This window comes from Mastacembelus armatus, chromosome 10 (assembly GCF_900324485.2).
Source record: "Mastacembelus armatus chromosome 10, fMasArm1.2, whole genome shotgun sequence".
Lineage (NCBI taxonomy): Eukaryota > Metazoa > Chordata > Actinopteri > Synbranchiformes > Mastacembelidae > Mastacembelus > Mastacembelus armatus.
The window spans coordinates 8,758,691-9,019,614 of record NC_046642.1 but is presented as its reverse complement, the minus strand read 5'-3'; the positions used below and the strand labels follow the sequence as shown (position 1 = coordinate 9,019,614).

The following is a 260,924-nucleotide window of genomic DNA, read 5'->3' as shown; positions in this document are numbered from 1 at the left end:
CAACAAAGTACTGACAGTTTCTGCAAACTTTAGTAACACTAAGTGGCCAGGTGGGGGTGCAAGTGCTCCATTATTTCTTGAATTCAAAGAGGAAGCAATTTTTCACATAAATGCACATAATCAGTTTGGAGCTGATACATAATAAGAGAAATTATGCACCTAAATGTCAAATAAAGCCTTCAGACATCATTCTGTTGTTAAACAACCAGAAAAGTCATAAAGTAATATCTCTATTAAACTAATTACATGGCAGATTTATAGTGCAAAACTCAAATTTAAGAAGTAATAAATAATATTTTGTTGGTGTTTGTACTGTGTCTCAGTTCCACTACATACTAATGCCATATATATTATCGGTGCTATACAGTCATTTTGATTTAATATAGAATGAAACAATCTATTTGAATGTTTTGCAGTATCATGAGAGAAACCATGATGTGCTTTAAAAGATTTGAAGGTTTCCAGTGGTGTTTCTAATGTCTGGCTCATTAGCGCTCTAAACTATGTGTGACCACCAAACTGTGTACTATAAATTTGTACAACAAAACTGACCAAGGTGCCAATCAAGCACAGTGTGTACACACTTACACAACCCTGAGAAAACCCTGATCTTTACATAACCAAATCACCCGTGAAATTGCCTGTGCATATGAGGGCCTTGTTTCATATTTTTATGCCACAGACAATGATGAATGGCTGTGAACACTCATGGATATTTGAGATCGCTGGTGTTTCTGGTTTGTTATTAAAAAATAAATTAGTAAAAATTCAGGTTCTTTACTACCACTAACTGTAAGATAATTGATGTTGCTGATTATGTCTACTATATAATCCTTGATCAACAATTACCAAGAAACAATTTATCAGTAATTCAATCTATCTCTGTTATCAGGATGATTTGCTCATTTTGTATACATTATACTCAAGTGTTTATTATTTCTGCCACTTTGTGCAGATTATACTCAAAACCTCATTTGCCCTGGATTTAAGACAGAATCTACAAAGTGCTGAGCCTGAGGAGGCAAAGGAGAGACAGTTACCACTTCACCAAATATGACCACAAGGAGTCGCTAGTGCCCAGTATATAGCATTTCCAATTCTCTCTCCGGTGTCAGTGAACACCCTGTTCTTCAAAAACCTTGCTCCATTATAGGGGCACTCATTCACAATCTACATCAAATTGGACACAGTCATTGCTCTGTGGGTGTTTGCGTCCACATTTACCTGTGTTGGTGTGTGTGTCGGGGATTCAGTGGCTGTGTCAGCCGAGCTGCAGCCTGGTGATGAGGCTCAAAGTTACAGACCAATATTAATAAATGGTAGCCCTGGCAACAGTGTTCAGTGTGTGAGTCAGAGGAGCTCAGGCAGAGGGGAAGCAGGGCACCATGGCCGAAGACAGAGGCTTTTCTGAAAACCAACATCAAGCCTGGCTGTCAACCAATATCACAATATTAACATAAAATAATCACATGAATCTTACAGCAGTGGAATTATTTTTGGGCTTTGGCATTCAGAGGTTTGTCACCACTTTTCACTGTAAATTGAAACACTTATATTTAATGACGTGCAGCAGTGTCTTAATGGTTTGAACATGAAGAATTAGAGTAGAGTTAACTGAGGAAATATACTGTAACATGGGGGTTCACTCTGATTGTTAACATGAGGCTGTTGCGATGTACTGTGGTTATGAGGCATTTACCACCGTATCTCTGAGGAGAGGATCATATTTTTAAAGTTACCATATTGGTAGCTGTGAATTTTTATGGTTACTAAATGGGTATAAATCAGTTAAACTGCTGCAGGCAGAGGATGCCAGCCTCCAGGGCCCCATCAGTTGTGCTAATGTGGTCTACAGAGGGACGATAGGTTGTGTACAGTGAAAGATAATGAGGATGCTTTGGAAACAAATTGAGAAACAGAAAGTCCTTATATAAGAAGCAGGAGAAAGTAGTTAATTAGTAGCAGCCCTATCCTGTTACAAACAGTAGTTGAATTGAAGGTTTTGTGACCTCAGTCACGTATACACACTGCAGTCCTGTATGCAGGCGTCAGTCTCTGCATAAAGTAAACAATGACTGGCCATGTTGGGGTCACTCACATCCAGTCCTCCAGGAGCTCTTGTTTGCTGTGTTACTGGACACTCTTGTACATTTCAGCAAACTTATCAAGATTTGATAAGTGTTTGCAGGTTTGAACTCTTTGTGTAAACTGCAGTCATGTGAGGGGGATAAGCAAGCTGTAAGCCCAAAACTGATATATTATCATGTTATAAAGCTGATACGGCAAAATTGTTCATGCAGATCTAGAACTTAAAGTCTGAGTAAAATTTAGTGTATTCTGGACTGATATCACCATAATCATATTCTAAGTATCATGGTCAAGAATATTCTTAAACTTAGAAACCAATTTTGACAGATATTTAACATTGCCAATATACAGTAGAGTTTCTGTAGCATGTTAAACAGTACATGATATCTTTTGTTTCATAGCAGATTTCATCAGAGCTTCATGGTGATCACAAACATATGCTGTACTTGGAAAAATATAACTACACAGTAAAGAATCCCAACATCTTGGAATAATTAGGAAATTTCTTCACCAACCATACAAGAGAGGTCTTCCCTTTTTTCTTTATGACACTATATATAATTTAGGGTCAATATCTCCTCCTCTCATTGTGTTGACAAAGTGCTCTTAAATAGGGCTGGGAGCCCAAATGAAACCAGATTGCTCAGACAGATAGAGTAAGCAGAAGATAACAGGCTGTAAATCAGACACTGTTGGGAGACAAAGGTTTGCAGTGAGATTCACACACAAAGAGCAGGAACAACACCTTTTCTGCAGTAGCAACCACTAGGAGAGTTATCACCTCAGTAAAACTGTTCTGTATAATGTTGTGCTGATGTTTTCATTACCCCAACCATATACTGTACCACTTTCAGAATAGGCTTTGAATGTAATGACCCAACATAAAGTCAACAGCCATAGTAGCAGCTTTATATGTGAAGAGTATTTTGGTTTAAAGTACTAACGTGTTCATAATACAGATGTTTAGCTGGAATGATATTAACCATTTTCTTCTTAGTTTTCTATTTTATCATCTAGACCTCTGTTAATAACCAAACACAGAGTACAGCTGAGGTTGTGTAACATGCTGCTATTGTTTACCATTTCTAAGAAGTATACACAATTTTTAAAATAAGTGTTTATAGCACAATACAATGCAGCTGTATGCAGTTTTAAGGACATTTGTATATGTCTATTACTGCACAGTAAGTGTCAAAAATGACAAATTCTCCCATGAAGACATATTTTATAGTATCACAACTGTTTTTTACTACATTGTCATTCCTTATCTACTGTTGTAGCTGCTGGGTGTATTAAAACATCCTTAAAGCTACACTGTAATTTGTTAGAAGCAATGTATTTAATATTGCTTGTGAATGTTAAATGGTGGGATGAATACAGTGTAAACTAAATATTGGAGAAATACATTTTTTGACCTGATGATGGCACTAGATGAAAAAGTCACAGGATCGCAGTTATTTAACAAGTTGTAACAATTTATCCAGAGGCACAGATGAAGGTCTGTACCACATTTCATGGCAGTCCATCACAGAGTTGTAAAGACATTTTTTCAAAACCAAATGCTGCCTTGTGTTGGCAAAGATAACATTGTCCAGGAATCAGGAATAAGCATAGTAAGTGTATGCCAATCCATCTTCTAGATGACAAGATATTTCAGATGGATAAGTAAAAACATGCCAAATAAAAAGCCACAAGATCACAGAAATAATTAGGATTTATCTTCTGGCTACCATGATAAATATCCACACAGCAACCCATCCAGTATTTGTTAAGAGCTTCATTTAGGAAGAAGTGTTGGATCGACAATCCCATCCATGCAGATTTGCCACAAGTGTGACTAGTAAAAAGAAATACTGCTATAGAAGATTTACTGAACAAAATGTGGCAAGAGGTAATCATAGGGGGGTGATATAAGGAAGAGATGATATAACATGGGATGAGGAACTTTAAAGCAGGAATGCAGATGGAATGAAACAGATTTCTGCCAGTAGCCAATGACGGAGTCCTGAGTGTGATTGTCTGTCAATTCAGCTGCAGATAAATGAGTTGGCTGGCTTTGATGCTGCGGCAGGTCACATGCCTGCTGTCGCTGTCTATGTTCATGTATCTGTGAGGTAATGGGGAGTGAGATAGTGAGAAACACTGGGATTACTGGAAGGTCAGGAACTGTCAGATGAGATGGATGCAAGACTTTGGTGCTCACATCACACACACGCATACACACTTGAAGGTGGAGGGCTTTGAGTCCTGAGGCACCAATGATTCATTTACCATGCACTGATACACATGTGTTGAGGTGTAAATGCACATGCACACATGCTGACAACAAAACCAATCTGTGCTCACAAGTGTACAAACTCACACATTTAAACTTCCACTATTCAGTCAGTTCACAGCCTGCATCTTTCCTACTTGGCTGTGATCCATTCAGCAGGATTAATGAAGAGGTATCATATTTTACAGTAAAATACAGCGTGGGGCTCTGGGGAACAAAAGGCTGGAGTCTGCAATTCTTCAAATCTGTCTTCGATATTGTAATCGACTTTTACGCCATGAGTTAGCATGGTTACTGCAAACTTTGGCACAGTTAAGTTCTGTTCCTTAACAAGATCATCACATGCAATCTGCTACTTCCCATAGACCATTAGGAATACCTACAGTGTAAATACTGCACTGATGAGAATAAGCATAGTGGTGTAATATGTCAGAAGGTATTTGATAAAAGGATCCATGGCCCTTCAGGAGGTTTTGTAAAAAGAGTTAAAAGTGTTGCATAAAACACTTCAGTGAAACCTGACTTGAAAAACTAAAAAAGAGCCTGAACTCAATCTAAAACTGTTGCTTACATTGTTCCAACAACTATGCCCATAGACAGATTTCGGGAAATGAGAGTGACTGTGGTTTGACACAGACTGAGATCAGTGTACTATTACCATAACCACTCAAAAAGAAATGGCAAAGTTCTGAGCTGTTTGAGGCCTGAAGTTTGACTTAAATGGTTTTTCTGTACTTGATTCCACTTGAATCCACTTTTTTTATAACAAGCTATTGGCTGATTTTGTGGTTCTGTCAAGGGCATTGGCTGCTGCTATTCTAAGAGGCTAAAAAACGCAGGGTAATCCAAGTGTAGCCGCAGAGGTGGTTCATGTTTGGCAGAGGAAGATAACAGTGTGTACTTGGTGTGAGGTGACAGTCTTGCTCCAGTATTCCAGGGCTCTGGATACACACCAGGAAGACTTGTTACGATTCCATTTGTCTCTCGCAGTGTCAAATTCCAAACCGCTGAGGGAATAACCCAACTTGTTGCAGGCGAAGGGGTAACATATCTAGTATGGTAGATGAGTGTTAGCGCAGCAGGTTTCTATTGATAAAGGACTGTCCAAGACTGGAGTAAGTGTATGATATGTTAAGCGTCAGCAGAGCAATTCTACAACAGTCTTACTAATCCTTTGTTATCAGAGCTTTTGCCAGTTGGGATGAAAAGCATCAGAGTTTTGGGGTGTGAGCAAACAGACAGAGATGTGTGTATTCGTCTGCACTAGTATGGGCTTGTGATTTGAGCAGTCTAAGGTCTATATGGTGTTTGATAGCACGTTATAGCAGAGATCACACTATGAAGCCCAATCAGTGACCCATACTGAGTGTGAAGGAAGTCTGAGCGATAATAGAACCTGAGGTCAAGAAAGCCGTCAGGAAGCAGACTCAGAACTATCACAGAATTTTCACTGTAATGGCAAATGTAGACACTTTACAAAGTGTTGCAGAGAAGACAAAGGGGGACATACCAGAGCAAAACCCAGTGGGCAATCTGACCACAAAAACTGTACTGTGTGAAAACAATGCAAGGAGCTGAATAGGTGGGGGCAGGTTGTTTTAGGTAGCAGGATGTCTAGTTTAACACACTTAGCCAAGAATTGGAAGGTCCATCAGATGACAAAAAACTGCACAGCAGCCTATAATTATATGAGACAGGAATTTTAAAACCCTGCAAAGATACCATGCCAACAATGATTTTACCCTCTGATATAATAATCACCAGATACGATACTGCTTTCTTCTGACAAATACTCTATCAGTATTTGAATGGCCAATGCAGCAGCCCATCACAATTTATCCAAGATTACGTTTTACTGACAACCCTGTGACTTTCTTGAACAAGCAGTCTGCATTTTACCATTCAAAGGTAGTGTAAACTTTAACTGAAAATCAGAAATCAGAAAATCAGAGAAAAGCCATTGTTAATGACTGTACACTACATTACAGCCCACTACTGCTATGTAAATATTAGGAGGTGCTAATTAATGTCAGGCCATTTAAATATTTTCATGAATAGAAGCGGGCACAACAAGATTATTTAATTGAAAAAGATCCAGCCATATAATATTAATCAGCATTTCCAATTAGGTTTGTTTAAGTTCAACCTGAAAATGTGCATAAACACATTGGATGGAAACTTGGTTTTAGGCTAAATGCTATGCTGACAAATCTACACAAAAAGTCAGCAAAGCTATTACAATTAATTCTGAGCCAGACATGAAAGTCAGTCCTAAATTTCAAGATAGTCCAGCCAACAACCAACTTCACGAAATGCCAAAACTATCAACCTCATGGTGGCACTTATGGAAATGTCAGGTAAATACCAAAGTCAGAAGAATCCATCCTTGGGGCACATCTGCACAGAATTTCAGGGCAATTCATCCTCTAGTTGTTAGCTCAGTCTGACCAAAGTGGTGAACTGCATGACAGCCTGACACTGCTATCTATAGAGCCACTCTAGCATGTCTGAAGACATGCAGGGATGGCAGTTCTCACTCTGATGAAATCATGTTTTGTCCAAATACAATACAAACATTATGAATTATTCTGTCTATGACATAAAGACATTGCTGTTTATTTGTGAAGTTTAGGCTATTTCAGAAAACAGTTTGAAAAACATTACAGCATTTGAGTCACTGATAAAGTTGTCAGTCCACAGAGAGGAAATTAATTTATACTTAAAGGAATACTTAAAGGAAGTCCTTGGAAATGGCATTGTTTTACTTGGCAATGAAAGCGTAGGTGGAAAATAACTACTTCTTACAGCTGAATACAGCTGATGTGCAGGAGGCAGCTCTGTGGCTCCAGAAATAGCTAAAGCCCAAACCAGCATGGTTTCAAAACAATGCACCGCACACTGGACTCCATCAGACTTCCCTTGGCTGATATTCTGAGTCTTTTTAATGACATCCGGTGGCCAGAAAAGAGCGGTGAAGTCAGGCAAGAGCAACATGGTCCACAGGAAGATATTGACTTAAGGGAGCAAAAGAAAACACCCAAACAAGCAGGCAGGCGAGTCAGTAAACAGGAAAATACACAGAGGAAAGCACCTGGTTCAAGTGCAGGGTGCCTTCAGGGACATGGGACACACTCCGACTCACGCTGTGTTGTTTCCTATTGACACACAATGTTTCCTTACTTTCGGATATCCTGTTTATGTGTGTGTGTCTGTCTGTGTGTGTGTCAGTGATTCTGTCATTGTGTCAGCTTGTTTGCTGAACAATATCTATAATTGGTATCATTAATTACACTTTGGAATTTGCTCCATTTTAATTACAAAGGATGTTACTGTGTGTGGAGGAATGCCATTGTGCTTGCTAATTTCCATGGATGACCAAGTGATCATACACAAACAGGCTCCTGGAACCCACACAGATATATAGCTCATAGCAACTTGATTAAAAGTTTATATTAGAATACTAGGAAGTATTTGATGGTTGCAATGTTAATCAACCGCAATGCAGCAGTAATCATTCTTTTTATAGAAATATTGGATCGTATCACAGTGTATTTTAAAAGCGTGGCTTGTACTGACAAAACTATAAAGTGTTATGACCATTTTCTGTGGAGTTTTTTAAGCATCTTATAATGTCCTCTGGGGAACAGAATGGACATGCACTGCATTTTGCAGTGAAAGAAACAGTATCTTTTTTCAGGTGTTGGTGGAGAGAAAACACAGAACTACAAAGATGCTAAATATTAGTCTTAGCAATTATAGCCAGAAAATATTACTTGATTCCTGGTATAGAGCCAGAATTTGGTTTGTTTATTCTGGGCTATTGTATAGACATGGTAGCACAGCATGGCTGCCTCTTTAAAAGGAGACCTGCTCCCTATGTAGATTTAAAAGGCTTATTCTAAGATTAAGATATTGCAATATACTTTGTGGTCATTACACACTAATGAGAACATATTTATGAACACTATATTCCATTTCTGCTGGATTCTGAACTTTCAACCAATCAGAAAAAAATGTGTTCTGCAAGTTCAACATATAGCAGCTGAAACTATTTTCAGTATACCAAGAGTATTGGTTCGACATATGTCTAAAAAAGCTATTGCACAGCTCATGACTGCACATTCAAGAGCTCATAATAGGCTTGTAAAGGGATTAGAGTAGTGCCTAATGTTACCTCCTGACCCTTCAGAATAAGGCCTCTGCATTACTGCAAACAGACACTATAAAAAAAAGCAGCCACCTCTCAGTTATAGGGGCTTTTGTCATGTACTCAGAAATTCCTCTTCATCTTTGACACTTGTAAACTGCTCCACTATAGTGGAGGACATTACAGGGGGAGGACTGCATGCCAAACTTGGCCAGTCAAGCTTCTGGTTGGGGGTTAAGCTGTGCTTTGGCAAACAGAGCTGAGGATGCTGTCACAGAAAGCTTTAAACCCATGAGCTCTTTTTTAATGCAGAGATTTGGAAAGCACGGGGAGACTCGAGGAAGAAAAATACCTCTATTCTCATTTTTTTGCTTGTTAGAAAGACTGTAAAATCCCATTATGATCCTCCATGGAAACTGCCATGTTAGAAGAAACTGATAATGAGCTAACTTGGAGACAAACTTGGAGTGAAGCCACATTAACTCCAAGTATCTTAATTTCAGTGATGAGACACTATTTTATAGGGAAGGAACACACTTATTTTGAGAAACCGGAGACAGAAAAGAGCAAACTATTTAAGTATTGAATGTTTAATATGAATATAAATGCCACAAATCATTCGGCCGTACAAACATATAACAGTTAATGGCATATATTGTACACTAGTAAAAACTACAATCAAAATGATCATTGAGTCTGTGAGAACAATGCAATTTATGTGAAATTCAGCCCATACAATGGCTGGAGGCGCTGATTTTAAAAGCTCTCTTAGAAGGAGAATAAAAACAAACCTCTGAGAGATGAGACCCTGCTCCAGCAACCCTGTCATGTGCAGGGCTTTTATGGGTGTCAGGGTGACCAATGGAAAAATGGAGCTGCTGCAGTCGGCACGCACACCCTGACCTCAACATATCATCCAGTCTGCCTGTTTGCTCAAACACCTTCTTCTCCCAGCTCTGATGACAAATGCTATTTATAGCAGATTTTGGCTGTGTTGTTACTGAGCTATACCTTTCACTGCACCCTTATCTAACATTTTAAAGTGATTAAACCAGCCCACATTTCCAGACTCTATCACAGTGAAAAAATGTTATTTTAGCCTTTAAAAAACTGTCAGCCCCTGACAGTCTGACAAGTCAAGCATAGCACTGAATATCTAACCGAAAAAGAAAGGAACAGGGTATGCATTGTCTCTCATGGTACATTTCATTGATGCTGTAGCAACAGGACTTGAGCGGCTGAGGTGAAAAATAGTGACTAAAATGGTGCATTCAGTCATTGTTGCACTGGCCATAACTGTATTGTATTCAACATAGATTAATAGACTCAACATGTTATGTAAACATAACTTTGCAGGATGGACTTGAACAATAGAATTGATCAAATTATCAAAGATATTACATATCTGTGTATTAACATTTTGGGGAATTTGTATTTTTCAGTCCAAATAGGCAAAAACACTTCTGTGACTTGTGATAACTATCCTTAATAAGATGACAGCAAAATGGCAACAACTGCAACTGAGCAAAATGGTCAAACCAGGTGACCAGCTCTCTGTGGATCTATAGCTTCAGTCCCGTCTGTTGAATCATTATTTCAAGCTTTAGTCTGTAATAGTGAAGCAAAAATAAACAGGATGCCTTAGCTAAACAAAGGTATAGTGCTCATGAATCTAGCAGAGGGCCCTCTGAGAGTGTCTAGGTCATCACTGCAGCAAAGCATTGTGGTACCTCCTGGATTTGGGGGTCATGGAGGAAAGGGAAAGGCACGGCACACAGTAACAGCTGGGAATCTGAACTCCTGCTGAGCTGCCACAACCCATCATTTAGAATTTCCTGATTGTATGTCTAACCTTTCAGCAATTTTGGCGACGCCCTGCAGTGCATAGCATGCTTTTTGCTTGGCGAGGGCATGTTTACTATGTTAGAGGCAGTGCATTTCAAAGTGAGAGAAAGATGTTCTCATTGAAAGTGACAGTGCCTTTTATTTTAAATATCTCCATGTCAAAATCTGTCTTACATGCAGTATGTGGTAAAAAGACATACTGGATTTTTCTGTCTATCCAACTGCACTGTTTTCTGATATCAGCCTCATCTTGAGTTTTACAGAGCTGTAACAGCATTCATAAGAAAGCTGTATGGGTGTATTTGGACCCATAAACCAGTTCTAGATCCACAGAATCAGGTGTCTGTGGATCTGGTACAACCATTTAAACCCTAGTGCAACTTTATAGATGTTGGAGCAGCAACAACAGTTTAACAGGTTGTGAGTTTTTCATATTGAATAACTCTTTTGATGCTTCAGTTTTTTCCTGTGTGGCAGAAACACATCGGTAACAATGAGGCTGTAACATAGTCCTTTCACAATGTTGTCATCATTATTCCAAAGATAAACTGTTATTTTAGCTTTGACAGAGCACTCCGCTGATTTTCACACATGAACCTAACCCTGATTAAGTCATTAGGCTTATCTCAGCATGGGCTTGAGACTTAATATATTTAACAAACAGCCATTACAAAATTAAGGTGTGGACTCTGAAGAGACATTACAAAGTTGCATTATGGGGAAATATAGGATCCACTCGAGCATGACTCATACTAGGAACTAAAAGTAGGAACACTTTGGTCTGTGCTGCTTTGATTTCACCATTTAAAAACCTGTGTTTCTTATGCTTCACCACCTTTATTGGAGACCAGTGCAAAATGTCTGGAGAACCCCTTTAAGCAGGTGAAACAACTTCAATTATCTGTGCATGCAGATGATCTGACCCAGTCATCTAGCCCTCAGATCCTTAGGCTTGCTTCTTTTACCAGCACATCAGCTTCGAGCACTGAATGTTCACCTGCTGTCTAATTTACCCCTCACACTGACAGTCTGAGTTATTTACTGTACGTGTCAGTGGTCATAATGGTGTGGTTGATCAGTATGATCTTTCAATTGCCTCTCAACAACAGGCTCAGGTGTTGTGAAATGATCTTAGTCATGGAATAAACGCTCAGAATAAGAAACTTAATTCAGTTTGTAGATTTCACCATGAGATGAAAATAAATCTGACTTCCATCTCCTTATGTATCTCATTTAAACTGTCTGTGTCACTGTAGCTTTTCATGTAATACACTTATTTTCTATTAAAACTAGTTTGTCACTTTGGAAATGGCACTTTCTTGACAAAGGTTAGGTAAATGATTAGTACCACTCATATGTCTGTTTATTGTAAATATGAAGCTACAGCCAGAAGCCAGTTAGTGCAACATGGACTGGAAACATAATCCATCTAACAGCATCTCCAAAGTTCACCAATACGTTGTATGTTGTTTGGTTAATCTGTAGAAAACACAAGGATTTAACATTTTGTTGTGCGGTTACAGTATATGCCACTGTGTATATTTTAAACATACACAATGCATTACAGGATGCTGCTTGTCACAGCTCCAGGTTGAATGTTTTTGCTGGCAAACTATAAACACATAATTTTTCATTGTGTTAATAAACAACCACAATCAATCACACCTTGTCATAGCACAACAACCTCTCGACCTTGGCCTCCACATCCCAGTCAAAACAAGGGCAACAACAAGACAATGGCACTTAAAAGTATATTAAGTCTACAGGTGCTCAATATCAATGATGAAGAGCCGGTTTTTATTAAACAATAGCTGCATTCTTGGCTGTTCAGGGGGATGTGAGGTGATGTCCAAGTTGACATTCCTCATGGTTTCCTTGACACATGCTGCGCTACCTTAAGGGCCTTGAGCAGCCCGCATATTTTCCAGGCAACACATCCCCAGCAGTGATGGAGCAGAGATTTCAGCAGCTTATAAGCAGCAGGTGTGAGGCCAAGGCGGACTTTCCAAGGATGTTAAGTCAATGGAAGACTCATTAATGTCCTTCCCTTCCCTCTGCAAACAAAAGGCCTGGAATGCAGGAGGATGCCTGTCGACATGCCGCAGATGTGGGGAGATAGGGTCCTCTGAATAGGATCCTGATCACTGGTCAAAGATAGTTTACACACTGGGACTTTTAAAGCAGGGCTCAAACAAATATGAACAAAAAATAAATGAAATACAATACTTTAATGCCATATGGTCATAATGTCATTACGTTTGAGCAAAAATTAATTTAAATCAGTGAAGGATCTGAGGAAGAATGAAGCTACTTTTAAACTGGTTAAACTTCTAGAGAGCGGTCAGCAGAAAACCACTTTCTGACTCTGCTGTCTGACCCTGACTACATTTTAAATATCGCCATGGAGATTGATGGAGATGGGCTTGAGAGCTGAAATTGCACATAATTGCTCTATCTCAGCTTGAGTGATTCTCAAAGGGCTTAAAGTGCAGAGAACAAACAACAAAGCTCTTATACAGCAAAAAGGACAAAAAAAAAGCATTTAAAAAAGAAACACAAGTTTTTGAAATATTATCATTTGATTTATGCTTTTATTTCTGTTGCCTTTTCTTCTTCTTATTTGTGGAAACTGATATGATTAGAGACTACACAAATATCTATAAATTCTTCAAAAAAATGAATTTATCTAAACTGTGTAAACATATAGACCAATGCTTCATATTTATTTTGGCCATACTGCACTGTGTATTGCTAGATCTTCAAACCCTAACAATGTTAATTCAAATAAAACCATGGGCAGCTGTTCCCAGGACACAAGCTAATACAATCGCACAGTTTAACTGTATATTACCTGACTATAAAACAAATCAGTACAGTAGGTGGTGGAGAAGCCTGAGCAGTTTCCAAACCAAAATCAGAGCTAAAAGTTGAATGAGATTAATGATAATGATTGACATTCATTCAACTAAAATACCATGTCATACCAAAAATTAAAAACTGCTTAATTAGAAAACATGCCTGTGAGGCTATAATACAAATTTGTGTGCTGAAAGACAAAAATACAAATACAATACATAATGATTTATTTCATAATCTGTAACCTCTAGACTTTTATTTTAATAAGTTCTCCAAGCTGTGTCTTGGTGGTAGTATACTACAGTACTATACTACAGTTATCACACACATCCGATTATAATGTGATGAAATACAAAAGTTGTTCCAGGTTCTTCCTTAACATAAGTTTTAATTTTCAGCTGGATTTTACATTAGATGCCACAAGTGCATTACTGCTCCCCAGGATTTTTTTTTTTGATGTTTTCTAGTGACAGCTACTGAGGGTCAGTCTTCCTCCTAAGCTGAGCCTAATGCCTTTTCCCCCAGCAGTCATAATAATAATGTACAGTACATACATTAATAATAAAGTGGGGTAATCTAATGTAAAAACTAATAATAATAATAATAATATAATACCTCAATAATAATATTAGCATTCCCTCTAATAATTTAATATGCACTTGTTCATTTGACAAACTAGCTAAAAGCCAGAAAGTGTTTTATTGGTACCTTGTGTACACTAAATGATTAAACCCTCATTTGCAGGCTGTAATCTGAAGTCCCTACACTTGCCTGTCAAATGAATCACAAAACACAAACTTTCGTTCCATAGTATTTCTTATTTGGCTTTTCCTCCTGTCTGATGTAAATGTTTCTTCACAAACAATCTCCTGCATGAACTTTAACAAGTCACTAAACAGCTTTTTACTAGTACTGCTCTGCAGACCTGTCATTCACTTATAGCAGGTTGCAAAATGCTGAGCTGAAAGCAGAAAGCCAGGATGTCCAACTCATCGTTTAGTCATTCTTTTTTGTTTACATAAACAAACGAAATAGTTTAATCATTAAGATCTCCACTACAGTGATAACTGACTTTACACTTGTTGCTTTATTTCTGCAGCTTCTGTTTGAGAACAAATATCAACCTTTAGACTGGTCACCATGGGCACTGGAGTGGCCTCAGCTGGCTTGTCAAGGTGTTTTAATGAGGCCTGTTGATGGATGACTCCATTACTGTACCACACTATGCTGTGTCACCTCCAGCTGCACACAGCACTGGCACGCTCCCATCGCCACCCTAGGAAGTTGTCTTATCGTTTGCGTTGAAGGAAATAAATATGCTTAAAAACAACAAACAAACAAAAAAATATCTCCTGCAAAAATATTTCCTGATGATAAGAGAAGCACTTGATTACAGCGAGCGGACGGGACATGAGGCAAGTTTTGTTGACCGCAGCGATGACAAGGCCTACATCCTGTTCAACATGACGAGCTGTCCTGAGGATCCAGACCGCTGCAACAAGGCTGAAAAGAGGCCAGGCAGCTGTTCTTTCATTTCACTGAATCACTGAAGAAGAGCAGGGGTAAGGAATGAAAAAAAGGAGAGTGGAAAAAAGTAAAGCCGCCACAACAAACAAGATATGGCCCAGATCAAGGTGCTCCCCCATCGTTATCCTGCACGCTATCTCAACCACATTAGTCAAGCTTGAAAAGACTCCCCCTGTTCCTCACAGGACCACTGAAGATGGACGAGCAGCAGGGAGGCAGATAAAAATGCAGGTAAAGAAGAAAAAAGAGAACTAGGCTGAACATTACAATTTTTTTGTTCTGTTTGACAAAGGCCAAGAATTTCTGTCTGCACGTAACCACAAGCTGAATCACTAATAAATCCCAGGTGTTCGTGTCTGTGAGGTGTTAAACCAAAGGGGTCCTGCCCTCTGTGGCCTCAGGGCAGCACTGAGCTGTGCAGGGTGGAGGACCCAAGAGATCTGACTGCACTGTCACACAAAATCAAAAGCCACATTAGTTTTGTTGCTTGAAATTCAAAGGATAGGGCTCATTTGTTTTACTGAAGGACATACTTCAGTGCTACACTAGATCCTGGTCTGTGGCTCCTTGAAACTTGTAAAGGGAGTAAAATGAGAGTGTTTGTTTGTGTGTGCTGAGGTGCCTGCCCATGAAAATGCTAAGGGGCATTCAGTCTCAGATTGATACAGCTCCACAGTCTACCATCAGGGGTCCTCTGAAATGGGGTCATAAAAAATTTACTACTTTACAATAAATTTTTCACTGACAAAAAAAGTGAGGTCTAGCCAAAGAGGAGAGGTTCAGGTCAAGAGGATTTATAAAAACTCCAGAACAATTCATCACATTTGTTGATGTTTAGTTGAATATTATCTGCTAACTAAATCTTCCCAGTCATGCAAAATCTTTTATTTTATTTTGGTTGATGTTTAGTACATGTTGTCATTTTAGAGAATAAAACAAAAATGAGTTTGAGGGAGCAAATATCGTCCAAGCAGCTGATTAGATCTCCAGTGAACAAGAATATGGAGCTTAAATGAATGTGGTCAGGAGCCTTCTAAATTACCTCGGCATTAAACAATAACACACTTTGAATTCATTCCTTTAGGCGAATTCAGCAACTCCTACACGTAAGTTAAGATTACAAGCCAATTTCCTTTTCCAATTATGGCTTTCATTTAGTTTAATTCCAGTTTGTGGCATTTGCCAAAAAACTGCCATTGCAATCTAAACAGAAATCAAACAGGAATAAATCAAATGTATCTCAGAAACTTCACGTTTGCTACAGATTACTGTTTAAATACAGTGTAAATATATAAATAGCTGTTTAAATGTAATGTTGAAGGAATTTGTCACATTTACACTTTGTAATAGGGTGATGTGAAACGAGGAAGTGGTGTCGTTGTGGTTTCAGTTGTGTGTAGCATTTGTTGTGGGCAGGATCGTAAGAAACTGAGCTCCACTAAACCCACTTAAACCCCACTGAGCAGTTGGTCACCTGTTTTCTACAAATGCCAGTGAGCTTTTGCACCTCACACACACAAACGATTAAATCTTTTCCTCAAGGGATTCAGATTCCTCTTATCATAGTTTCATGGATCCTCTGTCATGGATTATTCCCATCCTCCGCAGTGACTAGTGGGTGCCAGCAGGGCACGACTGCCGACACAGATGGGAGTCCAGGCCTGTGATGGCTTCCATATGTCACATGGCTCTTCTGAGACGGCGCTTTTTCTTTTTTTAATGTTTTTCTTTCCATCGCTCATCTCTTCCTCTGTTTTGCTCTCAGAAATGTCCTGAGCAGAGAGGGAGACGTGAGAGCCACTGAGGTTGCAGAGGGTCAAATGTGATGCTCATTAATACGTTTCGGTGCCAATCGGGGATTCAGTCCCAGCTTGAAGTTCACCTATTGCTGAATGATTATTGTGAGGTTAAAGACTACAAGGTTAAAATGACTACATTTTACTGCCACAAAGCCAGCAGGAGATAATTTGTACATTTAGAGTGCCCCTAATGTCCAATGTGGCCTTGGAATTAGACCCATGGTGAGATTTCCCACCATAACTCCTTCCTCCATTAACTGTCACAGCCTTCAGACGTATTAGAGTCACCCTGGGGACTATGTAACATGGCTCTGTGTTGTTGTATGGTAAATATGAACCAATCCGAAGCTGAAAAGCTCACTTTGACATTGCAGCACTGGGAGGTTTTCCCATCTTGACTGACACATGAGAACACTAATATTCCTTGTCTGATTATAATCCCTGTAGTCGACCTCATTAGGTAGGCATCCGCATTGAACCCTGGCTGAGTAGGGTCCAGAAGCTGAGCTGTCAGTCATCACCTTTTTCTTCAAACAAAGGGTATCAGGGAGGAATAATCCATCTCTCTGGGGCTTATGAATGGCCTGTTTGGGATTTGTGCAGACTTATGCACGCAAAGCATGCACGCCCTTATGATACATTACCCCTGTGTCTAAATGTTTTGGGACACAATCAACAGAAAAGCTTAACATCCACATGTTAAAGAAATATAGAAAACTAAACTGAAAAATATAGGTCTTTGGAGTTTTACTCTGAGTGAGGTAATCATTTTCAGTTCTTATCACTGCACTTTGACATCCTTAACATGGCCCAGATATCTGCAGGAGACCTCAAACAAAACCCAGAGTAGTTTTCTCTCTAAACCTCTCCCATGGGCCCACACACAAAGCAATTCATTGTATGTATATAAAGCACATGTTAATGCAAGTTAGTGCTTATATTTTGAGGTTCACATCCTCAAAGAATGCAATTAAGCCTCCACTTTCCATACTAAAAGAATAAGCTGAATTCCTCAAAGTTCAGATTGTGGACAAAGGTGGGATTTGAGGTTCTCCCATGAACTCTTTCTATAGATGTCTCTCTATTCATGCCCAACTTTGATTCATCACTTCAAGCAAACACACCAGCATTTAAAGTAACATGATTTTAAGGCCTTGTGTCTACAACATGGAGTGAAATAACAACCTATAAAATGACACTGGCTATGGGCAGTCTGCCACTTCAAAACACAGAGCTGCCAAAGTGATTTACGGCACGCTCACTTTTCCTGAGGGTGACAGCAGAGACAGAGAGGAAGAGTGATTTGGGCTTTTGTGAGGTCTTCTCATAAAAGGTTGAGCGATGACACCCCACTGCTCTCATAACATTCCTTTGTTGTTTGGGTAACATAGCCAAACAGAAAATGATACGCCATTTATGGAATTTGAGGTGTCACCAAACACTGACGCGGTTCGCCATCCGGCTTGCCCTCAGAGCTAAAGTGGCTGTTCATGAGAAATTCACATGGATTGACAGCTTTGAGCTGAAATGTAAAGAGAAAACAAACTGACAAACTCAACAATCTCCCTTTTCTGTGGTCTCGGTCTTCATGCTGTAACTTTATATCTCAGCAATGTGGAGCAAACTGTGACTGTGCCAGTCTTTTTTCTTTGACTTGAGAGACTGCCACAGACATGAAAAACAGACAGACGATAGACAGATGGGCAGTCTGAGTGTAATAGAGCTTTTTTTATATATCTGTGTGTAGCCTGAGCCGAACCAATTTCACCCCTACAAATAGGCATGGGAGGCCGGCACACACTGCTATGTTAATATGAAATGCTGTAATGCCAGTAGAGTGGTGTGGTGGGCTGCTCCCTACTCCCTCATGCCTGTGCATTCAACATAGCACTGCTGGACCGCCGCCTGGGAAACAGATGGCAGGGAATAACACTGTCACCCACCCTGAACACTGACATCCTGGGCCAGGCCTCCGCCACACACTTTGCTATCTGTCTGTTTGCATCGCCTCCGAAATCCCCCTGTTAGCCTCACAGAGCCATCACCAGATTAGGAGATATACATGAGTGAAACTGACTGGACAGCTGAACCTCATTAGCCAAACATACGCTTCCATTTAACAATGAGTCTGATTGCTCAAGGTTATTTAGGTGGTCTAGGCAGGCCTGTTGGGTGGGTGTTGTTTTGGGCTTAGGACAACGGGACACATGACCAGTGAGCCAGTCCCCATGTGAGCTATTCAGGAGCTGGATGAGGATGATTATTTGCTGCATGGCTTAAAACAAATAGACAGTTAACTAGTTAGGAGGGATCAGTTGGCTCTGGGATTAAGAGAAATTTGAAATGTGGAAAACTTTAGATTAGAAAAAGATTACAGAGGTCCAGTAGTGATTTATAATGAAGCCTCCGTAATATTCAACCTGCAGTTCAGAATCAAGATGTGCATTATTATCTCTAATATATTTATTTTGTTAGATGTTTGACATTGCAATTATAAGTTGTATCACCTGCTTACCACACTCAATTGCTCAAAATAATGCACCACAGGTTTTCTTAAAGCTGCAGTTTCAGAATTTTCTATAATAACTATATTACTCAAATTATTATTTGTCACGTCACGTCCTCTTATTGATGAACCCACAAAGCATCATCTGGTTCTCAGCGCCACAGAGCATTTTACACTGTTTCACAACAGAGAAACCCACTGTAGGAAACAGCAAAACTAACTTATACAGAGCTAAAATGAAATTTATATATTAGGCTTGGAATAAACAGTGCTAGATAAAGGATGTTATGCATTATTGCCACTTTTCCTAATGTGACTACACACTTTAGAAGTTGAGTGTAGGACCACAAAATTACCTCAGACAAGCAACAACAAATGCACACACAAATCAAACAACTAGCAGAAGAAACACAGACAAAACCACAGTCGCAAGGACAATATCTCTGTCAGATTTTCTTCAGAAAAATGTCTGTTGAATGTTCAGTTTGCTCATGTTCAAAGACTTTTCAGCAGCATGGGTCCTTTTTAATATCAGCACACTAGCCCTCTCCTCACCCCCGAACAGCATTTCTAGGCTGGATGGCAGGAAGTGATTAGAGCTCAGTGAAAAGCTGAGCATCTGAAAATCTAATAGACTGGGACATGAAATGCTGCCCCACTTATTTGACCTTGTACGTTCATGCTGCTTTTGTGAGTGGGAGATGGTGACAGGAGGTGTTTTGCCTCCTGGTCCTCTTGATGTACTATGACAGAACTCTCATCTGCCTCCTACGTGGGATTTCTATATGAGGCCACAGAGACAACAGGCAAACAGCTCATTATGAACAAGAAAGTGACAGCATATCATTGCTTTACGGCCAGAAAAGCCCCAGGCTATGGCTAACAAGTTAACTAAAAGTTAATTCCAGTTATTATACCTTGGTCAGTAAATTTGGCATAATTTTATGCAGTTATGAGAAACTTATCAAAGTATGTTGCATTTAGATCAGGACCTTTCTATTAAGGGTGCTGGCTAATAACAATTAAACTGTATTACATGGGTAGGATTCAGAATTACTGAACATTTTAGTAATACTGACCATGGGCAGACTTAGTTTAGTAGTGTAACTGTATTAATACTTCTGAAAGGTTAAAAGTTGAAAGGGTTACAACATGTCTCCTCATGCAGGTGACTCATATTCATAGCTGCCACTTTCACTTCTCAGATGGTGTTTGAACCTTCTCAGACTTGTTCATATTCCAAAATGTCAAAATACCTCAGTGACGTTCTCCATGTCTTATTTTCCCCTGGACCTTGATTGGAGTCACTGTAGTGTCTTATATCTCTCGCCTCCACAGTTTCCTGTCAGCAGTCATGCCACCGGTGAGGCCTCCCTCACCTGAAAACAATTGCTACCCAGACCACCAAAAGTGCCCTTGACTCAAAGATGTTACTCCCTGTGCACAAGCCATCAGGGGAATTTCAAGGCGGGAGTGATTTTTTTTTTTTTTTTTGGATGAATCTTCTCTGACTGTGGCAGGAAATCAGTGTCCCATTTTCCAATGGTGACTCCACATCTGGAGGCTCCAGCTGCAGACGAGCATGGATCCAGAAGGGCAGATGGGTCGATGCACTGTGGCTGGTGGAAGTCCTCATTACACGGTCAGATCCTTCTGGACAAGTTTGCCTATTGAGGCCATTAATCCTTGGCTGGTTCAGGGAGCGTATGTCACTTCCAGTACTTCACTCTTTCGCCTGCAATGCCATCTCACACACATGGACACACACACGAACAATGTCTGACAGGCACAGAGAGACGGGCTTGTTGTGATGGGTCTGAGTTAACCATGCGTGAGGAGCCAGTAGGATGTTTTCATCACTGGTAGAGGTGCACTGACAACAGACAGAGTGGTAACCTCAACAGGTCAATCAAACCTATCCCCTATATCTGCAGACTCTCCTCAGACATGCTACAAACCCAGGATATGCTACGAACCCAGGAAAATATTTTTATGCCTACAGTATATTCTCACATATACTTAGCATGTAGTAAGACACCCAGAGTGGGGATGGTTTTTCTAACTTATCTTTTCCACAAACCTGTACTGTAGCCAAAGGGCTGTAAACACAAAGTAAAGTAAACACAATTTCGAAAACTTCTAAGAAGAACATGAACATATACTGCAAGATGACAAACGATTCATCAAAGTGTCACCAAGTCATGTGGGAGTAAAAATCATCAGCGCTTGTATTGGTGTAGACGTAGCATGAAGATAAGTGAGCAATAGAAATCCAGCCCAAACAGCAGAAAATATGTCATCATTCCCACCAATAGCTCTTACGCACTACTTTTAAGATAGGATAGTTTACATGGAACTTTACATCCTAATTAATCAGTTGCATACTGTACGGCAATGACAGGGGTAAAAGTTGAAATTCTGATGCAATGTTATAAATGTTTTGCTAAGTTATTATTCACAGGATCAAATAACAATTATCGTGTTTATAGATAACCTTATAAAATCAGTAACATGTACAGCTTGGTCCGCATGTAATTGTTAGTGAACACTTATCTGTTATACATAACAAATTATAAATGTACATTATAATACATAACAAATTATAAACATGCATTATAATACATAACAAATTATAAATGTGCATTATAATATTGTAAATGATCATCTGTCACCCCACCAAAAACATTGGTTCAGATTTAATTAAATCCTTTCAATTTCAACACTAAAAGAGCAAAAGTGTAAAGAATGAATTAAATACTTTTACCTGCCCATATGCTGCATGTCGAACGAGCATACTACCTACAGTAGGAATCATGTGTTACTTCCACAGCCAATTATTAAGGACTAACTGACGCTACACAACAATACAAAGACAATGCTGTTTCTATTTCTATGCTTTCTGCTTGAATCATCATCATTATGTATGTAGCAATCAAGTGAACGCTGTATTCAAGACATCATTTGCAAGATTTTCATTTTAAATTGAATCAGCTAGTAACAGAAAAAAGGTCTGATGATGGCATTTTCAACCAATTCATCAAGTTTGTTTAATTAGTAAGCTAGCTACAACCGATGAAATCTGCTGGCTGCTTTGTCTCTCTGTATGAAATCAAGGACCCATTGTTTAAAAATGTCTGAGAATTTTGAACAGTTAATTTGCCACCATTATCACTGTGAACTAAATATGTTCCAGGCAAGAACAGAAAGCTTCACAGGCAGAGAAACAGTACCAAGGTTGGTGGGATTTAAAGTAGGGATTGGTCCGTTACAAAGGCAGCCACACTGCATGTTTCGACCAGGTCTAAATATCCTAAAGCCGCAACAAAATGCCTGTCACCAGTTGAAGCCCACAGAGTAATGATTAATATCTTCAGGCTAATGTTATGTTTTTAATCACACCATTAAGGTAAAAAGATAGAAAACAGCTTGAGCTGCATTAGAAAATCCTGTTGTCCATTTTTAACCAGTTATTGTAGAGTGCACACACAGAAACAATCTGTCCCTGGGGATTTGGAAAGCTTAGGACATAGCAAGGTAATGATGAATGAACCAGCTGTCCTTTCTGCCTCTTAAGCCCCATGTGGAAGTGCACACACAAGCACAGCTACCTCTCATCTGCCTTTCTGCTTCCCTGATCTCCCACTTGGTTAATGTGTGTCTGCTTGGAGGGAACCCAGTAATTTTATTTCAATGTCAAAAGTGGCACATCCACTCTTATCCATCTCCCCTCCCGAGTGTACAAGCTCCTGTCTTGAGAAACATGATATCACGTCAAAACAGCAGAAGAACAGAAATAAGTTATGGGCTGAAAGTGCCTGGGATCGGTTGAAAGTGCTCAGTGACACAAAAAAAAAATGACGGTCTTCTGCTTTCTTTTACAACAGGCAGCTGCTCTTGGCCTGTGAACCTGGATATAATTGGTTTTGTTTGAAAGGGCTGAATCACTTTCTCATTCCATTTTTCATCACAACTGTGGTTTAATGCCTCTCTATAACACTGTAACTCCTACATGTTGCAAACATATGAAGTGTTTCAAAGATGGGAAAGTATTATCTCACCAACTCCTCATGTTTGGCGCAGCATCACAACATGAACTTTTCTGCACGTACAGTACGGTTCACTGACCTACTCTTATCAGAGTGCTATTACAAGCAGCACTGTACTTGAAAAGTGGGCTCAAATTACAATTTTCCTCACTTTTTGAAATAAAAGCTGCAGTATAGTGACACTGCAGTCATTGTGCACACAGAGGAAAAACTATTTTTGAACAGCTTTGGAAACCTTTAAAAAATTGTTTGGTTCTTCTAGACCAGAGGGGAGCAACTCTGGTCGTCAAGGGCACTGCCCTACCCACTGCTAATTACCTGGATAAGGTGTGTTCAGTCAGTCAGAAGCTGGAAGATACCAACTCAAAGGGTGGAGATAGGAAAGACAAAGTTAATTGGCATCTTCAAGCATCTAATTGACTGAACACACCTGATCCAGGTAATCAGCAGTGAGCAGGGCAGAGACGAATGGAAAACATGGAAGACACTTTCTGTGTACATATGCTGTTAGTACTTTACACATCAGCAGCTCCTGGACACTAGAAAGGAGGTGACATTGACTGCCTCTTTTTCCTGGGCCCAGATGTGGAAAATGAGTAATTCAACTCACAAGTAGTTCTCTATGCAGTGTGTATGGTGTGATGATTGTAATTGTCAATTAATCTACCATTGTTTTACTGGTAGATCAGTCAATAACAGAAAAATAAAATAAAATAAAATAACAGAAAACTGAAAATTCCTCATCACAATATAGATAATGTATATGAATGTATTTTATCTTTTATCTTTTTTATTTTATCTTTATTTTCTTATTTAATATCACTTCAGTGCCACGTGTTTATCAACTTACTGACATAATCCTCACTTTCGTTACATGCTATTCTTCTCCTTCTCCATGTGGTTTGGTTTAGTTAAAGATTCTGTTCAGGAAGTTCAGTCAGAACATTAATATAGGTCGTAAATCAGTTGCTCACTGTTGGATTATCGAAGAACCTCCTATGAAGCAGACGTTTGGAGCGTGTCCAACTCATGAACAAAGAGCTGCCTCTCCCTCCCTCTACTCAGGCAATGCACTTGTTAAACTCTGCTTGACGTTTGTCTTTTTTGGCTTCCTGTTGGGCCAGTATAGCAATGCAACCAAAACTTTTGTCTTGGCTTTTAAAAGCTTTTTCTGCCCATTTTTCTCTCTCCCTCCTTCTAATTTGCTGGTCACAGTTAGAAGCCAGCCAAGTGGGACTTGGTCAGTAATTGGAGTCTCTGCAGTGACTGCCTACAGCACAGCTCCAAACGATGCATTGGGGAGGCTTCCTAGGGAAAACTCAATAAGCTCTTAACACTTAAGTGTAGTCATCATTAGGATTTTTCCACTTTGGTGAACAATACATGACATGTTGGTAACACCTTAAAATGGCCAAATGTAAGAAAATACTAGCGTTGTTCGCTTTTGGTTGTATCACACATCTATTTTAAAGTATCCTTCATTCATTTCCCATGGCACAGCTTTTTTGTTTAAAGTGGGTCAAGGTCCTCTCTATTCACAACACTGTCTTTTCACAGTCTAAAGCCATTTAAAGTACATATAGTAAAGTACATTAAAGAATAACTGATTCCAAGTTACTGTAGATATTCTAGTAATAACATAACATCGAGCCTAAATTATGCATGAAATTTTGAAATTGTGTGTGTGTGTGTGTGTGTGTGTGTGTGTTGCCACTAGCCCTTTCATACCATCTTACTAGGTTCCCTAGTCACATGCCTACTTTAAGCCATTTGCAACACTCCCTGCCTGAATGAGATATAAGTACTGCATACAGTGCACACTCACATTGCATCTACTGTGTTTAAAATGTGAAAATACTTGTGAAAATATGCTAGTGGCACAGTGCAAGTGTGAGTTAACAGGAAAGTTACAGAGAACAGCAGTAAATGTGAAAGAAGTAGCAGCTTACAACAATACCTCTGCTTAGCTTGCCTGGAGAAAACCATGAAAAAACTCCTCAGATTACTGTATGAACCAGACCTACATTAAATATGACAAAAGAAATAGTCTAGAAGTCTTGTTGGTTTTAGTGGCAACAGTTTATGGTTGACAATAAGTCAGATCTGGAATGTACTATATGTAAAGTCTACTGTATATTTGCCTGAGATCTGCAGCCGTGACAGAGTTACTATCTGAGCTTCAGTGTTTAATAGCGGGCATTAAACAGTGATGCCCCAGCCCAGTTTGAGGATTATGTTCTTACTTCAGAGCCCACTGGGCTCCAAAGACAGAGCATAAACAAAGTGTTAATTGCAAAATGAAGGATTCACTGCCAAGTCAGCGGTATGGTAGTACTGCTGCTACTCCACACAGGTCAAACCCCTCCGGCTGACACAGAAAACAGTCTGCAGTTTTTGTGTGAAGAAGAAAAGATGAAAGAGAACTGAGTCCAAACTGCCTTTCAAACATTTATATTGTTCTGCCTCTTGAGATCTCCCAAACTATGAAAAGTGAGCTCATGCACCCCCACACAGAGCAGGTATAGCTCACTGGATTTGGAATATAAATTACAACCGTAAGATGGTGCTTCTGCAGGTCACCGTATATAATATGACAACCAGACAACACCATGAATCAAGACTGGTTGTGCTCATTTCCTGATTAAGAGTCCCAAAAATTCAGACCCTTCTCACACCTGGCAAGGCATGCTGAGAGTCCTGACATGCAGGCACTAGGGTGACTTTGTGATGAATGGGTAAATGATGAAACACATTCTCTCTAACCCCAGCAACAAACAGGCTGCTGGCCCTCAGGACGACAACTGCAGCGAGGGCTGCACGTTGCTCGATTAAGTGTTGTTTGCTTCACTAGTGCTGACAGTTTCATATTTGTTATTAAGCAAGGGAGTTAAAATAAGATATTGAAACCACCTGGAAGAAAATGCAATTGAGCTGCTGAAATTCAAGACACTTTCACCACCTAACTAACAGAACTCCTTGTCTGTAGTCATTAGAGAGAAGGCAGATGAGATGAGTGGCTGCTGAAGAGCCCATGTTACCTAATTAAACAGGAAGAGTGATGACTGGGCTCATCCTCTGTGACTTATTGTCTACTGAATGTTTCAGAATAATGTGACTCAGCTTTCTGTGTCTTCCTAGAGATAGCGAGCTTGTGGCTCCAGCTTCCTGACAGGACAGTTCCTGACATGTTCAGTATGGCGTCACATTGGAGCACAACTTGTTATAAAACAGCCATGCTGATGCAGCACCAGAGGCAATGCTGCCTTTAAGAGTATAAACAAAACATTCATGTGCGGCAGATACTTTAACTCCTCTAAACTGGAGACTTAGAGCTCTGTGACTAAATCTGCAAAGGAAGTGGTGGGCGATTTTTGAGATTTCTGAGGTGTAAAAAGATTGTTGCTCGTACAAATTGTCCATAATTCACAGGCTATTTTAGAGCTACTCTTGGTCTACATAATGCTTAATGAGTTGGGGTGTGTTTAAACAAGAGGGTCAGCCTAGTCACATTAATACAGCCCACTGCTGTAGCACTGAACCGCGAAACCTGACATTAATCCTGAGGGTAATGTGGCCCTTCCTGTGGCTAATGAAATCTGAAGCTTTTAAATGGCTGCACCTAATGACACTCACTGACAGTTTCTGAATTAAGTAGCCATGACTGCTGAGACTGGACTAAATAGCACACAGATGGCCCACACCAAAGTTTTGTCCACCCACCCACCCATCATAGTTTGCCCTTGGGCTGTTGCATGCGATGCAGTACCTCGTTGAGCATTAAAACAGCAGAGGGTTTTGAATTGGACAACGTGGAATCCCCGGATTACCTCGGACCAGCAGTAAGAATTGTGAGTTGAATCACAGATGCTTGTAAACTACCGAAGTTGTGTACATGTTTAAGGTATTTTGAAACCTTCATCATTCACATGCTGTCTGGTTTCTGGCAATCTCCTTGTCCCCTGCCTTTCTTGGTTGTCAGGAATATGGTGTCTGGGTGCCTCAGTGCTTACATGCATGCATCCTTGTGGGTTATAAATTAAATAAAAGTTTACAGCCTTAAGAACTACAAGGGATCTGCTCATTGTAACAATGTTCCATAGCATTAGCTGTGGTAGAAATCAGTCAGGGTAGCTTTGGGTTTAAGATAAAGTGGCAGTCAGAAGACACACAAACTTATATAAAGTAGTCTGCCTCTTCTCTGCCTTTTGCTGCTGCCTTGCTAAACTTACTGGCAAATTACCACAACTAATCATCAGTTAAATTAAATAGCTTAAAACTGAGGAATCTCATATACAGTAGACCCTTACATATGATACAAAGGGCTAATGTTTGAGGTGAATGGCAGTGTATTATTACAATAGACACTCAGACAGATAGGCCTAGCTGGAAATATGTTTCCACGTTCCAGGGTAAGATGTTTCCCTCATGTCATGGCTCTATCAGGGCTGTCAAAATTGGCCAAAAATTATATTTATATATATATGTTTTATTTTACTATTCAATTATATAATCAAACTTTAAATATTTGTTAACAGCCCTACTGTATAGCTGTATATAGCTGGAAACATGCCTTTAGTATGGCACCCAATAATTCTGCTAAAAACAAATCAACCAGTATATGTTATATGCCCAGAAAGCTATATCTACATTTAGCATGATTTTTCTTTTGCCTGTTTGCTTATATCTGTGCAGGCACATCCACCTGTATGTGCTTGTCATCAAAATATTGCTCCATTGTGCTACTATGGCCAAGAAACTCAGCGAGTTACCTTGTACTTTTTATTTACAAAAGTCACAGACTTCTCTCTGGTAAAAATAGACACCAGAAAAGAGGGATCCTGTTTCAGCATTTTTCTACTTAGCAAGCTTTGACTAGTCTAAATGTATTTTAAGAAACACTGTCCATGTTTAACAGTAAAGAAAATACACAGTATATCTCCTATATGTAATCTAATACAGAATATATTACGTCCTGCTATTTTGTTGATTTTTTTTCTCGCTAGTGTTTCAGTGTTCTCCCTAAAGTGTACATTACAGACTCCAGCTGAGACATTTTCCACAAGTAATGAAATTATCATTAATGAAATAATGAAAGGAATGTGTGAATTTTATCATCAAATACATGAAAGATGATATTATATTTTAAAAATAGATGTGTTTTCTGTCATGAAAACAAATCATTATTTTGTAATATCTTTAGTCACAGTGCCAGGTAATTAGCTTTCTACAATAAACATTAAATCCAGCAAGACTTCACTAAGACAATTGAGCTAATCACAGCTAGACGCAAACAAGAAATTTGAAACCACATAATTGCTGATTTGATTACATTAAATATGTGATGCATGCAATCTTCCTCGACCAAATAAATCAATTAATTTGCAAGCACAAAAAAAGCGGTTTCTCCTGGACTTCTGTTGGGCCTGTGCCGCGGTGAATAAACGTCTGCAGAAAACAGCTCAGATCCACTCCTTTAATGTGCAACAAACAAACCACCCCAGCAACCCACAGAGGTGCACTGCAACTGCAGCCAAGGGAGGAAGGGTGTGAAAATGATTTAACATGGGTTGGAAACACATTATTTAACACACTTGAATGATATTTGACATTTATCCAAAAATGTTGACTTGATTATTTCTGTTCTTTTGATCATAGTGTTGTTTCTCATAATTATGAATCCATCCATTATCTATACCCACTTATTCCTTAACCAGGGTCATGGGGATCTGCTGGAGCCTATCCCAGCTCTCTTTCAGGTGGAAGGCAGGGGTACACCCTGGACAGGTCACCAGTCCATCACAGGGCCACATAGAGACACACAAAGACAAACAACCTCACACTCACTCCTATGGGCAATTTAGTCACCAATCAACCTGACATGCATGTTTTTGGACTGTGGGAGGAAACCCAAGCAAGCACAGGCAGAACATGCAAACTCCACAGAGAAAGGCCGGGTTGCGAACCTAGGACCTTCTTGCTGTGAGGCAACAGTGCTAACCACTCATCCACTGTGCTGCCTATTATTATGAATCCTTACTGATTAAAAGGAACTGTATTACTCACTACTCAGGAAAATGTTAATTTTCCATGCAGGTTTTCCAGAAAATCACCAAAATTAGAAAAAACAAGGTTTCACATCAATTTCCTTTCACAATAAGTTTTTAAGTGACACCATATGCAAAGCATACCAGTCTTATCTGAGCTCAAGAGCCTCCCACGGCACAGGCTCAGTGTCAGATAATGAGTGAGCATCGAGATGCCTGACCACTCATTTGATCACAAGCACATCAAGAAACGCAGAGCACAATGCTCCAGCCACCTGCTCTCATTTAAACCAGTAGTGATCAGAGACAGGAATGTGTTGCTATGTTGATCACCTCGACCCACTGAGCATCCTTCACTGGGTTTTCAGGGTGGCTGAGTCACCTCGCCACCTCCTCTGGACATCCAGCTGTCAGAGAGCTTTGCTGGTGCTGAGTTGCTGACATGCAGATGCTGAACGATTCAGCCACAAACAGTGCAAAGATGTTGTTGGTTTGTTTATAGTTTACAGAAAGTGAAAAAACTGACTGTGTTGATTTTATTTACTAGTACTTCATACTTCAAAGCCGGGGCTTTTCTTGAATGAGTACAAACAGATTTTGTGAAGCTGTGGTGGTGCTGTGTACTGGGTGAGTATCTTGTTTTCAACTCTATGAGCTGGGTCCAAGCTATAACCAAGACAAATTCTACACAACCAGACCAACAGCACGCTATGAAGAGATACAAATACCAAATACCAGCCTGGTCATCTGTGCAACAGTGATTACTCTCTAACATCAAACAGCTGGATAACTGTTTCAGAAGTACTGAGACTGTATGTTTTTCAGTGCAGCTCACTAATCACCAGATATGTCTAAAACACTTAACTGCACTTAAAAAACAGCATATTCCTCTTTTTTCTGTACACTCATGATTTTATTTTTTATCTTAAACTGCTCCAAGAGCTGGTGTCTGGGGGGAAACTGAAATGTGCTGCACAACAAGCACAACACATTTTCTCATAATTACTTTCAGGTCCCTGAAGCGACTGAGTTAAAATCAGGACTCTGAAAAAATGTGCCATTCATCCGGAGGCTTTTGCAGACTTTAGTTTAGATGTCATTCCAACTTAAACTAAAGCATCAACATATGTTTTAGTGATTTGTGATGTTGAAAATGTGTTAATTGTATGTTGCTACAGTATATGTTGACATCACAGCACTAAAAGGCTTGGTGCTGGTGTGAAAGAATCCAGCCTCCCAGTGTTGATATGCTGGAGTGGTTGTGTGTGTGGACATGTGTTTTGTGAGCTGGTGGGGAGAGTTTATGCTGCTACATTAGCCATTTGTTGGACTCTGTCAGATCTAGTGCCAGAAAAACAATGTCTGGCAGTTAGTTGAAATCAAATAGCAGGAACTGTTCAATTGACCCCAAACATAAGCTGAAGAGTTAAGACAGAAAGGGTGAAGGAAACGTTATCCTTCTTCTTTAATGGAACACACGTCCGCTTCAGATTCATGGCTGTGTCCATTCTTAGATAAAAATGATGTGAAATACAATTCCTAACAGCAAACGTCTAGTTGCTACGTAACAGAGAGAGGTCAGGCGTTCCCTGTAAAGAGACTCAGTTCCTTCAGAGACGTCCATTCATCAAGTGCTGCCAACATGCCAAAAGTACAAAGGACAGCATATCCTTTACTGCTTCCTTTTCTCTTTTTGTTTGTCTTTCTCATCTCTTTTGTTCTTTTAAACTCTTTTCAGGGTCATATTTAACTTCTTTAAAATTGTCAAAGCACAAAGAAACAACCATATTTCTTATTTTTTGAACAGCTAATAGACTTTGTTTGCAGTGGCTCTTTTCTTTTTCGGATCGATTCTTCCATTCCACCGATACATATTGTGTCCTGATATTTGTCCAGTAAGCAAAGCACATAATAGAGACAAGAATTTAGGGAATATAAACTGTCAGGTGTTCTCCATGTGCATTTCATCAAGGTACATATAAAAGCTAGTTTAATGGCTCCCTAAGCTCATGTTGAGAAATGCCCTTCATCTACCCCAACTGAGGCAGGTGGGGACCAGGGTGGCTCACATAAAACAGAAACAAATTATGGTCAGGATACTTGAAGTTCCAAGTCCACCATAAAACATAATGTGTCATTAATGAAGTTGCCTTCTCTTGCCCTTTTCCCCTTTTTGTTCATAACAATAGCAGCTGGGAAAATAGTCACCAGATCTGCTTAAACTTTATAGTCCATGCAGCCATGAATAATTTACTTTGATTGCACATATCTGCAAAATAAAAAGGGGAATTTTGAAATGAAGGGTTGTGGAGGTTTTGTTCCTGGAAAGAGCAAAGGGAATTCATAATGGGGGAAGGTGACAAGACATCAAAGGGAAATGTTAGAGATAGATAAGAGACAAAAGAAAGGGGACTGACTTCAAAACGCTGCTAGAGTTGTTTTTTTAAGTAACCCTTAGGTTTCTCAACTTGCTCATGTTCGGCTGTAAGAATCTGTCATTTCTGTATCTTCTTCTTTCCCTGTTTATTTATAGCGCCACCATAAAGTTCTTCAGGGTATCAGAAGAAGAACACCATTGTACTTTCTACACGTCTGAAATAAATCTGCGTATGAACAAGAGGCGTGTGAGCTGCTTAATGACCTGCCATAATCACCACAGTATATCGAACTGTTATACTAATGATACCAATAAGTAAGCCATTTGATGTATTAATTAGACATCCCTATATTAACATGCTGTAATTGTCTTCTTTGATCATATTGGTCATATTGGGGTTATTAAGTTTATTTCTGCATCTTAATACATGAAAGAATAAAAGCCAGGTAACACAAGAAGCTGGCAGCAAAATTCTTCTCTGCATCTTTGAGGTAATTTTAGATGCTCAATATGTAGCAACTGCTCACAGAGTTAGTGGGCCTGCTACTGTAGCTGCCAAGCTAACCACTAACACAACAACCAGCTGGGCTAACATTAATAAGACACAATCACTCTCCTGAGCTTCTTTCTATTTTCTATTTTCTAGCAGCCCTTTCACTCCCACTGACATTTTGTCATTTTATTTAAACAACCCTTTGGTGAAAGTGTAGCTAGAAAGAGCTCAGTCTTTATTTCTTTATGGATGAATGTCTGATATTTCCTAGTCTGATTTTCTCTGTCACTTCTGCATTCCCAGTTTTGATATCCAGTGATCTTTCTGCTCACATTCCCCAAGCCAGTCGGTCCCTGGTTGCTGTTCTTTAAATATCACTGCAATTCCGTCATGCTGTCTTTCAGACCTACTATTGTGCAGCCCATCACCTTAACCTCCAGGATGTCCAGGAAAACTCAGCTGGAAGTTTCCTTCATCCATCTGCTGGCTCTACTTCCCCACCACCAGTGTACAGACTGAAGGGTTCCTGCCATATATGAGTAGAGATACTACAGAAAAACACAAGGCTCTTTAAGCTCAGTCACTAACAAAACAACACATTTACACAAAAGGCGTATTGTACCTCTGTCATAACTGCCTGCATACAGTTAGTGCAGAGCAGCACTTTGTCTAATACAGGATGATTAAATAAATGTGAATGGTGTAACGCAGCTAAGCAACAACAGCTTTTTCCATTACGGACTGTCAGGCTTCCTGTTCCCCCAAAGGTCAGCCATTGATCAATGCTTCTAATTCAAGGGGTCAAAGTTTATCAAAGTTGAACTTAAGAAAATCCCATGGATTAATTTCACTCCTGCATTGGAATCAAGTGCTTTTACCACAAAATTGCTCTGTTTTAAATAATGGTGACATAATGGTCATAATGGTCACATCAGAAATACAATTTACTTAAATCTGAGAAACATTGGCTAAAAACTGCAGTGCCCAGTTGCTTCAGGAAATAGTTTATCCTTTTGTAAAAATGGAGACAAACCTATTTCCATGACACATTTATAAAGATTTATGTCTTCAATATGAACCTGTGGGCTTGGGGCTGATAAATATGGAGAAGGAGCTGCAAAGCACTGAGATGTTTTTGCTCTTTTCAATGAAATACTGAATATAGTGATTTAAATACAATCAGTCTTTCTCCTTCAATATGAAATGCTATTCTGCACTGTGAATCAAAATGTAATCCAATCATGTTCTCTCTAGTTGGAAGTTGTCGTTTGATAAAAATAGAGTTTAACAGTCCACATTCTTCTGAAACAGAAAAATTATCTTTATAACAATGGTGAACTGTTTTCTAAGGTGCACTTCTCCTGCTCCTCAAAACATCCCACAACTTGTTCCAAGGCGGAAGAAATTAGTGAATATAGTGAAAGGTTCAGTGAGCTGGGTTCCGGCAGACATTGATCTTCAGCTCCTTCACTTAGCAGCACAGACTTCGTCTTTGTGAGCTTTCAAAGACAACTCATGTCTGTTTTTCAGAGTCTGTCTTCTCCCCCAGAAAACATTTCCTTATCGCTCATCTGTCAACCCAGATTTCTCTGTCTCGTTGTATGTTAGCAAGCCCAAGCAGCAGCATGCTCGATCCTCAGTGCTTCAAAAAAAACCAAAAAAAAAAAAAAAAACACAGCACTCAAAAGAAACAAATCAGCCATTTCCAAACTACACATCACTGTTCAGACAGATTAAACTTCTGATAACAACAACAATGTTAGAGGGGAAGACAGCAGTTACCCACTTCTTTGGATACAACACCTCTTCCATTTAGCCTGTTTTGACTCTCATCCTCTGTTACAATAAAGGAAGGGTGGCTGATCATCGTATCTTCTGCACACTGAAGGAAAAAGAAAACAGTCCTGAAGAATAGTGTGCTCAGAGACCAGAAGACTGGCATTTTTTCTGTATGTGCATGGGACCATGTAAAAAGCTGGCATACTGCCATTGATTCTCCTGTCTGTAGCACATACCAATCCACATCAACTTAAAGGTGAGGAGTCAAACTTAAGAAAGCTTCTGAGTACTGAAGAGGCATTCAACATTAGCAGTCAAACATAGAGCTCTGAGGGTGATGTCAGAAGCTGGTCTGGTATCACCTGCCACCTGGAGAAAACCCCTAAGTAGATTTTTATTGCTGATTAGACTGTGGAGAGTGTAGACAAATTCAAAAGACATCCCATATTTATTGTTTTAAATTATCTGTGCAGAATCTGGGTTTGACAGGCTTATGAGGGTGCAAAGCGTGTTTTGTACTTGCTGTTTGAGTTTGATCCTGCCCTTGCTGCAGACCAGAGTGACAAATGTACAGTAAAATATGAAACTGTTTCATGATTGGAAACCAACTCTGCTTTTTTTAAGAAAAGCAGGTAATGCAGGTGCAACATCACAGGATAAAAATCTGCCCTTTGTGCTTGCAAATCCACTAACATATAAGTCAGCTAACAGGGATATCATGATTTATACAACTGTTGGTGAAAAGAACTCCCTGGAAATAAAGTTTTCTTTTTATCTGTAGGCGGTTACACTGAATTGTCATCTCACAGCATATCTTTTTCCAATCTGCTGGCCACTTTGTTTCCATACACTGCTGAGCCATATTGGACTAATTATAAAGACAACTGCCTCAGAATCACGCAACACCAGAGCATATGGACCCAGGAGAAAATTTGTCTGGTCAATTTAGTGCAAATTATTTGGACGCTCATGATAAAAAATGTAATCATTTCTATTTGGTTATTTTGGATTTTAAATTGCACTACTGGGGATGATGAATCTGTCAAAGTGGAAGGGAAAGGGGCAGGAAAATGAGAAGTTAATTTGTATTTATATGATCATTGTTATGTGAAAGGATTTCCTGTCTGGACCAGCAACACTAATGTCAAGGATTTGTGATTATTCCCAGTTTATTACCGGGTTCAGAGCCTATCCAGCATTAGCAAAGATAAACGCCAGCTGGTGTCCAAATTTAGGGATAAACAGACCACATGTCTGTCAGAATTTTTTCCCAAAAATCAGAAACCTAATAATTCAACACTTTATCTGCACAAAAATATGTTTCGCTGAAACAGTTTAAGAAAATTAACAGTTCACTAATGTTTTTTATTGAAAACTAGGAAGTCTATTCCTGCAACTATGACACTACAAGAAGTGTGTGTTTGAATACGGGGGTGGGGTGGGGGGTTTGCTCTCAGGCAATAAAACAGAATGAGAATCACAGACTGGGAGAAAAATACTGCCCTATCTTCCAGTGGGCATTGGCAAGGCCAGTAAATTTTTCAGCAGAATTTGAGTGCCGCTTATAATGTCGTGATTAAAGGCGGCAAAGTTAATCCACCAAACCTCTGATTCGTGACATTTCATGATATGAAACATATGCTGCCCGAGGGGAGGATCACGTTTGTTTAAAACTTCAGACGAGCAAAACACTTCTCAGATGCTCTTATTTCTTCAAGAAAATTTGTTCTTTGAAATGTCCTAATGAAACTGTCATACACTTCTCTCATTGCTGATCTCACCAGAGTAGCTAATTAGCAACCATGACCTTTCGTATTCACCGACATTCTCTATTCACTCAAGTTGTTGACGATGACTCTTATCTTGATGGAGGTCTGATTTGTTTTCCATTTTAATATAGGTGCACCACATCTGATGGATGCTCTGGAAATGGAAGCGGACGCGGAAATGTGGAGTTCATGTTTGCACAACAATAACAACATACACGGGCTGCCACTGCTCATTCAATCATCAAAACAAAAATACAAACAAACATCCGCACACTTCATTAGCATTTCAGAGATCAGGAGCTTTATATAGGAGCTGATGATAAACAGGAAACACATTAATTGTGAATACTGTAAATAATGCAGCAAATATGTTTTGAGGACTAATTTAGCCACAGCTGAAAGGCCACCTGTTGACAGTTCCGTCTGTACACTAGGACTGATAATTCAAAAAAAAAAAAAAAAAAATTAGGAAGAGGAAATACAAAGATACTTCTTCTATCATTACACTTATCTTAGGAATGTCTGCTTGTTATTAAAAACTTCAGGGATCAGGAAAAGTCGTCATCAATGACCAAAGCCAGACAAATACAGCATTCCTTTATCAAACACTTCCTGTAAACAGACAAGTGTTTCCTGCAATGAGGCACATGTGCCTGTATTGCTGCCGTCTGACTGTTGCTATTCGTGTTGTGTTGCCAGGTCTCAGTCCACATCCCTAGATATAAAAGGCAACCCTCCACTGGCTACGCTCATGTCAAAGCACACAGTCCACTGATACACTCTGAGGAAACACCATCTGTTACTTTTTCATTACAGGCTTTGCTTCAAGACAATTAAAGCTAATGGAGTGCAAATGTTTGAGCCCATACTGCCAACTTTACAATGTCTCACACATTCTTATGCATATCCAAAGGACATTTTAATGACTAGTAAATCCACAGTCATAAATTATTGTGGGTAGCACCTGGATTGAGCACAGTCAGGATATTTGCCTCAGTTTCAGTTTTGATAGCTAGCTCATGCACATTAACTGTTAATGAAACAACTCTGCAGGCAGTTACCCCACATTGCTTTGAAATTATTCCTACATGTTGGATTAAATTGAATTTTGAATTACTCCTAACTACTAAGTGGGTTGGTAATGGCACTATAATCCTCACTATCTGTCATTATGTACAATTGGAAAGAATTGCCCATGCTTTCTGTCAGTGATCAGTGAGCACCTCTGAGAAAATGCTGTGAACAAATTCTTTTAAAGGCACTTGGGCGAATTATCTTTCAGCTAAAAAAAGGACAAGCTTGGATAAGCGTCTTTAGCCCCCCAGGGCTTGGCCACCCCTGAGGTGAGAGGATTGCGGCACATGAGGTGAAGGCTTCAAGTGCTGCATGTAAAAATGGAAGGTACTCCTGTTGCTGGAACTTAAGTGGGTGGCACAGACATGTTACCTTCTGGGAATTAGGGGCCTCAGGGAGACAATGACTGGGCTGTGAGAAGCAAGATCTGTAGGTCACACAGCTCCAGTTCTCATCTCTACACCACTATCAAAGTGGCTGTTTAGTAACAACACATAAAAAAGGGGTTGTGTTGAAGACTATGCTCAGGGGCTTTGTGTGTGGAGGTTGTGACCAAAGGCATGCCATCCATCATGTGTCACTTCAGCCCTTCAGGGACTTATGGGTCCAAAACTGAACTAATGCCATGTAAACATTAACAACTTTACTAAAACACCTACAGTAAGTTTAAGATTAATAAATTAATTTTGTGTATTTTCTTTATTCACCAAAATGTGTTTGACCATTGTAGTGGTAAGTTTTCTTTACATTTATTAGTTCTGCTGAGGGCTTTTGGGCCAGATCTGTTGAAATGCTGTAATGGCATTCATCATTGTTTCTTTTGCACAAAATTTATAATCCTTCCCAATCAATTTCTTCTCAACATGGGATGTAGAAACTTGTCGCCTTGATGTTGCTCTATGGCTAAAAGCGATAAGAAAACTTGTTGTACTTCTAGGGCCTGCTTACAGTTCTCACAATTCACAGCAAGAAATACAACCTTTCCTGTTTATTGTCTGATAAACAAATGAAAAAAAATAAGTTAACTTATTTTATAGCCATGTAGGGTGGTGGTTTCTTGCTGCTTTTGTTCATGCAAAGAATATAATCTGTACAACAAAAAAAAAACAAATGACTTCAGGGGCAGTGAAACAAATAGTGCGAGCGATGGGATCGGGCAGAGTCTGATAAGTTTTTTCCTGCGGTTACTCCCAGTGTCACGGACACTAACTTCAAACGGTGCAGATGATTTAAACCATACCTTCAGCGAGAAGGGGCTGCCAGTGCCACTGTAGGTAAAGAATAGTGGGGAAGAAAGGTCTCTACAGCTGGTGTAGATACAAAAGCAGGAAAGCATGAACCTCATCTCACACCTTCCCTTCTTTCATCTGCTTCCCCCTATAAGCTGGTATTTTGATTCGTGGATTCCTGGCAAGCAGCCCTGTTTGCAATTCAAAGAGTTTTCAACAAGAGCATCTGTTTAGGTATTATCATAAACCTGCTTGCCCCACAACCCCCCCCCCCCCCCCCCCCCCCAACCCTTCACCCCCCTACTCCACCTCTCCACCCTCCCTTTACTAGCTCTCTCCCTCTCTTTTCTCTGCCGTGTACACTTGCATGTTTGTGGAAAAGGGGTGGAGAGGGTGGGTGATGATGGGGAAGGGGGGCTTTTCCGTGACCCAGAGAGTCAATGATACATAAGCCACATGACCAACTAGTCTCCTTATCCAAGGCAAACAGGACTCATTCTTACACACATGCCAACAGACGGACCTGCGAGCTGACTTCCAGCACATTCAAAGCTCAACTGAACTTGGCTTATGCTGCTGTTTCTCTGACACAAGAAAAGAAGAGACACACACGCACACACCGTGGGAGCGCTCAGATAAAGACGTGCCTCCAGTCTTGGAGTGGCGCTGTCACACACTGATATACAAATACGCATTTAGACATTTACACAGACACAGTCAGGGAGCCACCGCACGCTACATACACACATTCCCACAAACTGACACACTCACTTCTCTCACACACATACAAGGGAGCAAACAGTCTCTCTCCCTTTCTTGCTCGCTCAGCTGCTCTCCCTCTCTCTCTCACTCCCTCTCTCTCCCTCCTCTCCACACACACACACACACACACACACACACACCACTACAGTATATCAGCGAGTGACTAGCGGAGAGCCAGAGGGGAGTGCAGAAATGAATGTGAAGATCCTGACGCTGGTGATTGTGCTCTTGGTGTCTCTGCTGTGTTCTGCCAGTGCTGGTGAGTACAGGAGCGGCCAGCCTTGTCGCCAGTCGTCTCCCTTTGCTTTCTATTTCTTTCTCTGTTTGCCTTGGGTTTGTGCAGGCAGCTGTAGTTGATCAGTTACCCAGCATGGTTAAGCCTTGTGTGGGCTCCAAAAGGCAGGAATATCAGCACCTGGCTGTATACAGTACTGCACTGCAGTGGCTATACGGTCTGCTATTGTACTGCCATGGCTTTTATGGTAAACTTGAATGTGGTTTGTATCTTAAATCAGTAATTTTTCTCCCTGCCTCACCATGATGTCAGTTTGTAAAGACTTAGGGATGAAATATATAGAGGTTTTTAATGAGGGACATTCATGCCTGGAGCTATTCCTGAGTGACAGATAGACTGGATGTATAGGTGATTGTTGTGGCTGTCATGAAATGTAAGATATGCATGGCACATGTTGTATAAGGGGGAGTGATTGTGATGAATTTATGGCACAAGTGCTGTTTGATTATTGCATGATTATGATGCAGCAGGGCACACATCACCTATATATGCATGTGTGCCGCCTGTGGTGATGATAATGAGCACTGTGATTGTTGTACGCATCAGCGAGGGGAACACAGATCCCAGATGTATGGGTTGTCTCTGGAGGAGCTTAGTTCTGATGCCTTGTGACCATAAATTTCCTTAAAGTGCTGCCTCCGTCTCTGAAGCCATTGTTTGACTAGATATTAATTCCAATGTTGACCTAAAATGACTATTATTTGAAACAAAAACATTGACCTAGGACAATCATACTGGGGCAGGGCATATTCTCTCTAATGGGAGTGAATGGGTTCTTAGAAATCTGGCTGTGGGGTTCGTTTGTAGACGAATGGGCAGTCTGCAGATGTGATGCAGGTAACATTTTAGTGTGAAAAAAAAACAGGCCTGTGTAAATGTCTAGACTATTCTTGGGATTATCACCTCCCTACCAACTACAGTGGCTTGGAAGATGCACACACAAATTGTGTTTATATTAAATGCCATACCTGTGTAAGATGCTGAGTAAACTATATGTTATATGATACAAAGAATAGAATATGTAGTAAAGACTATGATTATCTTGGAAGGTATAGGGCTAGGGATATATATTGTAAAATGCTGTTACTAGGTGCTGTATACATTGTGGTTGTAACATGCTGTTTAAACTTGGAAGATGCTGTCCACTCTGTGTATCGATCCTTGGCCACGGCTCTCACAGCTCCCATGCTTCCTAGCACATTCGTTACAGCGACATGCTATTTTTGTCTAAGGCTGTCAGCACATGAGTAAATGGGAAGCAATTATCTAGCATCATGGTCAGTGTCGTTTTTCACGCCCTGCGTGTGGCTAAGCATACTCCACGCCTGAGAGCCCACCGTGCTTCACCAATGACAGGGAAAACCAGGCTGCTGTGCCTTGGGCTTTCATGGGAGCTTATCCTGCTCTACGTTGTCCAAGTCATGCTGCTTATATGCCTCTCTGTTCCCTGGCTGCTACTGTAGTATCAGAGCTCCATTGACAGAGAGGAAGAGAGAGAAAGGGAGTGAAAGAGAGGAAGGGATGCAAGTGTGTTGCGGTCTTGATGGGTGTGGGGAGGGATGCTAGCTGGAGTGTGTCTGCGTAGCTCAAGCCTCTGCTACAGTATGCGCTGTCGCGGGAAGGTGTCGGAAGAGGCTCTGCATGTAGGCAGTGGGTGTGAAGCCTTTCATCTTGAGACAAACGCTTTTCCAGTTCAGTGGGCTTTCTCTCGTTCAGGCATCTGTGTGTGTACATGTGTGTCTGAGAAGCGAAGAGATACACAGAGTGAAACAGAGCGTGTGTGTGTGTGTGTGTGTGTGTGTGTGCACTTGCATGAAGCAATGAATATAGAACTGAATCTGACTGATGTAGGGTGGGGAACTGTGCATGAGAGTGTCTTGAATGTATTTATGGTTGTATATGCATATAAGCAAGAAGTCCTTGTGCAACAGGCAATTCACTTCAACAACATAATGCTACCTACAATATTCATTCAGTACACTAAAAGAGCTACTGTAGCCTTCTCTATGTAATATTAGCATCCTTTAGCAGCACACTTCAATTACCCATCCTTGAAAAGCACTCTGGCTCAGGAGTGGGCTCCAGCTTCAGACATGTGGTATCCATAATTCATTCCAAGGCCCATCACTCTTCCTCCCTAACTCTTAAGACTGGCATATAAACATCCTTATTCTCAAAACATTCTTGTGTCTGTCGCAGCCTCTTAGTAGATATCAAAGCTTCATTTTTCTCCACCATGAAAACACCCTGCCAATTTCCACCTAGGGACACGCAGAATAAAAACAATAGCAGCTGGCTAAGACAGACACTTGCCCACGCACACATATACACAGAAGGTGTCAGTGTGAGGCCTGGGCTGAACAGGTGAGGCAGCTGTGAGTGTGAGCAGGGCATGAGGCCCAGATCAGAGCCATTATCTGGCAGAGAAATCATCTGCTTGGGAAGGGGGGGATTTTATGAGAGCTGTCAGCAGTGCTATTATTTCATATTAAACTTTGATGTATTGTTGTTGGGGCTGTCTGCTCTGTGGCACCAGCAGGCATGATCCTGCACTGTAGCTGGCCTCACTCAGATGCTCGACCAAGTATTACAGTTCAAAGTACAACAAAAGAGAGTAGGGCTTCAGTGCAGCTCATTAAGGTACCCAGAGGCATGAAACACTGCCTAGCTAGGACTGATTATTTTGTTAAATAACATCTATAGTGCTAAACCAAACCAGGAAGCTTTAAATCCTAATCCCAGGTTGTCTAATGTAAGAAGGTGTTTGTGCCTGTGGATGTGATTACGGTGGCCATGGAGAGAACAAAAAGCAGCTAAACTTTTCCAGATGTCCAGGGATAACATAATAACAGTGGGCAACCAGTTGTGTCAAACAGGGAGCAGTGGAAAGGTTATTACCACATTATGGAGAATCACAGAGCCTATTTTATTATTTTTGTTGTGTCTTTTTTCTTTTCTTTTTTTTAATATTTTGAGGCACGTGAGCTGAGTTTATGTGTATGCAGACACGCAAAATAGTGTGTAAGTAGCAGTTAATTGAACTGATTTAAAGAAGCTATGTGCTTTTTCTGTCTAGTTTCACTGATTATTCAACTGATACAAATACAAAACTACACTGGAAAAATACATTTAATCAGTCAGTTGAACATGAGGTTGTCCAATCCTTTCCATTCTGCTTAATTATGTACAATATGTATATGATTTTTGCATTCATGTGATAAAGTTTGAAGTTATATTAACTAACCAAAAGTAAATCTTGTGCATTTATTTGATCTTTTGAGAATTTTTTGATCGAAATATTTCATTATCATGCATACAATGAACATACAACAACAGAAGAGCTAATCCATATCACTCACCCCTATAGGGCTCATAATACAAAACAGTGATTCTGTAAGGTTCAGTGAGGCGATTTCTCTGTTTTAAACCACTTCACATCTGTAAAATATCACCCAACATGAGCTTGTTGAATGGCACTTACAATTGCTCTGGAGTGGATGGGAGTTGAGGAAGAGATTTAGAGAAAAATCATAACTCATTTGGTAGGGATATAAGGCTAACCTTTGGGCTAAGACTCCCTGGAGAGCTGTGCTGTAGAAGATTTTGGCATATGTGACTGCTGGGCTGCTGTAATGTAATTCAGAACCTTTTGAATGAATAAATCTACTCACTTAGATCTCCCCTTGAGAGAAAATGCAGCGATGGGGAAAAAAACCAAAGGGGGGAGTAAAAGACAGGTCAAGGGACAGAAAAATAAAAGGACAGACAGGAAGAGAGGCTATCTGGGAGCTGACAGGTTGTGTAAGCTTTCTATGAAGAAGGAAGCCACAGCTACATCCAAAAATTCACCACTGGTGATCTGTTTATTCTTTACAGATTTCGGATGTGGAATAGTGACACTTCTTCACTATAAAGAAGAATGTGTTCATCTAACTATGCTAAGTTACTCTATTCTGATTTTTAATGTATACATCTGTTGCAGTCCAGAACCCCCTTAGAGTTTTGAGGGCATAACCTGAGGGTTTGGACATGGGGTGGTGGAGGTCTTGTGTTAACCAGACCTCATGTGATCACCAGACCCTATCCTCAGGCCTGGAGCGCTCCTCACAACTTAATTAGAGCCAGATATTTTCAGAAACCGCTCTGTTTTCCACCAATATTAAAGTGATTTATGACTTGCTTTTTGAACATTGGTACTTTTATAGCAGTTGTCCCTGGTAGATCAGATTCCTGATCAAGATCTGAATGGACATTTTTATTAACAGGCTGCCAGACCACAGAATAAATATAAAGGCCTGTAGGAATGCAGGTGCTTTAATTACTTTCATGCTCAATTTGTAGGAACCCAGAATGGAAAAATATGACTTCAGTATATTGCTTTTTATTTTGGAGAATCAAATAAATATGGTTTATAGTATTGTCCCCATTAACATCAAACCTCTATAGGCGCTATCATGGATCAGTGAGATTTCATATATGGCTGAAAGGGATGCACAGCTGGCTGTTATTAGCCTGTTTTGAGTCAGACAAGAGATTCCATTGCTGTAAAGATGGCAGAGTGGATTGGGGCTGAGGATGGCGTAGAGGGATTTAGCAGATCACGGGTTCATTTAGTGACACCCTCACTGGGATCTGCCAGAACACAAAGCCTAAGGCAACAGGATATGCATGTCTTTTGTTAGAGTATATGTACTGTATATGTATCTGACTATATGTTGTAGTACAGAAATAATTCTTTCATGATTGAACACGTATGTTATATGTTATAGTATGTAATATGTTTATGAAATTATGCATTATGCATCTCAATTATTCTGTCTATGAGCACCAATGTTATCTTTGGGAGATCTTACACATAGAGATGTATACATATATGGTAGTCAACCAAATGATCTGCCACTGACTATTAGCGTGAACCTCCCCACAGAGTGTTTTCTGAATCAGGACAGGGCCCCTGTCTCATTAACTAAGACCACCCTGCACTCAGGGCTCCTCAAGATGGACAGATGGTGCAAAAACAGAAGATCAAAACAATATATGGAATTCATAAACAGTTTATCTTAAAAGCTGATGAACACCTCATAGGGCCAATAAACACTGACTTTAGCTCACTTGCAGCACTGTGCAGCTGAGCCTCGCTTTTCTTTTTTTTTTAAACGTGTGAGGAAATTGCTTTCTAAGTTTCATTGCACTGACTTTATGCAAAGTTGCAGACCACTCAATAGTAACACTGTGTTTTAGGGGACACTTTCTATTAGTATATAGAAATGTTATTTGTTAAAGCAATAAAAAATAGGCAACACGGTCAGTCTACACTTAAGCAGTCTGTGTCATTGGACTGGATCAGGAAAGTGTGCAGATGGAATCTCAGGAAGCTTACGGGAACGTTAATGGTGGAGCTGCAAGCGTGGCTACACACCTGCGAGATTCAGTGGGATGAAAGTTGCATTGTGACTAAAAGTAATGACTAATAGTTGTGGAAAACTTTTTATCAATTAAAATTAGACTAAAAGTATAAAGGATGAAAATGACTAAAAATGTGTCAAAGACTAATAAGTGTTTTCATCTGAAGACTAACTCTAAAATAGCTGCCAAAATTAACACTGCTTGAGAGATAACATATTCTGATGTAATGCTGGTGCTACTTTCTTTTAATAGTACTGTAGTATACTATGGGGAGAGGTGATGCTTCCCTCAGGCATTAAAAGCTGCAGTGAACCCTGTGCAGTGACGTCTCTCCCCCTCTTTTTATTTCTCTCTTTCTCCCACATCTGAAATGGGAGAATGTACAGCTTCACAGCATGGGGGAGATGATGACACAGGAGAGGCACAGGCTGTGTTTAACATCTGATTAGCGTGCCCATGGAAACGGATGGTTGGAGGATCCCTTTGCCCTTGACATGTAGTCTCTGGAGACTAGGGCAGTGGTTGGTAGCCTCACCTACCTACTGTACCTGCCTTGCGCAAAGATTTACCCACTGATATGTACGGAAAAAAGCAGCAGCATCATCTCTCCTGCACCTGCTCTGAGCTGTTTTGAAACTACTAGAGCAAATCTCTTAGAGTTATTGTATGGTTGCTCCTCTGACTGCTCATGTTCAGTAGGCTCAAACCTGCAGTAACCTTGTAGCCACAAATTCACCCCTTCAGCTAGAGTGGGATTGTGAATAAACCAATAGGCAGTCAAGTGGTGGGGGGAGTCAGTGGCTTCATTAACTGGCTCAGTGCTTCTTCTGGCCCTTTGAACTCACAGCGCTCTGATCATAGCAGAGTACGCGGCCTCACACCTCATCATTTCATACACTCTCTAATTCAGGAGCATATATAGCCACACACTTCACAGGCAACTGGCTGACTCAAAGGGAGAAAGCCAGAAACTAGCGGGCTGCACAGTTTGTTTTTAATTTGTTCTGAACCTTCAGTGAGAGTGGGGGGTTGCTTTCAGAGCAGGGTGGGCAAGGGGTTAAGTTTAAAAGCTGCAGTAATGGGAGCAACTTTTCATGCACTTTGGTTTCCTCAGTGGAGTTTGTGTAGACAAAGCCAGCCTTCAGCTCAGCCACAAGCCTAGCATTATCACACTACAACAATGCTGCATATCAAACAGTCCCCGACAGAAATAAAAGAAAGTGCTCATGACCAAAACAAACACCCCCTGAGAGGAACACTCAGAGGAGAAGTGTGGTGGCCGACAGAGGAGATCAAAAACATTACAGAAACAGACGGAGCTGAGCTTGGATTCAGACTCTTTTCAGCATAATTTGTAAATTGTGAACCTCGTCAGTTTTACCTGACAATGTCATTCCTTTTTGCTCCAAACTGAGCGCCTTTCATGGTGGCTGCCATGGTAACGTGCCCTGAAAGTCGGCAAGCAATTGGTACCAGTTTCTGCCAAGGCCCAGACTTACTGGTAGGCATGCGATAAGCAGCACTTCCGACACTAAATGTTGGATTGTGAAAGCTGAACGACAAAGGACAGCCTCCTTAGTTAGGCACCATTCCATATGTGCAGGATGAATGTGTGAGGAGGCCATCAGGCAGCTAGCAAATCCCCAGTATGATGCTGTAGCAGTGCAGGGGCTTATTCTAGGTTAAAAGAATGTTTGCCTTGTATCTGGCACAATTAACACAATTCATCCTTGGCTAAATAATCCTGATCCCCTAATGTGCTTATACAGTGGGAAGCATCTGTGCCCATGACATGTCTCTGTCTGGCTGTGTGGGTTAGTATGCCTGTGATAATGGCATGCTACAGAGGGATTCATTAGCTAAAGCTACTCCTTTCCTTTTAGTGAATGAAGGAGGGAGGCACACGATGGAGACAGCAAGCCTGCTCCTCCAACGTCATGGTAATAACCATGGCTACACACACCAGGGTATTTATTCTTCCTCTCTCCCACTAACACAAATATTGTTCTATTACCCATCAAGATTATACACACGTAATAAGCCACAACTACTGTACTTCTCATATACAGTAGACACAAATAATTCTGTTGTTTTTATATTATTGTCCATGTCTAGCAAATGCTGTAATGGTAATACTTGGTTTATTTTTGTGAGAGAAACCCAATACACCATTACATTAGATTATACTGTTAAGGAAGAGTTTTAGCTGGGTCTTTGTTTAGTCTACTTAGAGGGACAATCTCAGCCCAGACAGAAATTCACAAGTCAAGTCTACAACCAAGTTAGCAGCTCTGTGGGGCTGAATTTAGGCACATCAGAGCTGTGACATAAATACTGAGGTCAGCATGCTAACATGATCAAAATGAGAATGTTAAATAGTTATTTTTTATGTTTACAATTTAAGACTGCTGCCATAAAAACTATTTCAAATTAGTACAAAGAAAAACGGCAGCTGGTTTTATTAGTTTTGCCAAGAGTGGCTGTGCAAATTATTGATGAGGCCCTTATGATGGCACAAGCGGAAAGTTTAGGAGTCATCAACGTCACTACATTCAGTCCTGTGTACAAAGGTGTGTGAACCAAATTTCAAGCAATTCATCAAGGAATTCTTGAGACATTTCATTCAGAACACCAAAAAAGAACCTCAAAGAGCTCTAATTGAAAAGTCAGAGAACACCAAAGTCATTAAAATGCCTCATATGGGAACCCTGAAAGTACAAACTATGTTCCAATGTATTGAGCAGGTACAGAAATATTTGCCTGGATAAATAACACACTGAAAAGACCTATTTTCCTGCACTACAGAAAGGCCCAGGGGATGACTAAAGTCAGCATCCTTCATCCTGTGGGTATCATGAATGCCTCTGCAAAATTACCTGGCCATCCAGCTAATTGATGTCAAGATATTTCAATTCAAACAATTCAAACAAATCAACCTTCATTATCAGTCACTGCTAATCATCAAGCCGTTTGTCTAGACATTATGATACAACTGTAGAAACTGCAGAGAACAGGATTTATGGCACCCAGGTGTCAGATAAATGATGTAGGAACAGTAAAAAAAAACAGAGGAGAGATGAAATGTTTTTGAGAAGCTTAACCAACTGTGAAAAAGGATCAATGAGATTGCACACAATTGATTCATAATCAGTGTAACTGAGTGATGAGCGTGACAAGTAAACAAACAATAAGATTCAAGACAACAAATTAATTTGCAATGACACTGAGAAAATTAAACACAGCAAGGATTAAATTTTGGTGGCCATGCTTGACTATGCATGTTTACATTTGACGCAACAGTTTATTGACCATGAACAGCCCTGGGTATATTTGTCACATAGTTAATTTCATAGCTGCTTTATTGTACTTAGTCTCCCAGGCTGGTAGAGTTTAATCTCTTATGTCATAATGGCAGAAAAACCATTTCACTGTGGACACATTTACAACTACAGACATTTGTTATGTGGTCATTTTGGCAGTTGATACACACAAATCAACTTTGCAACCGTTAATAAGCAGCTTTGGACTATTTGCCATGTTCTTTGTTCCTGCATTGACACAGTGCTGTGATATACAGTCTGCTCTTGCCGGCAATGAGAGCAGCTGCTGAACTTGGCATTAAAACAGAGGACAACCGTTTCTCTTCTCTGACTGGATAGACAAGCACTGGAAGATGAATATCTCTCCAGGTTCCATTGATGGACTGTTGCAGGATCAACAGGGATAAGCTGTCAGTTTTCCACTTTCTGCTCAGCCATTATAAGACAGAGAACTGGCCATTTGAAAAAGACAACATAACAGATATCTCCTTCAGAGGTGGTGGTGAAACTAGGGCAGGGAATATGGGAGCAGCCAACCTGATATTCATCATTAGTCTGGACAGTGGTCTGTTTATGACACTATCAACTATTCTCTTCACCTGATCGGCTCTATCTCCTCTCTCCTGCATCTCTCCTTTTTAAGGAGGTGGCAGTGATGCAAAAAGCAGTTCCAGCAATAACCAGGCATTCCTGAAATTCCCCCTTTATTAAACTTTAATTAGGGAATTACCAAGTGTGGAAAGAAGTGATGCGATTTAGTGGGAAAAGGGCAAAACCAGGGTTCCAAGGTCATCAGAGGAAGAGATAAGACACTTATTGACATGTGTTATCCTGCCATTTGACTGTTTTACCAGCAGAACATAAACATAGAAATCTCTCATGGGAAAAGATCAAATGGGATATTACAGAGACTGGATCCAATTTCAGAGCAATAGGATATCTGAGATATCTTTGTTTATGGAGATGAAAAATGCATTATCCAGTGTTAAACCTGCATTGGAAACAATCAAAAAGTCTTATCCAGATGCAACAGATGCCTTTACATTCAGTCTGTATGTACTTCACTGCAGACATGGAGAGATACAAAGCTAGCTTTTGCTGTATATCATACTGTCACAGTGAGATGCTTTCCCTACAGGCTGCAGGAGTTAATCTATACTGCCAATGTTATCACTGGGACCCAGCTTATTTTTAGCAGTTTTCATTACACTTTTCTGTCCTGTGCCCAGATTGGATGGGTCGAGATTTGTCAGGAGAATCACGAGATGTTCTCCCTTCAAACCCAAGTGCCGAGCAGTTGCTGACAGTTTGCCATGGCAGGAGACATCTAAATTGTCTCATTAAGGACTTGGCGTATGACAGCCTGAGCCACCCAGAGAACAGCAGATAAGTTGTGAGAGCTGTGGTACAATTACTTTACCATCTTGCACTGCAGTGTGTGTGTGTGTGTGTGTGTGTGTGTGTGTGTGTGCGTGTGTGTGTGAGAGAGTGTGTTTACAGCACCTGTTCAACTGGCCCATTACACAGTAGTTGTACACAGTAGTAGAACTGTAGGTACAGCAGGTATCGCTGAGACATTTAGTATGTCCAAGATTAGTTCATGTTCATGCAGCAATCTGTCGTGTGTGTGGCAGTAACAAAGCAGGCAGTATTTTAAATTCCCCATTAAGCACTTTTTTCACCCAATTACTTCTGGCACCTTTTCATGCGTACAACTGAGTGCAAGACCATAACAGCTCTGAGGAGATTCTGACCAAAAGTGTGCACTCCGATTTTAACAATTACTGTATCATCTCTGTATGTGATACCAAGCTTTTCACTCCACCTTCAACAGTTTAAGGAAACTTCTACCTTTAGACGAAACCCTGTCCACAGTAGTTCATTTTAAGCATACTTTAAATAGTGAGAACTACAGCCTCATGTTTCATGTGTGTTGTGCATCTGATTGCTTAGGGTGTTTTAAGAGACATGGGTGTTTATTCAACATCCTAGTTTTGGACATAATGAGCTGAATGCCTTGAATGCCACAGAATGTGTGAATGTCCTTGATGCACTGGTGTATCTGGAACAATAACAAAAAGATAATGTGCAGATTAGAGTTTCTAGGGGCAAAGATGGACTTTAGATGTGAAAATATGCAAGAGACATTCCCTGCTAGAAATGAATTAGCCCACTGTTCACTACCAAATACAGTGTGTAATGTGCTTGCAGAAGGAGATTAGCGTGGAAATGGAACTTGAGATGTCTGGCGTTTCAGGGATATACATTGAAAACATTCAACAAGCTGTCTGGCTCAGTCATGCAGTTCACCATTGTTAAAAGCTGAAAGCTAGAAACCTTTCTTTGTTTCCTCTTGCTCTGTGGAAGTTGTTCTTTTAAAAATATCTTCAATATGACACAGCTGAAGGTCAGTAATTAAGAAATGCTGCAAAGAGACTTTGCCTTCCTTTTAATGGTGTTTTGAATTCTTCTCTTGAAGAAAACTGCCCTCTATTGAGGCAAACTGATCTTGGCTATTAGAGAAGCTTGAGTGTTTTGAAAGCAGTACAGGTATTTTAGAGACAGTTTTTAATGTTTCAATCAGGCTACATCCTTTGGGTCATATCAGTGTCTTGTTCACATCACAGCCTGTAATATCACCAAATATCACCACTCTGCCACAACTAAAGACACCAGCTGATGAAAATAATCTTAAAGAAGCAGAGAAACTCAGCATCACCATGGCTTTTGTAAGCTGCTGAACTGCTGTCCTCAGTATATTTGCTGCTTTTCCAAAGTGCTGCAGTCGACTGGCTGACTTATCTTAAGCTGTGTCCTCACACAAGTCCTTGTAAATCCGAGAAAGGTTGTTCTCTTGGGAATTCTAAAAGTGGTGTCAGTGTCTCAGAGAGGAGACAGGAATGTCATGACCCCATGTGAGAGATGTCAATCAGCTCTTTGATGGAAAACACCCAGTGGGGATTTTCAGTTTCTCTTGGGAAAAGGCAGAAGTTTGGCTCTAAAAAGTCTTGCAGAAGAGATCATAGAAGATGATTTTAATTTAGAAAAGTGAGAAAGGTGTGCTTTTAAAGGTCATTCCACCAATTTTACCAATGAGGTTAAATTACTTTACTTTTTTAAATCACCCAGAAATTTGTATATTATATATATATATATATATATATATATATATATATATATATATATATATATATATATATATATATATATCAGTGGCTCTAGAGAGAAATTTCTAGTGCTTGAGAATCCTTTACAGACTACATTACAAATCGAAGATGCTGAGTTTAATTTAAAAAATGGTTATTTAGGGAAGCAGGAAGGTGCCAAAGATGATCTAAGGTATAGTGCATATATCTCAGACTCAGCTGCTTCAGTTTAGATTTTCAGATTTGTCTCCTGTGAGTTCCCTCATCCTTATGGTAGTGTAATGCTAAATCACATCTACATGGCTCCATCTCATTAATTTTAATGACATTAATGAAGGTTTATATGCATTTAATTGTTTGTTAAAATTAAAAATGCATCACTGTTTAAACAATACCTATAGTATGTGGTCATTTAGATGTGTAACCACTTTGAAATGGCCAAATAAAAAGTTCTTTGCTTTTACTCAAATCTTATTAGACTTGGATGGAGTGTGAAGGATCATCGTTGTGAAATATCTCATTACAAGATCTGCTGCAAAACATTTAAAACATAATCTCCAAGACATGAGTTTGCAATAGGTTAAAAGGTCATAGAGACACTTGAGGTGGAGGAAACCAATTGGAAGAGAGGCTTAAAGGGATCAGACCACACTTATTGAGAGATGACTGAGAACATCTGGGATCACTCTCAAACACACACATTCACACACACACACACACCTAAGACATTGACACACGTTCGCTGAGCGACAATAGTAATAAACTTATCTCTACTATTGGATCAAACAATGCAACAGGACACACCTCCAGAAGGTCTGGTGCTGTCTGGTGTTTGTAATCTTAAGAGAGAGTGAGAAAGACAGAAAACATAAGGGTTTGGGTTTGTTGAGAAGGATACAACTTTATGCTGTGGTTCAGTTCCACCACAAAGACTTAATAAACTACAATGATGTGTGGCCTTAAGAGGCTCCCCCACACATATATACACACATACATCTATACATGTCTCTTGTTTCCACATCCATTAGCAGTGTGATATGTGAATCTTGCTACACATTTTCCTTAGGCACTGATGGACACATAATCAAAATGTGATATTCTCGGTAAAAAAGAAATAACATTAGCTGGAGCTGGATTTTAAGGATCTAATTGGTCCATCCTATGTGTGTGTGTCTTTCAGGTCCCATGGCCTCCACAGAGCATGGCAAAGAGCTGGAAGAGGCGGCTACGATGAGAAAAATGGTCCAGCAAAACCCTGCAAGGGGTGGTCAGACCCACAGACCAGCCGGTTTTAAGAGGAGACGCCCACGGCCCCGTCTTTCCCACAAGGGGCCCATGCCATTCTAGAGCAAGGTAAATTTCTAGCAATGACAGCTGCAAAGATGTTAGGTTTTGTTAAGCATAGAATGCCATCAAACTTGTAAACACAACCCTCGGTGTGATGAAGAAAAAGTTTTGATCACCTCTGACTGTCATGAAAAAATCTATTTTTGCTGTGTTTGCCTTTGGCCAACTTTCTGCCAAGTCAAAGCTCCTCATTTCTCAAGAGATTATGAGCAAAAGCACTTCCCGATATATTAAAGCACAACTGCTGACTAGTGAGGAAACAATTTTGTAGAGGAATTTCTAAGAGGAATATGATGTTGAGTCCTAAAATACTTGGCAGAATCAGTTTGGATGTTTTCGATGACGAATGGGAAACTCAAACTCTAACAGGAACGTTGGAAACTCTGTTAATAATCCTCACAGCCAAACTCAACTCCAATACAAGGATGTTATTATTGGCACTGACAAAAAGTTAATATCTTAGCAGATTATTGGACTTTAACCTACTGGCTCCCATGGTTTTGTAGTACAACACAGAGAGTGTGTAAGACTACGTCATTTTTTTTTTTGTTTCTCATATGTGAGAGTTATTCTTAGAAACTTAACCTCTGAATCAATTCAGCTACCAAAAATCTTTCTTTCCATCTGATAAGACCAGTTAAAACTCTTTTTTTCCAAAGATAATACTTTGTAGAGTTGAGTTTCCTAGTTGTAATGCTGTTCCTTACAAGGAATGTTTAACTTTGCTTTCAAATTAAACAAGGCTTTGTGTGAAAATGCTTTCATCCAAAATCATAGATAATATTTTACTGATTACCTTTTTGCAGTTTGTTTTTCTGTTCTCCACCAAAAAAACTATCTGTATTTCTCTAAAACAGATCAAGCTTCATTGAAACACTAAAACATACAGCTAATCAAACAAGATCAGATTTACAGTCTAAATAGATTCAACCTCTCTTTGCATTTCCTAATGTTAGCCCATTGCTGTGAATGGGGCAGCAGCAGTACAATTAAGTCCCTCCATTAAGAAGCACAGGCCCCATTCATGGCGCTCTCCCAGACACCGTGAGAGACAGGGAAACTTGACAAAACACAATATCCTGGGAGGAGGTGCTGACCATACAACAGTAACCTCCAGAGATCTGCCATAAATCAAAGCCAGAGCCAGATACTTTCAGGGCATGGTTAATCAGTAAAAGCCTTAAGAGTTTGGAAGCTCTATTCTCTAAAGCACTCAGAGAAGTTTTACAATCTATGGCAAATTATGGATCATTACTGTTTTTGTTTTATTTTTAGAGAAGGTTAGACTTCTTTTGAACTCACTTTTGCGTTTAATATAAGACTTCAAAGTTCACATGACAAAGGTGAAAGCAATAAGCAAGGTCCAAGCCAGGGCAGTGTACACTTTAAGGACCACAATAGGTCCTCCAGCTTTTCTTCAGTCTGCCAATAAAATGTGAGAATCCTCTCTGCGATTTGAGCGGTCAGAGCTTGTGCTCAGTGCCAGAGTGCCGGCCACACAATACGGCAAGGTGTGAAGCTCTGTAAGAGTGAACGGCTCAGTGAGTCACAATGCCATCTCCATTAACAACACATAAACCACAACATGCTTAAGATTTCCTGTTTTGGTTGGCTTCCCAGTCCAGCTCCTCTCATTCTTACAAAGTTCATGGTTCAGATCCTATCCACATGCCGTGCTTATCCAGGCCAACCTGACCAGAGTGGGAATCAGGCTATCCATTAGTAGCATTGTAGTGATAATACCAACCATCACCAAGCAAATGATCCAAAGATTTAAAAGTCTGACTAGAGGAATTAAGTCATAAGCACTGATATCTACAATGAATCCACCAAATAAGCCCCCTTTAAAAAATCAGCTTGAGAGGCTCTGTTCTTCCTCATGCTTTCTATTTCAGTTTGAGCTGATGATGAGAAAACACCTCTGGAAACAGCAGGAGATGCATTTTGTTTGATCAGAGCCAGACGTCAATGGACAGAATCCAGCTGTGGACTGCTGTGATTCAAAGGCAGACAGACAGTATGTGAATATGTCATTACTGGCCTAAACATAATCAATGTGCTCCTAAAACAAAGATTAAGGAAATGATTGAGATGATGTGAGTGTCTATCCTCCAGTCCTACCTTCCCATTTCAGTGTCAAAAGCAGCTCATGTTTTATTCTCTATGACACCTGAGAAAAAGTTTGACTTTTCACCAGTACACATTCCAGATGTGAGCAGCTCTGAGAAGAAAGATGGTGACCAGGGTCATCCTCTTTGCGTATCTGAGTAGACCCAGATCTGAATGTGCTATTGCAGCTCTTGGATCTAAGCCATGCCTGTGACAGTCTAAAATATGACAGGATATTACAGATTTAAAGCCATGGGCAATTTATGAAAACCTCTTGAGAACGTGAGTTCAATGAATGAGTCTCTTAAACAATGTAAAAACGGTTCTCAGAGTCCTCCCATACACTCATTCTGTGATGTAGTATGACTTCAAGGGGCTGCTGAGATCATACCACTGACCCAAACAAAGGACAACAACAAAAACAACAATACCACCCAATCGAGATTAGATATGCTGTATATCAGTATTACATGGCCACAGAAATATGCCATTCTGAAGCAACAGCAGACTGTTATCACTGAATGAACGTTGTTGTCATGCAACAAAGCTTACAACATCGGAAATCTTGGGAAATGATCACAGGACGGCACAGGATAAAAGACAAGGGAAGATAAAAGATTTCCTCATTGAGTCAGTAGCCTGAGCTCAGTGTAATGTAGCACTTGTATTCTATGGTGAGATACACAATTGTTTTTCTTACTCCCTGCCACACTTTTCTATCACAGACCAATCTATGCAATCTAGTTGGAACATGTCTCGGTAACCTTTTCTGCCAGTTGTTGAAGTGCAAGAATAACATAGTGTGTAACACAGTGAAAGCTCTGGTGCCAAGTCCCTGAAGGGCATGCTTATTGGAGAGGAAAGTGAAATGTCTGCATGATTTTTAGGAAACAAAAAAGAAACATACAGTGATGACACTTTTTATTTTCCTCTTTCACAGGCACTGCTTTGAGCGCCCTCCCCCAGGTTCTGATTTCTATGCTCTTCCTTTGCCTTGGGGGGCCTTGCAACGAAGGGCCTACGCTTGCCCAGCCTGAAGAGTGATGTCCATAGCACCTGCTGGTTCTTCAAGCAACTCTGTCCACAAAAATCAGGACAAGCCGCTCACCCTCAGCTCTACGAGGAATTGGGGGGCTGAGAAGGGGGGTGGGGGGTATTGAGCCCGAGCTATCAGACTCTATTTCTCTGTCTCTCTCTTTCTGTTTCTCTCACTCCATCACTACTTATCTATCTCTGTCTTCTCCCAGATGTTTTTTTTTTAACTTTCCTATCATTTGCTAAATAGAGCCCAGCCATAGCAATCTCCCTGAGCATATCACACACTTTGCATGACATGTGGTGGAGAGGGAGCCCGATCAAAACAATCTGAGTCTTATAGCATCTGTCACTTTTCCCATCTCTCAGATTTAAGGTTAGTGCAGCCGCTGATTTCTTCGCTGTGTACCTACTTAGCTAGTGGGAGAGGGTGTCGATCATGCAGAAGGGCAGTGTTAGTTTTAATAGTTGACAATAGCAATTATTAAATTCACGTTTGATATTCTGGATGTCTGCTGCAAAAAGAAATTTAAGGTTTTGTATTTAAAATGAAAAAGCAAGAGTGTCACATTATAACATTGCTTAATTATCATTATTAATGGTGCTTTGTAACTCCTAATGACAGTATGTCCACACGCAAAGTAAAGTTGGACTGAAAAGAGAGTACATATTGTCTAAACAATCTATTTAAGTGACAGAATAATTCCTTCCTTTAGGGGATTCTTTAATCCAAAGCTATTTTGGTGTTTCTGAACTCATTAACACCTTGGGGGTGGGAGGGTTTACTGATGTACTCAAGGTTACTGCAACATGTCCCACCTTGGATGAGTCCTTTGAACCTAAATCCCAATCCCAGTCCCAATCCCAGTCCCATACCCAATCCCCAGCCTTTTCACCACACTGCTGCCTGTGCAGCTGCTCTACACGACTGTTAACTGGCAGGGGCAGTCTGCTCCAACAGGCCGCCTTGCCTTTTAATGAAGTGCCAAATAATAACCTTCTCCACAATGCTGCGAAGGAACAAAGGAATGAAAAGTTAGGGAGAAACACATTACCTCTTCTTTAAAGTCTTGATACACTGACAGATTATGCATTTTAAATTTCTGCAAACAAATCCCATGTCAGACAATTAGTGGGGAGGACAAGTTAAATTAGGTCATAAAAAATAAAATAAACTGTCTCAAATTAAATATTAGCACAGTTCATATGCCACTATGATTGGCCTAAAACTAGTGCGCTGGCTGATTACATATTCAGCATTAGGCTGGTTTGACCCTATGACCGATATCTTTCACTGACAAAATGCTATGCCTTTCCATCATACTGGAATATATTACTGTTTATGTTTATTTCTGTGATTAAGTAGTTTTATTTCTTTTTTCTCAGGGTGCTGTGATAGAGGCTTGTACTAGAGCAGTCTATTTTGTGCATTTATTTAACAAAACACAAACATACAATACATTTAAAGCTTATATGAACATATTTTCGTATACTGTATCTTTATTCTCCTTGTGTATTTACCAATTCAGTCCTTTATAGTCAAGATCCTTTCCCTACATTTGTTAGGTACAGTTGCCTTTTTCTAGCTTGCCCTTCCATAGCACAGGTGGTCGTGGCTTTGATCATTATGCTCATTAAATCCTGGAGTTAATCTTTCTCAGATGGATCTCCCCAAGGCGGGCTGGGGCCACTTAGTCTGAGCTCATTGTTAAATTGGCTTAGACTGAAACCACACCCTTCCCCCTTTCCGATCTCCAAACCCCTGCTGATTCAGTGTGTAACCATGTAACAGGTTAGGACTGTAACCTGTACAGCAACCACTTTGTAATTGTCCGTTGTGTATTAGATGTACAAAACAAAATCTAATCTTTTTTACATTCAGATATTAGCTGTGGATCTAATTTCAATCATCTGCAATTCAATCAGCAAACACACACCTACATTAGTGACAACTTAACAACTGACAGGTTAACTTTGATTTCCAACTCCTTTTCCCTCTCGCCATGTCTCATGCAAATATTCTCATAAAATGCAGTCTTCTCCGTCCTAGCATGAGAAGCTTTTATTAAGAGAGCATCTAAAATCACAGTGGTAATCCACCCAGCCAAGCTCACCTTGATTAAAAATGTATTAAATCCTAGGGCACTGTGAAGAGTAATAATTTCAGTTCCACCATTATTTTTTCATATCACCACAGACAGAGATGTAGATTTCATTAATGATCCTCGGGAGCAAGACAGCTTTGCTCAAGATGTCACATGTATTATTGGGGAAGATAGTAGGAAGAAATGAGCTGGGGATGGAAGTTCAAAGCCGCAGGAGTTGGGATGCTGGAAGTCGACTGGGTCAAGGGGTTCAAATCAATATTTCCCCATGTCAGAAGTTACTCTTATGGAGCCGAGCAACGTCTGTATCCGCACTGTTCTTCATGAATGTATCCTCACCATCTGCACCAGCCATGCTGCCCTTTCAGAGACCAGAGCAAACCAATGTTCATGTAAAGTACCCTTTTTAATCTTGGTCTGTTTATCAGTTGCACCCAAAAATCAAAAGCCAAAAATCCCAGTGATCCAAAGTCTCCGGTGTCAAAAAGTCCCAACGAAAAGACATGGCTTTGCTCCAAGACTTCTCTGTATGGGTTTGCAAGGCTGCACTTTTGCAATTCCATTATGCTGCTGGAAAAATACACCCTGAAAACAAGAGTCTCTCAGTATGGAATGGTTTTCCAGTGTATTGTGACAATTTTTTGTCTGATTCTTGTCTAGCTGGTTGTCCAAAGCTTACTTTTTCAATACAGTGTGAAAAGCTGTATTTTTTGTGGATGTAACAAAATAGAAAAGTAGTCTGCAGCACAATATGTCGTGGACACGTGAAAGCTTTCAGGCATTCTTTTCTTGTAGATCATAGCCCACAGCCCTCCCCTGCACATCAGGTTAATGGGCCTTGTGGTGTGGAAGGACAAGCACGTCCAGACTCAAACTGAAATGGTAAACCAATACATTATGCTCGGGGAGCAAAACCATTTTCCTTAATGGTCTTTTCCAGCAAGGCTTACACAAGAGAAACAATTCCTATCCTCTCAATGTTTCCTCTCCTGTTCCTCTTCTCTGTGACCATCACAAGGCCTGAGTAATGTTCCTATGCACTTGTTAGCATGTTTTCCTGGTAGAAAAATGTTTGTTCTGAGAACTTGCCCCTTTGTCTTTAGTTCTTTTTGTCCAAATGCATTTGGCTAGGAGTGTGTAAAGCGTGGGGATGAACAGAGAGATAGATATTTATTACTGGTGGAGATGAGAATAAGTTAGCAGCAGGTTCTAAAATGTTAGTCTAGCCATTGATCTCTGTTTCACAGTAGCTATAGACACAACCCCACACAAAAAGATCACAGAAAAACACAAGGTTTTATGTTGTTTTTTTTTTATCCTGTTGTCATTCTATTCCTTTAAAATTATACTTAACCAAACTTTTCTCTCATCGTGGAAATGGAAATAGAGTTGGCACAGAACACATTCCATGATTTTTTACCTTGTGTATCATGTTGGCCTTCAGAGTGGGTGCCTGCAGGATCAAGTGGCTGATATTCAATCCAATGCATTCACAAATTTCCACAGGCTGGGCAATCCAAAGGATAACTAGATTTTATCTCCCAAGGGAAATGACTATGATCTGTCATTATCTTGGAGCTTCAAAATGAGACTTCCTACACCCAGAATAGCTCAGGCCCCTCCTGCCTTGATTGTGACACATTCTCCATCTATGTAACCACTGTGTCTGAGATCAGCTACATTCAGAACAATATGAGGAGAGATGCAGTCTGTAGGCTTACATGCCATCGCAACAGTGTTACTAGGTTTCAAGCAGATACCATTTGAAAGACAATGTATTACTCCTGAAACTTATATTCTGTTTATGGTGTGTGCTCATATTACTCACCAGGCCAAATGTACAGTCCCTGTCTCTGTTTTGATGTTGAACTGGGCAAAAATAAATGACATAAATAAATAAATAAAACAAGTGTATCAGAAATGGTTGAAATACTGTGTACATATTTGAACTTTTGGTTCCTAATTTATAAAAGATAAGCTTTAGCTCTTGGAGTACTTATTTTATTTTTTCCTTTCATGCGTAGCTTTGTGTTTTTATTTTCTATTTCTGTAAAGTGTGTAAATATATCTTTATGATAATAAGTAATATTAAAAATCTTATTTTAAGAAAACCATGTGTCATGTCATGTTTTTTTTTACCAAATGAAAACATTTTTAGTAATGCAAATTAAACAAGACTAAGATTTAACAGTGACGCCGGCAGCTCTGTCAGGTTGCCGAGTGCTGTACCAGATAAATGCTTCTGTTAACATGCTCACAACGAATTTAGCAGAGATCTTAGTTTTGCTAATTAGCACTACATACAAATACAGCAACCTGTTAATGGTGCAAAATAGAACGAGCACACCAAAAACTACAATTCACCCTGAGAAGGATATGAATGTCTGCAAAGGTTTTCATGTCAGTCCTTCCATTTTTAAAGACATCTCGCTCCAAACCACAAATATCAGCTTCAAGGTGGTGCACAATGAAAGGTCACATGAACATGAACAGAGATTAGTAGAATTCATCCTCTGCACAAAATGTTGTGCTAATCAGTCTGGAGATATTTTCCTATACAGAGCAACTGTCAAAGGGACATAACCATAACTACAGCCACAAAATATCAATCTACTTTAAAATGTAATTCAGCCGGCCATCCTGCAGACGGGGCAGCATAGTAGATGAGTGGTTAGCACTGTTGCCTCACAGCAAGAAGGTCGTGGGTTTGCAACCAGCCTTTCTGTGTGGAGTTTGCATGTTCTCCCTGTGCTTGCGTGGGTTTACTCCGGGTACTCCGGTTTTCCTCCCACAGTCCAAAAACATGTCAGGTTGATTGGTGAATCTAAAATTGCCCATAGGAGTGAGTGTGAGTGCATGAGGTTGTCTGTCTTTGTGTGTCTATATGTGGCCCTGTGATGGACTGGTGACCTGTCCACCCGAGAGAGAGCTGGGATAGGCTCAAGCAGATCCCCGTGACCCTGGCTTTCAGGAAAAGCGGGTATAGAAGATGGATGGATGGATGGATCCTGCAGACGCTAAAATATGTCCAGGTTAAACACAAATGAGTGAAATGTACACTTGACAATCACAGAGACATTTGTCATCCTCTCTGAACAGTGCAGAGTGACACAAACTAGTAACATTAACAATGGAACTCACAAGTGTTCAATCCAAATAGGACGCTTTAATCTGCCTTCTCATTACTCAGCTGATGTGTTGAGAAGATCAGAAGATGATCTTGATGATTACCGTACTCAAATCCTTTATATTCTACTTCAACTACAGTATATTTTACCTCAGTGTTACTGAACCTATCAAGAAACAAAAATGTTTACCTGACTGCCATGGTCATAAATGTTTACTTTTTTACTTTTTCACATAAATGTTTACCTTCAGCTCAGTATTATAATGAAGTTCATTCACTGTGATATGCACATGCCTTTGGAAATGTAAATCTACTCTTCATCCATTAAGCAAAACTTCACCAGTGACAGGTAGCCCTTCGAGAGCTGATAATGCATAGTAAGTGTGCTACACATTAATGCACTGCAGCAGCTGAGTATGCAAACCGACTATGGATATGTCTAGCTGCACTACGATTCAGCATGCAAACCTGTCAGATCTATGTACAGTGGAGGCTCCTCCAGTCTGTACAGCTGGGCAATCAGAAAAAAATCAGTAGAGGTAAATGTGGTGTGTTCACACCAGGTTATATGGAAACCTTTTTAAAGTTTACTTTATAACAATTTTTGTACATAGAGAGAGCTTAGTGAACCAGAATCAAATTCCTGGTTTGTGTACACAAACTTAGCCAATAAAGCTGATTCTGTCCAAGAAACCCTAATCTTTTGATTAAATATGAAATGTGAATTAAATGTAAAGATTCCTGTATTTATGTTATAGAAGTTACAAAAAATAAATACATCTGACAGCATCATTATTACCTCCTTCTCTTTACACTCTTTGTCTAAAAATGAATGTGTTGAAATGTACTGGGCCTTGCATTGGATCTGTCTTCCTCCAAAATTCCCACTGGGACCACTCAGGGAAGTGTCTGTTTAACACGCAGAACTGACATGTCATGATAGACAAGAGGTGCACCCCTGCGCCACAGCAGCCCCCAAAAGACACCCAAGGTTATATCATCAAGCCTGGGTCAGATGTATAATTGGGCTGAGGGTCACTGGGAGGATATGGAGCGTGACAATGAGGCTATAGTGTTACAGTTTGTAGCTGGGTACTGAGGCCCGCCAGTGGGGCATTGCTGTGAGGCCAGACGTCCCTTTAAAAGAGTTCAAGGTCCATCTGCGAGAGTGGCTCCAGCCCTGTTCACTGTCACTGCCTGCCAGCCAACAAACACTGCTGGGAGAGTTGGCTGGATGAAGGATGTTGGATATATTGGGTTTGCTGTGAGAAAAAAAAAAACCTTCAGGATGATGAGTGAGGTACTGTGGATAATGAGTGTCAGACACAGTTGCTAATTTTCATGTGGTTCTTTAAAATTATTGACAACATTCATTCAGCACATCAGACGCACGTGTTGCTCTATGCCTGCTGAACCTCCATATATGTATGTATGTATGTCACACCATGGAAACACTCTGTTGGAGTAACATCTGGACAATCTTGGCACAAAATCCCAGAATCAGCATCTGTCACATCATAAAAACCTTTACTGTAGTTGGCTCTCTCACAACACCACCAACAAAGCCCACAGAACTGCTGACAAACCCACAGTGATGGATGTTTCCCAGCTCACGGCTGTCACTCAATCACCTGGACCCCATGGACTAAAATTGTACAGATATGCCAACTACAAATTAAGCACACATGTAACAAGCAGGTGTGGCAAGTTTTGATTACAGTTTTATGATTTTTTATCAATATTATTCTGTATATCTGAGGAAAAAAGTATGTGATTTAAAAAGCATGTGTATGTAATGTTTGAGCCACAACTTTTCTTAGGGCTGAAAACAGCAATTACTTTATTTTTTACTGCACATTATTAACTATGTAACTGATTGTTTTCGGTTCAAATTAACTATAAAATGTTAACAAGACAAAGGCACATCTCTGCTTCATAGTGGCTGAAGTGGTGTTTAATATGCTTTAATTTGTTCAAAGAGTAAAAAAACAAATATTTAAAATCATAATTACAAAAAAAAAAACAATCCTCACCAACATTTTAAAAAACAAAATGGCACAGAGACCCAAAACAATCATCGATAATCATTGATCCTTAGCTTCATTTTCTTGTTGATAGCTGGGTGCAGGGAGGCTCTGTATCTGCTTCTGAGGGGAACACAAAAAGGAACTCCTGACTGCAAACAGAGCCTGAAGCCAGGTAAGAGGCAAGAACAACAGTCTGTGTAATGCACTTCAGCTGTGTTAACACCAGCAGCTCTGCAGTGGCAACGGATCACTGGAGTGGTCATAAAAACAAAGCCAGTACAAACACAAGACAGGGGGCAGCTGGTAGAGAAATGCAAAACTAGGATGAAGGTGACATTTAGAAAGCGGAACTAGTGGCAGCATGAGCTGCGGAGAATTTCTCCTGTTTGGAATTGACTATCAATTTGTATATGGTCTTTTAAAACATCCATATGAAAACGTGAATTTGCACCTTTCTCTGAACCTGAATCTCCTGTCAATGAGCTGAGATGTCCTTCAGGATTATTCAATACACTGTGCAGCTTAGCCACATTAGCTTTTGCTCACAGGCCAAGAACAAAGCGTGTGCACTGGACCGTAGGCTAATATAATCAGGGTCATAACTTTCCCATCATTAGAACGTTACATATTGATGATGGGTGCACTTGGGACATAAACTGTTAGCTTCCTTAAGCCCTTTATTTCGCTTTCGGATTAAATAGGACACTTTCTTTTCTATTAGACAAAGAAATGTTGGCACCCATGTTCTTCCCATTCTTCCTTAATCATGATTATAGAAGCATGAAGGTATGGGGACAATAATGAAATCTTTAGGGTCATACACAAGGTGGTTAACAAGAAACCTTCAGGGAATTGAATGGCATTATAAAGCTTGCATAGAAATTGTGCAATTGTTCATTGAAATCTATAGAGTTCTGTTGTCCTCGAGGTTTTCGTCAGTAGCCCTGTCTCTAACTCTACAAACACGTGCGCATTGCGTGCTCAGAGCCGGGAAGTGAGTGAGCAGATCACATGGGTGACACCCAAAACAACATGTTTATCAGCGGCGTGCATGGCACAGATTACCAGATAACACATCCTGGACATTATAGAGCTCGCTGATGAATTCCTTTCAAGGTTATGTCAGTGAAGCCCACTACGCTCCCCCACCAGGATTTCAACAAACTGTTCTGCTGATCAGGGGAATCATGTAGTGTTAGTATCTTGTTAAGGCCAGTTAAGAGGGGGTGTCTCTGCAAGCTGACCAGACCCTGTCAGAAAGGCGTCACTTCGCTCCATGGGCTACAATGCAACCACAACAGTGTTAACAGTTCAAACCTCTTTGCCACACGGACACTCAAAGAGACAAACACACTCAAAGAGACAGCAACATGAGCCACTTCGCTACCCTCAAGGTATTTCCCTGATCTGACAGGGGGCTCAAAGACGTCAAGTCTCTTCAAGGAACTTAAATGTTTTTGCCTGAGTTTGATAACAAGATTTAGAAAGCTATTGTTCAGTCACAAAGTTTTATAAAACCAAATTTATTTTCACATAAATATTGAAAGATCAAAGTTAGACAATGTAGTTGTAAAGGCAGTATAGAGTACTGCATTTAAAATGTACATCTCCCTATGAAGGCGTAAGATATTGCTGTTAGTGTTAGCATGGAGGAATAGTTAAAAAATGGGAGACTATCTCTTTGAGAGATAATATCCACTTAATTGTTAAAGTATTGAACATATTGTTTGCTAGTATCGTACATAAGGGATCATGTTCTCAGTTTCAACAAAACTTTGTACTGTAGATCTCTTAATTTACAACACTAGGTAGTAGATGTTTTCACTCCTGTTTTGTCCCAGGTATGATTTAGGTAAGACGATGAAGATGATGAAGATGAAAATGAACAAAGTGGTAAGTTTGTGTCAGACTTTAAGGGTAGAAAAGTAGCAAGATTTCATTACTACATCTATTCCCATTGACCTAGTATTTTTCAAAACAAACAAAGATTTAGCAAACAGTGGTCATGTTGCTATTGGACTTCTGTTCCACTTTATATAGCAATGAGAAAACCATAAATGATTGCAGCAGGACCCAGGACTGAGCCATTCAAAAGGAAGACAATGATGTCGTGACACACACTGACCTATAATTGCCAACAGCAGAGTGCTGAGGGGCAGTGATTGGCTGGCTCCTAGAGCCCAGTGGCCTTAGAGGATAAGAGCCATCATGCAATTGCATAGGATCAGCAAATCACTGTCAGATGCCCACTGGCAAGACCACTCCAAAATAAGGCTATTTTCCTTCAGTGTCAGAGGTTTTACAAAAAACAATCAAGCAAAATGGCTACAGTAGAAGAGAAAGAGAAGAGAACCTCTTTTAGGCAGGTTTTAGCAAAAAAAAGAGCAAAGGTCTTTCAGGTCTTTGCACAGTACTGCACACTACAACAAGGACATTCTTATTGAAAACATAATGCATGGAAAGTAGTAGAGCTGAAGAAAATGTTGGCTCATGAGTTTCATCCAGTTACTCAAAAAGCTGTGATTGTATGTGTACAACAAAATACATGAGGTGGACACTGAGACATCAGTTAGTGAAGAAGAACCTGGGTTACGTCCAAGCATTACTACTTTGCCAACACAGATTAGGTGAACTCTATTTAAACTATGATCGCAGATTTCCTTAAATCACTGGGAAAACTCCACAATTTAACAAGCTTTTGAAGATATTCTAGAAAACTGTTCCTATTAGCCCGTCAGGCAACTCTGATGTCTTAATGCAGGTCAGCTCCCAGACCTGCAGCTGCAAAGAGAAAGAAGAGTGGGAGATGGGGGGAAGTGTGGAATAAAACCAGAATCAGCAGCTCTCCCTCTGCCTCCTTTCTTATCTCCTCGCACAGCCAGATGAGAAGCACACAGACAGCAGTCACAGACACAGCCAAGCTTTGCTGGCATCTCACCCCCAACTATGGGAGATGAGTTTGTCCTCCCATCTACACCTCTGTTTGAAGCCCATCACACATCACGCAGCAGCAACAATGAGCATATTTAATTGGCCAATGTCCAGAGCTACTAATTACTTCAAAAGCAGCAGACAGTCACTCCATAGATATTGGCGTACACATTAAAACTGTACATAGAGTGCAATCATGAGCCATATGCAAATGTCAGAGAGTTGTCCTTGCCCCTACATTCCCACTGGAGCAAATCTGCACTTCCCATTTCTCCTTCAGGATTTTAATTGATTAAAAATTCAACATATGGTAATACAAAGCTTTTGAGGGACGCTTGGCTTGCAGGCAATAGTCGAGTCCCCACAGTAAATCAAAGTGATGTCTTATCAGCTAATTATCTCCACTGATTCACTGTCAAACAAAAACCCTGAAGGCTTTTTTTTCTCTTTTGTTATTGTGTTTCTTTTCAACCTCTGTTTGTTAGCACACAGTTGTGTGAACTGCATGTGTGTGCATCGGACACTTTGTATATGTGGTAGGTGACATCCCTGGCTAACATTGCGTAAAAACAGACATCAGCAATATAAAAAGCACACTGACCGTGGATGCCACAGGGAGACACAGTGGAGATGAGTCAGGAACGCCGGAGGGTAGAGAAAATGATCAAGAGCAGCAGGTTAATGCTGAAAAGAGCACACATTGCTTTTTCTATGAGATACACATAGAAACTTTGATGGTGGTTGAATGCACATCTGGTAAACTGTGCCTGCTAAATGAGGTGAAATGATAATATAATTATGCCATATAATTTTTATGCTGTGCCTTCTTCTTTTTCTCCCAGCAGAAGGGGGGAATGTTTTACAGGTTATCTGCTTGACAAGGACTGAATCCACAACATATGCTTGCATGTTCCTGCACTAAAACAGAAAACAGATTTCCATTAAAAATAGCTGGATGTGCTATTTTATGATGCAATTTACACACACAAGACAAATAACTGGAATAGAAAATTCACCTTAACAGAACCTGGGGGTAATCATTACAAACAAGACACTTGAATCATCCCAAACAGAATTTCCATTTGTGGCATAGAAGTTTTGAGTGGCAATAGTGGCTTTCTCACCAGATGTCAACATGCTATGATTGGATCATTCACAAGAAGTCCAGCCATCCAATTTCTGTACCCGCTAATTCCTTAACCAGGGTCACAGGGATCTGCTGGAGCCTATCCCAGCTCTCTTTGGGTGGAAGGCAGGGGTACACCCTGGACAGGTCACCAGTCCATCACAGGGCCACATATAGAGACACAACCACACACACTCACACTCACTCCTATGGGCAATTTAGAGTCACCAGTCAACCTGACATACATGTTTTTGGACTGTGGGAGGAAACTGGAGTGCCTGGAGAAGCACAGGGAGAACATGCGAATCCGGGACCTTCTTGCTGTGAGGCAACGGTGCTAACCATTCATCCACCATGCTGCCCTACAACAAGTCCAAGGTACATTTTTACACACAATTAATAATCAAGCTGGTTCGAAGTCAGCCCTTACCAAAATATAATTGGCTGTGGGTGCTGAGTACACAGAGCACTGACATCCAGCCAGGATGTGTTCCTAATATTCCTGGAGAACATCTGCCTGCAACATGCAAACATTAGAGGAAATCCTCATGGGTCAACCCACAGCCAACCAATCACCTGTCAGAAAAACACAGCAGGGGAAGGCAGAGAGGTATCCAGTGTACACATGGACTGATAAGGATGACACCGGATTAGCGATGGCTTGACATGGCTCAGATCTCAAAAGTTCAAATGTGTAGGAGTTACCTAAAACGCAAACACTGAGGGCAACCGAAAACAAGTAAATAAGAATACTTCAGAACCTTCCTAACTAATAATCCTCCTGACATCACGCTATATGTCAAAGAGAGTAATTGTTGAATTTAAACACAGAGCAGTGGCATTTTATGACCTGTGTAATTAAAAAATGTACATAATTTTAACTATAAGCCCAGACCTTCCTTGTACTCTAGTAGATATGACCCACACGAGGCCATCCATTGAACAGCCACTCCACTCATGTAAACATGACCTCTGTTAGAATAACAACGGACTGAAAAATTTTAAAAGCAATCTCAATCCAGGGAGACTTTCTGTAAAACCAGACCAGGCACTTTGAAAATCCCAAAGTATGTGTGCGCCAAACACATGGCTTAACCGAGATACAGAGAGAAATTCACTGGCACATTCTTCACTTTGGTTTAAAGATAAATCATGGGTCTGTGTGGCTAAGTGGCCTAGAGGTGAACACCATGTGTTCCTGTCATCACGGGTTCAAACCCAGCTCATGACCTCTGCTAAACATCATCTGTTTCCTTCCTGCATTTCCTGTCATGTTCCACTGAGTACTATCTAGTGGAGCAGAGGCTTCTCCTGTGGATAATACTGATTTTTGGCCTCCCTTTAAATTATTCCTAATAATTTAGGCATGCCTTTAAATGAAGATATCTGCTATTATTCATTTCTGTAGCATGAAAAATCATAGTGACACTGGAGAATGTATCTTAAGAAAAACAATCCATCATAGAAATAAAGCTCAATTTCAGTTTTTGTCCACCGTGCATGAGTTTACACTTTTCATATCAGTATGTGCTTTATAGTATTCTTCTCTTACTGTCATCACCTGACAGCCACAGCGAGAAATGAAAGTCACCTCCAGGGAATAACACCCCAAAAGCATGGCAGCTTACAAATTTTATTTTCACATTTGCAGGAATTTTTTTGTATTGTGTCAGAGTAGTCAATTTGCAACAACAAGAAAATATCAAGAGTTGAAATGTACGCACAATACTGCGTGCAAAACCCTGTTTTCTAGAAATTACCTTTGTATATGTCTGCTTTGTTTTGCCAGGTCATTTTGAAGCAAATGTAATAACTGCATGGATTAAGCCCACCTGCAATATGTTTTAAGCCATATTAGAGGTGCTACATTATTGTGCTGCACAAAGCTTGTGAGGAAGAGGTGCAAGAAATGAACAACACTGACACAGTAGATTGGAGCTCACATCCCAGTCAGGGTTTTGGAAAAGTCAAGGGACAACCAAAGTCATTTTTCTTCTGGGGATCAAGAACATCTGTTCAAACTGCAGTGGCAACCCAGCTAATAAGAGTTTTCAATTTGGACCAAAGTGGTTGACAGACTGACTGACAAACTGCCAAAGAGTCACATTTCTGTCTCTATAAACAGAAATGCTGTTTGCATGGGTAAAAACAGCATTACATTTCTCTTAAAATGCATGTTCTGCTGCAAAATAGTAGTAAATAATACCATTTATTGAAGACAGAGCTGGGCTCATCTCTCTCAGAATATATTTAGATACACTTTTCAAGCTGCAGAAACGGTCCCTATCCAAACTACATGCAGTACAGTCCTGGTTGCATTGTTTGTCTGCTTCAGTGAAAGTAACTTTGTGGCCACAGCTCACTAGAAGCTCACACTGCGGTGACTTCAACCCCTGGCAACTCTCCACAGACCTTTCACCATGTGCCAACAATGCAACTCAAAAGGCAGCATAAAGGACACTTGAACAAACCTCTGGCTCTTTGACACAGTCAGCTCTGTGCTCAACCTGGATATCTGACAGGTTAGTTAAGCTTCATTTACAGTCCAGACAATATATGAAAGTGCAAGTCAACTCCAACTGAGGCGTAGCGATATAGATCTGCTGCTCTTGGCTGTGGTTTGTTTCTCAGTCTATTAATGTTCACTTATAACTTGTCTAAATGTTTCTTATACAAACAGACAATGTACAGTACTTTCTGTTTAGGGTTAGAAAAATACTTAATGTATTCATCAAACTGGTGTGCCTTTGATTATGAAGCTTATTAGCATAAAACTACTTCCTTTACCTCTGCCAATGAACAACTACTACAGATCAGTGCTCTTGACAAGAATTTAAAGTACATTTCAATGTATTACTGTGCAGCAGTGTACCAGAAATATTTTTTAGAGTAAGAAATACTCTGCATTTCAAAGTCCTGCACTTTAGTTGCACTACTTAAATATTAAGTGGTGTAAGGCCATAAATCATGAAGTTGTGAATCATCTTTAAATCATTTTTAAAATGAGCCCACTTCTTGTAGTTCCGTCACCCTGAGGTCATTTTATTTTCAGCATGAGTATAATGTTTCTTTTACACTGACTGTTTAGGAACTCTGTCAGCATCAAGCCAATTGCTTCTCAGTGTCACGCAAGGCATGAGGTGGGAATGTAAAACATGTTAAAGAGCATGGATGGCCATGTATCAGCAGATCCCCGAAATGTGTTTTGACACAAGATGAGGGAAAGATGGGATCGTGAACATGAAGTTGGAAATGAAAAATTATCTTAACTCCACATCACTGGATGAAAACACATCTGTTTTGTTTTAAAGCTACAGGCTTTATTAATAGGAAATCATGTACTATTTTTTATAGATCAGTTAGAACCATTAATTAATAAGATCAACATTTTGATTACCAGGTTGTGAAAAAAAAAATTCTGGCTGTTGAATCATTAACACTGAAGTCAGTAATAAGTCACTGATAAAGGGTCAAAGATTTCCCACTTTCTAATAATCCATCACGTCCACAGTTGTAGATGCTGGCAAGGCACTAATAAATATCAATTCTGTGTTTACTATGAATAAAATCAGTTAGAATTGTTCAAGTGTTTCCCAATTTCCAACGAACCAGCATCACACAAACCAAGTATCAACACAAGCAACAACCTGGCAGCCCAAAAGTTCTTAATTCTTATTAATTACTGAAAAATCTTGACAATTTAGTAAATGATTTAGTAGCTAATAATAAAGCCATTTGTCTTAAACCCCTTTGCTTGAAAAATATAAACTACTTTCTTGAGGAGACTTTGGTGAGACCTGATTTAAATATGAAGCTACATCTAGCAGCTGGTTAGCCTGTAGCTTAGCAGAGACACTCAAAAATGTCATGCTATTCCTTTAACAACACATAGGTACTGTTCCTACCTCCTGCCATGAGATTTCTCACAAGTCAGCATCACACATGTTGTGCAACACCAGGCACAGGACTGCACTACACTCTATAAATATGAGATCTGATATTTCCAATATAAAATAGCTCTCTCTGTCCACTATACAACAATACCGACATACATACAGACCTGATCTCTTCCTATATAGAATAAACTACAGCCTTGTGTATTCCCTAAAGACCTTTCCTTGTATATGGAGACAGATGTTTATGCAGTTGCCATGAAAAGACTTGTCAATTAGTGAAGGAGCGGTAGAGGTGTTGCATGATGCACATTACCCTTTCAGAGAGTTGCCAGACAGCCCTGGTTGTGTCATCCACTGAAACACCATCCTCTCGGCAGGGTGGGGGCACACATTTGGGAACGAGGACACATCCTGAAAAATATAGACAAAATTTATTTTTACATAAATTGCCATTTCACCCTGTGGGAGTTATTGATAGCTTCTACACATGATGAAAAGTAAATATTCCCACAAAGGCGAAATACATCCCACTGAAACAAACACAGTTGAACTTTAGTATTTGCATATTAAGGTTTTCTTATTTGAAAGGTATTACATATCCTAAAACATATTACACACTAAAAATACATTTTCTCATAGAAATAAGAATAAACATAAACTTGGACTAAAAGGAGGAAACTGGGTTTGATTTCCTTTCATTCTAATGTTAGATGTGCCTGGGATACATCCATAAAAATTCACAAGGACATTGTGTGGCCATATTTAAGCAGGTCATGGCTCTAATTATCAATTAACTGGGTTATTACTCTCTTTTAACTCAGTGAGGCAGCACATATGAGCTGTTATGTATGTGAGATACTTTGATTAATGCTAATAAAAGACTTTTTTCAGTTCTACCATTCACACATAATTTCCTATAAAAGTTGCAATGGATCCAGATTTGTTGTTAATTTTCTGGTACAACTGCATATTTTTAGATATTCACATGAGAATAATTAGAACATATGTAATGTACTCTGTAATGTCGATATGAAGGTCAAGGCTTAAGGCAAAAGTAAAATAAGTAAAATAAAATCTGGGGTTTCAACAGTCTGAAATCTTTGAGATGCAGATCTGACGCAGTGTCTGGCCCTTTCTCCAAACATTTATCTTCATCTTCAGGATGGCTGCTGGCCCTGGCCTTGCCGCCAGCTCCTCACTGCTTGTTTGATGATTAAATACATTTTGATTTGCTGGGCCATGTTGTAAACTTCCTGTGTGGTTGCACCTTCAGGTCTGTGTTCCACACCGCTGCTCCCCAAAGGCCTTGCGTGAACACCATTATTATCCCTGCAAATTAGCCCAGTTAACCTGCCCCTGCTCCAGCTCACTCTTTGTTAACCCCTCATTTTTCACTGTGTCTGGACCATGGACCAAAGGGTTGTAGAAGCTGGTTTCCCCCTCCCCATCATCCCCATCTACCCTTGTCCCGGCAGATCTTAACCCCTGTGAATATTAAACAGCACAAACTGCAGGAATGGCTTGGCTAAATTAGAGGCAGATGTTGTTGAGGGGATTTGGTTGTGAAGTGTTTTGTCTGCAAACTGAGCTGTAAAAGATCGCAGGGCCAGCAGGTCCTCTGGTGAGCCTCTAAGGTGAAACAGCACAAGGGCAATATAACCATGTTGTAGCTGTACTTAGTCTCAATGGTGGGTGAACACTCAACCATCCATTTAATGGTCACTTATGAAGAAGACAAGCTGAACAAAGCTGAACAAAGAGCCTGTTTTGAGTTGGGAAACAAAAAAGATTAGCAGTGTTTGAGGAGTAAATAAAGTGGAAAAGTCCAAGATTAAATAGGTGGATATCTGGCTTAACACCACAACGTAATCTCAGTTTGGTCCATATGTTGTTGTGCTTTACTCCACACTGAGGTTTTTGTCAAATAAGACAGACTCCAGTTCGAGATGTGGAAATCATGTCAGCTTACAAGAAGATTACATTTTAATGTATGTAAAAATAAAATTAAAAAAAAAGCTACATGTGATTCAAGAATGGAAAATGTTGCTAACCTGCCAGTCATGTCAATTTGAGAGGAAGCAGGCCTGATATGTTTGGATGCCTGGGAAAAAGATGAATGACCAGTGTGCAAAGAAAATGATTTCGTAGTTTGTTCCAAATTTGAAAGCAGCCACTGCTCCAGGCTACGACTGCCGACATAAACTGTGACACATGTGATTTCTTACTTGCAGCCAAATTATGATAGTTTGGACTACTGGTGCTCTGGCTTCAAGTGGTCGGAGGCACAGGAAGAGGAATTGATTGTGGGTTCACATTAGTCAATGGGTGGCAACAGGAATAAATATTTTCACTGACTGAACTTTTTACAAGCAAAACAAAGCATTTTCAATCCAAATACATGACCATCTTAATGATTTAACCCAGCACTTATCAGTATTTGTATGTGAACTATCATCTGTGAGTAATCTGAAAGGTGTCACTCTCAGTGATGAACCTAGAGAGAATTTTCTCCTGGCTGCATTTGCCAACATGAGTTTGGGTGTGTAGAGTACAGGGAGCAGACTGTGACAAGGTGAAGCTTCACATGGTGAATAAATTCAAGGGTGGCCAAGATCCAATCAGGCCATTTGCCAGAAATCCAAGACAAAACATAGCAATAAAGCCACTATGCTTAAAAAGATGCTAACATCTTTTAATGGGTATGAGAGCCACTGCAGCAGAACAAAAATCCTGGCTGTTTTTTTCTTGTGTTCCCAGTAGCCCAGACTTTTGTCTGTTTCAATCCAGCACGCCTTGTGAAGTTGATTAACTGAACACTTTGGGACAAAAGAAAAACTCTTATCAACTTTGGCCGTGACTAATTCACTGTGTGGAGTTTGGGGAAATTAAAGAAAAGCTGCTTTGCTTTATCTCCTGATCCCAAGACAAGGTACTAAAGCATTTGCCAAGAAAAAAGGCATAAAAATATCCTAAATGTCAGTATGAAGAGTCTCATGTTGGTGGAGTTTGCCACCTGCTCTGGGACAGACATGAGGGGGATCAAGGGGTAAATGTGGGGTCATGGCTGTCAGCAGTCTCTCAGTTATACAGGCCAAATGGGACTGCAGATATGAAGACAGCAACAGCTACAGTGATGACAAGATGGGGGGACCCAGGAGGGTTATACAGTCACACCAGCAGCATATTCGTTCAACGCTGAATGGCATAGAAACTCCTTCTGTCAAGAGCTGTGTCTGTGTGTATATGTTTCTTTAAGTAGTTTTCTCTCGGGACTCTGGCCATGTCTCATGATGCTCCCACAGTGGAAGCCTGACCACGACCCTATGAATAAAGAGGGATGCCCACTTCCTGCCACCCTCAGGCATCCCAGTCTTGTCTCAAGAGAAAGGGGCCCCATAATTTATTATTTGTTTCCCTCCTGTGAAGGCAATACTTTCTCAATAGCTCTTTCTCCTTTGTATATTTTTACTGTTCTTATTTTCTTCCTTGATTCAACCCTGTCCTCTCTTATTTATTTGCTTTCTAAACACCAGCTTGGTTTGTTACGTCCAAGCTGCCATGAAGAGACTTATAAAAATGACTTTTTTGCTCACTGAAGACAGTGTTTATTTGTCTGAGTGAACCTGAAGGCATACGAGTATTTTAGGGATACCTATGTATAGGTGACAGCTAAGCTGAGTCATACAAGCTGACCTGGGTGAGCATTACCTCAGGCCTTAATCAGATTCCTCTGCTGCAGATTGAAGATATGACAACCAACACAACCAGCTCAGATGTCATAATTTATCAGCCTGGCCCTTCCACTCCTAATGTAGACATTTCTGCACCATGTTAAGTTAATGGGATGTTATGTCCAGAGCATGTGTTGTGTGAAATGGTTTCTTTCAGCTCAAGCAAACCATCAGTGAAGTCACAGAGAAACACTGGATCTCACACCAAAGGGATCAAACTCTCATTTATTCCCAGCGGTGACTTCTTTGTTTGTTGGTGTTGGTCACATTTTGCTGCTTTCTCAACCACAGAAACAAGGCAAAAAAAAAAACAAAAAAAAAAAAGGGACGAAAAGGCCAAAGCACTGGATGAGCACTGATCCATAACTCAGCTTTGAAAGTTCCTGACTTTAAGGATTCAAGGAGCAGAGGTGCCACAGTCCTGCCCCAGGCCACTAAATGTCACCAGCCAGCTTTGAGGGGTTAACATGCCTTTTTCTCAGTTGTCAAGAATGTGTGATGGGGGCAAAGGAAAAACAGAAGAGGACAGAGGTCATCACATTCACAAATATCAAGAGTCTTTGAAATTCTTAATTACGTTATAAAAGAAGTTGGAAATACCAGTGCTCCAAAATCCAAACACAAGTCACTTAACAATCAAGTTTTTGCTTTTATAAGAGCACGTCTGGATTTCGACACCCTGAGAGCCCGTTTATTTATCGTGTATTAGTATTTGATAGGAGTGAGGTTGTCATGAGCTTTTGTCATATCCTAACCAGAGAGCATTTCTCTTATACTGTGAATGTTCACTGGGTTATGAACCATCAAGCTCTCTGAGGTCGTCTGGAAAGGTTTGTTTACTGTATCTGGAGTTTAAACTAAAGACTGAGCTTTCGGTTTTATTCACCACATATTTGGAATAAATTCACCACAAACCTGATTTGCTCCAACTATTTTGTTTTGTTTGCTATGTTTGCTATTTATTTGAAAGACACCACTGAAATAATATATATATAGAGATAGATCAATAGATCGATAGATCGATAACATTTATTTGTGTAGATTGAGATTCTTATTGGAGATATTGGAGATTTTAAAAAAATCCTTTTTCTTACCCTGACCTTTGCCAGCTCTTTGTGAGCACTCACCCCAACTGGTCGAGACATATGGCAGCCCAAACTGAGCCCGCTTCTGCTGGAGTTTTCTTCTATTAAAGGGAATTTTTCCTCCCCACAGTCACCAAGTGACTGTGTGTGTGTGTGTGATTTGGCGCTATACAAATAAATTGAAAAAGTGTGAATTTTACTATTTCCAGTCCAGTCTGTTTCATACATTTTCATACAGTCCACTACATTTCCTCAAAAGGCACAGCAGCCAAGAAGATAAAATGTGAAAACATAACTCCTACAGAAAGACAATTACTCTGCTTTATCTTAAGATATTTTCATATTTGCAACAAGGCAAAGACAGTGCAGTCCCGTGAGATTAGGAAGGCTGAGTAGTTCGTTGGCTTTTTATTTTAGAGATTGGAGCACTGTGGGAAAACAGCCTCCTCTAGCTCCTCTCCTCTGAGATCTTGACTGAGCTCTGCAGTCTGGAGAAAACAGACACAGCGGCTTCCTCCTGAGTCGGCCATGTTTCATGTCGGGACAATTAAACAAGTCACCGTGGCCACTCCTCTCCAGCCACTGCTGCAGACACTGAACTTATTATTACACAGGCACACTCCTCATCACCATAAGTTCACCGACTGTGGCTAATCTTATCCGATCTGTTATTAGCAGCATTTTTCATCTTTATGGCAGAGCTAACAATGCTTTGAGATTGTTAATAGCTGGATATGTTCAGATCTCACGTTAAGCATGAAGATGACCAACAGAGGGATCACTAAACATAAATCACTGCCTTCCAAAGAGTTTCATAGTGCAGGGAAAGATTCACAAGCAGCTCTTATACAAAAAGAAATCACAATATGTGACCTCTCAAGCAAAACTAGTTTTATTTCATTTAAATCTAAAGCACATTGTCACGCTTATGCAGAAACAGGAACCAAAAAATGATTTATCACAGGCAGCTTGCAGAAAATAAGGAAAAGATTACTGAGAAACATCTTAACCAAACTCTTATTTCTGAAATGACAGCAAATTGGGACATTGCTTTCCAAAGAAAGAAAGAATAATGAATCACACAGACATTTCTTGTAAAAAAAAAAAAAAAGATCCAGGTGCTCAATTTGTAAGAGCTGCAGAAAAACAACTTCATGAACCATTTGAAAAGCAAACACGGTTATATGTAAAACCAATAGGAATACATGACTGTAAAAGCAAAAGGAAGGGAAGACACTTTTAGTTACTCAGTAGAGAGAGAGCTGTCAATACATTTGTTAACAGTGAGGGGGTCAAGGGTTAAGAGCTGGTAATCAGTTTGAGTGATGGATGAGGTGGTATCAGAAAGGGAATGACTATATGGAGCCACAGTTTCACTTGTGTGTATGTGTTTGTGTCTCTCGTCAACATAGATGAGACAAAATTTTTATGAATTATATGAAGTAGTGGATAAAAATCAAACCCACATAAGAAATTGTCCCAGCCAGACTCTAAATGTACACACACTCATCACGAAGCCCACACCCTCCCACTAGTTTTAGACAGCTCCATCCTTCTTGGAGTCTCGGGGTCATCTGCCAGAGACCGGTTATCAATGACCTGGCTTAGGCCTCCAGACAGCATTAATCTGTCATGATAAGTTTGCTTCTGCTCAAATTGCTGCATTGGTACATTAAGCCTCATCCGAGTTCTGCTTTGGGTCTGGTTTCTGTGTTATTCTTTTTTGCCTGTTTTCTAATCCATGTGTGGGGGAGAATCCAGCCACAATCCAGCCAGTCAGTCCGACTCTTGAGCCTCGAATCACAGGTTACACAGCCTCTCCTCCTCTCCCTCCACCAGACTCCTGAACCAGAGAAATACATTAATAAATAAGAACTCACAGTTAGTGCTGCTTAACTGCTGGAGTCCATAATATTACAATTTATTAAGGTTGGAGTTTTTTTTTTGACCTTGTACACAACAATTGACAAGGCTATCAAACCTTAGTCTATTTTAGGATTGCAACTGTAGTTTTCATCATCTCTCAGTGAGTTAATGAAGTTAAGTTTGCTCAAAAAAGTTTGGGGAACATTAAAAACTGCCCACCATAATTTCCTAAAGCCCCTACCAAAGTCTTCAAATAAAGCGCATCGTCCAATCAACAGCCAGAAATTTCTATTCAACATGACTTATCAAAAAAGATTAAAAAAAAGAAGCACACTTAAACATCATCACTTATCAAAACAGATCTACTGATGCAGCTATTGTGATATGTCCAAAAGATCCAGCTGAGATGGTTTTGTCAACCCAGCAAAACACTGAATCATTGATCCTCATTAGCATGTTAGGAATATAGCAGTAAATGCTTCCTACATGTGTATTTAAACCTGCAATAACAGACTGCATTGGCCATTTGCAGGCTGACACACCGCAGAGCAGACACAGAGGGATGTGTTTGGTCTCTACCAACTGCTGAGGGAAATATCTGTGCTCACCAGATAGTCACTGCATGTGCCTGTCTGAGTGGTGAAAGTGAACCACAACAGTAAAGTTGTGAGCTGGAAAACCAAAACAATGAGTGGAAAGATGCTGCAACACTTGGTACAGCTGAGGGAAGTCATATGATTCATATAAAATATTGACTATAGCAGCATTAAAACAGGACATACAGTCAACAAGTGCTAAGTGTCCATTTACAGTAACTCAGAAGGATGTTGTCAAGGGATGAGGTACTTGTTGCTATGTCACACAGCAGTGTGAGCAGACCACAATATAGCAGGATAAATAGCACTGTGATATGGTTCACATTAGCAGTGAGCAAAAGCAGTGAACATCTGCCCAGACTGCTCTGAGATGCTTTCACAGGCAATAAGCCACCCAGTAATGGCAGCTGGGGGTCATTAAGGTCTATTGTGCAGACAGTTTGCCACGGCACGGAGAGAATAAATAACCACCATTTTCATTTCTTATTCATGGTTTTAATCATGGATGACAAAACATCCAGTAAATAAATAAAGGGAGAGAAAAAAGTTGGCATCAACTGTGTGTCTTTCCTGTGCCTTAAATGTCTTTGGGACAGTCTGTTAGGTAACGAAAGGGAATTAAAACTGTGGCGAATTTAGAAATGTGTGTAAGGGGGGGCTGACATTAACAGGCTGGCGTGGAGAAGAGCTGGCGGTGACCCAGCACACAGCGCTGACAGTGTGAGGTCCTCTTTGCCCATTCTAATTAGCTACTGTGAGGGTCTGAGCATAGGCCTGCAGCAGGGTCCCCCGGGGGTCAAATGCAGCAGGATCGGCAATGGAGGGTCGCAGGAGGAAGTCTGTGGCAGAAGGTTGCGATGGCTGAAGTGCGTCATTCCACATACCAGGATGGCAGATGGTTAAAGAACCTCAGTGAATGGAGGGAATTACATGAAACATCTTCAAGGTTGCAGGAAACTGCCTCATATTCAGGAGCGGTTTCCTCTGACCTCAGTTGGCCTGTGATGTCACCCCTTTGTCTGCAGAAATATCTTACTATGGAGAATGCGGATGTCCAGGTGACATTCCATGAAATGCCTGTATATTATCCGCCAGAGTCTTATGGAAGTACTCCTTGTTTTTATCCATGGTCACACTTTTGTTGAAATTTCTTGTCGACGCAAAAGAAAGAATGGACAGCTTACACTTCAAAACTTGCTCATATGTGAAGAATGTCATTAGTAAACAGAGCATCAAATGAATCTAAATCAAATGAAACCATAGGTCCTTTGTCCATAGCTGTTCATTCCCCTCTATAGGCTTAAATAATGTGTGGCACTTTACTGAGCACTGTATAGGATGTCTGTTTTCATTTGACCCCCCCACCACAAACAGCAAAGATGGGAATCGACCATATATAGTTTGTCTGGGAGGGCTCAGTGTCTGCAGGTTTTAATTGCAATCAGGAACTGCAGCAGGACTTGAGCACATTAAACAGGAGAGAACAAACTAATCAGTGAAATCACCCTGTCCACTGTTTTTGTTGGAAAGCAGACATGTCTGTCTATCCCTGCACTGTATAGGTCATCACATTGACCCACAGCCTCTCAAACAATTAAAGCACATTCTCCTAACTCTATTATACATATTATACACATGACATAAGGTGTGTGTTAAAATTTTAGGGTCTCATTTAGGAATAACTATCCAAAGCTAAATTAAGATGAGAATTCTCATCATGAAGGCCTTGAGGTTCACAGTAAATGCTGTGTTTATGGCAGCTCTTCATTACAAAATGTATAAAAGGTGAACTGGGTCAGCACTAGTACGTTCTTTTATCACATATTAGGTTTTTAGGTTAAGTTTGTAAAATAAAACCCAGGAGAAAAGATCAATTATATCTTTCCACTCCCTAAAAGAATCTAAAATTCTATGTATATGAAGCTTCATCAGACGTTTCATATCAAATAGATTCCTAATACAAAAAGTGTCAAATTCCAAGTGTAATATATTTTATGTAACATGGTCTAATATAATAATCAAAATTCATAATCTTTTGGGTGAGTTTGATTTTTAATAGATTTTGTTGGGTGGAAATATCAGTGCATACAATGTATAAATAGAATATACAGTGCAAAAGATTTAGATGGAGTCTTATATTGCATGTTATCACCACAGATATTTGATTAGTCAAATAAATATTTAATAGATGCAATAAGTAATCTTAAATAATAAATCCTAAATAAATATATTGTGTATTTATAAATGTCTACAGTATTTATACCCTGCTTAAATTTATATTTGGCGACATTAAGTAATGTGATTATTTCAGTTTTTTTTTTACTTCATTTATATTCCCTATATACAGTTTTCATTTGTAAATGTTACTGAACTGTTTTCACATTATTTATGTGTATCGATGAACCCTAGGATGACCAGCAACTGTATGACTACAAAACCTATGTGGAGCCAATATAAACAATAAATAATTAAAGCAATCACAGGAAAATATGCGTTGGATTTAGAAACTGGTGAAGAAAGTTCTCAGATCCTTTAGTTAAATTTAAGTAGAAATACCATAGTCTAAAAACAAATAAAAGTCCAACATTCAAAAGTAGCTTCAAGTGAAAACATTCGAGAAACATCCAAACTTCTAAAATCTACAGTAAAATAGAGTAGTTGAATAAATGTGCTTATTTACTTTCCACTGTCTGCATAGTCTGAAACTGTATAGCCCAGAACATCTATTATTCAAAAGAGCTTTACACAGACAGAAAAAAAACAGCTTTCGATCAGCTTTATTACACCAGACTGTCTGACCTGTAGGCAGCAATCTCCATGTCTCTGGCCATCTTCTCACTGAGCAGCTCCTTGTAGTCCTCACACTGCTGCTTCATCTGCGCTCGGAGGTCGAGCTCCTGGTGTCGCATTTCATCTATAATACACTGAATAACACACACACACACACACACACACACACAGAGGATGGGGGAGTTGGAGTGAGATTAAATGAATGAATTAGTCGAAACCACTGGTCCATTACAGGTTATGATTACATTCAGTCCACTCTCATACCTCCAACTCAGCAGTCTCATCCATGTATGCAGCCTTCTTCATCTCAACCTCGTCCTCCAGCTCCTCATTACACTTCTCAAGCTCAGTAAGCTCCTTTAGAAGCTCTGAAATCTACAGAAACAAAATACAATATATCCATAAATAAACTATCTACTGAATTATCTTTGTGACACTAATGACACTAGTCTATGGCACTACTGTCCCTTCATGGTAATTTTTAGTTCAAGAAGATAAAATTGAAACCTTGAACCTACTTTTGTGATAAAATAATGTTTTAGTAAACAATCATTTTACCTGTGCAGCTGATCCTAAGCAACATTAGTTCCATTCATTTTACTTGTGTTTCTGGCCACTGAAAATAATATGTTCAGACATCTTTTGGCTCAGTTTTGGTCTCACCAAATACTGAGCAAAACCTACAACTATGAAAACCTTGGTTTCTATTGCTAAGAAGCTGGTCTGTAACTTTGTCTATCTGCCGTTTGATGGGGAGCAGGTTTCCTGGAGCTTTGCAGACATGCTAGGAGCAATGGTTTATGGATGTACAGTTTGATCTGTATGTCCAACACTCAAGCTCAGACTGAAGGCTCAAACTAAAGCTAACTGCTGAATGGACTCACATGAAAGTTTGCCTCCACATAATGAATCTGACTGACATTAATAATCCACTGACATTTTCTCTAGGGGCCACCACACAGCAGACAGACATTTTGAGTTTTAAGTTAAATGTCTCCACATGAAATTTACCATCAAACTAACACCCTAATGATGAGAGCAGAATTTGCAGGCAATAAAAGCAGAACAATGGGGAAAACAGAGTCACCACAAGCAACCCCTTTTATAGAACACATAGCCAATTGATCCATTGTTGATACAAAAACTGACAAAATATAAGTCCTAATAACGTAAACTTAAACAAGCCAATCAACCTGACTGACGTAGATAAAACAAGTTACTTTACATCTGCCGCAAACTAACCAAGAAGCATTTCTTGCCCCATGTCTAAAGCAGTGACGTCCTGCCGTAAATAATTAAAGCAATCACAGAAGTTCAACAATTAGCTGTCAAAGCCAGATGGGGAGCCAGGCGGTCCTGCTCATCTTTCAACAAGATCATGTGCACAGAGGAAGACCCGGTTGCTACTCAGAGGCTGATGATGATTCCCCAACCTGGTTGAGTCACTTATGCACACACTCCTCTGTTCTTTCTGGCATGATAAGTGAGGCCTGGCCACTAGTGTGTATGAGAGTAGTTGCGTACAACCCCATCAGTGCCTGCTCTATTATATACATCTCTGCGTCAGGGCTGATTTCACTGCAATCTGTTTGTTTGGCCATGTTGTGTCTCAGTGGGAAACGAGACCCGAGGCATCCATCACATGCAAGAGAGGAAACAGAGCAGATCAAGCCGAGCTGTTCATCCGTCATCCTGGACTGAGCAGAACTGGGGCTGCATATTAGAGAAAAGTAGATAATGTTGGGAGAGTTATGCTGTGGTTTATTTAAAGATGTGGAGGTAGGGCCACACTAATGAGAACCAAACCACCATGTTTGTTAGATGTGGTTAGGTGTCAGCTGCGGTCGAACCACAGATGGATGTTAAGGAGAGTAGACTGAACTGAGAGGAGGTCATTCCTGTTTCCTGAAGTCACCCAGTGATTTTACTTGAGTCACAATTTCCTGGTTTGTCTCTTTTATTGATGCCTCACTTTGCTATTTTATTCAAAGCCCAGTTGCTTTCACTGCATTTTGCTGCAAGCTGGATGAGAAACATCTGATGAAAGTTTATTTCCTCTCCTCAATTTTCGGAGGAAGCACCAGTGTGAGTGTGTGTGACGTTTTAAGACGTTTACGACACTGCATGAGCCCTGAAAGACTGTACTTAATAACTAAGGACACGGAGGGCAATAAATCCTGTCTGAGCTGAAGTCGAGCCTTTCACATCTCCTGCTGAAAGTGTCCACAGATTAAACTCTCTGGTCAGCAGGATCTCCCACACTGTTGCTCTGCTGTCACTCAGCTGCTCTCCACTCCCTTCGCCTGCTGTGGGAAACCATTCATTTCGACCATTATGTCTGATTTAGGAGCTGATGGTTGACACACAGCTAGTTGTGGGTTGTGGGACTTCTTTCCTCTTTGACAGTAAAGAGGTGGGAAATGTATTATGGGAAAATCTGAATCTGTAGCTGGTATCCGAAGGATTTAAATCTCGTGTAAATCTGAGACTTAAAGGTGTTAACCTCTTACCAGAAGTCGTAACTAGTCATGCAGACAGGTTTGGTTTTGTCAAGACTCAGATCTTAGTTGCAGAGATTTATATGTCTGACAGATAGAAGACTGGATTGTTGTTTTTGGTTCAGCACAGCTTAAAAAATACATTTCAAAAATTAAACCACAACATTTCTTTCAAGGAACAATGTTGTTATTTGTCTGTAGTTTTCAAAAGCAATAAATTAAAGTTTTGTGTTTCTATGTATTTTGGGTGAACTGACTGGGTGAACAAAAACACAGTTGACTCACCAGCATCTTCATTTCACTGATGTTCTTTGTCTTTGGCAAGTCTTTGACCACTGACCCTATAGCTCCTCTGACTTCCAGATGTTTACCATCACCTCTGCGAACCACAGCAGAGGCCACTGCACCACACTCATACTGTAAGAAAGATAAAAACTAGTCCATTTGTTAGAGTTTTTCAATATGTACATTTTTTAAAAATTAGCAGATCCTTCAATTTTTTCATTTTTTAAGATCATGGAGGTTAGCACTCTCTTTGACAGGAGATGGTTAAACCTCTTTTTTGTGAAACCACATTCAAGATTAGATGGAACAAATGCGCCTGAAATAAACGACATGAGGGTGCACAGGTGTGTGGGAGCCAGCCAGCAATCACCATTACTGTTCAAACCCAATAGCAATCATTTTAGCATCAGGACAATTGCGCCTCGTAATCGAGGCCAGGCACAGACGGGACGGTGTCCAGCTGGCGAGGGAAGAGAGTGAGTGGGAGGGAGAAAGAGCAAATAGACAGAGTTTAGGGGGTATGAGAAACACACCTACAGACACACAAACATATAAATATGCTGGATACCCTTCAGTCTTTCGTCCAAATGAAGGACACACACAAAAGCTTCAACGCCAGTGCTGCTGAGGAGCCTGGGAAGGCGGCCAGCAGTCTGATTACAGCCCTGACCTCTGAACTGGGCAGACATCCTTGCCCCAGAGGGGTCAGACCCACCGGAGCTATAGTCTGACCCCAGTGCAGCTCCTCTACGCTTGTAACCCGCACTCAGGTACACAAAGGCATTCTGTTCAGGTCCAAAACTGCACCTCTGATTCTCAAGTTCTTCTCTGCTGTTGTGTTAAGAGGGAAAGAAAACAAGTGGGAGTCTCATTGTGTGATTTGTGAAAGCTGAGATTTACATCTGGGCCTGACCAGGCTGTTTCCGAAAGAAAGAGAGAGAGAGAGAGAGAGAGAGAGAGAGAGAGAGAGAGAGAGCGAGAGAGAGAGAGAGAGAGAGGGTGATGTGGTGAAAACAGAAGGGGTCAAGTGGTCAATAGGAGGTTGGCAGCTGGTTTCTGGATAGTGTGTATCAGTGTTGAAAGAAGTACATATATTTTTTCATTTAAAAGTAGTTGTACCATGTTTTAGGGATAGTATAAATGGAAAAAGACAATGCATGCATCATGGCGTACATGAAGCATGTGGCAGGGGCAGTGTGGTGAGATGAACTCACCCTAACCTTCCTCAAATGAATACATGAAAAACACAGAATGCCTCATTTCCATCCTGTTTCTACATGTTTTTTTTTAACTATCTTGTTACTTCCTTTTTTCTGTAATAGTTTAATGGAAAACTAATTAATGTTTTGCTGATTTTCTAGAAATCTGGTTAAAAATTGCATTTGGATATGAATATAAACATCTGAAACAGCAGCTTCTGGAGGTAAAGGTTGGTAACCACTGGTTTAATCATTACCAATATATTTTTTTAATGTAAAATTTTAAGTAACTAGTAAGTACTTGAGGAAATACATTTTGCACTACTGGTGTTTAGGGAGTTTATTCGTTCAATTACGCGTAGTTGAATAAGAGCAAAAAATAAAATAGTACTGTGATCCTAAAAACATATGCAGGGAAGCTACTGTAAAGCTTTTGGCATAAAAAGGCTTCCGCTTCATGACATGTTTATGTGTTTTATGTTACAGTGTGCTTCACCTGGAGGCTCTCAGCCAGCTGGCAGTAATACTCCTTTACATCCAAGGCCGGCGTGATGTCAGGGCTGCCAAATTTAATGGCTGCCACCGCTCCTGTAGTCCCCTCAGTCGGCTCCAGCAGACTCTCCACTGCCTGCTTGTACACGCCACACATACAAATACACAGTGATGAGGAAGTACTCAAAATATTTAGCATTTTTTGTATTTTTGTACAATTTTACCAACGGAACATGAGATCTCCTCATAAAATATGATGCATTATGATTGGTCAAACCACCAAACAATAAAATGAACTACATGTTAACCAGCTGCAACATTACAGTGGCTTGAGTGGTTTTATTTACCATATAATGCATCTAATTTTATTATTAGCTTGGTGCATGTAAAATATTAATTTGTTGTAGCGCAGTAGTATAAAGTGGCATGAAATGAAAATACTCCAGTTAAAGTACCTGTTATGTAATAAAATCAGTGTTTTCACCACTGCAAATACATACACAATACATTTTATGCAGTTACACATACATCGAAGACATCGGCAGTCTTTAGTGTCCAATGTGTAGTAAAAAATACCCTCATCCATTACAATAAAAATGAACTGTTATGAAGCAGGAGAGGCAGTCGAACATTTTTCTCCTTTCCCTCCACCTAAATAACGACATGGCTGCCGATTTGTCAGGGGAATATGGGGTATCTGGAAGTGCTGATAATAACAGTTAATAAAACAAAGGGAACTTCTGTTTTCATTTGGTATTCAGCTGCATTTCCCGGACTGTGAGTTATCGAGCGTGTCCCAGAGGGAGTGTGTTAAACGCTGGGCGGCCTGGCTTTGCAGAGAAAAAAAACAGAGTGATGGAGCTGCTGCTGCTTCAGCTGCCTCGCTCTCTCTGCCTACAGCCTCAAGATCTGATACTGGGCGCGTCTGTCATCTCCTGGAGAGGTGGAGAATACTGTAGAAGGTGCAGAAAGCAGGGTGTGTGGGGATGTGATAAAGGCAATGATGTGTGTTAAATATGGCTGTTTTAAAGCAATAGCTCAATATTTCTGGGAAAAGCTTATTTGCTTTATTGCAGAAAAAAAAGATTTGCTTTGAGCAACTAAATTATTATTATTTGTGAACTAAATTATTTCTGAAGTTACTGCTTCCACAGGCTGGCTGTTTCCTGTGATTTCAGTCTTTATGCTAAGCTACGATAATAGGCTGCTGGCAGCAGGTTGATATTTACTTCACAGTTTTGGGAGTGGTATCAATCTTCTAATCTAACTCTCTGCCAAAAAGCAATGAGCATTTTTCCCAAAATGTCAGACTATTCCTTTAGGACAGCAATAACATCTCAGATGAATATAAAATATTAATAAAGGTATAATTTTGTTGCAAAATTGTCCAGGTTTCATCGTCTCTCCACATGTTTCTGTTTACATGGCTGTTTTTCTGTTAGCAAGGTGACTGGGGTCATCATAGCTGTGTTTGTCCACACTGGGCATTTCTCCAGCGCGCCTGTCTGAACTACAGTAAGTGCTTCATTTTGAGTCATTTTCATGGTGATGAACTGTTCTTGTTTCATCACACTGCAGTTATACTTTTTCTCTCCCTCTCACCGACTTGTGCTTGGCCTCCATGCTGGCCAGCTGCTCCTCATAGATAGCCACTTGCTCCCTCAGCGCCAAGCACTCTGTTGCCACAGCATCCGCTTCCTGCAAGGAAAGTTAACAGAAAACAAGGCTAAAAGTAAACAAGTTCAACTTAATTTATGCAGGTGTCTGAGAGGAGCACTCTGCAGTTTGGGAACTAAATCACACCACACTTTGAAATAAAGTGGAAAAAGTCTGTGTTGCCACCCTGAACACCCATTATAAGAAGAATCTGCACCAGCACATCCACCCTGTTTCACTGAACAGCAAGTAGACGCCGCAATGCAGAGGAAGGGGCAGGAGGAGGAGGAAGATGAGAAACAGGCTAACTAGACACAAAAGCCCTGTCTACCAATCCATTCACCAGCAGGGGTTCTCAGCTCATCTACTCTTTTTAAAGAACCAGATTAATTGGTGTTGGATGCAATTACTGTGGGTGCCTGCATTTACATTTGGACGCATGCAGGGAGGGTTTGGTGGTGGAGCCGAAAATCCTTGCTGGGAGGGTGGCAGGGTCCTTGATGGACAGCAGTAGGCAAAAGTTCGTCCTGCTGCTGCCTGTGTTCAAGCATGAGCCAGCAGCTGGAGAGGAGCTTGCTTTAAATCCAGGAGAATAAAATTAGCATTCATTAGAAGTTTTGGCAAATGTTACCATCCTTTTAGCGCTGTTTTGATTTCTACCAATCCTGAGGCAAATATCTTGCTTTTCAGTTGTTAGATGCTCCACTGTGTTCACCAGCTACTCCCTAACTTTGATGGCTGTTTGGTGCTGAGGGGGTAGTATAGTGGTGCAGTGGGTTTTAAGAGTTTTTTTCTCCTGCTGTTGCCTGCTGTGAGTGGAAACAATGCTGGTGAGAGCAGCGTGGCTAACTCGAACATTAAAGCTGTAAAACTAAAACAATGACCTGAAAGCTTTAAAGCCTAAAACACACCGTATGAAAAACTGCAGATCTGGGAAATATTCTCATGTAGATTAAACATCTTTGCAAAAATTTGATCAGCTTTTCCTTTAAACCTGCAATAATCAAGCTTTCGACCACATGGTGGCAGCAGAACAACATACTGACACATCACCTTTTAGCATGATATGAAAGAAAAACTCTTTCTTTTAGCTCAGTTTACAGTGTCCACCAACTTCTAAAGAAATATGTGGCTATTTAGCTGGTTCACTTGTGTTGCTGCGTTTTACTGCAGGAACCAACATCTGGCAAAACAAGAAAACTTCCATGAGACAATGAAGAGGGAAAATCTGTGGGCCTAAATGTGAGGCAGGATTGGCAGGAGGGAAGCAATAGTCGGTGTAGTACACGTTTAAAAAAAAAACAAAAACAAATGTGTCATGTTTCATCACTGTCAGTCTATCATTATGCTGAGAAAACCGGAGCTAGTGTTTGGGCTAAGTTGTACTGTACTCGCTCCTCTCTTCCACATCTCTGCTCTTCCTCTACCTCGATTTCCCACCAAGTCTTGTCACTCTGCAGCTGCTTCCAATTCACAACCAGAGAAGTGAGCCAGCAGGAACATTAGGGTACCGTATTACAGCCTGCATTACATCTGTAAGAGAGAAATTAAAGCCTCCCTCACATCTGGCCAGGCTGGAGGGAGATGGGCTCTGGCATGTGTGATGGAGAGGAGGGGATTTGGAAAAGTTGGTGGCTCAGGTTGCAGGGGGTTGCCAGCCCAGACTGCTGGTGATCAACACCCATTGGCTAGCGCAACAGAGGAGCAGCTGTGCAGATACACCAGTAGTCCGAGGGGAGATGGAGCAGGGATATGCTTGACAACACTGCCATCTAATGTTGATGATATATTATTACAAACCAGGACTGATCATATTCAGTACAGTATGTGAATACTGTGAATAATAAGTTTTAACAGAGCACTCCGTCCAATTTTACACATTAAGGTGTAAGCTGCCACTGAGGTCACATCCTTACACACTTAATGGGTATTTAATAGGCCAAAGTCAGGATTTCTATTCCCATTTCATATAAAGTCTACCACTTTAGGCCATTAAACAAATATGGAAATGAATTATTCCCCATTTACCAGGCAGAATATTACCCTTGGCAGAGGTTTTGAAACTGTGTGTAAGATAAGAAAATAAAATGTACAGACAACACAGCAGAAAAGTTAAGTCATTATATTATTTTTAAGATGCAAAACTTTTAAGGTATTTTTTGTTGTCTGGTCAAATTCCTGGGAGGTTGTAATTAGGACTCATGGACTCAGTGTTTCTCAAATCATGGCTAAAGCTTTGTCTTCCACTAAATTTATTGTAGTCAGGTACAGTTACCATGATGTTTACAGCTATTACCTCAGCAACGTCTTCACGTTTTTGCTGGACAAGGATCCTCTGATGTGCAGCCTTCTCATATTCTTTCTTCAGATGTTCCAGCTCTCTCCTCAGCTCTCCAGTGTCACACAGAATCGCATCCTGTAAGGAGATGCAGGGGAGACAGTGATGGATCTTGACAAGGTTACAGATCAAGCCTGTCTGTCACTGTGCAAACTTCAGTAAAATTGATGTGACGGGATGAGACGTGAAATGGATTGTGTATGAGAAAAGCTAATTCAGGCATGTCATCACACAGTGAAACACGCAGCAGACACACCCAGCAGCTGTACCCTACCCTTTCCTTGCACAGTCTTTCCACCACTGCATCCAGATTGGTGGTGGCGATGCTAGAGGAAGCTTGTTGATTTTTCAGCTTCTCCTCCAGCTGCACAATCTGACATTCAAGAGACTCATTCTCCTCCTCAAAGCCATGGGCCTACAGGTTACAGAAAAGAGGGGAAAAACCAGGTACAATCTGCAGAAATATATATTGTTCACTGCATCATTTATCAAGAACAGTAAAGTGCTAATGTGTCACCAGGAACAGTGTTTGTCCTCACCAGTTCAATAAGCCTGACAAGGCGGTCATTGAGGGCAGCAATGACGGTGCGATCCCGGACAAACCGGTTCAGATGCTCCTTGTTGACAGACTTGATACCTAAGAATTCAATAGCCGCACCCCTGAGAGGACACAAACCGCCAATTTGCTGGTCTGAGTTCTGAAGGCGCCACCCAACTTCATGTGTGCATACAGTAGAGCGCACAGACATTAGTGGATACTATCCCAAATAAATGAACCAAAACAAAAATCTATTTAACCTACGACATCATTCTTTAAATGTTTCAGTGCATTTTTTCGCTATTAGTCATGGTAAATGAATACCATGGACCATGCTGACATTTCTTTTCTGAGAGCACAAAAGGCATTTGTCGTTACCATTCAAACTTTCCCTCAGGGAAACACTTTAGTTTAACCAGCCCTATTCCACTTTTCCATTCTCTAAACATTAAACGGGTTATATAAGGAAATTCTTCTACAAATACATGTTTACATTATTATTATGTGTTTTAAACAGGATATTTAATTATTAGAGACTATATAATATTATTATATACTGCTTATTAATGCTTAAACGGCTGCATTAAAGGAAAGTACGTGTAAATCAACAACAATCACAGTACACAAAGGCCTGAATCATTTGCTTCTGGTGTAAAGCATTCTAAAGTTCTCATTTTGGCACAATGCTTGAAACTGACATCTTACTTGCTCGAAAACTAAAAAAGTCATGATTTGGTGATGTCACCTTCTACCCAGAGACCAACACTAACCTGTCAGAGGCTCTGTACTGCCCTGCACACTGCAGACTCATCCCTCCACTTCGACCCCAGTTATCTTCCTCAAACAGCCTGCGGTAAGAAGACACTCTGAGCATGGCCATGGCTGTGGACAGATTCACAGTGGGCTACAAGACAACAACAGGCAAACAGAGGCTGCAGGTTCAAGGTGGAGGTCTATATAACCACAGGGACTGAGAATGTAACAATGAGGTGAAGGATCTCTCATTGGCCAACGAGGAGACTAACAATAGCGTGAACATCAGGCAGTAACGATTTCACATGCATCAGAGGAGAATGTGTGAAATCACTGTAATTATTTATCTAAAAACAAAACTGTCAACAGGATTTACACCCATTTATTTTTTTCTTCAAAAAGGGAATGTTGAACTGGAACAGAAACAGCTTTCTACATAGTTTTATTTCTGTTAAATAAATTAAAAGTACCAAAAAAAAAACAAAAAAAAAAAAAAACTGACCGCTGAAAAATGGTGCAAGTGTTTCCATAGTTACATTTAAAAGTACCTTAATTTTTATGAACCAATTGTGACAAAACTGAAAAAAGAAAGCACAATGAAAACACAAATACATCAGCTGGTACAGTGGCATAAAACAACACAAACCAGAAGGTATTGATTACATTGATTTTCTATTTGACATGAAGGTAGTGTTTGTAAAGACAAGGGAAACACAACTGTATATACTACTGTACAAAATGGTTCTCCCAAATCTGTATCTCAAGAATCTAATATTTCATGGCCAAGTCGGCTCTTTGTAAAACTTAGCTCAATTAAGGCCAATAGAATAATCTACTGTTTTGATGTTTATAAGGCAAAACAAACTATGGAGGACCAGAGTAACTTCAACACGCTTATCTTTTAAATGCCGTGAATGTCGGTATAATCATATTACTGCATATCACGTGTTCACATTGCCTCCGAACATAAAATCTTGAAAACAGAGATGCTGGAGCATCTGAGAATTAAGCGCCCCAGGGTTTGTTCTGGCATCACTACATCACATGATACTAAGTAAAGGAAATAAATGTCATAATCATGAATCATTTTTGTCAATTGTGAAAGCTGTTAAATAGGAAATACTCATTACACACACCACTGAAGTTCCTTGTTTCAATAGCAATGGCTTAAAAAAAAAAAAAAAAATCCTCCACAGCACAAATGTAAAAGACAGGCTGTACCTGCAGATTTAAAGAGCCATTAAATGTTACACCCAGAAAATGCTGCACCAATTATAGTATTACTCCTCTGAATTTACCAGGATCAAACCAGCTGCTGTGTAAGTACCATACAGGTGTGGAACAATGAATAATGAGCTGTAAAAATGTGTAAGAGGTGAAGAAAGACATGTAAACAGACATTATCAGTACCACCTTCAGGACAAACATGATACAAGGGAGACACCGTCACAGACTTGCACCATCATGCTGATAGTCAAATACCCATGAAACAGAAAAATTACAACAATATTTACACCATTTAAGACAAAGAACATAGAGGGTGACTCTCCACTCGATTCTGGTTTACCAGGAAGTTAGTGCGTTAACAGACTGCTTTTGTAACTCTAGAGGAACTGGCAAAACAAGATGTAAGGCTCACTGCTGAAGTCACACTAAAACACAACACACATTCATGACAGGGTTTTCAATGACATGATAAAAACAAATGATTATTTCCAGCTAAATGTTTTAGAACCAACATGGACCTAAAAATAAACCATACTGTAGTTGGTACCAAAAACACATAAATAACATTTAAAATACAATGGATATGGGATCAAAAGTCTTTATATTGTCCCCTCTGCTAAAATGAACGATTGTCATGATTTATCTTAAGCTTAAACATTCTGAATGATAGATTTCCACCAACATACCATATCAAAGTATTAGATGTTTTGAACAGTATACTTGTATTTAGTCTATTTCTTAAAACTTTAGGTAATTCCTTTAATTTAGTGTAATTAAGTTTCTCTCCTAGCATTTAAAAATACATTCACATCAGTCATTGTTGAGGGATTTATTTTGGCACGAGCACCAACAATAATAAAAGTCAGCTGAGGGTGAGGACAACTCCAGTCTGGAGGCACAGGTTGTTTAGGTCACCAAAAAGTGCATAGACATCAGATCAAAATTCTTCCAAGTACCTCCAAATCCAGCAAGCAGTCATATTTCGAATGAACTGAAGATAAGACACTTGGTTAAACCACTATAGGTCTAATGAAAGTCCTGGTGCCTCAAACATAGGAGTCTATGAAAGTAAGGGTGCAGAACAGCTGCACTGGTCTCTAAAAGATGACAAAATACCAAGTGGATCATGTTACACAGTTTCCTCCAGGTTTATGTCCCACTCCAACATCAAGCCTGGCTGGGAACCAACTCCAAAACCCGAATGATGCAGTGATGGACTGTCACCCTTATTTACTCCTCATCTCCTGACAGGAGGAAACCCAGAATGAAACTGATGGCTTTCTGCCGTTCTTGTGACGTCTGCCTGGCCACCAGGTTTGGAGGTGGCCGAATAAGGAGGCTGGCAAAAAGGGTAGCTAAAATACAAAAACAGGATAGAGAGGGAAAAAAGAAACTGGTTTAGCAATGTACGACCAATTGAATTATTTATAATGTAAAATTAAAGAATATTATTCTTTGCATAAACAGCACTGTCAATATAATAAGAGGTATTACAACATTTAGGTCAATGTAGCCAAAGATTTTCAATTTGTTGGAAAACAGGGTGGTTTCCCTGTGATGAAGGATCAAATGTCTATTTGAAAGTCAATAATTAGTGCTTTGTCCAGCTAGTGTTTCATCTACAGCCCACAGGTTCTGAGGGACAGATACCATTTAATACTGACAACATGTAATTAACTAATGTCTAAGTACAGGTTTTCTTTATACTGTTTTGTATTGTTGGCACAGAGAAACACAAAACAAACCTATTTACATTACAAAAGACTTATTGTTCCTCAGAGATTGTACAGTGAGGTAATGCAGATTAAACTAGCTGATTAATAGGCTATAAAAAACATTAATACAGAAGGTAACCATTTCATACCTATGAGGTTGTGTGACAGGTTGTTGTTCTGTGAATGTCTGAGAAGTTCCTTCAGAAAAGCCATTAAATAGCGAAACATGTTGCGGTGTGCCCTGGGCAACTGGGAGATCAACTGTAGATTATCAAGAGAGAGACAAATATTAACCTTACAAGTGCACTATACAATAACACTTTGGGTTAATGCCAGTATCAACCCATGAGAGAGCACTACGTGGTTTAAGAGTCATCACTCTACCTGTTTGCAGAGGCGGCTGTCATGAATGCAGTCCAAGCACCGATGGTAAAGTTCATAACACACCACTGGCTCTGGCAGGGCATCCAAGAAGATAAGCAGCGCCTCAGCTACAGAGTGGTTACAACCAGCTACAAGTATAGTTAGGAAAGACCAAGCAAATATGGAAACCTTTCATCTGTACTGTATACAAGCACAATAAACATGAGTGATTAAAATGAACTGCAAATTTTCATACCCCATTTTTGACTTATTTTCTGTATCAAACAAGCTCATTTTGCTTTTACCACTTTTTGCACCAAGACCTTCATAGCTGGGGTCCAATTTTACCCTTCTCACTTTTAGCCCTCAAGAGCTAAAACAGCAGCCACTATTATGGTCCTGACAAAGACATAATGGGGTCCATGTGTTAAATGAGTATGTTAATCATGATGGGCGTCTTGTCTTATTTGCTGGAATTTTTTTTGGAATTTCAGAGAAGGCAGGACAGGGTCTTGGTGCAGTCTGGGTGGGCATGACTGGCTTCATAAATAAGGATACAGATTGAGTCTGGGATGCTGGTGTCCAGACAGTCGATGATGCTCCGCAGCTCCTCTTGTAGGCCTGGTGTTTGGAACAAGTCAACCTGAAAGCCAAACAGACACAAATAAGGAAATATGAAAACCGATTTTCAAAAGTAACTCTGGACTTTATTACTGGGTGTTCAGATGGTCAAAGTGAAGCGGGTTTTACAGGCAGCACAACTGCACATTAAGTCAACAGAAAGATTAACCTGGGGAGCATCAAAATGTTTTATCTGTGCTTGGTTATTACATGATTTTTATGTATTTAAGTGAATAAATGTAACTACCCATTTGTCATTACGTGCACATTGCTGATGTTTGTTTCTGAAAAATGTACTGTGGCCATTTTCAAAATATTATCATCTACAAAAAGGCACTGCATTTGTTTAAACACAATACAAACACTAAAATATACTACATAAGTAATATTTTCATGCATTACTACTTTGATGAAAACCTTTGAGTACACACTTGCCACACCCCTCACCTTCACATCTCATCACTTTTCATTGAGTCTTAGGCCTCTCTTATTAGATGTAGCTTTCTCACCTGATCACAGGATTTTGTGTAGAGGTGGTTGACCAGAATCCACACCTCTTTGGGGATCTTTAGAGGTTTGTCTTCAGTACTTGGATCATCCATTAGGAAGCCCATTCTTGACTTTTCCTGTGGAAATATAACATGGGCACTTTGGTTTACAGTGACAGATTATAGCGCATAATAAGATTTCCCAATCAAAATTATGTCATTACACCATACTGTGACTCATACTGCTTTGATTAAGTGTAACACAGACGTCAAATGACTGCATGACACATCTGATCAATTAGTGATGGAGTAGGAGCAGCAGAGAGGTCGCGTTTATCTGTGGAGTCCGGAGATCTAAAAGAGAGCCATTTTACCAGAAGCTGGATATCACATTCTTTTTGTCTCTGCAAATGGATCCCTGAGACTCACAAGAGACATCCAAAAATAACCACAGCTAGTGAGGCAGCACATAAAGGCAGCAGAAACTGGAGTGAGCATTTAATGGAGGATGATGCTAACATGTAGAACTAATGTGATCTTCTCGTATGATTGTTCACAATATTTACAGTTTAGTGAGTCTTCCACAAAAACTTGAAATGTTATAGTGTTTAAAAAAAAAAAAACATGGGCAAATATATAAATGGCTCAGTGTTTACATACATCTAGTTGCTATAGATCCACAGATGAGTATGACATAGAAGAGGAGACTGAACCTAACAACACATCCAATAAGTTTTAATCATGTGTATGAAGGAGTTGTGCAGCAAGGGTGATCTGCTGTGAATAAGATTTTAATTGTGTGTGCATGGCTAACCTTCACTGGACTGCTGCACCCTGCCCTCGGTGGGCCATGGGAGATTTAATGGGTGACTGATTGTCCCGTTCTCTCAACACGCACACGCACACGCACGCACAAAAAAAGCTAAGCTGGCATGTCTGTCCTCTGTTTGTCGGTGAGTTAACTTTTTCTGTCCTTGTCATCCGACTTTAAATTTAGAACGAGTATGCACACATTCAGTTTATGTTTAACGTACTATGTTTCACCAATCTGTAAACAGCAGTAAAATGCCAATATGCTGAATATTGTAGCTGAGTGGAACTGCACATTAAAAAAAAAAGTTTAACAGTTTTGGAAAAATGGCTACACAGTTATTTCCCAGGAGTTACACCACAGATCCTCCACAAACTGTTTTACCTTTGTTCATGTCTTAAACAATTGACAAACACTGTGTGATTTACTGAGCTTTAGACTGCATCTGAGTTTGTGTACAAAAGAAAGATCATTGCCACCAATACAGCTTTCCAGAGTTGTAAAACCATGTGTACTATACTTTGGCGAGAACAAGCCTAGCTGTTTCCTCTTGCCTCACAGCTTGAGCTCCAAACTTAATGTACAGGCATGAAATGGTATTAAAGCCTAAGAAAGAATGTGAAATCTAATATTTTATGCGAAATAAAATTCATGTGAAACTACTTCAGTTTCTGCTTGTTGGACACTTACACTGGGTTTTGTTGAGATCATATCCTGACAACACTGATTCTGATAATACCTAAGCCAGTTTCACTTCGACCTCAACAGCTGAACATGGTCAATTAAAGAGTCATTAAGATACTTAATCACAAAGCTTTGCAATCACGCTATATGTATCCTGCATTGACTGGTATCAGTTAGTGTTAATATTTTACCTTTTCCATGTAGCCATCCTCTCCCTGTGCAAGAAGTCAGCCCACAACCCACAGTGAAGATTTGGAAAGGAATGATCAAGGCAAGGAGAGGTGATGAAGGGAAACAATAAAACATACATGAGAGAAAAGTGCTATGATTAAACCCAGAATCAGAAAAGTAGACAGATTAGAGACTGTTCTTGCACATTGATCAAAATGATTCAATAGGCAGTAGGAAAATGGAAGTTTAAGTAGAAATAAAAGAGTACTTCTGACAGTAAAACATCATACCAAAGACAAATCAGATTAAGTCAAAATTAGCATTACAGAAGGAGGCAGAGGTGATCACATTGAGATCAGAGGGGACTATATATGTGAAACAAGCTGAAGTGGGTCTAACTTGAGTCAGCCTTCCCTGTTCTTAATAAGCACCCTTCCTAGGTTTTTGCTACTTCCTCATTTCCTTGGCCCCTCTTGGCCAAGAATATACAAGTTGAGACATCTCGTGGTGTCCAAATATTATATGTTCAATTAGGGTTTCAAATAATCTGAGGAAAAAATGTTGTTGTACACTAGGCCTATCACTATAAATTAGTCTGACTGTATTTCTCTTTCTGTGACTGCTTAAATGGCTTTCCCTTACCAGGTCAATGAGTTTGGTGATGGGTATCTCTCTGATTGGCTTCTTCATGCGGCACAGAGTCTCCAATGAAGTGCCAAAGCAGCTGGGCAGGTAGTTCCCAGAGACAGTAATGAAGTAGTCTTTGCCATCGTGCAGATGGAGCACGAGAATGTCCTCTATACGGTCCTCTCCAGAGTTCAACAGTGTGACAGAGTCTTTACTGACATAGACCTCCAGATAGATCTCCATGGTCTCATCTGTTCACCAAGAGAAGGCAGAGGTTCAAAGAGAAGCTTTGTGAAGAACATAATGACAATGTTATTAGAGCAGTTGCCTGTGCTGCTCTGATTAATGCAAACAAAAGGAACATTGTCTTGCAAGGAAAATGGTAAAAGTTTACAGATGTGAGGGAGGCACTGAACTAGACAGTGGAATCACCCAAATGATGTTTGCATTTGTTACAATGTAAAGGTGTAACTATACTGCAAATGTGAATCCCAAATTTTGAAAACTGCAACTCCAGTGACATTTTACTGGTTTGAATGAAATAATCAAACAAGCGAATGACATGATCTCACATAGTATTTGAATTGACATGATTGCAAAATTTGGAGATGAACTGTATGAAGTTAATATGACAATATATAACAACGATTTAGAAACTTTCTTTTGCGTGTTATTAACAATAATTAAAACACAACATGATCATAGATCTAAAATTTGAGGAAACATAAGCAATCAAAAAATAGGCTTTATTAAGATGAAAGGACTTACTTGGTTCCAAGAACCCTTCACTTGGATCGGCACGCAGCCAAGACTTGGAATACTGTGAGTCATTGGGTTTGGGGATGAAAGCAAAGTAAAGGGTGACCTGCCCGTCATTTTTTATTTGGAAGTGTTGCTTCTGAAGCTCCCGGAATTTCACATTCTCAAATATAAACTGAAGAAAAAGTGAAAAAAAACACATTTATGTAGAAATTACAATAGGTTCGAATAGGTTTTGAAGAAACATAGAAGAAACCATCATTATGCTGAGCACACGTGTATGTGTGCTTACCTCTCTGGTGCTCAGAGACAGTGATGGAAGGGAATCATTCTCCTTTCTGTCTATTGCCCGAACAACACCCTCCAACACCTTTTTGTAGCGCTCCTCATTTCTCACTTTCACCTTTAACACAAACACACGGGTCCCAGTTACCAACTTTTAGCACTAAAAAGGTGTTAAACTCTGGCATATTGTAAAAATGAACAGAAGAATCTTGAATCTTGCACATTTCAACCATAGTTTCAGTTTAAGGTTCCCCTTAAAGTAGCCTCTTACCCCTATATTGAAGAGAGAACTGACAGGCTTGTGGTCACTAGTTTGCAGCTCCATGTGACTTTGGTATTTGAGCTGCTCAACACTGTTGCCCCTCCACAGGATTCTGTCACACCAAGCTGGGACACGACACTTCCCGCTGCAAGAAACAGTGGTCATTTCAGAGTCAAAGCCTGACATCAGAAGCACTTTGAGTATTTCTGAACCTAGACTGTGCCAGAAAAGCCTTTACTACTATCAAGATTTAATCAGAATTCCAACAAAGAGAAATTGATGACAATTTGGAAAAAGCAGTACAAAAAACAAAGGAGTGTTTTTTTTTACCTTGAGTCCCACTCATTTGTTTTGGGGTCGTACTTGTATGTTGGAATGAAGTTAACCTCTCCCTCCATGAAGTCTGAGAAGGCTCTCTTATTATGCCTCTGAATGTTCAGCTACACATAAAAAATAGCAACATTGTCAAATATGTGGTGAAAGAATCAACACAGAGTCCTTAATTACTGTCACAATAAACAGAACTGGAAAGGAAATCAGATGACAAACACTTAAGATTGTTATAAATGTAGTAATTCTAAACATGTGTAATAATGATGTTTTCCCTTCCCCTGAGTATTTGCTTAACTTCTCTTGGCCAAGTTATACTTACTTGAGGGGCACTGGGTTTTACTATCACACATTTACAAAGGTTAACACTGCATATTTTCAAAAAAAAAAGCTACCTATACAAACAAGCTAATTTTTCTAATGACCATCAAACAGCAACACTAGAATGAGAGCCTAACAAACTCCCTTCTTATCTCTTATAAATTTTTAGATGTCAAAATGACTCAATTTCTACTTTTAAAACTGCTAAATAAAGAGAAAATGCAGCTACTAGTACAATAGGAATTGGTGAAAGGTACATTTTTCAGTACTGATAATGATAATAAAAGTGACTATTTCTAAAACTTGTGCTAACATTAGTCTGTTTTCTTAAAATCTAAAGTATGTTGAAAAGTGCTGTTTCAGTTTCCCTAAATGTGGTGGAAAGTTTTCTTTGAGTTGTTGGTTATCATCATAGTACATATACAGAAAACAGTGAGCTGGATCACAGTCACCTGATCAGACTCCTGAAGCTTCTTTAGCTGATTTTGAGCAATGTACTGTTTGACTTCTGCAGCATCGTATATGAACAAACGATAGTTTAAATCCCCAAGCCAGATTACCACACTGAAACACAAAAGGAGAAACCAACAGAATTAAAGCAACAACTTTGTGTTGAAGATGATCCTCACAAACATTTAAATCCCACCGAAATAGGTCATCTGTTAGTAAAGACACAATAGACAGAATACTGGAAAAGTTAAAAATAAATAAATAAACCTTTATAACAGCAAACCAAAGAAACATCAGGTTTTAGTCAGGAGCTGAAAAAAGCCAGTTAGTGTAAAATCAGCCATTGCACATTAAGGTTAAACTATGCTACTCACTCAACATTAATGACTGAGAAACTCACTCATGCTTGACAATACTGAGAGGGGGGTGGTCCAGTAAGTGGAAGGTCATTCGGGCACATATATCTTTATAGTCCTGGTTGCGGCGCTGACAGTCGTCCACATGCGCAGCAAGATGAGAGTTGACGATGCAGAAACTGGTGTTGTGGAGAACAAACCTCACTGCCACACCTCCTTTGTTCCCCTACAACAACATGCCATTTAATCAGTCCATTGTTTGAATTAAGGCAATTTAATGCCATAATAGTCACATAGCATGTTTTATATCAAATGAATCAAACAGAGGTCAATTGTGGTGTTCTGTAACCAAAAAAAAAAAAAAAAAAAAAAACATACATCAAGGAAGTAATATTTTCAGTCTAGTTTGTACGTTTGTTAGCAAGTTCTCTGATCAACTTAACAGATTTAAGTGAAATTCGGTGGTAAATTTTCTTAAAACTGACCAATACAGCATTTTTAAAGTTGTTATTGATTTTCTATGAGCTACTACACTAAAATAAAACACAAGGCATGGCCCATTTATTAAGTTATTCTTTCTGAAGTCTGCGTTCAGTGCAAACAAACCATTTTTCCCATGATTCCTGTCCCCACATGCTCTGCAGCCACTTCTTTTATGTGATTCTTGAGGGGCTTTTTGACATAAACAATGAGCATCATCCCAACTAATCGGATTAGTCGAACCTGTAAATAACAAAACAAAATAAAGATTTCCTATTCAATCATGTGCTCTGCCCTACTTACACACACACACATAAATGTCTTTAACAACACAACAAACCGCATGAAGTACTGATTTATATCTAAAGGTGTATTTGTTCTACTCACCCTCTTATACTTGACTTTTGGGGGCAAACTCCTTTCCACAGCTTCCACCCACAGCTGCTCCTTAGGTGAATCCATGTAGAAAAAAGCTTCAGTGCTCAGATCCAATTCTTGAAAACTAGAGTAATAAAACATATTAATTTAAAAAAAGGAAACAAAGCAAACACTGTACAACTTGGTCAGATGAGAACAGTATAATAATCTTTGCTGACCCCACAGCGTAAATATCTGGAGGTATAGGATCACAGCAGAGCCACGGTTCAAGGCTACTGTCTGGAGACTGGCCATTCACATTCCATGTACCTGTGAAAAACCTAAAGAATAAGACGCACAGTGAAATGTGTGCGGCAGCAAAAGCAACAATCTACAGCATTTCTGAATATCAAGTTTGCCTGCATTTCCACACAGAAACAACAACATCAAAGACACAAATTAAAGAAGCTCCTCTCACCTGAAGGTCTGGATATCCATGTACTCTGCCTCCTTCTTACTCACACGGTGTTGGATGAGGTATTCTCTTTGTCCAGCCTGGCTGAAGAACATGGACTCCCTAATGCTGTTGCTAGTGGGGCTATCATTCCAAGACTGTGGCCTAAAACTACTGGAATAGAAAAAGTACATATTATTTAACACCAGCAAGACTTTGGACAGGTTCCACTATAGAAATACTAACCTCACGGAGTGTAGTTCGAAAATCAAAGCTGTTGAAATAAAATAAAGCCATGTAACATCAGTTTTCAGCATGATGAGAGGTTAACTTACTCTGGTTTGAAGAAGTTGTCTTTGGTCTGTATGGAAACAACTCTCTCTTTTGGGACTGGTGCAGGAGGTAGAGGGTTGGGTGGAATATAGGAGGTTTTGCGAGGAGGCAGAGGGGGAACAGGAGGAGGCTCTCTAGAGGCAACATTGCGATTCTGGTGGTTCTTCTTTTCCTCCACTTTGATACCATGGTTCAAGTTGGCCTCAAAGCCAAAGTCTGAGGCAAGGGATTGAACTGGATCTTCTGAAACTGTTCAAAAACATGGGATTCAATTCACCATCAACAGAAACTAATTTGAAAGAAATTATAACTTAAATGTGTGGTTATGTTTATGACATTTCTCACACAATCTGTTCTTTATGCTTATTTTTATATTAACTATTGGATTCCCCCCCAAACAGAGTGTAACCATGTATTACCTCGGTTAGTCTGATTTGTTGAAGTGCTGTTGTTGAGATTGGGAGGCAGAACACTTGTAGATTTGGGTTTGGGTGGGTTTACTGCCGAGCCAACAGAGTTGGCAGTTTTGTTTGTTCTTTGTGGTGGGACGGGGACTGGACCTCTCTCGGCCACTGGCTGAAGTGGATCCATTACTTTGCGTTTTGTGAGTCTGGATGCAACTAAGAAAATTATGCAACATTGTCAGAAGAACATACAGATTATTTCAGACTCAGCACAACCTTAATCAAGCAAAAGAGCATCTTTTTAGTAATTACCTTAAACTGTCAAAAAAATAAACAAAAAGATTCTACAGCTTGCTCAAAAAACAAACAAAACAAATGTTAAGCTAACAGAAAATATGAAAACTTTGACTTTACTTAAAGAAAGTCCCATCCTGTTTTAACTGACCTCTGTTGATGTAAATATGAACAGAGACAAAAATGAACCACCACCCAGGACAGCGCTGCTGCCATTACAGGACGAAGTGGATAGCAGCTCACATTTGGCTTGTTGACAAGAAGACTGAACAGGGCACAGTTCCAGTCTGCTTTGTCGAACTGCTGTGTTGTAGTGTGACTGATTACTATAGGTAACTTACTATAGCTGCCCCAACACAACCCTGCTTCACAATGCTTCTCCTGTGGGTTAGTCACTGACATGGTAACCAAAACACAGATTTTAATTACCAATGTTTTACACACACATCAACACCAGGACAAAAAGAACATGTATGCTCAGCAGCAGGATAAAACATCAAGTAGATGTGAAAGCTTTAGTGCTTTCTGGCTTTATTAAGAGAGGCATGTTGGAACCGTTAATGGTGGATCTGAATTCAAAAATGGCAGCCAAAAGAGAATTTCTGCCAGTGTGTGGGTGAGAGGAATATGCAGGAAGTCAGCAAGGTGCGTAATCCATCCTTGGTAAATAAATGTTAGATGAGTGAATAAATAAATAATCATTCAGCTGCTTTAGTTTACCAACAGACAGCAGAGTCTTACCTTGGTCCTGAGCACTCTTCACCTGTGTGAAGAAAGTCTGAGTCCGATCATCATCCTGCAGCTCCAACAGCAGTTCTGGGGCTTTTTCCCCTTTGATTCGTATCCTAACACAGGCTTGAAAAGGATACAGAAAACACTCACATGTCAGTTACCATATAACTTTGTGAAAACACATTGGAAATGCAGATTATCCAGAAAACAAAGCAAAGTGATTTAACAGTGAAGCATTCTTTCAGAGCACCTTGGTAACTCATGACCTGTATCTGCTACTAAATAAACACATTTAGCAGAAGGCAAGCTCTAAAAATGTAGTATGGTTGGATAGGGAATGTGTTCCAATAAATGCAATGGTTTGGCTAGTAAAAAGTACTTACACTCTACTGAGAAGTCAATAAGCAGAGCCTCTTCAGCTTCTGAAATGAAAGAAGAAAGCCTAAATGGTACAAATGCTGTTCAAAGTCTGCTGGCAGATTTTTAAAAATGGCATTATAAATGCTTCTAAAAGGCTATAGGTCTCATGTCTTGGCTTTTAAATTCTACACTTTCATTTTTTACACCATTGTGTAAACAGTGCGACTACTATGCACTGCAGTTAAAGAAAGTCAAACAAGAATAAGACACATCTTACAGAAGTAATAAAACCAATGTGGCAGAAATTTGATACAGAAAATGGCCACATACCTCGCACAATTTCAAAAGTACCATTGATTGGTATAGATAACTGGGCCACTGGACGAGAGGTAACAGCTTCAGGCGTGGCTAAAACCGCCAGTCTGGATGAGAACAACACAGAATCCCACTTAATATCAATCCATCATTAACTGCAGCAATTCCTTATTACAACAGTACTTTACATTCTCTTGAAATTAAAATTGTGCAGAGCTTTATAAAAGCATTTAAAATGCTATATGGGTATAGACACTACTAAGATTAAATTATAATTATCAAGTGATTAAAATTAAACATTTACAAGAATATGAAAAGCCCATGCACACATGCAAAATCTTATTTTGTTTAATATGCAGTCCAGTTGCTTTAGTTGAATAATGGCAGTGACATGCATTCTCAGTCAAGTTTTGTTGAATGAAATCCCATATAGCAACCAGGAGCACATTCATAGAAGCCAAGCTTTGGGTTGTTAAGTAATGAATACAGTTAGCTTCAAATCTGTAATGTGGGTTAATGTAGGTGGGGTCACATTTCACTCTCTAACAATGGTTGACCAACAGCCAAGGTCAAAGCAGCCTGCTGGGCACTGCCCACACTGTCCATCCACTTCACAATAAGTCAGATTGCTGCTGAAGAGAGGAAAATGATTCAGCCTTGCCAGAATAAATGTGTCACAGGGCCTCACAGTTCCCCAAAATCAACAAGGGCCCTTCTGATGTCATGAACTGCCAGCAACAGAGAACACCCCCTTTTCAAAGTGGTGGACAAAATAATACAGATGTCTTAAAATATTATGAAACTCATGACATTTGATGTTAAGTGAGACGGTCTGACAAGGTGCTTTAATTTCATCTTCATTTTTGAGACATACCTGTAAGCTGGCCTAAAAAATAACTTGGTCTATAAACCCATGAACTTTGACAAACAGAATAGTCTCAAATAGCATAACACACAAATGCCAAGCACAGGATAAACTGCACTGGCAAAGACAGCAGGTGACCACAAGTACACCTTTACAGGCACCAACTAGAAGACAGTTCATTACATCTTTACCAAGCAACACTAACACAGATCTGCAAAATTAACATTGGGTTAAAAAATTCATGTGCTTCTTCTGTTATATTTTGTTTACCATGTAACAAAAATGTCTGGTGCCAGAAAATTACTGCTGATTCCATAAAACTTCTCCAGCTAAACTTAGAACATGGTTTCCCAGACTCTTCACCGTTTTTCCTTTTCAGGACTGCTCATGAGTTTAGTGTGTGGTTTTAATACAGTTACGTGAGCATGTAGCTGGTGCACCCATGTGAGCCTCATTATAGTCCAGGACTATGTGGAGGAATTCTGACTAATGGGTTGTGAGCTGGATCCTGGGGGGACTAATTGCTTTCTTCCTCATGCTAGTTCACACCAAAACATGCTACAAACACAAATACAACCAGCACTGTTGATTTAACACGCCCAATACCATCACCCACATCCTCTTTCACAAACGTGCAAGTCCGTGTCCTGCCAAAAGAACATGTGACCAATACACAGATCCCATCGTCGAACAGATCTTACTGGGCAGCAGGGTGGTGTGTCTGTGTGTGTAACACAGCTGGATGACCTGGGTTACAGTCCTTTTGATGCACCACTGAACCAAATCCCTACATCTGTCCTGTACTTCACTTGTGACCTCTGAAGAGGATAAAGAGCCACTGATTTCTGCAGCAACATGTCTTTCAGTTAGGCTGCTAGACGTGTGACAGTGCACTTTTTTTTACTCTAACAAGCAGCATTTGTTTTGGGTTCTCAGGTGCTGTATTTGGCCAAGTATTCTGCCCTCATATCTGATTAAAAACTTCACTTTTTCTTCTTAGAAAAAAAACTAAATACTGGTGTTTGATTAGCCGCACAAACTCCCTTCAACAATATAAATGCCATCGACGGTAAAAACATCACATAACACAATACAACCAACCTTACAATACAATGATTAAACTTTACGATCTCTACCATGTTATCTGTTACATGGTACACACCTACATTGAAACAACAGATTGTGATAAGATTTCTTCAGAATAGAGCAAAAGATAAAGGGAGCTGATGTTGCATCTGAACATGTCAAATCTCAGAAACACACTAACATACTACCTAACCACACAGATCATGTTTTGGTCACCAGATCTCTGATACTTACATAAACTCTCCACTGCGCTCAATTAGTGACAGCAATCTGGGCTCCTTCAGGCCAGACCTCAGCTCCTGACCTCTCACAGTGTGAGCAGCACAATCAAGGAATTATTGTGACTGGGGATGGATGAGAAAGGCGCTTGGGCAGAGTTGTTATTTTAATTAACCATAGACAGGTCATTCATAGCCCACTAACTTAGCTGGTATTGGTGTGATTAGACTGGAGATACTGTGTCAGACAAAAGGCATGCTAATTGAAAATGAGGAGGCAAATTGGTGACAAATGCCGTGTCCTAAGGCAGTGGAGGAAGGAAGAAAGCAGCTCGATGGGTAAAAGGTTAGTGACAGATAATGCGGCTAGCTAGCTAACTTAAACTAGGTTAAATGGTGGCTAACGTCACAAACAAACAGCTTTATTTACACAAGACTGATTCATTTGGGTTAGTTAGTGAACAGAATTACAAGATAACGATGCCGTCACTATGTGACAGACGCGTATTACGGTCATATGAGTCTAAAAATGCAGTTGAGCTAAGTTAATTTTCTCGTGTCTTGTTCTCAACATATTCCAAGTTAGCCGACTTGCTAACGTTAGCCAACCAGCTAAAACAGACTGATCCAAAATAGTAAAGGTCGGAACTTAATTTTAAAAAAAGGATATTGCCAAACACTCCTCGTCGCAAATCCCCAAGGAGCTATTCATTCTCACCGATACAAAATAAACAACAGTATCTCTGTCACCGTGTTGGTTCAGTCCTCACGTTACGGGGAGGGAAAGTTAAATCCCCACCCGGCGGCGGCCTTTCCGGCTGTAACAGCTGTTCTGCCGCTGGTTGCTAGTCCTAAATGCTTGTAATCCAGCTGCTGTTTCTGCTGCTGCTGGATGCGATCACAAATGTTCAACGGGGCCCAGAAGTCAACATATCACGGTTAGTGTGCGCCATTCCGTCAGGAAGCTTGAAGTATCCGGCTTCTCCTATATCATGCTCGGTATCGGGGACCAAGCTGGTCGGACCACATAGCTGATAATAAACGGGTAGACTCTCTTTGCTATGTGGACTGTCTACTTCTTCGGCCCCTCTCGCTGCCTGTTCATCAGCAGGATTTATACCAGCGGTTGGCAACGATCACTAGGGGACATAACGCCACCTTCTGCCCGGGAGTGAGACCCGGAGCTTGACCGGATCTTCTCAGCCCTGAGCCCTGTCATGTGACAGGCTTGGTGGGCTCATGATTAACCTCCTGACGGGCCCCGAGACAGGCCCCTGCTGACCCCCCTCACTATTCATGACAGTTTAATTATCTCTCCTTACACCCAGAAAGCCATTATAGCTAACACACCTGATTAATACATTAAAAATTACTTTGTTAATAATGAATCACAGTTGAAGCTATTTTATATAATATAAAATACCCAACAATTCACATGTACCAGCTGTTTTCACTGTTTTCTGACATTTTATACACTGAAAAATCAGTTCATGGTTAAAATAATTACCAGAAGTATTAATAATGAAAATGATTATTGATTGCAGCCTTAGCTACATTATTTCTACTTCTCAAAATTATTTCCCTCCCTACTGGGCCATTACAAGAATAATGTTGCTATTTTAAAACAATATGTTCTCTGCACATAAATTGAGTTGAATATTTACTCTGACACACACAATACATAATTAAGCCATTTCACACACCGCTGGATAACTCTTGAATGCACTTGTAACACTTTGTGTTAAAGGTTTTGGCACTTGACAACTCCTTGTGGATGAAATACCATGATGCATTGTGCTTTAGTTTTTTTAGTTAATGAAACATGACAAGACAAGAAATCTCACCCTACTTATACAAACTTTATTATTTAGAATGACTTGCTTTGTAATGTATGCTGTTGCTCGCTACATGATATCTTAGAATCAAAACAAACAGGGAGAAAATAAGCTGATTTAATTTAGGCTGAATTTTGACCCCACTATTTGCTATATACTGTTGCACTGAAAAACTGTCACCTGGTGTTAATCTAAGTAATATTGTAATTAACCAAGAATATTACATTTCCACTCATTTCATGGTTAGTTATTTAGTCACTTGATCGCGGATTACAATAAATGGATAACGAGGCAGAGTAAAATTCTTTTTAAAAGAAAAAAGTAACTTCGGTCTGTGATTTTAGTTTTACGGCAGAAGGTGCTTTAGAAGTAGCTTCATTAATACGTGTGACTTCACTCAGTTGTTGTAGGTTTTAATCTTATGAATGGCATAAGGACTGGAGTCACAATGAGGCCAAATGTCTCCGTTGGGCGGATCCCTTGTCTGTTCCATCCAGCGATCAACCATCTCTACTGTCAAAGTGGAAGGACTGAAGATGTCTGTTGTGCGATACGACTGTGTGAGGCGACGGAAGGATGATGTGTCTGAGATTTCATCATCATAGAGGTCGTCCATGAACTCCTTGCGCTGTCTGTGAGTTGCTTTCAGCTCATCATTAAGATCAGAAACCAGGTCCTTAATATCTCTCACTAGTGTCGAGCGTAAACCAAACAGGCAGAGCAGGAAAAGCAGACCTGCACAAATGCCAGAGACAAAGTACAGAGCCACTTTTTCGGGTAGGCCTGGAAAAGAAGCAAGAGAAGACCACTGCTGACCATTTTCCAAAGTTTGTCAAAGGTTTTTGAATTGATGATTCAGCTTATCTCTGATTTACTTTTTTTAATGAAACACAACTTGTAAAGGCAAGTGGTCTTTCTTTTTTCATCATATTTTTCATTTTACATTTAAATAAAAATTTTTGTTTTGGAGGAAATCAAATTTGAACTTTAATATTTTGTTCATTCTCCAGGTAAGGAGTCTAATTCCTTCCCAAAAAAGACACATCTGAGACTCATCTCTAGAAATATTATACAGAACTTGTACAAAAACCATCAGCCTGTGGGGCAGGTTATATTTATTAAGAGTTGCTCAGCTGATACTTAAATTTATTGGCTAATTTTGCTGTATGTAGTAGAGACTTAAGTTAAATATAATAAAAAATACTGTAAATATCAGATTTGCTCTTGGCAGTTACTCAAAAACACAAACAGGATATATCTATTTCTGTTGGAGCTCTTTTACTTTCAGTTGTATTATCATATTATTATAATAAAAGATAGATGCTTAGGAGTATGTATCTTATGCAATTTTTCAAGTATGAGTGATTTGATTTTAAAATTAATGGGAATCTGAGAAAAAGAAAATAATGCACTCATCAATCTAATAATCTATGACATCCTATAGAAAATAGTCAAGGCTTTAAAAAATTATCTTTAAGCAGTGTTGAGAACTGTACATGCAACCCTAGCCTGAAGTATACAGGCATCAGTGCACATACCCAATATTTTTTCAATGATCTCCAAAGAGTTGGTTAAGAGCACGTTTTGAGGCCTGTAAGTGGGGCCAGTGTACCATCCACCTGCAGGTGAGAGGGGTCTGGGCTCAGACACCATTCAAATTCTGCTATATGCTATAAAACCTGCTGACATTCAGTCTTAGGTCTCACCATGTGTGTAGTCTGAAATCATAAAAGGATCTGTTGATCCTCGGCCCACATCTTCCAGAAGATACCGGGGCACTAAAGGGGAAATGAGAGATTTTTTACTTAGTGCAGTCCACCATGACCAGAGTCATGAGCAGTAACAATATTTGTTATATACCACAAGTGAAGGACACACGCAGGTGTTTCCTGGTGCCGGGGAAGCAGGGGTCCCCAAAGGTTTGAGTATCAGCCAGTATGGAACAGTTTGCTCTGCCATGACACCTGCGTGACACCTTCCTCAGAGCCGATGGTGACAAACACTCTGAAATAAATTAAGACTAGTAAAATAAAATTAGTCCAGAAATCTGAAATATTCTGACATTATGATCTGTTTTCACATCTAAGCTCCAATCAGATACATCATAATTGATATTAAAAAGTTTATTAGACATGGAAACAAGGAAAATAATAATGTTTGATTAAAGTATATTAATTGTATTTTATTGTATTTTAATATCAATAAGACACTGAAATTATTCTCGACAAGTGACAACTGACATTTGTTCCCCTATTTTGCCACTAGGTGACACTTAAGTGCCCTGTTTCAGACCCATGTCAGTCTGTGATCCAGGTTCCTGAGGACAGTATGGACTGCCGTGCAGTAGGTGTCCAAAAGTGGCTGAGTAAATGGCGAGGACAGTCTCATTTTTACACATCAGCCTCAGACGCTCATTTTCACACACCAGTCTTGTGCGGTGGTGCTCTGAAAACCAGATGACATGCATACACATATGTAAACAACATCTACTGCAGCAAAGCAACTTTCAGAAACATTTCGTACTTCATACTTGTTTTTGCATGTTTTAGCAAATCACTGGTAATTGAATATTTTACATGGTCAAAATAAACTCAAGCAAGCAAAAACATGGCATTGATGCTTCTGCAAAAACTATTAAAGTATTGATAAAGCAATACCAAGTAAAGGTCATCTTACTGTCGTTTTCAATAGCTTTCCACCATATCACACAGTCTGTTTAGTTGTAATGAAGATGAATCTATTGACATGTATACCTTAAAAGTCAACATGCTTGTTATGGATCTAGTTTAGTCAACTGGTTGGGGAGTCACAGGTGGATCAAGCATCCCTGTATACCAAATAGTTACAGCGTAAGCTATTTCTATTTTAAAGGACGACTCTCACCCCTTGCACAGTGCGTTCCAGCTTCTTCCCTCTGAACAGAGGTTTTCAATCCCAAGGTGTAAGACAAAGCGGTATAAAAATAGCTCTATTCCCACTGCCTTAACAATTTTAAATAAATGGTAGGATGGTAGATTTTAAGTATGTAGTTTGTTTTTTAGGTAGAATGTGATTTTTTTTTTTTATTGTTGTTATTCATGTTTTTTTTAAATGGTATGTTAAGATGGATGAAAATGTCTCTTGGTTTACTGTAAAACAAATATACCTGCAGGTATAATTAAAGTAAACTAAGCTAACCTAACCTATGGATGAAATCATAACAGCTACTGAGCTTGCATGACATCTCCATCTCTGGTAATGAAGACTGCGTGATGCAGATGAATCCAAGGTCAAAAACTAGCAAGTGTACCTTGATTACTAGTGCTTAAGTGAAATAATTGTCCACATGCTGAATATATTGTAAAAGCTCACTGGCCTACCTGGTCGGCATTTGTAATAGACTAGGAGGTACTTCCTGGTCAGAGGACATGGGTCCTGTCCAAACACTGCACTGAAAACAGGGATGTGACAGGATCGCTGTTCCTGACACTCTGACAGCACTTTCTGCAAGGGTAAGAAAACCTGTGTCGATTACTGTCATCTGTAACGTGGAAGCATTAGAGAAGGCTTTACTAAAACGCAGGCCAATTCACATTCATCTGCAGATTTATATACCTCCATAACAACAGGAGACGTGCATTCAGTGTCCTCCTCCACAGTTGTATTTGTGTTTTCAGAAGGACATAAATGCTGATTAGGAACACGTCGTCCATAGAAAGCCGAGAGGACGGCAACAGACGTCCTAGAAGGACATTCAATGATGAGCGTGTCTCCTTCACAAGCATGAGCCGTGTGGTTTTTCAGAATGCTGTGAAGATATACTAAAAGACAACATAAGGTATTTACTTTAAATACCTGTGGATTATGGGAGATCATTTTTAAATTAGTTAGCAGAAAGAGAGAGAAAAATCAATAATTCAACTTATCACTCATGCAAACTTGGTGAAAAGTATGTTGCTAATTAAATCTTAATTCCAAAAGACATTCTATCCTTTAATGCATGTAAATGTGTGAATTAGAAATAAGTCTGTTTGGCATGTCAGTAATAAATCAAGAGTTTCAGATTATATCTAGTAATACCAAGACAATTATTTTGCTTTGTTAACAAAATAGAAATGACAAGTTGACTAGAAATGACTAGTTGACTATCTGTAATAATTGCTAAGTAACGCATCATTTAAAAGCTGTTCATTCTTTCTAATTAGCAGGTAAATAGTGTGACGTATTAGATGCTTTTTAACTCCTTGAAGCTCAGTTTTGGCTGTTGCCTGGGTGGCGCCTCAGTAACTGGGTGTAGCTCTCCAAGACAATATTTGGACTATGACTACCCATACAAACATAGATGACAATGAGACACAGACAGTGAAGTCTCCCCTCCCATGTATATTTCCTGTAAAAGACTATGTGTGTGTACATGTGTGTACGTGCATGCATCAAAGAAGCTTCAGGGAGAATATGAGAGGCAGTACCAGGCACTCACTCACAATGAACTATTATTAGGCCTCTCAGAGACTGTAGCCACACAGAGAACAGAGATCTCTGCTAGGGTCAAACAGAAAGATGCACTCTGTAGCCACCTTTGGCTTTATCTAAATATATGATTGTTACTATTTGTTACACTATTAGTCCAAACAGCAAAACAGCTCAACTAATAAACACAACTCAACTCCAGTATATTTATTGCTTTGGGGGGTATCAGGTCCCATTCTGTGAGGATCAGGACCTGTTCAGCAGCCTCTTCACCCTGACTGTGATCTGTCAGCATGAGCTACACCAGCTGTTTGGAAAGCAGGATGTATCAGTGAATGCTGATTATCTTCCTTTGCAAACACTTCACAAGTAATCAGTCAGCATTTTGTCTTTCTCTACCAAAACATTTATTGATGTTAAAAACAAAGCACTTACAAGAGAAATTAGGAGCTGAATGTACGGTGTGTATCTTCAGAGCCAAAAGGAGAAGCAGAATACAGAAAGACCAGAAGAAACTCCACTGCGTTGTCATTGTGCACATCCCACATGACAGACCCCAGGGTTTTCTTGTAATGAGCTGTTGTGCTGTAAACTGCTTGGAAGAGAGCGAGCAGCCACTAGGTCAATGATGCCATTGTGTTTACATGAAACAGCCACCCCCTTTAGCAATAAAAACAAAAAACTGTTAACTGCTTCAGAACGGACAAGAAAAACTCCCATATTGCTTTGGCTATATAGATGCCAAGTATATTTAGTTTGCATATTTAATTGAATGTCAAAGTAAATATTTTGTAATATTTTGTTAGGTGTTTAGAAGAAGTCTACATCAAACGTCTTCTCTTGAACTTTTAGTATGACGCACATGGACTGATTACTGAATAAACCCACCAGGCACAGCCCAGGGGCCCAAGGAATCGGGGGACCCTTGAGGAGAACCATGAAGACAGTGTTAACCTCTCCATTGGAAAGTCCATGAACAACAGCAAAATGCTGGGAAAAAATAGATGCAAAACACCTACAAAGACATGCAACAACTCATAATTTGACTCCTTTGACTCAAGTAAAAGATAATATTGTGTCATACTATGTTTAAACAATTAGTTCAACATTTAAAGTGTATTGCATTTATTTCCACAAGTCACAAGATAGATACTGCTGTGTTGTCTAAGGTTGGAGTTAGCTAGCTCTTTTGAACCACTTTCCTGCTTCTTGCTAAGCTAAGCCTCCAAACCTCAGCCTTATAATTACTGTAGATACAGACATGAGTTTACAATCAGTCTTCTCTACCTGTTCTAGCAAAGAAAGCAAAAGAGAAATAATAATAAAGAAAAAACAACAATAATTACAAACCTCACAAATAGATGAGTTTGGTCAATAATGTCTGAACAAGGTACCTAGAGACACTGACAGACACATTAACTCCATTACAGTGCATTTATATGGTATGTTTATAGTTTGCTAGCAGGATAACATCTTGAGTGTATGTGTGTGTGTATTTACGTAGTTACACGCTGTGAGAACAAGTTTGAGTTTTACAAGACGGGAGTGAGGACATATTTGGCTGGGACTTCAACATCTTTAAAGGTCAATACTTGGCTTTTGGGTGAAAGTTAGACTTAGTTTTTATGATGGTTATGATGGTAAGGGGCCCGGGAATGTGTTATGTCAATCGATTGTCCTCACAAAGATAGCTGTGCAAACGCGTGTGTGTCTGTAATTGCAAACTCAAGACTCATTTTTGTGGACTGGATTGTCAACAGTGAGGGTCCTGTTTATCGAGATAAGGCACGTTTTCCAGGTCACTTCCAGTCGCTCTGTGTGTCCAGTGCAGATATGTGTATATATCTGGATAAGACAGGGATTTCCAATCTTTTTGTCTGTAGAAGGGGAAGTGAAAGGTCATTGGTGAGCTAAACTTTTCCACATCTGCCTGAGTTTTTTTCCAGGAATACTCAGGAAGTCTCTCCTGTTGAATGTCCTGTCTATTTTACCACAGTTAGTTAGTTTCAGTTTACTATAAATGCTGCGATTTTACCCAGAATTTCCCTTTTACACATCCTGTCTTTCTCAACTCTGTGTGATGGTTGTTGTTATACCAACCAAACACTGACACATCATACGTGCATAGTCACTAACCAGTGCTGAGCTCAGGACATTATCAGTGACTGCAGCTACTAGTGAGGCTGAAACAAAATGAAGTCTGAATAGCACTGCTGTCAGTAATCAATCCATGTGCCGTCATCACACAAGCTGCATGAAACAACTCCTTCCATAGTGACCGGGTGGAGATGAAGGCTGATAGTTTCAAAAGGGAAGCCTACATTTTAATCAAGCGTGTGAGTAAACATAACACTCCCACCTTATACTACAGTAAAATTCCATTCACCTCCCAGAGGCAGTGTCAATAAAGTGACCAATTATTCATTAAAGCTGTCTGCCCTGATTGTCTTGGACAACGGGCTGTACCACCATGTGGAAAGGGAGATTGGGTTTCAGATAGATGGAAAATCTCAGACCAGAACCTCCCTGACTTTTTAGACATTTACTGCAATGTTCTCTGATGTACTTCCTGTAATGGTTGAGTGTTATTTATTAAATTCCCAGTATTTGTTTGGAATTTCAATGTGATAAATTTGTTTTTCATCCTCCCTCTCAGTAATATGAATTCCTTAAGTCCTCTTAGGCAGATAAACGAGACATAACACAGGGTCTCATATCATGTATCTGAGGCATTTTCCTTTGAAATTCCTTGTAATGGATTGCATAATTCTGCATGTGTTGTTACTCATGTTACTTTAGAGAAGTCTCCACCACGGTGTGACGATTTTGAAAATTTCCCTTCCCCTATTTACCGTAAGTGATACCATATTTCAATAAACACTAATACTGAGTGAAGTAGCAAAACTCTCTGAGGACATGTGGTCATGCAATGAAAGATGAAGCTTTCACTTTCATGCATTCATTTCCCAAAACCGCACCACTAATCATCACTACTTACCATTTTTCTAAAACATGTTTGTATTCTGTAAACAAAATTTGTAAATGGTTTTGAATGTAAAGCGCACATTTTTTTATATACTTAATACTTTTCTCTCTTCACCTTATGCAAAACAAGTCACTAATAAAAAGAAGCCTCCACCTTCATTTGTAATACCCACAACACTGAGGGAATTCCTTCCACAATGTCATTGCATTAACCCACCTTTGTTTAAAAGAAAGACAGCAAAACCCAACCAGGTAGCTTTTTGCAAAATTTGCACTACTGAGTGGTGTCAGCAATGTTCACAGATCCTAAGATCTTAAGATCCTTCAAATAAAAGCAATTGCAAAAACAAGTGAAAGGCAAAAATAGTAAACAGATTGTAAGATTACTTTAAAGATTAGATTAAAGCTGCATTAAAAGAAAGTACTATTAGCCTACAAGAAATTTAAGTACAATACTATAGTATAGTTCTAAGTTACTTTTCTCCACTCTCTATCTACCACTCTAATCAGCTATAAGTTTCTTAATTGAACAATGACTAAAGGAAAGAACTGTTTTTATATTTTCTATGTCTTTATTGCAGAAAATTAGGTTCATTAATCATTATTAAACATTTTAACGCACTAAGAATAATCGGTGTGACTTAAAATGTCATATGTTCAGGTATTTTCTTACATTCCTGTAGCCAAATTAAATATATTATATTTTTCTGACAAAATTAGATTAGGTGCCATCCCTGTTTCCCAGGGCTCCTCAACACACAGTGGGTGCTTTGTATTAACCCCCTGCATCCCTGTGAAAAGTATTCCTCTATTATTCCTATATACATATCTAACAGGGTTGGAATGTGAGTGGCCCAAAACAATTGTCTGAATTTGTGTGTTTTTAGTCACGTTGTGTTTTCAGTTCCTGTGTACAGTATTGCAATATTGAGACATGTACTATTTTAAGCTCTCACTTCATTGGCTTTGGATATATATGAGTGTGTACCCCGCCCACTGATCTGGTACCTCCCTCTCCCCACTGACTTGTAAACTATGCTCAGAGCGATAGCCTCCAAGGAGCCTCAGACAAAACACCACCAACCACTCAAAGGCGCTACGCTTTCTCCTGACATCCTCGACTACAGACACAGCAGCAGTGCCAGTTTCCTCTTCAGCTTTGCGGATATTTTTAGGGTGCCAAGTCCCCCAGACAAAAGAAGAAGCTTTCACTGAAGCAAATACTTGGAATTTTTTTTAAAAAGTGAATCTAACTTCTGTGGAACAACATGGCACTTCTCCAGAACTCTGACAGGGAGCCAAGCATCGAGCTGTTCATTAAGGTCAGTCATTTCTTTTCACTTTCAAAGTCAATTACATCTAAATTTAGTGGACAAAGAATGTGGCACGTATAACTGCATTCAGTGCAAAATTGTCACTCTTTCTTACACTGTTATCTAAGAGAAAAATGTACAGGCAAACAAAAAGCACACATGGATTTGCTGCTCATGTATCAGTATTGTAAACAGGCAGAGATGTACAATATGTTGCTGCATGAACAGCATCAATCAGAGGACAACTCTCATTTAGATGGGTGCCATCTCCAGATACCATGTGCTACAGATGTTGAAGTTTTTGTATCCGTGCTGAGGGTCACAGCGTGTTTTATCAGTGAACTCTGGCCACAGAAATAGAGACCACATTATCATCACACACCCAGAAGGAGCCAGCAGTACGCAGTGTGACTGGCCCCAAGCCTGAACCAGGCAACACCCACTTTACTTACGCACACACTCAGATATTGTTGTCTATATCAAAAACTTACAAAGTTAGTCACTCTACTCCTCTACTTGTCATTTTACACGATTGCCTAATATCCAAATGATAAAATACATTGGGCTATATCATTTTACTATCTCTGAACCAAGATATGCTTTAGTTGATGGCTTTAGTGCAGAGACACAGTGTTTTCTGAGAGATAAAACAAGGTCAAGTGAAATGTAAAAACAATGCATGATAAACTAATACAAGCTAGACCTTAGAGTGTATCTTTTTTAAATGAAACATTCAATATTCAGTCACTTAAAGGAGTCATTTGAATAATTATGTGAATGTTTTAACTTTCATACTAAGAGGTAAATGACAAGATCATTACCATGCCACTCAATATGAAGCTACGGCCTGTTAGCTTAGCATAAAACTGGATGAACCAACTAGTCTCACTAATAAAATCAGCAGCAGTTGCTTATTAATATGTTAAATCCTGTGTGGTTAATCAAAACCAAAGTGTAACACTGATGTGGGTTATGTGTTGGACTATTTCTTGGACAGGAAGTAGCATGACATGACAAACCCATAAACCAGAAAACTGTCATTTTTGGTTTGTTTGTGTTTTCAATCTTGGTCTAGATTAAATCAACAAGATCTACGTGGTCATGTAGTGAGTGTTGGATTTTACTGATATGCAGATTTTAGACTGAGCCAGACAGATGTTTTTTCCTCTATGCTAAGCTAAGCTAACCAGCTGCTACCTTTATTCCTGTACAAGCACAAAAGTGAAATCAATCTTCTCAACTGTCAACAAGAAACCAAATCATTCCCCAAACAACTTACTGCTTTGACATAAACATTTTGGCTCTATTATGGCTTAAAGCTGGAGCTCCATGTGGGGCTTTAATCAGTTGTCATTTTTTGAGCTGACTGAAGGAGGAAAACCGATGTTAGCATCCGTTGTTGTCCCCTACAACACAATGCCTCCTTTTCCTATGAAGGAAACTGCCTTTAAATATTCCAGACACGCCTTTCACTTCCAAAATTGCTTGTTTATCAGCAGTGGAGAGGAGGAGAGATATTCTAGTTGCAGGGCAGTTAAAAAACATTTTTTAACTTAACTTTTGTTGTGTTTCTAAGGCTGGACATGATGGTGAGAACGTGGGGAACTGCCCTTTCTGCCAAAGGCTCTTCATGGTGCTGTGGCTCAAAGGAGTGAAGTTTACAGTGACCACAGTTGACATGAGGAAGTAAGCACCCCCTCCTCTGGTACACTTCCTGAGCATCTGGTCCTCGGGACTTTCACACAGAACTCTATTAAGAAACAAACCAGAGAGAAATTGAGAAGTTTTTTTCAGTAACCCAGACCATTTCCATTTGTTTGTCATTGGATGTGTCACTTAGCTTGACTAACAGAGGTTCGAGGGAGGAGCCAGTAGCGCCATCCTGTACAAAGAGATCTGTGTCACTTTCAATACAACCACCTTCTTTAATTGAGTCTTTATTATCTGAATTATCCAGTGAGCAAATAAGACAAGGAAACTCTGAAAGGAAGCTGATAACTTAGTGATTCAGAACATGACACACACACAACAGGCCTCTGAAATAGGCAGCCACTCCCAGCACTGTGTTTTTATAACTAAACCAACAGCCAATGTTGAAAGCATTAATCCAGAGTGCCACATTTGATTCTGATAACCAGAATGCTCTTGGTTCTGACATGTTCGATAACAGTCTGTTTGTAGCATGAAGATTGTGCATGTATGACCAAGTCAAATTCTCTCCCTCCTTGTCCCCTTTCTTTTGTTCTCCAGAAAACCAGCTGAGCTCAAGGACCTGGCCCCAGGAACAAACCCTCCATTCCTCCTCTACAATGGCACCCTCAAAACAGACTTCATCAAAATTGAGGAGTTTCTTGAACAAACACTGGCCCCTCCCAGGTACTGCTGCGCTCAATCATTCGACACACTTTAATGAAGTGTGAATTCTATGATGGGATATTCTCATTACAGACGTTCATTTCCTGGCTTCTCCTCTCTTCTCTCCCCTGCAGGTATCCCCATCTCAGCCCTCTGAACAAAGAGTCCTTTGACGTGGGTGCTGACATTTTTGCAAAGTTCTCTGCTTTCATCAAGAACAACCCAAATAACACCTGTAAGATAGGTTCCATGAAATTCAGTAAAGATATTACAGCTCAAATATTTTCATCCATACTGGATGTATGATAAAATGAAGGAAGACAGATAAATGTGCTGCTAATACTTATATATTTTCTGTTTGATTAGATTAATCCAGTGTATTTTATAGCTTGTGTATATGGTAAAAGTATAATGTAGCATACAATGGAATCTTTCACATAAAATACAAGTAGCTGAAAATGCTAAATACCGTACCAACTAATGTTCACACTTAAATTTGACCACTGACAAAGCTTGACAAAACAATATAACAAGTCCCATTGTTTCTGACTGGCCAGTCCATGAGAAGAACCTGCTGCGGGAGTTTAAACGCCTGGATGACTACCTGAACTCCCCGCTCCCTGAGGAGATCGACCACAACTCGAGAGAAAACATCACCGTCTCCAAGAGGAAGTTTCTGGACGGGGACCGTCTCACCTTAGCTGACTGCAATCTGCTGCCCAAACTGCACGTTATCAGGGTGAGCGAATCAGATGTGTCATTTTTGGGCTAATGTCACCTCTCTGGACAGTGATACCATTTACTCCAGTAATTGAAGGGATTTATTTACTCATTTCTACTCTAATATTTTCAATTAATCATTTTCACAGTTCACTTGAGTATTTCAATTAATCTACTACATTTATATGACAGTTGAGGTTATTACTTACTTTATATATTAGGCTTTTAGAAACATATATTCAACATAACAGCTGTTGAATTGTTGTCAAGTACATTAGTCAGTGTAACACAATGCATTTTACTTTACCTTTAAATAGAGTATTATTACACTGTTGCGTTAGTGCTTTTACTTAAGTATGTGGTCCAAGTACTACTTTCTACCAGTGACCTTCATGCACCTCTTCATTTCTGTTTATTTCAGGTTGCTGCCAAGAAGTACTGCAACTTTGACATTCCTGCCGAGTTTACAGGGGTGTGGCGGTACCTTCAAAACGCTTACGAGAGAGAAGAGTTCAAACAGACGTGTCCAGCCGACATTGAAATTGAGAAGGCTTACTTTACGGTGGCCAACCAGAGGAAATAAACTTTTTATAATCTGTAATTCAGCCCTGTTTAACCATATGTCTAGAGTTGGAGATATATAGAGAGCACTGCAACCTGCAAGAATAAACTGTGGCAATGAATCACACTCTATTCCATCATAAAAGACCGTGACATGTTGTTGTGCACATGCTAAAGCAAAATGTTTTATTGGTTGTATGTATCCATAGTCACTCACTGACAAATGGTATTTTTATGCCATTTTAAAAAGGCCAAAGGTGCAATTGACTGAAGATGTAATTTAGCAGTTAGTTTTGTTTATATTGTAAATATAAATATATTCATGCTTTTTTATGATCAAACACCCTCATGAGAAACTATATAATTGTGTTAGTGTGAGCAGTACCTTCAAAAACTTCATTTTTATACATGAAATACACTTCTTGTACAAATACACTTTAAAGTGATTGAATTGTCTCACATGTCTCACACTAATTAAAAACACTCAATTCATTTGTCATTGTCTTGTGTATGCATGTGTGTTTATTACTACTATAATGGGGGAAACAATGAAGACTTCTGAACTTTATCTTCCTTTTTTAGGCCTTGTACAGTAAATATTATTAAACCTCTTTCCCTTCACAATGAAAAACAGGTGACATAAATGGAATTTCTGATATTTAAGTTTATTTTCAAACACAAAAGAGACAATTTTACAACTTCAAAAATATATTTTCTGATCCAGTAGAGACAATGATTATGCTGTTGGATGGGAAACAAAAATGGTGATGGAGAGTGAAGGCATTTCCAACCAGGCCATGCTGATAACACACCAAATATCCAGCTGCTGTGTCCTAGTTGGTCACACAGTATTTCCAGAAACAAGCTGTCAGGACAGCAGAGATTGCAAAATTTGAAACAAAGCTGAGAACGTCATTGCAATTATTTATTTTATAAAACTCAGCCTTATCATTTAACATTAACATTTAAATTTGTGAAAACAGAATTCACCTGACTATATAGCTGAAATATTCATTTCAGTGTCTTCTGCTTGAGAAGAATATTCTCAAGTAATCTTTCCCACTTTACATAATGCAAGCTTTACTTAAACATCCTTCTGATTGGTTCTTTGCATTATAATATCATCGGGCCACACATATACATAATGTGAGGTATTGTTATGTAAATGCACGAGCCCTCGTCAGTGAAAGAGTCACTCACCTCTTTTGCTTGTTTTTGGTAAATTCTGCTCTGATCTGAGAAAACCCTGAGAGCGAAGCTTGTCGGCTGCTGCCAGCTTCAAAACTGCTTCTTTTAGGTCCTCCACCTAAAAAACAGAAAAAAAAACGTAAGGAAAGCAGTGGTTCTGATTCCAGCATATGTTTGTGAGCTTTGATGGCTATCAACCTCCCTTGCTGCAATATCCTGTAGACTTAAAACAGAAGATTTTATTATAATAATATAATGAACTGTATTTAAAAAGCAGTATTATATTTATCAAAACAGGTTAGCACAATAACAATGAAAAGATCCATGCCATTAAAATACAAACAAAATAATGTACAGTACTTAGGGTTGAAAACTCTTAGATGGTTAAGTGGCAGCTTCCTTTAAAGTCCAAAAAAAAAACATTTTTGTAAAGATGTAAGTTTGCATTAATGACACTTTTTCCAGTTATCCCAGTCATTTTAACTATTTAATTTTTGTTTTGTTTTGTTTTATGTCTATTTTGGCTTTATCTGTGTACAGTCATTTTGGTAAAATGATGTATTGTAGTATGTTGTCCTGTACTATAGACACAAAATGTATATTGCCAAAATATTCTCATCCTTACCATGTTGGCAAACTTTTCTTGTTGTGCTGGGTCTTTAGCACCTGGACAATGTAAAAAGAGATGAAATATTTTATATATACTGGCATACTATATATATGGCATATTATATATGGCTTGTGTCTACCTGCTGATTTGTTTTATTTATACCTTTATTCCAAGAGTCCCTGCCTCCGTTGTGCTGCATCAGTAGAGGATACAGGTTGCTCATCTCTCTCTGCTGTCCCTCAGCAGTGTTTAGTCCATCTTCCACCTCTGACACTATTTTCTGAATGAAATCTGTTGGGATTAAACAACATAACCTCATCATCCTGTCATTATAATACTGGCCTAATATTTATGCAGTTTTTAATAGATTACATTATAAATTGTACAGTTTTTGGATTTTGAAGCATGTTTAAGGTCAAAAAGAGTTATCAAGAGATGATACATTTTTACAATAATAATTTTAAATTATAGAATTTTTAGAATAATTTGGCTGTGTTATGTTTCATCATTAATGTTTTACCAACTCATCTAAAGACTCAGCTGTATGCATCAAAGCAGAGGTCCCAATGTTGCTCAAGAGACAATATTTCCTTAAAACCAATCCTACACCCCTTCTGAAATACTCTTTTTCTAATACTATAAAAAAAAGAAAAGACTCACCTGACTGTGGCTCCAGATTGGTATCAGGATACAGAGGTAGAGCATGAGTCCATTTTGCAGACCAAATCACAGCGAAGAGATAATACAAAGCTACAGAAAGCATGGTGCCTCTGTCTTTAGATGGCTAGTTCTGGACTACACCTCAGCCTCCCTCACACTTATATATCCCTAGTGACCATCCATCACAATCTGATCAATACATTATCATCACACCCAGTCTCCTTCTTAATGGTTTTGACGTGATGGGTTGGGTGTCTTAGACACAATTTAGGGGACCCTGTCAATTCTATCTGTGCTTGTACAGAGAGGCCTAACAAATGTTTACTCTGCGGCAGTAATCAGCGGCTGTCCAGCACGGCTCTGATGGTTTATGTCTGATGTGCTGCTCAACCGTATCATTGATCATGTCTGAGATCACAGAGCTGCTGGAAGTATGTCACTGCATGTTTCTACGTCATTCTCTGTTGAATGATGCACATTAGTGAGACAATTAATTGTTGTTTTATTGTATTTGGAAAATAATAGCTGCTTTCATCATTTGATTTCTCTCTACAATGATTTCAGGGATAGGTAAAATTAAATTAAATTAAATTAAAATAAAATGGGTAAAAGTGAAGGTGGGTATGTAAAAATGAGAAAATGTATATATCTGTACATACATAGCATTTGACCTCAGTATAAAGACATTTTAAGTATATTTTAATACCACAATATTGCTTAAGATGCAAGAAAAAAGTCAAGTGTGATTGTTCTAAAAAATCTAAAAGATCAAAACATGTTTACAGTTTCCAGCTCGAGGACACTTTGGGCACAAGGCTTTTTGTCAAAGAGAAAGGCTTCTAATGCTCTTCAGATGAATGTACATGGTATCAGGTGATTTATAAGCTTGTCTCCAGGTCTCTGAATGTGCTGTTGAAAACAACATCATGATGCATTTGATTTGACCTGACCGCTGAGCAGTCAGTCATAAGAGACAAAAGCACAGCTGTGCTTAGTTTCAAATCCAAAAAACTGCTTCACCTCAAGGACAATTTGATTGTTTAGAAAAAGAGAAAACACAACACACACACAAAACAAAATAACATTTCAAAATTACAAAAAGGTAGGGACGACAGTGCTTGTTTGTGACTTGACAGGACCCAAGTCGATGCAGAGTTTTGCATAATGTTGCGTTTGATGAAATGTCGTGTTTTCCCTTTTGCTGTTGTGTTGTTGGAAAATGTTGTGTTTTGCACCTTATGGCCACAGTAAGTAAAAGTAACTCTTCTAAATTTGATAAATATCTGCTCCTGGGGGGCAGCAGCCAATGGATGAGTACTTAGCTGTGTTGCCTCACAGCAAGAAGGTTCCTGGTTCGAAACCCAGCAGGGACCTTTCTGTGTGGAGTTTGCATGTTCTCCCTGTGCTTGTGTGGGTTTTCTCCAGGTACTCTGGTTTCCTCCCACAGTCCAAAAATATGTATGTCAGGTTGATTGGTGACTCTAAATTGCCCATAGGAGTGAGTGTGAGTGTGTGAGGTTTGTCTCTATGTGGCCCTGTGATGGACTGGTGACCTGTCCAGGGTGTACCCCTGCCTTTCACCCAAAGAGAGCTGGGATAAAAAACCTGTAGTTGCAACTGATCGCAGAAGGTGGCAGTAATGCAACACTAAGTGTGGCGTTAAAAGCCAAAGAAGAGGACGAAGCGGAAGCAATATTGTGAAACATGTACCTACCCACTTAGGTTAAATAAAACTGACGTTATAGACTCGCCAAACAGGAAAAGTGGAAGCAGGTAGGAGCAGCAATTGACACGGCAGCTTTAATCTAACTAAATACGGTAAATACAATTTCTTTATTGTTGTTTTTAATGTGATAACACTGTTAGTCGTGCAGTGTAGGCTTAATAAGACAGGAAGCTAACAGTTAGCTAGCTACTTAAATCCCTGGTTAGCCAATTAGTTAGTGCGAATTGTGCATTAGTGGATATGGATGGTAAAATTACATAAGCAGGTTAAACAGACATGTAGGTTTGATATGGTTCTAGTGTAGTCTTGTGTTAAATTCTTTCAGGTAAGTTAGTTGAAGCCACCTCCAGTCAAAACAGCAGGTTGAGGGTTAGATTATGGTTGCAGAGATAAATGGGTAGAACAAGTTTCGTTTAGAAAAGGGTAAACAGACCGACACATCACCGGAAGCTTGCCAGGGAAAGGTGTCGGTGTTTCTGATCTTGTGGTGACCTATCTTGCGTAGCATTTTCTTCCTTTCAGTGTTGTTTCAAATCCCACAAGATTTGTTTTCTTGGGTTTTTTTTATGTCACTTACAAAATGTCACTTATATCGGTACATAACACATGTTTACACAACCATCCCAGAACAGCTTCCATAACTACAAGGCACCGGTGTGTTCACTGTCTGTGTTCACTGTGTTCAGTGTGTGTGTGTGTGTGTGTGTGTGTGTGTGTGTGTGTGTGTGTGTGTGTGTGTGTGTGTGTGTGTGTGTGTGTGTGTGTGTGTGTGTGTTCACTGTGTGTGTAAACAAACAAATATTCCACGTATGGGTCAACATGCCTTTCATTCCTTACATAAGTCACTTCACTTACACTCACACTACATGCAACATTAAAAAAGCAAACTTTTTTTTTTTTACACTTTGACTCAAACAAGACCCAAAAATGAAGTAATTGTGTGTTTTTGAAAAAATGTGCCTCCACCCAAATGCAACAGTTAACCAGAAAAGAGCATATATTCAGAACTTGCTGTGCATATGCTTTAAGTGACTTGCGCACACACACAGCAGTGAACACACACACCGTGAACACACACCCGGAGCATTTGTGTTATAGATAACACAATGTGAATGAACAGTATAATGTGATAGAATAATGAACCGGATGTGGCTCTGTTTACACTTTAGTCTATTTAAAACATACAGTAAGACAGAATGTATTAAGTCCCCTGCAGTTTTTGTACAATCTACTGTTTTGTAGGTTTAATTTTTAAAAGGATAAAGCTGCCACTTTTGCCCATCAATTTATACTGAATTTGTTAAGCTCAGTACTGGTTTCCTGAACAAGCTTCATTTAGACCCTAGAGCTGCATACTACTGAGAAACCACCAGATAATCCTTTTATTTTTATAATTAATTCCAATTATATAAACAGCTCAAATGAATCAAACAAATGCAATCCTCATTTGATAATCAAAATAGGTGCCGATCTAATTGATTATTTTACTACTTGGCTCAACTGATTTTGAGAGTTTCCCCTCATTTATAATTCAGTTTGTCCCTAGCTATATAGTATTTCTAGTTATGTAGTATATGGTATTTAATAGACTGAAGGATTAATTAAGGAAATGGTTACGGAATGACAAAAAGCACAAAGATATTTAACTTAGTTTACATAGAAAAATAGGCAGATCTTGAGAGATGAAAATAGGAAATGTTTGTCAGTTTTTGTTTGAAAACTCACATGACTAAATGATGATGAAAAATAATTTGATTAGATTAATGAAAGTATCATCTCATCTCTAAACATAGCATTTTCTCTCCTCCCCAGAATCTGCTGCCAAAATGTTGTCTGATGGATGCTCTTTCATGAAGGGGATGTTTATGGGAGGCCTCTTCTGCTTGGTGCTGTCACTCCTAGGTAGTTTAAGCCCAGGTAACGATGCCAAGATAGACGGCCATCATCATCATCACGTCAAAGCCCCAAGTAAAGACGAGCTGAAACGCCTTTCTGACACTGAGGTGCAGGAGTTAAGCAATCAAGTCCAGGTCTATTGTGTAATCATGGTCCAGCCCAAGATCCTTGTTTACTGGGTCGCAGCTGTGGACACTTGGAGCAAACACTGTGACAAGGCTGTGTTTTATACTTCAGAGTCTTCGAAAGCACTTGAGGCAGTAGACCTGAATGAAAAAGATGAATGGGCAAGGTTACGTAAAGCTCTGGTACATGCTTATGAGAATGCTGGAGACCTGCGCTGGTTCTTTGTGGCACAACCCACCACGTTTGCCATCATTGAGAACCTCAAATACCTGGTGCTCACAAAGGATCCCAATGAACCCTTCTACCTGGGAAATGCTATGAAATCAGGGGAGCTTGAGTATGTGTCGTATGATAGTGGCATTGTTCTTAGCTATGAAGCTCTGAAAAGGTTGGTGCATGCGTTCCAGGATGAAAACAAATGTCCAGAAAGAGGACATACCCTGTGGAAGCTGAGTGAGGACAAGCAACTGGCCGTGTGCCTCAAATATACAGGTGTTTTTGCAGAGAACGGAGAAGATGCACGTGGAAAAGGCCTGTTTAACAGCAAGAGTGTCAACACCCTGATAGCAAATAGTCTGCAGGAGAACCCTACTAATGTGGTGGAGGGCTGCTGCTCTGACATGGCAGTCACATTTAATGGGATGTCACCAAATCAAATGCAGGTTATGATGTATGGAGTTTACAGACTCCGTCCTTACGGACATGATTTTCACGACTTGTTAGTATTTTACCCTCCTGAGGGTTCAGACAATGACTAGAGATTTATTCCTCAAAGCTGGATGTAGCATTCTGACTGTTTGCTTCTATGATGGCAAACCTAACTTTCAGATGGTTTTCATCACTAATTATAAAACTGGATCCTGGGTGGTGCTTTTATGTGTATTTGTACCATTTGCACTTGGCACAATCAACACCCAATTTTTTGTGGTGCAGGTAAATGGAACAGATGGGCATGCAATCCTTTGAAGATCAAACTAGGAAAGATCTCAAATTTGTGATAAGAGATTATGTGTAGGCTTTGGTCACTGTATTGTAAATATTTGTCTTTTTGTTGTCTTCAAATTGCATTGGTTAAGTAATTTTAAGTGTTAACTAATGGTGTGTCCATGTAACCTCATAATGTATCACTATCTGAGGATACGTCACATAACTTATTATTACTTAGATTATACAGAAATACCAATAATGAATATTGAGTCATACATACAACATTCTCCAGCCCACCTCCAAATGAAGTGCATTTTTGGCTGTGACAGGCTTCGATATCTCCAGATATGAAGAATTGGCCTTAGCAGCTAAATGGCAAAATTATGCATCAGTGTTGATATATGTGAAAAATATATTTTAAAAACACATTATCATTAGATATAAAACATTTAAAAAGTGACTCTGGTATAATAAAACCAAGTTACAGATTAAACGTGTTTTTTTGGGATTGGGAATAAACTGTCTAAAAATTGAAAATCATACAAAATATTGGTAGCTTTTTAGGTGTTAATAGTATTTATCTTGTTAAACATTCTGTGAATGATTTTTTTGGGGGGGGGGGGTATTTGTACAATAAAGGACTGGTTTATTAAGCTGCTTGGTTATTTAACAGTTAATGTATTGTATTCCAGTTTGACTGCAATAGGTTTTGTTTATAGTAAGTGGAGACCACTTACTTATATGTGTTGGCGGAAGGTAACAGTTTGGAGGTACTTTCAGTAAGCGTTCATTTGATGCTTTTTATGTTGGGTACTATTCAGAGACGGCTGTTATCAATTTTTATGTCTGTAAATTCAATGACAAAAACCATTTCAGCCAGTTTTACCATATAGTAAGCACACTACTCACTAAAGAGAAGAGAACAATAGGTCTGACTGTATGTAATACATGCCTCCCTGCCACCCCTTCAGTCATTGTCCATGTATGCTCACATCCTATACTGTTCAGTATCAGGACACATCATCACTCCAGCTACTAAATGCCAACTACTAAATGCCAGGACACCCAAGTAATGAAGGTCAGTCTGAAGGAAATAGTAATTTTGTCATATTTATCTTTGAATTCTAAATCACAGACAACACAATAACATGGGCATATTTAATTGGATTTGTTGCAAAACACCAACTGAGAAATCAGGTTTAAAGCAATCTTTCTTGTATTTGAATGACGGTTGATTCAAAGCCGGTTATGCAAGGAAGTCCGTAGGTGTAAACAGTTGACTGTCAGCTCATGGCTCGCTGTCAGGAGCTCCACACTTTCAAAGGTGGGTGTGGGTGGTGGGCGCTGCAGGTGTTGATGTCATCATTTATACGTCTTCATGTGCCACAGTCCATCATTGAGATAGTGAACATTCTCAATGCCAATTCCCTTGTTGACTTTTTCTCTATTTGCAAAAGATAAACAGAATAAGATCATGCATCATAAGATCTGCAACTTAAAGATTTTACTCTTAATGTATACAAGTCTTACATGCTTTCTGCAGACATCTTCATAACACCAACACAAAGTGCGTGTTGTTTGCCCTCTGCCATTATGGCCTGCATCCACTTGTTAAAGACAAATTTGTACAACGGTTTATTTAATATAAATAATGTACGTAAAAAAATTAAATTAAGCTAAAAAAAACTAACAAAAGACATTTTCACTGAAAAATCTATGGTGTGAAAATGAAATATCTTCCAGCATGTATAAAAGGATACAACTACTGTGTCAACTTCAGCTGGGTAGAGTTTTGCGCCTGGTGATGTCAGGCCAGGGCACATGATGTTGGCTCCACTTAAGACAAATTTAATGGCACCTTTGTCAACCTGCTGGTGTGGAAGAATGAAGGGATCTATGAAAAGGAAAAGGAACTTCTTAGTGTGAGAAAATTGAAATGCAACCATCAATCAACAACAGTCAACATTAGGTCTTACATTTATGCAAGAGTCTGAGGGTTGGGTAAAATGGTCCTTCTCTCTGTCTGAAGAAAAGCAGTTCTCCATTCACTGTCAGGATTTCAATATGTTCATGGCTGGAAAAAGAACCAAAATAAACTGTAGGATAAAATTTACAAAAACACCCTATGAAACACTGAGAAACACTCCACATCATACCATCTCACTATTTTGACAGGGTCCTTTTTTGGCATTATGTGATTGAGCCATGACTCAATCTCAGGAAACTGTTCCAACAGCTGGTTTTTGATGCCTTTTATCACTGATGTTTTCAGCTGGATACAGTTGGACACATTTTCCTTCTCGTCAAATCTGAAACAAAAGACAAGAAATATGAGATGAAGAGATGAAATTTAGAGCTAAAGAGAGCAAGTTGACTGGATGTTAAATTAACAGGAATTCATGCATTTAAACAAATGACAAAATTTCTGTGCTGTGTTTTTGAAGCCAACAAGACAACTCCAGGTACTCCAGCCTCCTCCCACAGTCCAAAAACATACAGTTTAGGGTTAAGATTATTGCTGACTCTATATCAGTTTTTAGCATTCAACTCAACCAAAACCTGCAATATTTCAATAAATAGAAAACAAAACACCAAAGATCCTGTCTATATGCTATTTATTCTTCTGTCTATAACATTTTTACTGGTCATACCAGACATAGTTAACACAGGTTAAACCTTTCGAAGTGGTCTTTGAGAGAAAACATGCTCGTATTTTTTTCCAGTCATTACATACCTCTCTCTCTCTCTCTCATATGCACATACAACTGTTAAACTATCATGATCAATTTAAATCTTATCCAAATTGTTCTATTCCAAGATGTATTAATATAGCAGTGATGAAAATTGAGTACACTTACTTAAATATAATTTTGATTTACTTGTACCTCCAATTAGTGATACTTTATACTTATACCTCACTACATTTCACATTATATTCCATATTTCATTGTTCCACTTTGCATACGTAAAGGCCTTAGCATTTCAGTTACAGTATGTGGCATTAACGTCAGGCTGAAACTGCACAATACTTAAGTTAACTTGTCCTGCAACAATGTAAGCTCTATGTAAGAGATACTGAAGTAATCTTTTATCTAACTAGTTTTATAAAATAATAATGTCTCAACATAAAATGTTATCCTTAGAAGAAAAAAACATCTCTAAGGATTACGGAGAGATGACCAGAGGAATGATAAAACACTGATGCCTATACAGCAAATGATTTTATAAAATTTCAATTCATGAAACAAGCTCAAAAGTCGCGATGGCTAATCAGTAAACGATAGCCATTTAGCCGTGGTTAGCTAAGGCTACAACAAGGAAATAAAAAGCGACGTACTTTTTAAACATCCTCGATGGTCGCCGTTACCACGTTCCTCGATATAGTGACAAAACGTTTCGCTGCTTGTTGTGCCAAAGAGATTATGATAAACACAAGTAAACAGAAAATTACAGGTCATCTATCAAGAAATGCTATAACAGCTCCACGCCTGTTCAGCCGTGGAGGGCCAGTTGTATGATAGTTCACGACACTTTTTTGCGTTACCCGGCAGTTCAGGTCGAATTCGACTGTCACCACGGAAACGCTTGTAACAGAAGAAGGTTGACAAAATCCAAAATACGACGGTGTCAATTTTTTTATCGTCCACGATGCCCGAGAAGTTGATAAGACTGACATATTTTATAAAATAAATACATTCATAACCTTTAGGAAAAGCAAACATCGAGTCTATGGCGTCGACATGGCGCCATCTTGTGTCCAGAATAGTTACAGCGTTGTAGTTCGTACAGAAAAAACACGCTTGTGTAAAAAAAGTACTTATACAAAGTACTTCCGGTAGGGTCACCGACTAGCTTTTTATGAGCGACAATTTCCCGTGTTTAGTAACGAGTGTTTTACCGTCATGTGAGCCTATCTGTTTTTTACTCTAGTAAAATAATAATTTTCTTTAACTGCCGCTTTACCCAACTGCTGCCCCTGAACGAGAGTCCGACGCGGTTCGACTGGAGAGGCAAAAAGAGGAAGCAGTAGCCAACCATCTTTCTTCTTCTGCCAGCAATAACAAGAAAGAGACCAGGCTGGGTTCAAGTGGAGCTGTGTAGTTTGCAATTTATTGTCTGTTTTACACAGGATAGAGGACTTGGGTGGTAGCTTTCCGTTTTAACGTAGATAAAAGCCTTTGGACGCTGCGCTCATACTCCGGAGAGAGTGGAAGTTTCGGATCAGAAGACTGGCTGTTAAGAATTAGTATTCCCGTTTTTTCATGTTTCCAACAGGTTTATCTTCCCCTAATCCCCCACCACCGCCAACCCAGGAGGCTAGACAAGCGGCTACTGATGTCAAAAACGACAGCGGTAACATCACATCTCCGAAGAAGAGGAAAATAAACGGCTCAGAGAGGGACGACACTACTGACACGATCTCCTCCTCGCCTCCCAAGACCCTGAATTCCTCCTCTTCCTCCTCCTCCTCCTCCTGCTCTCCCACTTCGCTGCACATTCAGAAGAAGTTGAGGTTTGAGGATTCAGTGGATTTCATTGGACTGGATGTGAAAATGGCTGAGGAGGCTGCTGCTGCCACCGCTGCTGCTGCTGCTTCGTGCTCTAATAACAAAAGCAAAGCTGTGTTTGTGCCCGGTGGCGTGGGACACCCCGCAAACGGACTGACGAAAACCGCAGGCTCCGGCACCTTCTCCAACAGTAAACCTGGTGCTGCCAAGAAACTAGTCATCAAGAACTTCAAAGGTAGCAGATACACTGGTGGATGATGTGATTCAAGCTCCAAAAACCATCACTGACAGCAAAATACAACTTACATTAGCTGCTGAGTCCCTTAGGCACAATATTGGCCCTAATGGACGGTGTATTGTAAAATTAGGACATAAGATGTGGGGTTTGTGTAAGTCTTTTATTGGGTCTAAGGGCTGCATTACAAAACATCAAGAACTTAAATGACTGATTGATACCGCTACTTTTTATGGCAATAATGTTACTAAGAACTAATAAACAAACATAGTTAATCTGGTCAAAATGTTACATATATTTTTGGCCAACCATTTCTAAAGTCTGTGCATTAATATTGTCATAATATATTTAGACTAAGACTATTACTAATGCATAATATGTGCATTAATTGGTTGCTAAATAGTTACGTCATCTTTCTTGCACTCTAAATGAGTCCAGAAACTAAAAGCGTTTAGTTTTGTCATAAAGGAAAAGGAAAATCATCGTGTTTGTGAGGCTGAGAACCAAGGTTTAGTTGAAAAATTTCTTAAACAGATGGATTTTATTACATTTTTTATTAATTAATTAGCTTATTGTTGCAGCTCAATTTTAGGATAGTTAGAGGAATGTTTTTGGCAGATTATCATTGTTGCCATAAACAGTTTTTATTCCTTTAAATCAATTCAGAGTCCAGTATGTACTAAAAATTGCATCTGATATTGTCAGTAAGCTTTGAAAGACTAATTTGTTCTGTATAATAACCAAAACTCCAGGTGATACAGCATCTTAATCACACAAAATAATGCATATTGGGAGTTCACAATATGGAAAAAAGCTTTATACTAAATGGTTTTAGATGGAATTAGTAGTTCAAATAGTTTTGGGCTAATCTAACATTTGTACTTGTTCAAGTGATGTCAAAGTATAAATGGTATGGCAGCATTCTAACCTTAGACAAACACATTTATTTTCATGATATACAAATGTTTCTTATAATACAAATGTTTGACTTTTTGTTAATAACACTTCACTACACTTTAAATAGAAACACAGCTGTTTTAAAATAGCTCTGTTGACTCTGGTGACACAGCATAATGATCTGTGGAGGTCCACTGTAGGACACTGAGGGCCTGCAGAAGTTGAGACTATTGTCAGAAAATGTTGTTTCATTTTACACACAGAAAAGCCCAAGTTGCCAGAGAACTACACACAAGAGACCTGGCAGAAGCTGAAGGAGGCAGTGGAGGCCATACAGAACAGCACTTCAATCAAGTACAATCTGGAGGAGCTCTACCAGGTATTTATACAGGCCTGCTGACTTCTCAGGAGAAGCTTTTTTGTATGGGCCTTTGGTAGTTGCTCCTCTGTAGTCAAGTTCATATCCTTCATTGATATAACAAGAGTAATTTTCGACTCTCTTTTCTCCTCTCAGGCTGTTGAGAACTTGTGCTCCCATAAGATATCTGCCAAGCTTTACAAACAGCTGAGGGCCGTGTGTGAAGATCACATCAAGGCACAGATTGATCAGTTCAGAGAATATCCTTTGCGTCTTCCGTTTATTCAGAGTTTCAACCACTGAATGTTATTGGTTATTTATTTAGTAAATCCAGATATTGATTATGCAGTCATTATTACTGTAGCCCTCCTGAATGAATGGCCACTTTTGCCTTGACTTTGTTCCTACGGATGCCCTGGACAGCGTGCTTTTCCTGAAGAAAATTGACAAATGCTGGCAAGATCACTGCAGACAAATGGTACGCTTTGTAAAATTAAGTTAAGTGGTACCTGTCATGTCACAGTTAATATAACATGACTTTCCATGCAGTTTGTTTGTTGTTTAATTTGCATGTTAAAGGGGGATTTGTACTACTGAGGAGATTTTGTTAGAGATTAAAAAATGGTCGAAGTAGAAGAAGCAGGGTTTTTCTGACTCACAGCAGAGATGAATAGATCAGTCCCCAAAGTATCAATAGAGATGAACATCAGTACCAAAACAATTGCTCAACCACATGTTGGATCACACCAGCATCTTTACTGCTGGTGTGTACGTGTGTACCATTATCGCCTCTTCAGAGAACTCACATAATGAACAGTAGTTATTTACCACTAATAAGTAATTAAATAAGAAAATTACTTGTGTTTGGCAAATTGTTGGGTGTTACAAAGAGATTTTAAAATGAAACCAATTAATATCTATTCCTATCATAAATCATCACGTATTTATCCCCCTGACATCATTGTACATGATGCTAGGGACATTTATTGCTTTTAATAATAAAAATTTCAATATCAGTGCTCCTGGCACTATTATTGATATTGGATTTAAACCCAATTTTGTGATTTTGTCTACCCCTAACTTTTTGTTCAGTGTATTGTTCAAGCATTCTCGTGCCTACACTTCTAATAATTGAAGTCATTAGCAAGTAGTTTACAAGTATTGTCATCTTGGGTTTTATTGAGCCACTGAGGTAGGTTTTGCTGTATTGTTTAGGAACATCCCAGTAAAATCTACCATGTAACACACTTAGAGAAACAAAGAAATGGGGTATAAATCTTTGGAGAGAAGATAGATGGTTCTGAGAGCTATGTAGTTGAAAAAATCCAACAGTTTGTGTTACACAGTGATAGCCCCAGTACAGACATTTGAATATCACATTGTCAAGCATCTTGCCTGCTAAAACTTTAGCCAACAGCACTCCCAGCAGTGCATTATAATTGAGACAGTTGTTCGATTTGACCTGACATGTGCATCACCCTCCCATCAAATTCAGTAACAAAAACTGAAGTTGAAGTTTGAGATCAACATGTTACTAAGGACCAAAAAGGATATTTTTCAGACAGAATCTGGTGGTGTGTTTTCCACAGCACTAGTTTTTAACATAGACATTCTGTAAAAAGTTTCAAACCCAATTCAAAATCAAAGCCACAAAAGACATTATGCAACAGATCTGACAGGATGCATGCTACTGCCAGTGACAAGTGCATTTCAAATCAGTGGAGTACCCATTTTAAGTTAAACAGAAATGTTTAAAAAATGACTGTCAGTATTGTGTTTTGCTCATTTTGCATGTTTGTCATTGTTTCACAGATTATGATTAGGAGTATATTTTTGTTCTTGGACCGCACCTATGTTTTACAAAATTCAATGCTGCCATCAATCTGGTGAGTGATGTTACTGTTTTATGAATTATAATATCATAATGGAGGTGAATTTGTGTTAAAGTGGATGTTGAACCAGCTGCTCTGGTCTGCAGGGACATGGGTCTGGAACTGTTCAGGTTCTACATAATCAGTGATCTAAAGGTTCAGAGTAAAACCATTGATGGGATTCTGCTGCTCATCGAGAGGGAGCGGAACGGAGAGGCGATAGACCGCAGTCTGCTGAGGAGTCTGCTGAGCATGCTCTCAGACTTGCAGGTAACTGACCACAGGCCATTTCATGATTGTCTTAGTACTGATTCATACATTAAGTAACCTGTGAACTTGTATTTGAAAGGATTGTAACTCTGTCCTGTACTAGAAGACAAGTATGGCTATGATATTTGTGTTGTTTGTGAATATCACCTGCACAATGCTGTGATGAGCTGTCAGTTTCCTTTTGACAAATGGTTTTAATGAAACCTGTGTTCTTGCTGTCCCTGACAGATTTATCAAGACTCCTTTGAGCAGCGCTTTCTTGAGGAAACTAATAGACTGTATGCTGCAGAGGGACAGAGGCTGATGCAGGAGAGAGAGGTGATTTATGTGACTGAGTTTTTGTGCACATTTTGCTTTTTGTTGGTGTATTTTTCTGAATTGCTGGCTAAATATAGATGATGTGATTCCATCTCATGATTAGTCTGATTGATTCAATTTGGTAATCTGTAAATTATTTCAAAAATCCCATGAGTCACTGGTTTAATCTTCTCAAACATGAGGGCTTTGTTTGACATATATGGTTATAAACTGAATATCTTGAATTTTGGTTACATTGGTCTGATAAAGAAAATAGTTTAAGGTTATCTTGGCCTCAGGGTAATTAGAATAAACATTTTGCATTTTGTTTGATATTATAGACAAAAGAAATAATAGATTAATAAAGGAAACAAAAAGATTAACTGATAATGAAATGTATAAATTTGTTGTAACCTTACTTATATTTCCAATGAAGCTGCAGTATAATTCCTGTAATTTAAGCAAAGTTTAACTTGTTTTTCATGAAGTAGATACAAATATCTTGGGTTTTGATAAATGTTCAAACTTTATTGTCTTCTGGTACAAATAAAACACAGTTTGTGTGTTAGGAGCTAGTAAAACAAATAGTATCTTTAATGTAGTTAATATTAAGAGATGATCATATGGCCAACATATAAATAATACTGTTTTCCCTCCCTTTGTAGGTACCAGAATATCTCCATCATGTAAACAAACGCTTGGAAGAGGAAGCTGACAGAGTCATCACATATCTAGACCAGAGCACGCAGTGAGTGTTAGACTAGTATTTAGTTTGCAGTTTATCACACGCAGAAATTAAATTGTAAAGTGAACATGTTTTTCTTTTCAGGAAGCCACTCATTGCTACTGTGGAGAAGCAGTTGCTGGGTGAACATCTCACTGCTACTCTTCAAAAAGGTACGAAATGTATACAAATGTAGCATTATATCAGTTAGTAAATGTCCAGGATGTATTTGACATTTGACTGTCTGAAGTAATGTGTCTTAGCAGTGTGAAAGCAGCCACACATCTAATAACGGTGTGTGCTCTTGTTCGAAACTTCCAGGGCTGACTAACCTACTGGATGAAAACAGAATTCAGGATCTGTCTCTTCTCTATCAGCTCTTCAGTCGAGTGCGAGGTGGTGTTCAGGTCCTCCTGCAGCACTGGATAGAGTACATAAAGGTATGCCAGCGATAAGACTGAAGGCAATGCAGGACTAAGGTGCTGAGCTCTCAGGAATTTTTACATATTCTGTTGGTAACTGGTGAATGTCTCAATTTGACGTCTAGGCCTTTGGAAGCACAATCGTAATCAATCCAGAAAAAGACAAAACGATGGTGCAAGAGTTGCTGGACTTCAAAGACAAGGTAGATCATATCATTGACATCTGCTTCATGAAAAATGAGAAGTTTGTCAATGCCATGAAGGAGGCTTTCGAAACATTCATCAATAAACGGCCAAATAAACCTGCCGAGCTCATAGGTCAGTGACTAACCATTTTCTACACTCATGATCTCACTGTGAGTAAATGATCACAATCATCATGAAGTAACATACTATATAAATAATCATCTTCACAGCAAAACATGTGGACTCAAAGCTAAGGGCAGGAAACAAAGAGGCAACAGATGAAGAGCTGGAGAAGATGCTGGATAAGATCATGATTATCTTTAGATTCATCTATGGTAATATTTAGATTACAAATTCATTTCAATTAATTTCTTGTTTGTGGTCGTTCCATGTTAGAATTTATTTTCATTATAGGAAAAGATGTTTTTGAGGCCTTTTACAAGAAGGATCTGGCCAAGAGGTTGCTGGTTGGAAAAAGCGCCTCTGTGGATGCTGAGAAATCCATGTTGTCGAAGTTGAAACACGGTCAGTTTAACTTCTTAACATGTGCAAACACTCAGTGCAGTATAAAGAGCAGAATGGGAATCATGGCACTAAATGCACATTGACATGTGACCTGTTGGTGTTTCCTCAGAGTGTGGCGCAGCATTTACCAGCAAACTAGAGGGGATGTTCAAGGATATGGAGCTTTCTAAAGACATCATGGTGCAGTTTAAACAGGTGAGAACAGCAACAGTGAGTTAAATTTATAAGAATACCCATGCCACAAGTTGGGGAAGGTGTTGACTCTTCACTTAAACATTAACCTTTAGTCACAGAGGAGACATTTGTCTTTCAGGCAGGAGAAACACAGCAATCACTCACAACCTATCACTAATTCTAAAACACTGACTGCCTTAATTTGGCTGCAATGCATAGTTCAGGTAGATTACTTGAAATATTTCTTTATACTATTAGGAATGGCTGTTAACGCATCTTAATTCATGAATATATCACTCAGACTGGCATTCTGGATGTGACATGTTTGTGTTCCTCTAGTATATGCAGTGCCAAAACATTCCTGGCAACATTGAGCTAACTGTGAACATCCTTACGATGGGTTACTGGCCAACCTACGTTCCAATGGAAGTGCATCTGCCTCCTGAGGTTAGTGCTGAGCAAATATGGCTGTTTTATCACCTGCTATAAATACGCTCTGTGGCCTTTTAACACCTCTGTTATCTGTTGTCCAGATGGTGCGACTGCAAGAGATCTTCAAGACCTTCTACCTGGGCAAACACAGTGGCAGGAAGCTGCAGTGGCAGTCAACACTAGGCCACTGTGTCTTAAAAGCTGAATTTAAAGAGGTTGATAAAAATTCTAAGAATGTTCTGCTTGTGTTGTGCTCACTCGATGAATAAAGATAAATCTTCTTTGTAATCTTTGAATTTGCAGGGCAAGAAGGAGCTGCAGGTGTCACTTTTCCAAACACTTGTGCTACTGATGTTTAATGAAGGCGAAGAGTTCACCCTGGAGGAGATCAAACTGGCAACAGGAATAGGTCTGTATCAGCACACCAAGGTTTGGTTAGTGGCACTTTGATGTTTGATGAAGAAATAAGAGGTCTTGAGTGCTCTTTATTTAGTACCACTGATCGAAAACACGTTTTGTGTGTATGTTGGTTTACAGAGGACAGTGAACTGCGTAGAACACTGCAGTCACTCGCATGTGGAAAAGCACGTGTCCTCACCAAAATCCCAAAAAGCAAAGATGTGGAAGATGGGGACAAGTTTTCCTGCAATGATGACTTCAAACACAAGCTCTTCAGGATCAAAATAAATCAGATCCAGATGAAAGAAACGGTACATCTGTTGTCTTACAGTAGTTTTCCCAATTTCAATACTAATACTAAGATACTGAATCATTATTTTAACTTGTGGCTTTTATCTCAGGTGGAGGAGCAGGCCAGTACCACAGAAAGAGTCTTTCAGGATCGGCAGTATCAGATCGATGCTGCCATTGTGAGAATCATGAAGATGAGGAAGACTCTGAGCCATAATCTCTTGATGTCTGAGGTGTACAACCAGCTCAAGTTCCCTGTCAAGGTGATAAGCACAGCTCTGAATCTTTTTTTCCTTTGTGGCATTTTTGTGTTATTACTTGTTATCTTTACTTTTTACAGTAGAGAGGTAATGACATGCAATAAGGACCTTGCCTGGACTCAAACTACTGATGCCTGATTAATCTGCCTTTTGGCACATATATATAAAGTAAAGCCTTTTCATAAGGATTTCTTAAATGTACCACAGTTTTCAAAACAGTTGTGACCACAATATGTAGTTAGTGGGAAAATGAATGCAATGGTGGACAAACTATGAATTGGAGACATTGTTTAAAAATGTACTTAGGCATGTCTTTGAAATCTATGTACATATATTGATATATCAGCCCAGTTTGATGATAATATTTTTATAATAAAGGATGTGCATTTGCATTTTATTACCAGTTGTTTATAAAATACATTTGGGAAGTTTTTATTAAGCAAAATTAATTGGTTGAAGTTTTATCTTAGTCTCTTCACAGTAATTCTTAATCTACAAATGGACATACTGTTTTGAGTGTTATTTTACAGAAGCACATTCCCTACTAACAAGATCACCTTCCCTTTAATCTGACAATATGGTCATAAAGTTAAATTATAATTGATTTTTTTTTTTTAAATTTTCACCAGAATAAGTTTTAAATTTGGCCTGTGTAAGGCATTTAAAAAAGTTGCAATGAGTAAGTAAGACGGTTAAATAAGAATTAGTTATTCATTGTGATTCCTCACACCTCTGTAAAAATAACCACAATTGTTGGCATGTTCCTAATGTTTTTAACTGCTGCCTTGTCTCTGTCTTCTGTCCCTCCAGCCTGCTGATTTGAAGAAGAGGATAGAGTCTCTTATTGACAGGGACTATATGGAGCGTGACAAGGAGAACTCCAATCAGTACAACTATGTGGCTTAGAACAAAAAAGGGACATAGAAAAAGATGCAGATGGTCCAGTGATCGGTCTCTAAATCTTTCACTCTAATGGATGTTAACCGTTATCATCTTCAACCCAGCGACCGACAAGTGAATGGATACTGCTCCACAGGATTTTTGTCAGGGGTCCTGTGATCCTGTGGACTGCATGCCATTGAAAAGAGAATATTGTCCATATTTCTCAGTGTCTCTGAGAGATTTGGGCTACTGTGGACAGACAAAGAAGACACAAATAGTGTTTTGTTTGCTCCTTTTTTTAAAGGAGGGGAAAAATATTTATTTTGAAATGTAGGTTCTTGTTTGTCCATAGTTTGAATCAATATGCTTTTTGTTATCAAGTCACTTTTTTCTTTTTGTTCACTCAGTATCCCAAGCTAATGCTGACACACCTAACAATGCTCTAAATGTACCACAACTTGGAGAGAAAAAGGATCAAAAAAATTAAAACTGATGCTTGTTTCTTCAGTCTGTCAAATGTGGGACTCTTGGACTAACGTTCAGATTAGGGTTTGAGGGGGAATATATGTGTGATCCTGCAGCAGATTTTACAGTTTTTGAGGCCATGTAGCCATCTGATAAAGCTGTGATCATTAACACACAAAGCCTTCAAATCAGTTTGTGCCAAAAAAAAACAAAAAATAGAGCACTTCTTTTGTTATAGTATGTATTCAAGTTGCAAAAGCAGTTCAGTTATATAAGTATATGCATTTAAAGTTACTCTTTTGTTCTTTCTTTGAATGTTTTTGTATATACTTTAGAAAAGTGACATTTTAAATGATGCTGACTGACAGTTACCTGCTCTTTAGGTTTTTGTTAACCCTTAAAAAGTATACTAAAAGCACAAAAGCCCATTACCCTGTCTTCCCTGGTGTCATACCACACACTACATTTTTTTGTAAGTCTCCTGTGAGGCTTGCTGAGAATGGTGGGGAAATGGAGCTTGGAGTGTCTGAAAACATGAGGACAATAAGATTGATTAGACACACCCTTGTTTGTATGAGTCTGTTAGATTGCTTCAGATTAAAATAACAATTTAAATCGGGTTCGCTTATTTAACCATTAGTTTCTAATCCCACTTCGCTGTCTTGTATGGAAGCAAGAATTTCTTTGTCTGAACGTCACATTATTGGCAGCTGTAAAAGTACGTAAGACACACTAATTAACTTCGTAAAAGAGGAAGCGTTTTAAAGCAAGACTGCAATCCACACCTCTCTGCTCTCCGTTGACACATTGGTCACAGTCATATGACTTCCATTTCCTGGTAGAGTCAGCGGCGGCTCGGTTACATCTCAAACACCGCTGACTGAGGGTCCCTATCGGGTTATTTCATCTCCTCTCCGGTGGCTGACACTCCGAAGTACAAGGCGACCATGTCCCGATATGCTGCATTTATGTTATGTCTGTCCTTTGGACTCGGTACGTATCGTTATTTTGTTAATCGGAATCTTTTGCAATAAAAACTGCTTAAAAATGCGAAGTGACGTGATTAAACTTAAGGGACACTCGGGCCCCGGTGCTTCGAGATTCAAGTTGAAAGCTCTTGTGGAGGTGATGTTTGGAGAAAACAATTTAGCTGTCATTGATCTTTAACTTGATAAACATATATTTTTTCGGATTCATTTAACTGCACAGGCCGCGAAAACAAAAATAACAATCAGCTGGTGAGTAGATCCAGTCGTGATGTTTTGCTAATGTACCTTAGCTTCATTGCTAATTGTTATCTACGTCAACAACAGAAAACTGGAGTACGGTCCACATCACTGTGCTTTAGTTATATTTTCAGACCAACGTATAACAACCAAACTATGCCTTGATGTGATTGTGCAGCTAGCGTTAATGTTATAAATCAGTTAAGGCTGTAAAGTGTCGGCCACCTAGCTTACTTAGCTGTTAGCTCACCGGTTGGTTGACAGCTGAAGTTCGAATTAATGGTAAAACCTGGAACCGCTCGAGCCATTTATGCTGCGAAAGCTAAGTAACGTTAGGCTGTCACACTTCATGCTCACCAAAGTAAAGTTGGTGCTAGACGTTAATGCATTGACGAGAGCGCTTTAGATTAAAATAGTTAGCATTAGCAACAGCTGGTGGTTTAAGATGGCACGTGACAATAACGCTACAGCTAGCTAACGTCATGTGAGTTAGCCAACTAGCTAACCTAGCTGACAATAAATACACAAGAAGTACCTAAAAAAACTGAATGGGTTCGCAACTTGGCTTTTAAATGCAAAGAGTCATCACTGTTAAGATTTTTTTTGTTAACACTCCATAGTTTTAAACATTTTCGTTATTTGCTACGATGTGGTTAATGTTAGGCTAACTTGAACTAGCTGTGTTAGAAGGTTAACGCTTAGTTATTAATGCGGGTTTTCTTGAATGTTCGTTATTCTTTCACCATAATCTGACCTCTTCAGAAATTTCACCTGTGTTGTCACTGCAAGTGTTTCATCACTTTAACACATTTGTTTCGATAAGAAAGGTGTTGTAATGCAAATAAAAATGCAATATTTTCCAGCCGTGTCACCAATCAGGTGTTTTACATGGGGCTATTGCAGGCTGCTGTTGAGTTGATGACACTGCATAATGTCAAAACCATACAATTGATCTGAATGGACATTGGCCTCTCTTTAGTTAAACTGTATGCAATTTTTAGAGCCAGTGGAAAAGCAAAGGGCATTTTCTAGTATAGCTGAACATATATCCTCCTAAGACCCAGCCTATTCATTTATGTGCTCTTTAGTTGACAGTTGTTTTTGGTGTATATCTTTTGACTCATTTGACATCCTGGCCTTTCCAATGATATGTCAAGTGTTTGGCTGGGGTGAACTTTGTTTTCATACTGTGACACATGGAGACTGTGGAGGACAAAAATAAATAGGCTGGGTCTCAGGAGGATATTTTCAATCATTTGCTGTCATTTTATTTTACAATAGTGTTATGCAGTAAACTTGGAGATGTGGATTTTTGTGCATGTAAGAAATGGTTCAATAGAAATGACATATGACTGATAACATACATCATGACCAGTTTTGAAGTAGGTGGTGGGATGTTATTATAAGTGTGAAAATGATATTTGTACACATCAGGGTATCATGCCAGCATCTGTACTTTTTAGGGGCTGACAGAATTGTATATTAGTACACCTTCTAAACTGTAGTGGCCATCCAATGTCAGCTCAGGGGATGATTGTTCTGACTTAATGGTTGTTTTCCTAAGAACATGTGGCTTCTTAGTCTTAGTGGAACAGACAGATATCATATGGCTTCACATCTCTCTGTATTTTTAGTGAAACAGCAACCTATTGAATTCCCACTGGGATGGTAATTTTTTTTTTTTTTTTTTATTCCCCCCCCAGTGTTCCAGTTTTCACATGGCACTGAAGTGACTGTCATGGACAAAGATGACAAATTGTGCCTCTATGCTGATCTAATGGTCAACTTCTCAGTCTCATATGAAGCAGTTGGTGGTAAGGTGAGTGTCAGGTCTTTTCCACAATAGTCAAAAGGTGTTCTATCATGGCCATATTTACATCAGCCTACAAATTCTTTGTGAAATTAAAACAAAGCAAAGCAGCTCTACTCTTATCTCAACACTTCAACAGCAAGCCTGTTTGACAACTCATGGAAAGAGGAAATTAGGGGAATCACTATGAGGCAAAGAGGTTCTTTCTATTCAGCATTTTATTTAGGCTGTTTTCCTGGTGCATATCCTGCAATTGTTGCATCCACCTTTCAGTAGTCAGTAGCTCACACCAATGTATTATCATTTGAAGATTAGCTGTCTAACAGGCCTGTCATAATAAGGTTACATGTTCAGGATATATTTTTACCTCAAGGTCTTTTAAGTCTGCTTTTAAACAGACATCAAACTTGTTTAAGTATCTGAAATAAGATTTCACTCTGTTCTCTTTCAGAATTCAACAGCTAACTTTGAACTTCCTAATCAAGTCACAACAAATGGAAGTGTATGTAAGACCACAAGGTCAGTGTTAAAGCTGAATTTTGGAGCAGGACACTCCTGGACTGTGGCATTCACTAAGAAAGGAAGCGTGTATGAGGCAGACAACATCACCTTTTCCTACAATCTGAGCGACTCCAATTACTTTAATAATTCTCTATCAAATGGTACCTTCTGCACCTCACATTTATAACAAATATACACACGGGAAAAGGGTATTGTATGGATGCTGATGTGTTTTTGAATTTCATTTAGAAACTGTATCTGTGACCGGGAAGCCTCAGATTACAAATGTAGGCATGGACACCTGCTACTCGTGCAAGAGTAAAGATTTGATCCAGGCTGATTCTGTCAATATGACACTGTGGAATGTGCTCATGCAGGCTTTTGTCATTAGTGGCAACAAGAGTGAAAACAGTAAGTGCAGATCTAGCAACACACCCTAGCTGCAATACTTCTCTCCACTTTCAATTGATGGTCTATTCTCTGCTTTATCTTTTCCCAGTAACATCTTGTAGTGCTGATCAACCCTCAACCACTCCTCCCCCCACCACTCATGCTACCAGTACTACCACTGCAGCTCCTCCTCCGACCACCACCCCGACCCCCACACTCCCCACACCAACCACTGGGCAGTACAGTGTCAAGCCAGAAGTGAATCGCACAGCCTGTCTGTTAGCCAAGTTTGGCCTGCGGATTGGTTTCAAGCAAGGAGAGGTACATTCAAAAACAAAGGATTATAATACTGCAATGTTGTTATGGCCTTGTTTCCCAGATGATATAATAATGTTGTTGTACAGCTCTATGTTGATTTGTTTTTTTTGTTTTTTTTTTTAAACTTTCTCCGACATAGAAATATGAAGAGATGAACATCGAGCCCAGTGTAACCAACGCTTCTGGATCATGTGGAGTCAACAGCAGTGAGCTGGTGTTGACATCAAACAAGACGACCATTGTGTTCACCTTCGCTAGTGTAAGTCTTCAATGACTACTCAAGGACCCCTCCCAGGCGATGCATCATGTGGTGTTATATCGCATATTGACAGTTTGTCTTGTCTTAAATTGTTTTGTGATTTTGTTTTTTGTTTTTTTTGTTTTTTTTTTTTTTTTTTAATGAAAAGAACTTTTGAAAACATTTGTCAAATGCTATAGGTTGGTTAGATCAGTAGTCAAATGCTATAGGTTGAAGATCCTCTTCAGTTTGAAGTAAATTTTTCTCCCCCTTGCAGATGTTTGCCTAAATTTGGAGTCATGCTACTACCACTCTAAATGGCAAAAGATGAATGTTTAAACCATTTTATCATTACTTTAGTTGTCCATATAATGTGGCATTGTTAAATATTTAACCCCTTGTGGTGTACATTTGAATTTAAAGGATAAAATTTCTGTTTTTCCCATCAATCCACACTGAATTGTCCATAGTGACAAACTGAAAACATATTTTTAGTAAATTTGATTATGATTTACAAACATTCACACTGTGCTGTGGCTCTCTGAGTAGTGGTCTCGTGCGTCCTGTTTGGTTTGGTTGTCTACCACTTGCCTGGAGTCTGCATGCAGCAAATGAATTGATTGGGCACAGTTTTTGAAAGGTGCACACCTGTTTTAGTCTCATGACCATACACCTGTGTGATACTATCTGGCGAGGCATAGATCAGGACAGGTTTATTTCTAAAGTTTTCAGTGTTGCCAGGAGCACAGTGACCTCAATAATGAAATGAAAGAAAATTGAAACCAACAGGACTTCTGCTAGAGTCAGGTGTTAAATACTCACTCACCTCAGCATAAAGCTGAGGTGGAGATAAGTTACTGATTGACAGAAAATGTACTAGCATCAGCATGACACCTTGGTTTGTGTTTGTGTTCAGTTAGAAATATCCTAACAATCCTTCCTTGTATACCTGGTTGGAAATATCTGAATTATATGGATAGGAAATTATTGCAAAATGGTTGTAAATATTATGTAACTTCACATAATTACAAAGTATGGAAATATTCTGTCCTGAACTTTTTCTTTTCTCTTAACAGGACACAAAGATATTCCACCTACATGCTCTCAACTTTACCACAAACTCGGGTAATTAAAATAATCACGTTTACCTACATAACCCCAGTAACTGAGCAGACCTTAGTTTTCTATTTTTGTTTCTTCTTTTAATATACATCTGTGTTTATTTTAAGGTGAGGTGTTTTCTGAGGCAAACACCAGCCTGGGTCTGTGGGAGGCAGCTGTCGGCAGCTCATACATGTGTAATAAGGAGCAGAACTACACCATCACCAGTTTGCTCACCATCTACACCTTCAACCTACAAGTGCAGCCATTTGAAGTCAAGAAGGATGCTTTCAGTACAGGTAGGTTGTGTGTGTGTGTGTGTGTGTGTGTGTGTGTGTGTGTGTGTGTGTGTGTGTGTGTGTGTGTGTGTGTGTGTGTGTGTGTGTGTGTGTGTGTGTGTGTGTGTGTGTGTGTGTGTGTGTGTGTGTGTGTGTGTGTGTGTGTGTGTCTGCTGAGCTAGTCCTGATCAGTTTGTTTTTCACCATTTGGAGAAATTGCCACTGTTTTAGCTCATGTGTAGAAGATGAAATGAGAAAGATGTTTTTTGTTGTCTCAAAGTATCTTATGTACAGTGTTGTTAGTTTGTAGCACTTGTTCAGCTTCCTATAAAGGAAATGTGTTTATAGTCCAACATATTGATCATGTCATGTCAGAGACTTCTAAATTACCTCCAGCAGAATCTACTGTGATCCCTCTTGCCAAAGACTTTTAGTCAAACAAGTGCTGTGCTATTTAACTGCTTTGTCATACTTATTTCTTTTAATGATCAGAAAAGACTGTTCCACCTGCTGACTGACTTTCTTTTTATCTGCAGCCCATGAATGTTCATTGGATGACACCAGCGTCTTAATCCCAATCATTGTTGGCGCTGCTCTGGCTGGCTTGATTGTCATTGTATTGATCGCTTATGTGATTGGTCGAAGAAAGACTAATGTTGGATATCAGACCCTTTAAATCAAAGCTGAAATGTCACGGGGCACCCAAGCCTGGTCCTTGGGTTTCAAGTGTTTAATTGGCCAAATAGCTCCAAAAATGAGAAAGTTAAAATTTAAAGTATGCTGTGAAAACTGTCAAATAGATTTGCTATCTGTTATTGTTCATTGTGGCTCTTAATGGTCTTTGCACATAGAGGATTCTTGAATTGCAGATGTCTTAATGATGCTACAAATAGAGGAGTAAAATTCCATGTAAAGATGGAGAGTTTGGGGTTATCCTCAAGGACCAAACTTGTCTACCCATGTTTGTTTCTTTGCCTTTTTGTTGTTTTCAGGATGTCTTGTCCTTTCCCTTCTTGTGTTTTGTTTTGTTTTGTTTTGAGCAAGTGCAAGATCCTCATGACCATTTAGTTTAAACTAATCACAAAAACATGATAATTGAAGTTCAGTATATGCAGTTGTACAAATCTCCTGGACATTAATTTTTCACACATTTAAAGTTTAAGATGTAACATGTTTCTTGTGGCAGGATCCTGCACTTGATCTGCAGATATTCCCCTTTTGTTTGCTTTTGTCAATAATCTATGTGCACATTTTTGTTATACGCCCTCTGTTTGACTTTTCATTTCCACACTTTACATTGAACAATAATTTTCACAGCGTTTCCTTCACAACTCAAAGGATGATGGTCAAGCAACTTTCCCATTGTTCCCAGAAACTGAAGGTCTAGTTTGGAAGGTTGTCAAAGAAAATATTATATGAGCCCACGTTTGCCCCTGTAGAGCAGGAGAAACAAGGGAATTATCTTGATTCTGTGGCTTCAATCATACTAACAATGTGAAATCAGATTTGTAGTGTTTAAACTTTAATAGACCTTTTCATGGAAGACATTTCGATAGGTATTACCAGTAAAGGCCCAGGTTGAACGTATGACATCAACAATCTTTCATTTCCGTGTAAGTGTAAAAACCATGAAGCTGACAAAACTACATATTTAAAAACATGAATTACAATTACCTTTGCTTTTGCTGCTATACCATGTCAAAATGCCTGATGTTTAAAAGGTCTCTTGCATTTGCACATGTTTGAGTTGGAGAACAAGATGGAGGTCAACTGTTGGTCACAGAACAGATTTTGGCATTAGGTTTAGAAAAGAGATAGTACTATTGTGGATATTCAGTTTCAGCACAGATGGTTCTGCAACAAGGATATTTACAATATAAATGCACTATGACTCTCTTTATATTTCGTTTTATTTTGACAATAGTCACAATAATTCACCTGTGTATTGGCCTGGGCTTTAACTGAGCTTTGAGGGCTACAGCTGGATCAGGGCCATTAAAGCCCCTGAAAACTTGGTGTCCAAACTTTAGTATTTCTCCTCAACTGTAGTAACTGAACAATTTAAAAAAAAAATAAAAAAATAAAAAAAAAATCAGATGTTTAATCATTAGGAATTTAACACAGAAATAGTTTTTGGGGGGGTATATTGCATTTGAAAATGTGAAACTTCCTGTAGAAACTCGGCTAAATCTTCAAGCTGTGTGGCTGTAGTTCGCATCTCATTCACAGCACTGAAGCAAACGTGAACAAAAGATTTATGGTTCCAAATTCAGACTGGTGTTGTGAAGTGCTGGCAGAAAAATCTTTTCACTACCAGTTTTCAGGAGCTTTTATGTCTGGGGAATTAGTGCAGGTTGCAGTGAAGCAGTGTCAGGGATGGAGGTAAGCCCCAGCATGTGTGTTTTATTATAGAAAGCTAGTGTGACACATGGTAGTTGCTGTGTATTGTTACTTATTTTAGTATATGCTGTGTGTGTTTGATGCGTTCCAACTCTTCAGGACTGATGCAATGCAGTTAGTCACACAGAAGATGAAATATCTATATTTCTAGCTGCTTATGAAAGTTGCTTTCCCAGGGCATTGTACATGTGTATGATTAATAGTGCTGCTTTAAATACGAGCTTTGTGCTTGTGATATTTTGCTATCTTTATTTCAGCTTTGTACAAACTCAGTTGCCTTAATTACAAAGATGGTTTTGCAGCACTGTTAAATGTATGTTGATGTCTGTTCTCAGTATACATATACCAAGTTTTCTCATTATGACAACTGTGCCTTGCTTAATAACTTTCTGTACATTCATTAACTTGATGTTAAAACACGTTTTTGGTAACTTGATTTGATTTGGGGCATGCATCAGTTCCCCTTCACTGTTTGAGAACATTGCACACTCCTCATGTTCTACAAAGGGAATTTGTGCTGCAGAGCCATCTTGTTACTGTGTGTTGTGTAGATACAAACGACTGCTGATTTTGGTCTCTGTCTCTGTTATAAGTTGGATTTCAAGTTGTCTCAGATTGAAGTTAGGCTTTTTAGTATTTTAGGATTTATGGAAATAAAAATGCATTACTGTCCTGGATACCTGAGTAGGTGTTTGTTCTTCAAACTTGTTGAATTTACCCAAAGGTTTTATGTTGCCATCGATACTCAATAATTGGTCAGTGGACTACATCTCTTTTCCTGCGCTCCATTTATTAACCATTCTTTTTTTTTTTTTTTTTAAATTCTTTAACCTATAAGACATTCACCTTTCTGCTCTCTTCACTCTTGTCTAGCTGAGGAATGCCAGGCTGATGCAGAGAGCTTCCTTGTACCCATAGCTGTCGGAGTTGCCCTGCTCGTTCTCATTGTTATCGTTCTACTGGCCTATTTCATCGGGAGAAAGCGAAACATGGCCACCGGCTACGAGTCTTTCTAGTTAAACTTTCCTCATTTAAATATTAAGGCTATCCAAAGTCTATTTGGTCAATTGCTGCCTGTTTGCCTAGCTGCCTCTTAACTAATTGTCAAAAATTACTGACAAGTTTTATTAATGTTTCCATGTGGTGTCTAGTGCTGTTGACTGCTTGACTGTATTCTTGAAGTAATAGTTTGAATGTTTGGGGAAATTTATTTCTTTTCTTTGGTAACGTGAGGAGCAATACCACTCTTAGGTTTATACTGTAAATATGAAGCCAGTTAGCTAAGCACAGCATAACACATCAAAAATTCAAATTAGTAAAACTCATTCTCATTAGTAAAATGTCATCTAGACTTAATGTATTTTGTTGGACTCAGTGAATGAAATTATGATGCTCAAAAGAATAATCTCTGGTGGCATCATCTGATCTGCCAGAACTGCTTCCCAACCCAATGCTGTGTCTGGGGCCTTGTGAGGGGATAAGAGGGATTTGGCATTTTTAAAGCTTCTGTACTTGTTAATGCAAAGTTGTGTGTATTCAAGCTGTCACAAATTTGTGATTGACTTGATGTGTTGACATAAAAGTGGAAACTACAATGACATGAATGTGGTTTTGGTGATGACCCTAGGAAGTCAACACTCCTTTTTAAAATGTCATGAAGTCTTAAACATTTACAAGATTAAGAGTTCTAATTAGACGTTTAGCTGGTAGCAACATTTCATTTCCTTTTGAAAGAGCTAGACAAACCTTTTCTCTGTTATGCTAAGCTAACTGATAGCTTCACATTGAACAGACGAGTGGTATCAGTCCTCATTTTACTTAGCAAAAAAACACTTTTGAACATTTCTGAGAATATCAACCCATTTCTCTAAACATTTTCTTGTGATTTCCTATTTCCTTTTTGTGCCTTTGCAGTATTTAATAATCCTTTTTTTTTTTTTAATTGACACTACATTTACATTCTCAGTTCCACTTTTGTAGGTTCTGATCTCCTTTCTTGCTGCTTTTTCTCCTTCTCTAACCCTTTGTGTTCGCTAGTGTTTTTCTCCTGACTAAACCACTAATCTGTGTCTCTGTCCTCTTTCTGTCAGCCGAGGAATGCTTCCTGGACTCTGATTTGAGCTTTTTGGTGCCCATTGCGGTGGGTGTGGCGCTCAGCTTCTTAATCATCCTTGTGCTTATCTCTTACCTGATTGGCCGGAGGAAGAGTCGCACTGGCTATCAATCCGTATAATCCAACTCAACTGCTTCTGCCCCTCGACCCTTTTCGTCCCTTACAGATTTTAAAAACTTCTTCCCAACCGCTTCCCTGTCCCACGCCGCATCAAAAATAATCCCAAATGTCTGCCCCCCCCCCCCCCCGTTTCCCGTGAGGCAGAATCTCCCAAAAAATAACCTTCCGCTTATTTCTTGTACCCAGTTGAAACTTTATCCCAGCAACCACCCTGAAGTGTTTTTTTTTTTTGGTTTGTTTGTTTTTTCCCCTTTTGCTTTGATGCCAATGACTGAATCAAGTACCAAAACATTTATGATCGATATTGCATCGTTTGATTCTAGATTGCATGTTTTAAAAATTAAATTTATGGCTGTGAGTAGCCGTACCTCTCCACCCCAGAGGCTTTTTCCTCTCTCTGTGCTGTATAATAGTATATGTGTAAATGACTCTCTTGTATAGAATGAATGACACTGATTTTTGATGAGGTGAATGTATGAGCAAGCTAATACAGTAGATCCACTGTTGTCCCTGATGTACCAGACACTGTTTTCACAGTACTTTAACCGTCACATAACAGCTAAATAAAATTGTTGCACAGAGTCACTTAATTGTAGCTTGATGAAAGGGATACTAACTTACTGAGACACTTTACCAGCATTGGGACCAGGTTTTTTGGATATATGTGATGCTAGGTTTTCATGTTTCTGTCACTCATGTCAGGACACTTATTTTATTTACACTTATAACTATTAAATTTTAGTGTTTGGTGAATTAATTCTAGTGTTGTTCCCTTATAATCCTGCCTGATTTCTCGGATTTGTGAGTCTCAGATCTGGTTTAAATTTAAATCTACATTGATCGCCAGTATAAACCTGACTGGATGTCCATTCATTTGCTGAATTTAACAACAAGGTTGGTTATAGTAAAATTTCTGTGTGACAGTACAGTAACATCAATAGCATAAGCAATTTAATTATCAAGAACATGAGTAACATGTCTTTACATCATGCTTTGATTTACGTGATCCTCATTCAGTCACACTCCCCGACAGTCTTGTGCCTTTCTGTTGTGCACCTGAGTTGCTTGCTAGTTTGTCTCCATCTGATGAAGAATGTGACATAAGCTTGTTTAACACAAGTGGGGAAAAAATTAAATAAAGTTTTCTTGTTTTGTATCACTGTCATTGTTTTAAGTCTTTGTTATGCGTTTGTGACGCTGCACAACAGGAGCACATGTAAACGTTGTAAACGTTCACGCTGCTGAGTGAACTGCTACGATGGCTCTGTTCAACTTTGGTCAACATGCTTTTTATAAACTGTGATGGTACACAGCATGACTCTCCAGCTATCACTGGCATGTATGCAGACAGGTTGACCCAGAGGTCACAGCAAGCAATGCAGCCTTCACTTATCACTGAGACTAGATTAAAATATGTGCAAAATAAATGCATTCTTTTCCTTAAAATATGTTATAAGTCATATGGGTTATGCATGAATAAGTTGTTTTGCACCCCTATCATTTCTGTGATGGTGACTTTCAGTGTGTTTGTTTTTTTTTTGTTTGTTTTTTAAAAAAACATGATACAAAGTTGATGTAATAGTCCCATGTGGAAGGAAAACTTACAGTGCATACCAGAACATTGTATTTATTTTAGGAACTATAATAGGAATAAATACAACATGGAGGCCAGGTTTAGTAGCACAGTTCAAGCAGGATTAATATTATCACAAAACTGTTATACTTTTTAAAATGGTACAGACATTTGACAAACTATTCCACGGCACAGTATGTCTCTTTATTGATCAGTCTTGTATAGTATTTCATTTTCAAAAGCAAATGTCTTTACAAAAGAAGGCAAGAAGAGGCGTTTGATACTTTATCATAAATGTATAATTCTGCTCTATTCAACAAAAATATAGTAATAGTGTATTTGCAGTCATGTCTTTTTTTACTGTGTCAGTACAGTACAAGTCCTGCTTTGAGTGTCTGAATGATACTTTGAATTCTTACAATATACATGTTTGAAAAATATAATGCAAAACAAATTAGTACTGTCACACAAAATGTGCACACAAAACCATAATCTAACTTGATAAAACAATATTTCTAATCACCTATTAATGTTTTAAGTCATAATTGGATTTGCATAGCCAGAAATACTAACTATTGGGCAGAGTGTAATTTAGTTTGATTAATCTTGCTAATCATTACAAAATATCAGGATTTGAATTGTAACTCACTCTACACACTCGTCCTGTGCTCAGCACTGTTTGTTGTGGGTGCAGGTGGCAGCAGCATGAAAACAGAAACACTAGAGTAAATACTTTTTGACGAATTTGTTTAACAGGAGAAGACGTGGAAATTTAAGTGAAAGGTGAGGAGAGGGAAATGACATACTTCATGGGAAAAAATGGTTCAACACAATTTGTTTCTTTTACATTTTCCTGCCTCATTGTCACAGGAGCATCCTCCTGGAAATATCTTTGCCTTACGCTCCAACCTCCAAGGAGAAGGTCACACTGCCCAGGTAGCGGTCAGTGGGTGAATCATTAATGATGCCCTTTCCGTTCAGTTTGCATTGTACTTGGATGTGAGTGTCGTACTGCATTCCTACAAAACGCACAGCCACCACCGGTGAAGAGTAGTTTACCTGAGGCAGAAGATAAAGAAATGAAAGGGATTTTTTTTTTTTTTTTTTTTTAGACTGAAATAAAAATAGGCTGCATATCACAGCAGTTATCCACAGTGAAGAAACTCTTGCTTACATGTCTGAGCTTCCCATAGTATGGGTAGTATTTCAGTTCAAAAATGCTTTTTGGAAAAAACTGGATTTCTCCCAAGGCATCTGGTGGTCCTTTCTGAAAGAGGAAAGAGTTTATTTTCTTGATTGCTCGTACCTGCATGAAACAGTTATGACAGTTATTAGATGTGTTGCTTACGACTGACATAAAATTTGAAGTGTTGATAGTTATTGTACCTTGACTCCACAAGTCACATTTATTGGTTTCCCCTGGCCAGGTAAGTAACCAAGAATCTATTGAAAAGTAAAAACAGCATGTGTCATACAAAAATAGTATATCCTTTGTTTTTATTTTTGATTTGCACCCGTTAAACTTCCACACTATCCACCTTGTTCAGCAGGATAGTTTCCCCCTATGTAATTTTATGTTACCACTGAAAGATGTTAATATCCTCCTATCCCCAAAATGGCCACAAGATGTCACTGAGAAAACAACTCAAACCTTATCAATACATTAATGCATGTACCTGCTGTTTTGTGACCCCTCATTTGTTTCTGTGCTGCATTAGATGATTGAAGTTTTTAAAGTGCCATGTGACAGGTTTTGGAGGCTGACATTTGTCTTACCCGATTCATACGGAGGAGGATGCATGGCTTTCCCTGAGAATAGCCATAGTGGGGGTCCTGCATCCCCGAACATTCCCCTAACCAGGACCTCTTAAATTGACATGCTTTCCGCTCTGCACTCTCCTCCAAGTCATCCTGCATGAAGTATCGGTCCTGTGTGCAGTGAATATTCTTCCTATCCTGAGCGCCATCATTATATGCTGAAAATGAAGAGCAGGGAGAAAAAGGCGAAGAGGAAGAATGAGAGGAGAGAGCATAAATAAACCTTTGCAACTGCAATGCCCTGCCAGACTCAGGCCTCTGATTAAGGAAGCTTGACAAAAGAGGGGTGTGAAAAAAGCAGAGTGCTGAATGCTGCACTCTGCCCACAAAGAGGCCTTCCTTCCCAGCATGCACTGCAGGAACCAAATAGAAAGAGGGGACAAAGGTAGTGAAGATGAGGATTAACTGCATGCCCACCTCATTTTAAACGAAAATTATCAACCTCATCAGACCACCCAAATTTAACATGATCCCCGACAATCCTACTGACTCACGTCTTAGATATTCATCCATAGACCTGGCGTACTTCTTCCAGGATTTGCGATCAGAGGCATTAAAGGCGATGTCGTGACCTTCTAGGTGTGGGGCCATCGTCATACCTGCCAGTGGAGACCCAGAGACAGTCAACTGTGCTGACTCAAGTGGAAACGACAGACAGTCGAGCACAGAGATGAAGGAAAGTGACAGAAGTGGTGTGAGACATTTACCTGGTGGCATCACTCTGTCATTGAAGGTTGGATGGTAGGGACTAATAGACCACATGAGGCAAAAAATGCAGCCTCCAAACATTGCTGCAAGAAACAGATAAAGTGCAGCGTAGAAGAGAAGGATGAGGCCTAAAACAAAAATGAAACATGGAATTATGAGGGTGAACATTTCTGATGCAGCATTTGCACACAAGCAACTTACATAACACACTACACAAGTCTCAACAGATTATGTCTCTGATCTGATTGGAGAAAAATAATGAATTATGTAATTTTTAGGTTTTCCACCGACTCCAGCTACTGTCCTTGATCAGGGCAGTTCTTTGTTTACTCATACCAAAACACTGTCTATTCTTATGCCTGGACCTGCAAATAATGCCAATAATTTTGTACTGTGCTGAGGTGCTATAAGAATCCAGTAAAAAAAAAAAAAAAAGAAAAAGAAACCCTGAGAACTAGCATTGTTTTGTAATTTTCAATTAACAAACCATTAGCAACTAATCAAGCCAAACGTGCCCTAAATTAAATGGCTTTTGCTGTGCGGGCAATTTCACAGGGACTAGCTGCAGCCAGCCTTGCGTCCCCGGAGCCACAAAGGCCTTTCTGTTTGAGCTCAGTGAGAATTCTCCCAGCTGTCCTTTCACTCAGGAACACTGTGAACCTCCGGTTGCCATCGTAGTGAAGGTCTTTTGCAGGCATAGAGGCCCGGCCAGCTCCAAGGAGCCCCAATCACCCCACTCTGGTATTGTGTCCCCTGTTACACACTCGTCTCACAGGACACACAGCACAGACTTCAACTCTGGGCCTTTCTTCAGCAGGCACATGGGCCCCACTCCTCCACAAAGTGTGCACACACTGGTTATGTAGCTGAAATGAGCTCTTAGCCTTGCCCAAGATGCAGCGTATGCAAGTAACGCACACTTTCCTTGGATAGTCTCTCTGCACTCAGTTGGATCATGTTTGCTATTGTGTCCAGTCTAACCGAGGGAGGGGGGCTCAACAGCGTCACATGGAAACTACCACTAGAATACCAAGCGCCTGCTCCATCATCATTGACTCAACAAACTCGTCCAGTCTGTGGCTTCTGCCAAAAAAGTCTGCCTGCATCAAAGCTCGATTTGGCAGTGTGCTCTATGGAAAAAAGACATGAGCATCTTTTCTACGTGTTTACTGCAACTGAGGGGCCATAAGCATGTTAAGTTCAACGATGAGGTCGCTGAGGCTTTGGGAAAGAGGCTGTGGAGAGCATGGTAAGATGTAGAGGAATGTGATTCCTGGCCAATGCGAGGCCCAGAACAGCGCACTCCCGCTGGGGACACGTCCCCAGGCAGTCTGTTTTTGTCAGGACACTCTGAATTGTCCATGCACCTATGTAAACATTAAGCATGAGGACACACACACACAGAGACACACACTCACAGCACAACGAGCAGAGCAACTGAACTGGAGAGATGTTTCTCACCCCGTAAACTATTACTAGTGTATCTTTTAAAGACATTAAGACACCACATCTGCTCTTAAGCTTCTTTAAGATCAGTGAACTGTAATGTACTTAATGTTGCAAATGCTGAACACATGCAGCTAAAAATAAAGTATTTTTGGAGTAATCCAAGTACCTCTCCTCACACTCAAACAAAACAGAACCTCTTAAGCTTCATCAACTCACTCCAGCTCTTTCCAGAGCGACCCATGAATTCGTTGGTCTCTGCATTCCACAGGTATTTCTTTAAGTCGTCTATTTTCTGGTGGAGCGTCCTCTTGGGTATCGGCCTGCGCTTCCATCGCTCAAAGTTCAGGTCTTCCTGCTCTAGTGGTTGGTGCTCGGCCAACTCCTCCTGCTCTTCCTCCAGCTCTTGTCCATGTTTAAGTATCACCTTGTGCGGCTGGTGAAAAGAAGAAGACAAAAAGCCCTCACCACACATATTCTTAACTGCTACGTTCTGCAGTCAACCTGTTTTCAAATCAAGGCACGAAAAAATGGCATGCCTTCTGATCCGAGTATGACTGATAATATAAACTTGCCGGACAGTGCTCCGCATATTAATGCACATCACACTGCTGGTTCTGTGCCCTGTTTCTGCAAATTATAAACCCGCTGGTGACCTTTCTGGCACTCGTTGGGAGAGCCGACCTCCTGTGAGTAGACCCTCCTGCTTGGAGCAGCAGCTGCAGACAGCAGAGCTGGAGGGTCACCCTGACGGCCAGATGTTACTCACTGACTCTCAGCATCAGGACACGCAGATCCCAGCAGAGCCCCAGAACCCTGGAGTATCATTCAAATCTCACTTCATTTATGAAAGCTTGACCTTTGAAGTAATCTGCTGAGATATTCAAATTTATGAGCCTTGGGCCTTCAAACCCACTTGAGGATTGACTTAATGATAACTTTTCTGTTCTAAATAAATAAATGAATAAAAACTCAATGCTGTTCTGCATCTGCTTCAGTAAATAAAGTGATGAAAAAGTTATGATTTCTACTTAATGGCAGCACTTACAGGACTTGGTGGATGATTTTTTAGGAGCGTCTCTTCAGCTCCTCCCTCTACAGTCCCGGACTCCATGCTCTTCACAGAAAGAAAAGGTACTTGTTAAACCAATCACATCTAGCGTGCCCTCTGAATTCAAGCGACACGTCTTTGCTTCTCCAAACATTTTCAGTTTAGTTTTTCCAGCAATGCCAAGCTGTCTGACCGACTTCACCAAGTATCACACACAATAAACAGCTCCTCCAGCTGTAACAAATATCATTTCAGTGATATCTGACATACCTGAAGTTTGCTTTAAAAAACAAAATGAAGATTAATTGGTCGAAAACCCTTTTTAACCCTAGAGACAAAAAAATAACCTTTGTCAAAAAGCCTTTGAGTATTTCATTAGAAAGTTTTAGTAGAGTGGACCCGGTGTGGAGGACCTCCTTCAACTAGGCGCGCATCATAGTGAATGAACGGTGGGCAGAGAAAAACTGGGGGTGGGATAAAAAGTGCTTTTTTTTTGGTCCCAGAGACGTTTTGGCAGTGGCCTGGACCACAGCACTGCATTCTGCACACGCACACCAGCTGCCATTGTCTGCTAAGCTGGGCTAAGACCGAAGCAAAGCCTGAATACAATATTTATAGCTCATCCCAGCACTGTACGTGCGTAAAGACGCTCAGAGCTGTTAACTTTTATATCCAACTTTTAGAATCATTAATGCTTGTTCTTGCATGAAACACAAGCATAGTCAGTCCCATATCAGTCATTAGTCATTGTCCCTGCACATGCATGCATACTAATCCAGTCGCCACCGATTGCACCTCCACAGACACTTACAGCAACTACTTAGGCTCTCCTCTGGTGGAGTTCAAGTAGTCCTCCTCATCCCTGATCCCATCTGCACACGGGTCACGTAACGCTCCGTTACCCCATGTAGAAGTGTGAGGGGGGATTTCTGGGGCTGTTTTTCTTTCGTCTTTTACATGAAAAGACAAGTTGCGTCATGGAAAAAAATCTGTTCTTCTGCGTTTTGCGCGGCAAAAACGTGCATGATTTTTGTCTCTGTGTGTGTGTGTGTGTGTGTGTGTGTGTGTGGTCGTTCTTTGCAGGAGAGACCCAGTGGTTCTTTTCACAGCACCAGAACATTTAGAAGCTTCACCTAAACCAACATTTTGCAGGGGAAGCCCTCCTGTGGCAGCTATTGATGGATGTGCCTGTTTGTTCATAGCCATTTAAAATTGATTTGCATCTTTCCTGTGTTTACATGTGGGGTGTCTGTGCGTTTGGGCAGCCCTTTATGACTGTACTCACCTGTCTGGGGAACCTGTTAACCTCATGTTCATCCCACCTTCTGCACATGTTAAATACTCCTTGGTCACAGATTTGATGTTGGGAATTCAAATGCACGTAAAAAAAAAAAAAAAACTGGTGTAATATCAGTCCTCTATTCGTGACCCCCTTTGAGACAGGCCCGTGGTTGTAAAGCAAGACTTGCATTATGGCCTGTCACTTTGTGGATATAGGACTACTGTGTTTTAGCATTTCTGAAACATTTTTAAATGACAAACAAACCAATGGACAAGTTAAGGCTGCAGCTGCCAGGGCCCCTGGAGTTCTGGGGGCCAGTGACCGTCTCCAGCTTTGTACTCCTGCCTTGGACCACTTTGGGAAGTCACAGTGTTTTGCATGGTTGGACAGTAGGCCTTATATTTAAAGGATAAATACTGCATGTGAATGTGATGAACATACAATACTCCTTTTGGTTTAGCTCATCCTGCCTTTCCCTCTATATCCCAAGCACTGTTTTATAAATCAAAGATAGGTTACCCATAATGCCAGTTTTCTGGGTAGAAAATGTTCTTGTCAAGTTTTTAAGGACATGTTTATGCAACATATAAGCAATATAAGATCATATTAGGATCTTTTCTGTAAAGTTAAATTAAACACATTTTAAACACTTGTCAACAGGGCCAGAAGTAAAGTTCCACATAGGAAACATGGAATTTGTTTAAATAATCAGCTAAATAATTTAGTTCTGCAGATAAAAGCTGCAACCAGTTTCATAATAGCCTATTTATTCATATATACATTTGTAGATATTTGTCTATGAGTTTTTTAATTACTTTTTTAGATATTCGTTCAGATATTTGGTCTCCTGTTCATGCTGCTGGACACAAAATTAAAAGCCTGTATAAATTAAAAGATATTAAAATATCAGCAAACAAACAAAGCTTATGTGGTCCTTTTCTTTGGGAGAATGTGCTCAGAAAGTCGACTGAAGGCAGCTGCAGTAGCAGTGATCATTTAAAAGCTTTACTTTAATCCAATTATAAGTAAAGTTAGAAAACATATTAAAGCTGATTTATCTGCTCAGGCTGTGCCTGCCTGTGCTGCCTTCACTGACAGACCCTCTGCTGGCGACAGTGGACGCTAGAGCTTACAGATAACTATTACTTTCTTCTCTCTATAGTTTTTAATACCACATAGTTGGAATTTAATCGATGTGATGTTATTCTTGTATTTCTCCAAACAGACAGACATTTATTCTGTTAATGAACAGGTAAAACAAACAAACAAACAAACAAAAAACGACGGTGTAACGTTTACGTTTCTTACCACGATGGGAAAAATGCTCGACGTCTGTTAAGTAGCGTCGTTACACTGCACAGAAACGAGCATAAGTAACGACTCTGAGAGTAAAGGTACTTTATTTTTTTGAGTACGTGTGTGACATGCGCACATACGACCACCAGCAGCAGCGACTCGCTGTCCGACACCGACACACGGTGAGGAAGAAGACCGAGAGGCGTATCAACAACCGCGGGGATGTAAATGAGACGGTGTCGGGCTGAGCTCAGCGGAGCGGACGCAGGGTTGTCGGAGAATGCCACAGCAAGCGAACGCATCGTTCTGCGGTAGCTCACGACTGTACAGACTCGGCTCCCGAGTCAATAGCGAATTATTATTATTATTACTATTAATTGATTTGCAAAGGGACCGTCCGACGGACTAGGTCTAACAGCCAGCATGCCCCCTGCTCAGAGCCTCCAATCCAGCGGACTGACTCTCTCTGAAACAAACACGGGTAGGTGTGTGCAAGGTCAACGGCGTGTCTGCAGCAGGTTTTCTCAATTAAATAACACAATGCAGGGATTGTATTCAACACCGAAAGCTTCTCTTAATTGCTCATAGGCACAGAGGCTAATATTGCAATCACGCAGTGTTCTGTTAAAATCCTTAACGCGTTTTTTTCCATTTAGAAACAAAACCAAACACTCGTTGCATCACCAGACCGTGTTTTTCCTCCGGCCCAGGCCGCAGCGCGTCACTGCAGGTGCGGCGACGCTGAGCAGCCACAGCAGCCTGGATGTTTGATGTGGCTCCATTAAAAAAAAAAAAAAAAAAAAAAACACTAAAGGCATAAAAAAGGAAAAATGGTTGAACGTGTTCCGTGCGTGTTGGTGCGTGATGAAACAGGCCATTCTCACTATGTTGTGATTGTTGAAACTCTAAGTTTTGCTGTTGGGACACATATAGTAGAACAATCATGTGAGTTTGCTGCAGACTTGTGATTCCTTCTAAGGCAGTGTGAGAACAGAAAGTACCTCAAAAACATTTCAGAAGGTTTTAGACTATGTTACTTCCTTATAATTAGTTGTCTTCTAAGTGGATGATCCATCCATCAAGGTCTGAGGTGTATTTAATATGAATTGTTGTTATATACAACTGAGGCAGTAGCCTACTAACAAAGAGTGATATAAACGCCACTAAATTCATGCACCAGGTAAATAAATTCAGGCATTAGGTTTCCTCTGATGTCTTTTACATTTTGGGACAGAAATGCATGGTTAGTATTTTCTGGAAGCTGAATCACTGTACCTATTAACTGTGTACTTCTGACTCTGTAGCAAAAATCCTACAGGATCGAGCCTGTTAATAATCAATAATCTCTGTGCTTTACTTGTCAGTTGACAATCATGCAATGTATGAAAGTGTGAAAATACATTTTCATATGATATGTGACCGAATGAAGCAGTCCTGTAGCATCTGCAATAAAAACCAAGGGGATCTGATGTGATGGCAAAACCGAGGCATTCATTATTAATTTCACTGATTGAAAAAATACCATACACATTGTTTCATTTGTCTGTATTTAACATTTAAGAGCAGGAAAATCTAAATTACAGTATTGGAGTGAACACAGTAGTCCCCTCCTGCTGTAATATAGTAGGCCTATAACTTAATTAGGAAGAAACAGTCTTTTCTTGTGAACAGGATAACTCAGTAAAACAATACACACATCCATATGGATTGTGTTATGGAAATTTCAAGTTAAAACTAAATATTCTGTTTTATTTTGGCTGGCATATAGACTTTTTAGTTCCTCGTAAAAACCAGGACCATCATTAGCAGCACCTTGTGAAGTATCTAGTGGTACAGCCCTTAGAGATATTACAATGTTTTTCGAGCTGTGGTTTATCATGAACTCTTTCCCTGTGTGCATGAGCCAAGTATGCAAAAACTAATGGCATGTTCAAGTAATTACTTTAAAAAGTTAGTCAAACTTTATTAACCTCAGAGTTTTGCAGGAAGACGTTGCTCTGTATTATGACTCTGAGTGCCCCGTGTTTTTTAGTAGGTTGTTTCCTTTTCACATTTCCCTTAAATAACGGATTCACAGTTTAAGTTTTAAAACAAGAATCAGGTGTTTATATGAAGAAGAAAACATAGCATTCATACCTCCAGTTTCCATGGCCTGTGAAAAGATCCCTTTCTAATGTACTTCTAGTGTCCTGTTGTTGTGCAATGTTGTATTTAAAGGTTTAGCTGGTGCTCATATGACGTTTCAGCAGCCTGAATTAGAAAAATATAGTTGATATCTAACAAACTTAGAACCTTTTTAGTATAAAATGTTCACTTTTTACGCCACTGGATGAGCTACAGATAGAACAGAAAGAGGGAATTTTTACTGGAGAGTCTGTAGCATGTGAATACTGGACTGTGGACTTTTTGGCCCATATGATACACATATACCTTTTAGAGCATCTTCACACCAGCATGCGTTTTGATGCTTTGCTCTGAAATACTTCAACCAAGAAGGCCACTGCCAATATGAGAGTCCTGCCATGAGTCTGTTTAACTACTTGCCATTATGTGGCGGATTCTAGCTGCTCCTGGTCTTCTGATTTGACATCACTTCACTGTTCACGTCACAATATGGTGTTAGTAGTAATGTTGACTCATTTGTTTCCTTGTAGGTTCATTTAAGAGGAGGAAGAGGAAATCCATAATAGTGACGGTGATGCTACTCATCGTGTCGGTGCTCATCCTGATCTTTGGCCTGGCAGCGACTACCAGGACGCAAAACATAACGGTGGGCGGATACTACCCAGGAGTCATTGTGAGTGCACATTCACACCTGTGTGAAACAGCAGCAGCAGGCCTCTTCCCGGTCAGAGTTTGTAGTGTGTGTCCTCTGAGCACTTCCTGCTCTTGGACTGCGATGAACCTAATTACTGAAGGACTCGGAGGGGTGAATTTGATCCACATTCATTATTCAGCATCGCTGTCATTAGAGGCTGAGTGAGGCAAAGTATCTCAGTCCATAAATTTATTTTCTTCACAGGACTCAGCTTTTAGCATTCTGCCTCATGTAAAGAGCTACTAGGAATGGAGCCAATATATGTCAGCTGAATTTCTAAAGATGCTTTTTAAAACTTTAACTTCAAATTCATCAATCACTCAAATCACTACAATATAATAGAATATGAAAAACTTTACAAAGATAAGAATGATTGAATTACAGCATATAGCCTAAGATTAAAAGAGGTTTTGATCTTAAGAATCCTCATATCAAAAGTAAATGAATCTTGCAAAGTATTTTGTTTATGTATAAAAGTGAAAATCTTTCTGTAAACATGTTTAAATGACTCCTCAAACTATGACGGAAGCACCTAACTCTTGATTTGTCTCACCCAACAACTATTTTCTGTTTTTCAGCTGGGCTTTGGCTCTTTTCTGGGAATTATTGGTGCACATTTGATAGAGAACAAGAGGCAGATGGTAAGAGGATTTATATTACCTCTGTCCATTGAGATCACTTTCATTGCTTAATGTCTCCTTATCTCTGCAGTCACAAAACACTGTTATTAAACTGTGTATCAGTCCCCATTACCTTTCAACAGCCTACATCTTAATAATGTAGTTAATCTGACAGGTAGAGCAACAGTCTCAACCCAGACAGTGAGTCCCACTTGGCCTGAGGAGGGTTATGTTGTGTATCAGGGTATGTATCCTGGGTTTCAGAGAAGATGCAGCCAGAAATAGAAGCAGGGTGTAAGTGGAGGAGGACAGATGTCCAGACTGGAATGTGGAGAGGTAGAATCTGGAGAAGGAAACTGCAGATGATAGGAGCAGGTGGGTGGTGCTGGGTAGGGTCTGTCAGAATTTTAATGACAAATGAGTTTGTACCGTCTGACATAGTTTCAGCAGCAGTTTGGATGTCTGGTGTCACAGTCGATGTACTATATGTCTGACACGACTGACTGAGCTGTGGCATATACACCATACTGCCACTGACCATCAAATGTTATTACATTTTGAATTTGTTGACAGTATTAAGTTCAGGGTGTTTGTCTTTAGCATTGCATTGTATTTTGATGATTATCAAAAAAAAAATCAGTTTGATTCATTTTTAAGCAAAAACACTAAGACTTTACATATTTTTAAGAGAGTCTCTATCGATGCTTGACACACAAAACTTGAATATTATACCATACATTCTTTGAACATCTTGTATAAAGCCCCTGAGCACCTCCATACAAATCTAAACAATTTATTTAGTACATTAGATATTTATGATTAGTTATGTAACAGAAGTTTAGAAAATATCTTTAGGTATTTATTTAACTTTAGTTAGATACATTTTAATTGAGTTTAACTTTCAAAAACTCAGCCAATATGCTGCATCAGGATTGTGTGGGTGTGATGTGATCAGATTTAGTTCATACCACAAATTAACATCCCCAAGATTGTCCTCAGAATTTAATTCAGGTGTTGCTAAATCCTGCTTGCTGCACAGAATTTACAGTGTGTTACCTTTCACTGTTGAATCTGGTGAATCAGTTACACTGCTGCGAGCTGGGGTGGCTACAGACAGGATGGGGTGATGTGTAATTGAATACATGCTGTCTTTTAATTGAGGAGTAAAGGGAGGAGTCACACTGTGTGTGTTTGCTAGGCCAGCGACAAACACGACTGGAGCTGGACGACAACCACAGCACTCTGTTACTCCTGTCCCCTACCCAGCTTACAACCCACACTACCCTCATCCAATTCGGAGCATTCATACTCCCAGAGAACACCACATGCAGGATAATGCACATTATTGTTGCAAATGTAATCCCCATGCAATAGTGGGAAGAGGAAGCAATAAAAAATAGTGCATGTTTAAATTTCTGGTCTTCTATAAAAGCAAAATCATTATAGAGTAATGAGGCTGATGCCCTTCTGTTTTCTTTCACAGTTAGTTGCATCTATTGTCTTCATCAGTTTTGGAGTGGTGGCTGCCTTCTGTTGTGCTATTGTCGATGGAGTTTTTGCTGCGAGGCATATTGTAAGTAAACCTTCTGCTTATTTAACTAAACTAATAAATTATGAATATGGACATCATTTATGAGACTTATAACAAACTTATTAATCAGTGCCATCCCCATTAAAGCTTAATATGCTCTGTCTAAACATATGCCCTTCTGCAAGGGCATTGCTCACATACAGCAGGCTCAGGCAGCAGGCTCAGGCAGCAGCCGCACCCTCCTCAGTAAGGCAAATATATTTAGTGGTATAGAGAGGTCATCACACAAAGTACATAAAGCAATAAATACGTGCTAATGCACTCCTAAAACAATTATGCTAAAATATGTTATGGCTTGGTGAAAAGGGAGATCAGCACCATTAGTAGGTTTTCATTTATTAGTGGTGTCGAATGGAATGGAAAATGGAAATTTGCCTTTCGAAAGCAAAAGGATGCAGAATGTATAAGAGATAAAGCTGGCAGTGAATTTATTTCTTCACTTTCTGACTATTAATTACAAAAAGCTAAATTTCTGATACCAAATCACCATCATTACTTAGGCTTCCACAGTTATAACCTTCAATGAAAGATTTAGGGCCAAAGGCTGCACATGTCAGCTTCCTAACCCCAAAACCAACAAATCCCGTGAGTTAACAATTTTGTTTAGGCTTATTCACCATGTAATATATTCAAATTTGTTACAGGGCCTCTGATAGCGATTATGTAAAAATGCACAAGCTGCCATAAAGTAATTATCATTTATATTGAGTTTACTGGGCTGGTAAACTTACCAAACAGATCTGTAATGAATCAGATTAGCACAAAGTGACCCAGTAAAGGTGTGTTTTTCAGGGTCCCAGTAGTTTGAGAATGTAGGAGACTTGCTCTTATTTCCCAGTTTAGTTTTCTCAGGAGTATTGATTCATTAAGCTTGACGTCATCTCTATTTTTTTGATTAACATTGTAGTCATCAAGAACAGCATATATTATTTCTTCCTTTTGTTTTCTCTAATTTCCCATGTTCAAAGGAGCTGCAGGAACTGTAGAGAAATACATGAAAATGTTTATTGTATTACAGGACCTCAGGCCTCTGTACGCTGGTCGTTGTGAGTATCACTCCAGTGAGACAGCATCTGACCGTGATGTAAGAATCACTTTTTCCTGTTGAAGTTCAAAGAAATAAGACCAGTATCTTCACTATGTATGTCTTCTCACTGCACTCAGTGTCAGTTCAGCCCTTGGTTGTTTAGCCAGGATGATGTATAGTGACTTTGCCAGCAGTGGGACCCACAGCGAAGGGACTAAAAAGCAGTTTTTGACCTTCAGGTGCCGTGTCAGACGGCTTCCCGCACATCCTGCAACTTACGTGTGAAGAGCAACACCTGTTTTTGTTGCGACCTCTATCACTGCGGGAAGTGAGTATTCTGAGAGGTCGAGCATCTGACAGAACTTGTGAATCAGTGGCTACTTGCTTTGCTGTGTTGCTTTGAATGTTTTGAATTTTTTATCTGTACCGTTGTGCCATTTTTGTGGGGGATTTTATTTGCATTTAAAGCTTTGATTGTATTAGAACAAGAATGTTTCTTTTCTTTTAACCTTTGTTTCAGAGAACATCCTCTTATGGGACTTCAGAATAAAGATGTTTTGAAAAAGTTTAAGAAATCATCCATGGTTTGGAAGTAGGTCCCTTTTTTCTAGACCCATAATAGCCATTTTTGATAAACTTTTTTTTTTCTGATAAGTGATGTTTCAACTGAAGAAACCATGTAGATTTTGATGTGTTTATAAGGTGCAGATTTGTCTGCATGTCCTGTCTGTGTCTGACCAAACATTCATCCATGTTCTCGTCTGTTTCCCTGTCCTGTAGCAGCATTTTCAGAGCTTTCTCCTCTCAGATATGAACTTATGTCATCATAAATCAAACCCTGTTTTATGTCTTTCACCGTGTACTGGCTACTGTTACCACAGTTGATGCAAGTGCATTGTTTGAAACACTGTAAGTGACTTTTGTGGCTTGACCGTAGGCTGTTTCCCCTCTCTGTCCCACCCACTGGCCTAGCCGTGTTGAGGTGCTTGGAGGCTACCATGAATACACGGACGTGAAAAGCTGCCAGGACGTGGTTCACCTCTATCACCTCCTGTGGTCTGCTACCATCCTCAACATAGTGGCTCTCTTTCTGGGCATCATTACTGCTGCAGTGCTGGGAGGCTTCAAAGACATGGTGCGTTTAAGTGACTGGTGTATTTAGCATATTTACAACACCACTGAAATGAAATTTTATCCAAATTTCTCACATTCAGTCTGAAACTATTTTTTGCAGCTGATTTTCTCAGATTATCTAAATTTTTGTCAAATGGTTCTATAAGCTTTGTGTATTTCTCCGGTGTTTGTGGATTGATAGGTACCACACAAGGTAATAATACTCTTTAATTTCTTTGTCAGACTCCTTCTTCTTCCTCAGAGAGTACATCTGAACCAGAGGCTATCACAGCTCCAGTTCCCTCAGAGCCTCCTCCACCCACCACTCCTCTCAACCCGTATTACACCACTGCCCCCTGCCTGCCGCCTTACACTGCCTATGACCTGCAGGTACAGAGCCGTTTGCAACCAGCAGTGCTGCATGATAAGAATAGAGCGAGAATTGGTTCTATATGAAAACATTTATTGATTTATTCCAAAGTAAGCAAGGACTTAGCTGCAGGAGAGGCAGGAAGCTAAAAGCTTATAAAACGACCTCTTTTAAAAACTCAATACAAGATTAACAGAATTACACACACACACACACACACACACAAATAATATTGAGAGAAAAACTACTGCAAAATAAAGAAAGAAAATAGGAAGAGAAAAATACAGTTCTGTGAAAAGGTTTTAGGGACGATCGAAGATGGTGCCAAAAATAATTCCATGAGCATTTTCATTTATCCAGTAAACCTTCATACAAAGGGCAGTGAAAGAAGCACAACACATTTAAATATTTGAATTTTTTTAAAGTAAACACAGATGAAGAATATTGACCAATATTAAGTTGGAATTCCCCAAAATGTTGGCTCTGTTTCTAAATAGAAAATCTGTAGGTAACAGTTAACCTTGATTGAATATGTAGAAACAGTGAGCTCTTGCTCTGAAACTAAACTCATGGTAAGAAGTGTTTTGTTTTTTCTGGCAGTGCTCCTACATGTTCCCAGACTCCTCAGGCCTGTCAGATGACTCCCAGTCTGGAGCCAGCCACCTGTGGCCCACTATGATTCCTCCACGCTACTCCCCTCCTCACAACCATCCTGACGAGAAGCCCCCGCCGTACAGCCCATGAGGTGGTTTCAAGTAAAGGAGAAACACCTGTAATGTTATCAGGTGACGTTAGATGCTGAATGGGTGGTTTGAATGCACAGTGCCTCTAGGCTTTTCCTCACAGTCCTTAAGAATTGTGTCCTGGAGGAAGTGAGTAGGAGAAGGAGGGTGGCCACACCGACTTTGAGTTCAGCCCAACACAAGGGAGCGAGTGTTTGTCTCCCTGGGCACCACTCAGACTCTGGCCTGCTTGGGGTTGTGTGCACACATACACATGAGGAGAGACAACCTGTTCAAATTCAGGACTGTTTACACTGCCTTAATGCACATGGACTTCAGCACTGCAGCACTCGGTCACCTGGACAAATTCTGTGCAGCTCAAGCTTTACGTTCAGCTCTCTCTAGTACATACTGTAAATGCTTCCTGCCTTGAGTGGTACAAAAAACATCCACACTGTTTGCACTGTGAGGAACTGGACTGATTAGCACAGCTAAGAGCCTGGTGTGACATTAATACAGTTACCTGAAAGCTTTGGTGTCTCTCCCAAATCTGAATCAGCTAGAAAATTAATAACTGTAGTGTTGTAGCACCGTAGGCCCAAGCAGTCTTTACTTTATCGGTTATTGTGTCAGTGTACCTTATTAAGGCAAAGTTAACAGTAATGGAAGTATTACATGCTCATAATGTATGTACAGCAGTATGATATAGAGATACTCCTTTAGTACAGTTAGGCTTAAGGTATACAAACAGACCATGGCATCTATTTATGAACTCTTCACTTTATGTTAGAATATCGCAATCAGTGTGTGAAGTTTGCAGAGCAGTGTTAATGGAGAAATAAACTATTCTACCTACAGTAGTGGCTGAGGAAATAGAGTTAATTAATAAAACTCTGAACACTATTTATTGTAATTTCACCAACAGCTGCAATGCAGGTAACCACAAATATATGTCTGTGTTTGTTATAAGTAGTAGAAACGTCACGTCTGAGCTGAAATGTGTTGTCTGTGTCGGGACTGATCATTATTAAGGCTGAGTGTGAACAGTCAGTGCTGGATTCACTGGCAGGAGATGGGAGATCATGGAAGTTCAGAGAATAAGTACTGTTGACTCATTCCCTGTCTATGAATCTGGTCTCTGTGAGCTTTAATCACTGCTTTTTATAATTTAAACAACGTATTCGTAAGGGCTGATAAAGTATCAGTTCCTTTTTTGTCTTGCCATTAAAAACCGTTTTGTGTATTTCATGTTGCGTGATGCTTTTTCTACTTCGGCCCATACTGAAATAGCTCAGTAACCGTGGGACAGGTGGCCATGAAATGTTGTACTGTGCAGGCATTGTTGGTTCCCAGAGAATATAACTTTCTGAATTTGATGATCCTCTTGACTTTCCCTCTAGCGCCACCATGTGGGTAATATGTACATTTTTTGGTGGAATGTCTCAACAACTTTTGGTGCAGATATTTCCTGTTAGGATAAAACAAACATCAGCATGATAGCCTTTTTACATTATTTAACATTGTTAGTTCAGTGCTCTGCTCTGCATAATTACAGTCTTACAGAGTCCTAGAAATTCTATGTTGTCATATTTGAATCCACATTACGCTTTAAAGTTCATACCATCCGTATTTCTGTATAGTTGAACGGCAGCACAAACTACAGCCTATAAAATTGTGTCAAAGTGATAAATAACAAACGATAATGAAATTGGTTGTCAAATTTAAAGAACATACATCATAATAGCACACCACAGTACATCAAATAAGAGCTATTTATGTGAAGTAGTGTAATGCAAGACAATTAAAATAGTAAAAGAATAATTTATTTACTATTAGATAACCTTCATTGCTAACTGACAGAAAAAGGACATCTGAACATTTTAAATGCCAACAAAACCTGAAATTTACTGCAACTATTTCATTGTCTATTGATATTTACCTAATAAACACACCCGCAACAGTACAAAAAGGGCTTTAACACAAAAACATACTGTAAATCACACAATGTTAAACTGTTTAATTAAAAAAGAAAACGGCATGACTGAATGATTTGATGTGGCATTCCCACGTTAGCCCTACTTGTTTACTCAAACTAACCAATCACTACCGTCTGACAAAATGGAAACAGTAAAAAAGTGGAAATACTACACAAAAAAGTCCTTCACATGATCCAACACTAAGTGCAATCTGTATGGACTGAAATAACCTTTAGTTTATATAAAGTCATCTGTATGCAAAATCTCTAGCCCCACAGCTGGCAGATTTAAGCATGAAAACATCATTTCATATACAAAACATGGCAATCACAGGAAATAAAAATATAAGGGTGCATCAAAACAGAAGGTGCTTAATGGACCAAAAAAAAAAAAAAAGCAGTTGACTGAAAATTAAATAAGTACTGAATATCTTCCCTGCCACAATACCCAGACATGGGATCACAGACAATCACATAATGAAAAAATATACTTCATGTCATAATTAACCTTCTCTTGTTACAGAATTAGGTGTAAAATTGTCTAAGATGAGAACCAGGAGTGATCACAGTCCAGAAACTCTTTTAAATTTCCACTGGATCCTCAAATCAAACAAGATTCATGATTGATGCAACCATTAACAGACTTAAAAATTGAGTAACCTTGTTTTATTAGTTTCATTAGGGGCACGGCTTGTATTTTATACAAACCACAAATATATTGTGCCTCAACCAGAGTAAAGGTTGATTACACACGATTTCATCAGCTGAGGTTTCACATTATTAAATAGCTACTAACCCTGTTTCCATTTTGTGAAATGGGGACTCAGAGAGATTGTTAATATTATTAAGTGATTTAGATTATATGACCTGAATGTTAAAAATGACTGCTGATACAACAGTGAGAACAATATGTCTCATTTCAAAGTTCTGTGCTTCAGATCCTTCAGCTGAAATCTTCAGCAGATATAGAATCTGAAGCTGAAGACTAAAAGGAAGGCATCAATATTAGTCTGCAAGAGCTATAGCTCTCCTCAATTAAACATATGATTTTATTGCCTTATTAATTACAACTACACAATTATGCCTTAACCACCCTCTTATTTTCCATACAAGATATTCTGACTCCTGCATGGATTTTTTATCATTCATATGAACTGCTTTACCAAGCGTGAACTACTGTTTTTACATGCTAATTTCGTTATCATTTAATCCAGTGATACAAAAGACCAAGGTTATTACAAAACCAGAGTTACACAAGTAAAGGTACAGTCGCATTAATTTTCCATCAAGCTACTATTTTGCCATCTCCCTGTCACTCCAATCAAAGTCAGCACAGCTGCCAAATTCAGGCATCCGTCTCCTGTTTTGGTGCAATCTCCTTAACACCTCTGTTTAAATAGAACTGTATGGATCTGAATTACCACAGTGTTTAGTATAATTCGATACCACAAACTCCATTATAAACAGAAAGGCTAATGTGACCGTACCTTGAGGTGATACTACTGGGAATTACAGAAGAATATTGTTAGCATGGCGCCGTGGGAAAATGGAAGGGAGCACCAATAAAGGCACATGTAATGGAGCAGCAAGAGTTGCTCAGTAGGTCTCTGGTATAACAAAGTCAAACTCTGTGGCTCCCTGTGGAGGAGTGCTCATGGTTGACCCTGGTCGGGTGTGTGCCTCATGTGGCATGTGAGCATTGGGCTCGACGAAGATGTCGTCCCAGTTCAACAGCCTGCTCTGAGTGGAAGAGTGTACAGCTTCACCAGTGGTGGTTATGTGGTGCACACTTCCATCCTCTGAGATGACAGGGACCCCTGGTCCGTCAGTAGCCCATGAGTACGGCTTCATCTGCACTGTTTTACATGGCAGCAGGCGGTATAAGTTGTTGTTGGCGTCATCCTTCTCTTTCCTCCCGCTGGGATCCTGGTTGTGGACTTGCTTGCAGTGGGTGGAGAGTAATTGGTAGTTCATGAACATTTCATTACACAACAAGCACTGGTACCTTCTCTCTCCTGTGTGGTGGATTTCATGTTTAGTTCTGTACTCGGCCAGGGCAAAGACTTTGTTACAGTAACGACACGGATACTTTTTTTCCCATGAGTGAGTGTTGAAATGACGGCGAAGACTAGTCAGACACACGTAGGGACGCTTGCAGACGATGCACACATAGAAAGTCTTCCCATCCATGATCAGCTCATAGTGATCATCAAGCTCAGTTTTGCTCCTCTTCTTGTTTGGATTGGTCTTCGGTGATATGGGTGTTTTGTCGAAGGGCTTCAAAGGTGTTGCCATTAATGATCTCTTCCCTTTATTAGTTTTAGAGCCTCCTTCACCTGGATCTTCCTTTACGGGGACAATGTCGTAAGTATTTTCTCCAATATTGGCATACACTTTACAGTCTGAAGAAATAGAAGCAATCTCTGTGGCTGCATTGAGTGTTACTGTCTTTTTTGCAGCTCTAGCTGATTTGGGAATGTTAGCCTGATTAGGTGACCTTTCAGAAACATCTAAGAGCCGTATTTTGAAATCCCCTTGCTGAGATGAGGGAGAGACTTGCTTCTTGTGGACTCCCGTTATATCGCTGTTTTCAGACGACTGAGAGGCGCTCGAGGGCTCGGGGGTGAAACTGCTTGACCTGGCTGGTGTTGTGGGAGCACTTCCTGAGGAAACTCTGGCCGGGGAAGATGAGTTATTGGAGATGGAGTCTGGACTGAACAGAGGGTTGCTGTCTGACAAACTGGGGTTAGGGCTACCAATACTAGGAGGCTTTGCAGGATATTTCGTCAAGGGGGCTGTGGCTTTTTCTTTATGTTTGTCATCCAAATTATTAGATTCTTCATTTTGCTTTGATTCTACGTTTTCTGAATCAACTGCATCCAAATCAATAACCTCACTCGTTCTGGGTTCTTGGTTGGGTACTCTGGTTTGAGCATCTGTTTGCGAGATAAACATAACATCACTGTCCGAGTCCTCATCATTACCTGCAGGTCTGCTTGTCTGATTGAATTCCTCTGCAGATATCGAGAAGGACTCTGTGATTATCGGCATCATTTCTGTGGCTGGATCACTTTTGTTTTCCACCTCTTTAGATAAACCAGGCAGACCCTTAACTTGTGATAAAGGTGATCCCAAGTTTGCAATAAACTTGACTCCCAGTATTTGCCCAGCATTTATCAGCTCCTCCAACATGTCGGAGCGGACACGAACAATCTTGGAGCTGTAAATGTAGTTAAGAATCTGTTCAAAGATTTCTGCTCTGATGAAGTTTAACTCAATCACCTGTCCAGCTACAGTGAAGAGCTGGTGGAAGTATGTACTTGAAGCAGACAGAATCGTCTTGTGAGCTCTGAATTTCTTGTCCTGTATGATGATGGTGACGTCACAAAATAACCCATGATTTCTCTGTTCGTTCATTGACTTCAGCACGGCAGCTGAATACTGCGTGTCAGTCGCAGATATCAGCTTAAGACTTGGCATGCCTGTAGAAAGAGAAAAAATAAAAGATAAACACGCCATCAGCTAATAACACAGCCAACTTATTGGTCGTCCTCTAGTTCTCTATACTGAGTCCATCATCAACAATATAAATAAGGTGGGAGAAGATTTCTACAAATTATTTGTGCAATGCAGTTTAACAGCATCACAAACTGCAGCCTCCAAATGACAGGAAAGGCAAATCAAAGACTGTACAAAACACTGAAACCTTAATTGCAGGTTTCTTTTTTCAGAAGTGCATTACCTTAAACTAATTATACACAATAATTTAGCAGCATTATTCATTGTTTTTTAAAGCTTCTTACAATTGATTTTATTGTTGATCATCTGATGCAGACAGAGCATCAGTGTAAAACATCGGTTTATACTAATGCAAATGAATAATAATGTAAATGTAAATATTATTTACTGTTCATGTAAATGTTAGGTAAACAGTTGGTTGGTCAGGCATCAAAAACAATAACGTTATCTTAGCTGATAGCTTTGTATTCAAAGCTGTAGTAAACACCTGGCGTTTTAGGCTGCCATGACATTTTGTAAGTGGAGAACTACGTTTACTGAACTTTACGGTGAGATCAGTTATTTTGACAAACCTATTGTTGTTGTTAGTGATGTGTTTAAACGCCATTGTTAACTAACTAGCTAACAAAGGTGACGCTAGCTGTGTCTGCTCCTCTCTTCCTCTTTAACGGCCTAGTACTTATCATCTTGTTAGCACAGTAGCCGAATACGTGCTACTTTAAACTTTGCTGCTTTTAATGCCCGCACATAAAATTAATTCTCTTTACCTGCAACCTTGAAGTTTCCTATCAGTACTAAGTGATACCACCGACTACAGCGAATACGTTAGCTAGTCAAGCTACAATGACGGCTAACACCGGACGGCTTCTCAGCTAACTACAGCCTCATTGATTATCAGCCACAAGGAGTCGCCGTCGTGTAGGACAAAAAACTACATTCATACTATAACGCCTGACAATACATATTACAGGTAACAGACTAGTTTCAAATTTGTCTGAATAAAAAAAACCCGGGACGTTATTTCTATTGAAAATTGTTTACTATTTACACGCCGGGTTTACCGTAAAAACAACTACCGGTTCGCCTTCAAAATAAAAGCGCGTATATGGCTATTATGTTAGTGAATATTGCATAAAACAAGTCGACTATATAGCTGTAGACTTCAGTTGCCAACTATCAAATGTACATCAATGACCTAATTAGATTCAGATATTTACCATATTGAACCCACCACCAACCCCCACCCTATAATGTTTTTTATTTTTTATTTCATGTTTGTTGCAACTTCCTTATAGAGTTTCAATGGACTTGTAGGACTTATTGTTAATAATCTATGTGGACACCTGCATGAAATCAATAAAGCTTATTTTAATGCAAATCCAAAATTCTTCTGAGTAACAGTCACTTACACACCTACCACTGACTGAGACATCAACAAATACCAGTTGTTTGAGTCCCAGCTTTGCTGATTTGCCTTTGTGTGCCATTCAGTTTCGTTTTGTTTTTTCGTTAAACATAATATTCTTTTAGGCTATGTGACTTTATATGTTTTTCTGGTCATTTTACTCTTAAACATATCCTATCTTTGTGCATCTGTTTGCAGTTCAGTTTGAATTATCAATAAATAACTAATTGAACCAGCAACTATAATAATTAATACATTCTCTATATCGAGTCACAGTCTAATCCTATCTAACACGGTTGGAGACAAGGAACATCCTGAACAGATCACCAGGGCTGATGGATAGAAACATTAGCTGTCACCCCAGTTACCTTAAACCCAAACAACATGGCTTTGGACTGGGAGAGAAAGCTCGATTACACAGAGAAAACACACATAGACATTGGGAGAACTGCATACAGACCCCAGGTTCAAATAGGATTTGAACCAAGAGCCTTATTGTTGTGAGGGGACAGTGCATTTGCTGCCTTATCACATAAACAGGTAAATGTTATTTTCATTACATTACATCAAATCAGCAACGACCATTAGCAGGCAATAAAAATGTTGCTTTCAAACAGGATGCAAAAGATTTTGTTTTATAGATCAAGCAGAAGCGGAACTTTGGGTATTACATGGTTAGGCAGGCCGGTTTTTATTTGGGGACGGACAGCACAGCCTGTTATTGCGTACTACGGAAAAGAGGAGAAATCTGAGCAGAGCAGTTTGTTAACTTTAATAATTTCCCTAAATTATATTTTTTTAATCGTACATGTGTCTCATAGTGTCGTGACTAAACAATCTGTGGGTATGCCTATCTCCGATCGGTCGAGCTCTGACGGCAGCGGGGAGCTGCGGAGTCCTCGGGCCCGGAGACCTCGATCTCGTTCCCGCAGTCGCCACCGCAGCGACAGCCGCGAGCGGAGCTTGTCCCCGGACAGCTTTGGACCCAAACTCCCGAAGCCGCGGAACAAGGAGAGGGAACGCGAGGAGCGGGAACGTCGATTCCGAGAAGCCAGAAACATCAGACGGATCCGCATCGGTAGCCCCCGTCGTAGCAGGTCTCGATCCCGATCGCGGTCCCGGTCTCGGTCAAGATCCAGGTCTAGATCCAGAGAGCGTCAAAACAACACTAACAGCAACCACAACCACTGGTCCGATCCGCGGGAATATTACTACGAACAGCAGAGGGACGATGCTCAGAGACAGAGGCAGGAGGCTTTTATTGCCAGGTATGAAAACATTAGTTTAGCAATGAAGTCAAGACTCTCAGAGGACAGGATGGCCAGTTGGTTTTGGTGATGGCATCAGTCTGATTTTTGTTCCAGACGTCTGCAAGAGAGGGAGAGGATCGGTGAGTTAGGTTGCCCTGAAGTTTGGGGATATTCACCAAGAGTGAAAGAACCAGAGTAAGTCAAGCATCACTCCTTTATAATACAGTCTTATTGCTTTAAAAGTTTACAGGTTACCTCGGCTCATGCATGGCTGCAAAAGATTTAAATGTTTTCTTTGTTGTTTCCACCAGCTCTGATGAATTCACACCAGTTGAAGACGAGAAAAACAGCAGTTCAGAACTGAGCTCCGAAGGTGCAGCACCACAGATTTATACATGAATAAGTTATAGCATTGCTGTGTATGCTTGAATTTACAAGGAATCCTGTCTGTCCTTAACAGAGGAAAAGAAGAAGAAAAAGAAGAAGAAGAAGAAATCCAAGAAGCGAAAGAACAAAAAGCACTCAGAGGACAGTGAGCTGGAATCAGATTCAGATGGTCAGAGAATGAACAAAGATTTTTTTTTTTTTTAAAAACTTCAACAGTCATTTTTCGTCAGATTTGTATGCTGAACTGCTGTGTTTTCCTCTTTTAGAAGAAGAAATAAAGAAGAAGAAAAAGAAAAAGAAGAACAGAAAGTAAAGTAACATGACACGGCAGCTTTGTTTGCACAGAGAGGGACGTGATCATTAACTAGACTTCAAATGTTTCCTCACAGGTCCAAGAAGTCCAAGAAAAAGAAGGCAAAGAAGAACCGTAAGGAGTCCAGTGACTCCAGCAGTGAGGAGTCAGAGGAGGAAGAGGAGGAGGATCCCAGTGGAGTGATGTGGGTGGAGAAAACCTGCATGGATGAGCACTCCGTGGGCCCCGAAGCTCCACTTACCCATATGTCCCAGGACGACAGGCCTTTGGAGTGGGTTTATTTGTCATTTACCTTTTTCTAAGACTGTATTGCTAAGGCAGTTTATGTCACTGCAGTTTTTTACAACAAAACCTTTGTAATGATGCTAAGAAGACACAGCCTGTGGTTCTTTTGTGTTTCACTACAGCTTGGACCAGACAAGAAGTGTTATCAGCACACTTCCTGTTTGTTTTATCAGATGACTGAACAACAAAATATAGATATGATCAAACTGGCCACGACAACCTTGTTCTGCAACTCTGAGTTGGTTTTTGTCGTTCAGTTGTCTATGTACACAGACAACATGGGAGTGACACTTCTGTATCTGCTACTTGTGATAGAAGCAACAATTTCATTCACTATTGATTCAAAACAATTTGAAAACATCATCTTGGGTTCTGGGAACTTATGATGGGACCTTTTCAGCTTTATCTGAAAGTTTATAGATCAAACTATTCATCAAAATGAGAATGAGCAGATTCATTGTTAAAGCAACAAACAATACATTGTATTTACACCACAGAGGCTGTGCTCTCAGAAATGTGTTTTCAATAATTACTTCTAAGCCTACAGTTGCTTCTGTAACAGAAATTGTTACCACTGTGGCTTGTGATTTTATACTAATTGTTTGCCCATTTGTGACTCTTTTAATAAGTTTTTTTTTCTTCCTCCAGTTTTGGTCATGCCTTGTTGCCTGGTGAAGGTGCTGCAATGGCAGAGTATGTGAAAGCAGGCAAACGTATCCCAAGAAGAGGAGAGATTGGTCTCACCAGTGAGGAGATTGCAAACTTTGAGAAGTCTGGCTACGTGATGAGCGGCAGCAGGTACACAATGCTTAGACATAGGACAATAAACTTTGACAGAATTTAAAGAAAAGGTTTCCATGAAATGAATCACATGGCTTTAAAATAGTGAATAATTACTAAACCAAATTTGAGTGGTAACTGAAAGAGGTGGTCATTTATTATTACTGTGATACTGACAAACCTCAAATGTAATCCTGCAGGCATCGTCGTATGGAGGCTGTGCGTCTGAGAAAGGAAAACCAGATCTACAGTGCAGATGAAAAGAGAGCTCTGGCATCTTTCAACCAGGAGGAAAGGAGGAAGAGGGAGAGCAAGATCCTGTCGAGCTTCCGAGAAATGGTGTACAGGAAAACCAAAGGCAAGGAGGAGAAGTGAACCTGATTTCCTGCAGCTTTTCTCTCAGCTTAGTGTTGAACACTTTTACTTTCTGTCGTGAGGTGTTAATATTTGATTTTTGGGATGTTACATTTTGGGGGAATGTACAGTACGAAGTAAGAATTTTAATTTTAAAGAAATCTGTACTTGAAATCCCTTAAAAGTTTTTGGATTGTATTTTTCATCATCTATACTTAGCAGAACTTGTCTTTCAATTCATCATCTTCAGTTTCCTCTTGTACATAATTCTGAACAGAACGGTAAATAAACTGTCAATATCTTGTCATTTATTTTAACTGTAATCACATGCAATATTACAAAATCTTCCTGTAAAGCAGTGATTACAGCAGCAGATGTTAACTCACAACTTTTCAAAACCCTGGATATTTCCAAATAATGTGTGTTGTCTGGTCAACGCACCAAAACTCCCAAAACACTGAATTCAGGCAGAAGAAAAACTTCACGTGTTAAGGAGAAACAGGCATTTCAATAATAAAATACTGAACCATTTTCTGTTTTTCAACTAGTAGTTGTTTTGACCAATTGTTCAACTTTAATAAAGCAGGAAGAGGCATTCACTATTACTTTGACTCAGAAGTATTCAATTAGTTTGGAAATTTTTATCAGTTTATAGTAATGTAGCTTTTAAGATCAGGGAGATGCATCACAACTACATGATAACGATAATCCTAGATAATGTCTAGGCTCCAGATACATGTATTCCTTAAGTAAATCTCCTAAAGTGTAATGATAGCCACAACATTTAAGCAGCTCTAAAACTTCTATTTGATTAAAGCCTATCTCTTGTCTGTTGAATTTGAAATTCAACACAGGAACCAAGAAGCCTAGGAAGATTTCCAGTATGGAACATTTTATTTGATACAGAGAAAACTGCTGTAAAGTCTGAAAAAACAAACAGCTGAATGTTAAACATAATCTTTAAATGTACAACAAAGAAATATTCTGCTCATCAGGGTCTTCCTGGTCCTTATCAGTGGATGTTCTCAAGTCCCTGTTGAGAAAACAGAAAAGATTTTCATTCCACTCATCTTTTAATTATTCCATACTGTACAGCAAGAAATGATCAACAAGGTGTTTATCGGCTAAATGCAATGTCACTAACTAAGCAATACCTATTGTTTAATATCTAATAGTCTCAAGATTACTAGTTGTCATAATTTGCAGTGTAATAACACAGCCACCCCAGTTATTACATAATAACTTTTTGTCACAGTATTTATTGTACAGGTGTGATGCACATTAGTGTGTTATTATTCAATGTTTTGTAAACAAACAGTAAAAATCAAGGGACAACAGTCTCAAAGAGAGTAGACCTTGGCATCGTCTTCTTCTAGGTTCTGATTGGCTGAACGCACCTGATCCAGGTAATCAGCAGTGGGTAGGGCGAGGACCTTCGAGGATTATGGGTTGCCCGTTGTATTTACGGTGAACATGAATCTAAGCTTTAGTTTTACTGACACATGGACTCTCACCTTGGAGTTGAAGTGCTGTCCTGTTCCGGACACTCGTCTGTCTCTCTCCATCAAGTACCAGTGCCACGGAACCCGAGCGGTTCTCTTCTCCTGCAGGGAAAACAAGACCAAGTGGTTTAGAGTCCAACACTGACATGCAGCCGTCTCTCGGTTTACAGTCTGCCTGGTAGCCCGGTCAGAGCCACATTGGCAGGAGGCGTCCTCCTCACCTTCCCTCCGTTGGTGAACTTGTGGATCTGAGCTGTGGCGACGCCCGGAACAATCAGACACACGGTCATGATGGCGAGGCCGGGCAGGATTTCATACCACATGATTACAAACTGTGGCTATCAGGCAACTAAGAACAACTCTGAGGACAACCAAGTTGCCCCAAGACTACCCCGATAGTTTATTTTGCTAAGAAGCTAACAAAATGTCGACCGTCCTAATGACTTATGTTCCGCTACCACAGAAGAAGAAAGCGACGTCCTGTCGGGATTTTCAAAAGAAACTCTTTAGAAAAGAAATTATCGTTACATATTTTTAAGTGCAATTATTTTTTTATTAAAATTTCCAAAAGATAACAAAATTCAACACATGACAAAACATTTCATTAATTCGCTGAAAAATTGTAACAAAACAAATGGAACAACACAAAATTGACACAAATATATTGATCTCCTGGAGCCTATCCCAGCTCTCTTTGTGTGAAAGGCAGGGGTACACCCAACAACAATTAGGTTGTGGCAGAAACTTCAATCTTATAAACTCTCCTCCCTTAAGTTCTTCATCCCTCGGGCCTATTGCACACAGTTCAATAATTCAGTTCAGCAATCTACCCATGCACACCACATAGTATGTTTTGTATGTATTACGTCGCATACAAAATAACTCTCAAAAATGTGAAACTTTATTTTGACGGGCGACGTCTAAAAAGGAAGTTTTAATATTCGGACTTGATTGGAACAAATCAAAATAAATAGCGTTTCAGTCTAATTATCACAACAAAGATAAAACGCGAAAATAAGAAAAACATGTAATTTCTAAATATAATTTAAATAATTTATCTTTGTTTTCAACCACAGCGCCACCTCTCGTGGTGACGATGAGCTGCAGGCCCAACCGTCAGAGAGGAAGTCGCTGGTAGTTCGTAGCCGGTAGCTAAGTTGCTAAAAAAGTAAACAAGTCTGCGGGATGACATGAAATTCAGCCATGAAGGAAGACAAAGAAAACACTCGACCGAAGGAGAAGAAAGTGGAAATTAAATGTGAAGATGGAGAAAAGACGGAGAAGTCCAAGGAAAAGAAAGAGGCCATGACAAAGGTAGAAATTGCTAGCTACGTTAGCTAAGATTGCTATAAACCGTCAGTTTGGACTCTATTAATAGCTTAATGTAAAACAGCGTGTTTTAACTAGCTGTGCTTTGTCATGTCTAACATGCAGAGGCTATAGTGGTGTAAATTATGTAAGTTAACAGGGTTAGCTGAGACCAGAGAGGTGTTTTATTAGCTACTAATATTAGCCGCCTGTTACCGGTGCTAATATCTGTAACTGTAAACAATCGTTTTCCAGATTGTGATCAGAAGATTACCACCAAGTCTGACCAAGGAGGAGCTGGAGGAACAGCTACAGCCGCTACCAGAGGTGGACTACCTGGAGTTTTTCTCCAACGACACCAGGTGGATTGATCTAAAGACATTTCACCATTTAAAAATAATACTACAGTGACTTTAACCTAATGTAAGTATTCTGTCCTTTCAGCCTCTTTCCTCACCTCTTTGCAAGGGCTTACATCAGTTTCAAAAACCAAGAGGATATAGTCCTCTTCAGAGATCGATTTGATGGATATGTATTCATTGATAACAGAGGTATGAAAACAACAAAGGTTGTATTAAACAAGCAAGCTTAATGATTTTTCATAAACAAATAAAGTTTCATGCTTGTCCACATGCAGGACAGGAGTACCCCGCAATTGTGGAGTTTGCACCCTTTCAAAAGATTGCCAAGAAAAGAACTAAGAAAAAGGATGCAAAATGTGGAACAATAGCTGAAGGTAAAGATATTTACTAATATGGTAAAGAAATGTACAGTTTTTGCTTCATTGTAATAAAGGAACAGGTTGATTCAATGGGGATTAAATTTCATTAGAATATTTTCATTATTTATTGCCTATCAACAAGTCATCAATATTTCCTCTACATGTGTGTTAATTTTTCTATTTTTTATTTAGAAAAATCAAAATGGTTTTGATTTACAGTGGTGGTTCCATGTAATCTTGTATGACAGGTCAACTGTTATGAAGTTACAGAGAAGCAGCCTGCTTATGTGTGCAATTTTTGTTTCAGATCCTGATTACAAGAAGTTTCTTGAGTATTACAATGGAGATGATGAAAAACTGACATCCACACCTGAGACCCTGTTAGAGGAGATTGAGGCAAAATCAAAGGAACTTGGAGGTATATGCACAGTACATTATATTAGAAAATGCAACTGAATCATTGAGATATTATTTAAACATACCCTTTTTTTCCCCATCAGCTAAAAAAACAACTCCTCTGCTGGATTTCCTGAAGAATAAACAGGTAATATTCTTGTGGTCCTACAGTGTGATGTTTAGTTATGTTAAATTAAGTGATGAAAAGTGGATTAATATCCTACTTCATGTGGTTCAGAGACTCAGGGAAGAAAAGAAAGAAGAGAGAAGGAGAAGAGAACTTGAACGCAAGCGTCTTCGAGATGAAGAGCGACGTAAGTGGAGGGAGGAGGAGAGAAAGAAGCGCAAAGAGGCTGAGAAGATGAAGAGACTTGACAAACCGCACGAGAAAGACAGGGACCAAGTCAAAGAAGAACCAAAAATTAAGGTGGGTGCTACAGTAATTGAAAGCAGTTTGGAGAAATGGGCAATGTCCACTATCTCATCATGATTTATGTCTTTATTTTTACGTGCATAGCTCCTGAAGAAGCCAGATAGAGGTGATGATGGTGATTCTGAGAAACCTAAAGAAAAAGCTAAGAAACCAGAAAAACCAAATAAAGAGGACAGATCAATGGGGAGTGTTGAGCATAAGAGACGTCAGAATATTGAACATAAGGAGGATCGAGGAAAGAAGTTAGTTGCTCCAGTAATGTTTTCAAACATATTGCACTTTATACAAAATACTTAAACAGGATTTGTTCTTGATACAGAGTGGACGAAGACAGGAGGAAGGAGTTCAGGGAGCGTGATGCAGAACGAGACAGAGAGCGGGAGAAGGAGCGCCGTCAGAAAGAGAAGGAGCGCATCAGGCGACAGGACGAAGATCGGCGGAGACGGAAAGAAAGGCAGGATGGCGAGAATTCATGCAGGAAGAGGGAGGAAGAGGTGAAGAAAGAAAAAGACCGTGTGATGGAGAAGAAAAAGAATGAAAACAATGGAGACTCCACTCACAATGAGAGTCCATCAAAGCCTGCCAAAGACATCAAGAAGGAGGAGAGTGGTAAACGAGAGAGGCTACGAAATAAGGTAACAACTCTAGTCCTTGAAGTTATCAAGTAATATCTCATAATTGCTTTTTAGTATTTCTAATAATGTTGTTTGTTTGTGTATCAGGACCGGCCTGCTATTCAGCTGTACCAGCCAGGGGCCAGAAGCCGCAATCGAGTTGCAGGAGGAGGAGGGGAATCCAACTCAGTTGACAGGAAACCAGATACTGAGACGAAGAAAGTGGCTGACAAAGTAGACGACTGAGCATCTTTCTACTTGAGGCATTTTTTTTTTTGGTTTGGTGAGGAGAAGGGAGATAGGCCTGTGTGGCTCAGAGCAGCAGTGTGGTGCCTCAGGGCGATGCGCACTGCAGTTAAACCAGAGCTGCATCCAGCTTTCCCAGCCTCAGAAGCAGAGGTGTGATAGTGTAGCCTCTAAGTGCCTGAATGTGACCCTCTTTAGTTTTATTTGTTAGGGAAGGTAACAGTAACCTTTGAAAAGAGTTTGGCTTTAGGGCACATTATGTGAAGCCAAAGCTTTGCTGGACCATGTGAACTCAAAGTGACCTTATTTGAGTATTATTTTTCCATGGATAGTGTTGTACACATTGCAAACATTGTCTTTTAGCTTCATCCACATCATACTCTGGAAGTATAAAATAACTTCACACTCATGTTCATATTGCCAAGCTCATAAATATTGTTTATACACTGATTTAAGTTAGATTTCTGAGATAGCATTGCCATTTTCAGTTTAATGTGTACACAAAATTTCATCACAGTCAGCCTGGGGAGCTAGCAAGTCAAAATTAATTTTGTTAAAGCTTTTCATGGTGTGTAACTCTGAAAGATTCATAGTATTACAGGCTTAGAAAATTTACTGAAGGACATAATCTGTTTTGACTTGGTTTGGGATCATAAACTGACTGAGGAGTAATAGCCATTTCTGACTAAACTGCCATGTGACAGCCATGCCTGCATGTAGACTTCAGTGATCAAAATGTGGCCTTCCCCTTTTCTAATCTGACACCTGTTAATCTGTGATGCACTAAACTGAATACAGCATGAAAACATATCATTGCTGGTGATGCTAACGTACAGTAGCCACTTTTGTCGGGAAATAAAAGAGGTCTTTGTTAAAATCTACTTGTTTTTTATTTTTTCTTTCTCTCCCCCTTCGGTGGTACCTGAAAATACAAGAAAATTCTGTGTTTGTGAATTTCTATTTTTGAGTTTGAAGTTTGAGTTGGATGATGTTGCAGTGGTTAGGTGCTAGTCACCCTTTTCACCAGTTAGATGCTTTTGATGGGCCCAATTATGAACTGTTTAAACTACACTTAGACCTCAGTCAAGTAGAAGTGGAGGTCTTGCATTGTAAATATTGGTGAAGTCAAGGTACATGTATATAATGTCAGGAAAACACACATAAAATCATTATGGATTTTGCTGATTATTTCCTTAATTAAATGATTTATTGTTCCTGGTTGCATAACAATGCAGATCACAGTCACTCAGCTCAAAATTAAACCTACACAAGACTTTGTCCAACCACTAGTCTGGACTACAAACTAAGAATAGATCAGAATTATCAAAAGAATATTAATATATTCAAAAATCTGAACTAATGAAATGTTTGACATTTTAAAAGGAAACATCAAAACTATTGCAATTATTTTCATTAGCTTTACTTACTTCACAATTTAGCCTAATGTATCTCTCTCTGGGCAGCATGGTGGCTGAGTGGTTAGCCTGCCTCACGGCAAGAAGGTCATGGGTTCACAACCCAGCCTTTCTGTGTGGAGTTTGCATGTTTTCCCCATGCTTGTGTGGGTTTATTCCAGGTACTCCAGTCCAAAAACATGCATGTTAGGTTGATTGATCTAAATTGCCTATAGAGTGTGTGAGTGTGTGTGGTTGTGTGTCTATATGTGGCCCTGTGATGGACTGGTGACCCACCTGTCCAGGGTGTACCCCTGCCTTCGACCCAAAGAGAGCTGGGATAGGCTCCAGCAGATCCCTGTGACCCTGGTTAAAGAATGAGCGGGTATAGAAAATGGATGGATGGATGATATCTCTCTCCCTCTCTGTCTTTCTCTCTCTCTATATGTGTGTGTGTGTGTGTGTGTATAGACACACTGTGTTCAGTGTGAAATTGTAAACATCATAATAAAATTATGTTTCCTTTTATGATATCAAGCATTTCATAATTTCAGTTCTACTCTATTCTTGGACGCGCATGCGTCCTCTAATCATGCAATGACATGCGCACTGGGTTCGGTGGACGCTTATTGGATAAAAGTTTTGACGTCACTTCTTTCGTCCTCTTCGATCACCGCCATAGTGAGGAAAGGACTGTGGCCAAAATGGTAAATACAAAATCTTTAAACATCCACGTTAGTAACCTCTGTAAACCTGCGCCGATAAGTTCGTCAATTAATAAAGATGTCAATTACACTTCACAAGTGTGTATGTTGCCTAATGGGAAATAATACGCGCATATTGAAACTCTTCAGTTTCGCTAACTGCAACCGCCATAGTAGTGGTACTCGTGTTAGCTGCCAGTTTGGGTTAGCTTTAACTGCTAACCCGAAGACGCGGGCTTAGCCTTCGAGTGCAAACGGCGTCGTTGTGTTTCCGTGGTGTTAATGGTTCGCTGTGTTGTTTTCAGTCGTCCCACAAGACGTTCAGGATCAAGCGCTTCCTAGCCAAGAAGCAGAAACAGAACAGGCCGATTCCTCAGTGGATCAGAATGAAGACCGGCAATAAGATCAGGTGAGCTCATAATCCGTGTGTTTCTGAACCTTTAATGACATAAACCTGCTGAGCACTGAAGCATGAGGTCTGTTTGTCACAGTAGATGTCCTTAAAATGTAGCTATTTAACACTTATTTGCCAGTTAGCTCACATTAATATGCACCAGTTCTGCAGTTATGATTATATAAGTAGGAATTATAGATAGATCCAAGGTATACTGGGGAAAACATGGCCATTTCAGACTTTAGTCATTCCTGCTGGTTTTCCACCACACGCTGATTTTGTGGTTGAATTCAACTGCAAAACCTTCGGAGACCCTGTGTGCAGAATGCAAACAGCACTGAACAGATGTTTTAGACTGTAGCTTATAGTTTATGTATTATAAAGTAACTTCATTACATTTTTCACCCATTAAGCACTGATTTATCAATTTTAAGGTACACTGGACACAGCAGTACTGCAGTAAAAACTACATTCATGAATGAAATGTTCAGTCTGTGCTGAAACTGTTTCAGAGACTTTATTGTCAGTTTGGAGGCTGCTGTTCAATTATAATACAGAGTTGCCTCTGTTTATATCCATGAATGTAAATGCATTAACTTGTCTCAGTGTAAATGAATGCTTGGTCAAAATGACCCTAAAATTGAGTGTTTACATTTGAACCTTAATGAAGGCAGAATTTGTTGCATGACAGTTGTATTAGTACTATTTTAGAGTTTAGAGTTTGAGTAAACTGGCACCCAAGTATACATATAAAATCAGTTATATTGGCTTTCACTTCTTAAATTTCAAGTAATTTCAGCAGTAAAGTTGTAATATGAAGAGATATCTATGGATGTGCAGGTAAAATTTTCAGTACAACAGACCCTGGTTTCTGTTTAATGCTTTTTAAATTGTCCTGCAGTAATACATTGTGTTCTTGAAGTGGCTACAAAGACGTTTGACTGAGCAGGAAAAGACAGAAGCCCCATTTCATGTAAAGCAGGTCTGCAATTGCAGCACTTGGTTGCAGTAGAGTGCTGTCATTAACCCTGCTGAGAGTATCCTTCTGCTGCAGAGCTCTCACTCGCTCTCACTGTGTTGATGAGGACGCTCTGTAGCTGAACATTGCTTCTAGATAGACTGCTTACAACTGATCTGCCCATTAAATGGCTTCCTCTAGGGATATTTCTGCTATTGGTGTTTCTGGTATCACTTATAGAGCGATTCCCATAATTACTCCAGTGGTTTAGTGCCACTGTGAAATCATTATACTTTGTTTCTTCAGAAGATATGGTACACGTGATTTCAAAAATATTTTTCATTCATTAAGATTCACTTAGTATTTGCAGTTACTTTAGTGATTGTATATTTATTGCACAGCCTGATGTACTCACTAAGTGCTGTGGTCAGTCCTGAAACTACAGCAGCACCAGTAGTATTTGCATAGATTCAACTGAAGCCCTAAACCTGCCCTTAATTTTACTGTTTCCTTGTCTGACTATGAAGGCTGGTACCATTAGTAGTCTTTGAACTTGTCCACAAATTGAGACAGTAAATGATAGTTTGGTAAATTATAGCAGGCTTGGTTTTGTTCACTTCATAGCTTTGTCAGCCTTATGGTAGTTGAAATGCACTTCCCTGACATTTTTTTCTTAAATTTCAGGTACAACTCCAAGAGGAGACACTGGAGAAGGACCAAGCTTGGCCTGTAAACATGGGGGTGCTTGGGTCCCAGTGTCCCTCCAGCCCAACATCTACCAGGACCTCCAGCTGCTGGGCCTGACTATGAGGAGGGGCCATGTTATCTGGAGCAGCATTTGTTTTGTACAGATACTCTGGTTATACTTATGTTTGACAATAAAAGATCAGTGATCAAACATAAAATGCAGGTGTACACCCCCTTTTTTTCCCCCAAAGTGAAGCTGAGCAGTCTGTTTACAAGCTGAATGTTTCTGAAGCAAACCAATCATCTGATACAGCTCTGCAAAAAAAGCACTCACTGTGACCATACAGCAAACTGCTGAATTACTGTTTCATGAAAGATTGTTGTTCCCAGTTTGTCTAAAATTGAGCTCAGGCCTTGTTGCTTGGGCCAAAGACAGCACTGATATTAAATAAGCCTGTTGTGGTAGTAAGAAAAACTAAAGTTGATAACTGGAGAAAAATGTGGCTGTAGTGACTAATATTTGAACTTTTGAATCAGGCAAAAGTGGGTCAGCAGCAAGAAAATGCAGATTAGTGTTGTGTTGAAGTTGGATTCAGTGAAATATGTCTGAAGGTTCTCAGTCCTTCAGGTGAAGTTATCTACACTGAGTCATGGCAAATAGACTTATAGTTTTTTAATTTGACATGTTTCACTATTCATCCAAGTAGCTTTGTCAGTCTGAGGAAAAGCTGGTAGGAATTTATCTTTCAGGGTGGTTTCACTCCACCCACAGCCTCAGTGAAATATAATGTAAAACAAAGGAATTTACTAGAGTAAACAGATGGCTTGTCTTGGACAAACAGTATTGATAGTGGAGTATCATGGTGAAATGTTTCAGTGGTTAGAGCAGTGTTGCTTCTCGGATTGTTTGCAAGATTTTCAGAGGTGTGAACATGAAAAAAGTAAATGAAAGACATCATTGCTTTTATCATTATTAATCTCTATTGGATTATTTCAGTCTATAATTAAATTCTAAAAACATTTTCTGGAGTGAAAAGATCTTGAGTGCAATGTGAATATTCAGCCTGTATATGAAACAAATATTTAAAGACATTAATAGAAACAAACTCCTGATTTAGAGTAAAAGAAAATAAGTCATCAGTTTTAAGGAAGGACTGAAATTACAAGTACAAATAATATATTTTGGTAATGACTTGTGACTCCGCGACCCACAACGCTAAATGTGAATATGGAATGATGCACATATTTGAAGGCTTGTGTCATATCCGATCAGCTTTTGTGTCCAAGAAAAAACGAGGGTAACAGCTTTCTGAAAGAGCCGAATCTCCAGCTGCCACCCCTCCTCGTCCGGTCAAAGTAGTTCATTGTTGTCTCTCCACCATCCACCTTGACGCATGGGGTCAAGTTCGTTTGCGCAGCGCTGTTATTGTTCGCGTTTTTGTTGCCGATTTGCGTAGATCCACACCTGTGCTCATCGTCCCAGGTCCCGAGCAGCTCCCTCATCTCCAGAGGGGCGTCTCCCTTCAGGTACTGCCAGGCTCTTTTCCCATTGTAGTCCATGGCATCCACGTTGGCACCGAAAGCTCCGACCAGCAGTTTGATGACCATGTACTGGCCGTGCATGGTGGCTACGTGCAGCGGGGTGAACCCACCGCTGCCCCGCAGGTTCACATTCACAGGGATCCCCGCACTTTCTGCGTAGCGCAAAAGTTTGACCAGAGTCTCGTCCTGTCCTTTCTTGGCCAGCCAGTGCAGGACCGAGTACCCGCTGATGAAATCCTTCCTGCTTAAAATATACGGATCCTCGGAGAGGAACTCCAGGATGGTTTCATAGTTTCCCTCCACCGCAGACAACATCCATTCGTGCTCCATGGGATACAAAACGCAGTCTGCGTTCTGCTCGGAGGGCAAGTCTCTTTGTGAGGACAGTACGCTACTAAACCCGCTGTGTGACGGGTTTTTCAGAAGCAGCTCTTTGAGGTATTTTTTACGCATAGCCGGTGTGAGCGACCCTTTCTCCGGACACTCTCCCAGCTGTCCTCCCGGGTTGGACCAGTCTGTGACTTCTTGCTGCCTCTGCAGCCTCGACCTACGCTGCAAAGCACTGGGCATGACCTGCATGCCATATCTCGAGAGTCGCTCCACAACGGTGCTCTGTCTGGCCGCGCCGCTGCCGTGGGCGTTGGTATCGCCGACAGCTGGTTCAGATCCAATTGTGTCACATCCAGCATCACCCAATCTGCTCTCGGACATGCTGCTCCTTCCTTGTGCGCGATGAGTCCAGGGCGACTTCCTTTTTATTTAGACAACACCCTGAAGATATCAGTGTGAAATTATACCCAGGGAACGTTTTCCCTGCACTCTGCTGGATCCATTCCCCGAGTCTCTGGAAGAACAAGTTCATTTTTAAACAAACACGCTCAAAAGGCATTTACTTCACGCGTAAATGTGTCACTTGAAGCGTCATTAAGTACAGAGAGGAATTTCATAATTTCTTAAGCAAAGCAAAATACACTTTCAGCGTTTCCCCCCCTTTCATTGTAAATAATTAGGCTGTTTTAGCCAGTCACACCCGTGTTACTCACCTGTTCAGCGTCCAAAGCGCGTAACCGACCACGTTTAAAAGCACTCAGACTCTTAAGTGTATCGACCATCAAGCGCTTCGGTCCATGTGAAACATCGGACGGTTTTTGGTTAATGGATAAGAGCTGTAATTTATTCCATAAACCGAGATACAGACTCAGTTTCCCTTTTTCTTAAGCGGAACTGAGAAAGTTCACATTTTCAGGAAAACCCAACGACGAAAATCGTTCACATGTGACCACTGATGGACTTCAAAAGCAGGAAGTAATAGACTGAATCCTCAACTCTGTCAATTATAAACCAGCACTTAGCTACAGAGCGGAACAAGCTAAACAGATCACATGGTGTGGATCATTAAAACAACTTTATTGCATTAAAACAAAACAATTAGAAATACAAAAGCATTATTTAGTCAGTATCTGGTTCTGGAGGAAGTTCCATGGTCAGCTCATCCAGTGTTTGAAGAAAAGCATCCAGCTCCACACAGTGATCTGAGAGAGACTCAAGTTAATGATACAGCAGCTTAATCACATACAGTTTCAGACCTGCACCCCATACTTTACAACTACAATAAACAGTTAGCAGACAGGTCTATTACAGGGTGCTGAGGCTTATTTATTACATTTAACCTTTCTTCACATCAGGACATCTACACCACTTAATAGTTCAGATTGTTGTACTAGTTCTGAGAAACAAATTCATGTGGGACTATTAAATTTGAGACTGGTTCCAATACACTACACAGGAGCACGGTAAGTAACATTTTCCTCAATTTACTGGGTGTTGCAGAGAGCTTTAAAGGAAAAAAGTCACTATTAAAACCCTGAAAACATTGTAGTGTGGCAAAGTAGCACAATACAGCTGCTTTTTATGGGTTGGGCAATACAACATACAACAATCATGTCCACTCACAGGTGAAGTGAATACAACTGTACAGTGGCACATGTCTGTGTGGGGTATATTAGACAGCAGGTGAACAAAGTTGACATGTTAAAGGCAGCCAAAAAAAAAAAAAAAAAAAAGGCAAGTGAGGATGTGAGTGACTGATGTGATGTGACTGCAAACTGAGGGCTAGAGGACTGAGTCAACTCCCAAACTGCAGGTCTTCAGAACTGACCAAAATTTGTCTAAGGAACAACAGGGTAATGGGCACTGAAGGCCCATGGATGACAAGGTTGCCCTGCTGTAGATTCAACTTAAATTTCATCCATTCTTTTTTAAAGTCCATTTTGTTTGAATCGTTAAAGATTTACTAAATTAAAATTCAGTGATTATATTGATATCAGTTACAGTGGGGAGGCTGTCTGGAAGGAAACGTAAATGCAACTGATGGGATACCTGAACATTTTGGCATCTTTACAGGTGACAGGTCTGGGAGTGGATCAAACATTCCCAAGTCCTCTTCATACAGATGTGGGGTTTGTGAGAAACAAGCCAATCCAGGAAGAGCAAGGCCACTGAGAGGAACCAAATCTTCAGGTATGCTGTACTTCTCAAACTCTGAAGGACAGGGTTTAATATATATATATATATATATATATATATATATAAATAAAACTAAAGTAAGAGCCAACTGGCTTCTATACTATAGAATAATTCACATATTTGGCATGCACACATCTTATGTCTCCAGATATTAGCAGCAGCAGAATTTATACATTGTATGTCATTTCTGATTCACCAGCATTTTTCATCTAGTTCACTATGTAAAGAGTGTCATGACAAATTCAGACTATTCCAAAAGTTATTGTCAAATAGTTTACATGTAAGTGTTTGGTAGCACCATAAAGAATTAGATTCTACTGTGTTATTGAAGGTGCCTGTTACCTAGGGGGTCATAAGGAATGAACTTCTCAATTTCTGGATATTCCTCCACTTTGGAGTGAGGACCATGCTTGACTTGAGCTGCCTGTGGGGAACAAATCCAAGTGTTAGTACATCTATAGTTTAAGATATAGAACAAATAGGTGACTACAGTGTGACATTTAGATTTTAACTGGTACATTTTATTCCAACCTGTGGCTTTACAAATTTCTTCTCTTGTGTGTTGACAACAGGGGTTGAGACTTGTTTGTTGACAGTACCAAAAGCCTTACGACCCGATGGCAGAGGAGTGTTGAAAGTTTTGGGAGATTTTATTAGTTTCTCTGTTGGAGGGGGGGAAAAAAAAAACAAGCCCATGCATATTTCCTGCTAGGAGAAAAACAACTTAGTACTAATAAAATAAGAGCTCAATGTTGACACTTTCATACCTGGAGCAGACTGAAGTCGCTGTCGTAGTTTGACATTAGGTGCATGGAGATGTGCATTCTCTCGCTCTGCAAAGATGAAGTTTGCCATCGTCTCTGAAATCACAAGCTAATGTTAGCTACTGCAGAACACTGCAATCTATCAACATACAGGTGAACACTGGCGCTCTGTGTGGAGACAGACTCATTGGCAGATACAGCACAGGCACTTACAGATATGCAGATATGCCTTGAGATTTGGGCTTTCCCTTTTAGTGTGTCTTGTACACAAAAAGTTTTAAAACAACTGAACTAACTAGCTACAGCTTAACAGACCAGACCGGAATGTGTTTTCCCAGCACCTGATTTACAACATTTGTGCCAGTTTTGCGCCACAACACATAACGCTAGCGTTAGCTAACTTTAGCTAGCTTTACGTACGTTTAGTTAAATATGAGCCTGCTAACATCATTATGTTAGCGTCAAAAAAGTACAGGTTAACGTTTAAACGAGTTTTAAAAGCTAAACGATAACCATCAAACTGCGATTTAAGAGCTAACGCGAATTCAATAAAGTTATCGCTGAGTGACCTAATGTAACCTTAAATCAAGATTATCACATTTCGGGGATTAACGCTAATGAGAAACATAACGTCGGCGTTAGCTAGCTAACGTAAACGTTAGCTTAACATTAGTTGCGTCTTGACTTCGATAGTTCGTCAAATTGATATTAACTTAGATTAATGAGAATGACAGTGATGCTAGCGTTGCCTTACCTGCGCAAAGACTCGATATCAGCTCCTTGTTTGGGTTCAGACAGTTGTTTTCGTACAAAGCTGTGATGACGACCAACTCGACCGCGGCTCCATTTTAAATACACTGCTCCCTTCCTATTGGTTCCTGAATGAGCTCACACGACCTGAATGGGCGTTTCCCCCCAAAATGTAAAATTTATAATGACACTTGATAATTGACACTACATATAGATAAAGAATAGGCAAATAAATAACCACCTTATTTAGGGATTTATTCTCTATAGTTTTTCTACCTTTAGAGACTTTTCTATTCAGAGATATTAAAAACTTTAAGAACATTAACATAACAATATACAGGACAGCGAAATGCAAGTACAAAAGGTAAAAATGTAATACGCACTGAAAATACAAACTTTTAATTAAATAGAAGTCATTTATATCGATTTTTATTAAGATTTGTAATAGCATATTTGTCAATCTTTAATTTCTTACATTAGCAGCAACTTAATTATCAATTAACTCGTGTAAGTAGGTAAAAAGATGTTTCTTGTAAACAGTACTGTAAACAACAAAGCAAAGTAACAGAAATAAAAAGATCAGGCTCACACCCAATCTGAGGTGCAGTGGACGCTTAACCTAACTGTAAACCTAACCCTAATCCTAACCCAATTTAGAACAACTAATAGTAGGAAAAACATCATTACATTATTATTTTTTTCTTTGTGTTGATATGGTTGCTGAATGGTTTCCATATCAAAGACCTTCCAGTTATGACACAATTACATAAAATACAATTTATCATAAATGAAAATAACCATTTTATACTGCAAAATACTCCTTAACTTCATACATACGTACATACCGTAATATGACAGCATTACTATTGCAACAACACATAATCAGTAGGGTAAAACTAACCTGTCTCACGACGATCTAATCTAATCTAACTGCTGAACAACTGTCCAATACAATAAATTTCCAATACAATAAATTTATCTAACACGTAGATGACATCATTTTAATTTCTAAATATGTTACATCATGACAAATAAACTAGGCTGTGGTGTCCATGTCGTGTAAAGTTGAGCCTCTTGCCTGAAGAGAGAACTAAGCTAAAATATGTTTTATTTCATAATTAGTTCTGCAAGTATGGGGGTTGAACAAAACAATTTTAGAAATGAATACCCCATCTAATTAATCTTAAAAGTGTGATTTAATGTGCCCAAATCGATATTTGTCTTTACTCTACTTGCTGATAGTCATTTGTAACGTTCACTGACCGTGGTTCACTGATTATTCTCACTGGGCAAAACCATGAAACATCCGGAAGGGGAGCTCAGTGGGTAGTGCTCTCTTGAACAGTATTGTTTCAATAAAGAGAATAGCGTGAATCTAACGTTATATTTGTTTATATTTACTAAACAGCCTTCCACATGAGAAAACTCCAAAAGATTCCAAAAATATTCTACTTAATAACACATAAATTAGCCTGTTGTGGTGGTAGTGGTACAGTCCGTGTAGGCCATCTTTCGGTGTAGCCTCACAGTGCTCAGTTCTTTGGGAAGCGTCCTCCAGAAAGTAGCTACTACCATGGCGTCAACTGAGATAGCGAGGCAGGCGGTGAGTGTTTTAGTCAGGATGCTTTTATCGCCATTATTCAATGTTCTGAAATATTTTAGCCAGCCTGCGCATATGTCAAAATTATATGTTTAGCGTTTCATAAAGTGGATGCAATTTGGAGTAACGTTAGATGTAATGTTAGCTAATGCCCACTCGTTTCCCGTGGCTTTATTTCGTATAAAATTAAGTGCAACATAGAAAAAACTGTACCAACTGTAGAGAGTTGTAGCTATTAGGACTCTGGTTATGTAGTACTAAACCTTTTAAAACCGCCGAGTTTGAAGTGAGGCCCGTTACTGCTCATTCGTCGCTTTCTGTTAAAAATATCTTCACTCCGGTATTAACGTTATTTCATGTTCGGAAGCTAGCGCCTGCAGATTTCCTGTGCTGGAAAATTATATCAGACGTAATAGAAATAAAAGGTTTAAAATGATAGGTAGTAGCTGTTAACGCTAGACACGTCGCGTAAAAACGGTAACCTATTATGTAGCCGTTAGTAGGCCATTCATTCTGAACGCCCCCGTTTCAAGACAGCCTCGGTGCTCGTTTCCGTTATGTTGTTTCATCCAAGTCCCGTTAACTTTCAGTCGGGCGTTGTCTGATGTACAAAGAAATTATGACCAGCACAGACTGTAGCTTGTTGAAGGCCTGTTGTTTGAAAAGCATGTGTAAAGTTTGTGTGGTTTTTGTTTGGGTTAAAAAAGGAAGTCAGTACACCCAGAGAAAATGCTCAGAATACGCAGGTTTGCCAGTTTGATATCTTTTTACGACTCAGTGAATGGAAACCCGCTGTGTGTAACTTGGCTCTAGTGTCCTGAATGGTTTCAGCACTTGCAACTGAAAAGTAAAAGCTGTTGTCCACACACAGTTTTCCAAATACTCCCTCAGCTGTTTAAGTTCAATTTCAGCTATCCAAATAATCCGCAACTGTTTTGTACCATCAGCTTCACTGGTTATTTTAAATTGACCCTCAAACAAAATGTTTTTCTCTCAAAGTCTTTCCCACACTGGAGAGCAATGCTGTTATGTTAAGCCACATAATGACCACTTGGTTGAGCCTTCACTGGTTTTGCCATATAATCTAAATTCTTTGCTTTCCTACACCTCATAATGTGGACATAGCCTCAGAAATGAGATTCACAGAGATGGACATGTTCATTGCCAGCTGCACACCCCCACACACACATGTAACAACACTCCGGTGTTAAGTGTCACACTGGTCCAGAGGTATAATGTGTGCCAGTAGTGAAATAGTGGAGTAAATGGAAATGCAACTGGCAAAAAAATACAAGGACTTTAAGAGCTCATGTCAAAGCAACACCACAAGAACATACAGTGCTGCCTATATTAAATTGGCTGTTTTTGTCATTTTACATTCAGCTTTTTTGTTTTTGCAATAATCTTGGCATGAACAGTGATACAGTTCCATATATGTGCATTGTGGTTTCTAACTGTCTCGACTGTGGAGAGAAAGCTGCAGTACAGGAAACAGGAAGTAAGCAGCAATTTACCTGATGTTAGTCTGAGAGACTAACATTGTTAGATAGGGTGGAGGTTGCCTTGTTTAAGTGTTATTCAGAAATACATTTTTATTTTTCCACAGAACAATCATCAATATGTGAAATGTAGAGTGTAAGAGGGACTCCTGTGCCTATTTACATGTTAAACAAGGCAAATCATAAATAATTCCATATTTCAATATTTAATGTTGATTCATTTTGTGTTTAGGGTGAAGGTGCTCGTGCTGTCCCTCTGTCAGGCCATGTTGGATTTGACAGCATGCCTGACCAGCTGGTCAACAAGTCTGTCAATCACGGATTCTGCTTTAACATCCTCTGTGTTGGTGAGTGTATCGTGCATGAAAATGCTTTTCCCCTCTCTTCCACAAAATGCAAAGCAGTTTGCTCAGTAGCTGCTCAAGTTCCTTTGAGCCAGTCAGCGTTGGTTACATTATTCATCAGCATCACTGTTAACATTTGTTCATTTGATTATAGTTTTAGGGTGACTACAAGCCATTTGCAGGAGTTGTTAGACAGATACAGTAAGTGCATGTACATTGTTATTAATTGAACAGTTTAATTATAAGATTTATTCATTCACTTATATTCAGTTGGCAGCTGAATTGGTTTGACCAGCTAAAACTAATGCTTTTTGTTGAAATTGGTTTAGAGAAGTGTTGATTCAACTATATGATGATTTTTGAGGCTCTGGTTTCTGCACCCATTTAATTATATTATCCTGAAATATATTTTAAATGTGTTGTCAATTCTACTTGTATGATTTGAGTGCACACTTTAATTTCAGATATGAGTGACTGAGTGTGCTTTCTTGCATTCTTAATAGATATTTTATTGATTACATTTCTGATGGTGATGTATCAGTTTGCCCTAGTTGGTACTATTTGCTGCTGACTAGAGATCTGGTATGCTATTTATTTTGTGATGTGCTGATCTTTGGTAGTGTAGTTTCATTATTACAATCTAGATATTTTTTGATTGCAACAAATGCCAATGCACTGTTTTGAGAGATATGGTTTTGGCCTGCCTCCAAGCTTAAAACCTCGACTTCTGTTCTGTGAATATACTGAGCCATTTTATATTTGTGTAGGATTGAAATGTGGAAGAGGCCGACAGCAATGTTTTTTCATAAACAGAAGTAATTTCATAGTTATGTTATATTAGTTAAATATAATCTGGACATCTAAACATCTCTAGACAAATATTTGTATAACAAATTCAAGAATATAGAAGCTAAGATGATGCAGGAGACTAACAAAAAGCTTTTGTTGCACTTGCAAGCTAAGTGCTGTTGCGTGACTCACAAGTAGAACAAGTACAGTAGCACAAGCATCACTTGAGGCATAAGCATGTGATGTTTGATTTTTATAATTTGACCAAGAAACTCTATTTTACAAAGAGCCTTTCTGTTATTTGTGATTTTGAAAGGTTTAATTGGATGTGGAAGGACATTGACTTATATTGTCATCTCTAGTGTGGTCCTGGAACTTCCCCAAACAAGGGGCCAAATTGCCTTTAGCATGAGAGACTTCTCTATAGTGACCTGAACTTTGCTTAGAGACATGCAGCAGGACCCTTGATGCATCAGTTAGCTTGAATTTGGAACAATTAGAAATTTGGAACACAGCTAGATGCCCTACAAAAATGGGATGACTTGCTTAAACTGTCCGGCTGCAATGAATAAAAATAGCTTTTCTTACAGAGGAAGCTCTGTATGTGAGTCATCTAAAAGCCTCCAACAATAAATGGATGTGAAAATACATCTGCAAAGACACAATTGCTGCTGTATTTGTAGTAGTAAACAATTTAAAATGTTTTAAGCATGTTTAAAACAAAAACATCTTTAATTTTAGACAACCCTGCAAGTATCAGATTTATGATCACAAATTTATCACTGAGAAATGAACCAGCATCAATATGACTGAATTTTTATTATAAAATTAGGCAAGCTAAAATCATAGACACTGCCATGTAGATCTTTTAGTGCAGAGAAAACCACTTCACTGATAAAAATAAAATAATAAATAGGCAACAGCTGACTGAGCACAACATGAATGGATGTATTTCTTTTGTGTTGTTCAGGTGAGACAGGCCTTGGCAAGTCCACCCTTATGGACACATTGTTCAACACCAAATTTGAAGGCGAACCTGCCCAACATAACCAGCCAGGTGTCACACTGAGGTCCAACACCTACGAACTCCAGGAGAGTAACGTGCGCCTCAAACTCACAGTTGTCAACACCGTGGGCTTTGGAGACCAGATCAATAAAGAAGACAGGTAATGAGGGCCAAACAACTGTTGCGTCTGTGAGAGAGGGGGAAATTTACTTAAAGAAAACTGGCTTCTGTTGTGCTTTGTCTCTGTGAGCAGTGTTGCAGGTTGTAGTCAGAACTTGACTTTGTGTTCATCATTCCTGACACACAATGAATCTTTGGGTGTTCTGAGTCTTTTCAGTCCTTTGAGTCCAGGCTTTTTTTTTTTCTTTTTTTTTTTTTTTTAAGCCCTGATCTTAAAAAATATACTCTAAGGATGTGGAATCAAGTCTCCATCAGCTTTCATAGTATTGACTGAACAGAAACCAAGGCTTTTTCTGGAGTTTAACAAGAATTTAGACACTAGATATTGTTACCAAGCTTGTCATTCACATTATAATTGTTAAATCTGCTTCTGAGGTAAGTTTATCTCTCAAGTGAACTCTGAGCTTTTTATTATGGGAAGGCCTTAGGTTATTTCCAGGTTTTTGTTCAGGATGAAATTGTTCACACACATATAAAATAACATGAGCTTTTACGGTGATACATCTTTTTTTATGACCATTTTTTTTATAGTAAGCATTTCAGGTTTGCATGTAGTGTCGAAATAATTACTGTATTGGTCAAATTACTTTATCATTCTAGTGAGTTATTAATTAAAACACTAAAGATTTGGTAATTGCTGGTTCTCAAGCCTTTGAAACTAGATCCATCAGACCTTACTCACTGAAACTATACTTTTTCTCCCAATTCAGATGCCTATTTATTCTCAGACCAACACTGATACAGTTAATCAACTTGTATCGTGACAGTTCTCAGCCAGACATAACCAGTGTTCCGACTCAAACTCTTCACAGTATGAGTTTATTAATGCATCAGTGATACATAAATCAAGTGCAAGGCTTACCAGTGTGCACTCTCCTCTCTGTGCCTCTGATCTTTATACTCCATAACAAGTCTTTTTGCTACAGTTGAACTAATGAGGGAGAAACTTTACTTTAAGCACAGTGCTGTACATTGACAATTCACCCTTATTTTTCACCACAATTTACATTAGAAATATAGTTTACCAGGAAGTTGCCCAGAAATGGTTGGCATGTGATTAGCAACTGTACACTGGAAGTTTCATCATACCTAAGTTTACAGTATGAACTGGGATGCTTTGCTGCAACACATGCTAGGCAAACAGTACAGCATGCTAATAATCCCGACTGCTATCATAGGAAAATTATTAATGCTTGACCACTAATTTTAACACAGTGTTCTCACTGCCTCAGATAAAATTGTTTCTACCAGTAATGGATGCCCACAAAAAACCTAATTTAAAAAAAACAAAGTCACTTGATATTTCTCCACAGTAGTTAAGAATCACTTAAATGCTTAAATACCTGAACAACTAAAGGCAGCACAGTGTATGGTGTTATATCATCAACTTCAAATAATATTCACAACAAGTTAGCTTTCTTGTCTCCATTACATGAAAACTTTAAAGAGCTCAGCATGGCTTTCTCTAATCAGCAGTGCTGATTCTAAGAACAATGTATTATTATTAAGAGGACATGTTTAAATGAACAGTATATCAAGTAATGCTCAGAGTTCTCCCATGGTTTTCTTTTTCTTACAGCTATAAGTCCATTGTGGAGTTTATTGATGCCCAGTTTGAAGCATATCTACAGGAGGAGCTGAAAATCAAGCGCACGCTACACAGTTATCATGACACCCGCATCCATGCATGCCTATACTTCATCGCTCCCACGGGACACTCGCTCAAATCCCTGGACTTGGTGACCATGAAGAAACTTGATAGCAAGGTGAGCTTCACTTTAGCCAAAAGCCAATTTTCTGTTTCAGAGCAGATGAATTAGAATCTTTCTCGATGAGTAAACTGGATGATAATTTATTTAGAAGTGAATTTCCAATTCTGGGTTCATATACAGATCAGTTGGTGTTCAGGTTTAATAATGGCCAGTTTTGTTTCATTTGCAAGTTTAATAGCAGTGGTGTCTGTTTTGTTATTTTAAGCATTAAGTGGGAAGGCCAGCAGCATAATAATGTTTTAAATTGTTATTTTGTATACAAACATGGAGATATATTCTATGTAAATCCTTGGGCACTGCATTGCTGTTTGCAGCTTTTGATTTATCTATTCTAGTCATGGGTCGTAAATCTTTTTCCAGGCCATCTGCCTGCATGCCGATTGACTCTGCTCTTGTTACTGCGTTAGCATCGGTCAGCTGTGAAATGCACTCGACGCAGTGACTGCTGCCTCATTTTTGTGAGGTCATTTTAATGGTTCTCGTGGCTTTTGCACAGAGAATCTGTTCAGTGTTTCCCCGAACAGCTGTGCCCTCCAAGCGCTCAAAACTGTGTGACCAACAGCAGGGTCTGCTCTTTTAACACAGTCACCTATGGGGATCAGTACTCTGCTGAAGTGCAGGATCCTCACCAGACTCAGGGTTACAGTAAAATATTTTTGTTCATATGATCCTAAGCATACCTTGCTATTACATAAAGGGACCCATGTTTGGACAGCAAATAATCTGTCACTGTGCCAACAACATAGCACCACAAAAATAGTATATGGAACAGAGACAGCCAGGTATAGGGGCCTGCTTTTCCTCCCTCTGTTTAGTTTGATTTGTTTTTGTTTGGATTGCATAGATGCTATACATGTTGATGAATCAACAACAGTCTGACAGCATGTTTGGAGAGATTTGGATGAATATACAGCAGGATCTAGAAACCTACTATTCCCTTTGTTGCATTTTCTGTTTTTATTACTGATTATGTAATTGTCTGCATTACACAAAGACCTGATTTTCTGAACTTCTGGAGTCAGATAGGTGTACTGTGGTGTGGTGCAATGCTTTATTTAGTGCCATCTCTTATATTAATCTAATTTGAAATTCTTATTTTAAAAAATTATTTGATTTGACATTGACCTTTTTTAAAAATAACATAAACTCTTTTCCAAATTTGGACTAGGTGAAGGTGAGGAAATGTTGCTGTGGACAGACAGCTTGAAAGCTATTCTATATATTTAGCTACATATCTGAATGTACTGTCTACTGTACTTGTCATTGTGTCAGCCTGCATTAAATCTCTTCTGATCTTTCAACTGCAGGTCAATATTATCCCCATCATTGCAAAATCAGATGCCATCTCCAAGAGTGAACTGGCCAAATTCAAAATAAAAATCACCAGTGAGCTGGTCAGCAATGGAGTGCAGATCTACCAGTTCCCCACTGATGACGAGTCTGTGGCAGAGATCAACTCCACCATGAATGTAAGGCTCACAACTACCTTTCTGTATAGTTCACAGGCATTTATATGGCGTAAACTGCTACATTCATAATAGACATCGCGTTATGGTCATGTTAAGACGGAACCAACTTTAATCCCACAAAAGTACAGGGGTGTAGGAATATTTCTTGTTTTTATGTTTAACAACAAAGTTTGTTGTGCATTACTGACATAAACGTGATCTTGAATCAGAACAGGCATTGTCTGTCTGCTCGGGCTGTCAGGAAGCTGCCCCATGCAGAGCAACACAACCAGCAGGAAGCCGGCAGTGTGGGAAAAAGCCAGTTTCTACTGACAGATGAGCCAATGCTCACTTAGCTGTTGAATCCTGATCTGTGGAAATGTCTTAATTCTTTCTAATTATGTTATACCATTGACTCAGTGCTTGCTCTACAGACCGACCGCTATATATTTTCTTGTCATAGCTGTTTTATGTTGTTGTTAAAAAGTAGCAGTAAATGGTCAGGTTATGTAAAAATAATATATTTATTTCAGTTTTCTTGGTGCCAGTAATATACTTATATGTATCTACATATGGAATGTATCTTTAACTCTAGGCGGAGTTGCAGTAATAGTTTTTATTTTTGAGTGATGACATGTTAGCAGAGCTGGAGCAAGTACATTTGCAGTTTTGTTTGGCAACCACGTGGATTTGTGGAGTAAAGTTGAGGTGAACCTACAGAGCTCTCAGGTGTGTTTTGCTTTACAAAGACACTATTTTTACTTCTGCTTCACAGAGCCATTTGCCATTTGCTGTGGTGGGGAGCACAGAGGAAGTGAAGATCGGGAACAAGATGGTGAAAGCCCGGCAGTACCCCTGGGGGACGGTGCAGGGTAAGCTTGGGTCACATCCTGTGCAGGAAATGAGAGCGTGCTTACTCTCATCAGATCTGTGACATTTAACCCCCTCCCCCACACTCCTCCCTGGCTCCAACAGCTGCTGTATAGTAGGTGATAACCTCCTTTAGCTATAGCAACAGCTCTGCCATTACACTGTATGTTAGAGCTGCAGAAGGTCCCAGCTCTATAAAAATTTCTAAATTTAATGTTGTTTTATTGGCTTACTTGATCAGTCAATAATGTATTGTGTGTGATGTACTGCAAATGCACGATACTTCTGTTACTTAATGGCAGTAGGCTGTTGGCTCATGGTGTATAGTTTTAAACTGAATGATTTTAGTGTCAAGTGTGTGGGTGTTTGAGTGGTTTTCCTGGTCCAACACAAATAAAGAACAGTATATACAAATTAATTAATCAACCAGTGTTAAAGGGATTTCAAAAAATATCCCAGAGCTCTAAGTCACTATAAACCATTGTAGTTCAAGTTTTGTCGTCCAGCAAATTGGATTTAAAATGTATCGTCTGTGAGGGTGAAGTACTTTCCAAGAATCTGAGGATGTTTATATCAAATGAAGTGTGTAGAAATCAGTCATCTAAAAGATAAAATAGAACTACAGTTCCTACACTGCTTGCCCAGTGTGTATCTGAGCAAAGTCAGAAACTCTACAACTGAAAGTCTGCACCTGAACCTCAGTCAGTGTTTCATTTCAAAGTCAAGGTGCTGGATTACAGCCAAAACTATGAAAAACCTCGTGCCAATGCTTATGGACTGAACTATACAGCATTTCTGGCTGCAGGCTTTATCTGACATTGGGTCTGTGAATCATATACTGTGCATGCATGTGTACTCAGATGATGTCACATGTTCTCTGGGAGGATGGTGCATACATCAGCACAGTAACAAAATCAATAGGGACTCTAGAGAACACTAATGCTGCTATTGATATGCTTGCAGGACTGTGCCTAACATGACATAGCAAAAACATTCATTGGCGCTTGTGCTTTCTGATTCTCCTATGATACACCTTTTGCAGTATATTGGTAAAGTGTGCATCTGTCACTTTGGTGTGTCTTTCACAGTGGAAAATGAAAATCACTGTGACTTCGTTAAACTCCGAGAAATGCTGATCAGAGTGAACATGGAGGACCTGCGAGAGCAGACTCACACACGTCATTATGAGCTGTACCGTCGCTGCAAACTGGAGGAGATGGGCTTTAAGGATACAGACCCTGACAGCAAGCCCTTCAGGTTAGGAGACTCCAAAGTGTTTTCTTAGACCCACTGGCTTTTCTTCTATCTTCTTTCTTTCTACCATCTACTTGTTTCTGTTCTATTCTCTGTCCGTTATTGAAACCTTGTATTATTTTGCACCAGCTTGAGTTTGTGTCTGTATCTGGTCTGCGATGTCCTGCATTGTTCTGTGTAATGTTTTTGTTATTCATTTTTATTTCCTTTCTCCTTTTGCTCTGCCAGTCTGCAGGAGACATATGAAGCTAAAAGGAACGAGTTCATGGGTGAGCTGCAGAAGAAGGAAGAAGAAATGAGGCAAATGTTTGTCCAAAGAGTTAAAGAGAAGGAGGCTGAACTTAAAGAAGCAGAGAAAGAGGTATGATTACTAAAGGTGGATCCTATCTGTTCTTGAAACATCATGTGCATCACTAATTTTTGTTGAAAGTATCTTCTCTTGTCTTGATTAACACAAAATTGTTTTGTAGCTGCATGAGAAGTTTGACCGTCTGAAGAAGCTCCACCAGGACGAGAAAAAGAAACTTGAAGAAAAGAAGAAGGCTCTAGACGACGAGCTCAACACGTTCAAACAGAAAAAGACAGCTGCCGAGCTCTTGCAAAACCAAGCTCAGCAGGCAGGGGGCTCCACCACGCTTAAGAGGGACAAAGAGAGGAAAAAGTAAGTATTGTTCTCTTTCCACCTGTGCCTTTAGCCTGATGCAACACGGTTAAGGAAAATACATTCAGTTGTATGAGGATTGTAAAAGACAGGACACTAAGATCCTGGGTGGCGCAAGGCCACACATTAAAACAGTGGCCATTTCAGGATGTTGATCATTTTCCAAATTTGTTTCTGGAAGCTCTTCAGCAAATGACTTTAGGATTTATGACTCTGGAGTTCACTCTATGCACATGTGCTGCAGACAAAACTTAGTTTAGTTCAGTTTTAATGTCACTATGCTTACTGGTTTCTCACCACACATTAGCAGTCCATATGTGGATGTAAAATGTAGTGTAGACAAAAGCCTTGACTGAGCTCAGGAATTGACTCTCTCTGCTCTTTATTCTTGAGAGGCAAGTGAATGCTCCCTCAGTGTGACCTTAATATAATAATAAAAAATATAGTTAGCCCAGTAGAATTCATAATTTACCACCAGTGTGCAAAAATGAGAGGAGCAGAGGTCGGCAGTCTGGTTAAAATGACAAGCTGTCCTCATCTAAATAGTCCAAAGATGGCGAACTGTCAGTATGAGTGAATTCAAGTCACTTTACTCTTTAATCTTTCTGATGGTCCAAGAAAACAGGTCATGAAGTTATATACATACAAACAACTTCTTTACGATTGTTGTAAATAATTGCATTCTTAAGGAGCTGATATCTGCGCCCTTCTTTTTCAACTCAGTTTGCTGTTTTTTTCAGTTGTATCATGGAAACTGCAATTTCCTCTTTCAGTTCTACAGTAACTCAGGTCTCAACATTACTCTAGTTATAATGCATCTAAATAATCTCTGTTTTTTGGTATTTCTGACATTAATTCTGTTATTTCCTCTACCAGTTTATGTAAATAGGTCTTAATGAAATCATGACTGGAGGAGGCAGTGTTTGTAGCCAGATGTGTTCAAGTATGGTTTGAGTGTGCTTTTGAATTTGTTGGTCATTTCTTTGTGGTAAACTACTCCTGATTGTGTGTTGAAGCTGATGTGACTCCATGCCTGTTAGAGAAAGAAGACAGTTGCAGTGAGAAGGTTTTTGTTGCTTTATTTTTCCTGTTAATTTATTTTCTTCACAGCCACTTCTTTTCTGTATGAACTCTATCTTTTCCAAAGGGGGCAGCTGTACAACTATAGCTTTGTTCGTGGGTCACTGATTAAAACTGACTGGATTGCATTTCAGGCGTTAACAGAAATGTTTTAACTGTGCCTAAGTCAGTGTTTTTGTCAGTCCCCAGGAGATGCAGTGAACCGATTACTGCTTGTTGTGTAGATGTGAATCTGTCCTGTGAGTGCATGTGTCACCTATGTTGCATCCATAATGTTTTCCAGTTAACTCCTCCCACACTTGGTGCATGCTGCATGAGGCACCTTTTCTGGTAAGACTTTCTTTCTGAGTTACACCACCACCACCAAAAAATATAATTATGAAAATATAAATGAATTAGCACTGAACATTCTATTTATTAAAGAATTAACATTTTATTGATGCTAGTAATATTTTATAAACTTAATGCTCCAAAATCTTTACTAGACTATAAAAAAGGAAACATTTGAAATTTATGGGATCTCAGGAGATTTAATCCAATGCAAAGAAGCAAGTCCTGTAATTCATTAATCAATTTAAAAGATTTTTTTTAATTGTGCAATTTTCCTATTCTAGTAATCGTTATGGTAATTTTTAAAGCAAAAATGTTAAACATTTGACGAGTCCAGGTTCTCCAATGTGGGAATTTGCAAAACAGGACATTTGAACATGTAAATTAAAGCTGTGACTTTTTTTGTTCTATTTTTAGACAAGATTAGCTAATTGCCAGTTGACAGAGGAAAATTAGTGGCAGAATAATTTATAATATAATCCTTATCAAACAAATTAACCTTTTGAAAGCTGTTCATGTTCTTTATCCTCTAAATTAACATGCCTTTAATTTGGCTGTTAAATAATTTAAACCTGATACAGTCTAGAAATGGATACGATGTTGCAGGCCTTGTAGTATTTCATTGGTAACATCTGTGTCGATCATATCCATGAGCTGGCAGTGTTTACTGTTCCTGTGCCAGCTTCTGAATCAACCGGTTTATTAGATCCCCACACACACATTTGATATACGCCTCCATCTGCCTCTCTAAATCCACAACAGTATCCTTTTTGTGGCTCTCCCAAGTCCCCCCCCCCCCGGCCCTGCGCTCACACAAAGAGCCATTGAAGGCTGCACTGAGAATATCAGCTCACAGCAAACAGCCACAGGGTCCATCTCTGTTTATAGAAATGTCATGTTTTGTTGATCTCACATATGATCCCCCCCCCCCTCTCTTTTTGCCTTGAGTGGATACAGAAGTCAAATCTACATGGAGATATTATTGAGACTTAGGGAATGGGGATAAAGTGAAAGAAGACATCTGTCTTGCAATCTGTAAACTCCTCAAGCAGCCCAAGACTGTTAAAACAGATGAAATCAAGCTGCTGATGATACTGAGCAATGAGGAAGACAATCAGTCGCATTGTTTAAAGCTCAGAGGTGTGACAAGATTTACAAAATAAACCACATTTATTGCTCTGATTCCAAAGAGTAGATGTCTGTACTTGGGTCACCCCCTTTTGTAAATTTGAGTTGCCTTGAAAGCATGATATCCTCTAAACACCATCTTGTTACTAATGTTGATGTGAGTCCACTGATGTGAAGCCATGTTTGTCGTGATAATGTTTTAACTCAAAGAAAGCAATAACAGCCCTTCTCTCTTGTTTCCAGCTTAGGATCCCTGTAGAAAAAGTGCTCCCTTGTGGCCATCCTGCTGTGAATGAGTTTCCACCCCATCATCCTTTACAGTACCCCTTCCTCACCCTCACCCAAGCCCCTTAATTCAACCTTCTACATGCCACCCCCCGCTCTGTCGAAGACGCTGGGCATTGCTATCAGTTTGACATCACTCCTTTTTGTTTTGCTGAATGATGCTTGTTTGATATGTGGTTTGTACAAGCAATTATTCAGCGTGTCTTTTTATACTCATTTACAAAAATGCATTCCATATTTGATTTTTAAGTTCAGTGATTCTTTGCATGATGGAGTGAGCTTTTTTAATATTAACAAAGGACTACTGTTGTGATGGGCAGATATGTATTGAGGCTAAAGAGAAACGTGCATCAAACATTGCGACCTGAATGTGTGTATGTGTGGTAAAACATCTGCAGATACTAGCAATCATGAGATGATGGATTAAATTTCCGTTTGAGAAAACCCATCATATTAATCTTAAATGGCAGGCTCAGAAAAAGCTGCTTATTATGCTAAAGTTATAATCCTTTCATCAGATTTCAGCCGTGGCTAATTTGGCACAAACAAAGAAATGTCAGAAGAGCAAGAAGCACAGGCAAACAAGCTTGTGTTAGTTCTATCGTAAACAAATGTCACACATTCACATTTTCCATCAGCCTTTGAGCAGCCACAATTAAATCGCTTGCTTCACACAGTAGTTACCCTGTCTAACATTCAAAACTGCTGCACTGAAACTAAAAATGACTGGTGTCATCTTTTGTAGATTCCTTTTTGATTAGCAGTCACAGTTGATTCTAATCATGGCCATGAATGCATTGCCCCGCCTCACAGCACAACACTTTTCACGTGAAGTAGCTTAACACAAAACTGAAACAGGGTCCTTAGTGGAACAGTAAAGGTGAGGCAGCTAGTTAAAATAAAATAACAGGTGACCAACTAGACACAACCCGAGACCATGATGCTGGAAAATGTTTATGCTATGTTTCCTGTGAATCTTGTGTGTAAAGGCAATTCACAACTAGTATGGCAGCCCCCTCTACTAAGGATGGAAGCTACATTTGGAATGGTGGCTGTGGTTATCAAATGTAACTACACTGAATAGTTATAGGAAGATAAAAAGATGGCCATAACCCATAAATAGTACGGGTCTGATTTCATTGAAATGTTAAGGATTATAACTTTAAATGTCTCACTTTTACTGTGACATACTAGTGACTTAAAATAAAAACTGAATTGGAAATGAAATTCCTTTTCACTTTCAGTTTCACTTTGGCCTGGTGCATGAATAGATGTGAGCCTCACCTCTTTGCCACTTCTCCCATACCTCATTAATTGTCATGCATATTGTGCATACTTGTATTAGCGCTCACATTTGCACTTTTTTTTGTTTTTTTTTTTGTTTTTTTTTTACACTCAATTGTGTTTTTAAATATATGTTGCTTGTGCAATTGTAAGGTTCTTTTCAAATTACTTATTATGAAGGCACATGTCCTTTGCCGTGCAGGGACCAATGTTGTTTGTATGTGTTTCGCGTAAAGCAAATATTATCTCAAAAGAAAATAAAGGCCAATTACTCACCAAATACTACAACTGTGACCATTATCATTGCATATGATGAATACTATAAATTGAGATTATAGGTGATTGTATGAAATTTTAGAAATCGATGTTGATGCCAATAATTTTTACTTTCATGAGCTCTCCTTTGCTGAGATGTATTTCTTGAGCACAGTGTGGTCTCAAAGGTCTTTCCCAGCTTCAGGTAATGTCTCATACAAAAACTCTTGCTTCTTGCTGTTTTTAAACTTTAAATCTCCAGACATGTTTGTTTCTCAGAAACACAAAGCATCTCTTTATCCTTGTTTTTTTTTTTTTGTTGTTGCTTTTTAAAATCATGTCGGTTTTCAAGGTTGCCTTTATTGTCTCAGACTGAAGACATTGCAGTTTAAACACACTAAATCAAGAGATGAGCAGAGACGAGCCATTTCCCCCTCCTAACCCTCAGCTCACTGGTCTGTGTGGTTTCACTTTCCTTTGCAGTAATCCCTGGCTCTGCACTGAGTAGGTCCTCAACCCCCCCCCAGCTTTGCTAAGGGACCAGCCTATGTGGGTACTGAGTACCTCAGTTGTGACCAGAGGCTTTGTGGACCCCATCCTTCAGGGTTTCTTAATTATTACCTGCTCTGCAATAATATGGGTTACTGTGTATTTGTGTGTCACTGCTGTTCTAACATCACCTTAACCAATTTACTTCTTGTTTTATTGCCACTTGTTTATATGTGTGTACTGTTTTTGCTGTGACTAACACCTTTTCCACTTCAGTTGTGATGGAGAGTACACAGAGAGAGAAAGAGAGCCATGCTGGTTATTTAATATTACATCTGGCTCACTTAATCGGACCACAGATGAGTAGACAATTGTGACATTAAAACACACCCTACAAGGTTTATTTACTGTTTTTAAAAATATCACACATGATCCTCACTGGGCACGTTTGTGCTCTTATTATTCAGGCTTAATGTACTGTTTGAATATAATTACTGGGACATTACAAACCTGATTTTTGTAATTATGAAAATCTTTTTTTTTTTCTCCCTGCCATCTAATGCACTTCAAAGTCTTATCTATAGGCATTTCTGCTTTGCCACCTCTCTAACTGCTGGATTTCTTTCTCTTTGTCCTTTTAGCTTCTTTTAATCTGTCTTGACCACCTGAAGAGGGGATTGCAGCTTCAGCAAGAACTAGGCAACCTTTACCTCTTCCTGTTTTTCTCACTGTATCAACCCTTTTTATTCTCTCCATTGCATCTCCTTTTGTTGAATACGGCCTTTTGTGGTCTCGCATGGTATTTCTGACCACCTAATGAAGCTCTAAACACAGGCAGGTTGGAAACTGGGGACAGTTTAAATCTGCCGTTATGTCTTAATGTATATAGAGACTCTTGCAGTTCATAGTTATAGTGAGAGTTCACATAGGTGAAACCATTATTTGATCTTGACTTGAAATTAAATTGCAAATCCCTGCACTATGCACTCATCTTTTCTTTAGGAATCTTTATACAAAATGCACATTAGAGTAAAACACTACTGAGACATTGAGGTTTGCTGATTCAACACAAACTTATCCAGGAGTAAAGCACTTAATTCAGTGTTAATATGTCATGAAGTACAGTATAATGAGTAGTGTTTTCTTAACGCAAGTTCAGTTCGGTTTGAACTGAAACCTGCCTTCAGGTTTTGAACATCAGCATTCAATTAGTCATAATCATGTCAAAGCCAAAGCAATATTTCTATCTAGCACGTCAATGTGATAGATCCCATGTTTACATGTAACTGTTGAATACCATGGAGGTCACATGTCTTGGCCTTTTTTTTTTTTTTTTTTTTTTAAAAACACATTGTGCTTTAATATTCAGCAGCCTATTCAATATTTTGCATGCATCTTTTTATTTCATTACTGCTGTGAACTTTTACCCTTTGACCTGCTTGTTTTTATCGCCAATAACTCTGTTTTGCAGGCTCTTTAAACTGCATTGCTGTTTTTCTCAAAAAGGTGCATATTATTGATGTATATTTGCTCTGTCCCATGATTTCAACTCCCATTTTGCCAAATAGTATACAGTGGAGTTGAACTGAATCCCAGATAGGAGTATTTAAATATACTCATGCATTTATATAATTTATAAGGATATATTTTGTGTATTGAAGTGGAGACTTGTTGTTTATTACCTATGATCTTTGGACGTGACTGAGTGTAAAGTAACATTTCGTTGTCTGAAAATGCCATACATTTTTGTAGTATGAGTTATCACCTCTTGTAGTCAAAAACTCTCGCACTACAAATGATTCAATATCTTACTTTAGTTTGATCATTGATGTACATTTTCAATAAAAAAAAACAAAAAACAATCCAAACATTTTGTCTTTCATTCAGTGTTATAAGCTCAGTTAACCCAATTATTTATTTATTTATTTGACTGTGTGGATGGTGAAGCTCAACCTTAACCTTAAGCACATTAAATCAGGAAATCTCTTGATATGCATTATGTCCTTTACAGAAGAAAACCTAGTCAAAATCGCAGCCCGCACTTCTATAGTCACTTAAAACCACATTTACAATATTCATTCACACAAAGCAAAATAAAATGACCTGAGGTGTCTAAAGGAGTAAACTTGACTATATTAAATGTATTAAACAGTTACATTTCTCAAGAAACATTTCTGAATGTGGATAAATGCCTGGAATATTTTCACATGGAGTTTATCTTAGAAATGATTTCAATTCTGGGGTAAAGTTAAAAAAAAAAAAAGTTTTGCCAAATATAAACAGTTCAATAGAATAGCCACAGGTTTATTGGCCTATATAATGACAGAATATTAAAATTATACGTCACAACTAGTGAATAGTTGAATGTAACAAAATTCTGTTTTAAAGTACTTTTGATTTATTCACAGTAAACACTGCAGTGCAACTTTGTACTTGCAACTTTGTTTTTAGTTACGTGAAAGTAATTCTATATTAACCTACTGAGATGATTTAATACCAAAGTAATGTGTAGAGCCTATGCTGTTTTAAAGGTAAATGAGGGTCACATCAAATATTAGAATTTTTCTATTTACTGCACTTTGTATGAAGGTAAATGATAAATAAAAATGTCTTATGACAATATTTTTCAAAGCATTCTACCGTTACTTTTATTGCCTCAAACGTTTACACTTTGAAATGACTACCTGCTCTTATGCTCTTACTGCTCTTATCCAGGCCGACGTGTTTTTCTAACAGTTGCGCGTCAGACAGCAGTGCTACTTCATATAAAATAATCAAAGCACCTGCAGCCTGTTAAGAAATCCACGCAACAAATGCATGAATGTCAGTGGAGGGTAAATGTCCTGTGTTAAAAAACTCGTTTCATTCATTTTAGAAGCTGTCAGACTGTCGGTACACACAGCTGGAGTGTAGCGACACTAGTGTAGAGTCCTGCTGCAGACTTGGTGAGCGCTTAAAGCGCTTTGTTTACAAAAGAGCAGACAGAGGAGGAACAGCTGGCCTAAACTAAAAGTGTGACCCATGGATGAAGAGGTGGCTGTTAGGTAGGAGTTTCAAACGACTGAAAACACAATAGCTTCCTGTCAAAGATGTTTACTGTTTCACTGTTCAGTTTGCAAACCAGGTGCACGCTGACGTGCAGCAAAGCATTCTGGGTCAGTGCCGTGACAGACGCCATGATTCTACAGTAGCTGGACGCAGAAAATGGATGGACCTGCTGTAGTTGAATGGAAATCTGTGACTCCCAGGAATTTTAGCGACTAATTTCCATCTGCCCGTGTGGGAAAAGTCCCTTAGGGGACACCCAGCAGCGTGTCGGCCTCCTGTGAGGTGGAGCTGACTGAAAACCAGAACTGTCGCTGTAGAAGTGCAGCTGGGTTAGCTGGAGGCTAGCTGCTAATGCTGGTCTCCAACATTAGCTCGCTAAAAAAAAGGCTAGGGCGATAATAATAATAATAATAATAAAATAAAATGCATTTTTTTCTGCTCAGCTGGAGGACACACGTAAAAGTCGGACCAGAGGCTGCGCCCTAAGGTGAGAATACGACAGTGCTAAACTGCTGCACGTCAAATGTTATGTTTAGCTTGCTAAACGTGTTTGCCTGTGCGGCGTAACGTACTGCGTCACTGCCGAGGCTTTGAGTTGGCACCAAATTCTGCTGATTTCTATCCTGTAACATGTTTAGTGCTGTAATATTATATTTGGCTTAGGTGCCTGATTAGTTTGTATGTTAGCCACCGCTGGAGCATGTTGTTAGTTTTCTAGCGGATGGATGTTTTGAGCCTCTATGGGCAGCATGTGGTACTAACTCATGTTTATGCTGGTGTGTCTCCTACATAAACCTCAGATTTATTGAGCTGGTTTGTGTACACAAACATTTGACATTTGTACAAAACATTAACATAAAGGCTAAACTTTAGAAAGGAAAATATGTACAAGATTGCTAATGAATATTTGTATATATACAATCTGTGAGCTTGTTCAAATTCAGATTGCAAGGATCTAAGTATAACTGGTGTGGCACCTTATATTATGTAGGTACAGATCTGCAAATTTGCATATAGTTATTGCACAGTTGTTATTTCTGTGACAATAAGAGTTCATCATGGCAACAGCCTGTAAAGGAAGACTTTATGGCTAATCTGTTGCATTAGATTTTATGGATGTACCTAATAAAATGGTCACTAAACATATTTTTTAACTTCTGCCAACTGTCAGTTATGTTATAGTGTGATTTTTTTAAACTAAATTCAATTGAATCACTGGGTAACATTTTATAATATACCTAGCAATTCCAAATGGTACTTAAATGTGGAAGGAAAATTATTAGGTGTAACTGTTGGTTATTTATAGGAAAGGAGAACAAAATTACACTATGAAACAAACAAAATGTCTCTTTGCTACCTTAGAGTCCTCATTATGAGGTGCTGCAGTGGTGAACCAACATGTATAGATAAGTACTGTCTCTGTAGGAGTTTCTTCCGAATGTAGTGTATGTGGGAGGCCCACTTAAGGTTTTGGCAAACTGTGGATCCCAGCAACCTGAAGGTCTCCACAGTAGACAGCATGGTGTTGAGGATGAAAGGAAGGCAGACCACATACTTTAGGAGCTTGTCTAACTTACATTTTTGGCCCCCCACAACAGGTATGGCCCGGATGTGATTTGGACGGAGCTGGTGATGGCAGAAGGGACTGACACTGGCGAAATGCCCTCTTTTGACCCAAGTCCTAGTTCTGAAGCAAAAAAGAGACCGAGTTCTTCTGATGGCAGTGAGTATCGATCTGCTTTGTACAGTCACTGTGCGTAAAGGTTTTTTGAAAAAGAAAACTTGTCAATTACTGTTTTGTTTTTCTTTCATGCTTTTATCTCCATTCATGGTCAGGAATACTTTATAGCACAGGGTAAAAACATGAAGCTCCACCTCCTGCATTAGTGGGTCTGAGTGGTGAGAATGCAAGGGCTCTTTATGCATTAACTGTAGTGCCCATTGTATAGCAGCTGACTTGCCTAATTCAGAAACTTTGAATTAACCCCGGCCAATACATCCTGTTGATAAAAATAAATGAAAACACACACTCAAAATGGTTTTGTGGGACTTCTATTAATACATACTGTTGTGCCCATTTGAGATAATAACATTTGTCATTTTACTGCAGGAGACGAACCCTTGAGGAAAATGCCTATGTCAAAATTTGGTTCCAGACCTCGATTTGAGCCGGTACACTTTGTCAGTGGTGGAAGCAGTGGAGGAAGTGGCACTGATGAGAAGGAGAACGATAAGGAGCGCAGAAAGAGCGAGTTGTACGGTGTGAGGCAGTGGAACTCTGAACACTCTTCCTACAGCACCACAAGCAGAGTACAGGGCTCCTCCTCGCTGAGGCCTGCTTTTGACAGAGTGCCATCATACAGCTCTGACTCTTGGAGTTCCCATAGAGATAGAGACCGAGACCGTGACAGAGAGATTTCTTCAGGTAGTACAAGTGGCTTAGGCTATGGAGGACGTGGGACTGCTTCGAAGTTCATGGCAAAAACACAGCAGGACTACACAGCCAAGTATGAGGCTCACACATCTCGAAATTCAGACTCCTATTCTCTGCCCCCTAGGTACAATGGATATGGGGTAGGGGTCAGATCAGGAGGCTGGGAGTCTGGACGACAGGGTTTGGGGTATAGTCACCAGGAGCGGCCGTCATCAAGCAGGCTGTTCAGCCGAGTCTACAACAGCCCGGGCAGGAGCAGTCCTATCATGTCTCAGTTGGGCTCGTCATCACAGCCTCTTCCTATATCGCAGTCAACATTAGATGATAAGCAAAGACTGATTGCTAGTGTAGCATCTGCTTTGGCTGTTGCTTTTAGGGACCCTATGTTCATAACTGGAAGTGACTCCCCAAACTATAATTTCATGTTGAGCCGCAGCATTCAGGCCTGCAAGACCAACCCTGAGTATATTTATGTCAACCTGAAGGATATTCCCCAGGCTGACCTACCTAAGAACAGGAAAGTACCAACAGACGGTTATGCCTGTGAACTGAGATGCCAGGGTGTGTATCTTGCTACTGGATATTCTGGCAGTAAAAATGGAGCGAGGGACCGAGCGTCTGAGCAGGCTGTAAAACTCTTCCTGAAACCAGTTGAGGTTCGTGTTGTGCAGCGGAAATACAGACATTCAATAGTGAATGACATGGTTGTGTGTCAGACGCACGGCCCAACCCCGGCCTTTTTACCTGCACTTCGCAACCCAGAGGATAAACCAACACCCAGCTCTAAGGGCCAATATGAGCCAGACAAGCGAAAGCACTGGACAGAGTTTGTGGTTATGGACAATGCTCATGATTCCATCTGCATACTCAACAATTCTGCTGCATTTAATCGCATGAAGATAGATTATAAATTTGACCTTCTTCCCAATAGCAGTGCTTGGCTGTGCAGTGTTTTCCTGCAGGGTGAGCTGGTGGCGCAAGCAACAGGGACTAAAAAGAGCTCAAAGCATGCAGCAGCTGAAGAGGCAGTGAGAAAACTTCGCATGAATCAGGCACAAAGACAGCAAGAGCAGCAGCAGCAGCAGCAGCAACAACAACAGCAGCAGCAGCAGCAACAACAACAACAACAACAACAGCAGCAGCAGCAGCAGCAACAACAGCAGCAGCAGCAGCAGCAGCAGCAACAACTGCAACAATCACAATACTCCAGAGGAAATGATCGATCAGATTCTGGTGGACGCTTTGGACAACAGGGTGGCAAAAAGAAGCATTTAAGTGAGCTGGTTATCCTGGAAAACTCTGACAATGCCATCTGTATCATAAATGACACAGCTCAGTTTAATAAAGTGACTGCTGATTACAAGTTCACTGTTCTGCCTGACCATCGCTGGAGGTGTGAAGTTTATTTGGAAGGACAGTATGTGGCAGCAGGAATTGGGCCTAAGAAATTTGTGAAACACATTGCAGCAGATGAGGCTCTGGCCACCTTGAGACAGACACAGGCTGTGGTTAAATCCAACCTCAGGAAAGAGGGTCACAGCGACGCCATATCCCGATCCCAGATCCTGGCTCGCTCTGGTGAGGAAGCCACAAGACAGGAAATAAAAGAAGATAACATCGGAAACCAGCTGCTACGCAAGATGGGCTGGAAGGGCGGTGGTCTGGGTAGAGATGGGGAAGGAATTGCTGAACCAATCAGAGTGAAGGAGCAGTTCTCCAGAGAAGGCTTGGGGTTGGACATGGACAAAACCGGAACCCAGCTCAACAAGCGTGATATTGAGGACATTATTCGTGACTATGCTATCTCAGAACGCCAGGATGATCTTCGCTTCTCCACTGACCTCACCAATGATGAAAGGAAGCAGATCCACCAAATATCTCAGAGATATGGCCTACGGAGCAAGTCATATGGACAGGGAAGGCAACGGTTCCTTGTTGTCAGTCGCAAAGTGCACAAAGACCAGCTCATTGGTCAACTTTTACAGGAAGGACAAGTGGGACGATATGAGCTTGTGAAACCTCAGGCCTCTCACTAATTTGCATGCAAAGCAAAATGAGGAAAAAAAGACAAATTGGCATTAGCTTGGACTTCAAATCACACTCAAGTATAATAGAGTTTATACTTATGTGTGACAAATTAACACATCAAATCTAATTCTGCATTCCTTTGCATTAGCAGGAACTTAAGGATAAGTAACTTTTTTTTTTCTGCCATTCCATACATCCTATATTTGTTTCAACTTTGCACAAGCTTGTGTTCAGTGGTTTGTGATATCATGCCCTTCTGAGGAAGCACCTTTCATGAATTTCATGAATCTAAAAAATTACTGTAACAAGGCTTTTGACACCAAAACCCATTTTTTGTTTTGTAGCTATTTCAGGAACTTGGCAGAATATGCAGCTTTTCACTGCTTGTTTGTGACCATTGTGAACAGTTGACCCATGAAAAACAAGGACTAGGGAGGCATTAACATCAAACTGTAGCTTATACCAGTCTTACTGTAGTGAAATATCTCTGTTCAGCAATACTTACAATGTTGTTTGCTCTTTCACCATCTGGAGTTCATTCTACAAGAACAGGCTGCATCTGTGATCAGAAGATCTAAAACTCTAGGCTGTGATCTTTGTTAAATGTCAGATGTGTTGGTTTGTGTGAGAACGGTTAACTTGTGTGCTTGTTTTCACAACTGTAATAACAGAATAAATTAATACTGATAACCATGAACAGGCTGAACTTAACACATATATTTTGGTATTGTAAGTTAAAAGGCAACAAGGATGACTGGTGTATATTTATTTTATTTACAAGAAAATGTACAGTTTGTTACATGGGTTACCAGTGCAAAGTTTTATAATCAGAAGACACCATCCTGTTTAAACAGTATAATCAGCTCATTATGATGGCTGATTTGTAGGACTGTAAAATGGCATAAAAATGTTCACACACAGCATTTAAATTATGGAACTCTGCATGAAACAAAGTGAAGTGTCTGAAAAGGGGACCACATGTTCTGTGTTGAAGAGGGACGTATTCACCAAAATCTAAAACATCATTAAAATCAAAGGCATGGCTTACAAGTAGTTGAGAAAAAGGCATATGTTGAGTTGACAATGTGTTAGACTGATGCCCATGCCAAGTTCATGTTCTATCCCAGTGAAAAGCTTTCAAAAGGTAAAAAAAAAAGAAGTAGAGACCATTAACAACTTTTTCTTTTGTAAATATGAACCGTTGGTAAATACACAGCAAACCACATAGCAAGCACATCTAATTAACTGTCACTGTATCCTAAATCAGTTTACTTAATGTATAAATAAACAGGTAGAAAAGTGACAACTAAAAGAATGACATTTCCCTTAAAAAAAAAAAAAAAAACTGGGGGCATGTAGCAAGTAACCCAGATATAACAAGGTACATTAACTTTTAACAAACACGCTATTGCCCAACAATCGCATTCGGCAGGAGTGAATGCCACAACACAAACAGCATACAAACTTAGCAACAGATATGGGACAATTATACTGAGAAGGAATTTATTGTGTAATTATTTTATTCTGTGAGATACGTTTTCTTGATCTGTGGTTTCTTGATTCTGGGCTGGATACTGTTCATACTTGAATGTTAATAGGGGTCAACAATCACGCCAACTCTGTTCAACAATAGCAGAAACCCTCTTCTCGTACTCCCTCTTGTTTTCCTGGTAGAGCTGGGCTGCTTGGCTGTTAGCTGGACTGTTTGGATTTGGCTCATCCAGTAAAGACTTCAAATATACAACAGAGAATGCTGGTGAGTTAGGTTTCTAAAAGTTTTATGACATAATCATTTCAAAACTGAACAGCCACACATGTATAAGTGACTTGTTTGTTTACAAAACTGCATGGATCTTATTTCTGTCAGTATAAAACTGATCCTTCTTAATTTTCTTAATTTAACATGTATTTGCGCATTTGCTTATTTGCATAAAGTACCTGTATTGAAGTTAAGATTGAAGAGACATCATAGGTTGGACTCCAACGATTCTGAAGTATATCTAAGCATATGCTGCCATCTGCATACACTGCAAAAGAGCAAACATGAACACAAGTCCATCCTCATAGAATAACAAAAAATCCACCCAGGCAGTGAAGTACATACCATTTGGATGAAACATTTTGGACACAAATCGCACTGTTGGAGGTTTATTTGGATATTCCTCTGTGAATTCAATGGTAAGTTTGAAGGTTCCTGAAATTAAAAAGTAGTGATGTTGAACAAATTGAAATACATTAACAGTGTACTAAAGTAGCCTACCCAAATAAAACAAGGCATCAGTTTGTCTAGAGTCTGGCTGGTTGTTTTGGTAATGTTGGTATGACACTCAAAAGCATACTAAATCATTTTTGTATCTCAGCTGCCATCTTCATGAGAAATCAACAGTCAAAGTCAAAGGACTGGGTAGGTCAGCGAAAGCTTCAAAGAATTGTGTTTTGAAAAGTTCTTTTCCTGGTCAAGTGAGGGAACTAACTCCAAGACAAAAGCTACATTTCTTGGACAACTAGGACAACCATCCATAGGAGACCTGATCAGTAGTTGTAGTTTCCTGGAAAATGTGGCTGATAACCCTTCCATTTAAGACCTACTCATAACCATGCCAATCTATATTTCAAAACCCACTGCTTAAGAAGCATAATGAATATTTGATGAATAAATGCCTTAGCAGAGTTGGAAAGCTAAATTATTTGAAGATAATGACTTTTACAGAGGACTTACCATCTTCAAAAGGTGTTCCCTCCGGTCTAGAAGAGAGGTAATAGGTTGTAAATCAAGTTGCAAAACCTTTGCAAACTTTCTAATCTTAAAAAAAGAAAATAGCACACATAAACTACATCTTTACATCTTGATTTCCACTCCAAAACAAACAAAACCACTAAAATGTATACCTAATGTAGTTTTCAACAAATTAACTTACCCAAAAATGACAGCGTTCCATACCATGATATTGTTTTCTGATGGAGCCCCACTAACACCAGCTGGAGGATCCTCTTGCAGTCTAACGGATAAAGTAAAACCACAGTGGTATCACAAAATACAGGTGATTTTAGACAAAGCATTAAGTCAAAGTCATTGCTACAAGGCTGTGTTACTGTACTCAACATGCCCTTGTTATGTTGCAAATAACTAGGGTCTGCTGAATGTGAAACAGAAATTCAAGTCTCAAGTTTTATCTCTAAACCTGTGGAGGGCAACTGTATGCCAAAGGAGGAGAGAGTTTGCAGGTTACCCAGTGACAAACACTCCACCAGGATTTACAGCTGGGTGGGATATTAACATAATACAGTACACAGAAAGATTAATGTAAGACTTTGCAGTCCTTTTATTAGCACAAAGGATTTCATGTAATACATATTGTGATCATACTAGTATGTGACTTTTTAAAAGGTAAATGAAATTTACTGTCTGTGATGACAGAGTTTGACAGTGGGCCAACAAAGAGATTATGTCCTGAACTCTGTGATCCTGTGTAGTTGCAACATACTGTAGATAAGGGATAAGAAACCATGTGCCATACCTGGCTGTACTGAGGGTCTGCAGGTTTTTACTGACTGCATGGCAGATGGTTGCTTATCCTTAGGTTCTGATAGTAGATAGGTTCTGAGATACAACCTCCCCTGAAAAGCGATTGCCTACCCACACGTTTCATCTGGCTGTAAAGGGCCATCTGGCCAGTGGACAGAGCTGTACTCATAGCTACGCATATAACCGAGATAAATCCGTATATGCATATAGATATTAACAGTATGAGGACATTCTCGAGGAGAATATTATATATAGTACTATGCATCCACGAAAGCAGCGTCGTTAAGTAAAAATGAAAGCTAATGCTGGTGTAAGCGCAGTAACGTTAACAAAGATCGATACCTGTCAATAGCCTAGCAGTTATTCTTTTGAAAATACAACATGAAAGTATGGATAGGGACATTTCCTAATGACATATCACCATTCCTTCTGCCTGCGATTATGTATTTATTTGTATTATAATTTAATCTTGGTGTAGTTTTGAATGCCGTTTAGGCTAACGCTAACGAGCTAGCCATAGTTGCTAATGTTAGCTTTAGCTACTTCTCTGTTTTTTTCTTCGCTTACCGTTTAAAATCTCTCATTAAACGTCGTCTTGCTGGAGTTGACATCCTGTTTACACAACCCCCCAAATACTCAACATAAACGTAAATAGCTCGACTGTAAACAAATGTATTTATTTTAAACCGGTGTATTAATTTAAATCCTAGTTGGCTAGCCAACCGATTGCTAGTGTCAAATATTTGGCTGCCTGTGCTAGTCAAGGGGCGCTACCACTTAGACTAGAAAGCGGATATTAACGTCAATTACTTCTACACTTCTTTGCCGTTTAGCCACATAAACACGAAGTAGCAACATCACTAACTGTGGTGTTGTTGAAAATAAAAATTTGCTTGTGTGGGATAATCCAGGTTCAGCTCGTTATAACCGTGACATTAAGGTTTTTTAAAAGCAAAGGAAACCCCGTCTGTACACTTGTATCATTCCAACGAAAATTACGTCATATGTTTAACGGCCATATTTAGTTTGTTGGGACCACGGTAAAGATTTGTTTGTAGGATTTTGACCTTCACTTCTTGTTCCTATTCATTTTTATCTACGCGAATTTATCAATGAATTCAGTCCATACTCTGTCGATGACTTTAAGTGTAGCTCGTGCTTCTACAAGGTGTTCATGGCTGACATCCTGCATTATTATTACACTGAAAGACCACTAGATGGCAATAGTTAGATAACTAACTAGCTTAGACTAGACTACACTTATGCACCCCACCAACCCAAAGCAAGAGCATTAACTAACACTGAATGTAATGTGTTATTACTATTGTAACAGCAGCTGGAAAGTTAACTAGATCATTTTGTAACAGCTGGTCATCACAACAAAACAATAATCTCAATAGGGAAATATATAATAAATAGAATACTATTGACCGACAAAATCGCGTCTCCCATATGGTCTAGCGGTTAGGATTCCTGGTTTTCACCCAGGCGGCCCGGGTTCGACTCCCGGTATGGGAACTTGAGTTTTTTTTCTCACAATAAATCAAATATTAAGTTATTTCCAAATGTCTAGCATGTTATCTCATTTAGTAGCACTATTGTTTGTATACGCTGAATAGTCTCGCTGCTAGTTATTTCATACAGCTAACGTTTTAACCAACATGCGCTCATCATTTCCAGAGAATCTCGAGTAGACCCCGCCCGTGAAGCATGGAGGAGTTAACCTCAGTTGCTCTGATCACTGAAAGGCTTGGACATTCCCGGAAGATGCCCATTTCCATTTATTTTCCCCTGCGCTAACAGTTATCATATCCTGGTGTAGTTAACCAAATTCTAACGTCGGCCACATCTGACATTTTATTTTGGTCATTTGACTAATGCTAAATCGTGTTGCGTTGCTGACAAATTGCCTGCAAAGTCGCACCTGTGACTCCAGGTAAAATATGACATGTACCTATTATTTTTAACCAATAGGATACGAGGAGGACACTGAAAAACTTTTTTTCCAACCTTTTTTCTTAACCTCCCCGTCGTCCCTCAATGCTTATTGCTCAACATTATTGCCTGTCCCTACTCCTCTGGTTTTGCTTACTACTGTCGGGCTGTAGCCAAACTTTGGTGCCGGGCCAATCATTTCCCAGGAAAATGTGACTGCTAGGAATTCCCCACGCATCAGCCCTGTCGGAGAAAACTACAACCTTGTGTCAGGGAGCAGAGGAAAGCAGCGGGAGGGTAAAGCTGACCGGTGACTGTGTGGTGATGTAGCTACAGCACCGTTTAGTCGCCAGCTCGCACCAGGGCAGGGATAATAATGTTTTTCTAACGTCGCAGTGTTTCATGAGGACAACCACCTACCGCATACGTAAAGCCAGGGAATAAACAGTGCTGATGACAACTGCTAACAGGGTAAGTCTGCCGAGTATCTTTAAAAGCATGTTTTATACTTATCGCTTGCTTTCTTGTAACTTCAATTTAACTATGTCTGTATATCATGTGAGCATTATCAACATTCCCTGTGAGGTTATATTTTTCTTCATATTTGGTCTTTTTAGAAAAAATAAAAAAGATACTTTTAGTAGATAGTGTCATGTATTGGAAGAAACTGCAGCAGATTTTTATACCTGAGGCCTTTCATTGCTCTTTACCAGTATGAAACACAGCCCTCAATGGTTTCTCAGGCTACAACTGAAGCAGGATAACACAACTCATATGATGTTATAACTAACTGGGATACATGACCTGCAGGCGTTGCTTTGCCTAGTACTCCATAGATTTCTGTGACTCCCCTTTGTGTCAGTCAGCTGGCATGTGACTGCACTTGATAGCATGTGTGCATGTCTGTGAGTGTGTGCTGAAAATATTCACAATTAGTATAGACCAGGCAGCAGTCACAATAAAAATGCAGTTTTAATATTCATTAGAATTATCACAGTTTAAGTACTGATATTATTATGAAGACACAGCTCTCATTTTGCTCTGCATTATCAGAAATATAGTTTTAGCCCTACAACAGCTACATCAGCAGCAGCACTGGCTCTAATAATGTGGAACCTATGAATCTATGTTCTTTATATCTGACAGTTCACAGCAATATATTTAAATTGGTATATCTACTGCATCAGACCACAGTTTATTGGTATCAGAGCTGAAACAATTAGTCTATTAATCTATTAGTCATTCCAATTTGAAAACTGAACAATCATTTAATATCCATCCATTCATTATCTATACCTGCTTATTCCTAAGTAGGGTCATGGGGATCTGCTGGAGACTAATAACTTAATATTTTTAACAGAAAAAAACAAAACAAAATGTGTCTCTTTGGTGGTTTCTAGTCTTTTATGATAGTGAGTTGATCATCTTCTAGTATTGGATCACATGCAAATACGTCAACATTTGGTGTGTCTGGGTATGAAAACCTGTAGCAACATTTGATAATTGGACTCAATGTGTCCACCTACTCCACCGAAGCAGCCTCTGACTGAAAACAATCTAGTAAACTGGGAAAGAACTGCTTAAAGAACAGTCCCAAATACTAACTGTGTACTCTCCAAAGACAAATATAAATGAATGTTTACCGCTTTTCTCAATTTCTACAAATACAGGCCAATGTCTGCAATGTTTGACAAAATATTGTTTTAAATAGTTTTATAGTTAACTCTATTCTGTGGCAAATCTAAATGTTTGCCAGATGTTTACATTTTTGGGCTAAGATGCTTGTATCATGGGACACACAAACACAATCTCATTGGTCGACTGTAGTTGCTCCCTTCAGGGGAGGCAGCTGTGACGCAGAGTGAAGGGCAGAGTTATAAGATTTTAGCTTGTTAGTCCCACTAGAAACAGGACCAGCTGGACTCACCAACCCTTTGCTCGCCCTTTCTCCCCTCTCCTTAAGCCTTCCCATGGTGGGAACACTGGCACAGGCTTGTAGATAAGTGGAAACTTCAATCCACTGAAAGCAATTACCCGGACAAAACTTTCCAAATATACTTCATCATGAGTCGCTCTGTTTGTTTCAAGCATGTGCTGTTGTTTTAGAAACATCCTGCCATGTTGCTGCCCACACATTCAGTTTCTCTCATGCCATTTTCCTCTCTGCTTTCATAGTTTTAATGCTGCACAGACTGTGTGATATGATCAGTGATATGGTCAGTTGTGTGTGTGTGTGTCTGTGTCTGTGTTAGATAGAAAACAGCGTGGTTGAGGATAAAGCAGTTCCTGGTAGCCTTCTTATCCTGTGACAGTGATATCACCATCAGCAGTCTGAGCAGCTGAGGAGTACGATGACGACCAAGGACGACAATGGAGAACTGTTCTGGGCTGTGCTTCCTTTGGTAACGAAGCACTCTTCAGACATTAGACACTTCGACTTCTTGTCCAAGATGTACCCGCCTGCCTTAATGGGCTGCTTGATATTGATTTGGCTACACAAAAAGAAGAACTGAGCTTTTATCCTATTTAGACAGCAGCACTCCAGTTTCACAAAAGCTTTCAGAGTGGCCTTGCAAGAGACAGGGAGTCAGTGGTTCACCTCGCTGTAAGTGTTTACAGATATTTCAGTTTCCAGAAGCTCATGTGATACTGTTTTATCTTGAGCCTTAATATTAAGTGCCCACAGCACTTTTTACTTTCTCTGAAAGCTTAAAAAGAATATAATGACTGCCATTTTCTGAGGCCACCATCTTCATATAATGATCCCTTCTTCTAGGTGAAAATTAGTGTAATTTGAAATAACCACAAGATGGCAATGTTCATATGCTTTGAGTAAACAAACAACCATATGAGATGGCTGAAAACTCAAGTGACTTGCATAAATGCAGGAACTGACTCGTGAAAAGAGAAATAAAACTCCTGAACTTCCCTTTTTTACATGTAGAAAAATACCCATGTTGGCCTGTGTTTTGTTCTGGGCTCGCAGGGAACTACTGTTGGTAAACTTCTGTAATTGTACGCTGCCGTTTCATCACCCCAGGCTTTTGACACCTGAATATCACCTTGTCAGACATGTTTGCCAGAGAGCAACGGCAGTAAACCGTTGCCACTGGACATGACGTCAGAGAGAAAGGCGAGACGAGGGAAATTCCACCTGTAACCTTGTTCTGCTCTCATGCAGTAGGCCTCACAAGCATGTGACTTGGACGAGTCATTATGCTGTAGTTTCTCCATGAATCTGTGTTCTCATGATGCAATTCAGTGTTACATTTAAAACTATTTTTAGCATGGAAAAGAGGGCAGCTTTACTTTTTGTTTTAAATATATGGCTGTGATAAAATGAAGTACCAAACATTAGTTTGAACTAAACAAACAAAAATGTGCTCTTTTGTAATACTATCTTAAGTGATACAGACGGGTTATGTTTTTAATAATCATAAAATTATTAATTAGTTTCATTATGGAAGAGTTGGCCTGTAACATCAACCTTAGATTTAGTATGTGACTTAGTCTTCAAGGAGGCCTCCTCTAGGATGAGTATTTAGTGTCCACTGTGTCAGCTTATGTTGGCATCACACGAGTAATTAACAACACTATGTATCTTTTTGGTGCGTGCTAAAGTCCACGGAACCACAGTGTAATAAGCTGCATCATTACATTAAGGAGTGGTGGCTTGATAGGTAATGCTCCAGCTTATAGTTCAACCAGCCAAAGTAATTGCTTACAAAAATAGAAACTAGCTTTGTCTGCAACTTTGGCACATGATATCTCTCCCTGTCATTTTTCTTGTCTCTTCGAACCAATGAGGTTGTAGCGAGTGGTTCACGGAGACCTTTCATGAGCCTAGCCAGTGTCGCTTGGATTCAGACTGAGTTTTATCTGAAAAAGTCGAGTTATCTCTCCTCATTTAACTTTTGACATATTCTTTCCGCAAATGTGACACATATAAGTAAAGACACAGTTGACAGAGTTTGCAGTGAGCTCTGGCAGCTCATCACAGCCACTGATAGGTGGTTGTTTATCTTTACCATCAGTAAATTCTTTTCTTTTTTGGGGTGTGGGGATTCATTTTAGAGTGACAGGCAAGTCTTCAGACATGTTAGATGATTTACTGCATGTGGTTAATGGTATTTTAGTTTAGGCCCTAAGTGACAGAGCAACATTCTTTTAACATGCAACATGTTTTTACTACTAAAATGTGATTGTTTGTGACATGTATTATAATATGTATGTATAAGAAACAGCTGTTATGTGCTAGTGACATAGCATCTGCCTGCAGGTGGCTTATATAGCCTACAGCGGTGTGATGTGGATGATTTGGATTGTTGACCTGGTCTTTGCATTTAATATTTAATGACTTGCAGTCTGTATGTGGCTTGGGTAGCAGCAGGCCCAATAATCCAGGTAGTCTTTGCTTATAAAAAGCTATAATGTCTTGTGTGATAAACAAAAAGATTAAAAGAACATGTCTAAAGGAATAGTTCACACTTTGAGAAACCTGCTTATTTGCTAAGAGTTTACATGGTTTTATACTGGATTTTGTGCAGATTTATCAAGCAGGTTATGATGTTTGTATGCTGGGAAACAGATATTTTAATTGGGGACAGGGGCACACTCAATGTAATATTTAAGATAATTAACTGCTACTTTAGCTTAACTTCCAAGAGACACTATGGAAATGGCTTCAGCAAAAACGTGTATTTCGTTTTTTCCATTTTGACTGTTTCCATTTTAGATTTTTCCTTAGTCTTTTATTTAAAAGTAATCATTTAAACTCTTTGCAAGGTGGCAATGTTGAAGCATTTTATGATAGAATTTTATTTCACATAGTGAGTAATCTACTCAACTTGTCACCATAGACACTTGAGTGGTGGCAGTCCCAGATATGATTAATTGTTACGTATGTGGCACTAAAATGTGTCTTTGGAAACAAAAAAGAAAGGCTAACCTGGAGCACAGACAGTTCCAACACAGGTGAATTTGATAATGTTCTTCTGAGCTTTATTTGACCGCCTCCTGTCTCATCTTCAAGGAGAAAGCTGCCGTTTTCACAGACAATCAATCAAGGAGCATTACTCTACTAACATAATATGTGAAGCAGTGTTCTGACTATGAGGGAGAGGAGAAGGAAAGATGCGTAGCTCAGCTTTAGTGTGCATACGGTTAAATTTTCTCGCAGGAAAAGACACTTAATTTTTATTTCCTGTTGAGTGTTTAAACTGCTCCCCTGTGGAAAAGGAGTGTTTGAGACCCATTGTTTATAATATCTCTCCAAAAAGTCACTTGCATTTCTGTGTGGAGTTCATGTCACATATTAGTCTGAATAAAGTCAGTAAAACTGAATACCACAACACTATCTTCTACAGGCCTGTGACCTGTGCATCACTATCTGATTTTCTGACATAGTATATTATATAAAATTCTTTTTTTGAGCTCTTGCACATTCTGTAGCTGTACAATAACAAAACTCTTTCTTAGATCTGTAGTTGGGCAGCACAGTTTTATAGTGCAGAGTTGTCAGGTTATTCACCAAACTGGGTTGTTACAAATGTTATGTACTTTTTGCCCCATTTGCTTTTCAGTTTTACACCTGACAGATGTTTTTTCTCCTATTATAATTCTTCTTTCATCTCAGTAGGATTAATTAAAATGCCCTGCTGCCCTGTTGTTTACCTCATTTTGTGTGTCCTATGGGGGGTGCACGTCCGTCCTGAAAGCTAGTCTCCGAAATCCTCAGTCGAAAGTTTCCCTGTTCTGTATTTGAGCAGCCATCAGATGACCTCCAAGCTACACAAATAATTGTGTCCTCCAAAGGTTCCCATATCTTATCCTGTCAAGGATTGTTTCAAAATGTTTTTTTCTGGTTTATGAGTCCACAGACCTCCATCATAATTCCTCACTGAGGGATCTGAATTTTCTGGGTGTGGTTCTTAGTGGTTTGTCTAGTAGAAATTTGCAGGGCATGCCTAGATAAAATGAAGTGGCAAACAAAGTGAAAGCAAGTAAAATGTGGTGAGCACTAGTTCTACTTGGAGGCTGTGTACTGCCAAACTTTGACCCATAATATTCAGGCTTAGATAATACTTGGCTTTGATCTCTGAATGTTTAATGTCATACCAAGATGCTTATTATATAAGAAATTTCTGCAACTGTTGGCTCTAAGAAATGCTGCCAGAATTTCGATGACACTGACTTTTGGATGGACAAGAAGATCAACATCATGCAAGTAGTGACTTAGTGTCTTCCTTTTTCGTCAAAGGGAATTCACTTGTGCAGGTCTTACCCACACCAGGTTACTGGAGTTTATTGGTGAAAATTGTCACTGTGCTCTGTCTTTTAATGGGGTCATACCACACCAAATGGGAGCTTTGTGTCCTGCTTGTGTTGTGGTTGCCTTCTGTTATGCAGAACTAGCATATGAGAGTAACCAATGCTTTTTTAAATTCTTTCAGTTAGTCTGTGGGGTCACATGGTTCTGCACTGCTCTAGTTAATCACCACCACTCTAGGAGTGAATCAAAAGAAAGTGCCCTGTGTGAGGCACACTTTTTGTGCTTTCACACTGTGGGCTGAATTTAATTTGATCCCACTGACAATGTCTTGAAGCAGCAGCAATTTAAACATCTTCACTTTTATTGCTTTTCCCCAAAGTGTGGATGTGATTTGTTGTGCAAATCTGGGCGAGTTTGCATCCAGTATTACAACAGATAATTGGAAGGATTGTAAAATCTTTGGAGGGAATAACTGTTTTGTACTGTTTAAGCAAATACTCAATGGCATATTAATCACATGTCTTTCATGAGACTGTACAGTTTGGTGTAGATTTAAAGACATTCATGTGCTACTTCACACAATGCAAACCAATAACCAAGATGTGTGTCTGATGTAACATTTTCTGCTGCTTTGTGTTTCAGTCTAATTGAGTCCAGTGGCTTTCTACCACTCATGTCTGTTTTTACAAAATGTCTGTATTTACGGAATCTATTTAATGTTTGTCAATCATGGAAGTCCCTACTTTCTTGCTCCACCTGGTGTTTCCCACTTTTCCTGTTTCCTTATTTGAATCAAGAATTAAAGGCCAGTCTGTCACACATTTTTGCAAATTTGTCACAGTAAGGTTTTCACATGGTGTGTTTCAGAATCAAATTATTTAAAAAAATGGTTTGTAAATTGTGTCAAATAACAAATCCTTAAGCCAAGTCACCACATTAATGTCAGGAGATTTCTTAGCCATTGTATGACATGCTACAGATCCTGACATTTGTTCAGTAAATGCTTTTTATATTTACTTGGTAAATGTAACAATTGGTTTTCTGTTAAACAAGTGACACTTTGTTAACTGACTAAACAGTACAGTATAACTATGTACTGTGTGTTTCACAAACAGGCATTATACATAGGGTGATTCAGAATCATTGAATAAAAACCGCAGCACAAATACTTGCTAAAGCTTGTCTGAATTCATTCTAAACTACATATGACACAGGCCAAGGATCCTAATCATTGCTGCATTACTGCTTGCTCAAAGTCAGTGTTGACGGTGATTCATTTTCGATTTCTGGTTGTATGCATTGGAAGAAAATAATCAAAAACTAATATCCATGTTCAGATAGAGATTCTCTGAGAGGGAGACCTTAACAGGACATGTCTGAACATTTACTTTATGTGCATCACTGTATTTCCTCTGGCAAAAACTACAAGCTCTTCATATTTGTAAAGAATACATGAAATATTTTGCTTCAGGAATTTAAAAGCTTCTAGTGAAAGCTTTGTACTGCAGCTTCCAAACATTTCCCGAGTTTATTGCTGATATTTCCTTTCCTTTGTTTGTTTTTATCATTCAGAGTGGGTACATAATCTGTTTGAGTATATGAATGGAATTTCAGTCTCAGATGTAAAACATCTAGAGTAAGTGTAAGCCAAAGATCCAGAAAAATCTTGAAGCAATGTCTTGACAACACAAACCTACTTCTCTCTAAGAATACATTTAGTCAGCACATCCCTAATACTGATATGAAGACTGAAAACATCTCTCCTGTAGGCCTCAGATACTGCTTTGGAGCTCTTTAGTATTAGACAGAGATTGCGATGATCTGTAAGGCTTATGTGAATGGGTTAATGTAGGAATTATATGTGATTGTATACATGCATATGTGTGTTTACATAGTAGTGCTGGAGTGTAAGCCGTGTTGTGGTGCATTAGCCTTGGGACTTTATATTGCAAGAAGTGAACAGTTTCTTCAAATGCTTTTGGGTTGTGGACCGTATTTCCAAAGCATGTGATAAATAGATCTTGTTTGGTGTAACTTTCCTTCACAGCAAGGCTATCAATTTGCTCTGAAGCAAACAGCTGCTTTTGGCTCTGAGCTGAACTGTACTGAACCAAAGCCAGGAAGAATTAATGTGATGATGAGGGCTCTCAGTAAAGATTGAGAGGGTGATTTTGGGGGTCTGTGACAAACAGACCATGCTGCAGTTGCAATTGAACCTGATGAGTTTGTTTTTGTTTTTTTTTTTAAGTAGCTGTTTTTTTTTTTTTGTTTTCTGTTTTTTTTTTTTTTTAAGTCAAGTCCTGCGTTAATGTTTTTCTACCCAACAATGCCTAATAAAACATGTTTATTTAAATATTTGACTTTACTTGTATTTAACATACCACATAGGGCATTTCAGAGGAAAACACTTTTGGCTCATGAAGTGTGAAGACACAGTGCTCAACAGTCACCACAGACCACCACGTCCTGTTTGTTTAAGTGTCATTTCTGATAAAGATTTTTATCAAGTCTAAGTTTTTTCTACATAACTTCATATGTACCAGAAAAAAATTGTCACCTACTGCAGCAAATTATTGAGACATCTTCTGCATATATAATAACAGCTTAAAACAAAAGCTTAAAAATCGAGACATGAATAATTACTCGGCTGAGTTAAACTTTCATGTGGTGATTGTTCACAACAGGCGTTTTCCTGTGATCATGATCACTGAATCTTGAAGAGGGGGAGGAATAGAGATTTCTTTGGGGTTTCTTTTGTGAGGAACTTGCTCATACCTAAACCCAGTCAACTTCACAGATTAATTTCTTTCTGCCTCCCACTGGTAGAAGGACTTTTATGGGGCTTTCTAATGCAGGGGGAACAACTCCCCCACAAGTCAGCAGCGTAACTGGCTCACTGACAAGGCTAATAGACTCACAATTCATTGTAACTGCTTTAATGGGACACAAAGAGATGTGACCTTTACTTTTGAGCTGCCATACAGATTATAATCACCATGCTTGGCCCATATTGTATGGTCAAAGTCTAAAGTAAGTGCATACCTGGTGAATTGTTTGCTTACACCTCCGACAGTCCTCCGCCTCTGCAGGAGAAACTTGTTTGTCGTCTTTCATGCTGTTTAAGGTGTGGCCCTCAGGTTGGACCTCACTGCTCTCCCCTCCCCCGCTGCAGCCCCGTCCAATCCCTGTCACAGAAAACTCACCTGAAAGAATTTGCATTCAAGGCCGATACTCATCGCTGATTGGCCAGGTGAAAGCAGTCTGCCTCAGGGCTCTCCTACCAATGGCGACAGTGCTGCGTGACTCATAGGGAGCGGACAAGTTGCTTCACTACACTTCTCCTTTTTCTGTTTCAAACAGCAGCCATTACATTGTCTTTTTTTTCCCCCTCCTCTCCAGTTTTGTTTTGTCACTGAGACGAAGGTGAGGGGCTGACCAGTGGTCCACACCTTCAGACAGCTTTATCCCCGTCTGAACACACCTTGGATTATTCCCCGTTTTACCTTCTGTTGTCTGTTTTTTCTCCTGATGTTCATTGGTTACTGAAATCGGCACTTGTTCGGTTGCTATTATGGACCTTGTCACACGTATCCTGTGTCTTTGAGGTTAGTGATGATTAATTCTCCTCCTGGTCTCACTTTACCTATTCTGATGTATTTCTGAGAATTTTCTGATTTAAAACAATATTACGTTATTGATGGGTAAATGAAAATATTTATTTGGGAGTTGTATTTGTAAGTAGACAAGCAGCTAGGTAGTTCAGCCGCCATAACGTGCAATTTTGCCTTAATCGTAGCATTTTCATTAGCACGCGTAACATATTAAGATTTTCTTATGTAAGCTTTGACATGTCATACACGTTCTGTTTTTCCCCTAACTTCCTCCATGCCTACATCTGTGTCAAATGTTAAAAGAAGCAGCAGGCAGTATCCATAACACTATTACTGTAGCAGTGTTTTTGTCGAAAGTTTTTATGTTGGGTTGCACATATCAAACTAATTTGTCAAGCTCTGATGCTTTTTATGGCTTGACAAAATGTGAGTTCAAATAAGATGTTTGACTTTATTAAGAATGAGCTTTTGCTGATATAAATGTTTGCTGCCTTTCTATTATAAATTGTTCCCTTATATGGTGTGTTGAAGCGAGGGCGGGAACAGTCTTTTGCAAGCCTCTTGACCAAGCCCACATGTGTTTTTCTTGGTGTAGTAATCAGTAATTACACATTGTGTCAATTTTGACCCATGATTGATTTTCAGAATTAATACAGTTGTTACCTAACGTTGAATGCTGCGTTAGTAGATGAGAAACTGCTTGCTATGTTTGCTACCCGCAGTCTTTTGCATGAAGTTAGTCATGTGCTTCATGTATCAAAATCAAAAGTTATCAGAACGTTGCTCATCTTGTAACTAACAGGCCCAGTAGGCTTTCATTTCTATTTAGAGGGAAGTTTGAACAGTCCTCTGCTTCCTCTTTTATGCCTGCATTATCTGACCTTTCCTTTGTCGTTTAGTTATTCTGCTTAATGTTTCTAAATGTTGCTCAGTGCAGCAGAGATAAAAACATACTTCCTGTTTCAGCAGAAATCTACTCTGCACTTTGTTGGCCACACAAGACTACACTTACTATATCAGTGAATAAACACCGGTATAGTTTGAGCAACTTTCAGATTTCACACCCAGTTTTTACTGAATCTGTCTTCAAATGCTGCTGTGGGATTCTCCATAAAGCAGCTATCAGAGAGAAGTCCTGAGCCAGTGCAGACCTAACACTTTAGTCCAATTTTGGTCAGGTTTTTATGTAGTTATATCGAAAAAATCCTTTAGCTTGTGATTGTTTCATCGGTTTGGCATTCAGAATTGATTTTGTTGATGTAATGTTTGACGTAACTCGCAGCTGGGCCCCATGACAGGCAACAGAGAACACAGTGTTTCAGAGATACTAAATAGATAGCTCCACAGTGTACTCGCTCAGTTATTATTAGGCATGTATCAATTGGTCTTGCATCGGACAAGCATGTTTATTATTTGTCTAATTTGTAAGTAACACCTGCTGTAGCTTCAGCATATGACCCAGTGATTGAATGACTCTGTTGTGTTGATCAGGTGTAAGTTTGCATTTGACCTACCTTTTTTAAACCATACTTTATGCCCACCTTGATTTGTGTTGTAAATGAGGCCCTTGTTCCTCAAAGGATGAGTTCATACTGTAGGTGCTGTTTAGCGAGGTTTCATTCAGAGGACATAGTGGCTGATAAAGAGAGGGAGGGGGAGTGGACAGCAGTGTCTGGGCTCTTCTTTCAATGCAAAGTCAACAAGTCCTAGCCTGTAATTAGATCATTAGGTTTGGACAAGATGACGGAGGCGTTTCAAGAGAAGAGAATGACAAGGAGGGGTGGAGCTGATTACTACAGTCCCAGCGTGCCATATTATGTAAAAATGGCGGATTTATTCAGTTTCGTGCTGCAAGGCAGTAAACATCATAAACTTTGCATGGTCAGGTACAAATCATTTTTTGTCTTTAAACAAGCACATGGCAAACTGCAGTCTTTCATAAATGTTTAAAAAAGAAATAATGGCTCAGAAGTATCTGTTGGCAGCAGTAATGCAAAAATAATGCATTAGTGCTGACTAAACATTGTAGATGTCAAAGTAATAAGTTTTTACTTATCTTTGCTTGGATTTGGATTTGAAAAAAATGTTTTATTTTTAGAAGTTACATGAAATATTTAAACCAAAAAGAGCAGTATTTTATGGCCACCTTTAAGGAAATTTGTTTAATAATGGTATTATTCTGGCAATTTCTTTTCTATCAGATGTTTGATTGAAATATTACCTTGTTTATTCACTTCTTTCTGTCATATGACTGTCACTTCCGCCACCCTTGACTGTCCTGTTTATGCATGAAGGTGCAGAAACCAGCAGATACACATCATATTTATCCACAGTCATTATCTTTAAAAGAAAAAAAATCGCTGGAAAATGTTAATAAGAGAGAGTCAGCGCTCCTGTCCTGTTTTGATAGTTTGCTTTACTGTTTCCACATCAGTTTCTCCATTTCTTCTTTGCTATTTTATATTTCCATGGCACTCTCATTTTCTGAAATGAATGGGTGTTTAAAGGTTGGGGAGTTAGGGTTGTGACAGGACATTTGAGCTCCGGTGACCAGCTGGGAAAATCTGGGTGGGGAAAGTTAATGTGTAACTCTCCTCTGCCTTAACGGCTACTGTTAAGGTGCCACTGAGCAAGGCACGTACTGCATCTCCAGGTGCTCCTGATGCAGACAAGCTCAGCAGGTCAAAGCTGCTTTTGTGTCTGCGTTAATGTGTGTCTGCGTTAATGTGTTGCAGGTACACTCAGGAAACCCTCCCTTGATAAATAAAGATAAATCGATTGAGCAACTGTCTCTCCACATTGCAACTGTCTCATACTCAGAGCATGCTGGGACTGGCAGTCTGTAGTTCTGGACTACATATTAAATCATGGCTGTGATCATGACATCCGAACACAGGGCCTTTCCCTACCCAGACAGATTTTGTTTCAGGCCTAAAAATGTATTTTTGACTTGAGTCAAAGAAGCAGTGGTGCATTTTTTGTTAGTCTTTTTGTTAGTCTTTTTCTTCAGACTAATTTCTGTGAACTGGAAAGGATGTGATATACTCTTCAATGATTTTATTCCAACTGTGGATGGTTTAGATCTTTCAGTAATTAGTCATTCTTTTTAGTGGAAGGTGTATAGTGGGGTCACATGACATTGAATGCAATTAACATCACATTTACTGTAACTGCACGCGTCACATTTTTCACTCATATTTACAACACCTTAAACCCACCAGAAACTCTGAGACATGAGCTTCTAGTCCATACTTGTTATCCATGTTTTGTTCGCAGAAGGCTCCAGAAGAGTGCAGGTGTATGACACTCATAACGCCCACCTGACTGAAATAGGTGAAAGACAAGAGTGTGTCCTAGAATGAAAGAAAGTGTGTGAGAGGGGGCTGATATGTGGAATATCAGGTCACACCTTTTGATAACATGCCTGGTTATGCAACGTACCATGCTGATCAGGGAGCAGATTCCGCCTCCTGTTAACATGACTGCAAATAGCCATTTACTGCATATTCAACACAGTTTATCATAATCACTGTTGGAAAGTAACTAAGCACTTTAACTGCTGTACTTTGCTGCTTTCTGAGATATTTTACTAGTGTATTTCTAGTTTATGCTGCTTTATAACTCTAACCCAGTACATCTCAGAGGACATTTTTGGACTTCTTCCACTACATTTATTTGACAGATATACAGATGCAATAATGACATGATATAACAATAATGACATTATGTAATGTGTTCCCTTATTACAGAATCAAATGCGCAAAACTATGTAGAATTTTTCAGATGGACTGGTGGTATGAGACATGTAAGTGGCTCCTGTAAATTTCTAAATAAACAAGTTGACTTATCTTTTAAATATAGTGTCAGGCTCAATGAGAAACCTATGAACAATAAATATACTAATCATGAATAATGAATTACTAGACTGTCAACTGCATGGGCTAATCCTGTTGCGATTGAGGTATGAGTATATAGCTCACTTTAAAGTTTATTAATATACTGAGCTATCTCTGGTGCAGTACTTCACCATGGAAATGTTGATAATTCATGTATCTTGACAAAAGTGTATCTGTAATAGAAGCTGCTTACTGAGCTTGTGTGGGCAGAGACAGATTTAATGTGCAAGTTTATCCTGCTCCAGATAAAAGCAGTATGCAGAACCTTATAAAACATTCAATGGCTGCCTTCTGTTTAGCTCTGCCTATGTTTGAAGCACAGTTATTTGTCACTGAATTTGTAAAAATAAATATAATGCATGTATGACTTTTCTAACAGCTCGCTGACAGCTATAAACAGCTAGCACTATATAATGCAGTGGCCTTAAAACACTTTCAGAGCAGTGTTTTTCTTTTAATTTATAAGGGTTCCACCCTGTATGAGTTAAGATCATGCAAAAAAAGTGGGGATGCATGTGAACATAAATCTGACAGTGAAATGAGTTTGAATTGGTGTCCGTTGCTAAATCACTCACACTCCCAATTGCTAATTTAAACATCATGTTGGCTTTAATGCAGTATCACTTAGTACAAAGAAGCATTTTGACCTAAGCACAGAGGGAAATTCATTTCCCGCATGGTCTTGGGAGGCTTTGGTCCCAGACACCCAGCTGCAGTGGTGTTGGTGTCTGAAAGCTTCAGCAGCAGGCTGTCGTATGGAAAACTGTCTTCAGCACTAGAATAATCTGCTGAGCTCCTGTCTGAGTGGAAAGATCAGTAAGTTTATTTATTCAGTTATTTATTTTTATCTTGAAACCTTACACCCTTTTCCTTTTTATGCTCTCCTTTTATATCAGCATACATCATTTCGCACCTTCTCTGTGTTTGGGAAGTTCTTCAGAAATAAAAGGACTGTGGTAGAGACTAAACCATTTAATTTAAGTGTGACCTCAGAAACCCACATTTACAAGCTTGATGTTGCCTTTGCTTGTCGAAAATTTGTCATGGTGTACAGCTGGTTTGGTAGACACACCATCCAAAAACAAGGGCTGAACCACAGCTTTGACAAATGAACAACACAAAATAATCACTTAAGACTAACCATGTTTTAACATCAACTTTTATTTCTACCTTTAGCTCTAAATTCTTGCTTTCATTCATAGCCTTCCTGTTTGTGACATTTTCATTTCTTTATAATTTTCCAACCAAGCAAATCTCAGTTGTTATTGAAACGACATCGCAAGTCCCTCTTACATTTTAGCTTAATGGCTGTGAAGAATGCTGCTTATTAGTGCTGCTCCACTTAAATCAAAGCAAACATTTAACTTTACGCCCACGCCTTCATGCACACCAACATAAATGCCATTTTTCTCATATGTCACTATAGCTGATCTCTGAAAGACTATAACTCTGCAAGTTTTCAGTGAGTTGTGGTCCTTGCATGTACACTGTTACCTAAAAGTATGTTTTTTTTTTTTTTTACAGTTCATAGTTTTTGATGTACTAGACAGGCAGAAGCCATTTGAAAATCCCTGCATTTGTGTGTTTGTGCTTGTCGTGCTTGGACGTCAGCGTGTTCTTGCAAACTCACTGGGCCTTCGCTGAGCTGAATGAGGCCCACCTGCTCTCTCTTTCTTGTCCCACAGTGCGTACTTTACAAGCCCTCTTCCTCTACTTGTTTCTAAGCAACAGCCACTCCTTGTTTACCTTTGCGTTTTTGCATTGTAATTCTCGTCAGAACAGCATAACTCCAGCCCCTTGGGAGCCTGATTGTCAGGCCTTTTTTTTTTTTTTTTTTTTTTTTTCAAAGTAGTAACGTGTACTTGAGCCTGTCATTAGTGTATGTGTGTTCTGAAATAAGAATAGATTTATGACCCACATATAATTATTACAGATTCTTATTACAGTTCAGCATGTAAATATTTTGTTATATAGCCACACTGAGCACATCTTTCTCTTTAACCACTTAATGTGTTTTTGTTATCTTCTGCACCCAATGCTGCATCTTCGTCATTGCCTGATGTAAATGAGTGTATTTCATAAAGACTTCTCAAATATTGACCATGCTGGCCAGGCTGTCCTTCTGCTTCCTGTTCAGAGCTCAAACACCTCTGTAAATAGGTGAAATGAACATTTCATTTCATTCATGCTTGCAGCAGCAAACATTAATTACATATAAACTAAATCAAATGTGGGTATTAGTAATGTTAAGTTGATGTTATTAGAGCAACTGTTATGGAAATCATCAAGATGACAAGATCAAGGAACTGAAGTAAAGCTAATGTTGTAATAACTGAAGTATGCAAGTCATGACTTCATGAGTTGTATTTGAGGTATGTTAGTTCACACAAAGTCACACACTTTTTTCCCTGTCTCTATTTGAAGTATGCGCCTGGCATCATGACATGCAATGACTCTGCACTTATATCCTTAGACCAAGGAATCAGGCACACGTTTAGTAGCCTCAAGATTAGATAGAAACATTGGCCTGTGAAACCTAATACCACACTGACCCAGTATCCAATTGTGTGAAATCAGATAAGCTCTGTTGAAGGGGCTAAGCTGTCTCAGTGTGAGTGGTCCTATCTGTGAGGCTTTACGGAGGATCAGATGAGACGAGCCGATTTAGTTGTTATTAGCTGTTAAACTGATCGGCAGACATCTTAAAAACAGCTTTGCTAAAGCTGCAAATTAGCATGTTTGTAGTATTCAGGTAGTGTATTCACCTTTCCAGCAGGAAAGTGTGCCAGCCGACAACATTTGTGTGTCCTCCTGCTTCAGTTTCAAAAAACGTTGTTTGCTAGTGGATTTGCTTTGTGGAGAGAGGAAATAAAAATAGTGATACCGAAATAAATAAATATGAAGCTACAGCATGAAGACATTTAGCTTGGCTTAGACCAAAGACTGGAAATAATAGCCCAGTGATAACAAAATCTGCCTAGAAACAACTCTGAAGCTCATTAATTTAGTTGTATTTTGTTTGTTTAATGTGTACAAAATGTAAAATTAACTAGTTGCTGTTATACAGGATATTTAACTTGGTGGATTTTGTTACCTTTGTCTTTATGCTAAGCTAACAGCTTAGAAGCTTAGTTACATATTTATCATATGGATGTAAGAGTCTACAGTGTTAAATTATTCCTTTAAGAAAAGCTTGACTCCCAAAGTGTATGACAAGACAGAGAGAATTTAGATTATTTTAGCATTTCTGATTCTGCTCCCTCTCTAGGTGTGTTATCTGGTACATTTTGCTGCATGCCTGACTATGGGTGGACACATCAGCCTGCTTGTGTCCAGACCTGTTTGGTATGCAGCCTCCTCTGCAACAGCAAGGTCCCCTGATTCTAACCTTGACTCAGATTCAGTGCAACACATGCCTGTTGTTATGTTACAAAGCTGGTATGGAAAGTATTTTGGCAAAGTTTATAGAGCATATAGGCTCCAAATGAAATGTTTCCCTTTCGGGAAAATTGGCTGCTGTTGGAAGTTATATAATCTGATGTCTATTATAAGTCAAATTGGCATGGTGGTTTATAGTTTTAAGAATTAGGAGTGTCATCCTTCAACTTGTTTTTATTTAATGCTGGTGGAGAGTATGCTGCTGGTATTTTTCTGAGAATGATGCCCTCAGTTGCTGCTGGCAGTATAATGTACCTGTGCTATGACATGTTAGTGTTGGTATGAATGTAAACACATCAGAGATGGGTCTGCAAATAAGCAGGTTGAGTAAGCTGCAAAGTAATGCTGTTGAGAATCATGTCAAGGTTTGAATTTAGCTTTCATAATAATTTTTTTAGGGCAGCAGGTATTGAATTTTATTTTACAGTCTTCTATATATATCTTAGGCCTCTGGGAGGCTTGCTTACCATATAAAAAGGAGAGAATTTAGCTTTTCCAGTCTAGTCATGCATCAAATTGCTCCTACACAGCAGCCAAAACAACAGCAGAGTCAGGATGAAGCATTTCAAATATGTCTGCAAGAAAGGAATCAGCAGGGCAGTTTGAGGCAACTGACACACGCACAGACTTGCATGTTTTTTATATCCTTGGCTTTTGTGTTTTTTACTCAGAATCACTGTTATTTTGAAATCAAAGACATTATGTATCAAGCTGAGACACAAGAGAGGTAAAAAACACTGTTAATGGCACTTAACATAGGATTGTATTTGTGTACATTTTTGACCATGATAGATCAGATGGGCCTGCAATGAGCAGATTAAAAAGATTACTGATTCAAAGAGCAGACACATCTGCAAACTCAGTAAATAGCATTGTTAGCTACAGCAAAGTATTTCTGGTATATGAAAAATATGAATCTGCACATTATTTTTGGGGAAAGTGACGTTTTTTGGTGGGTAGTTCAATGTTACAGCCTTGACTAGGCTGGGGAAGCTATTAAACCCTGCAGTCCAGTTCATTTGATCAGATTCTGGTTGGCTTACTCAGCTCTCACATAGATACACCGTATTAAATCTTTATATTCTTATATTTCATTAACAAAGAATAATGTTTAAAACATTTGGGTGCCAGGAATCTTATTTTTAGCCTGTCCTGTCTGATGATTTTATCAGTTACAATGTCAAACATCAGTGGTGGTATTATGTCAGCTGGAAGAACACACATCTAAAGCATTTCACCAGAATTGCTGTTATGTTGTCTTTTGTGGCAATTTTGAACAACCATGACACATTCTTTACCATTAATCGCCTTGCTAGCTGTTACTGTTATGATGTTACTCACACATGTCCAAATGCTTTAATAAAATCTTCCAGTCTCATCAACTTCACTGCAGCAACAAAACCTTGATCTGTGCACAAAAATCTTTTCTAAAAATTTGCTGCAATTTCCTGACCTGTTTTCACAACATCTATGGTTCTTCCTATCTGTGACTTGTGGCATGTTGCCACATAATAGAAATAGGCTGCTGGGGGTGGTTTTTACAAATGGTCTGCATCTGGTTCAAAACATGTTTATCTATGTCAAAACCCATCTTTGGATTCATTACTCATCTAGTTCAACAACTGTAATGTTGTCAGGATGGAATATAATGACGCTTGTGTAATTCTGAAGGACTTATTGTGATTTTTGATTTGCATGGGTATATTTCCAGGCTCATCACCTGTTCATATTAGCTAGAAGCAGAAATAAATTCAGTAGATGGAAATTTTCTGCATTGTTAATGAATGCCCATATGCTTTCGGACAGTTATTCTAGGGGCTCATAACAAGTTCGTAGGGTGTTCTAGTTGCACACACAGTGCATTTGTGAAGTGATGTACTTTCGTATTCAGATGTATAAGTGAACACTGTGTGACAGGAACTTTGTAGATGGTTCTGAGAATTTGTGTGAAACCGACTCATGAGGCCAGGTTAGGGGTGTGTGTGTGTGTGTGTGTGTGTGTGTGCGTGCGTGCGTGTGTGCGTGTGTGTGTGTGCGCACGCGCGCGTGTGCATGTGCGGAGGGGTGGGAGGGTTAGTAATGCTGTCTGTGTTTGCACGCCTTGTGTCAGCATTGTGGAGAAGACATGTCTGCAAAGGGCAGGTGTGGCTTTAAGAGCCCTGCTGTGATCCTCCTGAATTCACCATGACTGTCATTAAACAACCTGAGTGTAGCAGGCTTGAAAATGTCAGAAGGTGAGAGAAACAATAGCTAGTGGTGTCTCTAATCTTACGTAATTGTGATTAAAAATTCCACTATCAGCCTATTATTGTCTTATGTATTCATGCTTCTTTGCAAAACCTTTGCCTTAAACATTTTTGATTTTTTGAGATTTTTACTCTTGCATGCAAAACATATTTTCCAGTGAGTTTGCAGGTGAAAACACATTTCAAAACAGTTCAATTGAAAGTCAGTCATTTTTGTCTTTTACGTCACTTGTGGATATATTTCTAGTAACTATATTACTGATGTAGGAAATGGTACCTGTGTGACAAGAGTCACATCTATGAGAGTAACAGCATGTTGTTTGAGAAGGAAGGAGGGGGAGTTGCGAACTTTCCGCTGTTACAGAGGAAGAAATTTTCTTCTGAGTGTGGTTTAACAGACAGGAAGCAGCAGAAACCCACTGTTCAGTGATGCTGTTCCTGTGAGTGCAAGATTCACAGGTCAGTTTGTGGGTGTTTTTCCTACATACTTTTAAAATATGTCACTGCTATTTCTGCCATTATTTCTCTTGTCTGTCCTAAACAAGAAAGTCCAGTATGTTGTGCTAGGATAAAGGGCATGTGAATGAAGAATGTAGGACAGAGAAGAGGGAGGGAATCATGTCTGTTATATATTGGATTCAAAAAGTGACAAAAAAAGATATGGAGTCTGGTGTCTGAAAACATTTCTGAACTTTTCTGTGTGGGGACCATACTAAGCTTCTGTCCCAGCTCTCCAGATCATATTATCCTGCTTAAAGCAAATGTGTAATCTTCCCGAAAAAATGCAAAACATTAGACCAACTAGTGTGTTAGCTGGCACAAACAACTTCTGTCACAGGAAGACATGGTTCCCTCTCCCAGGGCCTGGGTGGAAAAGTTTTGCAGGAGATGAGATTAAATTCCATTCTCCTTCAGAGAGCCTGTGCTCGACGTGACGTTTTTCTTTCAGTCTTCATCTAGCCCTGGAACTATAGAGCCAAATGTCTCCTCATGTAGGACAAACACAGTGAGTACTGGCTCGGACACAGCGCCCTCTGGTCTGTGTCTCTGATGTCTTGTGTTCTGCAGCCACATGCTATTAGTCAGTCTGTGCCCGCTGTCCGTGGCCGTTTCTGCCATTTTATCGCCATGCACATGATGTGCCCCAGGATGGCAGTGAAAGCTCTCCTTTATTTAGCTCAATAAAATCGAGCTGGAGTTTCAAACATAGGGAGATGCTGTATTGTGCAATGAGCGTTCTAGTGAAATTGTAGAATGCACAGAAAATACTGTATACAAAACAGTTTTATCCTGCTGACATAGTGCTGTGAGAGTGGTGAAAAACCACCGTTTCTTTTTTTTTTTTTTGTCTAGTGTTGATGCAACTGCATACTTGCTGTTCTCCTTCTATGTTGTATCAGCAAACAATTTTCAAGCAGTATGATTGTCTGCTGCTATAATTTGGTTAACAACTCTTGAATTTGAGTGTTTATGTTGAAATGCAGAAAATAAATACAGTATTTTTCCCATTATGCATTTTACATCTCTTTGCTCGTATAAACCATTTCTACTTAGGCAAAATGCTTGTTGTTCACCATTTTTTCTTTGTGTTAAAATGCCATTGTTATATACTGATGCTTAGTTTATTGACATCGGGTAAAACAGGCCTAAAAAAGAACTGCTGTCCAGCAATGATGACCATGATCCTCTGATGCTCATACGGGCTATCACAGGGCTCCAGCAATGGGCTTGAGCCTCATATCACTGAGTCATTTCCTTTACAGGAACCCAGAGGATACTACAAAAACAGCCATTCAATAACATGGCATACACATTTTCTGTCATCCTGCTTGTCAGTGTTTCTCTTTGAATTGGGAGAACATCCAATTTGTAGGATTATTTTAAAACAAACATTTCTTTTGTGTTAGTACTGAAACCTGTCTCTTGGAAATGAATGGGGAAATGGCAGCATTGCTGCTTTTGTCAGTTGTGAAATCTTTGGAGGTGTTTCATCAGTACAGAGAGACTTCTGACTTATGTCCATTTCAGTTTTTACTAGGCACATCTGCACCAGCTATTTGTGTGTGGGGAAAACACCAGGAATATCCTATGTTCTCATACACCATCAGAGATCTTGAAGTCCTGTGCACAGTAGCCTCTCCAGTAAACTACAGAATGATCATGTCACCTGAGCAAATCTGCATTTTTGTAATCTGAGCTGAAAATGGTTGATTAGTAAGTTTGCCCTGGTCCTTTCCTTGCATCTCATAATGTTTGCACTCACCACATGCAGGGTGAGTCATTACATAGTCATTCAATTGGCTTAAATTACCTCCTTTCATGGTCAACAATGAGCTCAGCTGAAGAGACTAAAGCGGGGGAAGTAGGGCCTTCTGGGAATGCTCCATTTGTTCATGAATCCTGACTCTAATTGGTTGTTATTGCGACTGGCAGTCACCATGCTGTAGGGGTGGAGTAGGCCAGTGTTTGCACACCAGGCTGCCATATATAATACACAGCCGTAATGACCAAAGGAGAGGAGACTGATTTACAAAAAAAAAAAATCACTGTGGTCACCTGATAAGAATTATACTATCAGCTGTCCATGTTAATGATTATATTTGGGGCTGCAACTGATGATTATTTATATTTGGGGCAGCAACTGATGATTATTTTTTTTAATATAAATAAATGTAGATCATTTGAAATGTAGATAGTAGTCAAGGACATTTTTAAACAAAAATGTTGAAAATTGTGTGGTTCTGCTTTCTAAAATTGAACATTTAATTGTTTTGTTCATCTTCTGCGATAATAACCTTAATACTGGGATATGTCTGTGTAGATTCTCAGTTGTCCAGGGAAAGTTATCTAGAGGTTGAGTCATGGCTACTGGACTTTCAGTTCTTTAAAGGTGAAACGTTTCGCCACCCATCCAAGTGGCTTCATCACTCTGAGAGAGGCTGGACAGGAAACTCCAAATTTATTTCCCAGGTTGGTTTCACTCCACCATGGGCCCAATAGGCTCAGTAAGTGAACTAAGCAAAACAGATGAATACTGCAAAACAGGTTAATACTGGGACTGTTAATCACTTGAACATTAAGCCCTTACAAGCAATTTATAGAGTTTTGTTTGATAAAGTTCTTACACCATAGACGACCATTACAAATTCTTACTGTGCTCTATGCTTGCTGCATATAGTCAACTGCTGAGCAGGTGTATAGCAGTTATATCAAAAAATAATGTGTCATTGTTTGTTTACAGCTTGTTTCCTCTGCTATGAAGTGACAAAAAATCAGCAAAGTAAAAATTAGTAATCAGTCAGAATAGTTATTTATTTTCGGTGCATAGGTTGTGTGAAATTATTTCAGGATGTTTTTGTTGCCTTCATCACGTTTATTAACAGCAGAGACTAGTAGGAATTCCAAGGAGAGGGAGTGGGATGGCTTGCAGATGTGTTAGAGCATGTGTTCATTGGTGTTTAAATACAGAGCACCACAGTTACACATTTCATGCAGAAGACCTCACCAGGATGCCCCACCCAGTGCAAGTCACAGGGAGTCTGTTTGCTCTCTGCACTTATTATGCATTGACTAACATCCCAGTAAAAATCCTCCCTTTGCTTTTCTCCTCTTCATGATGTAGTAAGTGCAGTTACAACCCTGCCCCTATCCTGGGACAAGGCAGCTGTTGTCATGTGCTCTGGGATAATGTGCAGGCTGCGTCTGAGTAATGGCTGGCTCACTTGTATCCCTGTCTGCTGTGAGCACTATGCCAACTGGGCCACCCAGATCAATGAAGCCCTGACAGGAGGGTTATAGAAAACACACATGTGCAAACACTGACACAGTCTGATACATTTTAGTATGAACACAGCAGACAAGCACATGAAGTCAGTGAGGGACACAAATGTAGAACATGGGAAATGTGACTGTACCTTAATTTAACAACAGTCTGATTTCTGTCGTCTGACAACCCATTAATGTCAGGATGCTGATAATTTGCTCATGGTTTACTCATTGCCCAGCATTATATGCTGAAACATTCACTTTAAAAGCTCCATAAATGTCTATAAGTGCAAACTGTGACAATTCATATAGACAACAAAGATTTCAACTAAGAATCTTTTGCAGAGGACACCTGTTGTTTCGTGTCTCCTGGGTCTCTTGGATAAGGCAGTGAGGGTGGGCAGGACAATTTCAGAGTTAACCCATATGATCTATGTATCATATGTTTATTTCATCCCATGTGGGTGCCTTGGTCTGGCTTGTGAATGCTCAAGAGGGCATTTGCTGCAAATGTGTCTGCGTGATTCATGTGAAATTGAAAAGTTGAAAATCATTTAACAGGCAGACATATTTCCAGCCATGTTTTTTCTTTTGGTTATTTTTTTGTATTTATTGATATATACCTAATCCATTTGGAATCTTCGTACACTATGTCCCCTTTGTTTGTTTGTTTGTTTGTTTGTTTGTTTGTTTGTTTGTTAATGTCTGGTAATGTCAGTCTCCCCTGCGGCAAACATGACAAAAAAACCAGGGTACAGAAAAGCTCCATGGTAGCAATGTCCATCTCTGACAGAGGGGCGCATGGACGCTGCTCTGTGGAGACAGCAAGAGAGGCCTACTGGAATGAGACAGGACTTCAGATTTTGTTTCCACTGCCTCTTTTCTGTTTTTCCCAAAGTGATGTTTTCCAGGCTCTGGTCATATTTTGCTACTGTAGCTAGAATTGCAAAATTTGCTAGTTTACTTCTGTGCCCCACAAGCTGCAAAATTCAGTTAATTTCTATCACCTCCTCCCATTATTAACACCCCCCACCACCTCCTCTCAAATAATACTGGGCCTGGTATGCAACTTCGTCAGTCACACAGGCATTTCAAAGCAAATAAGCTCCACCCTGTAGTAATGGGAAAAACAGCAATGGTGTGTGTGTGTGTGTTGGTGCTTTTCATTGCCATTTCTAACTTCTCTGCTCCTGCCAGCTTTTTGGTCTGTGGGAAAGAAGAGGGGTTGGGGGGTGTGTGGCCTCAGGGTCTCCTTTTTCATTTATCCTATAACCCAACATCCCTGCCCTCCCATCCTTCAGCCTCGAAACCTCCCTTTTGGGTGTCGGGTTTTTGGGACACACCTCAGCACACAGATACTAACAACCAAATAGCCTTGAGCTTCCCTCCCCCCGCTGTCAGTGATCACAATAACTCCCTGAGGGTGAGCACAGAGGGACTTCCAGAGCATCATCAAACGAGTGATCTCTTGCCTGTGTGTGTGTTTCTGTGCAGGGTGGGGGTATCGTTCAGACCCTCTATCCAAGCACCCGCTCATGTGATCATAATATAAGCCCCTGTGAACATTATGATCTAGGATGGTGTGCTGAAGGGTGTCTCACTTTCAGAGACAGTTTTGAAATAGAGGCAAGATTTGATGTAAGAACTTGCTGTGTTTCTTGGTTTTCGTTTATAGTAACATTAAGAGTTTTTTTTTTTCTAACAGGGTTTTCAATCAGGGAGGCATGAAATAGTGATCTGAAACGTGTGGCCATTTCAGCTATGAACATGAGATCTACAAATAGCTCTATACGAATATGCTGCCTAGGTCGGTGTAGGCCTCTACTCTGTACTGTCTCTGCTCCTCCCTACTTCTCTTGTCTCTTAGTGACATTAAGCTGATCTAATATGTCTCCTGACCTTAGCCCCTATATCTTTTTTTCTCTCTCTGCCAGGTGTAAATGCTCCAGGCGCAGCGGGACCCAGCCTCTGTGTCAGAGAGGGACGAGGCTGCTCCCACCTGGGCCACAGCACTCCTCTGAAACCTGGCTCGTGGTCTCTATCTCGGACCACTAACCACCCAGACCAGAGAGCAGAAGGACGACGACAGAGAAGCCATTTTGTGAGGTGCAGCTGAGTCTCTGTCTGTGCAGAGAAGGAGCTGGAGTAGTCATAGCTGGGATATTTTAGGCTGGTTTTTGCCCTTTGACATCCACTGCTATGACGACTGCAGTACAGCCCAGTGAACTGGTGTTTGAATTTGCCAGCAACGGGATGGATGAAATCAATCAGGTACATGTGCAGTAGTTTCAAACCAAGTCAAGTCAGATGATGTTTTTCTCTGTTGCCTAACTGCGCTGCTTGTAGTTTGCATTTTTAATTTGATCAAATGACCTTTGTGCCAGTGTTTAACCACCCATCTTTTTCAACCAGATGCGCTGTGATCTTGTTGATAAATGGGAGATTTTTAATAGCATGACAAACAAAACTTGTGTAAACAGAGTGGTCACTTGGGCAGGATTAGCTGTGGCTCATTGCCCGTGATCTTTAACTCTGAGAACTTACTGGAGAATGAGACTGGTGAAGGGAAGGATGGAGCAGAATGGAGGTCTGGGAAGATAAGCGTGGGCTGCTAGGAGCACAGAAATGGAAAAATTGAAAAACTTGAAGTGAGGTTAGGGTGCGTGGGAGGTAAATGGTGGGTCTTGGCCATGAATGTGTTTAAGACACAAAGGTTACTGTGTGTTTATGCAGTGTCAGCCTTTGGCTGTGCCATTTCTTTGTCTGGTCAGGTGTGCAGTTTTCCCCACACCCGTGTATGAATCTGTGGAACAGGCTTGATTTTAAGTGTGGATGTATATGTGTTTATGAGTACCGGTATCTGTATGAGTGCATCTACAGTGACATGTTGTCACTCGATCCCTGAATAGCACCGGTTCAGGCCTAACCTGACAGACCAGTTGCAGGCTGCTTAGAAGGGATGGGATAATTCATCGCATTGTTCCAGTGCTACAGTTTTGTTGCTTGCTGCACCCACTCAACCTTTTGTGCAAACAGTATGCCCTTATTTACCAAGTTCTGGAAATGCCCCCAAAAAGGAACAAGACACTAACGTACTAATGTGGTGGCCATTTTGTTTCTGCTGCCTGATTTATTTTGGCAACAACAAAACTGTTAGAGCTGAGTGAAAACATAAAGCTGTTTCTGTAATGATTAGACTTACTGTTATTGTTTTTTCAAGTAAGTATTTTTCCTGCTCGTCAGTGATGTTTCATGTAATGACAGCAGGGGGATAACTAAGTTTTTGAATTTCTATACAGTCGAGTTCCTATCCAACTACAGGTAGCCACAAAAAATGTGTTCTCTTATTTTGTAATAAAAATATAAGGCCTTTACTAATTTTGCATGATTATGAGGATCTTGAAAGTACATGACCGTTGGGCTCCATTGTGGCTAGGCAGGTAAAGCAGAAGAGAGTGGGGTGGGGAGGTGTGGGTGGTGGGGCAGCCTGCACAGATGCTGTTGCGTTCAAAGGCAGAATGGGGAACTCAGAAATGCAAATGGGTTTGATTCTTATCGTGCCTGTTTCCCTAGTAGAAACACCATTCAAGTCAACAAAGAGGTGGAATCAGTTAAAACCTTTATGGTGTTCAGTATTGTTTGTCAGATGTGTTGGGAGTACATAATCCATAAGGTCCCACCTTTCCACTGTTTTTACACCTCCCCTCTATAGTTATCTTGTGCATTGCAGTATGCTTTTCATATTGTCAAACAAGCAGTTAGTTTACATGACAATACACATCTAGTCTGTGGTGCTCCCAGCAAACACAAAATCCAGTTAATATCAAAACAACAGCAGAGAAAGCAGCTTCAGATGTCTCACGCTCTGTCAGCAAACTGTGTGGGACAGAGGCTTCTGCATTTTGTGAGAGGGGGTGGGAGGTGCCGCTGTTTGAGGAGCTGAGCAAAAAAAAAGCCTTTGTCTATACACACACACACACACACACACACACACACACACACACTTGCTTCTCACTCAAGGACAACACACATTAAGCGCAGACGAGGAGATGTAGTAGCCTCACTGTCTCACTAGCTGATAATGTCTACCAAAGCTTCTGATTAATGGGAAACTCTGATAGTGCCATAGTCAAAGCAAAACTCTGGATTTTTTATTAGCCCCAGGAGGCGTTGTGGTTTTGCTGGTGAGATGACATAAACTGTTTGTGCTCATTTTCACAGTTTTGATAGATGTCTTAGGGAGCCATCTTGCTCTAGACTCACAGACATATACATGAATGTGTAGTGTGTACAATTACTAATAATCCTTTATTAATTACTGTTAGTGTGTTTGAGGCCTACCAATTTAACAGTGTGTTCAAAAAATGATTCAGTCTGTTAGCTTCCTGGTTAAAGTGTAACCGAAATGGAGGTGTAGCCATGGACTCCATTGCCCTCTCTTCCCACCCCCAAGGGTCAAGGCCCAGACACCTGGTATGCCCTTAAGGTCCAAACCAACAAGGCACTCTTGTGCAGAAACAGATAAGCCTTTATTCATATTATCTTCTATCCTTTTACTGGACCTTTTCTGTCTTGTCCCTGCCTTCAATCAGGTCATGACTGTACAAATGTGGTCTTAAATGATCCACATCTACCTTTTCAGTGTTTTTCTGACATGTAATGCATTTGTAAGCCATTCCTCAAATAGCTAAACCAGTTGCATTAGCTTCTTGGCACTGACTTTGTAAAGAAACAATTTGAAGTGTAGTCTGCTGCCATCTCCTGGTAGACAGGTCACTGAGTGGTTTTGCATGAAAATATCTGAGGTCACCATGGAATTTTAAAACCGTTAATAATAGATTAAAAGGTTTATTTACAGAAGTCTTGATTATGGGATAAAAAATGTTAAATGCCATGGATTAGTTTTTAACGAGATGTGCCTTCCTCCTGTCTGTTTTACACACAGCTATCACTTAGTCTTCTAGAATCAGAGAAACATCAAAATAAGAGCTTTAGAGGAGCATATGACTCACTTAATTCAGCAGACTGAGTTAGTCCCCATGTCCCTGACATTGACACGAACCTAGCACCCGGTGAGCACTCTTGACAAGGTCTGTGTTTGAGGAGTATGATGGGCTTCTCAGTCATTCCTCAGTGGTTTGGCCGAAACTCCGGCAATTCAGTTCTGTCCCCCAGCTTCTTCCTGCATCGGGCTGTGCCATGCCTGAAATGAGATGGCAAGGTTAGAATTCCCAAAGCACATTTAGGACATGATGAAGAGGGTGCTTGCCTGCAATTCATGACTGATGCATTAGCATTCATTTGGGCTTATATAAAACATTAACTTCTCAGGAGAAGTAGGCCAAATCAAACAGCTGGTTCCCGTCTTCCTCAGCAGGTCCCTGTGGACCGCTGCGACACTACAAAAATGAGCTCTCTGCCATGCCATGTGTTTCCACGCTAGCTGAAATTGAGTATGAATCTGCAATATTTTACAAGGCAATAAAAATAAGGGACCAGATCGGGTTATAGCATTAATCTGGTGTCATTTGTGGTTTTTATATTGCATTTATGATGTGTAGTGGAGGAATTAATGGTGTTTTTATTACATATACACATACGTACTGTATGTGCAAAGACAGACTGTCAGTCCCCTCAGTTATAGCTCCTGTGTTACAGCATGTTTTTTTATGTGTGTGTGTTTTCTCTCTGTTCAGCTGGATGACCCATCAGTGTTCCCAGCGGTGATTGTTGAGCAGGTTCCTGCAGCTGATCTGCTGCAGGTCTACTCAGGCCTTGAGTCCGATGAGGTGACCAATGGCATCATGGTGGACACAACCCTCCATGTGGTGGAGGAACAATCTATCATGGTGGGAGGGGTGGACCTCTCAGGTTAAGATATTTTACTGTAAATTTTTAAATGAAGTTACTCAGTTTGGGTGTACATTCAATACAGCAGTAGTTAGTTAATTTGTTTATTTTCTATTAGTATTCTTAGCATGTACATTTACCATTTAGTTTTCTTAATTTTTTTTGATACCTCTTGTAACAAACTTGTCCTGTTTATGCAAGCTTACCTTAGTACAAATAAATGCTCATCTTCATATTACCTTTTAAAATAAACCCAAATACTCCAAGGATCTCATGTTGAATTTGTCTGTCTGGTGCACAGAAACAAGAGTTTCAGGGGCCGAGGACAGCATTGAGACAAGTGAAGCTGCAGCTGCTCTTCTTAACATGGAGTCTCCAAACAACATTTTGGACGAGAAGCGTATGAGTAAGTTCATTTGCACTCTTGGAAAAAAAAATGCACAAAATAAGTGTTAATTCAACATTACTCATGCTTGGGCAATGATACAAAGTATTTATGGTCTGTTCAATGTTTGCCTGTTTCTGTTTTATGTTTTCAGTTCACTCCTATGGTACTCTATTAGAGTCAGACCTGACATACAACCCACTGAGGCCTGACCAGATGGACAGTGGAACCCTTGATGTGTCCCTAGATGAGGACACTTCATCCATAGATGAGATTCTCCAAAAGAGTCCCTTAAAACCTCAGAAAAAAACCAAAGGTAACATTCTTTTCCTTTTCCTCCCCAATAGAGCACAGGAATGATCTCTTCTACTAAAATTTCAGTGCTGTAGGGAATTGGGTGACTTCACTCTAAACCTTCCACTTAATAACACACTACCCCACAATTTGAATCACAGTGCGGAAGCCACGGACGGTGCGTCCCTGCTCCCCTATCACAACCCCTAGCCTCCCACTCAAGAAGAAGAGCAAAGAGGGCAAAGGTAAGCCTCACTAAATAGTCTACATTTCTGTGATGAGCCAATAAAAATCAAGGTCTTTCCCCCTCTTGTGTATGCTCTTGTTTTTCATCCTGTGGAGTGTACAAACAGCAGTCCTCAACCCCTGTAGTCCAGCGGGGTTGAATCCAAGCGAGTTAATGGATGAGGAGATCTCAGACTGCTGTGTTTCACAGAGTAACAGAAGTGATTGTAGGCTGGAGGGCACATTGATGTTGTACCGATAGAAGTAGAGTAGTGCCGCTTAATGTAGACCATTATTGCACCATACAGTGTGACACAAAGAGGAGGACTGCAGGTTCAGCTACACACATATACATCACCTTGTCATGGTGTCTGGGATTCAAGTGACTACTGGGAGCATTGCTGTTTTTAACCACAGGATCTCACAAATTAGAGTAATCTAGTCCCAGGTTTGATATAATTAATTCCCTTTCAAGGCACACATGCACACACACAACTGACACAACAGTGGTTTTAAGAAAAGACAAGTTTTTCCTGGAACACCTTAGCTGTCATATAATATTTTAAGCAAAGCTCTAAAAATTGTTAAATGAATTATAGATGTGTGTAGCACATCTCTAAAGCCCCACCATAGATATATGATGTGCTTGAATGTTAAAAACACAACTTAATTTTATTTTCCCCCAATTTGCAGGCAACACCATCTACCTGTGGGAATTCCTTCTGGCATTACTGCAGGATAAAAACACCTGTCCCAAATACATCAAGTGGACACAGCGGGAGAAAGGCATCTTTAAGCTAGTGGACTCCAAGGCAGTTTCAAAGCTGTGGGGCAAACACAAGAACAAGCCTGACATGAACTATGAGACCATGGGACGAGCTCTCAGGTACGAGGAACATTCAGCTGAGTACCATTTTCCAAAGTGTTGTTATGCGCATTTGCTCCCATTTATCTCTGAACCCTGTAGACATGATCCCCACAAATGTCCATAATAACACTCTGGAATGACAGTTTAAAATTTTATGAGGCTGCTAGATCTGAGTGATGACAGTGTCTACAATGTATTAAACAGCTTCTTATCTACTTTCTCCTCCAGGTACTACTATCAGAGAGGCATCCTGGCTAAAGTGGAGGGGCAGCGTCTGGTTTACCAGTTCAAGGAGATGCCAGCTGATCTGGTGGTAATTGAGGATGAAGAGCCAGGCTCTGATGCCAATGGTGGCACCGGTAACCAGAGATCTAGCAACGGGAGGTCTATGGTCCGTGGAGGGTCCAAAGGGCACGGGAAGGCCCATGGTCAACACCAAGTCTCAGTGAAGCCGATGAAGAAAGAGCCTAATGATGAATGTATGCATCAGGAAGCTAATGGCAGACAGCCCGAACAGCTCCTTCACTCTGTTCATATGTTGCAAGTCAACGAAGCCATCCAAGATCCAACACAAGCTATGAGGTAAGAAGAACATACATTGAAGTTATAGAGAGGAACCATTAGCTTTGATCTGGCATGTGAGCTGATCTTTTAAACTAAAGCTAGATGGATACATTTGGGAAATATTACCTTATATATATATATATGGATATGTACATATATTTGTCACAGTGCTGTAAAAACAAACTAAAATAACAGAGCAACATGTTAGGATATATGGCTACACACTTTCTTTAAGATAAAGTGATGAGAAAGAAACATGAAGCTACAGCCAGAAGCCAGTTAGTTCAGTATAAAAACTAGAAATGTGGGGATGGGACAGCTAGACTGGCCCTGCTTGTTGCCTGAGAACCTCATGCCAAGAAATTGTTCCAGCAGATAATCCCGACATAAAACCACAACGTGTTGTTTTTATACTTTAGTTTTTGTACAGCTTAAACAAACAAGATATAACGTGTTATTCAATGAGCTTTAGAGATTATGTTACCCCCAGTTTCTAGTCTGCACACTAAGCTACTGTAGGCTAACCAGATGCTGGCTGTAGGCTTACTTATATTGAACAGGGAGACATGAGAGTGGTATTTCAACAAGAAAACAAATAAATGTATTTTGGGAAATACAATTTATATCAACCACAAAAAACAAAACAAAGAAAAAACCCATAGCATTAGTCTCTATCGCAAGACTCACAGGATGTTTGCATAGCAAAAGCCTTTTGGAATAGGTTTTAGAAATGTAAAGCTTGTTTGTTTGGTGGCCCTGACATTCAATAATTGGAGAAAACCTGACTTGAATATGGTTCTTATACACATGTACAGAAAAGCACCTGTCCTTGATAATCACATAATATGACAGACTCGACCCTCGACAACCATTTAACTGCTGTGACTCATGAGAGAGTTCAGTTGCATCCTGAAATCTTATATCTACAGAAAAACACCAAAACCTGAAAAATATAATCCAGTCTATTCTAGCGGCTTTGCAGCAAATAATACATTTGTGAAGTGTATAATGATACTGTATAATACTATACTATATGTTCAGGTTTTTTTTGTTTTTGTTTTTCAGCTTGTGCTGGTCTGTGTTACTTCTTATCATTTGCATTATGAGTCATTTGGCTTTTTCTGAGCTGTTAAACATTGTCTGCAGTTAGGAATCAAGCAGAATAATGATTTCTGCAGTACAGTTGACAAAGCTGTTTGTTATATTAATAAGGGCATTAGTTCTGCTGTTTAGGATCATAGCTGTGCACTGGGTAACTTTCTCAACAGGGTTCCATTAAAAACTAATCCTTGTCTATAATTGCAAAACTGCAAACTGAATATCCAATTTAAACAGCTATGTCAGAGAAGATGAAGAAACAGAAGTTCATGATCAGTTCATTTTGTCTTATTAGGACCATCACAGCTCGTGCATCAGTTCCTATGGTCCTGACTTCTTCTGGCTCTCTTCAGTCGGTGCCCCTTACCACTGTTCTGGCCAATGGAGACTCCAGCCATTCTTCTCCCCCTCGGGTGATTCTCCACACCATGCCTTCCACCACAGCAGGTGGTAAAGATGTGCTCACCATCCAGACAGCTTCTCTAACAGGTGGAGCCAACAGCTTGCAGGACGGCCTCCCGCAGCAGCTTCTGGTCACCAGTCTGGGCCCCTCTGCCGTCTCCTCTTCCCCCTCATCCTGCACTTCCCCTCAAGGAGTCATCAATTCCACCGCTTCCAACCTCAACAGTCTCCCCCGCCTGGTTGCCATCAACACCACCTGCGGGCAGACCATGGTGGCACAGCAGCCCGGCACTGTAATTGCCACGGTGCTCAAATCCAGTGACCTCTCAGGGCTGCAGGTAAAAGAGGAGATGCTGGACCCAAGCTACTTTCAGTCGATAGTGAACAGTGATCCATCACTGGCAGTACATACATTTGAGAAAGAAGAGATGGAGGTAGAGGAGGCAGAGCTGCAGTACAGGACTGTGATCACTGATACCAGTCAAAGCCACGGCCTGGGGGATGCAAGCCACACTATAATTAATGGACATTACTCCCAGAGCAGCAGCCCTAGTGAGGGCCTGACCCCTGTGGAGGAGCTTGAAGTTCGTGGGGAGATGTCCCTGCAGCCTGAACAGGGAATCAAAGGCCTGCAGGAGCTGCCACTCTCTCTCCAACTGCCTGCAAACTTTATCCAGATAAAGACAGAGCCTGCAGAGGCTTAGAGCTGCAGGACGCAAGCTGAACCAAAAACAACAATTGAATCAATTTTGATCACACAGTTGATGTTTTCTTTTCCTACCACAGTGATCTGATCAAAGATCAGAAGTGAGGGATCCTGCGGTGTGTTGCTCTTAAAGGTTGATCAGTTCAGCCTCAGGATTTATTGTTTACTCACATATTTTGTGAAGATGTGCCTAATTTTAAAATCAAGGGAGTGTGTAGTTTTTTTTTTTTTGAAGAAGAAGTTACTTAAACATGATACACACAACCATACATCCCTGTTTAGGAGAACAGCCATTGGATAAACCAGGGATCCCATCTACCAAATGTGCCAGTTAGTCATTTTCTTAATTTCCATCTCATTGGAGTGGACTATTTTTAATGAAGAGGATGCAACAAACCAAGACTGAGAACTGAATGCCAAATGGTGCAATGAAATCAGACATCTGAGAGCATGCTGAGAGTATGTGTGTTTTTAAAGCATATAAGAGTTTCTGTTCCCATGGTTCAGGGATGGATGCTCTGTCACAGTGTCCAATCCAGTGAAAAATACACATCTCAGAGTTTAATTGAAGAGTGCCTTACAGGATATTCAAACAGCTTGAGACTCTTTCTTGGAAATGTCTGGGAAAAAGATGAGAAATGGACTAAATATCCTTTCAGACTTTTAAGATCTAATTACTCATTTATTTTCATATAAACAAAAAAAAAGTATCCATTCACTCTATTATTTCTGGCCTTAAAAACTGTTTTACTATGATATGGGCATTTTCTGTCCAGCAGGGACAGTCCAACATCAGAGTTGTTCATATGGAACTAGAGACACAAGAGGCACAAATGAGGAGAAATAATACACAGGATAAAACAGATTTTATCAGCCTCTGCTTCACAGGCTCAAGGTGTGTGTATATATATATATATATACAATTTAGATTCAAATTTAAGGCCACAGCAAATTTATTTATTTTGTGAATTTCTAAATTCTGTATAAAAATGGCACATTTGTCTTCTATTTACATGTGTAAACATGAGGGAAAATACAAAGAATATTAGCGTTATTACCAGAAAGTTTAAATAGTAGTTTTTGTTGTAAGACCATTTTTTTTCATTTGTATAGCTTTCCATATAATCAGCTGATGCTCAGAGCAGCATTATTACTCCATTGTTATATTCTGTTATTGTAGATATCCTGTGTTGTGTGTCTGATTTAAAGATGTACTGAATGTGCTTTTGGTTTCTTTTCAGCGGACATACCTCTTTACCTTCTTCAACAGTTAAGACTATGCAATCACAAAAATTTGTTCTGTGTACTGCATAAAGTATGAAACCTATCAATCAGTATGGCTTGGAAATTGTATTTTAAGATTCTTTAGTTATTTTTATAAAGACGTACCAGTGCTGTTTTTAAAGCTCCTCTCCTTTTCTCTGGCCTTGTCTCCTCTCTTCTCACTATGTATCCTCATGTCTCCTCTCCTTTTGTCTTGTCTCCTCTTCTCTCACATCTCCTTCCTCGTGTCGTCTCATCTCCTTTCTTGTCTCCTGTCATCTTACCTCGTCTATGGTCTTGTCTTCTTTCATCTCCTTATGTCTCCCTCCTCTGGTCTTGTCTCTTCTCTCCACTTCCTCTCCTCTAATCACTCCTCCTCCTCTCCTGCTCTCGGGTCAGTTGAGTCTGTCCCACTTTGTTAAGGGCCTCTCAGGCCCATCATCTGATTGGCCCCTCTGTCCTGCTGGGGATGAAGCCATATTGATCCTGAGTGGTGTCACAGTTAAATTGGTTGTATTTTCCACCAGGACTGTAGCTGTAAAATGAGGACATTCACATAGACTGACCTGTATTTGCACTGGCACATATGGCCAGGAGTTTAAACGCTGCCTCACATCCCAACAATAACCAAAGGCCTCTGGTTCTGCAAAGACACTTTGAATGTATGTAACTTATTGTTTAACACATAGTTATGCAATTTTTATGACAATCTGTAATTACACTGGGTTACATTTTCATTGAAACATGTCAGTCTTTGAGTGGAGATTTGCTTTTTTTGCTTTGTTCATATTTCTTTCTCTGCCCTGCATTCTTCCAGAAAGCACTGTTGTCTGTGACATGTTGAGGTATGTCCACTGCTTATGTTTTGTTGTTTCTTATTCTTGGGTTGTCAATGGCCTTTGTTATGCTGAATATAGAATAGATTTTTAAGAAAAAGTCTAGTACTAATTAAAAACAAAATCTTCACTGAATATCCCCTTTCTTTGTTGTTCGGTTGTTGATAAAGTGGTTTTGAAATTGCGTGAGGCACAGATGAAATGTCACACAAGATATTTTTGAAAAATTAAACCGCAAACAAAATTAAATTTGGAAATAAGCAGCTTGCAAAGGGTTAATAAGTTAATTAATTTCTACTGTCGAGATAATGAAACTGAAGTATTTCTGCCTCAAAAACTCAAAGTCACATTGTTGGGCTGTTGCAGCTTTGGGGGACATTCGACCACATGGCATTTGAAGAGAAAGAAAAAGTAGGAAACTGGATTGGAGCCATTAGCAGGCCTGAGACTGATTGGACTGTACTTAAGAGCACTGCTTCTCCAGTTACTGTGGGTGGATGAATACATTAGCATATGACATGCCCAGAGCTGAAGAAATCCAAGCCTGTCACAACAGCTTGCTGAGAGAGTATATGTCGAGTTTTTAGGCTGTGGTTGTTCGAATGGAAGGGTTACACCGACTTGGATTGATTTTGTTAGAGCATGCGTTATGCTTGTGTGTGTGTGTGTGTGTGTGTGTGTGTGTGTGTGTGTGTGTGTGTGGTGTATGTTGGCTTGGATTAATTCTTGAGTGTGTGTGTTCAGGGTTGGGGAACGGGAGGGTGGTGTTGAGGAAGCTGTCAGGCAGCAGGGCATGCCTACTGTGCCTAGCTCTGTCTACACCCACATGCACAGCTGTGTACCACACAGTCCACACTATCTTGCCATAGGGTTAACACACACACACACACACACACACACACACACACACACACACACACACACACACACACACACACACACACACACACACACACACACACACACACAGACAGAAAAACAAAACCAGAACTTCAACCATGGCCACCACTACAACCTTCTTTTCTCCAAACATCTTCATGAGCGTTCAGCAGATGGGAAAATTGTTTGAAATTAGTCTGAAATCATTGCACAAGCTCCACATTCAGCAAACAAACAACCCTCAACTGCATCTAAACAGATACTTTGCTTTTTTGTTCAGCAGTTCATCGATTACCCGCCATATGCTAAGTGCAGGTTGTTATAGATTACCAAACTAATAAAAGGCTACTATCAGCTGTTACGTCTGTGCTATTCCTTTGGTTAGTGAGTCAGGGACCCTGAAGATGGAGTGAGAGCTGGGTCCTGGGAGAGGAGGACTATTTCTGTGTCGCCTGAAGCCACTGACACAGCGCGAGTGTTTACTGCTGTGCCATGCTGCCTCTCACAGTGGGAGCAGTTGAAGGATGACGGCTGACATTATTGTGCCTCCAGCCTGTAGCAGGAACAGTACAGGGAGAGCTTATTTAACCATCAGGTCACCAGACTGACTGCAACATTACACAGAAAGGGAGTTGATGACTGCAGTCTCATGGCCGTCACAGCAAAATGCAATGCCAAGGTTAGATTTAAATAGACCACATTACAATTTGAGGGTTTTCTTTAAGACGCAAGATTAAATGTATTTAAGAACAGCAGGTGTACGGTGCTTTTAAGGTTTAAAATAAAAACAAACAAAAAAAAAAAACATGCAAATGGTCAAACAACGTCTGGTTGAGTATTCCAGCAGTGCACCTCTCTAGACACAAGATGGCACTGGTAGTACACGAGTCTTCAGCAGAGCTAGGGCCTCAGTCTGGATCGGAGAGAATCATTCCTTCAGGTCACTAATCTAAATACAGACACTCCTCATACATTGGTTTTCACACTCCTCCACCCCAGAATAGCAACTCATGGATCTAAAAGAATGAATGATTATTTGAATGAAAACTAGGACTGAAGTTTCTCTGCATTTTTGATGAGTAACGACAGGAATTAATTCAGACCTTCAGTAATAGTGGCCATTCCTCAGGCCAGTCAGGTGGACTTCTTTGAGCTGTGCCAACCTGGTGTATGCTCACTATCTTTGATTCTGCAGAACAGTCGATCTTATTTCATCTCCTCATCAAAACAGTGATAAACAAGTGCTGGGGCATGGGGTGATAGCAGTTCCTAGACAGCATATAACTGAGAAGGGTTTCATTTGAAATGATAAATTATTTCATCCTAAAAGGGAGGAGTTCACTCTCACTGACTTATAGATTTGCCTCATATCTAATGTACACAGTACTGAACTATTTTATACATGATAGAAATGCAAATTATTCTCAATTTATATGGATGTATGGGCTTTAGAAAGCCATAGATTAATAATCAAAGCTCATTTGATTTAGAGTAGTTCAGATTTTTGCATATTCAGAAGCAATATTCACTGACTTAAGGCCTTATTTGCCTATTCTTTCTATATATTTTCCACAGTATTTAAATTCATTCAGTCACTAAATATCCCTTAAATAAGCTTTAGTAATTTGCTAAACATATTATCATCAGGAGCTGTATATTTGAAAATAAAACCATGATTGCTCAGTACAAAGAGTTTCAGAAATAGTTGTAAATTAAA

At 39.5% G+C, this 260,924-nt stretch overlaps 22 protein-coding genes and 1 non-coding gene across 33 annotated transcripts; 13 read left to right on the top strand and 10 right to left on the bottom strand.

Moving 5' to 3' along the window:
* The first annotated feature begins 38,382 nt into the window (after positions 1–38,382).
* On the top strand, positions 38,383–59,289 carry apln (apelin). The gene is made up of 3 exons (XM_026329920.1): positions 38,383–38,875; positions 51,964–52,136; positions 55,180–59,289. The coding sequence occupies exons 1-2, from the start codon at positions 38,809–38,811 to the stop codon at positions 52,128–52,130; spliced, it is 234 nt and encodes a 77-aa protein (XP_026185705.1). The 5' UTR covers positions 38,383–38,808; the 3' UTR covers positions 52,131–52,136; positions 55,180–59,289.
* Positions 59,290–76,970: 17,681 nt separating this feature from the next.
* vimr2 (vimentin-related 2) lies at positions 76,971–90,437 on the bottom strand. The gene is made up of 10 exons (XM_026330820.1): positions 90,331–90,437; positions 89,562–89,682; positions 89,297–89,437; positions 88,981–89,100; positions 86,631–86,726; positions 85,033–85,164; positions 83,338–83,469; positions 80,819–80,929; positions 80,564–80,688; positions 76,971–77,145 (listed from the first exon to the last, which is right to left on the bottom strand). Exons 1-10 carry the CDS (start codon positions 90,432–90,434, stop codon positions 77,103–77,105), a joined length of 1,125 nt encoding a protein of 374 aa, XP_026186605.1. The 5' UTR covers positions 90,435–90,437; the 3' UTR covers positions 76,971–77,102.
* Positions 90,438–90,968: 531 nt separating this feature from the next.
* On the bottom strand, positions 90,969–106,781 carry ocrl (OCRL inositol polyphosphate-5-phosphatase). 3 transcript variants are annotated; one of them, XM_026330229.1, is made up of 24 exons: positions 106,352–106,781; positions 105,698–105,777; positions 103,528–103,619; positions 103,221–103,259; positions 102,847–102,960; positions 101,827–102,027; positions 101,410–101,656; positions 101,099–101,248; positions 100,860–100,961; positions 100,651–100,765; positions 100,390–100,506; positions 99,828–100,009; positions 99,430–99,541; positions 98,657–98,766; positions 98,336–98,471; positions 98,072–98,182; positions 97,789–97,954; positions 97,036–97,271; positions 96,414–96,437; positions 94,749–94,865; positions 94,177–94,261; positions 93,640–93,767; positions 93,405–93,516; positions 90,969–92,895 (listed from the first exon to the last, which is right to left on the bottom strand). In XM_026330229.1, exons 1-24 carry the CDS (start codon positions 106,391–106,393, stop codon positions 92,771–92,773), a joined length of 2,943 nt encoding a protein of 980 aa, XP_026186014.1. In that variant the 5' UTR covers positions 106,394–106,781; the 3' UTR covers positions 90,969–92,770. The 3 variants fall into 3 exon arrangements, with proteins under 3 accessions (XP_026186014.1, XP_026186015.1, XP_026186016.1); XM_026330230.1 differs by lacking the exon at positions 96,414–96,437; XM_026330231.1 differs by lacking the exon at positions 105,698–105,777 and having other exon boundaries at positions 106,432–106,452.
* A 740-nt stretch (positions 106,782–107,521) lies between these two features.
* Positions 107,522–114,426, bottom strand: LOC113144267 (protein eva-1 homolog C). 2 transcript variants are annotated; one of them, XM_033325403.1, is made up of 9 exons: positions 114,325–114,426; positions 112,401–112,557; positions 111,111–111,316; positions 110,876–110,999; positions 109,809–109,961; positions 109,377–109,520; positions 109,223–109,294; positions 109,055–109,135; positions 107,522–108,299 (listed from the first exon to the last, which is right to left on the bottom strand). In XM_033325403.1, exons 2-9 carry the CDS (start codon positions 112,504–112,506, stop codon positions 107,914–107,916), a joined length of 1,272 nt encoding a protein of 423 aa, XP_033181294.1. In that variant the 5' UTR covers positions 112,507–112,557; positions 114,325–114,426; the 3' UTR covers positions 107,522–107,913. The 2 variants fall into 2 exon arrangements, with proteins under 2 accessions (XP_033181294.1, XP_026185960.1); XM_026330175.1 differs by lacking the exons at positions 109,055–109,135; positions 114,325–114,426 and having other exon boundaries at positions 112,401–113,362.
* A 1,578-nt stretch (positions 114,427–116,004) lies between these two features.
* On the top strand, positions 116,005–120,398 carry clic2 (chloride intracellular channel 2). The gene is made up of 6 exons (XM_026330176.2): positions 116,005–116,272; positions 117,840–117,949; positions 118,514–118,639; positions 118,753–118,853; positions 119,176–119,357; positions 119,760–120,398. Exons 1-6 carry the CDS (start codon positions 116,219–116,221, stop codon positions 119,919–119,921), a joined length of 735 nt encoding a protein of 244 aa, XP_026185961.1. The 5' UTR covers positions 116,005–116,218; the 3' UTR covers positions 119,922–120,398.
* A 3,638-nt stretch (positions 120,399–124,036) lies between these two features.
* Positions 124,037–127,658, top strand: c1galt1c1 (C1GALT1-specific chaperone 1). Its single transcript, XM_026329637.1, has 2 exons — positions 124,037–124,175; positions 125,896–127,658. The coding sequence occupies exon 2, from the start codon at positions 125,910–125,912 to the stop codon at positions 126,861–126,863; it is 954 nt and encodes a 317-aa protein (XP_026185422.1). The 5' UTR covers positions 124,037–124,175; positions 125,896–125,909; the 3' UTR covers positions 126,864–127,658.
* A 518-nt stretch (positions 127,659–128,176) lies between these two features.
* mcts1 (MCTS1 re-initiation and release factor) lies at positions 128,177–130,566 on the bottom strand. Its single transcript, XM_026329626.2, has 6 exons — positions 130,370–130,566; positions 129,189–129,341; positions 129,009–129,106; positions 128,793–128,926; positions 128,563–128,630; positions 128,177–128,476 (listed from the first exon to the last, which is right to left on the bottom strand). Exons 1-6 carry the CDS (start codon positions 130,378–130,380, stop codon positions 128,395–128,397), a joined length of 546 nt encoding a protein of 181 aa, XP_026185411.1. The 5' UTR covers positions 130,381–130,566; the 3' UTR covers positions 128,177–128,394.
* A 295-nt stretch (positions 130,567–130,861) lies between these two features.
* On the top strand, positions 130,862–140,270 carry cul4b (cullin 4B). Its single transcript, XM_026329623.2, has 20 exons — positions 130,862–131,775; positions 132,936–133,051; positions 133,187–133,290; positions 133,439–133,508; positions 134,843–134,916; positions 135,009–135,171; positions 135,400–135,489; positions 136,134–136,216; positions 136,298–136,365; positions 136,514–136,632; positions 136,740–136,932; positions 137,031–137,135; positions 137,215–137,325; positions 137,435–137,520; positions 137,839–137,946; positions 138,033–138,146; positions 138,235–138,340; positions 138,469–138,641; positions 138,732–138,884; positions 139,692–140,270. Exons 1-20 carry the CDS (start codon positions 131,295–131,297, stop codon positions 139,785–139,787), a joined length of 2,613 nt encoding a protein of 870 aa, XP_026185408.1. The 5' UTR covers positions 130,862–131,294; the 3' UTR covers positions 139,788–140,270.
* Positions 140,271–141,053: 783 nt separating this feature from the next.
* On the top strand, positions 141,054–151,882 carry lamp2 (lysosomal-associated membrane protein 2). Of its 2 annotated transcripts, none has more exons than XM_026329624.2 (9): positions 141,054–141,221; positions 143,158–143,273; positions 143,716–143,926; positions 144,015–144,176; positions 144,265–144,476; positions 144,613–144,732; positions 145,788–145,836; positions 145,941–146,111; positions 149,364–151,882. In XM_026329624.2, the coding sequence occupies exons 1-9, from the start codon at positions 141,176–141,178 to the stop codon at positions 149,504–149,506; spliced, it is 1,230 nt and encodes a 409-aa protein (XP_026185409.1). In that variant the 5' UTR covers positions 141,054–141,175; the 3' UTR covers positions 149,507–151,882. The 2 variants fall into 2 exon arrangements, with proteins under 2 accessions (XP_026185409.1, XP_026185410.1); XM_026329625.2 differs by lacking the exon at positions 149,364–151,882 and adding an exon at positions 146,627–149,266 and having other exon boundaries at positions 141,055–141,221.
* A 448-nt stretch (positions 151,883–152,330) lies between these two features.
* atp1b4 (ATPase Na+/K+ transporting subunit beta 4) lies at positions 152,331–158,235 on the bottom strand. Of its 2 annotated transcripts, none has more exons than XM_026330487.2 (9): positions 158,131–158,235; positions 157,317–157,385; positions 156,488–156,704; positions 154,822–154,950; positions 154,609–154,713; positions 154,073–154,272; positions 153,683–153,739; positions 153,471–153,563; positions 152,331–153,355 (listed from the first exon to the last, which is right to left on the bottom strand). In XM_026330487.2, exons 2-9 carry the CDS (start codon positions 157,380–157,382, stop codon positions 153,194–153,196), a joined length of 1,029 nt encoding a protein of 342 aa, XP_026186272.1. In that variant the 5' UTR covers positions 157,383–157,385; positions 158,131–158,235; the 3' UTR covers positions 152,331–153,193. The 2 variants fall into 2 exon arrangements, with proteins under 2 accessions (XP_026186272.1, XP_026186271.1); XM_026330486.2 differs by lacking the exon at positions 158,131–158,235 and adding an exon at positions 157,590–157,745 and having other exon boundaries at positions 152,332–153,355.
* Positions 158,236–160,064: 1,829 nt separating this feature from the next.
* tmem255a (transmembrane protein 255A) lies at positions 160,065–169,375 on the top strand. Its single transcript, XM_026330507.2, has 9 exons — positions 160,065–160,378; positions 162,552–162,694; positions 163,294–163,356; positions 164,819–164,908; positions 165,945–166,010; positions 166,193–166,281; positions 166,920–167,088; positions 167,310–167,456; positions 168,037–169,375. The coding sequence occupies exons 1-9, from the start codon at positions 160,321–160,323 to the stop codon at positions 168,178–168,180; spliced, it is 969 nt and encodes a 322-aa protein (XP_026186292.1). The 5' UTR covers positions 160,065–160,320; the 3' UTR covers positions 168,181–169,375.
* A 785-nt stretch (positions 169,376–170,160) lies between these two features.
* zbtb33 (zinc finger and BTB domain containing 33) lies at positions 170,161–174,707 on the bottom strand. The gene is made up of 2 exons (XM_026331008.1): positions 174,420–174,707; positions 170,161–173,615 (listed from the first exon to the last, which is right to left on the bottom strand). The coding sequence occupies exon 2, from the start codon at positions 173,611–173,613 to the stop codon at positions 171,730–171,732; it is 1,884 nt and encodes a 627-aa protein (XP_026186793.1). The 5' UTR covers positions 173,614–173,615; positions 174,420–174,707; the 3' UTR covers positions 170,161–171,729.
* Positions 174,708–175,739: 1,032 nt separating this feature from the next.
* Positions 175,740–178,737, top strand: nkap (NFKB activating protein). Its single transcript, XM_026331113.2, has 8 exons — positions 175,740–176,325; positions 176,422–176,502; positions 176,619–176,680; positions 176,768–176,863; positions 176,961–177,003; positions 177,084–177,278; positions 177,941–178,090; positions 178,273–178,737. Exons 1-8 carry the CDS (start codon positions 175,904–175,906, stop codon positions 178,445–178,447), a joined length of 1,224 nt encoding a protein of 407 aa, XP_026186898.1. The 5' UTR covers positions 175,740–175,903; the 3' UTR covers positions 178,448–178,737.
* A 559-nt stretch (positions 178,738–179,296) lies between these two features.
* Positions 179,297–180,402, bottom strand: ndufa1 (NADH:ubiquinone oxidoreductase subunit A1). The gene is made up of 3 exons (XM_026331114.2): positions 180,150–180,402; positions 179,941–180,030; positions 179,297–179,459 (listed from the first exon to the last, which is right to left on the bottom strand). Exons 1-3 carry the CDS (start codon positions 180,249–180,251, stop codon positions 179,439–179,441), a joined length of 213 nt encoding a protein of 70 aa, XP_026186899.1. The 5' UTR covers positions 180,252–180,402; the 3' UTR covers positions 179,297–179,438.
* Positions 180,403–180,889: 487 nt separating this feature from the next.
* On the top strand, positions 180,890–184,527 carry upf3b (UPF3B regulator of nonsense mediated mRNA decay). The gene is made up of 10 exons (XM_026331265.2): positions 180,890–181,242; positions 181,492–181,598; positions 181,681–181,787; positions 181,874–181,972; positions 182,265–182,375; positions 182,458–182,501; positions 182,592–182,780; positions 182,871–183,028; positions 183,106–183,421; positions 183,509–184,527. Exons 1-10 carry the CDS (start codon positions 181,132–181,134, stop codon positions 183,644–183,646), a joined length of 1,380 nt encoding a protein of 459 aa, XP_026187050.1. The 5' UTR covers positions 180,890–181,131; the 3' UTR covers positions 183,647–184,527.
* A 1,128-nt stretch (positions 184,528–185,655) lies between these two features.
* rpl39 (ribosomal protein L39) lies at positions 185,656–188,001 on the top strand. The gene is made up of 3 exons (XM_026330774.1): positions 185,656–185,747; positions 186,050–186,153; positions 187,781–188,001. Exons 1-3 carry the CDS (start codon positions 185,745–185,747, stop codon positions 187,827–187,829), a joined length of 156 nt encoding a protein of 51 aa, XP_026186559.1. The 5' UTR covers positions 185,656–185,744; the 3' UTR covers positions 187,830–188,001.
* A 440-nt stretch (positions 188,002–188,441) lies between these two features.
* Positions 188,442–190,617, bottom strand: sowahd (sosondowah ankyrin repeat domain family d). Its single transcript, XM_026330772.2, has 2 exons — positions 190,369–190,617; positions 188,442–190,167 (listed from the first exon to the last, which is right to left on the bottom strand). The coding sequence occupies exon 2, from the start codon at positions 190,034–190,036 to the stop codon at positions 189,053–189,055; it is 984 nt and encodes a 327-aa protein (XP_026186557.1). The 5' UTR covers positions 190,037–190,167; positions 190,369–190,617; the 3' UTR covers positions 188,442–189,052.
* Positions 190,618–190,711: 94 nt separating this feature from the next.
* pttg1 (PTTG1 regulator of sister chromatid separation, securin) lies at positions 190,712–193,496 on the bottom strand. The gene is made up of 6 exons (XM_026330773.1): positions 193,370–193,496; positions 192,619–192,711; positions 192,383–192,513; positions 192,194–192,275; positions 191,705–191,866; positions 190,712–190,857 (listed from the first exon to the last, which is right to left on the bottom strand). The coding sequence occupies exons 2-6, from the start codon at positions 192,704–192,706 to the stop codon at positions 190,775–190,777; spliced, it is 546 nt and encodes a 181-aa protein (XP_026186558.1). The 5' UTR covers positions 192,707–192,711; positions 193,370–193,496; the 3' UTR covers positions 190,712–190,774.
* A 1,442-nt stretch (positions 193,497–194,938) lies between these two features.
* On the top strand, positions 194,939–211,405 carry septin6 (septin 6). 5 transcript variants are annotated; one of them, XM_026329971.1, is made up of 11 exons: positions 194,939–194,968; positions 196,697–196,811; positions 198,568–198,763; positions 200,363–200,549; positions 201,863–202,024; positions 202,779–202,875; positions 203,962–204,130; positions 204,356–204,488; positions 204,598–204,788; positions 206,152–206,198; positions 207,570–210,059. In XM_026329971.1, exons 1-10 carry the CDS (start codon positions 194,939–194,941, stop codon positions 206,153–206,155), a joined length of 1,284 nt encoding a protein of 427 aa, XP_026185756.1. In that variant the 3' UTR covers positions 206,156–206,198; positions 207,570–210,059. The 5 variants fall into 5 exon arrangements, with proteins under 5 accessions (XP_026185756.1, XP_026185757.1, XP_026185755.1 ...); XM_026329972.1 differs by lacking the exon at positions 206,152–206,198 and adding an exon at positions 205,805–205,854; XM_026329970.1 differs by lacking the exons at positions 206,152–206,198; positions 207,570–210,059 and adding an exon at positions 210,281–211,405.
* Positions 211,406–212,814: 1,409 nt separating this feature from the next.
* Positions 212,815–217,846, top strand: nkrf (NFKB repressing factor). Its single transcript, XM_026330204.1, has 3 exons — positions 212,815–213,174; positions 214,286–214,410; positions 214,798–217,846. Exons 2-3 carry the CDS (start codon positions 214,320–214,322, stop codon positions 217,155–217,157), a joined length of 2,451 nt encoding a protein of 816 aa, XP_026185989.1. The 5' UTR covers positions 212,815–213,174; positions 214,286–214,319; the 3' UTR covers positions 217,158–217,846.
* A 58-nt stretch (positions 217,847–217,904) lies between these two features.
* On the bottom strand, positions 217,905–221,453 carry LOC113144289 (ubiquitin-conjugating enzyme E2 A). The gene is made up of 6 exons (XM_026330205.2): positions 221,243–221,453; positions 220,068–220,148; positions 219,869–219,894; positions 219,254–219,343; positions 219,088–219,176; positions 217,905–218,879 (listed from the first exon to the last, which is right to left on the bottom strand). The coding sequence occupies exons 1-6, from the start codon at positions 221,284–221,286 to the stop codon at positions 218,751–218,753; spliced, it is 459 nt and encodes a 152-aa protein (XP_026185990.1). The 5' UTR covers positions 221,287–221,453; the 3' UTR covers positions 217,905–218,750.
* A 668-nt stretch (positions 221,454–222,121) lies between these two features.
* On the top strand, positions 222,122–222,193 carry trnae-uuc (transfer RNA glutamic acid (anticodon UUC)). The gene has a single exon. It is a non-coding gene; the product is annotated as a tRNA-Glu (tRNA).
* A 270-nt stretch (positions 222,194–222,463) lies between these two features.
* Positions 222,464–258,463, top strand: elf1 (E74-like ETS transcription factor 1). 2 transcript variants are annotated; one of them, XM_026329583.1, is made up of 9 exons: positions 222,464–223,081; positions 247,772–248,108; positions 251,534–251,708; positions 251,989–252,093; positions 252,227–252,388; positions 252,528–252,611; positions 253,285–253,477; positions 253,688–254,041; positions 255,417–258,463. In XM_026329583.1, the coding sequence occupies exons 2-9, from the start codon at positions 248,037–248,039 to the stop codon at positions 256,225–256,227; spliced, it is 1,956 nt and encodes a 651-aa protein (XP_026185368.1). In that variant the 5' UTR covers positions 222,464–223,081; positions 247,772–248,036; the 3' UTR covers positions 256,228–258,463. The 2 variants fall into 2 exon arrangements, with proteins under 2 accessions (XP_026185368.1, XP_026185367.1); XM_026329582.2 differs by lacking the exon at positions 222,464–223,081 and adding an exon at positions 232,191–232,486.
* The last annotated feature ends 2,461 nt before the right edge of the window (positions 258,464–260,924 follow it).

Excerpts from the sequence above, each read along its gene's own strand:
- apln (XM_026329920.1), top strand. The coding sequence starts at position 38,809 with ATGAATGTGAAGATCCTGACGCTGGTGATTGTGCTCTTGGTGTCTCTG. Across the intron at positions 38,876-51,963 it reads GCTGTGTTCTGCCAGTGCTG|GTCCCATGGCCTCCACAGAG; the intron begins GTGAGTACAGGA and ends TGTGTCTTTCAG.
- vimr2 (XM_026330820.1), bottom strand. The coding sequence starts at position 90,434 with ATGCTCAGAGTGTCTTCTTACCGCAGGCTGTTTGAGGAAGATAACTGG. Across the intron at positions 85,165-86,630 it reads TGGAGGCCAAGCACAAGTCG|GCAGTGGAGAGTCTGCTGGA; the intron begins GTGAGAGGGAGA and ends GTGTACAAGCAG. Across the intron at positions 83,470-85,032 it reads AGCTGGCTGAGAGCCTCCAG|TATGAGTGTGGTGCAGTGGC; the intron begins GTGAAGCACACT and ends TCTTTCTTACAG.
- ocrl (XM_026330229.1), bottom strand. The coding sequence starts at position 106,393 with ATGAATAGCTCCTTGGGGATTTGCGACGAGGAGTGTTTGGCA. Across the intron at positions 100,010-100,389 it reads CAGGAATCATGGGAAAAATG|GGGAACAAAGGAGGTGTGGC; the intron begins GTTTGTTTGCAC and ends ATGTTGTTGTAG. Across the intron at positions 96,438-97,035 it reads TCACCAAACTCATTGACCTG|GGAGAGGATGGCTACATGGA; the intron begins GTAAGGGAAAGC and ends CTTCTTGCACAG.
- LOC113144267 (XM_033325403.1), bottom strand. The coding sequence starts at position 112,506 with ATGTGCACAATGACAACGCAGTGGAGTTTCTTCTGGTCTTTCTGTATT. Across the intron at positions 111,317-112,400 it reads TTCAGCTCCTAATTTCTCTT|TATATCTTCACAGCATTCTG; the intron begins GTAAGTGCTTTG and ends GTTGTCTTTTAG. Across the intron at positions 109,962-110,875 it reads CTATTACAAATGCCGACCAG|AGCACCACCGCACAAGACTG; the intron begins GTAGGCCAGTGA and ends TCTGGTTTTCAG.
- clic2 (XM_026330176.2), top strand. The coding sequence starts at position 116,219 with ATGGCACTTCTCCAGAACTCTGACAGGGAGCCAAGCATCGAGCTGTTC. Across the intron at positions 116,273-117,839 it reads GCATCGAGCTGTTCATTAAG|GCTGGACATGATGGTGAGAA; the intron begins GTCAGTCATTTC and ends TGTGTTTCTAAG. Across the intron at positions 117,950-118,513 it reads ACCACAGTTGACATGAGGAA|AAAACCAGCTGAGCTCAAGG; the intron begins GTAAGCACCCCC and ends TTTGTTCTCCAG.
- c1galt1c1 (XM_026329637.1), top strand. The coding sequence starts at position 125,910 with ATGTTGTCTGATGGATGCTCTTTCATGAAGGGGATGTTTATGGGAGGC.
- mcts1 (XM_026329626.2), bottom strand. Across the intron at positions 128,927-129,008 it reads CCTCAGACTCTTGCATAAAT|ATCCCTTCATTCTTCCACAC; the intron begins GTAAGACCTAAT and ends TCCTTTTCATAG. Across the intron at positions 128,477-128,562 it reads AAGATGTCTGCAGAAAGCAT|AGAAAAAGTCAACAAGGGAA; the intron begins GTAAGACTTGTA and ends TTTTGCAAATAG.
- cul4b (XM_026329623.2), top strand. The coding sequence starts at position 131,295 with ATGTTTCCAACAGGTTTATCTTCCCCTAATCCCCCACCACCGCCAACC. Across the intron at positions 131,776-132,935 it reads AGTCATCAAGAACTTCAAAG|AAAAGCCCAAGTTGCCAGAG; the intron begins GTAGCAGATACA and ends TTTTACACACAG. Across the intron at positions 133,291-133,438 it reads CAGATTGATCAGTTCAGAGA|GGATGCCCTGGACAGCGTGC; the intron begins ATATCCTTTGCG and ends CTTTGTTCCTAC.
- lamp2 (XM_026329624.2), top strand. The coding sequence starts at position 141,176 with ATGTCCCGATATGCTGCATTTATGTTATGTCTGTCCTTTGGACTCG. Across the intron at positions 144,177-144,264 it reads TGGCAACAAGAGTGAAAACA|TAACATCTTGTAGTGCTGAT; the intron begins GTAAGTGCAGAT and ends ATCTTTTCCCAG. Across the intron at positions 144,733-145,787 it reads TTGTGTTCACCTTCGCTAGT|GACACAAAGATATTCCACCT; the intron begins GTAAGTCTTCAA and ends TTCTCTTAACAG.
- atp1b4 (XM_026330487.2), bottom strand. The coding sequence starts at position 157,382 with ATGGAGTCCGGGACTGTAGAGGGAGGAGCTGAAGAGACGCTCCTAAAA. Across the intron at positions 154,273-154,608 it reads TATGGATGAATATCTAAGAC|CATATAATGATGGCGCTCAG; the intron begins GTGAGTCAGTAG and ends CTTCATTTTCAG. Across the intron at positions 153,564-153,682 it reads ATGTGACTTGTGGAGTCAAG|AAAGGACCACCAGATGCCTT; the intron begins GTACAATAACTA and ends TTCCTCTTTCAG.
- tmem255a (XM_026330507.2), top strand. The coding sequence starts at position 160,321 with ATGCCCCCTGCTCAGAGCCTCCAATCCAGCGGACTGACTCTCTCTGAA. Across the intron at positions 162,695-163,293 it reads GATACTACCCAGGAGTCATT|CTGGGCTTTGGCTCTTTTCT; the intron begins GTGAGTGCACAT and ends TCTGTTTTTCAG. Across the intron at positions 166,282-166,919 it reads GACCTCTATCACTGCGGGAA|GCCTAGCCGTGTTGAGGTGC; the intron begins GTGAGTATTCTG and ends TCCCACCCACTG.
- zbtb33 (XM_026331008.1), bottom strand. The coding sequence starts at position 173,613 with ATGCCAAGTCTTAAGCTGATATCTGCGACTGACACGCAGTATTCAGCT.
- nkap (XM_026331113.2), top strand. The coding sequence starts at position 175,904 with ATGCCTATCTCCGATCGGTCGAGCTCTGACGGCAGCGGGGAGCTGCGG. Across the intron at positions 176,503-176,618 it reads CCAAGAGTGAAAGAACCAGA|CTCTGATGAATTCACACCAG; the intron begins GTAAGTCAAGCA and ends TGTTTCCACCAG. Across the intron at positions 177,279-177,940 it reads CAGGACGACAGGCCTTTGGA|TTTTGGTCATGCCTTGTTGC; the intron begins GTGGGTTTATTT and ends TTCTTCCTCCAG.
- ndufa1 (XM_026331114.2), bottom strand. The coding sequence starts at position 180,251 with ATGTGGTATGAAATCCTGCCCGGCCTCGCCATCATGACCGTGTGTCTG. Across the intron at positions 180,031-180,149 it reads AGTTCACCAACGGAGGGAAG|GAGAAGAGAACCGCTCGGGT; the intron begins GTGAGGAGGACG and ends TTTTCCCTGCAG. Across the intron at positions 179,460-179,940 it reads GACAGCACTTCAACTCCAAG|GGACTTGAGAACATCCACTG; the intron begins GTGAGAGTCCAT and ends TTTTCTCAACAG.
- upf3b (XM_026331265.2), top strand. The coding sequence starts at position 181,132 with ATGAAGGAAGACAAAGAAAACACTCGACCGAAGGAGAAGAAAGTGGAA. Across the intron at positions 181,599-181,680 it reads TTTTTCTCCAACGACACCAG|CCTCTTTCCTCACCTCTTTG; the intron begins GTGGATTGATCT and ends CTGTCCTTTCAG. Across the intron at positions 183,422-183,508 it reads GAGAGAGGCTACGAAATAAG|GACCGGCCTGCTATTCAGCT; the intron begins GTAACAACTCTA and ends TTTGTGTATCAG.
- rpl39 (XM_026330774.1), top strand. Across the intron at positions 186,154-187,780 it reads AAGACCGGCAATAAGATCAG|GTACAACTCCAAGAGGAGAC; the intron begins GTGAGCTCATAA and ends CTTAAATTTCAG.
- sowahd (XM_026330772.2), bottom strand. The coding sequence starts at position 190,036 with ATGTCCGAGAGCAGATTGGGTGATGCTGGATGTGACACAATTGGATCT.
- pttg1 (XM_026330773.1), bottom strand. The coding sequence starts at position 192,706 with ATGGCAAACTTCATCTTTGCAGAGCGAGAGAATGCACATCTCCATGCA. Across the intron at positions 192,276-192,382 it reads AGAAATTTGTAAAGCCACAG|GCAGCTCAAGTCAAGCATGG; the intron begins GTTGGAATAAAA and ends TGTTCCCCACAG. Across the intron at positions 191,867-192,193 it reads CATTCCTTATGACCCCCTAG|AGTTTGAGAAGTACAGCATA; the intron begins GTAACAGGCACC and ends CCTGTCCTTCAG.
- septin6 (XM_026329968.1), top strand. The coding sequence starts at position 194,939 with ATGGCGTCAACTGAGATAGCGAGGCAGGCG. Across the intron at positions 196,812-198,567 it reads CTTTAACATCCTCTGTGTTG|GTGAGACAGGCCTTGGCAAG; the intron begins GTGAGTGTATCG and ends TGTGTTGTTCAG. Across the intron at positions 204,489-204,597 it reads TTAAAGAAGCAGAGAAAGAG|CTGCATGAGAAGTTTGACCG; the intron begins GTATGATTACTA and ends ATTGTTTTGTAG.
- nkrf (XM_026330204.1), top strand. The coding sequence starts at position 214,320 with ATGGCAGAAGGGACTGACACTGGCGAAATGCCCTCTTTTGACCCAAGT. Across the intron at positions 214,411-214,797 it reads ACCGAGTTCTTCTGATGGCA|GAGACGAACCCTTGAGGAAA; the intron begins GTGAGTATCGAT and ends ATTTTACTGCAG.
- LOC113144289 (XM_026330205.2), bottom strand. The coding sequence starts at position 221,286 with ATGTCAACTCCAGCAAGACGACGTTTAATGAGAGATTTTAAACG. Across the intron at positions 219,344-219,868 it reads GGGAACACCTTTTGAAGATG|GAACCTTCAAACTTACCATT; the intron begins GTAAGTCCTCTG and ends TTTTAATTTCAG. Across the intron at positions 218,880-219,087 it reads CAATCTTAACTTCAATACAG|TCTTTACTGGATGAGCCAAA; the intron begins GTACTTTATGCA and ends GTATATTTGAAG.
- elf1 (XM_026329583.1), top strand. The coding sequence starts at position 248,037 with ATGACGACTGCAGTACAGCCCAGTGAACTGGTGTTTGAATTTGCCAGC. Across the intron at positions 253,478-253,687 it reads ACCATGGGACGAGCTCTCAG|GTACTACTATCAGAGAGGCA; the intron begins GTACGAGGAACA and ends TTTCTCCTCCAG. Across the intron at positions 254,042-255,416 it reads GATCCAACACAAGCTATGAG|GACCATCACAGCTCGTGCAT; the intron begins GTAAGAAGAACA and ends TTGTCTTATTAG.